At 35.8% G+C, this 288,358-nt stretch overlaps 5 protein-coding genes and 1 non-coding gene across 7 annotated transcripts; 5 read left to right on the top strand and 1 right to left on the bottom strand.

Annotated features, from left to right (window-relative positions):
- Nucleotides 1-29,816: 29,816 nt before the first annotated feature.
- LOC149087591 (uncharacterized) lies at nucleotides 29,817-163,443 on the top strand. 2 transcript variants are annotated; one of them, XM_089231521.1, is made up of 8 exons: nucleotides 29,817-30,053; nucleotides 98,370-98,431; nucleotides 138,503-138,560; nucleotides 142,146-142,195; nucleotides 152,080-152,197; nucleotides 153,740-153,909; nucleotides 158,764-158,900; nucleotides 159,043-163,443. In XM_089231521.1, exons 4-8 carry the CDS (start codon nucleotides 142,154-142,156, stop codon nucleotides 161,603-161,605), a joined length of 3,030 nt encoding a protein of 1,009 aa, XP_089087647.1. In that variant the 5' UTR covers nucleotides 29,817-30,053; nucleotides 98,370-98,431; nucleotides 138,503-138,560; nucleotides 142,146-142,153; the 3' UTR covers nucleotides 161,606-163,443. The 2 variants fall into 2 exon arrangements, with proteins under 2 accessions (XP_089087647.1, XP_089087646.1); XM_089231520.1 differs by lacking the exons at nucleotides 29,817-30,053; nucleotides 98,370-98,431 and adding an exon at nucleotides 119,201-119,587.
- A 9,809-nt stretch (nucleotides 163,444-173,252) lies between these two features.
- On the top strand, nucleotides 173,253-176,136 carry LOC149087592 (uncharacterized). Its single transcript, XM_089231846.1, has 2 exons — nucleotides 173,253-173,369; nucleotides 175,623-176,136. Exons 1-2 carry the CDS (start codon nucleotides 173,309-173,311, stop codon nucleotides 175,979-175,981), a joined length of 420 nt encoding a protein of 139 aa, XP_089087972.1. The 5' UTR covers nucleotides 173,253-173,308; the 3' UTR covers nucleotides 175,982-176,136.
- A 1,099-nt stretch (nucleotides 176,137-177,235) lies between these two features.
- DptB (Diptericin B) lies at nucleotides 177,236-182,720 on the top strand. The gene is made up of 3 exons (XM_089231522.1): nucleotides 177,236-177,607; nucleotides 180,530-180,558; nucleotides 182,406-182,720. The coding sequence occupies exons 1-3, from the start codon at nucleotides 177,547-177,549 to the stop codon at nucleotides 182,628-182,630; spliced, it is 315 nt and encodes a 104-aa protein (XP_089087648.1). The 5' UTR covers nucleotides 177,236-177,546; the 3' UTR covers nucleotides 182,631-182,720.
- Nucleotides 182,721-189,913: 7,193 nt separating this feature from the next.
- Nucleotides 189,914-200,327, top strand: LOC149087594 (uncharacterized). The gene is made up of 3 exons (XM_089231523.1): nucleotides 189,914-190,214; nucleotides 196,134-196,945; nucleotides 200,052-200,327. Exons 1-3 carry the CDS (start codon nucleotides 190,154-190,156, stop codon nucleotides 200,208-200,210), a joined length of 1,032 nt encoding a protein of 343 aa, XP_089087649.1. The 5' UTR covers nucleotides 189,914-190,153; the 3' UTR covers nucleotides 200,211-200,327.
- On the top strand, nucleotides 193,873-193,945 carry TRNAV-AAC (transfer RNA valine (anticodon AAC)). The gene has a single exon. It is a non-coding gene; the product is annotated as a tRNA-Val (tRNA).
- A 6,550-nt stretch (nucleotides 200,328-206,877) lies between the features above and the next one.
- Nucleotides 206,878-229,397, bottom strand: LOC149087596 (uncharacterized). Its single transcript, XM_089231918.1, has 8 exons — nucleotides 228,345-229,397; nucleotides 210,542-210,625; nucleotides 210,381-210,451; nucleotides 209,570-209,732; nucleotides 208,749-208,828; nucleotides 207,409-207,845; nucleotides 207,171-207,313; nucleotides 206,878-207,063 (listed from the first exon to the last, which is right to left on the bottom strand). Exons 1-8 carry the CDS (start codon nucleotides 229,395-229,397, stop codon nucleotides 206,878-206,880), a joined length of 2,217 nt encoding a protein of 738 aa, XP_089088044.1.
- Nucleotides 229,398-288,358: the final 58,961 nt, after the last annotated feature.

Raw genomic sequence — 288,358 nt, forward strand, 5'->3', positions numbered from 1 at the left:
TTTCTTTCCGATTACACCTCGGCCAAAGGAAAAAAAAATATCTGCTTCTTTGAAATTCCACGAAGTTTATCATTTCAAGTCACACTAACTAGTGTTCGCCAATACGCACCTAGATGCGTGAATTTTTTTTGTTTTTACTCCTCAAAATTTCATGGAAGAGAGAAAATACTCTTTGAAAAAAAATTTTTAGTAGACTTTTCTATTTTTCTGAAAAAAAGAAAGAAAAAAAAGTCCGTTCTTTTTCTAAAAACTATCCCTCAAAATTTTAGAGAGGAGTGAAATTACTCTTCACAATTGTGTGTTATCGGATAACACTTGAGTACTGTACAATATATATTCGTAACACAATATATTCCGCATTCACTAACACAGTTTAAACTACATTCGCCAGTTAAAGGATTAGAGATCGACAAAGATTGGTTAAAATCCTGAATTCAACTAATCTGTTTCGATCTCACCACCTTTCGCATACGATTGTAGTTTAAACTGCGTTGGTGAATACGGCCGATTGTATACCATATAAGAAACATCATTGAACTGTAACTTTTGCTGCCACCTATCGCATAAAACTACAACTGTTATACTTCGAATAAAATTGCTGACCGGATTTTTGATTGTTACGCCCCACACACATACATACACACACAAAAAATGCGGGATGTTATTAAATATGTTATAAAAAGTAATATCAATTTAAATATTAAGTTTGCTTCAGAATAATAACAGTTGATATTTATGAACTGTAAAATAATATAAGAAAAATATGTCTTTAAATTATCATTAGCATACTACATAGCCATTATGCATTATTTCTGGTAGTTGTTTTTAAGCAACCATTTTGCCATTGATTGATCAATATCTCTACCCAAGTAGAGAAACGAAGAAGACGAGAGCTCAGTGCTCGGTACTTCGCATCAACTAGCAACGACATTATAGCCAGCGTGGTTGTTAATGTGTGAGTCGTATATTGCAAGGTCTGCTGTTTAGACCAGGCAATCGACTAAGCGGTGTATTGTTATTATACAGTTCAATAAACAAACGATATTTTTGAAAAAAATTGCTATGTGAACGCAAATCTCCGATTAGCATCTCTCAGTTATGTTACAGTATCCGTGGGGATTTTTGGGTAACACAACATGAGCTACTCTTTCCCTTCCCCAGTGACAAATGTTCCTTCAGATTATGGTAAATATATACGAGTGGTCTGAATTCCAAGATCTCTCTTTTAATTACCCAATTGGATTGACATTAAAATTGATTTCTCTAAACATACACTCAGTACACTACTGACACGCAAGCACAAACTTGTCTTTCCCTTCATATGCCAATCCCAGGCAATTTGTAGGTCGGAAGACAACCTGCAAAGGCCAGGAACAGAAGAAATCGTTCAATTCTGGTCTGGTTATTTCAACGTATTTGGAACGATACCAATCAAAATCTACATGACCATAGTCAATATTTTTGTTTTCTGAAAGGGTTAATCCACTCCGGCTTTAACTACATTCTCACGGATAACTGTTAGCCATGAAAAATAGAAATGTCCGTTCATAAGCACATCATTTTTTAATGGATATGTTTTATAACGAGTACATACATGAATGAGGTTCGAGAAAAACTTGAAGTAAGGGATATTGATAAATTACATATTCATATAAACCAGTAATTTCAATTCATTTCTCGTGATGGAGTAAGAGAGTTACTTCTGGTTGGGAATTAAACTTCTCTTTAGTAAATAATGCATCTGAGCAAATGAGAAAGCCCTCATCTGGAACTGATGGATGGAACAATGGCGGGTTTCTAACCTTCTTCCTCCCCTTCCCCTTCGCGTCATCAGTGGCGGTGCCAATAAAAAAGAAAATGAGCCGCCGCCACCACCACCGATGGTCAGGTAGTCCATCTCGATGAGTAACAACGACTAATTGTTCGAAATCGTGCGACAAAACGATAAACAACATGGAAACGTCATGTTCGAGGCTCATTATTTGAGCTGAAGCTGTTTACGTCCATGATTGATGGCATCGGACAAGTGCTCCTACTATCAGTTATGGAGTCAGTTTATGCCGTTGATGGTGCTCGTCTTCAACCGGCTATTTAAAAGTAAGAAGGGCTCCCGTTTTTTAAAAACAGGTCGTGACGTGCGTACCGCCAGTGAAAACGGCGGCAACAACAATGATGATAGTAATAATTAAGCCGGAGGGAAGAACGTCAAATTAGACTGCCACCGAAACGGAAGTAAAAACTTGGCATATTTTGTTTGAGGGGCCGTGGAGGTTGACTTTGTTCTTTGCAAGGTGGAACAAACCCATTGTAGCTCAGAAACGTACCAGCAGCATTATGACTGCGGGCTCGGATTTTTATGACAGGTCATATTTTTTTACGGCTAGTCATATTTTGGGCATTTTCAAGCTATAGGTGATATTTTAAGCAGTTTTAAGCAATCAGTCATATTTTAAGCAGTTTTAAGCAATCAGTCATATTTTAGGAATTTTCAAAAAATTTATCACATTTTTTAGTCATTTATAACCAAAAAGATTGATGTGTATAGGGGCAGTTTCAGATCAAATGAAAAGAGCAAGATAGACAAGAATTCTTGTAGGAATGTCCCGTATTTCAGGGACAAACAATTTTTCCCAATTTATTCGGCTATTGGGAGGGGCGATCGTTTCTATCATCCCCCCCACTCCGGATCCATGCGAGTGAAAGCAGACGACTTCAGCTGCTTCTGAAACCGATTCAGATATCCTCCGTTACGAATGAAGCCGAGGCCGATGGCTTCAGCTGTTAATGAAGCCGTGGCAGATATATATCAGCTTCGAATGAAACCAAGGTAGACTTTTTCAGTTGCGATTGGAGGGAAGGCAGGCGAATCCGGACATGTATCGGAAATGTGACTTATTGTGTTGGTGCACTAGATAATCCCGTATTTTACGGGACAGACAAATTTTTCCTTATATTATTCGGCTCTTAAGAGGGACCCACTCTCTGGATCCGCGCATAAGGTATTCATGTTATCAAAATATAGTGCTTTTATTTTTGTGTTCTTGCTGGTGATGCCACCTATCTTCCATATATTTAAGTGAAGGTGGTAAATGCTTGGTTTCCGAGGATGATGTCACTCTCCGCTATCCATACAAATGTTTTTAACAGCTGGCTGATGCGAAGATATATTTTGGAAAGACAGAAAATTCAAGTGCCCCTGCGGGGAATCAAACCCACGTCCTTTCCCTTTCCGGGTGAACGCCCTAGACTACAGAGGCAACGAATATCTCAATCTTTCCTTGGAGCTCGTGTGCACTGAACGGGATCGTACATGAACGGTCGGACCTAACAGACCTAAGCTCACAATTGCTGACAATGCCACCAGATGGCGACTTATCCGAGGATGATGTTCCTCTCCGCTTATACATACAAAAGTTTTTAACAATTGTTGTCCAACCGTCCACGTACAGTCCCGTTCAGTGCACACAAGCTGCAAGGAAAGATTGAGATAATCGTTGCCTCTGTAGTCTAGTTCGTTCACCAGGAATCGGAAAGGAAGTGGGTTCGATTCCCCGCAGGGACAGTTGAATTTTTCTTTCCTTCCAAAATATACCTTCGCATCAGCCAGCTGTTAAAAGCCTTTGTATGCTGGTTTACTGGTAAGATTCTCTTTTTTTTCTTTTCCGAATGATTTCCTCCCGTATTGCTGAGGCATATCGTCTAAGTTCATGGCGATTGGGCGCATAATCGCAGCACAACAGCATTTTCACTTTCCCCATAAACACATTATGTCTATGCGTGGCAACTCGGATGTAAAAGGATCGAAAATCTCGAAGCCGCTAAAAAAGCTTTTGATGTTCGCTTTTTTCCTACTTGAAATAAATAGCGAGGCGGGAAGAAGCTTCCTAAAAATATTTTTAATGGATGGCTGCATTCAGTTCCAGGGAAAGCGTAATTAAATGTCTGGCATTAGAAGGACCCTGTGACGCTTGTTGCGATCGATGCATCTTCAACGATTGGTCTGTTTAGAGAGAAAGCGTTTTACACGCGAAAAATATGAACTTATTTTATTGAATTATGTTTGGTTGTGACAAATATCACTGATGAAAAATAGAGACTTCGATTATTAATAATAAGATTTTGGACTAAACTTTTCTGATTAGAAATAATAATAGGCATTAATAATTAAAGGCAATTTTTTCAATCATATTAAAATTATAAGTACTTTTCTCCTTATTAATAAAGTTCTAGGCAATTTTTAAATCAATGATAAATTTCTTAACTTTTTTTTTTTTAAATAGATAAAGAAATTCCAGAATTTTTTCTCATTAATAAAAAAAATTCTAGACCCTTTTCTAAATTAATGAAAAAAGTTCTACATCATTTTATCAGTGATAATAAAATAGACCATTTCTAAACCCATAGCGACATTCTAGAACCTTTTTAGATCGATGTGAAACTCTAATACGTTTCTTATTCCAGACCCTTTTAAGATCGATATGAAAGTCTAGAACGTATCTCATCCTAGACACTTTTGCAATCAATAAAAAAAGTTTAAACCCTTTTATAATCAATAACAAAATTCTAGACCCTTTCCTAACCAATAACAAAATTCTAGACCCTTTCCTAATCAATAACAAAATTCTAGACCCTTTCCTAACCAATAACAAAATTCTAGACCCTTCTCAAATCAAGTACAAAACTCTTGACCATTTCCTAATCAAGAACAAAGTTTTGGACCTCTTTTTTATCAGGAGCAAAATTCCAGACCCCTTTTACAATCAAGAACAAAATTTTAAACTCTTTTATAATCAATAAGAACAAAATTCTAAACCTTTCCTAATCAAGAACAAAATTCTAGACCCTTTTCTAATCAAGAAAAAAAAATTCTTGACCCTTTTCTAAAAATCAAGAAAAAAATTCAATATCCTTTTCTCATTGATAATAAACTTTTATACAAAAATTTCATTAATAATAAAATTCTAGACCCTTTTAAACCGATAATAGAATTCCAGACTTTTAAATCGATAAAAGTTTTTTATAACTTTTCGCATTAACAATAAAATTCTAGACTTTGTTCTCACCGATAAGAAAATTTGAGACCTAAATTTCATTAGTAATGAAAATCCAACTTTAAATCTAATTAACGTATAGTTTTCTTAACTTAGAACAGGTTGAACTGCTAGACATGCCATACATGCGGGCCGACTGTGATTATAAGAAATGTTCCAGAATCCCGAAATTTTTATTTGTTTGTCCCGTATTTCGATTTTTAGAAAAACTATCAACTAGATTTTCTTTTAATTATATTTCTATGATTCCGCCTACTGTGACTTAAATTGGTTTTGTTATTATTGATGACAGAAAAAAAAAAAAGAGTCGCTTTTACAGAGACAAATGTAATACTTTGTTTTGGAACACATTAGACTCTCGATTATCCGGCATATTCAGTCAGGGGCATCCGAAGTGTTTCGAACCAAGTGCTTCTTAATTTTGATGCAAGAAATTTTGATTCCTGAATCAATTCTGTGAGTGCTCGGACCCGTTTTACAAATTTTCGTGCGTGCTCGAACAGCATCCTCTACTCTGACACCAGTGTGACCAGTCATAAACCCGTGTACTCCGAAAGACCCCGAACTACTATATACGCTGGTTCAAAAAGTTCAAAAATCATAGACAAATCAGGTACATTTCAAAACATTCCGAAATAAAATGTATTTACAGATTTTTTCTCAAAAATGTGAATTTTTTTTATTCATTTTTACTTAGCTAGTACAGGGTTTTTTACTTTTTTGTATCCAATTCTGAACCATATTTTTTTTTTCTCGTGGCACCCCTTGTCTTATCCAGGGCCTCCTCCTCATAAACGAGCGAGACCTTTCTTATTAATGATTTGATTTTTCGAACAACTGTGATATTCACGAAGTATTTTATGAGTAAGGTCAACTCCTGATTCAGTGAGGGTTTTCGGGAGGGGAGGGCGTGATCTATGCAGTGCTGAGTCATCTCCATGGGATCTCGAGCAAAAATAATGTTCAGGAGAGCTCCTTACTTTAGCTGGAACTAACAGCTTAGTATTTACTAATTCTCGCGAATCATAGTAATAGAGCTGATCATGTCCCTACTGATTTCAGGGGCATGCCTAGATTGGTCCATGTTGTAAGATGGCCCTAGTTCCACGAAGGGCTGTTTTAGAAACATCAGAGGACCCCACCTTCCTAGGAATACCCGTATGGAGCCGTTTATGTATTACGATAGTAGGTTTTTAGCCATTTTTGACCCCCTCCCTCTCTTTTAAGCAAATTTCGTCAGCACTGTCCTCTACCTCCTAAAGCATATTGAGATCAGAGATGAAATGAGATGTACGCACGGGGGAGGGAACCTCCTTATGCCCCCACAGATGATCAAAAAATAGAAACATGATTTCCAGTATCCTTCCCCGGGTAGGCCTATAGCCTAAATATGTAAATTTTGAAAGATATTCAAAATCAAATACCATATAACGATAAAGAACTAGACGTGGATGACAATTTTTCAAGTTCAGATCTGTAATTAGCACCCAAAAATTTATTAAGATCTAAATATTTTCATGTTGGGTAAACCTCGTAGACTAGTGTTACTAGCAGGATCTTAATAGCACCAAGAACCTTTCCTTCAAGTGTAATTATTGTTAACTTTCCTCAAGCACTAGCTTATTTTATTTTGAATTTTACCAAAGAAGTTATCAAAACTGAAATAAAATGTACTGTAGTTTCGAAAAAGAAAAATATTACTTCAAAGGCACTGAACTGGTACAAATCACCAAACCAGGCGTCTTCAACACATGCCCTGCGGGAAACTTTTGCCCTGCTGAGCTCTTTCGTAGTGACGCGCGGGGTTTGGCTAAAATGACAAATGTCATCCGCGCACTACAGCAACTTCTCGAGACGTCCCTGGGTGCCACGATGCACACACATTGAGAACCAATGGAGCTCATTAAAAATAGATCTGGAAAAGACTGATGACTGTCCTCCTTATATAATGGTGGCTGACGGGGGCCCTCCTATCTCTAGGTTCCGATGTGAATGTTATTATTTTACTCACACTATAAATTTACTATAGATGCGCCTCTGGAAAATTCTGGTATGGGAGAGGGGGTCCTCTGTGCAAGATCCCTGTCTAAAAAGTATCTGGTACCATGGCGAATATGCGACTCACACGATTTCACCACAAATATTTGTCGGCTCGACGTGTACTATCACCTCTACATTTTTATTGAAAATATTTACGATCAATCATGATAATAATATAAAGTCGCAATTTTGTTCACGACAGTTTTTATGGGCACCTCGTGAAAACCGGGCTTGTGGGCCAGGACGTCTGTGTACGTATCTGAAACACATGAGCTCAAACACTTAAGATCCCTGTCTAGGGATCAAGACCCCCGTTAATACTGAGACTACTCGCAATCGTTGCAAGAATCAAACAAAATAAACCACTTTCAGCAGGAATTTTGAAAAATTACGAACCTCGAATTTCGACTGGAATTGTTGATATATTTTGCTGTATAAAATACCAATTTTTATATAAGTGATATGCGGAATGGTCAGCCACCCCCGTGCAACTGATCCATACAGTAGGAGTGTATCGGAACCCGCCCATATGTTGTCCATCATCGGCACGAAATCTTTTTGCCACGTAGATAATTGAAATGCGCGTCTTTACGAACCGTCAATTTTTTGGCCGTTGACGTGACACAGAGCAGTCAAATATATTGATGGGAGGATTTAGAAGAAGAGCAAGGGGAAAAAAACACAGCGATATATATATGATGAGACGAGAGAAAAACCAACTTTAAAAGCAACTTCCAAAACGATGATTATTATTTTTTTGGAAAAAAGAAGACAACCATACCTACATATAGTAATAATTCAACAATTTTTTACGCACGAAATGTGCGCACTTCCTGTTCACGGAAGCTCGGAAATGTTAAAAGAAAACGATTTTTTTGCGTTGCTTGAGACTCTCGCTTCGGTGCCATTTTCTTGTTCAGTTGGAACTATTTTTAGATATTTCCGATCAAAAGTCCACAATCCGGCTTACTTCCACACGCTTGACCAGAATCCCCGTCTGTACGGATTGCAACGAAGCGGATACAAAGTCACACAACCTATGTGTTTCAGATACGTACACAGACGCCCTGGCCCACAAGCCCGGTTTTCACGAGATGGCCATAAAAACTGTCGAGTGAACAAAATTGCGACTTTGTATTATTATCATGAGTGATCGTAAATATTTTCAATAAAAATGTAGAGGTGATAGTACACGTCGAGACGACAAATATTTGCGATGGAATCGTATGAGTCGCACATTCGCCAGGGTAACAGGTACTTTTTAGACCAGAATTTTCATTTCACAGTAGATCATCGATTGTCCGAAACAATTGAGATCTCTGGGTGTTCGGATAACGGATTTTTCGGATACCTGCTCATTCACAGAAAAAAATTGTACCCAGCGTCATAGGAGCAATATGAAACAAAGAAACGTGATATTAAACTCAATACTGTATACATTTTGTGTCACACGTCTAACAACTAACACCGAGACATGCATCCCTCACCCCGTCATATCCTTGAGCAGGGCCCTTAGGCTGAAATATTTAGTGGGCCCACGAAACTAAACTTCTCACCGGCTCCTATATAGAGAATTTATAGCATGAAAAAACTAAAAATGATAGTAATTGTCCTGGTTCCCACGGCTGCAGCCCTGTCAGCCGCACCGTACCCATGTGGGGGGCTATGCACTGAGTACTACTGACTAGCCTAGTTTGACAAGTTCAAAATAGTTCAAAATGGCCCCTTTATAAAGTAAGCCTACAGTTTAGGAAAAGAAGTACAAAATTTTCTTTTGCTTCAGAGCTTAGACTCGTATTTTTGCCGCTAAATATCGCAAACGTTTTAAAGACAGCATCATTGGACAGCATCGCACATTCTTCTTTTTGTTCTAACCACTTCATAGCAGTGAATTTCCAGACTAGAACGCTTTCGGTTAACCGATGTTTCGGTTGATCGGTATTCGGATAATCGATGCTCTACTCAGTAATCGGGGTATACACCTTCTGATTCTAAATAACAAATCATAAATACGTAAGAAACAGCCGTTTCCCTTCTTCTCTAATAGAAAAACTACGGGAAGGATTATTTTTCACAAGTTTTTAATCATTTTTTTCCCTTACGCAACGCTTTGATTAAGTTTTCCAACTTGACCTTTTATATCCTGACGGTACTTTAAGGTACCAGGTTAGATAATTTGTTTTAGAACTAAAATGACTTAGCTAATAATTTACATGATAGCTATTTATTTTATTACATTTATACTTTATTAAATTATCATTTTTTACTTTATTACCTTCGAAAAAAAAAATCCTGAGCATTTAATGGTTAAACCTTGGGTTTCGGTGAAGGTCGGATGATGATGAACGAAATTTTAGCAAAACACGAATTTGAATTTTTTAATTTCTTAATACCCTGCATTTAACACTGCGTAGGAATTTTTGGATTATCTGCTTCAAAAGTATGTTTAATATATTTTAAATACAGTGCTGATGTGTATTGTTGCTTATGATAAAATTTTCTATTCAAATACTCCTTCCTCAAAACTTTTTTTTCCAGTTTACAAACATTTTTCAAACACTAATCGTTCAAATGTATTCATAATTCGTAACTTTGAATTTTTTTAGCACTGTGGTATTACATACTTTGATGAGTGGATTTTTTATTGAAATGATTTGAAACAATTTTATTACCTAAAATATAGGTAAATTTTGGCTATTTTTGATAAAGTTGCATCTTGTTAAAGTAATATTAAAAAAAATCTATACACAAAATCCCAGAAATTGAAGATAAATTTTATAAACGCTTTTGCAAAATTAAAACAAAAATAAAAAACAACTAAAGGCCTAAATTTTTCTTTAATGTTCCTTAAATATAGGGAATTTTTTTTGTAAGAAAAATTAGTACCAAAAAGAGAAAGAATCGAAAATTGTTTATTCGTGGAATAATTAACTAGTTTCCTCAGAATGATAAGTGTGAGGAAAATAATCGTATAACCAGTTTTATTCATAATATTTAGATATTTCAGATAATTGACATACAAATTATTCATAATTTACTGCACGGTGCAATACAGATATTTCATCCATCAAAAATCCGTCAATATTTTCCAAACACGGAAATTAATGTATTATTCATAATTGACTCGAGGCTTCAAAATTTTTGACAAACCAATAAAAGACACATAAGCCGTAGCTGATTTTTCTCTTATTTTACACAGTCCTGATATCTAAATAATTTTTCTGAGAGAAAACTGACAGTAACGTCAAAACTTCAATATTTAATCTATATCAATAATTTCATTTTTTTGGGACTGTTGATGAAGACTCTCAATCAAGTTAATAACATTCATGTGTACGGTCTGTACGTGGGAAGGAAGAGGAAAATGAGAAGGGTTAAAAACACCATAGACACGTGGAAAGAGGATTAACTAGTGACTCTCCGTAATGACAAGCGTTTCTGATGAGGATGACGAGTTAAGAAAACAAAAAAAAAAAAATATCTAGGAAGGGATTAGTGACTTTTTTCTGCTTTTTCTCCATAACAGATATATATTCTTACGTTTTTCCTTCACCAATTATTCTAACGATAATATATATATATATACACACACACATTTTTTTTTTTCAACGTTGCATGTTTTGGAAGCGCTTCGCCAACTATAAAGACGGACCAAGTTCATAGACCGATGAGTTCAAGATCTCTTTAGTTATAGTACAATGATTTTTTTACCTTGATGTTATTTGGGCGGCACCTTTTGATCATCGGTCAATCTTTGCAAGTCCTTAAAAAGAGAGAGAGAGAGAGACAAAAAGAAGAGAATTATGGAAAGAGCATGAAATTAATCATTATTAGATATGTAAAAAAAAAATGTTTGGATATGAAAGCTGTCTCGCGATTCGTAAATGATATTGATGGTATTTCATTGAATATGAGGAAGTTCGTATGAAGACGTTTGACTATTATAATATTTTGAATGACTGATATATATATATATACATATTTAAAAAATAATAATAATGATGATAATAGGCGGTATGGATATTGTCTGGACTTATTATCGCATGTCTATTAGTTTCTAAGCCTTGCCGACGAGTGGTCATTTGACTTTGATTGAGATGTCAATTCCTGTCGGGTTGTTCGTTGACCCCTCCTGGATAACAATGATTATTAAATTTCAAGTTCTTAATTCTTGATTCTATTCAGCTGTTGAATCAGCTTGGTATAAAAATATGAGATTTCTGTACGATTTTTTTTTTTCGAAAGACTGTTTCAATGGAAATCTTTTCCTCCATGAAGTCATTGTTTCTTATTGTTCCATGGGGATTCTTAGACCTTGCGAAAGGGAATAGGAAAGTACTGGCTGTTTCTGAGAATGACTAGAATAGACGTTCTGCATATGGAAGAGATTATTAGATGTAGTAAGATATAATATAAGAAGGCCAACAAAAAAACAAGAAAACATTGTAATCCTTCAACTCTTTCGATATTGCCACCTACAAGACCATTTGACACTGTCACGGGCGTTCATTGAAGGGGGCACCGAACTGTTGAGCAGTGGAAAACTGGACAAAAAATAACATTTTTATTCAGAAATACATTAAAATTCATAAATATTATTTTATAAATTTTTGTGCATAGCTTGAAAGATTTCTATTACGTTTCTGTTCTTGCTTCAAGCTTAAAAAAATATATATATATTCTAGGTTTTTCTAATTTGAATTTAAATTGCGAAAATTATTGTCAAAATTTTCAACACATACCCTCACTGTGTGCATGATTTAATCTTTGCATATGCATTTTTTTCAACAAAAAAAATTTGTTTTGTGTTCAGAATTAATTGTTTATTAGACTGAAGCAGCCATTTGAAGATATGTTAATTGAAAGTATTTTTAACAATCCAAAAACTTAAAAAACTTCAATATTCACAATTTTTTTTGAAATTTTAAAATTTTATAGAATTTTTAAATTTGAATGTACCAACACCGTTGGGGTTCATTCTATACACCTACCAAAGGAGCACATTTCTACTAAATTTTATAGTGATTTGAAAATTAGTTCGTGACGTATCATGCGCGTAGCGGCCAGAAAACACATTTAAAGTTGAAGTTTCAATTTGCGAGATGAATTTGTATTTTTGCCTCTTTTAAAAAGCTCCTGATATATATGAAATGCCATCTTTGTTCCTATTTTCCCATTTTAATTGGTATAAAATTCTTCTTTTAATTTTTTTCGTTTCAGAAATGCAGCAGTGTCATTCACAGCATGTCTCAGTTGCGCTAGCTTCATTCTACTGCTTTGCAACACCTCTTCTATCCATCTGGTGCTTGGTCTGCCTCTCCCTCTCGTTCCCTCCATTCTTTCAAGCATTACCATTTTTTCTAATGAGCCTTCTGTGCGCATTACAGGGCCAAAGTAAGAGAGTTTCTGCTTAATGACTGTTGCTTCTAGAGAATGGTCAACCTTGACTTCTTCGATAACCGATTTGTTAGTCCTTTCAGCTGTCCATGGAATTCACAGCATCCTCCTCCAGCACCAAAGTTCGAAGGAATCAATTATTTTTTTATCTGCTTTCCGTAGTGTCCAGCTCTCACATCCATACATAAAGACAGGAAAGACCAACGCATTTCTAATTCTAATTTTTATTTCCATTGATACACCTTTGTCTTTCATTATTACACTAAGCTTTCTCATGGCTGTTTTACATAGAACTACTCGTCTATTTATTTCTTATAACTATAACTCTCGTCTTATTCTCGAACTGTGCAAGTTCCCTCTTTTACAATTCTTGATCCTAGGAAATCAATTCTGTCCACAACCTCAAAACTTTCGCCATTTAGTTCAAAACTGTGAATATCTGCTGTAGTCATGATCTTTGTTTTTTCGTAGTTAGGTAGAGTCCAAGCTTCTCACTTTCTGTTTTTACTCTTGATATAATGTTCTTCAGGTCCTCTTCATATTCTGCCATCAGCGTTGTGTCATCAGCATATCTAAGGTTGTTGACCACTCTTCCGCCAATTTTAACATCTGCCTCTAATTCCTCTAAATCGGATGCTCTCATTATATATTCTCCATACAGAGTAAATAAGTTTGGGGAAAGGATGCATCCTTGTCAAACCCCTTTTTCAATTCCAAACCATTCAGTTAAGCCATAGTTTGTTCTTACACTTGCCTCTTGATTAATATATAAATTTCTGATCAAGCAGACGAGGTGATTAGGCACTCCCATTGTTCCAAGAATATCCCAAAGCTTATCATGATCAACACAGTCAAAGGCCTTTGTATAATCGAAGAAACAAAAATATAACTTCTTTTGATGCCTCCATTATCCATCTTATATTGGCAATTCTCTAGTTCCCCTATTTCTTCTGAAACCTGCTTGCTCCACTGCTAATTCTTTTTCTATAATGGTTTCGAGTCTTTTCCGAATAATTTCCAGTAGAATCTTGCTAACGTGTGGTATTAGGGAGATTGTTCTGTAATTGGAGCATTCTCTAAGATCACCTTTTATGTGAATGGGTGTGAATATAGATCTTTTCCAGTCTTTGGGCCACACTATTTTCTCCCAAATTTGTTGACAGAGTGATGTTAGTGCATCGATAATATTTTCCCCTGCTTTTTTCGGAAGCTCTGCTGGAATATCGTCAATACCTAGAGCTTTACAATTCTTTAGTTGATTTGTTGCCCATCTGACTTCGTCCTTTGTAACTGGTGGTTCATGATTTATTTCTATATTGCTATTTATTATCTTTCTATCTGATTTCTTATAAAGATTTTCTGTGTATTCTCTCCATCTGTTTACAATGTCTTTTTCAGAGTTCAAGACATTTCCATTCGTGCCTTTTATGATACCGAAACGTGGATTAAAATTTCCAGTGATTTCATTAATCTTCCTGTAGAGGTCTCTTGTTTTCCCTAGTCTGTTGTCTTCTTCAATTTGTTTGCATTTTGAATTAAGAAAAGTCTCTTTATCTTTCCTTGCCTGTCTTTGAAATTGTGCATTAAATTCCTTGGTTTCATTTACTTTTCCAGCAGCCTTAGCTGTTATTTTTTTTCGGCAATTTCAAGAACTTCTTCTGACAGCCGGGTGTTCTCTTCTTTTTATTTACTGGAACAATTCTCTTTGCTTCCTCCTTTAGTATATTTTTAATATCAGACCAGAGTTCTTCTGGTTCTCCCTATCTTTACTCTGTTATCAAACTATTTTAAAAATGAAAATCATCACATTGTTGCGAAGAATTACAGAATTTACAAGATTATCGTCGTTTGAAACATCCGAGCAAGTACATATAATTTTATTAAAATTCCCGAATTCTTCTTGCTCGTTTCTGTGTTGATTCATCGATTTTTTTAAAGCAAAAATTTTATCTCCTCTAAAAAGAGAATCCGATCCAATAAATTGAATAAACAATACTATTCTGTATTTTTAATGACATTATCCGAAGGAGTAGAATGTCTTTCTATTTCAGAATCGAATTTATTTCACTCTCTGCTGCCCATACCTTCCATGTGCATTGGGGAGTGAAATTCGATTTTTTTTGGTAAACTCTTGGAAGTTTCAAAAACTTCACTAGCGAGAGAAAAGACGTTATAGTTTATATAGCTGTGTTTATTCAGCTGATATGATCGATCAGAAAAACATCTTTTTCTCATATCCATCCACTCTCCAATGGCTCTTGAAGAGCATCAGATGGATAACAATAACAATAGTCATTTTTTTCATAGTTTGTTATTTTAGCAAATCATTCTTTTCTACTTCTTTCGTCTTTCACATTAAAAATCAAAGAATGCTTTTCTTCTCGAATTCCATAAATTTTTTTGAATTATATTGCAGCTATGTTACTTATGGTGAGTGATGCTTAACTCTGGAGCACGTAATTGGTTCTAATTAAAAACCGACGCTATACAGTCGATGCTCGTTATAACGATCCCCATCGTTCCAAGGAAAAATGAATGTTACATTGAGAGGTAGTTACATCGAAAGTTTGGGAAAAATGAAAATTCCATTATCTTTACACAGAATAATAAAGTACATTTTTTTGCTATAATGTAAGCAGCAGTAATGAAAATGCATCAGACTAGAAATAATAAAAAAAATTGTAATTTAAAATTACATGTATTCACTTAGACTATGTATAGTCAAAATTCTGTGTCTACTTTGGAGTTCAGACATTTTCTCGAATTTATACAAAAATACTAAACGAATGTCTCTCTGAAATTTCGGTCACATATACCTTATGTTGGTGCTCACCATTTCTAGTGAAAATTTAATCATGAGCGCATTTAGGGGACCAATAAAAAATTATATAAGAGAAATATGTTCTGATCAACCCTGTATCGGAAAAAGCAGCAAAATGACTTGTAACTTTAACAAAATATTGTATTAACTTTGTACGTCTGTGCATTTTCATGAGAATATCACATATATTCACAAAAATATAAGTGTTTTCAACAAAAATTCCAATTTTCATCGCATGTTTTTTTGCATGTAACATGCGGAATTTGCAACCAATTTAACGAAATTCACAGAAAAAATGATGCTATATATGTGACATAGTGTATAGAAATTTAAAATGCGGAGAAACATGATTCAATGCGATATGAGTATTTTTAGTGAACGATTATTAATTGTAATGACTAAGGAATATAAAGTTTACTTCCCCCCCCCCCCATAATTTTATTGCCAGATTTATAGTGCAACTCATAAAATTCGAGCTCAATGTCATGAAAATGCAGTAAGATATCGGTGATACCGCTCGCGGTAATTTCGGAATTTGCTGAAAGTAACTGAATGGTAAGGAATTTTCCAAAAGAAATTGTATGATTGTTTTCTGTTTGATTATTTCGAGAATAAGCCCACAACAAAAAGCGAAAGCGCGAAAATGCGTGTCTGATGCTATGTAAAAGAAGAGTTAATGCGCATGTATGGTGTCAAACTGAACATGCTCAAGTCAATAATGAAATCACAGAAATAATCGAAAAACAAATTTATGGAAAAGTCCTTATAATTCAGCTACTTTCAGCAAGTTTCGAAATTATTTCTCACTGTATCGCTGATATCTTTCTCAATTTTGTCGACATTCAACTACAAATTTTCTATAATTCGCACTATATATCTGACAAACAAATCGTGAGTAATTACGCATGCGCAATTGATTATCATTTACCAAAAATATTCATGTCATATTGGATAATAATTTGTCAAATTTTAAACTTCAAAACAGTATGTCTTGATGATATAAATATCTCGTGACATGAGGTACATAGCAAACAGAGGGTATGAAATTTCACTGGCGAACCGTTGGTCCTAGAGGTATACTTCCAGTTAGGAAAACAGTTTTCAAATAACGTGTAAGTACTCAGATATGTCATTCAAGTTTCAAGGGGTTGTAAAGTTATCAAAATATAAAAGCTGACTTTTTATACAGTCTTCGTATGGCATTTAAAAAAGGGTCTCCCATTTAAAAAAAAGTCTTTCCGCAGAGAGCAGGCAGACCTACAACACGATACTTGCATGACATGAAAATTCGAGCATTTCCGTCTTTACTTCAGAAAATGGAAGGCAGATGGCAGCATGAACACGAAACAAGCGCAACTCTACAACATAGATACGTTAAGGCCACACATTTCGGCATGTGCCGATTTGTTTAAATTTCGTAGAGGAATGTGTACGAGGTGCATGTAGTAGTAGTCCCCGTATGCCCCAAAAACCCAATTAAAATGTTGTTGGCATGTCTCTCCTGATGCCAACAAAAAAAAAAAATTCCATTTCGCACAAAAATTTCCAGGTCAATATTCACTAATATATATTCAAATTGTAAAAACGGGGGAAAGTTGAGAAAAAATAGCTCTAAAGGGAGGAAAACCTTGAATGCTGTTTTTTTCCCAAATTTCCTCCTGTTTTCGAATTCGAATATTTTAGCAAATATTGTGCTTAGAAACGTGGAATTTTTTTTGTTGACATTAGGAAAGACAGGGCAACAACTTTTTAATTGGGTTTTGGGGCACAAAGGGGACTGTATGAAAAGTTGATTTTTTTTATTTTAATGAATATACAGCCCCTTGAAACGTGAATCGCATATCAGAGTACTACACGTTACTTGAAAATATTTTTTAACTGTAAGCACACCTCTAAGATCAACGGTTCGCCAGTGAAATGTCATTCCCCTCTGTTTGTTATACACCCTGAATAGATATCATGAGATGAATAGGAAAATATTTGCAACTTATTTTAGTGGTCGTTATAGTGGAATGGTCGCAATAACAAGAGTTGACGATACCATAGATGTCTGTTCTAATTACATCCTATTATTTATTGCGTAATTTTAACGGAGTTGGTGCACGCAAATTTGCGGAAACACATTCTTAAATTTTTAAACACTATAAAATTCTCTGCGTCTAACTTCGCTCGAGTTTTCATTCTACTCGCGCTAGAAGTATTTTTAAAATATTTTAATATGCACTGCTGGTAGGCGTCATATGTGTGTGCTAATGTTTTCTATTATATACTCTTTTCTAGAAACAATGTTTTTTGTCAGAGATGGGGAATATTTTTTTCTAACACCACTTGTTCAAAAATGTCTTGAAACATTATGTGTCTCTTAACACTAAGGTGTGACATATTTTAACGAGTGGATTTCTCATAAAAATTATTTAAAAAAATTTTGTGGTACAAAATATGGGTAAATTTTTAATTATTTTTTGAATAAATTGTATGTTGTTGTAGTTAAAATTCTCAATAATAATAATAAATAACCTGCTGACTAAATTCTATAGAAATATCTACAAAATGTGGAAAAAAAAAGAGCCAAATGTGAACAGAAAAATTTTAATGTTCCTTAACGGCAGAGGATTTTTCCAATAGGAAAGCATTGGAAGCAAGGTCTGCAGCAACCCCCTTAAATACTCAATTTTTTTTCGAACTGATAATGTTTTTCCATAATCTCTGCCATGGATAGAAAGCCTGAAAAATCTTTAAAAAAAAATCTTCGAAATTTCGAATTGTATTGCTTATACAGGGTCTTAAAGAAGACGTACACAGACGACGTAAAATTGCATATAAAATAAACACATTGAAGTAATATTACTTTACAAACATGTAACTACGTTCTTTGTGATTCAAACTATAATAAGAAAAAAAATTCGGATTGGAAACGTGAAGATAGAAAAAAGAAATAGAAAAAAAAACCATTTTAACACAAATTAGGTAAATCATAGCCACACATGCTCTGCAGCAAAAACAAAGAGCTGTCTTTAATTGATACATGTACCAGCAAATTCAAAATGCAAAATAAAAAGCATATGACCTCACCTTAAGTGCAAAGACTATGCTGAATATTTATCTTCAAACTGGCTGTAGTGATGCACGTTTAACCGACCCTTTGCACATATGCAAAGCATGAGCGATTTTTCTTGTAATGTTTATACAAATAGTTTTTCTCTAGTTATAAATCCGTATCTGCAAGTCTACAATACTATTTTTTACATATAATCTTTAGTAAAGTATGATTATTTCATATTTTTAGAGAATTACAGTAATTTTAACACGCATATTTGTGCTATATCAGTTTTTTTTTTCAAACTTTCTGTCTGTTGAGGCTTTAGTTTTGCATTCAAATAATACAATCACTAATACAATTGTAAAAAAAGGAAACAATATTCCCAGAGAAAATTCCCTACACTGTAATAAAGATCGCATCTTTCGTATATACTTTTTATACACAGTATAGAAAACAAAAATGGAACTTAATAATTACATTGGTAAACCCGTTAGGAAAAGATGAAAAAAAAGAGATTAATGGGTAAAAGTTCTTGAAAACAAAACAGCACAATAAAGAGTTTTGAAGTAAAAAAAGAGCTCTGTGAGGGAAATTGAGGATCATCTTGGGCGGTACCCATCGCTAAAGATTCGACCAAGATTGCACCATGATGAGAGAGTTCGTGTCTGGAAAGAAAAGGAACATAATACCATAAGATAAAGTAAAAATAAGAAATAGAAATCTCAATTACATATTACGGCTCCTACTTCGTTTTTTATGTTCCAGAATTGTATTGTGCACCTCATCTCCGCTACATCCCGTTAGATAGGGGTACGGAATAACGTTATACACTGGTAGAAAAAGCCATTAACTGTTAAAAAAATAACAAGAGAGAAAGTAGAAAATGGCCTACCCTTTCTTTGGCATTTCAAACCCGGTTCTTTATACTCATGCAGGCCATTGGTACCGTACAATAGTAATAACGCGAAAAGAAAACCCTAAGAAATAAAAGTGAGTGAGAGAACGGAACTGGGCTCGGAACCGAATCGAGAGTGAGATGGATCGTTCAGCTGCATCTCATTCTGTAAAATGACTCTTTTGTTGTTGTTGTTGTTTGGATGAAGCGGAATGCTGTCCAGGAACTACTTTGTCCAGAGTTGAAGTTGAACGATATGCACGAACACTGTGTGGCTCGATGCAAATAAGATCGACGTTGCGGCGCTTTATCGTGGGAAATCGTACGTAGACTACGAGAAGGTCTACCTTATCTCAGTAGAAACTATGAACTGATGATATGAATCGATCAGAAGTCCATTCTTCTCCCATGGAAAGCCATTTCTTATTTTTATTCTGAGATGTATCTGTGGATGGACCAGACTGTTCATGTTATAGAGATCTTCCGGGTATGAGCTTCGGAAGCCTGGGATCTGTTTTAATCTAATGGCATGCATTTAATGATCAAAACAAGTTTCATACTTTCTATTGAATATTTCATGGAATTCATTATGAATATTTTATCAAATGGTGATTATACAGGTCTACAAAAAATACTTTTTGAAAGCTTTTTTTTTTTTGTTTTGATATAACTGGTTTTTGTTATTTTCAGTGCTGATTCCAAAATTGCAATCCATTTTCTTTCCATCACGTAAGGTTTTTTTTCACGTAATGATTACATATTTTGGGGAAAAATAACTCGAATCCAAATATATTTTGGAATTTTAATTTTATCACCTCATAAATACATACATCACAATTAATATCCCATCTCTGTCATTATAATGAAATACAAATACAAATACAAATACAACACCACAACAGGCAAATTGCCCAACGAGGTGGCTGACTTAAGAACATCATGGATCCCCGAGCCATTTTTTGGAGGCCCTACCTACTACTGCTACACCACATATGCACCGCGGAACCCCCCAACGAATCGGTACATGCGGGAATGTGCGTGTATGTGTAGTGCAACCTGACGTAAAGTTTGTTTATGTGTAATGCTTGTTATGTGTAGTGCTGTCATCTGCCCCCAGTTTTTTCTAACTATGAGTGAAGTGTTATGGTTGAATGATTTACCGTTGTAGGACTGTTGCTCTCTGTGGCGAGACTTTTTAACGGGGAGATCGGCTCGCATTTGCGCCTTGAAGTTGGGAACCACAGAAAACCAACTTCAGCCGACCAAATAGCTCTAAAATCACCATAAAACCACTGAAATATCTTTGCTAATGATTTATGTATTTATTTATAACGCACAGTGTCGATGTGATTTGTATGCTGCTTATGTATTACAATAGATATTTGATTTCCACTTTATCGCAAAAAGTAAAGCCCATTTGAGAAAATCAGTGCCGGTTTCGGAATCATCGCCCCAATATCACCCAAAAATCATTTAATTATCTTATCTTTGGCAATGATTTACTATATTTCTTTATAGCGCACAATTTCAATGCGGTTTGTACGCTGCCTACGCATTACAATAAAATTGAATTTTCATTTTATCTGAAAACATATGTAGTCGTACTTTAATTTTTAAATTATTTTTCCAGTGATTATATAGCATCCGAAAACTATAATAAAACACTTTTTTTGAAGAAACTTTTTTTAAATCGCGGATCTGTGTTATTTGTATTATTTTCAACAAGCCAGCTGAAATAGAAAATAATAACTATCTTGAAAATCGATTTGTATTGGCATAGAGTGCATTTCCCTGAAACATGTTCAGAAGAAATATCTTCGCACGGTTCATTTTTAAAATTCAATTATAATATGAAAAATTGTGGAGAAAAAGAGAGTTTTGCTTCTTTGCTATATACCGAATTTTCAATGGTCAATATCAGTAAAATTTCCATAATCTGAGTCCATTTTTAAAGAACTCGGAATGAATTCGCTGTGTGCTGATGAAACTAATCAAGGGGTCTGGTGCAAGTAAATTTTAAAAAAGTTTTCGAAATTTTCTGAGTTCTAACTGCGTAAAAGTTTTTTGCTTTACCTGCGCTTGAAATATTTTTGAAACATTTTGATATAAACTGCTGGAAGGCATTACATATGCTAATGTTTTTCGCTAAAATTCTCTTTTCTCAAAACTAAGTTTTTTTTAAGATAAGGGACATTTTTTCAAACAAACCACTCATTCAAATGCCTTGAAACTTTTTGTGTCTCTCAACACTATGATGTTATATACTTTAACACGAAGATTTTTCATTAAAAATATTACAAATATTTTTATGGTACAAAATATGGATAAATTTTAACGAGTTTTGAAAAAGTCGCATGTTGTTAAAGTTAAAATTAGATAAAATAAATAACTACCAATAATAAAAATTCCAAATGCTTGTATTAAACTGTATAAAAATATCCATAGTATTTGAGGAAAAAGAAAATTGTTACATGTTCCTTAAAAAGGCAGGAGATTTTTCCACATAGGAAAGCACGGGAAGCCAAGATTCTAGAGCAGATGTTCTTAATATTTGGTGTTTCTTGGGAACCTTGCAGAAATAAAATGTATATACAGTAAAACTTGTTTTCAACGGAATCGCAAGGGACCGAGACATTTTTCCGTTGAACACAGGTTTCCGCTTAATAGAGGTTCAATTGGTATAATGTGCAAAATAATGTAACGATCTCGTGTGTGAGTGAATTAAAATAAAATTAAATTGAAGATATAAAGTAAATAATTTAGATAATTTTTAAAATAATTAATAATTGATAGATAAAATGAATAAATAAATAATTAGTCTATAATTACTAAATGCTGTACTTAGGTTTTGACAGCATCTGTATAAAATTCCGACCTAAACTGTTTTGCTTCTAAAATAACTGCATTTCTACGTTCTTTTTATAACTTCAAAAATTTTCAATTAGGGTGTCAATATCTGTCGTGTCAGGTTCAGTTTGTACATTATCGTCTATGTTTACGTAATCCTCGGCATTAGGGCCGAAACCAGAAGTTTCGTGGGGGAAAGAGCAACATGATTTTGCCGCCCCTAACACTGTAAAATTCGACGATTTTACGATGAAATTCGATGATTTTCTGTTTTTGTTCCCACCTAAAATTCGAAACCCTTTAAATTTTGCCACCAGGGCTTGTTGCCCCTCCGGTGTGTCTCTAATTAATTCCTGTCCTGCTCAGCCTTGCGATCAAGGAATGCACACAGCTTACATAAAATTTTGCAAATCTTGAATATCATTTGGAAATCCTCCCTTAAACTGATTTCTAACGTGGAAAAGAATGCTTTTGAGAAAAATTTTATTACAGTTTCAAAATGCAACTGCTTTATTACATATGGCTTATCAAAACCACAGCCTCAAGTGCAGAAACGATTTTTGCTAATATAAGGGTGGATGAAAAACTCATATTTGCAAGCATACTATTCGTGAAAAATTTCGGTGGAGCACTTTCAATATTTTGCATGACCCTTCGGTCAATCGGTCGCCAAAAAATCACAGTGCTTGCGTGAAATTTTCCGTTAAAGGGTAAAATTTTCCTTTACGTTTCCGCTTTAGACTGGTTCCGTTTAATCCAGGTTTTTTAATGTGTATTTTGGCATTGAAATTACGGGATTTTACACGATTTTTTTCCGTTGAAGGCAGGTTTCCGCTTAATACAGGTTCCATTAAATACAGGTTATACTGTATTTTGTGTTATTTTTATAATAATAATAATAATGCCTATTCAATACATGATATATTGAAAGAGCCACTCTACGGAGAGCAGGCAGACTATTTTCAACATGCACCAATTATGAAAATGCAGGCATAAATCATTTCAATACCAAATTATGAAACATAGGTAGCAGCACTAGAGTGCAACAAGAGACAAGAGAGACAGAGAGAGAGAGAGAGAGCAGTAGAATTTTCTAAACTAATTAATTCAAGCCACGCATACACACAGCACGTTCCAGCATATACCGATTAGGATGTGCATGTTAAGTAGTACAGCCCATGTTGCTTAATGCGATTACATCGGGATACTAGGTTTCTGATAACAATTTTTCGAATGATAACTAACGCTATAGTTATCATTCGAAAGAATCCCATTTGCAAGTTCGGTGGCCATACATCAAATTTTTTCCGTATCGTGCTTTTATAATAATCATTCCTCTTGTTTTTATAGGCCTATTTGTATTTAATTGTATTTCCTCTTCCCTTGCCCATTTTTACAATTGGGCAATGCTTTCCCGTTGAGGTGTGTATATGTCACTGCCAAAGCCCGAAATTGGTCAGTTCGGGAAGTGGCTGGCTGGATCGCAAATAGGCATATTTCGTTATAAATTGACCCGGTCAATGTCTGAATTTCGAGAGTTTCCGAGTTTCATGGACCACAGCGAATACTACGTACTGATTGCGACATTAAGTTCGGAAATGTTTGTCACCAAGGTAGAAGGGAGATAAAACACCCTCTAGCAACTCACATAATCTTGCAGTAAGATAATAATAATTTACAGGTGAAAAGAAAAAACAAATCTTCGTATCAGAATGCGCAAAAAGAACTTTAAAAGATAACATTAACCGAAAAAGCCTCGATAACTTCAAACGAATTTTTTCCATGTTATGGTATTGATCCGTTCCGTTCTTTGCAAACTTGATAAACCCAAATGATAGCGTCATCCGTGATTCTAATAAACGACGTCGTCTGTAGTAGACAATATAGAAATAATGAATTATATATATATAATACTGTTTATACATAATACAGGGTGCATGGCATTTTACAGGCGAATCGTTGGTCCTAGATGCTTATTTCCAAGTAGAACAAGTTTCCATATAACGTGTGGTACTCAGATGTATGCCATTCACGTTTCAAGTGGCTGTATAGTTATTAAAATATAAAAATTAACTTTTTATTTTATACAGTCTCCGTGTACCCCGAAAACTTTATTTAGAAAGTTGCCCTGTGTCTCCTGATTCCAACTGAAAAAATTCCACGTTTCTAAGTGCAATATTCACTGAAATATTCGAATTCACAAAAAAACAACGGAGGGAAGTTGTTAAAAAACAACATTAAATGCGGGTAAATCTGTTTTCCCGCATTTCATACGGATGAATCATACGGATTTCTTGGGGATATGTGAGGATCACGTATGAACTGATTAATGAATGTTTGGTGGGTATTGCTGAGTATTATAAAGTCCTTCGGAAAACATTTTAAACTACGAGACTAAATCAAATGCCTATCCGTCATTGTGGTTACAGGAAAATGTATTTAAGCCGTCCACTATAGTGCTTTTTTGTAAAAAAAAACCCCGTTTTTTTACCTTCCAGTACGTCAGACGCTTGTAGTTTTTGACGCTGTTTTCTTGCTCCTCTCACTACGTCTTCCGATCGTCTTCTTTCAGATGATGATGATATTAGATGATCCCTTCTGATATTTCTAATTTCTAAACGATGTTGGATATTTCTCGCTGGAATGATCGATTCTTACATTATCATCTCTAGAATCATAAGCTTCCGCCGATACCGCCACAAATCACCGTATGCGACATCATTGTTTTTCCTCTTAGTGATAGAGAGTGACGATTACTAGAGCTGGCCACTTTTAACAGCCAGGAATCATGCACAAAATATACGAGCACAACCAGCCACACGTGATTTTAAGATTCTAAACTAACATCAGAGAGTTGTCAAATATTAACAAACTTCAAGCCAAAATTTCATTTAAAATAAATAAGTAGCCATAAAGTGGACCATAACGTGTGCTGCCATCTAGTGAACATGATTTGAGTCCAAATTACAAATATCAGTGTCCGTATTGGTGCCCGTGAGGGTTTTAGTCCAATGGAACGAATGATGAAAATGGTGTCCGTGACCATATCTGAGGGTGACCGTTGAGCAGCGATTCGAAATACATAATATAAATATAATTTCTGCCGGAGAGTTTTTTATTTGTCCTTAAAACAAGGGTGACCGTTGGGGGGGGGGGGGTTTACTATACTTCATCACATACTTATTCAGCTATTAATAGAATGCGATAGTCATCGATGTGTGCGTTGTAAACCGTTTATAAGAAATCACTATACTGTTCGACTGTTTAATCAGTATGATCGATACAAGGAAGCGAGCCAGACGGACATTACGGACGTATCGCCTCACGCCGTACGATTCCATAGATAAAAGGACAAGTTCAAGGAAGTTCTAAGACAGCATGGAAATGTATGATTTACGGATGAATTATGAGGTATGGTCATTTATGACCACATGTAATCACGACTGGAAACCATCCTTTGTTTTTACCTTTTCCTCCCTAGTGTCTGATTCTCTATTGTGGTGACTTTTGTTTTTGTCAGTGGGGCAGTATCTTACGAACTCCTGTATCGAACTTCCATCATGTGCAATATATATAAAAAAAACCTGTAACTTTCACCCGCATACGTGTTATATCAGTTAAGAAACAGAAGAATAACACTGGCCCAGTTTTTGGCGATGGTATTGTCAATGGCTTTTGGACCGTGACTCGAAATTCAATGGACCGTCGTTCGATAAACTGATTCTTATCATACTATCAAGTTACGGGAATAATGAAAGAAAAAGTTCTTCTTCTCTTAGCAACATGTAAAAAAATACGCCATACGCTTCTCAAACTGTGTATTTATCCCCTGATTTCATGAGAACGGAACCATTACCTATCCTTTACGTAGATTGAAAACAAAATTACATACATTGACTTGAAATATCATACGCTTTTTGACAGTTTTTTTTTCTAGAATTGTTTGTATAGAATTCGAAAACAGTATATCCGAAAACGCAAATTTGAAATTATATATCACTACACAATATAATGATTGATTACAGTCGAATCCTGATTCAAGAAATCATATAAGATCGACATTTTTATTCAAGTTAAGGGAAATCATTACATCGGGGTTGAGATACACACAAATACACGCATAGAGATTTTTGAAAATTTTTTTAATCACTGTTCATTATATCGAGGGTTTGATTTTACTTGCTTTTGGTTGATGCATACATTTTTAGAGGGTTGATGTCACTTAGATGTAGATGCGTGATTCACGCATCAAAATTCAGTTTTGCTCTTCTAAATTTCATTGAAGATTGAAAATACTCCTTAAAAAAATTTAGGTATTTTTTTAAATACCTAGTTATCTCACAATGATTAAAAATACCCGTTTCTACAAAAATTATTTGTAGTGAAATTACTCTCCAAAATTACATTTTCGGATAAAACTGCCCTCAGCTATTCATACAAAGTATAGGAGAAATCCGATAAAATGTGGAGATTAATTTTCTAAAAAAATAAAATACATAAAAAAACAATAGTTATCATTTATTTTCTCTTTCCAAAATTTTTTTTTATCACATATTATTGAAGTAATACCGTTATCTTACATACATATCAGCTTGCGAATTATATAAACGTAAAAAAATTTACTAAATGCAAATTTTAAAATATGTCTTGAGGTTTGCAAGAGTGAAAGTTACATGCAAGATACAGAAGATATTTTATTTCTTTATCTACCAGATTATGAAAAAATAAATAAGAAGAAAATTATAACAAATAAAAATATAAACAAAATGGTATAATAATGAATTTTCATCATAAAAATTGCTTGGAAAATTACTACATTTTATGTCTAATTAAAGCCATAAATTAGAAAAACAATTAGTTGGAACATAAATTACCTACATGGTGCATAAAAGTACCGTTAGTATATAAAGGGTCAACCCATTTTTGACTGACGTTGCATTTGCACAGCGTTTAAATTTTTTTGAATAGTTTTCATGGAAATTTTTTTGAATAGTTTTCATGGAAATTTTTTTGAATAGTTTTCATGGAAATTTTTTTGAATAGTTTTCATGGAAATTTTTTTGAATAGTTTTCATGGAAATTTTTTTGAATGAAATCAATATTTTTAGAGATTAAAAAGTTTTATGAGTCTCATAGTATTTTATCAAAATTTGATCTCAAATAAATTTTATTTTCGATCACTTTTGAAGAATGAGATTTCAAGAAGTTTTTTCGTGATTAGCAATGTGGATTTTTTTACATAACCATGAATAAAAAAAAAATTTACAAGAATAGAATAGAATTGTTTCCCAATTTTTTTGTCACAAGGTACAAAATATTTCCCAAAACCACAATTACTAGTGCCGGTACGATTAAAATCAATTAATCGGATCCAGTTGATCGATCAAAAAATTGATAAAATTGTTAATAGTAGTAAAACATTTTAGTTGGATCGATCAATCCAATTAAAATTCGAATAAAGTTTACAGAAAATGTCTGTAATTTAGCTTGGTTTATTTGACGAAATCAATTTTTAGCAATTATGTTCTTGTACATAACATTTTTCCACACACAACAATTACACTAATACACTTTTTCACCTCACATCAAACTTAAATTTCCCTTAGCCAAAATTCCAAATTTCTGATTGGAGCTGATCCCAGCTGGAACGGAACGAACAAGGGCGCATTTATAAGACACCCGTTACCAAGTCCCATTATAGTCAGTCAGTCAGACATAATATTTTAGACGAGTTACCATATTTTAAAATATTATAATCAATACATTAATCAAATTTTTCGTCATTGGGGAATACATGTCAATTAAAGGAAAACTGTTGATACCAGAAATTTCAGTTTCAAATTGATGTTGGGTGGGTCAAATAGTTTGATGGGTGTTTCAGAAGACAAGACCGAAATTTATTGTCTCCACAGTGAAAACAAAAGTTTTCGTGTATTCGGTATATATTTTTGACATCCATATTATTGCAGAATTTTTTTTCCAGCTACTTTATTGGGCAGTTTTCCTGTTGTGGCCTTTATATTTGGGAAGCATCAGCTTCTCTCTCAACAGATACTATTCGGCAATAGTTTCTAGGAGGATAAGTGACAGTATGAAGATTGGAAGTAGTTTCGAAATCAGTGATCAACCTAAAATAATTGATTTGAATGACAAGATCCAAGTGAAGAATCTCCAAGTTTTGGTAAATAATGTTCAGCACATTACATTGCTTCATGCGGACAGCCTTGGTTTCTTAATTTATTCCTATATACACCACCCGAATAGGTGTATGAAATGAATAAAAAATGTTTTTATAGCATCAGTTAATATTATATGGTCACGGAAAATATGCCATAAAAATTCGATTAATCGATCAAAAACTTTTGATTAACCAGGTTAACAATTTTAATCGATTCCCAGACTTGACAATAACTAAATATTTTTTTATGAAATCAAGTTAATTAATTTATATCAATTGAAATTCAAGCAGTTAGAAAGTTACATTCACAAAGAAAAACACATGCTAATTAACGTTCAATTTTTTTTAACTTCTCAGATATGTTATTTAAGTAGCCACAGTCATAGTACTGTATACAAGGTAGTAAGAAAATTCCGTTCGCAGCGTTTTACTGGTGAACCGCGGATCCAAGTGGCATGCTTCCGATTATAAATACAGTAGTATCCAAATAACATCTTGACCTCATATTCGCCATTCATGTTGCAAGGGGTTATATATAGTTATTGAAATAACAAAACTAACTTTTTATACGGCACCCTGTCCTAAAAAACCCGACTAGAAAGTGGTTGCTCAGTCTCTGCGAAGACCAAAAATACAATTTCACGTTTCTAAATGCAATATTCGCTGAGATATCTATATTTAAAAATCTGAGAAAAGTTGGGAGAGAACAGCATAAATGAAGGAAAGAAGCGTTGTCCATTAGTTAATGCGGTTCTTTCTCAACATGTTTCGATTTTGAATTCAAATATCTGTGGGAATGTTACACTTAGAAACGTGGAATTTTCTTGTTGGCCCCAGGATAGACAGAGCAACAATTTTTCAATTGGGTTTTTGAGGAAGGATGTTTGATAGAAAAAGTTAGTTTTTGTATGTGAATAACTATACAACCCCTTGCAATATGAGTGACGTATCTGAGATCCACAACTTATTTGGATGCTTTTTTAATTGGAAGTTTGCCTCTAGGACCAACGGTCCGTCAGTAAATTGCGGCCAAGGGACTTTCTTTGCTACCATATGTATAGAAATTATACAATTTGGTCAAGAATTTGAAGAGCAATAAAAAATTGGTTAAAAGTAATGCAATTGGGCAAAAACCTAACCTAATTTAAAATGATTAGTTGAAAAATTATGGATAGTAAAGTAAAAATATACAAATAAATTTCTCATGAGCTTGGATCGTTGTCCGGATACAAACTTCGCTTTTCACGTATGAAAAGGACAGTATTTTGTTGTGTTTTTATTTTTATCTCGTACAAGATCTTCGTCAAAAAAAGACAATGGTCTTAGGAAATTAACTTCAAACTACCTGCAAGAAGGCAACCGGCCATGAAGTAAATGGCTAATAAAAAAGAGGAAGGAAGGATAAAAAGTTTCCTCGCGCATGCGCAGCGACGAGTCTCGCTTGAGCATGCGCTGTAACGAATCCTTCTGCCGCGGGTTTTCCATCTCGCGTTTGGTTTCGGTGTTTGAACCAGATTCGTAAACATTGCGTAGGTGGTAGTGGCCTATTAAATAGTGAAACGAAATAAAATAATAAAAAATCGTGTACTTTTTATAATTTTTTTTTCTTTTTAATGTAAATTTTCTTGTGTTAAGAATTTTTTTCTTCTTCTCAAGACAAGAACATCTCGAAGAAACACATTTTGACCTGCTTGTGGGAAATCAAAACTTTCATAACTATTGTGACATTTTGTGAATATTGTGGATTATATCAACGGAATCTCAACTTATATACCATGCATTAGGTGAGTTTATATATAGTGATGTGTTTTTGTCGCGATGATAGTGATTGAACAAAATACTGTCAGTTTCGTCAGACATTATAGGTTTTAATTATAATTCTGAGAGTAAGGTAAACAAATACGGAAAGATTTCGATTTCTTAGGTTTTTTTACGATATGTTTTGAGAAAAAATGAAAAATGGAATCAATGCATTATAACTCTTGAAAAAAATTGATTTTTTAAATTCGTATTATTATATAGTTAACATATAGTTTTCCTGTTTTCAAATTATAAATTTATCATCATTAATTTAAATAATTATTTGTAAAGAAATTGTCATTCATTCCATATATCAATTTGGTTTGCTGATTGAAAAAGTCGTGATAAAAGTGTGAATGAAATCATTCGTATATATTGATTGTAAATTAATTATTTAATTATAATAATTATTTGTAAATACAAATACAAAGGACACAACAGGCAAAATGCGCAACAAGGTGACTGAGAAAAAGATGTCCATAACAAATATGAATGCCATATATTTCTAAAATACAGCAACCTCCCAATTAAAAATTCAATTCTTAAAAATACTGTATATGCATGACAAAATGTAATTATTTAAATTATTAATGTATGTAAATTATCTATTTAAAATTATTTGCATATTTATTGGTGTGAAATAATAATTATTAAATTAGTCATTATTATCGACTAAAAATTCTGTTGTTAATTGTTTAATGATTTTTGAAAATAAAAATATTAGGTTATTTTAAAAAAAATTTTCAAGTTCTAAAAGTCTACTATAAACATTTCTTGATTCAGTTTTGAACATTATTTAACTTAATTTTGAAATTCTTTGAAATAAAATATAGGAATCAAATTTTAAGAAAAGTTCAATTAAATTTAGAGAAATATATAATTTAAATTAATTTTTTTTTACTTGGAAACATTTAAAAACTAAATAAAATCAAATTAAAATGAAGAATAATTTGAAGTTTAGTCCAGTTTAAGAGATATTCATGAGGAAAAATTTTTGACATTAGTTAATGAATACATTCAAACCGAATTTTCAATCGAAATTAAATTCAGAGAAATTTAAAAAAAAAAGAAGATTTATTTCAATTAAAGTTGAATGAAAACCAAATATATATAAAATATTGTTTCAATTTCTCCAGTTTTCAGATTTAAACTCAATTTTAAAACAAATTAAACATTATTTTTAATTAGTTTTTTTGTCATTCTCTGTAGGTCTAATTTCAAAATAGTATAAGAAAGATTGTGGGCCAATAATAAAAAAATAATTACTTGTGAAAGAATATCTTTTTGTGCACTGATTACCCGTGAAACACTATCACAGAGGAGATTGCTCTCAATTTTGGCATATTTTCACGCACCATTCACCTCAATTTATTTAATTAACAGTTGAGTAACGTTGAGTGATTATAACTTCGCTTTTTTTCAGAAACAATTTTTTTTTTGTCCTGTCGTTCATATCACTGACCTACTACACGATATTCGATACAATAGAAAAACCGATTGATCTCACGGTTATCAGAGCAATCTCCCATTATAAAAAGAAAGACAAGAAAAAAAAACCAAAACGAATCGAACAGATTCTTTCTTTAATGAACTGTTGTTCATTGAGGAAAAATGATCATTGAATAACCTGAATTTATGTTACTTGAAAGATACTGAGAAAGACAATTTTTTTAGATGCCTTTTCCCAATTATACCGTGGAAAAATAATAATCTATGGTCAAATTAAATACGAGGCCGTCATATTCATTTCTGTTCTGGACCTAATAAAAAAAAAGGGTTTTTATCTGTATTTATTACTTATTGAAATGGATCAATGGCTTTGAACTTTTACTGTGAGAAAAAAAGGGTGTGTATGATTGAAAGCTGTAGAATCCCTGGACCGTTTTTACAGGTATAGCTAAAACATGAATGAACCGTAGAAGATTACACTGAAATATTTATGAGGAGGGAATGGGAATTTTATGGAGTAATTTTAATGAAAAATTTAACATTTTTAAAAAGTAATTAAAAAAAAAATGAATCGAAAGATAGATCAGTTTTGATGATAGTCAGGAAATGAAAAGTCTTAGATGCATTCACTTTCATGCAGTTTAAAAGGACGCATTCGGTGTCATGTTCGGGTCATTTTACCACGACGTGTATAATGCAATATATCGTGTACTTTATGGTGACACATTTTGTCACGTGCACTTTAGTGCGGTTCATGCGGTTGCACGTACTTCACTTTGATGCATATAATGTATCGCCTACCAGGTGAATTTGGTTCCGTATACTTTTCAGCGACTCGTAAAAAATCATGTATAGGTACGAGCGGCGGCTCAGGATAAAATTCTCACCAGTATGAGACATCTTTATAGCATTCCTTCGGTGTATGAATCGCGTGAGTAAAACGAAAGGAAACATCGCAGATACTATATAATATTCCGAAAAAAAAAATTCATGCAAATTATTCATTTTCTTCAAAATGTTAGAATATTAAAACATTTTTTTTCCAATTTGTAATTCCGAATTTCCAAATTGCTATTAATTTTTTCTTTAACCCTTATTTGTCGCCCCTATAGGCGACTCGCTCTATCTAACGTATGTGGCACGTTCGGTGTTAGGCACTTCGATACATATTGAGAATATATTTATTGTGGGAAATATAATATACCTAGAAAAGAGACCACCTTTAATACAGCGATTCTTGACCATTTTATTCTATGGTTCACTTTGAACCATAAATGTTTCTTGTGTTCCCCCGGTCTTTACCATGATCTCCATACATCCAGGAGCAAAGAACCTTTCTACTTATTAAATTGATTTCTCTTAAAATTTAGTGTCTAATAATTTTACGAATTAAAAGGATCTCCGTACTCCACTTCCAGATAACCACCAGCCTCTGTCTTGTGGGGGGGGGGGGGATTTCTTCTGGTACTACTACACGTTTTTCCATCATATTTCACTTTAATGCTTCGCGTTTCAGTAATCTCACAGGTCTTTGCGGCTCCCTTAATCCCCTGCCGTGGTCCCCCTCAGAATATCCCAGGGCAGGAAGGGAGAGGGCGTTATTGCCCCTTTGGGCGGGGATCATATAACCACTGCCCTAATAATCCAGTAAACTCTTTCAGCAAGAATGATAGCAAACATCCGTCTGGACATCAGTTTTATACGGGTCATGTAATATCTTACCACCCATTTTTAGCCTATTTTGATCATTTTCTGTTAATAAGTTTGGGGAAATCAGAGAAGAAACGATTGGCAACTCATACTTTTCTTTAATGAGGTCAAAAAAGCTCTTTATTAGACTTTGGACGGTGGTGACCCATAAAAGTGTCCGAATGATGCTCAGTGTTTTTCAAGCAGAAGCTACCGGTGCTAAGGAAAAACTATTTCTGAGCGAAAGGTTGGTAATCCCCAATCAACCGCTTTTACAAGGGGACACCAGTATCGATTGGTGAGGGACAATGCAAGGTTATGGTGTCGCAGGGAATTTTTCTCTAATAGGGTTGTTAATAAATGGAATAGCTTACCCCCGGAGGTAGTAAATTGTAACACAATTGACACGTTTAAAAAGAAATACGATAAACATGTTGGGGTAAATCGAGAAGCTATCCATTCTTAGAATAAGACAACCATAAGTATTCTTTATGGGCATTGTATAATATTTTATCATGTGTATATATTGTTTATAATTTGTGTTAATTGCATTTTTAATGGGGTTGCTGTATTTTTGAAACATATGACATCCATATTTTTATGGGCATCTTTTTATCAGCCACCTCGTTGGGCATTTTGCCTGTTGTGGCGTTGTATTTGTATTGTATTTGTATTTGTATAAGAATTAATGAGCGTTGGACATTCCGCCATTGAAAATATTTTTATGCATATCAGTTGTTCAAAAAAATAAAAATAAGAATAGAATATAGGACCATTCTATATTTCTGCAAAAACAAGCAAAAATCTGTTTAATTTTCAAGTCTGTTTTTGTTTCAATTTGGTTCTTTATGACGATATATGTACAGATAATGGAGTGAAACTCTGTGTATGAACTACTGGATATGAATGCAAAATTACAAAGGATAAGAAAATAAGGAGGAAAAGTTTCCATTACAAATGCATCGTTGTCTGATGCTTTGTTTTCCTTTTTACCCGCCATTGAAGATTTGCATATTCATGTCACGTGATTGCGCTGGCCTTGCGTGGCCTTTCTCTATTATCTCTCTCTCACACCAAATAAGCTAACAATAATATCCCTAAACAAAAGAGCATTGGCTTCGTAAGAAAGGTGGAGCGCACGTTAGCTGGTAATGTAATTTCTATTTAGTTTGTTGCAATGCTGATGCAATGAGAGTTTCGACACGACTGTTGGTCAGTTTGTTTGCCCAATCGTCAATAGAATAAACAATACAACTGACAAATTAGTTGTTTTTTTTTGGAATTTTTTTTCGTCTGACATTCATCACTGATAAGCTTATTGTGTGTTTCATTCGCTCGTGCGAGCAGAATTTCATGAATAAAATCACTGTGATTGATGATCGATATCGACGAAGATAATCGATATTGTATACAAAATGAACATTATTCTATTATTCGAATTAGTAGAGCTTAGATTTGAAAAAAAAAAATTAGAAATATTAGTCTTCCATTTTGAAAAAAATGTATAGACAAATTTCGGTGATGGAAATGCTTGTAATAAAATTATCGTAAAAATCAGAAAATGTTGACAGTAATATATTGTGACACAGTTAGAATGTGCAATGAATGTATATGTGAATCATTTAATCACTGTGTGTGGCTTGAAATGTAGCTTAAAGATAATTTGATGGATTATTTCTCTACGGATGTAAGTCGAAGTAGGTGTATTAGAGGATTTATTTATATCCAGACGGCGTAGTTAATCAGATTATCGATGGAAAGTCGGATGTTGGTCTATTTTTATTTGGTAGTTTTATCGAAAGTAGAAATTTTTTTGCAAGGTGAAGATTTTATAGCTCTCGAATCCTGATGAGATTTGGTCCAGAATTAACGAGATATCGTCTCTTCAAAAGCCTTTTATTTAGTGATGACAAACCCAGATATATTTCCAAGAGGAATATCTCAGAATCTTTTCCAATATTTTTTTTATCTATAATTTAAAACGGATTCTGAACGGTCTATGCAATCGTACCAGAGTCTATGCCTTAACAACAAAGAAAAAAAATTAAAAAAAGATGATGGACTTGGACGTCGGAATATGATCCTCAGGTAAATTTATAACGAAAGGTATTGAGCGTTTTTCTGTAGGAATTGCTGAAAACCAGGGGAAAGCTTACTTTATCAAAAGTGACATCTTACAGAGGATTTAGAGATTTATATACGTATATGTTACGATGAAAAATCGGTAATAACCGTATTTTCTCCTGCATACAGTCCGCAGCAGCAGCGTATAATCCGCATGCGAGAAACTAATTAAGGGGTGTCACGATCCCTGAAGTCGAATTTTTAAAAGTGACTTTAAAAAATATTTCTTTCGATTCCAAGTAAAATACTAAAACATTCGTGTCGATCGGTTAATTTGGTTTTTCATAATAAAAGAGAGAAATAATGAATTATAGTGTAAACGCATACAAGAAAAAACACTGAACGCGATTTTCTCAGATTGCAGTTTTTGAGCTGATCCGTAAGATTTAAAGAAAACTACTGCTCAAAAATTCTGAAATTTTACACAAATGTTTATTCTATATGTGCTAGTGAAATGCACCTCGAACTTGGATATCTGAACATTCTTTAGAATTTTATGATTTTTTAAAGATTGAAAAAATATATATATAAATTTCAAAAACATCTAAATTCAACATTTTTAAAAATACTTCCCATTAGTCAATTGCTGAATCGGAAGTTCATTTTACTAACACATGCCGAATAAAAATTTCTACAAAATTTCAGAACTCTTGAGGCAGTAGGTACGGATGAGCTCAGAAACTGCAATTTGAGAAAAAATCCTATTCAAAGTATTTTTCTTGTGTATTCGTTTGCACTATAATCCAGTATTTCTTTCTTTAATTATGAAAGAACAAACTAACCGATTGACACGAAATTTTTGCATTTCATTTACAATTGAATAAAATATTTTTTGAAGTCATTTTTGAAAATTCGACTTCAAGAGTCGTGACATTCCTTAAGGGATGAAAGAGGTTTGTCTCGTTTTTTTGTGTTTATAAGAAATGCCGATTTTCTATGTATTCACATCCATACATTATCTATAATCCTTTCAGAACCTGGTGCCACTATGTGGGTTGCTTATTTCTCACTGCAGAATTTTATAATTTTGACCTCAGTGAGTTATAAGATAAAGGTAAGTTAAAGGTTTGTGTAAGTTTTGATTTAGAAATACAGGGTCTTTATAATTAAAGTTTCACTTTGAAATGGCCATAATAGAAAAACTACTGGGCAAAATGTTATATAAAACTTGGTAATAGTTGACAAGACGTCATGTGATTCAATTTTCCTCAAAATTTTTTTCAAAAACTCATCACCAGCGGAGAATGGCGCTGTATGCAATATTGTTTAAACGAAATAAGACATGAAGACATCGGTTTAAAATGTTTTTAATCGAAACTGTGTTTGCGGGGTTATGCAAAATCGAAATGGCACCGATACACCATGTCCGTAACATTCATCCTGATAAGATGCCGAACTGAACTTGAGAAAACAGTTTCGTTGGTAATCGAACCTATGACCTCTTCATACTGGGCAAGCACACGGACCATTCCATTATTAACCATCAAAACACACAACTATGCGTGTCACGCTACCATGAGTGTTTTGATGGAATCAAAGTTCCCGTCTCTGTCGTATAATGGTCAGTGCGATTGCCCGGTTTTCAAGAGGCTCTGGAATCGATTCCCGGTAGAGACAAAGGATCTTTTTACCAATTTCACCTGGGTATAATTTCCAGAAAGTCTATAGATTTGACTGAGAAACAATGTTAAAAACACAAATATTTACTGACCGAAGGCTGAGATGAATATCTTCACAACTGGATGGGGGAGAATTTTAAAAGGATGATGAAAAACTAAATATATATCTTTTATTTTACACTATGTACGATATGCAGTCACGTTCGTGAGTCACAGGGGGCGTACACACGATCGACCTTTTTAGGAAGCAAACAATTAGCTTGGGGAGGGAGGAGTACACACACAAAAAATTTCTTCCCGACATATTTTGAGTTACCACCCTTCAAAAAGCATTTAAATTAGCAGAAATTCATCAATATACCATATAAAGGTTATTTTCTTTCGATATTGTAATTTTTAACCGAAATATTTATTCTCCCCCCCCCCTCCCTCCCTGATTTTTGGTCGGCTTGGGGGGGGTGGCATGTTCTTTCCTCCCTGCTTGAGCCATAATGAATAAAAAGTGTATGAGGTGGTTCGCCATGTATTATAAGCGGGCTCATTTCTCTCTCTCACATGCAGATGAAAAAGATATGTTCCTAAAATGTCCAGACTGTTCAGTTTGGTAATAAGAGTCTTGCTGCATCCATTGAAATCATTCAAGTCTGAGGCTTTTTTATGTATTTTGTTAAAACGTATTTTCTCTTAACTTAATTATTCACATTTCACATTTTTCCGACATTTCTCCGACCCTTTTTCCAAAGTAGTTAGCCGAGGCAGAAGAATCATGAAAAAAAAATCTTCGTTACGAAAAATTCGTAAGCTAAGGTATCACTTTACTATAATATTTTAAATACGAACTTGTGAGAAATGAACTGAGTGGAGGAAACGACTACAGTTAAATCTGGATAATTCGAATGTGCAGCGGCCGACAAAGAACTTCGAGCTATCGTTAGTTGAACGTATCGGAAAATTCGATTCAGAGAGAAAAAATGGAATATTTATTAAAATAACAGTGCTGTTTATATGAAAATCGTATTAGTGAAACATATCAAACTACTAAGGATGAAGGAATTAGAAAAAAAATCTAATTTTTAATCATATTTAATTATTGAAAATGAGAATATTTAGAAATAAAATAGAAGAACATAGTGTATATTATAGAAAATGGCGCAGACATGATATTAGTATGAATGAAACGAATTATAAAGTTTATACAATGTTATTTCCTGTCAAAAAATGCAGTGATTTTCGACTCTTTTCTTTTTTTTTGTTCTTTCGTGAGAAAATCATTCACTTTTCGCAAGCAGAAAAATATAGTACGCCAAATTCTATCGCTGAATGCTAAATTCTATTGCCGAATGATAAATTTCAATGCTGAATAATGCTAAAAATTGTGTTGCTGAATGCTAAATGCTATTTTTTAAGTTTTTCTCATGCCCGAAAACTTCGACTTGAAGGAAGGAAATTTCGAGTTATAAGGGAAAATTTAATACCAAAATACAAAATTAGTTCTAGTGCCGATTGAAAACTTCGACATATACACATATTCGAGTTATTGGAGTTCGAATTGAGTGTGTATAAATTGACGATAAATTAATTATAGTGGTAAGATGGGTCAATAAATGTTTCATTTCTTCTCATAAATTGGCTTTTCATGAATGTAACTGATGTGTTATACGAACACGTAGACGCAGAGTAATTTGCGTAATCACAGTCGCCAAAAACAAAATGTCATTGGAGAACGACAGTGGGGAGTTGGTGGGGGGGGGGGAGGGTCAAATCTATCGACAATGACGACCAAGAAAATCAAAGTCACGTCAGTCAAGAACATCTCAAGGCAGCACGTTTGGATCATCTTTAAATGTAGTAATAAGAAAGCAATCAAAAGATCGTTGAACTTATCCCGAGACTGATAGCGTTCACGTGCTGTTGTTGTGGTGTGTTTCGTTCATAATAAACACATCATTTGGTTTAACGGCTGGTGAAAAAAACACACACACTATAACCGATACGTTTCTCTCTCCCTCTCTTCTCCCTTTCTATTCTTATTTTTATTTTTTTAAAAGACATCATCACAAACCAGATGTGATTTGGCTAATCGCGCGTACAGCCCAATCGTCAAGTCCAACCCTTTTTTCGTATGTTGCAAATAAGAGGAGGTTGTTCGAAGTCCCACGTTCGAAAATCAAAAAACGTGATTCTTTACTTATATTTGTTCGTGGAGAACAATAACGAGGTGCGGTAATTGATGCTTTTTGTTAACCGATGTGGTTTCTTACTTTGTACATTAATTTATCTATCTAAATCAAACACAATGAATCAATTTTTGTTGTTGAGAGATTTGGGGTTCTAGTAATATTAGGGTAATTGAGCAGTTGTTCTCAATAAATGAGTATAATGTGATTGAGACACTCTCCACGATCTTAAACTGAATTATACAACGAATTTAACGAATAATCAACAAGTTTGAATTAATCAAGCTTATAAGAATTACAAGAATTTTTTGCGATTGCCCTGACTGATCGGGAAATATTAAACGTGATGATTGTGGTGATGCAGTTAAATGCTCCATGGGAAAAAAATCCCGAATTATACTTGATTTGTAACATGATTATTACATGGATTTGAAATTTTATCTGACAGGTCTCAAAAATTAAATGACCGTATTTTACATGTACTCTCATATTGTATATTTTTTGTAAAATGGTAAACCCATTTCAATTAATTCGAATATTTATCCGTTGTTTACAGTATCTACAGTATTAATGAACAATTTTAATATGTATTTTTTAATTTCTGTCTCTTTGATTGAAAACTTACAAACATTATAAATATATCTAAAATTTTACGCCACTTTTTAGTAATATCCCTAGAGAAATAAAAGCAGATAGAAGCAATTTTATGGCATGAAATAAATTAAGATAGATATTTTAACAGATTTTTTTTTTAAACGAATTAACATAAATGTTTTAACGAAATAAAACAAATTTACACAAGTATTTGAACGAAATTAAATTTAATTCAGATATTGAATAGTTGACTAATATATGAAGTATTTCAAAATTTTCACTTTTAAATTTTATCATTTTTGTAATCTAAAAACTAAAAAATAAGCATTTTTTAAAATCTCACGAACAACCTTCGCAAATTGCAATCTCAGAAAATTAAATATTCATATTTTTTTATTTTCACAAATTTTAAGAGTAAAAATTAACACGTAGTATTTGGTATTCGATTTCTCCGATAACAATTTTATATTCATTTCTGAAAAAAAAGCAGTTTTTAGACGCCTCATAGGATTATGATAACCCTTAACAATTTTAACTATCTCCCTATCTCTTTTTATTGAGACTATTTTCTGAGATTTCACCGAGAGCTATCAAGAAATAATTTCCGGATGAAAAAGAAATGATATAACGTGCAGCCGCCGGTTATTATTTCAAAACACTTTCAAACACGTTATCTCTCTTTCCTATCTCTACACGTTCACTTTTTCCAACCTGGATCATAAATTGAATTTTTTCATGTTACATTCTTACTAAATACATTGATCATTACAATGAAAAAGGAAGAGATAACAAATCAAAGACCAGGAAATAGTTCAGAGTTGAGTAATGGTCGAATCAATCGACGCTATTTTATTCCTCCACCCGATAAAAAGTGTTAATATAATCTCGGGGGGAAAAAATACCTAGATGGCATTTAGCCACAAATTAGGCGGTAAATGGACGGATATTAGAGCTTATCGACTTAAATTGCCTATATGTATTGAATATAGCTGGGATTAGTTCCCAATTACTATGCTGATGAATTTTTTTTTGGAAGACTAAATACCGATTATGACCATTTCATCGTGTCTTACGGCGACAGTTGGTAATATGATCGATCGTCTTTTAGGTCAGATAACAAAGCGCTTTCTCAGAAGACAAAAAATAAATTATTAAATATATATATATATTTTTAATAATGATTTTTCTTGAAAAATATATATAAATGTCCTTCTTACGAAAATATACATTCTTTTCGATGTTCTTAAATATTTTTTAAATTATTATGAAATAACTCGTTCTTCGAGGTATCAATTTTATTGTGTATTTTTTCCCTTGATTTATTATGGGCCTTCGTTCCACTAATTTATATTCTTGTCGAAGACTTTGCATCCGGGTCTTGGAAACAGCTGCTGTTATTAAAAATGATATAATGATGATGAAATGTGCGGTCACTCCTCCTAATTCCCCCCCTTTTTTTTTTGTGCATCAGCTTATATTAATTGATATTTTCTTTTATAATGATTATTTTTTTATGTAATATGCATCATCATCCGTTACGCGAATTCATTATATACGTTAATTACCGAGGATCTGTTACTTTGTGATAATTGGAAAAATTAGGCTATTAATTTCCGTGACGTCATATTTTTAATGGATACGTCAGTAGCATGATGATGAGGGATTCCTGGGAAATAATGTAGTTTGGTAGGAAGTATATTTTAGTTGAGGAAATAATTTAATATTTTTTGTCAATTTATTGCATTGTAAATACAATGTAGTTTTATTTGATATCATTGGAGAATCATATGAATATAAGTAAATCTTATATTTATATGAACTTAAAATAAATATTACTCTATAAACAACTAATTTGTAATTTACCGCAATTCTTGGCTAATAAGCATCTTGAAAAAAAAATGACCAGAGAAAAAGTTTCCATAGAAACTGTGCCGTATTTTATATACACCAGCTTCGTGTACAGGGTGTCCTGTAAGTGCTAGCACGGCCTTTATCTCATCAACTGTCCGTCGCAGAGGTATGATTTCAATTTAAAAATGCTCAAAAGGCTTTCAAAAATTACCCTGCACCAGTGTTGAGAATGAAAATACAGTGTGTAACAAAATAAAAAATCTAAAATTTTACGCAGTGCTCTGATTTCCAATTAGAAAGTTATTGCCCAGTCTCTTCTGATGCCAACACAAAAAATTTCCACGTTTCTAAGTGCAAGAGATGTTCTCGAATACGATAAACGGAGGAAATTTTGGAAAAGAACAGCATTGAATGCGGGTAAAGCGGCTTTCCCGTATTTAAAACGCTGTTCTTTCCAAAATTATAAAATATAACTTCATAATTTCTATAATTTTTAAACTACCCATAAAAAAAGATTGCAGTTGTGTCTCTTATGAATAGCCTTTCGATTTACCCCAATATGTTATCATGAAAATGATTTTTATCGAAATTATACCTGTGATAAAGGGGATCAGTATAGTACCATGTTATTGTTTTATTCAATATTCGAATGGAACAAAACGATATGATCAACCAAAATAATTGAAATTTTTTTATAATTAAAATATATATATATTTCTCTGCTTGGAAAGTTGTAGAAATGTCCATAAAAATAAGGAACTTATTGGATCTGGCCGTTATCATTGAAATGATCAACTTAACAACTCAGACTTGACATAAGCTCATGGTGCATGTTAAGTATTTTCCCAATGACCCTAACATATATAAATCATTCCAGGCTATCAAAATCCATTCAAAATCCATTCATATCTCAAGCCCAGACATTCAAATAATAATAAACACAGTAACAAAAAAAAAAAAAAAATACCCAATGTAAATAGCCTCGAGTACATAAGGTGCCAGGCACTATTACTTCCGAAATCTTGGTAGAATTGAATGATTTTTTGGTCATGTGTGTGTGCTTTCAATCATGCCCTTTATTTTTGTTACATATCGCCAGAAGGAGAAGAAATGGCGTATCCGTATATATAGTATATTCCGTACATTGTATAAGGGAAGGCTAATAAAAACACGTTTCATATTATCTAGGCCACAGTAAGCCGGCTAGACATGTTCCAACTTTTGTATGGAATATTTATATATAAAAAAAAAAATGAAAGGAAAAGCTGCTGTCCTCGATTGCCGTGTATATGCTAGGTTCAAATAATAATAATGAAAAAAGGGTTACGTGTCCTCATTTTTCTTTCTTTTAAATGAACGCCGCCTTCTTTAACCCTTCAAAAAATAACAAAAAATAGAAATTAGCACTTAACACCTTTGCTAATTCAACCCCGGTTTGGATTACACGGCTAATGAAAAACCGTACGATGTTGTGAATTTTACGCAATAGTATTCGTCTATCGAAAAACGTCTTTTTTTGTATAAGATTTCAATAGTAATCCTTTATTTAGGATAGAAGTAAATATTAGAGGAGGTTGAGCTTTTTCGTGAGTGCTTTTCAGTTTGGAATGAACGCGAAAAACAATGAGCTCTGTTAATTCTTGAATAGTGGTATTTTTAACAGTCCAATTATCACTTTTAACTCTAATTGTTTATAAGATAATTGTCTATATTTATTTTTATAGAAATCTATAAAAGTGATAATAGCATGTTATAAAACTTTTAACTATTTGAAGGGCAGACATTTTTTCACAACGCATAGAAAACCATGTAAATAGGTGGGACTCGATTTGTCCCACCGCACCTTCAAAAGGTCACCCAGTGTCCTATATTAAATTACTATTTCTTATGTATGTTTAGGAACTAAAAAATAATTAACGTATTTTACGTGTATAAGACCCCCCCCCCTTTCTGCCAAGAATTGGGCCCAAAAATAGGAGGAGGTTCTCATACATGGAGAGTGTTTATAGATATATCTTATAAACTTTTTTCTAAATTTTAAGCCCGAAATTCAGGGATTCCTTTTTCACGAGATTTCCTTTATACACGTTAAAATACAGCAAGTAGTTTTTTTTTTACTTTCAATTTATTTTTCTGCTAAAAACTTTTTATTATACTTTCAGAAAAAAAAAGAACACTATGTATATATAAAGCAAGTCCAAAAATTAATGTTTGTCCAGGGTTCGAACTTATGGGGAACAAACCCTGTGGCTTTCGGACCCAAATTTATATGTTTAAAATCTTGTTAAAGCATTTTTATGAAAACATTCAATTTTTTGAGGATCTAGGCTCTGGCCCAGTTCACCCAAGCGAAAATATAAAAAAATAATCAAATACTGTAACAATAAAACAAGTAAAAATTGAATAAATAAAATTAATGAAAAAGAATAAACGAAATAAAAATGAAAAATGAATTTAGAAAAAATGAAAAATAAATTGAAAATTATGAATACAGTAAAGCATTAATTATCCGTAACAATTGGGGACTGAGGGTTGTTCGGATAACTGATTTTTCAGATAACCGATCATTAACGGAAAAAAGTTGTACCAGTGTCTTAGGAGCAATATATGAAACAACCGTGATATCAAACACAAAACTATATGTCACATTTTGCATCACACGTCTTACTAATAACAAAGAGAACTGACTAGCCTAGTTTTACAAATTAAAAATGGTCATTAAAGTCGGCCATTAAAGTTTAGGAAAAGAAATCCAAATTGAGTATTGAGACTCGTTTTTTTTGCAGCTAAATATCGCAGACGTTTTAAAGACAACAATTGGACAATACAGCATCACATTCTTCTTGTTTTTTGAGCAACTTCATAGCCGTCTCAAGGCAGTGAATTGACCGACTAGGAATCTTTCGGTTAACCGGTGTTTCGGTTGATCTGTATTGTGATAATCGCCTAACTGTACATTACAATCCTGTAACAATTGAACTCCGCCGAACGGAAGAAAACCCGTCCGATAATGAACAAAAGTTTTGATCCGTCATACAGGATGTTCACTTATCAGATAGAATATAGCAAACTAAATTTTCGATTCCTTGATGTTCATTATAACGGGGTTCGACTGCATATTAAATTCGAAGAAAGCGTCAATGGCTTTATAATCGATATCCAGTTCAGTGAACCCATTTATTAAAATTTTATATTCAAAAAAATCACTCATTAATGTGAAATAAATTTTGATAAAACAAACCAATACCACTAACATAAAATGAATCACAAAAAAGACATCTGTGAAGGTTATATAATAGCCTATACAGCTATTGAATCTCCTAGTTATCTCCAAAAGTAATCATGTCCATCATTCTTATCTAATTCGTGGAACATCGCCGGACATATCTGGCCATCTGTATACTCCAGCCATAAAAGACGGCCTTGATTTGCCATTAAAATTCCGTACGTGTTGGGTAAAAAGTCTGAAATATGTAGATAAATTTCTGATTTTTATATCCCACTTTTTCTGTTGTTGTTTCAAATGCATCTTGTCCTTGATGATTATAACTTGATGTCCCTAAAAATCTCTTTTGTCCACGTCAATTCGATTCATCATCAACAAACTCGTGGTTCGTTCGGAGGAAGCGTAGGAGGAAAAAAAATCAGGTTTCTTGTGTTCAGAATGCAAATTAAGTTTCCTTTTTATCTTTTCACCTTCCTCTTTATTCATCCAGATCTCTTCAAAAAAGAATAAGAAGAAGCGATTATGTGATAGAAGGGGCAGCGAAAAACACAGACGGTCACGGTTTCTTAAATTCTGTATAAAAAACAAAAAAGGTTTTTCCTTTTTGAGAAGACACACTTATTTGATTACCTTGGATTACAGGAAGGTGTTGAGCATTTCGTCTGGTGATCACCACACGGTCTTGTATCGACTGTTGATTTGCATTTCTTCTTCTCCTTTCGGAATCGTTTATGATTTTGGAAGCTTAAAGACCTACTTTGCTTATTTCTTTTAACTACGGGAGCTCAAGGCAAGCGAGAAATAGGCACGGTGAAAGCGATTATAGATGAATTATACACCGACGTCAGTTGAATTTAGATTGCTTTATTACCATCCAGTTTGGATATTGGATCGGATGAATAATGCACGTGTGTAGTTGAATTTTTTTTTTAACTCATTGAAGATGAGAATGTCCGGTGAATGACTAAAAGCCAATTAGAGAAATCGTTTTACAATTGAATAATCTACAGATTTGAGGAAAAACCCAAGTTTAATCCGTTCGAAGACCTGTGTGGGGTCTACCAGACCACAATGCTAATTTTAGAGGTATTATTTGGAATTTTGTAGATAATGTTTTTTCTTCAAAAGACATTGAATCACACATGCACAGACTTTTATACCGTTAAAATCCATCTTTGACCGCTCTTGCGATTCATGACCGAATTGTGTAATTTTTGTGAACAAGATTGCGGGTCTCTTAAATAACATCTTTGGGAAGTTAAAAAAATTGTCCATCATTTTTTTTCAATAATCATCTTTTTGGTTAATATAAATCAACTTAATTTAATCAAAATAATTAGTAGTTATGATTACGAAAAAACGAATGAAAAAAAATCTAGTTCTTTATATTTTTTAAAAAACATTTCTCTGGCCACGGTTGTAAAAATAATTCCACATCGAAATTGAAGATAGAATTTCTGAAAATTTCATTTTTTAGAATTCATAAAGAAATGATGTTTTTGTAAACAAATTTTTTGACCTGTATAGTTTCCAAAAAATGTTCACGTCATACAAAAATTTGTAAGGAAATTAATGGGAAAAAAATTAAATAAAGCGTTGCGCAAAATCAACGTCAGGCAAAAACGGGTTAAATTGCGCGTTTTTATCTGTTCACCTGCTCTGTCACATTGCAAACTGTGATTCGGTGCCATAGTCGCTGAGAAAATTATTTCATCATTTACTCTCTGCCGTTACTTTCGAATATTTCTTCGTCTTCATTTTTGGTAACGAAAATGGCTTTCCACCTCTTCGTTTCATATTCATTATCACCAGCAATCGGTTATGAGCCAGTCTTTTTATACATAGTTTGAAAATCACATAAAATATTGCATTGGATACTCTAAACATCAATTCATTTCCTTATCACACAGTATGAGAAGATGAACCAGTTAAGTGAATAATTTTTTCTATTCCCATCCCACTATAAAAGAAAATCAGATTAATGGATACCGTTTCAACGTAAATAAAATCGCTTAAATGGAACATGCGTCTGACGTGGGTTGCAAGGGCCTTGAAACGTATTAATATTCAAGAAACGGAGATTAATCTTTCTGCTTCTTGCATATATACTTAGCTTACCTGTGTGGTCCTGCTGATGCTGGTAAAGGGCTTAGCGTGATCACGGTCGTGAACTGTATGCTTATTCCTGATTCAAAATCTTCAAACTTCCTGATATTAGGTTCTGAATTTTTCTATCCATTTTCTTAAACACTTTTTGATATTTCATCATCATTTGTGTGAAAAAACGTGTTTTAGTAAAATTTTACCTGTATGAAGCTTTATTTTTTATAATTTTATTAGGGTAAGAGTTCAGATAAGTTATATATATTCAGATAGAAAAGCAAATTGAATGTACTTTTTTTTCTACATATTGCATGACTGAATAAATTGATATTATGCTTTCTGTTCATTATTCGCTTTAAGGGGTTTGACTATGAATTGATAAAAAAATTCAATATTAAACATGGGGGTGGAATTTATCACCAGTATAGCAGTAACTCAGAGAAGCATATAATTTTCGTTTCTTAAAACGCAATTTTTGTTTGGAGAAACATATGAAAGAAGATACTCAAAACTATAATCAACTTTGTATGCATGATGATTACTTGATTCCTCATGCTGCATTTTACTGGTGAAGCGTTGATCCTAGAGGCGTACTTTCAATATTGGGAAAATTACCTAAAAAAGTGTAGATCTCAGATACGTCGTTTATGTTGCAAGGGATTGTATAGTTATTAAATAATATAATTTACTTTTTATTTGGTCACCCAGTCCTAAAGAATCCAATTGGAAAGTTTTTGCCATGTCTCTTCTGGGGGAAAGAAATGAGAATTATACTCCATGAAATTAAGAATCATCAATATACATGTCTTCAAAAGAATCAGGACAAAACATTTACTATCAACATGAAGCAGTCTTTAGAATAGACCCAGAAATTACCAACTGGTTTAACATTGAAGAAGCAATACGACAAAGATGCATTCTATCACCAACCGTTTTTAATATTTATAGTAAGATCTTCTTTAGAGACGCACTGGGAAACATTGCTGGTATGAAAGTAGGAGAAGAAAACAAACATTATACGATATGCAGTTGATATAGCAATGTTAACTATAAAAATCACAGAAATGAATAAAGCAATAGAATTCATTAACAGAGTAGGATTAGTAAAGCTTTTGGGATCAAAATAAATGCAAATAAATCAAAAACCATGATTTTTAATTATAAAGAGTGAAATAACAATTTTACTTAAGAAAATTAAAACATTGAAATAGTGGACAGATACAGATAGAAAAGCCATAAAATTACATAACAAATTACAAAAACCTAGAAAATTACATAACAAATGATGGAAAAAGCGCTATGGAAGTAAAAAAAGGAATTCAGCTAAAGATTCCTTTTGGAAATGCAAAGAATTCTTAAGAAGGAACCTAAATATGTGAAATTAAAAACGAAGCTCCTCAGATGCTGTGTCCAACTGTATACATGCAAAACACGGACATAAAACAAAGAAATTAAAATAAATACCAACTTATTTGATGTTTGGTGCTACAGAAGAATGTTGAAAATAAAGTGGACTGACGAAATCACTAATGAAGGAGTCAGGAGAAGAACAGGAAATCTCGACACGTTGATAAGAAATGCTGCGGAGAGAAAGTGGAAGTACACGGGACACATCCTAAGAGGGTCTACAGGAGAGGACACGACACTGATATTAGAAAGATACATGAGAAGATACAAGAAGAGAGGAAGACCAAGAATAATGGGGACAGAGATGACCTGAAGAGTGGAGTGGATAACAGTATCGTTTGTTAAAGAGACAATCTCAAGATCGAGTAGGATGGAGGATCATGATTGCCAACCTTCGAATCGGAGACGGCACATTATAATGATGATGATTAAGTACATCATTAAGTACATGATGGTGTCATTAAGTACATCATTCATTTGAATATTTGTAGCCGAAAATCACAGAAAAGTTAGGAACAGCATAAATGAGGAAAAGAAACGCTGCACGTTATTGTATGCTGTTCTTTCCCAACTTTTTTCCGAATTCGTAATTCAAATATCCCAGCGAATATCGCACTTGGAAACGTGGATTTTTTTTGTTGGGCCAAGGAGACACAGGGCAACAACTTTCTAATTGGGTTTTTGAGGACAGGGTGCCCGTCCAGACAAATAACTTTTATATTTTGATAACCGTACAACCCCTTGCAATGGGAATTACGTATCTGAGTTCTACACGTTAGGCTGTTTGGATACTTTTCCTAATTGGAAGCATGCTTGTCCAGGAAGCAACATTTCGCAAGTAAACTGCAGCAAGGGGAATTATGGAATCACCCTGTACATTCGTATAAGCAACAAAATTTGCATATCCGTATAAACCTCTGAATTATAAAATTTCTAAAATTGATATGGCGGAAAATTAATGTTATAAGTTATATACAGTAACTAAGTGAATAACCAATATATGAAAACGGATACTTGTGAAATTAAAAAATTATCATGGTGTAGATTATTGAAACTTTGCATTTGGCACCAATTTTAAAGAATGATCGAAATACTGAAGATCATTGATCAGCCTGAAAGACCAGTCACATCTCAATTCACATCTCCTTATGGAAATATCGAAGTGTCATTGATCAACCGATGATTGGGTACTTCCTAAAGCTTCGTTTTCCGATTATTTTGAAGGATTATCTTCATTAATATCTGACAACTGATCGATAATAACTTCAAATATTTCCATTTTATGTTGATTTTTTCTTAATAAATACAGTATTTAAAAAAAAAAAAAGCCAGCTACTCAATCGATAACAATATGAAAGATAATCGATCCCAAAAATTACCATCAATTCATCATTACTTTCGATTTTCGTCAGATAAAAGAGTCTTAATGCGCGGATAAGTAATTTCTCCACTGAAGCGACGAGATTCGCGTCTAGTAAATGGTTCGATAGGATAATAAGCTAATTGAGTGTTTTTAATTTCAAATTACAGGAATCATCCGTCCATAAATGCCTGCCTACCTGCTGGTAATATCATTAGGTAGGAAGGGGAAAAGTTGTGCAATACGCATGTGTGTGTGTGTGTGTGTAAAATGTACGAGTTCTGTACATAGTCGGACAGGGAAAGGGTTTGAAAACACTTGAAGCGTGGATCCAGACCTGCGTCTGGTATAAGAGCGATACTAAGAGCGATCTCTTATGCCTAGGTTAGGCCTTCTATCTTAATGTTAGTACTAGTGGTGGCCGCTTTCTTCTCGATATTGTAGTAAGGAGGAAAAGGGGAATTGTGTGTGTGTTAGGATTGTTACGTGCGGTTGCTAAAGCGTTAATGCTTGAGCATCTACCTGAGATTCCGCCAGCCTTCCTCTCTCTCTCTCTCTCTCTCTTACTTTAAACTTTACCACGAGGTAGTTTCGTTTTATTTTTCTTAATTTTTCTTTTTTCTTCCCGCTAATTTCTCTTACCTTTATTTTTTTTCTTCTTCTAGTTCTTCTTTTCCGGCCCACGGTTTCGCGTCGTCGGCGGGCTTTGACCCATTCGTTAAGGTCTCTCTTTGGCAAGCATTGGGTTCGAGATTTTGACTCGGCCTCGATGGAATTGCGTCGTAAATGTGTGTGTGAGTGCGTTTGCCACGATATTTTATTTTAACCGAAATCTTTATTTGCCTTTTCTTTGACGGAAAGCCTTCGGAATACTGTATACTAAAGTTTAAGGTCATTGAGAAAACTGGAATGATGCCAGTCAACTTATACGTTCTTGTTTTCAGTGGGAGTGGAGATGAATCTTGTGTAAATATGGCTCTTCACGTTATTTTTCTACCCTCCTCTCGTCGTAAAATGCCCAAATGTATATTCTTTTCGGAAATATTTTTCTCTTTTTTTTTCTTTATTATTTAGTGTTTTTTCTCTGGTTTTTATGATTCGTCACATGACAGCGGCATCAAATTTATGTTAAATGAGCCTCAAACGAAAAAAAAAGATAAAGGTGATTTTGTCGTTGATAGGGGATTTACAGTAAGTATTTAAAAAAAATAAGAAATTAATTAAATGGGCACTTTTACCAAAACGATGGACTAACGGTACAGCCGGATTATTTGTAGAGAAAAATTGTTTTGTGGAGAAAAATAAAGGACGCCTAGCCTGCTCGAAACATCAGCCTGTAACCGTTACCACAGCCGATCCCGCTTAATCAAACAACTGATAAACGGACACCCAACTTAAAATCCTCTCGCACCAAAATTTGTCTCATAGAGACAATGTTAAAGTTTCCTCCGCTTAATATGATGATTTCAACGACTTTTCCCCGCTTAATCGAATATTACGTTTCACACGCCAACTCTTAAAACACATACACATGATAATTTTATTGAATGAAACATTTGGAATGAATGTAAAATATGTTACTAATTTAAGATAAATACATTTGAGAGCAGGTACTGGATTCTAAGCATTCAACTCGTCTTCAATACGTCTATTTAATTTTTTTATTTTAATTTTTTGTTGGGCTAGTAGAGGGCGCTAACTAAGAAAAGTGAAAAAAACAGGTATTGTGACCATTGTAATTAAATATAATTTTCATTTCATTTTTGATGATTGATTTATTCGAGAAGCCTTATAAATATTGATCCTTCATTAGATCCTTCAATGTATAAACTATACTATAACGTTGTAAAATGACAATTGAATTGTTCCTCGCATAATCGGATATTGTGTGCTATAATCGTTGATATCTTGTTAAGAGGGGTCGACTGTACGTGAAACTGGAGCTCTGGTCCGTGTAGTACTTGTTTAAAACAAGTTTGACACAAACTCGTTGTAATCACAGCTCGTACTAATCTTACAGGAAGGCTCTTTGGCATGTGTGTGTGTGTGTTGCGGTAAATGTGATAAAGTGCATAGTAACCGGGTAAATTACGCATAATCGACGACCATTTTAGTAGGTTTCATAAATTTCCCCAAATTTTCCACTTTTACCGGCGATGATACATAATACCCTAGCGTCATTGTAAACATGATAAATCTTACTACATTTATCTCATCTGTCGGTCATTATGCATAATAATAATTTCGTATTGGTAAATATGACAAATCGGTCCCATTGTAGTAATAAGATTTATTATTTGGATGACCGTACTTGTCAGACTTTGAACCCGAAAATACCACCAAAAATCAAGTCTTACCAGATGAATTCTGCACAAGTACGTCGATATTACGAAACTCTATTAAACAAGTTCTACGATCGCAGCCCAATATAACGAACTCTCATTTGACGAATTTTTTTACAAGTTTTTGTGCGTCAAATCTGACGCCAATAAAACGAATTCCGACTTTTAATAAAACGAATCCGAAACGATTTCCGAATTTGGCAATCACAGCCCGATATAAGTAACTCCTATTTGATTATTCTACAGTCGGACCCTATAAACTATGATACAAATTGCTTCGACTCATTTGCTAAGTCTCTTCTATCACTTTGGGTTCGAGATTTTGAATTGGCCTTGATGGAATCGCGTCGTTTAATGTGTGTGTGTTTGCCACGATACTTCATTTTAACCGAACCTTTATTTGCCCTTTCACTGCCGTAAAACCTTCAGAATATATACTGAAGCTTAAGGTCGTCGAGAAATGTGGAAAGATGTCAATCAACTCGTACGTTCTTTTTCTTGTTTTTGTGAGAATAGAGATGACTTGTGAAAATATAGTTTAACTAACATGTTATTTATTTTATCCTTCTTCTGTCGTAAAATGTCCAGATGTACTGTTTCTGAAAATATTTCCACGCTTTTCTTTTATTATCTCGTGTTTCCTTCTTTTGGTTTTCATGATTTGTCACATGACAGCCGCATCACGTTTCTGTTAAATGAGCCTAAAACAAAATAAAAATTAGAGGGAGATGACTTTGTAGGATTTTGCGTCGTAAATATGTGTCTGCCATGAAACTTCATATTTTAACTGAACATTTACTTAACTTTTCTCTGACATAATGCCTTCAGAATACCTTATACTAAAACTTAAAGTCAATAAGAAATATGGAATGAAGCCGGTAAAACCCATACGCTATTTCTTCTTGTTTTGGTTGGAATGGAGATGCCTCTTTGTGAAAATATGGTTCCATGCTATTTTTTTTATCCTTCTTCCGTCGTAAAATGTCCAAATGTGCTCTTTTTAGAAATATTTTGACTTTTTTATCTATTATTTAGGGATTCTTCTTTGGGTTTTAGGATTTGTCATATGACAGCGGCATCAAATTAGAGATTGCCTTAAGGGCATTGATGTCAAAACTTTAGGATGAACTACATTTTTCTTTCGTAAATGAAAAGCGTTGTGTGGATGTAGGAACACAGCTATTCTGAGACATATCTCAGTGTGGAATTAGAGGCGGATTAAAGTCTCTCTATCAGAGAAATCACTCCCGGCTCAAGAGCATGGGGTTGAAATATACACGATTAAATACCGAAATTTCTGGTAAATGGGTCACAACCCAAATAAAATTTTTTTAATAAGAAACCTTTAAAAAAAATAAATACCAGATGAGCACTTTTACCAAAGAGAAGAAACAGTTCGGATTATCCAAAATTCGAATCAACCCATTAATCTGTCATGGACTCATGAAATGACTATAAATTACAATTTCATCATTAATGTTGACAGTGTGCAATAATCTTTAATTATAATTTTTTTTTTAAATAATGATATCATCAGTTACGAAAAACTATTTTCTAAATTTTAATAATTTATCTTAGCTGCTACATTATTATGCTGTTCTGGAATTATCACTCATCTTGACTATATTCAAAACCAAATGTTCGAATGTAGTATTTCCTTGCATTCACAATTCAAATTTGAAATAGCTCTGCTCATTCATTCAGCAGGAATAGTTTTTTTAAGGAAGTTGGATCATGGAATTTTTGCCGGTTTCCGATTAAATATTTTTTTAAACTGAGTTAAAATAAATCCAACGTGTAAAGCAAAGTAAATCCTGACACACGTTTCAGCATATCCCTATCAGACCCGAGCATTCAGTTTTTATATTTTTCAAAATGTTTTTACATTTTTGATCCGCAAAAATGTATTAAAAACACGAATGTCAGAAAATTTTTATTTTTTCAATTTTTTTTTAATTTTTCATTTTATTTATTTTTTTTATGAAGAAATACTTCATTTCGCATACATTTTTTTCCAGAATGTTATTGTTAAATCTTACGTAGTATATCACACTTTGACCTAGACATTATCTCCTGGTCCTTTAAGACAGGGCTTAAATCCCTGAGATCAGAAATTAAAAAAAAAATCTACAGAGAGGAAAAAGCAAACCACACGTTCGGGGCACCAGGGTCTGAAAGGGATGCTGTTTTCAAAGAATCAAGTACTAAATGCTTAGCAAATTTTTCACTAGCGTAAAAACTGGGTTTATTTCCAAGACTGCCTTTACTTTTCTCTGCACATTGCTCAGTGGTCAAAATGTTAGCATGACAGTTCGAACCAGAAATTAAGCTCGAAAAAAACGGGTTTAATAACTTGGTCAAGAGAAGCAAAGTCTGACCTCTTGTAGAATTTATATATACATACATTTGCTCATACAAATCATGATTCTTTCCCTCAAACTGAAAATTATCCAAAACATTCGAAAATAAAACTTCGAACTAAGCAAGTAATTTTGACATTAAATTAGATCGAAAACTCAAGGACAGTTCGTAAAATTTTGAATTATCCAAAATTAAAATTTACCAAGTTCCACTGTATTAAAAAAATCGTTAATAACTTCTATAATGAAATGGTCGAAAAAAAATAAATACAAATATGAATAAGATGGTATAACAGGCCAATGACATTAAATAAAAGGACATAAAACCGCAAAAAGAAACGAATTCCAGAGGCACTGCCAAAATCCTTTCTTTCCACCAATTCATTTAAGGAATGAATTCCATGATTGATTTGGAATCAAAGTGAATCGCTCATCAGAAAAATCATGGAAATAGTTTGAGTACGCACTAGGCTCCATCTCTATTCATGGCGGGTTACGGGCGCGTGATTGGACTAGAGAAGTAAAAAAATAATCGAAAGTTCCTTCACCATCAAACGCCCGAAGGATTAGGTTCTTTGGCCATTTTCCACCCGTCACGACATGCAGCAAAACCACAACACAACAAAGTCGTCTCTCGTTTAACCTTTTCTTCATATCCATCTTTTCCCCCCTTCCGATAAGTTAAAACATGAGCACGATAAATTCTTCGAAGGGAGAGAACGAAATATTCTCTCAACATGCTACCGGCTAGTTTTATAGCTCGTAACATAACATGAGTAGATATTTCACCACTGGCGTATCATGATGTGACATTGTTGAAGAAGCACATCACATTGGGGATGAAGATCTGAACTTTTAACCTCTTTTTATGACTATAAATCTCATTTTTTCCCCCTCCATCCCAAACAGAACAAAACCCTATATTTATCATTGTTAACACTTTTATTTTCGTTTTACGTGTTGCGGTTGATGTTTCGTTCCGATCTTAAATCAATACCGCCAGAATATTTTCTCACTGTTGCTTTCACACACACACACACACACACAGAAAGGTATCTAAATGATAGGTTTGGTGGTCAGTCGGAATTCTCTTATAGAGATAACGTGTGTGTAGAGGATAGTTGCGGGGTTATTAGCTTGTTTACATGGCTGTGAGTATAAGAAGAGAGATTATTCGGAGGAAAAATGCGGAAATTTTGATATCGTGACCAGCTTTACATTGCACACACTGATCAATATCTACGATTGAGATATTATCTCGGTACTAGAGAGCAAAAGTAGATTTCTCTTTGAGTTTGGCTAGTCAAGGCTTCGAGGATTCGTCCATATGGTATTCAACTATGTTCAGGGTGACCGGATGTTCTAATTTAAAGAACTTGTGTCGCGACCGCTTTTAACTTGTCCCTGGAAAACATGGGATAATTTAGTCACTCTACTAGTTGTAGATAAGCGATATTTAAGGAAATCGGCGATATTTCGCGAGAATATGTTGGATGTCCCGATTTCACCTGTAAAATCTAGTCACTATGATTTTATTTTTCTAATTCTATTGTAGGGATTTAAAACAAAAACAAAAAAATTCCGTCTGATATTCTAGTGATTTTCACGAATTAGTTATGACGCCAAATTTTTTTATTATACAGGGTGTCCTGTCAGTGCTAATGAGGCCTTCATCTCATCAAAAATCCGTCGTAGAGGTAGGACTCAAAAATGCTTTAAAACCATTAAAAATAATAATTGTGTAATAAAATTATAAATATTGTGTAATAAAATTAAAAATCTAAATTTTTATACGGTACCCATCTCCTCTAACTTCAAGTTAGAAAGTTTTTGCCCTGTTTCTCTTGAGGTCAACAGAAAAAATTCTGTGTTTCTAAGTGGAATATCCGCTAAGATATTTTAATACAAAATCGGAGAAAAGTTATGAAAAAGAAGCCAAACTTACCTCTCCTCGCCTTCATTTTTGTGCTGTCCTTTCCCAACTTTTCTCGATTTTTGAATTTGAGTACCTCAGCAAATATTGTAATTAGAAACATGTTTGTTGGCCTCAGGGGAAACAGGGCAACAACTTTCTACTTGGAAATTAAAAGACAAAAAGAACCGCGTAAAATTTAGATTTTTTATTTTGTGGCACACTTTATTTTCACTCTCAAAACTGGCACAGGGAAGTTTTTGAACGCCTTTTGAACATTTTTTAAACTGAACCTATACGACGGACGGTTAATTATATAAAGGCCGCATTAACACTTACAGGGCACCCTGTATGGTCAATGTAGGTAGGTGGTTATGATAAGTTAGCGGCTGACTGTCTCGTTGCGAATGGAAAAGGAATTGATTCAACATACTATAGCGCATACTTTTCGATTGCAAAACTGTCTGCTAGATATATTTAGACAAAAAAGATAACCGAAACAAATACTCGCAAAATTAAAACTGAAAAAAGAAAAGAAAGTGTAGAAGAACGGGAAAGTTCTTTATAACTTTCAGAACTTTTAGAACTTTTTAGAACTTTTAGAAAGTTCTTTAGAACTTAGTTTTCAACCATTGGAAGCCCGCCTCCCGGTTTCATTTATTTTTTGTGAGTCGAAGGCCCGGTCAAACACACGACTAACGGTGAACGAATGGGGTAAAAATTAAATGACCAATCACTCGCGGCCCGGTATGAATGATGCTAAGGTCCGGTAATGAGCCGCGACCCGGTGGTTGAGAAACACTGCTTTAGAACAGCTATTTCTAAAAAAAGTATGACCTAAGATTGGTTTTGGGGAGGAGGTGTTACGAGATTTACACTATGAAATTAAATTGAACTTATTAAAAGAACGTGTGTGCTCCGGCGCTTTAGGGTCTCACCATATTGCCTGAATTTAAATAGAGAGGTCAACGAGAAAGAGGCTCCCTGTTACCTTATAAAATTATCCCCGAAGGGCCCAAATAAAACAAAAATTCTGGGAATATCTAGAGCAGGGGTTCTCACCCTGTTTTGATTCGCGGAGCCCTATCCAGTATATAATTTCTATGGCGGAGCCCTGTTTGACTCGAGGAATCCTTTTTTGTAGATAATTTTTATGGCAGAACCTTGTGCAGGCCTCTTTTATTTATTTATCCGTCAAATTTACTGATTCATATTATTTTTCTCGAGTCACCGTGGAGTCCCAAGGGCTCCGTGTGCACCTCCAGGGGCACTAGATCAGGGGTTCTCAACGGAGCCCCAAGTTCTCCGTTGAGAACCCCTGATCTAGAGTAAGGTTGGCCCGCGACAGTGACAACACTCCACGCCCATAAAATTATCGCAAATATCTTACCTGCAGATTATAAAGTTTGCTCATACTTGCTGCAGAGAAAGACTATATCTGGAAAACGGCTTCCTCAATTTGCGCATAACGGAATTTATATTTCCGTAACATAATATTCCACGCAAAATCTGATTATACATTGAATACTAGCAACCGCAGTCTCGGTTGTAACGACAAGGTATTGCTGTTTCTTGTAAAGTTATTAGAGTCAAAGAGCATTATATCGACCCCCCCCCCCCGCCCGCTCTACGGAAAACAGGCGTTATATCGACAGTTCTAAGGAGAAAAAAAATTGATTCTTTAGGGAATTCCATATTTGGTTGGAACAAAAAAAATATTGTACATTTTATTATAATGTGAGCAGTTACAATGATAAAGCATCTGCTTGAAAATGAATCTTTCGCTGGTGTCCACCGTGATAGCTTGCGTCGTGGTCCTTTCTATCCAAGACCGTTTATAATTAATTTTTATCCTGTAAGAACAGCACCCACTGTGTTTCGAAACGATAGTGAGCATCTAGTTTTTCTACACCACTTTGTTTTGTTTTTTTCATATTTGTCCAAAATCGCTGGATTTTACTGGTTGTATTTATCTCGTGGCAGAGATTGTCGTTTACTGCTCAATGCATCAGATTAGAAAATAATGATAAAATCGTTATAACTAATTGCGTGCATGCAAGTACAGTGTGTGCCGAATTCTCCAATATCAAAAATGAAGATAATGCATAAGTTTGGCGCAAAAAAAAAACAAATAAGAAATTATTTGGAAATTATCGATTCGGTCATTATAACGCATGATAGTTATTATAAAGAGCGTCGTCGACTACATAAGCAAGTTTGATCGTATTGGATTTCTCTTGAAAAGAATATGAAGGGATTCACAACATGCTATGCCCATTCGGAAATTTCGACTATTATAACTGAAAAAAAATTGTCATTCTGGGAAAAATAAAGTGCAATGACTCGAGCTTCAGTTGACAATCGATGATGAACGGAGACTCGACTTAATTTAGTACAATTGTTACGTCAAATTCCTCTCTTTCAATCGAAGAAAATATTTAACAAATTGCAACACGGAAGTGAAATTATTTATTGTGTGTTCTCTTAAAACGCGTGCTGTCAAAGCTCACAGACAGCATCTTCGTGTCGTGTCTTAACCATTAAAACGGGTGTATACATGGTAATTCACCTGAAACACCACAAAAAGAGTTCACGACCAAAACATTAAATGGCGTGTGAAGTAGGAAGTCCGAATGGGTAAAAAAAAAAACCACCGTTTTATGGAATGGGGGAAACCTTTCTTTTCTCCCATTTTCGTTTTTTTTGATACTTACTCATCGCCATCATTGCAACGCCTTCAGTACACACCCACTGACTTCAACATTCTATGGCTTCTCTGCATTGCTTCTTCTCTATTGAAAACGTTATCGTGACTTGAAAAATTTTGTTTATTATTTATTTTAATATTTTTTTGCGCGTGTGTGTGTGTGCGCGCCTATATACAGTATTTCCGCGAGAGTAAGCCATTAAGATATATTCACTTATTACATATATTCGGATGTAACAGTATTTCCTTATTGAAAAGGAAACAGTTTCACTTCTCACATTACTTTTTCGGAATTTATATCCCGACAATGTCTTAGAAAAGTATATAACGAATAATTCTGTTGGAATTTAGTGGAAGGAAAATTGCCTGTTATAATTCAATTCTATTCAAAAATGTTTCAATCAACGTCCAAAATTATTGGATGATGGGTATGAATTTCAGTAATTATCCATTGTGTAGGATTTTGTAATGGTTTCTTGAGAGTTTCGAAAATTACTTTTATGCTTGAAAAGCCTGAGTTTATGACCGTGCAACGTAATGAAGGGAATGTTTTTTTAGTATTAAAATTAACTTAAATAAATAAACACACCAGCTGTGAGTGGTAATACAAATCCTATGAATAAAACAAAATTATACGAATGAAATGTAGTTGCAACAATATACGAATAAAATATAATTGAAAGGATAATTAAACAAATTATCATAAATTACACACCCCGGGATTACACCCCTATTATTCAGCAAAAGTTCAACGAATTAGTGGCTTAAAAGTCATTTATTGCTTTTTATTGTAATTTTTTCACGTGTGTAAAGAGTATTTGTACAAGAATAAGGCGTAAAGAAAATTCGCATATTCGTGATACTTATAATTGAAAAACAATTTGATGTATTCAGTTTTTAGTTGAATTAGCAGTAGTTGTAAGAGAATAAAAATTTAGAGTGGCTTTATAATAACTTTGCCGGTATACGAGCCCCTAATGGCGGCAAAAATCAACGAGTGTGAATGAAATTCGAGATATAGGTGTTTAAACTTATACGCTCGAGATTGAAGAGGAAAAACAGAACCTGAGTCTCGTGATTACGGTCACAGCAGCAGAATTTCGGAAAAATTGGAATCGCAACACTTCTCTTTTATGCATTGGTGAGTGATCGGCGCAGTGAGAAACCATAAATACTATTGGAACGGTACCTGCAGCACCAGAAACGCTGGCGTTACACGCAGACAAGAAATGAAGACGTTCTCACCAAGGGTCTGGTGCGCTAACCCGGTGGGGACATCCTGCGACAGTGCTCTTCATACGCTGTTTCATCATGTCACTTTGTGTGCGTCTATCATGCTGCAGATACCGTTTCAAAGCCAGTCATAGTTTTTCACTATTCTGATTACATTTGTAATGCAAAAAAGTAAAAAAGTGAGTGCTGCCATTCGAATTTTTTTTTTTTGTGATTGTTACTGAGGGAGCTGAAATTTTTTTCTACTCTATTCTCAGGAGCTTCTTTTGTAAGAAAAATCCCAAATTCCACTTGAATTCGTCGATTTTTTGCGGCCACCATCGGCAAAGTTGTTTCATTATCACCACTCTAGTATATCCTAATATCAAAAATTCCAGGCATCTCAACACTCGTCGAAAGACTGTATAATTCCCCTCCCCTCCCCATCTTTTATATTATTCGTTAACGAATTCATTTCGAGAAAAAAAAAAGGAAACCAGTTAACCCTTTGCTGCCAACTCGGAGTCACGATCGCCAACAACAAAACACGAATGAAACAACAACAACAAGATAGAAAGAAGGTTTGCCAGACCGTTAGCATTTCTCCGTCTAGCTTTTCATTCTCTTTTATTCCAATGACCGCAGACAAAGGAACAGCATGACCGTTACGCAAACGGAAGCTCTATGCCTGTCATCACACGAAGCATTCACGCTAAGTACATTCATTCCATTTACACCCGGAAGACCCCGCCGCATCATGTCGAAGTTGCTGGCCAACATCAACAACACCACACTTCACAAATGTGTGTAACAGAGAGAAATAGAAATCCATCCCATGATGTGCATCACGATCCGCATCCGCTATTCCATCCAATTTCTCGTGAAATTGCATCTCACGAAAACCACACAAGGACAATTCATAAAGAAAAGAAAGAACAATAAGAAATCATCAATAGAAATCATACCCCCCCCCTTTTTATGCATAATATGGTATATAATATTACAGAATGGAAATAGATAGGAAATTACATATTTTCCTCTATTTCCTACCTGCATATAAAACTTTGAATGAAATTTCATGGATTTCTCTCTCTCTCATCTCTTATCACTGTTATTACAGACGGTGCATATAAATGCATTTTGTTAGGCATCGTTGCGTGGAAAGTAATTTATTTGCTCAGAAAGAAGAACAAAATGAATGAAAACTTGAACTTTTCAAATATTTCGTGATGACGTTATCATGAATGATTACACAGGAAGAAATCAAGTTCATTTTCCGTTATAACGGATAACTCTATCACAGTTTCATGGTGGAGAAAAAAAAAATTCTACAAAAACTTTATTTCTTGAAGAATTTCAGAATTTCAGTTTCAAAATGAATTTGTTCTGATATAAACCGTGATAAAGTATTTTTTCTATCTTTTAGAGTATTCATCTTTACATAAATTTATCTTTTAAATTAATTTATGAGTATGGTGTTGAAACGATGCAGTCAAACTCGGTTATAACGACTTTGGTTGCTATAACGTCATTAGCGGTTCGAACTGATTCCCTCCCATACAGAGTAATGTCAGTGGACCTTGCTTATAACGTAAATGAAAAGGAGCTACCTCAGATATATCAACAAATTTTCGTCAGTTTGGTTTCCGTTTCAATGACGTTTTCACAAGAAATTCCCAAGATTAGAGATGACCACACGCAAGAAATGTTGTCTGTTGTTCTATTTTGACTTAGCTTACGTTAAAAAAAAGATTTAGTGCATGTTTAGCGCTCCGACTTGAGTTTGTGTAACCTAGGGAGTAAGTGAGTGACTTAGTGTGTGAATGATTCAATGAGCTAACCTAGGGAGTAACGATTAGTGATTGACTGAGTGACTTGGTTTGTCAAATTACCTGACTTACAGAATTGGGCTAGAATATCTCTTCAAGATGGAAAGTTTAGTAAGATAGAGGAGGAAAGGTCTAGAAAAAAAATGTGTCCTGTTCTCTGTGGGCCCACCTTGAGGGTTTTGGCGGCAGATTATGAATATTGCATTTATGACTCGTAAATATAAACCATGTCATCACTGCATCATCAACTACAATAAAAATAGGATGAAATTTTCATTTTTAGTTGTCATAGATTCACTCAACATTGTTTTTGATCAATTCGAATTCGTTTTCTTCATTTTGAACCCCGTCTCTCTTCCATATTACGATGGGAAAAAATGCCTTCTTTTCTAAGTTATTATTTATTTTTGAAAACGGTACGCTTTTCAATCTAAAGATAACAAACCAAATTTGATGAAAATACAAGATCCAGGTTTCCGTCATGTTTCAAATTAGAGAAATCGAAAAAATAAAAGTGGTATTCCATATTACTTGAATGTACTATTTATATATGCTACAGTAAACGCGATAAATAGGGTATTATTCATAATAACCTGATATTATGCATACTTAACAATCGTCTTGGTAAATTTGATGAATTTATCACTTTTACCGGCGAATGTGCATTATACACAAGCGTCGTTGGTGAATTTGATAAATACTTGAAATATCTGTGATTATGCACAATAAACCTCCAGTGTAATTGGTGAATTTGACAAATATGAAAAAAAAAAAATATCAAAATGCGTCTAGTATGCGTAATGAATATAGTCAGTTAGACCCCGATATAATGGTAAAAATTTTACGATCATAATCCGATATAGCTACATGTATGCATTATCATGTATAGTATAGTATATTTTATCATATAGCACGATTTATAATGTTTATCAACGACGCGACGCGTCGCATCGTGCCCATAATCACCTGTAAAAAAGTGATAAATTAAAAGAAATTTATCACGCTTGTCAAAATGCACGGCGATTATGCATAATAACCGGCTAATACGTATAAAAACCGGATTCATCACATTTAACGTATCATATATATATATATTAGTCGTAGAAGAGAAGAAAATGAAATCATAGAGATTCTGTGATATCCCCCTTCCCCCCACGAGGAAAATCAAAAGTCAAACTTCTATAAGAAAACCAGTTGTTAGATCTTGATGGAAACAGTGGTATTTAAAACATTCCTCGAGCCACCCTATCAGATGAAATCGAATTCATAAGTTTAACGTAACAATGAGTCATTCCTTTTCAAACAAGTCTGAAGTTCCTATTGTCGGGACAGTGTATAAAACAAGCAGCCTCTTATCGAACAATTCGAAATAGTGTCTGCGCAAAAGTAAGCAGTGTCAGTATAATCGGTCTTTTTTTTTTAAAATTCGTCACGCAGACAGAAAACCAATTTTTTCCCCGCCTTCGAAGAGAGATTGGAAGAGATAACAGAAATTCAAAAAATATGGAGAGGCCGTCAAAAGCCCAGGAGAACGGAGACGAAAAGAACGGAGCCAGGACGAAACCTTCGCTCAGTTTGCCGGAATGGAAGAGGTCGAACTCGACGGCGGACCCGAAGAAGAACAAGAACAAGAGTCTGTATCCGGGTATCGAAATCATCCCGATCGATGACGTCAAGAAAATCCTGCGGCGGGGATTCAAGGGTACCTTCGGCACCAACGAGCTGATCATGTTCCACGCCGCGGTGCAGTACGTCGCCGCGGAGGTGTGCGAGAAGGCCCGCAACGCCTGCGTCACCAGGACCAAGTCCAAGGACAAGCCGGTGATCCTGCAGGACATCGCGGCGGGAATCCGGGACGACGAAGAACTGAAACAGCTTTTCCCGAGAGCCGCCGAACTGCACGTGCTGAGCAAGCAGGAAAAGGAAAAGAAATACGAAGAGGACATGATACACGACGAGTACCAGCACGCGCTGGTAGATTTGAAAGGGATCTTCGCGGATTCCACGGGGCTGTCGAGAGCGTCTTCGGCCGGCATTTCGAAACGATGAGAGAGCTCCAGAGACACTCGAGGACATCTCCCACCTCCCCCAACACGTTCAGTTTACCTGCCAGAATAAATGCAATAGCCATTTATATCCAGTCATATTCGTCATTATTTATTCAATAGAGCTGAATTTTATCATGAGTATATGATCTTTAGTTTGACATGACTGATGAGTTTTATCTTGAGTTTGACATGATTGATGAGTTTTATCTTGAGTATGAATATTATCAGATTAATACAATACCCGTAGAAGAAAACTACAGCAGAACCTCTCGATGACGGACACCATCGGACCGAAAGTTTTCTACGCTAACGGAAAGTGTCCGTTAATGTGTAGCGAAATACATGGGGGGGGGGGGGGGGTGGCTTATTTCCCATAGATTTCAAAAATGACCATTAGTGGGAGACGTCCGTTAACGGGAAGAGTTATTTATGTAGGTTCCATTGTAGCTTGTTGAGCTTTATCATATGGGGCGGTACACTCTGAAGCGATACTATCGTGAAATATCGACGTATAGTTAAAAATCTGAAATCGATACCGATCGTCCAGTGTGCGCCGCGTCTGCCAAACCAACACCATCTACAGTTAAGCAGAACCACACTTGTGTTCAGTCTGGCCAAATACGAGTTCCAAAGGTGGTCATTGGCGAATAGTGTGGCCGCTCCCACTACTGACGATCATGAGTATCGGCTTGAAGATATCACAAGGCTGGCCGAAGACAACGACCAGGACATTTCAGCCCCTACCACAGCCGCTTCGGTGGTCGAGTGGTCATAGTGAACTCGCAGCGCTGGTATCCGAAACCGACCATTACCCCCGCCCCGCATCGTCCTCATAGGGGATATAAGCTGATTACCCAGACATCGCGAGGACCTTATTCATTATTCAATCCCGCGAGGGTTCGAATCCCACCGTGATCACAGCGGTGGTCGGCTGAAGTTGGTTTTCTGTGTTTCCCATCTTCGTGGCGCGAGTGTGAGCTTCGAAAGTCCTGTTAAAAAGTCATACCGCAGAGCGCAAGAAGCCAAAAACGGTGCAAATATTTAATCGTTACACTTCACTCACAGCTTGAAAAAACAGATGACAGCACTAAAAATTCACATATAACACTACAAACACACACCCACACCTCATTAAGTACATACACCCCCACTTCCGGCACAAATCAATCGGTAGTAAACTGCCGATAGCAATAGTGCTGAGTTGTGTTCGGTTTGAAAAAAGCCCTTATCGTGTGGCGGCTAGGTACGACGGCCATCTACCGTCAAGTCTGGGGGGGCTTGATCTTATGGGTAAAGAACACTGCTAGTTCTCTCTCTCGACGAGTCTGAGGTGGCCACCGATGGATGGTTCGTTCATCTCCCATCCAATTCTATCGGTAGTGAATAGATGTATGGCGATATGATTGGAGATGGTGTGCGTTAAAAGTAGCTCCCACCGCTGATAAAATTAGCCGATTTCTCAATTTTCCAATCCGTCTGACCAAAAACTGGTAGAGGGACGCCTACAGTTAGTGCACGAAGAGGGTTCTAGAAACAAATAATATTTACCAAAGAACACTAGACAGCCTGTACCGCTGGTGCTTCATAGCAGCGATGGGGGGGGGGGGGCGCAAACATTTGAAGCGAATACTTGGGAATGAATATTGGACAAGGCTGGATATGAGTGTGGTCCTGGGATAAGACTGTAGTCTCCTTCTGCTACGTTGGTGATCGGCTGAAGTTGATTTTCTGTGGTTCCCAAATTTGAGGCGTGAATGCGAGCAGATCTCCTTGTCAAAAAGTCTCACCACAGAGAGCGGGAGGCCTGCGACGGTACAAATATTCAATCATCATACTTCACTCACAATTTGAAAAAAAAAAGATGGCAGCACTGAAAAATCAGACACGACACTAGATACACGATCAGACTAATACACATCACTCGATAGTAGATTGAACATGGCGATAGACCGTGGAAATAATTAAATATTTGTACTTCGGAAATAATTTATGTTTTCCGAACACATATATGCAAATTAGAGTCTTATCCTTCTGGTACTTGCAATTATGTAGTGATGCCCCCCCAGAACGTTACTTGGCTCTTGGGCACATGATACCATAAAGTATTATGGACACGTGTTACAATAGGATCGAAGCTAGACGGGGGTAATGAAGATCACTTGCCGAAGATGACAATTTTTATGAGATGGAAAATTTTAGAGGACGGGGTTATTTTCAAGGCTACTCTGTAGGGAGGGCACATTGGTGGATTGGAGGTTCGAAGGGGTGGGGGAGGGTCAATCATCAGATAAATTTCATAAATTTGGAATTATTACCCTTCAAAAAACATCTTGAATTAATAGAAATTTATTAAAATATCAATAAAGGGGTCAAAACTGTTTTGATTCTCTGTTTTGTTGGGGGAAGCAAGGATCCCCTATGTTTCCTGCGTACTCCTCTGTGGGACAGCCGAGGTCTCGTAGTTAGAGACTAGTACCTGTCTAGGAGGCATACTTTTGGTACAGCATACTTAAGTTTTCTGACGTGTGGGGAATTGGAGATTTGCTTAATTTTGATGAGAAAGGAGGGGAGTTCAGAAATGGCAAAAATTCTGCTCACGCGATACTTGAATAGCCTCAGAGGTATTATAGGAAAACCCGTCTATAAACTTTGGTCCTTGCCAAACGAACCCTTCTATGACCAGGGTTCGACCAAATGATCGAACTAATTCAAATAATAATTAGATCGTCTCTTATCGTATCAACATTTTCAATTACTAAAGGGAAAGATTAATTACACCGCACCTGTTCTCAATAAAACATCGCGCTTATCTATGGACGTAAATTTATTGATCCATTTGATCTTGGAGGATAGAATCATCTAATTCAAACACACACTAACACACACCTGGTATTAGTTAATTACTACTACTGCTATCGGGTGCATTCTCTACAGCTTTTTGAAACGGGAACCAGATTAAATGGATTCTTCGCTGATATTAAGCCATTAAGAAATTTCGCGGTTTGTTGCATCACCATGTTGATGGTCGTCCCTTCACGGATTTTTGTTAGAAATCGATAGCAAAGCGAAAGCAGAGGAAACAGATTAAGTAAAAAAGTGAGGAAGGAAGGAAGGAAGTGCAAGTATACAATACGTGTGCATTTTTTTTTCTCGAGAAAATCGTTAAGGCCGTAAAAACTTAGCAAAGCGTGAAGAAGGACCTAAACGAAAGAAAAATGCACAGTGACTATCACCTTCTACCTTAAGACCTTAGTAACCTCTGCACTTGACCGTGAAGGTGAGTTCATTCTCATAAGAAAAAGTGCAACTTATAGGATATGGCTTCCATTTTCCTATCTTCCCTTTTATTTTCCTTCAACACCTAATCTATTTACGAAAAGCCTAAAACAATGCGTTCTTTTCAGGCATTAAACACACACCGCATAAGTTATTCTACATAATGAATAGTACAGTAGCGCACAAAAATCTTTTGACAACTAGAAATTTGTTTACGAATTTCGTATTTGAAGTTTTTAATGAAATATATCCTATGAAACATACGCACTGAATCTCATCGCAAACTATTATGACCAAAAAAATTGCTTATCTACGACAGTGATTCCCAAAGTGGGCAATGGAAAGGTCCAGGGGGTGGTAGAAGCTCAGGATATAGTATAGGTTCCTATAGATAGATAGATAGAACCTCTCACAACCCCGGACTGATGCAAAGCAACTTACTTCCGTTACCTCAAAAAAGGCGGGGTTGTGTCGGAAAAATTAGCAAAGATTAATAGTAGTGGCCCTTTTGCCCCGTGCTCGCAAGTATCAAATCACTCACGTCGTTTTCTCCATGAAGACAGCTATCAAGTCGATGTAACGTACAAGCCATTTGACTAAAAATCGATAGCTGAACTTATTTATGGCCGCTGTGGTGGTCGAGTGGTTATAGTGCCGGACTCGTGATGCGAGGATCCGGGTTCGAACCCCACAGTGGTGGTCGGCTGAAGTTGGTTTTCTGTGGTTCCCAATTTCAAGGCGCAAATGCGAGCCGATCTCCCCGTTAAAAAGTCTCGCCACAGAGAGCAACAGTCCTACAACGGTAAATCATTCAACCATAACACTTCAATCATAGTTAGTAAAAACTGGGGGCAGATGACAGCACTACACATAACAAGCATTACACAGAAACAAACTATACGTCAGGTTGCACTACACGTACACGCACATTCCCGCATTTACTGATTCGTTGGGGGGTTCCGCGGGTAGGGGGGGGGGTGCATGTGTGGTGTAGCAGTAGTAGGTAGGGGCTCGGGGATCCATGATGTTCTTAAGTCAGCCACCTCGTTGGGCAATTTGCCTGTTGTGGCGTTGTATTTGTATTTGTATTTGTATATATATAGTGACCAGGGAGAAAAATTGCACTTACGCTCAGTGGCACATAAAGCCTGGAGACCACAGCTTGGGATTTCAAATGAAGTGAGGAGAAGACTTGTGGGGCAAGAAAGAAGATGAAGTTGGCATGTTGAGGTGGAACATTCGAGAAGGATCTAAATACACAATATATACAAAATACCATATACAACGCCTCCACTGTGATGGGAAACGAGGTAAAAAAAAGCCTCCGTACACAGTGTTGAGCAGTTTTGCTTCCTTTTCTATCTACAGAATATGCAATATATACACACACAGATGAAAACACACAGAGCCTCCACTGCGACGGGAAGAATCAAACAGAGCTTTCAAAACAGAGAAGAAGGGTGTTGGTGATTATTCGCTGATTATTCAAATGTTGGGCATTCACATGTGAATTACATATATTATTTACATAGTATAAGTTTCCATTTTTTACATAATTGGGAATGCACATAAACATTACTATAAATACAATACATACTAGGAGCAAATATCAATATGTGCTCATACAAATATTCATTGTTAGAAAATTATAATCATTCTATGTCAGTGTATATATATACTGAAATATTTGTATTATTCTTCCGGTTGTTTACGACAGGGTCGCCGAGTGTGTTGTTTTTAAAATAGGGTGTGTGAGGACATTAATTCTTACTTTCAAACATTGCTCTTATACAGATGTCCTTGATTCCAGATGATTGATATATTATGGTGTAGGAACCTAAGTTGGCCCATTTAACTTGAGTCTGCTTCTATTTCAGATTCTACTTCCGAATCCCTAGTAGTTTGTTCAGTGCTTCCAGTTATTATCAAAACTGTTTCTTTATTACTTGTTGTAGTTTTCTCGCTGCAGATCTCTTTGCAAAATAATTTTCCGTTTCCATAAGATCTCTCGTTCGTTTTGGTGGTGCTTCTAGATGGTATCCCTTTGTGTACTCACACTGCGTCACGCTTCCGGATGGCCGCATCTACACGTGCTGGTCTGGCTGATTTTGAATCTTTGCATGTATTCACCGAATGGACCGTGTTCTGTGAGAAACATTGCTATTTCTCTCGGCATGACTTCTTTCATTTTACCCACTTTTGGTATTATGTCGAAGACCTTTCTTCCAGTTGTGCATATTTGCCAATGGTGTTGCCATTTCTCTGACCCTTCTTGCGAGAGCAGATTTTTAATGTAGGATGCCGGTAATTTTATTTGATGGTTTTCATGTTGATGTTTTGTGGCCTCTTTTGCGAATTTTTCCGCCATTTCATTCCCTCACTGCCTACATGAGTTTTCACCCAACGTATTTTTCCAATGTCATGCACTAGGCTATGAGGGGATTCGACGTCCCGTATTGCATATATACTAGACATGCTGTCGGTCTTTATAGTTGATTTTTCTGCAAAATATTCTGCATATATAAATGACTGCCATTTAGATTGCATAGAGTCGTATAAAAGGACTTGGGTTGAGGGCGATGAGAAGAAAAACATTTTAAAGAAAGGAGCGATGGAAAGAAAAGTTTGGGAAACTATGATCTACACTTTGTAAAATCAGAAAAAAAAAGTTAATGGCTTTTATAGTGGGTAGAAAGTCTTCTCTTTTTTAAAAACACAAACAAACAGAAGGAAAATAACTGATAAATAGTTAAATCCGTCATGTCGATGGGCATCATAATAAAGTAGAATGAGTCAACTCTTCATTAGGAAAACCTTTGGATTGTATAGCTACTTGCGATGTTTTGGTATTGACCCAATAATCTTTTTTTTTCCATTCTTTTTTCACATAACTGAAAAAACGATCGAATTAACATAATTTCTGGCTCCAACTCGTCGATCAAACTCAATCCATAAATGCTTGATGATATTCAAGTTATAGCTCTGACTTCACCACCCATAAAACTCTTATAGTAGTAATCTATTACATATAGGCCTATATAAGAAATATCATTGAACTGGAACTTCTGCCACCTATCAAATAAAAGCACAACTGTTATAGTTTTTCGACTGTAATTGGTGGCCAATTGTTTGGCCGCTCTCCGGGCTTTGGCAGTAACATGTACAGCATGTACTCATCACATATCAGTGTTGTTTTACCCTATATACAACTTGTATTTACACACACACACACTGTAATGCTTTGAGTTGAATAACCTTATTTGTTATAGGGTGTAAGAAAAACTTCTATTATGTATTTTCTATAAGTAGTATAACAAGAAATAAGAACTATGTCATCGCTCTCTATAGATCATATCGGAGTTATAGTTATTTTCTTAATTTCTCCATTAACTCTGTTTATTGAAGAGCACTTTTTGTTAACTGGAAGTTCGTTGGTATTCGTATTTTTTATTATTATTTTCGGAACGTGCTTAAAGTTATCGACCAAATCGTGCCAAAGAGCAGGAATAGCAAAAGCCAAGGGGGAAAACATTAACCCGAGGATGCGCGAACAGAAAGAATCAAGATCATAATAATAATGGAGAGCGTGTCGAAAAACAGCTGCACATGTTATTATTGAAATTACGCTCTTCGAAGAAAGTCGCTGATTTCTGGACGGCAGCCTCTCTTATACTTCTTTAAGTGCACACGAAATTTCACAAACAAGAAAATTTCAACTATATTAAAATTTTCCGTTATTTAATAGAAACGGGCTTCAATCTAATTGCGTGAGAAATTTCATAATGTCTATATTATTTTATAATTTTTTTTTTAAATTTGCACACACAGTTCAAACTCATCTAAAAATATATTTTGATGGAAATATATTCAGAATCAATAATAGATCTTAGAATAAAACTGAAAATTTTGAGATTGAATGGTATGATACAAGAATGTTCAGATTTCACTAAGAGCTTCTACAAATATTTGTTTGATGGGCCAATTTTCTGTATTTTTAATTTCGAAAGGAATTCGAAATTTCCGATGCTCTTATGCTGTGTAGCTTTTTTTTTTTTTTACGGATATTTTTTTTTGCTTAAGTGATGTGTAGTTTTCCCACCAGTCCGCCATATTGGAATTTTTATTTTTACATAAGACAATAACTGTTTACAAAAGAAAAATGACATAATAAATGATAAATAAGAACGATTTACATAATTTTTTGTAACAATATTTATATTCTCGGACTTTCTTTTTCTGTAACGAATTGTTAAAACCTACAGTGCCGTACATACCTAACTAATATTTACATTATGTATATGCATGCCAAAGCTCGAAGTTGGCCACTTCAAGATCTGGCCGGCCCAGTTGATCCCATTAATGTCCGATTTTCGGGCTTTCGCTGGCCCCTATATATGGATCACTAAGATATCGATATTCAGAATCCTTTGATCGTTAGAATTGTCATAGATAGCCGTAATAATTATGTTTATCTTTGGCTAATTATGAATGGTCATGAGTATCAGGGAAAAATACGCGAATTTGGTGATGACCCCGAATCATAGGGATCGATATGTATAGGGGCCGGGAAAAGCTCTGTGAAAGCCTGACTTTCAGACATTGGCCGTTTAAACTGGGCCGGCCAGTACGTGAAGTGGCCAACTTCGGGCTTCGCAGTAACATATAAATTTATCTACAAAGTACTGCCCTGTACCAAAAAGTCACAAAATATGAATAGCAGTTGTATTTGGTATTGAAATGGTGTTTTTGATGGTATAGTGGGGTGGGAAGTGAACATTTGTTGAACTCCGGACTATCCGGCTTCTCTGTTATCCAACCCGCCCTTCCACCACATTAGGCCGGATAGTCCGGATTCTACTGTAAATTTGTATTGCTTATAAGTTCCGTTATTCCACAACTTTAGTTCGTTAACCACGGCATACGCAGTGAACTTTCTTTTATTTTATCTTTCTTTCCGTCTTTTTTTATTTTATTTTATCATTTAATTGAATTAAAAGACATTTGATTGCATTGTATCATTTTGATTACTACTAGTATTATTCATTAGGATAAATGTAGATGTAAACCCATTTCGGAAAAGCAAACATTCAAAGAAGATCGAAATATTTGAATAGATATTGCTACAATAAAGTAGTAGAAATTTGATTTTTCTTTTAATTATTCAGTTTTAGATGAATCTCACAAAATTTGCTCATAAACTATTTGCGCCATTTCTTTGACTATTAACCTAACACACCTTCTCTCAGTCCGTGTTATCTTTGAATAAGCAAAAAATTACTTTAGTTACTCCGGATGCAAGAGGTTTCACTGTAATTACGCGTGTTTAATGAATTATCTCCATTCGTACAATGATAAAATTATCACTTTCAATTATATATTACTCATACAGATTTTGCTTAAAGAAATTATAATAATATGAGCAGATGGTGTCTGTGACTTTTATAGCCGAGTCTATTTTTGAAAACTAACGACTTCAATTTAATATGTACACGGTATCATATTTATATACCAGTAATTTAAAAACTAGTTATTTTTGTTCCTAATGATACGTATACGTTTAAAATATACAATATATTCATAACCGACTGAGTAAAATTCAAATTTGTTTTTTGGTGGTGAATGAGAATAATCATAAAAAAAAACACCAAATCTTACAGTATTAGATGTGAAATAAAATTATGTGTGAAAGATTCTGAAAAATGAAGTAAAACTTCAAGGAGAAATAATCACTTCAAAATTTGCATCCATCATAACAAAAATATAAACTCATGAGTTATATCATTTCTCCAACGAATGAGTTTTCCAAATTACGAAAATGTTACTACGATATGCAATAATAAAGAAAATTAACACATTATAATTTTGAGAAAATATTTTACAGACCATAAAGATGTTATTAAAATAAATAGAAAAAAACTAATTAAAATCTGAGATTGGATTGAATAAAAGTTTGTTTTTCCCTCTCATTATAATCAAGAAAGAAAGACGTGGTTTTTTAGAACTTTTTCATATCGTATATCAACATTTTTTGTGTCTCATTAACTTTCTCTTTGACCGACAAATGTAGAAATTCTTCAACATGAACAAACCAGAGGATCTTGTTTCGGCCGCAAAAAGAAATACTCCTTCAACAAAAGAACTATGTCTCGTACAACGAACACCGTAGTAATGAAAGTCTTTGTTCATATGTTTTTGTGAAATCAAATATCCGACTCTCTTGTTGTATTCTTAACGCCCTTTAGTCTTTTGATGCTCGTACATATCTTACGAAAAATTTGTACTCTTTCTTCTCATAAGATATATTTAAGATTCTTTCTATTATGAAAAAAAAATGATTAAGCTAAAGAAGTAACTAAAATACATCAACAAAAAACAACTGTTTCCCATTTTCTTTTCTGTAGAAAATGTGACAAACCAGATCTTGTAATTATAGAAAAAAAATAGAGTAGGATAAATAAAGAAAATAATTCTATCTCATAATAGAGTCTGTCCCAAGAAGAACGACCCAAATGCCTAAAATATTTGCATAATAAGAAAAATGGAGAAAGTGACGATAAGTAGTTAAAATCTAAAATTATACATTAATTTAAAATTTGCATGCCTTAATAATTAGCAAGGATTTAGTCTACGTGGAAAAAAAAACAGAATGAAGATTAATCAAAACCTCACATTAATTTTATAAAACTTGTGTAAAAACTTTTTGTTTTTCTTCAAAATTTTATTCCTACATAAATATAGTCACAAATAGATTCAAAAATCGAAATAATCCATTTAATTATTCAATTTAATTTGAATAATTAAATTGAATTTAATTATTCAAAAATAAATCAATTTTTATTGAAATCAATGTTTATTGAAACCAATGTTTATTGAAATTAATGCTTATTGAAATCAATGTTTATTGAAATCAATGTTTATTGAAATCAATATTTATTTCAAGAGTTTCCTCAGTTTCTTCTGAAGGGAGTAACATATCTTCTCTCGACATTACTTATTTGAATGTTTTTCTCAATTTTTCTCAATAAAGTTTGACTGACAAACGAAGAAATTTCTTACATGGAACAAAAAAAACGTATGTTCTTGTTTCTGACTGGAAAATTTCGTTAACAAAAGAACTATATAGCTCTCATACTACTCACGCTCTATTAATGAACGTTTCTTTGTACTTTTTCATGAGAATCAAATACCAGCCTCTCGTTATATCCTTAACGCCCTTTAGTCTTTCAATTCAAATATCTTACAGGAACTTTTTACTTTCCCTTCTCATAAAATATCTTAAATAAGTGAAAGAAACACAAGAGAAAAGTGAAACAAATACTAAAATACCACCACAAAAAAGGACTCTTTCTGTTCTTTCTGTGACTATCGTGACAGACCAGATCTAGTAATTATAGTAGAAAAATAAAATAAATAGAGAAAGGAATCTCTTCCCTCTCTCTCTTGAAGTCTATCAAAAGGGGAATGACCCAAATGCCTTAAGTATTGGACTAATAAGAAAAAAAATAGAGGAAGTGAGAATTTCTACTTAAAAACAAAATAAAGTAGGAATCAGAATGTGTATGTGTGAAAATAGGAAGGAAAATAAATTGTTTTACTTGATGATTCCTTTATTATCAGTTTTTAGCCGAAAAAACCAAATATTTTTTGTCTATTTTTTTTTTTTTTTTTTTGCTTCTTGTGTGTTAATGACCGAAATTACATTGATTGTTCGTCGCTGTCATTCCTAAGATATCCTTTTCCTCGTTTTAAGTAAAAGAACGTTGTCGAGATGTACCAAGATTTGTGTTGGGATATATCCTTTTGTGAGCTTGATCTTGAACTCTTGTGAAGAGTATTTATCTTGCTTTCTTTAGTCCACTTTGTTTGACACTTTTTATTTCGATTTCTTTTGTATGCTTAAGCTGACCGAAGATCCCGGATTCGATCGGTCAACGGCCATTTTTTTTTTTTTATATATACATTATTCTTTTGTAAATGTTATTGGAACTACAGGAATACCATTCTTTCTCTATTTTCTAGTTGCACTTACGCACTTTTGATATCAGTCTTGTTTATTTTAGTATGACCTCTCTCGGTTGACTTCGGGACTGCATTATTTTATATTTTAACACTGACTTGAATGAGAGTCATCGGATAATTTAGCATCAATCACAACGGTAGAATTGATGACACGAATCATTTATGTGAAGATAGATCGTAACTAGGAAGTATTTTGAGTAATATTCATGGTTATGTAACAACAGGTTCTATTGAATTTTTGAATTTTTTTTTTTTTGATATTTATGGAAGAGAAAACTGGGGGGGGGAGTGGAAATTACTATATATACAAGACCTGTGTGTTTTTCGAACAAGACCGATATGTATCGTTATCGGGAGTAAATATCATGAAAATTCCATTGCTATTATTGTTCGTGTTTGCTGGATTTTCGTATTTTGAGTTTCATCCAGATGTTTGATTGAATTCTCAATTGTGATTGAAATGGTTGAATTTGAATTCAATATTAAATTCAGTTGCTTCGAGAAAAAAATCGAACTATCCAATATTTACTAGATTTCAATCATAACAAAACTTGCCTGCCCACTTAGAACTCCAACAAGATAAAGGAGATAACTGAACTGGCACTCGTGATTGCGGCTTTAATGGGCCAAATATAGTCACGGTATATTGTCTCACGAAAATTTGTCGCTGTACTGTCAGCAGTCTTTATACATTGAGGGTATTATGGGGAAAGGTACACTTAATCTCGGACTGCTTGGTCCCAACACTACCTATAGGAGGTGGCTTACTTTCAATATTCGTTACCCTTCATATCTTTTAATGTGTCGGGGTATCGTGTATGATGTTCATCTTATTGAAAGTAAGATGTCCTTACATGCATCTTGCGTGTGTAACACAGTATCCAACAGAATCGAGAATTATAACATTAATATTAAAATGAGTGCCCCGAGTGCAATGCAAAGATGAACTAGAGTTACCCAATTTCCTGTGATTAATCCACCGATTAAAAATTCGCCATTTCGAGGAAATAATTCATCGAGTGGTTCCTCAAACTTATGGTTCCACCACCCAACTGCAATTTTTTTTCTTTCTCATCGCCCGCCAACTCAAGCCATGCTATAGGATCCTACACTAAACCAACAGATTCTATCGTTCCCCAAGGGGCAATATTGCCCACTCTGGGAAACATTGGCATAGACTCTAGCGGTGTCGTGAATTATCCGCATGTGAAAATTACTGTATTAGGCCAAATAAACTGAACAATGAGCCAAATAATAATGTTAATAATTGGGATAAAATTATAAAACGGAAACGAAAGCTCCTGTGACATATTCTTCATTTTTTTCGTACGTAAGTAATTTATGCACACGAGAGCTGTATAAAGTGTTATCACCACAACGGTATTTGCAACTCATTGTTAATTCCAACTGCTGTTCATACTATTCGGTTCTCGCCGCCATGCGACAGTGTTATTACACCTTTCCCTAGTAATGAGATCAAACTGATTCGTATCTTAAGGCCAATGCTCCTTGTGGTAACTGCAACCAAAATTTCAGTAGTATTTCTACAAGATACTTTTACACGATACCGCAACAGAAAGGAAAAAAAAACCATATTGTGTCAGCTTAACTCTATGGTAAGGTGAATCCAGATCCTGCTGAAAATAGAGTTCATTTACCTATCTAAAGTTGCAGTAATTACACTGGTGTTAGTTCAGAGTAAAATTTGTAAAATCAGATATACCGTGTTTCACTTAAGGAGAAACTTGTGAGCTTTCCATCGTAATGTTAACTAGATAACGAAATAAAGGAAGACCTAGAAGCGAAATAGTGATCTATATTTGTTCCGTTCAAGGATTTCCGTCCTATCATTAGTGGTTAGAAAATACCGACACCACATTATTTTCGTCTCGAAAAGGAAAGGATGAGAATACAAGACAGTACGTATTTATTACGTCCTATTTCAGGTTAAGGAAGAAATATAATTCATGAGCGGTGAATCAATCAGGTTTGCAATGAAAAGAAAAAAAAAGCGAATAATTATCAAACCTGTCACAACGTTTGACCAATTTCAGGTTATTTACTTTTGATTGCGGTTAGGAAAGTTCTGTTTCATGGTACAGTTCAGTTCGTTTTAGGGAGAAAAAATATATCGATGAAGATTGTGTGTGGTAAGAGATGTCACTATTTGAAGGATCCATTTTAGAATATAATATATCCGGTGTCTAGAGAAAATTCTTTTGTTGGCCGGATTAATAGAAAAATCAGTCAGGCAAAAGAGTAAGATGAGTGAATTCCATCTATAACAGATTCCCAAAATATCTGCGTTTTTGGCATCATTGAGAATGATAGATTTATCTATCCTCCTGTGATTGAGTAGTTCTATTGTCACCCTAGAATACCGTGACGCACCGACTTACTGCTGCATTAAAATGTTATTTCCGAAATACACGGTGTCTATTTTTTGAAAGATCTCTAGTTTCTAGCTGTCTGGAGCCGTGAATATTGATTAGAAAGCAATTTCAAAAATTTTATTTCTGTACGAAAAGGTGGGAAAACTTTTTGAAGTCTTTAAAAACCAAAAAAATTTTCCAGCCAGCGTTTAATCCGTGGATTTTACGTTAGAAGATTACATTTAGCTGATAATAATAGCTGGTGCCATCTGCATATTTTTGGAGTGGATAGACTGGAAATGAATAGTAAAAAAATTTTTTGTAAAAATTAATTTTTTTTTGAAGACTTGTAGATAGCTTATCGATTATTTGTAGATAGCTTATCATAGAAAAATGTTTTTTTTTTGCAAAAACGTGGCAAACAGCAATTTCCATTGATTTTCTGATCTTATTCCTTTCAGACCCTAGCATTAATTTTTTTTTGGAATTTTCAAAATGTTTTTTTTTTGCATTTTTGATGCTCAAATAATGCATTTAAAACCTTAATGCCAGCAATTTATATTTTCTTTCAATTTCTTTTTTAATATTTTCATTTTTTGAAGAAATAATTCACTTCCTTCAGTATATTTATCTTCACGTACAAATATTTCCAGAATTTTATTGTTAAATTTTATGTAATAAATCGCCCTTTCCTGGATACACTTCCTCCTAGAAGCCATCTTAAAACCCCCCTGAAAGTTCACCTTCAAGTGCTGTCCTCTGATGAAAGCCCCCACAGTTCATACTACTATATCTCTAATTGAAAACTTACCCAATCCTTCAAGTCAGGGGCTTAACTCCCTGAGGTCAAAAGAAAAAAATCCAGTGTGGGGGAAAAACAACCCGCACATTTGTGGCCCCAGAGTCTGCAAGGGTTATACAGTACGTGTATCGAAATGATCTTATATCTGTATAAAATTACTATTCAATCTTAATCTAATGATTTAAGATTTCAGCACTGATGAATGCGATTCATATGAAAATTTCATATGCGAATGTGCCACTGCAGACTGTACGATGACATTTTTTTCTCAAAATAACTGAATTCACACCTGAGGATTTTACACAATAAATTACGGCACAGGATGACATTAAAAAATCTGATCATCGGTAATATGGTTCCTTCAAATTTTCGGCGCTCTAAGGAACTATTTCATTCAGTTAAAATGAAATTCTGTAGAACTGTTTCATTTAGATTGTGTGAGAACATTAAAATTTCTTTCAATGTTTAATTTTCTTTCTTTAAACAGCTGTACGGGTAGTAATTTTGTTTTGGAGATTGCCAGATTTTTGAATGTTATTTCGTAATACAATTTCTTCAGCAAAGGACGTCCATGTTGACTCAATGTCACAAATTAGTTGGCGAAGCAATGAGAATGGAAACGGTTTTGTTTATGATGTTCAGATAGTCCTTTATGAAGTTTTCTGAGGGACCTTGCAAAAATTAGCAAGGTTCTGCATCTGAGAGAAACCGAGCTAAAACTTTTGTCTCCTTCGATTGATTTCTCATCTTTTCATCAACACATTGCCCAAGTTTCATTTTCTAAATGGTAGTTACGGCTGCAGACAGCTCATATCAGGGGAATGTTTCGTTATAGACACTCTTTACACCGGGCCATACCGGATCCATCTCACAGTATACTACTAAAGAATCACTGATCATTAGCGATACGTAAAATCCGCATTTATTAAATAGATGCGATATAAATGCGAAATTTGCGATTTTCAACGAATAAATGATAAAATTTTATCTTTTACTCCTTTTTCGTGTATTTCCCGATAATTTCTTGTTTTAAAAGCTCAAACCGGTCATAATATTTCACCTCTAAACCATAACATGGCCCGCCGCTCTGTCTCAACGAAGAGATATATAAGCAGGTGGTGAAAGACCTCTACCATGCTAGAAAAAATGCGAAATTTCCTATAGTGAAACATTTTTTTCCGAAATCTCGATTTTTTATTTACGAAGTTTACGTATCTCTACTGATCAGCTAATTTCAGAAGAAAAACAAGATTTTAAAACGGATATACTCACTTATACATACAACACATCTATGATCTAAATAACTCATAATTTCAGAAAAAAAAATTGAAAAATATAAAACAAGATGAAATTTTCTTAAATGTTTCAAAGCAAAAAAATGAAAAAATAATTATAAACTAGTTTTATAAAGTATATAAGTTTCTTGAATTTGGAATATTTCTGTTGAGTACAATAATTCCACGAAATTCACATTCATATATATTACATACGACAATAAAGAAGTCATTTCACTCCAATCTTCACTTGTTTCCAACTTTCGGACAAAATTACACTACATTATCGGGCCGGATAATCATTATTATTATCATCATCGTAATCATAAATATACACAATCAAATAACTCGGCTGTGACGGTAAACAATCCCAAATCTTCCGTGACCTGGAATACTTGATAACAATGGCTAAAAACGATCGTCAAACCAGCGTGATAATTATTATTCCTCAAAAGACAATAAAATATCCTAGAAGGCGGTAAATAGAAAAAAAAAGAAAGAATTAAACGCAAATCACCATTGCACTTGATCACTTTCATGAATAACAGAGTGAGAGGTCAAGCGATCGAGGCGCAAACATAGAAAAGAGGTTGTGATCTATTCTGGTATCATTATTATTATTATTATTATTGTGTCGGTGATGAAATCATTGAATCGAATGATGCCAAGTGACCCGCTTTTATTTTTTTTTGTTCGCTGATGGGTTCCGAACCAGTGAAGACATTGAAACCGAGGAGGCATCTAGAAATAGATGAGCTGAGCTTTCAATAGGGAAATCAATGCGAAAAAGGTTTTTCATTTATAAAAGGGAAGAGACTATTTCTGTAGATCATTTTGGTCCTCAATGATGTTTCGCTTCATCTCGAAAACACAATAAGATGTCGCGGATTTTGATTTATTACAATCGGGAACTAATCTTTTGATCGCATGAGTGTGTGTGTGTCGTTTTGCTTTCATTTTCTTGAAAGAATAGAGAAAATATTGCTCGCAAAACAAATATGTATATATATATATATATCGCACGTTTGTCGGTACGATATACGAGGTGATTCTCGAAGAGTGTCCAGAAGATATAAAATTTCTTCGTTTGATTAAAAAAATATAGTAAATATGGGAGATATGATCCGCAAAGCAAGGAAAATGCATTCTTGGTATTGATAGTGTGTGTGTGTGTGGGATATATATATATATATATATATAAATGTAATAGTTTTTTTTCGACTCTCAATCAAACAAAATTACATTAAGTAAAATTTGAGTCTTTCTCTAGTTTGCGAAATTTCTGTCCTTACATTCGAATGAAAATTAATGATTGAAATTAACATCGATGAATCGATAAATTGAGATTCAAATCGAAATTGATGAATCTAAAAATTTAGATTTAAACTAAAATTGAAACTGATGAATTAAGGAATCGATGAATTGAGATTCGAATCGACTGAACGGGAATCTATGGATTGAGATTGAAATCACTGAATCGATGAATCTATGGATTGAGATTGAAATCACTGAATCGATGAATCTATGGATTGAGATTGAAATCACTGAATCGATGAATCTATGGGTTGAGATTGAAATCACTTAATCGATGAATCTATGGGTTGAGATTGAAATCACTGAATCGAAGAATCTATGGATTGAGATTGAAGTCACTGAATCGATGAATTAAGTTTGAAATCACTGAATCGATGAATTAAGATTTAAATCACGGAATCGATGAATTAAGATTTAAATCGATAAATAGAGGAAGTAAGGCTGCTACCGATAAATATGGGAATTAATATTACAATCGATGAGTCAAAGTATTAAGATTAAAATTGTTGAATTTAGGTTGAAACTGAATTCTGTGAATCGAGATTGATATTAGAATCGATAAATCGAGATTGAAATTGAAATCGATAAACCAAACTTGTAATTGATGAATTGAAATTGAAATCGATGAATCAAGATTCAAATTAAAATTTATGAATGGAAGATAAAATCGATGAATCTAGATTGAAATTAAAATCTATGAACTGAGATTAAAATTAAAGATTAATTTCGATTCAATGAAATGAGGTAAAATTGGAATCGATGAATTGAGATTGAAATCGGTTAGTCAAGAATGAAATTGAAATATATGAATCGAGATTACAATTGAAATTGATGGATAAAGAATGCAATTAAAATGGATGAATAAAGAATGACATTAAAATCGATGAATCAAGAATGACATTAAAATGCACGATATCTTATTGAAGTCGGTTTTACCCAGGTTTTGTTATCATAATCGATCAGTATACTGATATTCTTAATTTCGGAAAATTTTTAGCTGCTAAAATAAGCCTAAAAACTTCACTTTCAAATGACTCGGAAAAGCGGTGAAAATCCAGAACTTCAAAAATTGATATCTTCATGAAATTTCATTCAAACGCCAAGGTGTAAATTTGTGTCAGTACACAATAAAGATGAGCTCAAATTTTACTAGTAACAACTTCTGAATGGAGGCCCATCCCATTAAAAGTGCAATTTTTATATTTTGGCTAATTACCATTTTACGAAAGTGCTGCTATTACAGCTGAATTCCCATTTTCTTTGTTTTTCTATCGTTCACTCCGTTGACGGGGCGTTTCTTTGAAAAATCATGGCATATTTTAGCTTATGAATCACGTGATGCAACTTCTGGCTAAATTTTAAATGCACATGAATAACATGAAATGAAAATAAAGGAAATGAGTGAGAATTCACACTTATTTAAAGTAAATGAGTATCTATAAACATGGAATATGTGAAAAATCTCAACATGTACACCAGGTGTTTTTAACCTCTTAACCCATGAGTCGCGACCCAAACTTGGGTAGCGGGGGATTCCAAGATGGATCTTGACAATGTAAGGGATAAAAGACGGATCAGGTAAGTAAGCACCAAACGTTATCTTGAAAGTTCACAAGCATATGAGTGACGGGAACAGTGTGAAAGCATGTTAATGATCGTAACAGGCAGTGTGCAAGTATGTGAATGACAAAAACAGTGACGTAGAGACACTTACAGACAGAGATTCTTGAATCAAGACCCAAATTTGATTCGCGGGGTACCTAAGATGGGTCGTATATATATCCATTCACAGATAGGGATTCTTCCGATATAAGTCACGACGTAAACTTGATTCCCAAGGGGCTATACGAGGCGTACAAATCCACTCAAATCCTGTTGTGAGTTGTGAATGTGTGTGTGTGTGTGAGAGAGAGAGAGAGAGAGAGAGAGAGAGAGAGAGAGAGAGAGAGATCTACTCACTCCTTTCTAACATATATTTCGAGATCTATATTTGAAAGAATTCACATCTGCTACGCGTACAATTTCATCTTTCATTTTGGTGCATTAAAAATTATGCAAATAAACCATTCCTTCCTTTCGTTGAGCTTCATCTCCCGGCCATTGCTCCGAAATTTTCACCGAAATAGCATAGAAGGAACTCAAGAAAGAAATATACATTAGATAAACGTAAAGAAAGAATCAATGCAGCGATTGCTAAGAAAAAGAAAACACCTTATTTCTGGCGCTGTTAGTGGTGAGGAGTAATTTATTGCTCACGTCGTTCGGTAAATGCACACGAACATTACCACAAAATTCATTTGCTGTTCGCGTAAATCATTTCACGCTCACCAAGAAATACATAAATTAAACGCGGAAAAGAAAAAGAGACAAAAACAGGAAAAGCACTTTCTTTGAATTGGTTGAAAAGATTATTTTTTATCATTTTTAAACGTGTTTTCTTTATAAAAGATCCATCTTTTAACTCTTTCCGTGATTGAGCGCAATTAAAACGTCCTCATATGAATCAAATCATAACTCGAATCTCAACTCAAACAAAGAGAAACGTCAAAAAAACAAAAAAAAAACCACATGACGGGAAATGCATTCGAAAGATATAATAAATCTCCATTTATGATGGCCCATTCATCGACGCCATTTTGTATTTTGGGTTCTTTTCGAACAAATTTCTGAATAAAAGTCAATGAAGGATATTGAGGATAAGTCAGTTTAATGAGATTTGTGAAATATTTATCAGATATTATCTAGAAATAGAATGTTTTAGACCCAGAAGCACATTTATGGTTTTGGCGAGCTGTAACTCGCTTGGCCTCCCTCCAATTTCACTTCCCACACATTTGATCACTCTTCTCCCCCCCCCCCTCCCCCTCATGAAAGTACGCATCATTCACATGCACGTTTTGTTTTGGTCACTCACATGCTAGCACAGTTTTGGTTACTCACATGCTTGCAAAATGTTTTGGTCACTTGCATGCTTGCACACTGTTTCGATCACTGACATGCTTACACGTTGTTTTGGTCACTCACATGCTTACACATTATTTTGGTCACTCACATGCTTACACATTATTTTAGTCACTCACATGCTTGCACTCTGTTTTACTTACTGAAATACCTGTGCACTGTTTTGATCAATGCTTTTACACTTCTTTGATCACTCGCATGTGTGCACACTGTTTTGGTCTCTGACATGCTTACATATTGCTTTGGTCACTCACATGCTTGCACACTGTTTTGTTTACTCAAATACCCTTACACTGTTTTGTTTACTCAAATACCCTTACACTGTTTTGTTTACTCAAATACCCTTACACTGTTTTGTTTACTCAAATACCCTTACACTGTTTTGTTTACTCAAATACCCTTACACTGTTTTGTTTACTCAAATACCCTTACACTGTTTTGTTTACTCAAATACCCTTACACTGTTTTGTTTACTCAAATACCCTTACACTGTTTAGATCAATGCTTGCACACTGCTTTGGTCAATCACGTGCTTGCACACTGTATCGGTCATTCAAAAGCCCGTACACTGTTTTGGTCATTGCTTGCACACTGTGGTCACTCATATGGTTGCACACTATTTTGTTCACTCACATGCTTGCACACGCACATGTTTGCACACACTCTAGGTCCCTCGCTCTGTAGGTCACACATGTGGTCATTCACATGCTTACCCTAGGACACTCTTTGATCACTCACTGACTTAGTCCGTTGCTGTCTGGGCAGAGGCTGATTTATTGAATCATGCCCCCCCCCACAGGGGTGGGGCTGACAGGGGTCCAGCCCTGATGCCCGGGACAATTACCATAATTTTTCGCTTTTCTCATGCTATAAATTCACTATAGAAGGGCCTCGTGAAAAGTCTGACTTGGGAGGGGGCACCAAACATACCAGTCCAGGGTCCCTCTTCAGTATGTGGGGGCAATGATTGAGGGGTATAAAAATTTTGCCACCCTTCTCCCACTTTAAGAACTTTCTTGACCACTCATTCCTCAAATTTGCCACTCCTCTAAACTTGTCGCCCTGGGCTATAGACACACAAAGCCTCCTAGATACTAATAGGAGGTCTATCTAGGAGGCTTTACTATAGTCGGCTAAGTTCCCCCCGTATATTCGTCACGTGGTCTGTTTTACAACGCTTGGTTCCAAAGGGTCTAAAACAAAGGTCCAAACTTTTGACCAGCCCGTTGACCAGATATAAAATCATTATGTTGCTTGCGGGGCAGACACTTTCATTGATAAAGAGGGACCATATGACTTGTATTTTACGGGACATTCCCGTAATTTTGGTTGCCTCAACTCTCTTGTAAAGTCTCCCGTTTTTTACTTATTTTTAACAACGCCTACTAGAGTTTTTGAAATCAACAACTAAGAATATTTTCATACAATTATAAATTATAATTACATTAATTATGACTATATCACAATTAATTATAGTCATATAAAAATATTCATCTTACGTCTTTGACAAACGTGTTTTGTTGGTGCGTTACATTTTTACACCTATTCGGACTTTCAATAGTCCTCTGTTTCCCGCCATTGGTGATTAATCATTGCAATTTTAGCAATAGATGGCAACTTTACTAGCTTTTGGTAGTTTTTTTGGCTGTAAATAACATTTTTAATTGTCTTTGACAATATTTTAGCTGTAATTGGCAACTTTACTAGTCTTTGACAGTTTTTTAGCTGTGATTTGCAACTTTATTTGTGTGAAGCAGTTTTTTCGCGATAATTGACAACTTAATTTACAATTGACAATTTTTTGAGTCAGTTGATGATATCTCGTGTGGATGCCGATTTTCCATATTTTTATGAAGGAGATACGGTCAGCTTAGGCATTTATCGTGTTGTGTATATTGTTCGGGCTAAACGCCGCGGGCAGCATGCCTCGTAATATTCGGATTTGGTCTTGTTCAGTCCTTGTCTGAATATTTCCTGACAGCAGCTGCTGCAGTCGAACTGTTCTAAAAAAAAGGAACCGTCAAGACTAAAAAAATTATTCAATTAAGCCATTTATTCATTTTTCAGTCATCGCAAAATTACACTGAAATTCCTTCATCAGAATCATTTACTCTGTACTTTTTCATGAAATTATTCAGGCATAGAATTTACTTGTGCAAATTTCTACTAAAACACACATTCTGTACGAATCTCGTGGATGAGAATGCCAATAGAAAAAAATTCGTTATCAATTCTAACTGTGTATAATATAATAAAGAAACTAAGCGTAAAGTTAAGCGGTTTCATTCACTGAAATAGTATTCACTTATGTATTGTTCCTGGCTTATCTAGCCTTCATGCGCTTGAAATGACCAACGAATCGATCAAATTATTTTCAATATGACATTACAGCTGGAATATGGTAATACATCAACCGCAATAAATCAGATAAAAACTGGAAATTAATGATTTACGTTGAAGATAAATCGCAAGGGAAGTTTCTTTCCTATTGAATTCATTAGAACGTGAGGAAATTATAAATTACAATCACGATTTCACAGTAATGTCAATGATAAATCTATTGATAGGAGATGTGAATTAGGTCATTCGTAATCGAATGTAATAAAGAATAAATGCTATTTATTACCGATATGAGATTCGATAATATCTGACGCAAAAGCTCTAGTTTTTTTTCATATCAATTAATGTAAATGATTCATTATCTGATTCATTACTTCGACGAATGTCTGCAAATAAAATATTGTTGGTGCGATTGATGTATTGGCAAAAGAATGCTAAAAAGAAAAATATTACATCTTATAATAAAAAGAAAATTCTGATTAACAAGGAATAATCGATAAATTTTATTGTAGACACTTTTTAAGTTTCTTTTGTATATGTGATTAATGATTTATAATTATTATATAGTATTCATTATTATTGATCGATATTTTGAAATTTCGTGTTTTTACTTGAGTGTTTATCATTGTAATTGTTATTGTTTTCTTATTACTGAAAAGGACAAACGTGTTTCACCTTTAACTTTTTAGTAAATGGTAAATATTTTTTTAAATTCTTCTATCAAAAATCACTTTATGTCGAAAAGAGTGATGGGTATTTAATTGTAGTTGCATTCAAGAGCAATAGAACTTATGAGTAAATATAGGAGGGCCAATTGGGCCGAAATCGAAAATTTATTGCAGATCTCGAAGAAATTTTCTTACTTATTGACTTTGTCACGATTGGGATGAGGCTCTTACCATTTTGTTGGAGGGTACTTTTGCTCTGACCATACTACAGTGCGATTACTATTGAAGACAGATCTGACTTGATGATTTTTTTTTTTTTCAAATTTCAACTTGAAAAAAAAAGTAATTTTATAAAGTCACCTAAGTTTACTCATATTTTATGCCGTAATTTTTTTTTTTTGAAGTTATTATAGAAGGAAATCCTTTCATTAAAACGTTCTATACCACAGTGTCAAAAACGTGCAAGGTTTTCAAACATTTGGATAAATGGTGTTTGAAAAATATTTTCTTCTCTAACAAAAGAACATAGTCGAAGTAAAGGATATTTTCTCGAGAAACTGTAGCATAAAATCAATGCATTCCTGAGAACCATATGTTACAAATGATTTAGTGCTGATAAAGAAACGAAAATGCTAAAGAAAAAAAATTCACAGAAAATTTGAGGTCTTAAAAATATTTTATGCTTTTTATCCTTCCCCCCCCCCCCCCATAAAAACACATTGAGGAAAAAAGTTTACAAAAACGGATACAAATTGGCGGTGTGTGTTAGCACCACGCAGCGGTTATTTTTAATTGAAACAATATATGCACACAGCAATTTTATTAATTACGATCGCATTTTTAAATTTGCCAAAATGGTTAATTAAGAGTAAATTTTGCATTTATTTTACTCATGTATAAATAGATAAAATCTTGTTTAGTAAAGTTGTATAGTTTTACCTTGAATTTTTTTTCCAATTCTCTCAATTTGGTGTGATTTTATAAATTTTTTAAGACGCGATATTTTAGCACATCTCAAAAAAATGATACCAACAAGTAATCAACTCTTTATAGATAAAAAATATTGTACTTATTCAGCCGTATTCACGCAGAAATGACACTAAAAGACGTAATTTCTAAAACACCAGAAATATTGAGAAAAGCAATTGGTACAATGCGTTTTTTTACCATGTATATTTAAATATGCACCGGACTATAGGGGATTAATGCCTTTAAAAATTTTAAAAAATGTGTATCTTTGAATTTGCGAGCGTCAAGTTATTTAACTTTTTCATACATTCATCAATTTATGAGTTTATAAATAAATATAATACCTTAGGCTTAATTTTAGTCATATATGTTTAATGTAAAAGATGGTTTTCAAACACTTTTGTGGGGAAAAAAATTATATTACTGATGCTCTAGTGAAAAACTTCTTAATTTTTTGCTTTTTATGATATTGACAGCGGAATAATCATAAATACATAAACCTCACGAATATGGAAACCTACAAAGTGGTTTGCACCGTAATAAGAAACCTTACTGATTCATACCCGGAAGACTTCAAGTCCATTGACACATCCCAATCATCAGCGGGTCTTTCTTCCCATAGAGCAACGTATTTCTAATGACGGAGGCCCCTTTTAGCAGGTGTCGATCCAACCATCATCATCTCGGTGGTCACATTCATCACTCGCTAATTGTAAAAAGAACAGCTCTCTAAACATCGAAACGGCTCCTTAAAATGCCACTATGAATAACTTAAGAATAATTATTGTAAATAACAAAGTAACGTTATAAGTAGAGAAAAAAAAATTAGTTCAAGAACACTCTATAGTCGAAATTGCTAAAATGCTAAATTTAAAAAGGGGTTTCTTTTTGAACTGAAAAGGCGATTTTTTGAAGGTTAATAGTCCCATTTTCCTTTCACACATTGGCAGTGAAGAAAAGCATTAAGCAAAGTCGAACATCAACCCCTTTAAAGTGTTCTTTTTTTGCTTTGGATGCGGATGTGCTTTTAGAGCAGTAAGTACTCAGTCTAACGTGAAGATTAGCAAAGGGAATAATAACAAAAATAAAAACTTTCTTAACTTCTTCCTGAACATCTTTTCTTTTCTATCTACCATTTATTATTTTTTTGTTAAAGCCTGATCGTTATGGTTCGTCTCAATAATTCAGTCTGGTAAATGTTTAATTTTTTGTTGATTTATTTCTAAAGAAAACCGCCGTTAACATTACCTCATACGGGGAAATTTTTTTTTTTTCAAAATTTTTTCAGCTCCGCACCGGACTCAATCTTCTTTAATGGAGAGAGAACGGCTATTTTTTCTCTTTATTTCCTCATGGTATAACTTCCTGGATAATTGAATTTTGACATTTTGTTTGAGAATGTTTTGCTTAAAATCATGGGCGTACATTAGTTTATTGTTCTTCCGCACAAGTACGGTAGGTATCATTTCTTAAAATGATATTTTATTGGATACGCTGAGCGTACGTGTGGTCCGTTGCTCAACAATGTTTTAAGCTCAGGAGGAGATAAAATAAAATTTTATTTTTTTGGCTTCAATGAATTTCATTAAACACATTTTATAACAATACTTTAAAACAAACTTTATTTTTTCTAATTGAAATGAATATCTCTCTTCCCAATCAACACACACGTATAAATTCTTTAAATTTCCAAAACATTTTCGTAGATTTTTGTTTGCTTAATCAACTATTGAGCATTCCAGAGAAAATAGATTTCAGTTTGAATATCATAATAACGTAAGTAAAATCGAAGTATTCAAAATTTTCAATGGGATGGATAGGATGGACCATGAACTTTTATAAATCGCCAATCGACTGCTTTTACAAGGGGACACCAGTATCGATTGGTGAGGGACAATGCAAGGTTATGGTGTCGCGGGGAATTTTTCTCTAATAGGGTTGCTAATAAATGGAATAGCTTACCCCCGGAAGTAGTAAATTGTAACACAATTGACACGTTCAAAAAGAAATACGATAAACATGTTGGGGTAAATCGAGACTAAAGAATTAGATATCGAGATAATTTATAATAATTTATAATCGAGATAAAAGAATTAGACAACCATAAGTATTCTTTATGGGCGTTGTATAATATTTTATCATGTGTATATATTGTTTATAATATGTGTTAATTGAATTTTTAATTGGGTTGCTGTGTTTTTGAAATATATGACATCCATATTTTTATGGGCATGTTTTTATCAGCCACCTCGTTGGGCATTTTGCCTGTTGTGGCTTTGTATTTGTAACAAAACATAATTAATTGTAGAAGAAAATATCTCCCAAGAATTTTATCTATATTATCGGCAATGTTTTATAACAATTCTGTGTTCGACAAGGTCTTTTAACGAAACTGTGTTCGACAATGATTTCTAACAATGCCGTGTTCAGCAATTTGAGAATTTTAACAATACAAAATCATAAAACATTCATTTCTGCGAAGAGAAATCATGCAACGTATTTTTAACGATGTGAAATAAAAAGATACTGTTTTTTGAATTATAATGAAATTTTTTAACAATTACATAATATTCTTTTCAGCAATGCTTGAAAGGAACTGAAAAGAGAATGTGCTTCTTCCACAACAATGCGAATTTTGCAAATGTGGTAAAAAATAATTAATTATTATATAGTCAAGAATTGAAAAATAAAAATATCTCCGCATATAATCGGTAACACCTAATAATAAAATTGATCGATATTACTTTTTGTTGATTTTTCTCCATTTGAAAAAAGAATGAAACTTCAACATGAAAAAACTATTATTTTTTCAAAAACGTAAATTAGATTTCTTTCCCCAGAAAGCCAATTTTTTTATTTGGGTCCCACAGAAAAAACTCATATTCCACAGAGTATGCAACGAGGCTCACAAACGTAAGTAACAACTAACAAACAAGTATGATTCAGAGAAACTTTAAATTGCAATGCAACGTAATACAAAAGAGAAAAATGAAAATCAAATCAACATGTACAATCACAATACGTGGGGGGGGGGGGGAATGCAATTTGAAAAAGCAATATACCACCACTAGATGAATGCAAATATATTTGAAAAAAAATTGTACACGATACATACATGAATAGATAAATGCATGACCACACATGTATAAGAAATTAGTGAATAAAGATAAAATTCAAATAATAAATAAGAAAAAGGAAAAAAGCAATTACAATGAAAAATTAGATTACTCATTGGAAAGTAAAAAAAAAACAAAAAAAAAACAGCACTTGCAAAGAAAATGGCAATGTACACACATATGAACACTGTGTATACAAGTAATGAAACATAAGATATTTGTTTCATTACTTGATGATAAGAAAAATATTTTGTACATATAATTTTAGAAATGGAAGGGCTTCCTTTGATCTGACTGAATCAGACAATACAGGTGGCCGAGAAATAGGAAAGCGCGTCTCAAGTTCTCTGCTGAGATGAACCCTCGCATTGAGATTTTGCATCAAAGAAGAAGATGCCTATTAGAAGAAAAAGCCAATTATTTAATTTTTTAAAACACAAATGAGCATCCTTTATCTTCAAAAACTCAAATTAAGTATTTTCCAAAAATAAGAAAAAAGTTTAAAATGTATAATTACCAATGGTCCATCTAACAATATTTTGCTTACAATACTTCATTCAATAGTGATCCAACTCATCCAGAGACGCAATTTTACCATTACCTGACAGAGAAAATTACATATTTCATGCAATTGGAAAGGTTCCTATAGTGATATATGATGTGTGCTAATAGAGTGGTATTTATAAATAAATTAATATAGATAAGAATTTTAAATTTTTCGAAAATAATATTAAAAAAAATATGTGTAGCTGACTGAAGTCAAAAAATACAGTTCTTCAAAATCAAAAGAGCTGTAATACATGTTTTGGGAACATAAGTTTCTTTTGGGATAGAAACCCGTGTGAACCAAAAAGAACCCTCATTATGTACGTATATATATCCAGGCTTTTTTGAATAAAAATCATTATGCAAATCAAAGAGAGGTATGATGATTCTTATAGAAATTCCACTCGCATTATTCGCTAAAGGCATCATAACCATCATCATCATTATCACGCTTACCCACCATCACTAAATAAGCATAATTCGCGTCGGACTAAATAACACGCAGTAGATGACGGGAAAATGCACTGTTATTAATATTTCTGTGCCCATTATTATGCATTTATTTCCCTCCCCCCTGTACACTTGGCTTAACCTTAACTATCCTCTAATATCGGATGCTGGGAAGATCAGGGTAGTATTTACGATATCAAAGTGTGCAGTTCCAATAATTATGCGCATGTGTGAGGTAAAACGACTCTTAATCATTAGTTGAACATTTCAATGGAAAAAGTGATTGCACAGGAGATCATTAACGCCAAAACTATGAATGGAATTTGGAAAAATCGTATCCGGATTATACATCGTCGAGTCGCATTAATGTGGCCACAAACGAATATTCTGAATTATGGCTTTGTGCAGTCCATACGTCTTGGAAGTAACACAATAAAATACAATGTGATTGTCGCTTAATATATGGAAATAATCAAATTACAGCGCATTTTTCAGCTGCCGGATGATGGTCTTGGTTCTTTGATGATGAAACTTTGGCCTTGAATGAGCTCGAACGGACTCTTGTCCAGGGTATTGGGTGTCTGAGAAAGCACTTGGTTTTATCACACTTGCCGGACGCTACTGACCCACGCTCAAATTTCACCAATTACACTAGGGTACTACACACTAATCACAGGTAAAGGTGATAAATTTTAAGTATTTATCAAATTTACCAACTACACTTGCGTGGTTATCAGGCATAATCACCGGTAAACGTGATAATGTTTTTAGTATTCATCAAATTTACCAACGACGCTTGTGTGGGTATTATGCATTATCTCCGGTAAAAGTTATCAAACTTACCAAGACGATTGGTAAGTTTGAATAATAACCAGTTATTATGTATAAGGCCGGGATTACAGTATAAAAGTTTGATAAAATCCCTTTTACAAAACTTCAAAAATCCCTTTTACAAAATTTGAAAAATCCAGCCAATAAAGCTCATAGGTTACATTCGAGCAGATCCAACAGATAATCTTACTGGTTGAATTTTCCGAATTTTATAAAAGACCTTTTCGAAAAATTTTATAGTGTAATCCCGGTCTAGTAACGATTAATCACATTTACCGTAACATATCAATTTCGTCGTGGAAAGAAATGCATAATAATTATTCCGATATGTTAGTGAGCTGTTTTTCGTCGCTATATCTATTCTATCCTGGGCACTTTATAAATTTTACATCAATCCAAATTTGCACTGAAAACACCACACAAGAAATATCTGATATGTAATTCCACAACTAATCATTCAGACAATTTTACCTGAAAATTGTCGTCACGTGTCATCATGTTATCTTCAGGAAACTATAAACATTGCATTACTTTTATGATTTGGCCATGGAATAGTCATAATTTAGTTCGCTACCCTAGAAGGACAAATAAAAAATATGTATATATAACCAAAATTTTTTCATTAATTATAAAAAGAAACTAAATTATACTTCCTCATTAGTAGAAATGATTCGCATTTCGTAGTCTCATTGATGAGAAGGAATGCATACACGGATACAATGCATTTCTTTCTTCCTGTGTGGTGATGGTCTTAACGTGTATAGGCCTATATATATATATAAGCCTTGTATGTATATACACAACATGTCTCGGTTGTTCATCACAGGTGTCTTCTAGACAGGATAATTGCCGGAATGTCTCTCCGATGGAACAGAGCTATCACAAAAACTCAACGTGTACATAAGGATGGAAATAAAATAAACTCAAATGACAAAAGAATCAGTCTGAAAAACTCGGTAGATAAATGCGAGGTATTTTTAATCTGAACGAAATAATAAATGAAAAATATATATATATATTATACATATGTATCCCAAAAACAGAGAGATAAAAAAGGAAGATAAAGAATGTTTCATATGTAATTACATTACGAGTAGTACCAATTAAGTTGAGGTCGTTCCACTCTGGTCGCAATGTGTCTCTCTGTGTACAATGAACGAATGTATTTATCTATACTCAGTTACGCTAGCCAATTGGAATTCAATCTCTTTAGACACCTTTTCTTTTACTTTCGCTATTCACGGAAGTTTCTTATTTTTTTTTAAATAAAAAACAAAGAAACTGAATTAAAAAAAATACATATATATACGTATATATTTTTGTTGTATAACGTGTTAGTGTTAGTAGTTATTTGCGTACATATTTGGTGTTTTGGGACAATAAAGCTATCAACTTATTTAGGTGTATTTTAGTTTATTTCCGTATAGTTATTGTGTGAGATATACAGTCCACGCTGCTTAATGTGATCACATCGGGGGAATCGGAGTTCTTCAAAAAAATTAACCCAATGATAACTGTATCCAAAAAAAGTCCCGGTTGAAAGTATGGTGACCATACATCCTGTTTGGTGGAACGGCATGTATAGTAAACGTGTATTAGTAAAACAACAACCGTTTTTCTTTCCCACGTAATTGGTTGTAAAATGTTCAATCGTCACATTTTTTTTATTCCATTTTTAAACGGAATCTTTTTAAGCTAAAATTCTGCATTTTTGTTATTCGGCAATTGTGAGGCGTTAGAATGGAGTTTCCTAATATCTAGAATTACGTTGCGATATGTTTTTAACGTTTCATAGATCCCTTAAGATAGCCTGTCAAAAAAAAAGAAAAGAAATTTGAATCTGGTCAACTGAGAAAAAAACTGTCAAATTCCAAAAATTTAAAAAATTAAAAAAAAAAAGAATTCTAACCCAAAGTATTTATGAATAAATCTCAAATATTTCTCATTGTTTCATGAACTGAACAGTTTCCTTTATTTTCAATCAATTTCGATTCAATTTCATCGGTGTCATGATATTTTATCATGCACGCAAGCTGTTTTCAATGTGCTTTTTTTAAATTTGTAAAAAATCAAGTATTAGAGATATGTATAATTTTGTACTTGCATATGATAGCATGTAGAATCAAATACATGTGGTAAAAGCTTGAAGTATATATCAATGTTTAAATAATATTTCTACATAAGAAAGTTTTTACCATGTTAATGGGTAGGAGACACCTTGGAAAATATATCGAAGGTGACTTTGAATGAAATATGAATAATATCATTGTTGTAGCGGTTTCGAATTATCGTCAAAAAATATGGTTATGGAGAGGTTTATCGTAGTAAAAGATATCGTTGTATAGTGGGAGGGGGGGGGGGGAGTTTAACATTAGACTAGGGATCTTCAACCTTTTCCGAGTCGTGAGCACTGCCTGCACTTATCATCAAACGAAGAGCACCACTTATGGCAGGGCGTTCAACATTTAGGAGAGTCCGGGTCACCTTCATTAGTTTGAAAACGAAATCAAAGTCGATTTCTCGCGAGCACGAAATCTGGCGTGTACATTGAGCACTCTTGGGAGTGTTCCATCGGAGCACCATGGTGCTCGCGAGCAACAGCTAGAAGATGCCTGCATTACACAATAGGCAATTCTAAGCAAGACATTAAAAAATATATCGTTGTGGCGGGATTTACCGTTATATCGAGTATTGTAGCGAGGTCTTACTGTATATCATTTTTAAATGTGTTTGTTATGAACTATACAACACGGAAATCCTGGATCTCGAAGTGTTGCCTTCATCTATTCAGTATCAAATGGAAATTCCTAGTCTCACGTTTCATATTATTTCACATCACTTCCTAAAACTCTCTTTATTATCATTTCCTATGTCTTATTCACCATTAATACCAACACAATACGAAACCACACGTTCTAGAAAACCACCTTAATGAATTTAATGACTTCTTCCTGGAATTACAACCAACAATAAGAATGGAGAGAGAGAGAGAGAGAGAGGGAGAGAGTGAGGAAAGACCTGTTGTTGGGATAATAAAGAAATTTTCGAAAATCGCGCATCAAACGAGGAAAAAAAAAAAAGAGAAATTGATGGAATTTGAATACAATAGCCGGTACCTTTATTAGTTGGGGGTTGAGGAGAAAGAAAGAATATATCTAACCCAGGTTTATAAGCATCGACGATGACCATGAATAGAAAAGTAAGGGATAGGAAGTGGTTTCATTGAAGAAATTCGAAGATATGGCAAACGAAGCCGGAAATAACTTCATGAAACAACCAGTTAATCATTGAAAAACAATGTCTCTGTAATGTACTTTTATTTCTGATCAAATATGTCATGTAAATGACAATCGTAGTACGTAATTATGGTTAGACTAGTGTTATTGATGGACTTATATTTAAAGTAGTTATTTGCCAACACATAAAAACAAAAATGAGCCAAATTCACCAGCTGTTTGATGACATTTTCGAATACGTACTCGATTTTTGTTGAGATTGGCGAATAAACACGTGTTGTTCTGTATCACTAGGAAAAAAGATGCTGATTGACGAAATTGGGGTGAATAGACACTCGATGTTTGTCTATTCAGCAATTTCATACAAATCACCACAACTTTGGAAGGATTTGACTCATCATATACAAATGCATTCTATTAGTATGCATTCTATATGCCATTTCAGTTGAAGGTTTTCGTTACAAATTTTCTTCAGGCATCCATGCCACCGTCCAAACAATAACGATTATCTTGAGGTGTTACCGCTCATTGATGTTAGAAGAAAATCGTCCAATCACTTATTGGAGATAGAGTGATCACAGTGACGGGCTCGCATCACCGGTGGCACAGTGGTTGTTGGTTGAAGTTCTATTTCTGTCGTTCCCAATTTCGAGGTGCGAATCTCCTCAATTTTCCCGTTAAAAAGTCTCATCACAGAAAGCGACAGGCATACAACGGTTCAAATATTTAACCGATACACTACACTCATAGTTTGAAAAATAGCGGACAGCACTAGAAAATCACACACAACACTAGATACGAAATCACACACAACACTAGATACGAAATCACACTATTAGGTAATCATACACACATCCGGCAAAACTCATCCGTCAATAAATTGCTGAAGAATATAGAAGTTGCGCTCAGTTTTTCTTTTAGGCATAATACAAATACAAATACAACGCCACTACAGAGAAAATGCCCAACGAGGTGGCTGATAAAAAGATGCCCATAAAAATATGGATGTCCACTCACAAAGACGGCTGATGATTACGCAGTACCTATCTAAAGGTTTCATTACCCATTGGCTATATGAAAATTCGCCAAAATCCCGGCAACGTCAGATGCGACAGTGAAAGATTCAGATTACCAATTTTCATCAAGCTAATACAGTCGACGCTCGATATAACGACCCGCTTCATTCCGTCGAAAACAAACGTTATATTTGGAGAGGGTCGTTATATCGAAAAGAAAACATATATAAGATAGTCGTTATATCAAAAGGTTTCAGACTTATCCTAGCGGTCGTTGTAATGGAATGGTCGCTATAATGCGGGGCCGTTATAACGAGCGTCGAATGTACTTCCATCTTCCAATGAGTAATTGTCTCGAAGGACTTCACTCATTGGCGACAGAACATTTCACCAAAGATTCGGCGGTCAATCTTTGATTCATGTATTGTTATGAAGAGCAAAACGTGATCCGATAATGTTCTAAATTAAAAGAATAAAATAAAACAAGGGCAATATTTGATAGAGATATGATCTTTTATATGTATATTGATTGATTATCTTCCGTTGAAGGTGGTGGTGTTGGGCGATCACGATTACACGGCAGAAATTTCTCCTCGAAACCCTAAAAACAGACATGATGAGATACCCTGGTTTACATTAAGGACTCTGACCTTGAATTCAAACCTATTAACATATATATTTTCGCGCCCACTAATTTCCAGCCGTAACGGGAAAGCTTTTTCAAGGGCGTTCATGCAAGTCATGGAAATAACAATGAAGAACAAAAATAAAGTTATAATAACAGCATACGCTCATTATTAGTGTACATATGAATCTTCAATCGTCCTCCCATGCAGTGTGTGCCAAAAAAATATTGAAATTTTTTTCTGTCTTATACGAGAGACTAGGTCATTTCCGTATGAAGAGGTGGGATATTTCAGTGGAACACACCTTCGTGTCCTTGTTGACGATGAAGTGTTGTTTCGCAACATTTTCGGCGAAACTTTCTAATCAGTTTCTGTTTTGTTTTATTTTCTCATAGAAATTCTGTGCGTTATTTTTCCCCATCTTTACCACAATCTCGTGATAATTAGTGTTTCTTGTTGCCTCATGCTTCATTAGATTTGATGGAATGGGATGACGATTGGTACCGAAGCTCTGGATTTAAGGCATTGAATCAAGAGGTGAGTCAGAATTATATATGCAAATTACTATTCATACCCAGTGTTTTTCCCTATTGACCGCTTAGGAAATCGTAAATATGATGATTGAAACTTAAATTGAGCTCTTTAATTGACGAGTATACCTGTATCATATTAGGAAAATTCATTATCTTTGCGAACAATACGTACGTCTGTAAATTTTAATCATAATCGAATCTCTTTGTTTTGTTAGAATTATTATTTATACTAGCTATAATACCCAGCGCTGCCCGGGAATTCTTCAATTACAGGGAGGATTGGCAAAGTGACAAACCATAATGAAGGAATACGCACGTCTGTGAATCGCATTGCAAGGGAGCCACGGTAATCAAAGTAAATATTCCGAGAGTGATTGTTGAGGCCCAGTAACCATTGTTGCTGGACGGTTTTTCGCCCATTTCGGGCATTTTGCCCTACTCTGACGAACTTTTAATGCAGCCTATCGTTCAATTCGGGCCCTGTTTGGTATATATTCACAATTTGACGACGACCGATCTAAATTGTAGATTTGTATAAAGAACATACCGAACACACACACACATACAATGTTTTATATATATATGGATAACCTGGTGTTTTTTCTCTGAAACCATATATTTTCTTATAGTCCCAGCCCTTGATTATATTATTGCTGAGAAAATTATAATTTGATTACAGTGATACCACGGCTTACGAACGACTCGAGTTATAAATTTTTCGGCAAACGAATACTTTTGTTGATGTGAATTCACGTGTTGACGCAAAACAGCCGCGTCGTGAGTTAAATTTTAGCGGCGATCATCATTAGAATTTCTGTCACTCAATTCCGAATAACTCATATCTACCTTGGAATATTTTTTGAGATGTACACCCACTTCTCATTCTGAAAGTTTTGAGCTATTTCGAATTAGAAAATTCAGCTAACATAAATGCATTGAAAAAAATAAAAAAATATGTTTTCAAAGCACACGTTCTTTCAGTGAAACACTCTTAGCATGAGCTGACCAAATCACAAATTGATGGGGAAAACCTAGGACTTGCTTGTGGCAACAACAGCTTTGGTAGACAAGTCGGTGTTGGATATGCACATTATAGTATAAGATAAAAAGATATTCAGTATCTCTCATATTCCTGTAGATTCTTATTTATCCAATTCCGTGGCTCTTCATTTTCTTCTTCGATCAGTTTCTCAAGTTATGTGTCGTTTCTGGAATGAATTAAATGATTTCCTTTGGGAAAAACTATGCGACTATGGGAAATCATGTTTCGGTTAACGAATGAGATTCGTCGTACGAATAATCTTCGTTAGCCGAGGTATCACTATACTCATCAAGATTTCTAGCTTAAACCGTTTCCCCGCTAAAAAAAACGCTTTGAAAAACGTTATAAGCGGGATCTGCTTGTTTTATCAGGAATTTTGTTGATAACATATTTACCTGATATTTTTTCTCTGAAACAATATATTCTCTTATAGTTTCCCGTCTCTGATTGTATATATACAGGGTGGTTCAAAAAAGATGGGGAAAATTTTTAGGGGTGATAGCATACACCAATACAAACAATTGTCGTCTCGTCAAAGAATGCATGGTCTAACATGAAATACGCTCCTCACATGAGTGAGACTCCGAGAAGAAATTTTGAGAAATTCCGATAACCCGGATTATTCGGAACCTCAAACTTTCAAGACTCGAATTGTCGGGACTCTATTGCATTGATGTTTGCAGATATATCACTCTTCCATTAGCGAACTGTCGGCATCGCATCATTTGTCCCTTTCCGAAATGATGCGGATTAAGGGCCAAAAAACAAACATGGTCACTTTCTTCTCCGGATATCGATCCTCTATTCGCGGAAAAAATAAACGTCTTCACGTCTAATATAATCTTGTTTTTCCCCGAATAAAAAGAGTCCAAGAAGTGGACATTTTCATCTCCAAGGAAACCTTGACGTCATACGTCCGTCCTATCTTATTATTATTCCCCGTAGGTAAACAACTGGTAAATACAATTTCCATATTTACAGACAGAGGACAAGATGACATAAATGGGAATCGTATAGTTCCATTAACAAAAGAAAATATCATTCTCCATCAATTGGTCCTATTGATAGGTAATCGATATAAGTAGAGTAAATAAATGAATTCTTATTTCCTACGAATATCCTATGAAGAACTTCTCCATGTCCGTACCATGCAGTAAAATTAGTACATTTTTCATTCCAAAATTTCATATGTATTTCGATTGACGTCAGTTTCAAATTCGACAAAAACCTTATTGCTCTGTGTGTCTTGTGCATAATGCTCATAGGTGCAGCCATCTATCTTTCATATCGGAAGCGAGAAATCAACATATGATTAAATGAATGTTTTTTCGGTGAATAGTCTGATTGTCGCAGTGCAGAGACGACGAGAGAAACGTTCATGGTTTATAAATGTGTTTAATCAAGTGATGAAGTAAAACAAAATAACCAGGGTGAGATCATTATGGTGTTATGGTGAACGGGGAGGTTTCTGGGTCCTGAGTCCCTCAAGGACGTATCCTTGGTCCTATTCTTTTTTCACCTTTCATCGATAAGCTCGATCAGGAGTATCCATGGGATTGCCAGCAAATTTGCAGATGACCTGAAGCTTATGGGGATAGTCGGGAATCAAAGCGATAGGAAGCTGCTTCAGACGAACTTCAATATGATTGCAGCATGCGCTAACAATAGGAGCAGGACCTTTGGCGTTCATAAGTGCAATGATCGTTCATTTTCATTCGAACAACCTACGCTTCACTTACGAGTTAAATGGTGGTGTCGCTTCGGATGCATCTAGGATCCCCGATTTGTGAATCCTCATTGACGAACGACTTAGGTTTTCTGGACATTGTTCAGTAGTGGTTAAAAAAACGGACATAATGCTCGGTTTCATTCTCAAAAGATCTCTTCCGGTTCTCCCAAAGTGATCCTTACGCTTTTCTGGGGTTTACTTCGTCCTGGATTGGAGTAAGCCGTAAGGTTTTGAGACTTATAGAAACATTGAGTTGGCCGAGGGGATGCAGAGAAGAGCCACGCGTGATCTAGGTCGCACACGGGGCTTAAGCTACGAAGAGAGACATTTTTTTGAAAATGTCTGCGCTCTTCCAAATTTAACATTGGAAAAGCGCAGATGACGGGAGGATATGGCCGATAGGCTTAAAATTTTCAACGGGATGGATAGGATGAACCATGAGTTATTAATATATCGTTCAATCAACTGCTACGATAAGGTAACAAATACAAATATACAAATACAATGCCCCAACAGGCAAATTGCCCAACGAGGTGGCTGACTTAAGAACATCATGGATCCCCGAGCTATTTTTTGGAGGCCCTACCTACTGCTGCTACACCACACATACACCCCCCCCCCCGCGTGACCCCAAGGAATCAGTACATGCGGGAATGTGCGTGTACGTGTAGTGAAACCTGACGTGAAGTTTTTTGTTTCTCTGTAATGCTTGTTATGTGTAGTGCTGCCATCTGCCACCAGTTTTTCTAACTATGAGTGAAGAGTTATGATTGAATGATTTATCGTTGTAGGACTGTTGCTCTCTGTGGCGAGACTTTTTAACGGGGAGATCGGCTCGCATTTGCTCCTTGAAGTTGGGAACCACAGAAAACCAACTTCAGCCGAACACCACTGTGGGGTTCGAACCCGGATCCTCGCATCGCGAGTCCGTCATTATAACCACATTTTTAATAAAAATTATTGTGTTCCAGAATTTTATCATGTAGGCTCCATGAAGACATTATACCCCCGGACTATACCTGGATCAGCCCATACTTGTGAACCAGAGTTGGGCGAACGTACACAGAGAAAGCATATGGTGATCATACAAATACAAATCAACTAGTATCGATTACATACAAATAACACTAGTATCGATTGGTAAGGGACAATTCTAGGTAGTGGTATCACCATAGGCATACGCAGAATTTTCTCAAAGAAGATTTTCAATTTTTTTTCTTCTCAGGTGGGGGGGGGGGGGTTCACGTTATTTCCTGCAAAATAACACTATAATCTCAGCTTGGGGGGGGGGGGTTTAAAACTCCAACCTCCCCCACCCCCTTGCGTACGCCAATGGGTGTCAATGGGTACGTTCCAATATGGTTGTGAATGAAATGGAATAGCAAAACAGAAAAAATCGAAGATGAAATTTATATATATAAGATTTATTTCAAACATATATTTTCATATTTTATTTATATTCAAAGTTGGTAACTCAAAATTTCTCCCTCATGCTTCAGCTCCGACAGAGGTCGATCCTGCTTACGTCCCTGATTCCCCTCAGTTATTTTCAAATATTCTTTTTCACGACAGCTCCACTTTGTCCATTATAGTGTGGAAATGTGTGGAAATATCCATTCAGTTTTAATCGGACAAAATGCAAGAATCGGCACACTTTACTACCACTTGCAGTAAAGCAGTTGCTCTCTGAAATTATAACAAATTGTCGTTTTCGATTTCCAAATCGAAGTGTTGGATTTCCAAATGATATGCAGACTTACAGAACTGTATGCAAGCTGTGTGCATTCCGTGATCGTAAAGCTGAACAGGGTTGGAATTAGAGAGGCAAATGGGTCAACTGCAATGGCAGCAAAATTTACAGGGTGGCAAATTTTAGGTGGGAACGAAAACACCGTTATAAAACCATCGAACTTTACGACGATTACAATTTTACGATTTTTTTCCCCATCGGGCAAAAACTACCTATGCTATGACATTATCTGGGAAAAATCCCGTTTATTGTCTAATTTTGAGAAAAATTTACGTGGTATTCGAAACATAATAGCAAAAAATTCTACGAATGAAATGTTTTGTTGTTTTCACGGTACATTTAACTAGTAATCATGCAGGTTATGGACTGAAAGTTTAAAATATGGTATGGTCTGCTCATAAGATACACCCAAATATGTTGATATGTGTGTGGATTTCTTGGAACTTCATTTTATATATTCGTGTGTATTAAACATTGTAATTAGACAAATATATGGGATAAACCTTAAGTTCATATACCTAGTTCATAACCATAAGAATTTAACCCTTTTAGACACTGCATGCACAACGTGGTGGTTGCATTTTCTGACTGTAGAATTTTTTCCTTTGATCTCAGGCAATTAAGACATGACTTAAAAGATCGTGTATATTTCGAGTTAGAAACATGGTGAATATGAAATTTGAGGGCATTCATCACAGGGCAGCACTTAAAGCTGAACTTCCAGGGTTTTTTTTTGACAGGGCCATATAATAAGGGCTGTCTCGTGACGCGGTGGAGTCGGTGCCAGGTGACGTCAGTGCCTTGACAGTACCGGTATATTGTTATTGACTACCCTGGTATTCATAGTCGCGATTCAGTTAAAAAGTGTTCGGACAGTGACGTCAAGCACCAGGTCAGAGATCACGCCCACTGAGCTAAGGCGGCAAGAGCATCTTCAGAGGGATGAGACATCCCTATTATATAGCTATGGTTTTTAAGATGGTCTCCAGAAGAAAGTGCCTCGGTGAAAAGTGTGATTTATTTCATAAGATTTTGAAAAAATTGTATGTGTGAATATGAATATACCCTGCATGATCTTGGCTGGAAAAAATTGAACAGAGTGAATTATTTCTTTACAAAAAATTTTAAATTAAAAAAAAAGGTTTTTCTGAAATCCCTTTTTTAATGCACTTTGCGAATACCAAAAACGCAAAAACATCTTGAAAATTTTAAGAAAAGAATGAATGTTCGTTTCTGAAAGGGATATCGCAGAATATGATACTAAAATTTCGCAATGATGCAATCAATAGATTTTTAGGAATCATGTTTCAAACTTGCGTAAGTAAAATGATGAAAAAAATATCACATTCTTCATTTAAAATTTTTATTCACAAATTTACTTGATGGAAAAAGCACAACAAAAAGCGGGCATAACTTCGGTTCTAAGCGTCACATAATTAAACAAAACAGGCCAGTTTTGGAATCACAAGAAACATGGCTTCCATAAAAGATAAAAATCAATAAAAATCGATATTTTCTTCTAAAAAGACGTATTAAACCGAAGTCGGATACCTTACGAATTGAAAAATAATTTCAGGTCATTTTATCAAGAACAATAAGTTCATTTTCTAACGTCTTTCTAATTTCGCTGGTAGTGAACGATTTCTATTAGTGGGTATTGTTTTTATAGTATCATCGGCAAAAGGAACGATCTTTGGCATACAAACACGAATAGCAGGAGAGAATTTCATCACACACCCACAACACTTAGAGACGGACCTTACAAGGAGGGTTTTTTTTTTCTTTCTCTGTTAAACGAAGTGTTTGACCGGGGGATTTCATAATTGCCTTCAACCTAAAGTTAACCTGTTTTTTCTCGTTTTCTTTTGCCTTCTGACCTCAATTCTTGCATTGACGACAAGATAAAGATGCTTGAAGATCATCAAACAACTAAATTCTTTTTTCAAATTTTTGCCTTTTTTTTTTTTTTGTATTATTCTTCCATGCCCTTCGCTATTTTATTGTTCGTGATGAAGAATCTCAGAAGAAATTAAGAAGAAAACGACGAACTGGTATTAGATTTCGTCTAAAAATGGCAACACATTGTTCAGGGTGCTGATAGCGTTCTATATTTTATGGCAGCGTAAGTGATTTTCTATAAATAAAATTCTATAGAAATTTTTTAGTTTCTTCTGAAACTTGTGTCATTGATGATAAAGTTATTGGTTTTTTTCCTGTTTGATATTCAAAGGAAAATACGCATTTGAAAATTTGAATAACGATTATAATAAATCGAATGCGTTATCGATGTCCGATAAATTCCTAAATTCGGGTAGGGCCAAATCCGATATTTCAAAAATTGACACTAAAGGAATCAATTACCTTGTGAGAGCTGCTTGATTCAAAAAGATTTTGGTTGAAATTCCATGTGTAGATGGAGTTGTGCATGCAAAAAAGAGCTGTAAAAATTACAGGTTCAAAGCCGTGTTAACACGTGGGACCCACTCTGACACTGACCAACGGCTAGAACAGTCTTGATGCATGACTCCGCTCTCTATGGACACGGCCCGGAGGTCCCGTGTTCATAGAGAGCTCCATGGTTATGAGATTTGGTACCGTGACTTTCAATAATAACGATGCAAATTTGTAGGCTATTCTAGGTAGGGTCCCACAACGTCACGTTTCCTGACGGCCTATGGGTCTATAGAGATGACCTTGGTACGAGAACCATAGAAAGCCTTCTCATGACAATGAGATCGGCTGCAGTACTATTATTTGTCTTTTTAAGTATGCAAATTTTTAAGCTTTGTTGACAGCCAAAAAAATGAAGAAATTCAGCTAAAAATATTGCTAAAATTTGTAAAAAAATTGTCATTCAGTTTACTTCGAATCTGCAGTGAATCAAATGTGTTTCACAAGAAATATAGTATAACGTAGTAAGTATTTTTTATTCATTTATTTAATGTACACAAGCCTGTGAAAGGCCAAAGGGCTCTGACTTCAATAGGTGCACAATACTAAAAAATCAATGAATAATTAATATGCGATTGATTTATGGTGAAATTAATTAATTGAAGTGATTAATTTAGGGAAATTTATCAAATTTACCAACCATGGCTACTACGGCTACGCATAATTGCCGGTGAAAGTGATAGATTTAGGGAAATTAATCAAACTTTTTAAAATGCTCAGTGGTTATGCATACTGACCGGATTTATCTCATTTATCGCAATATATATTCAGTTGAATCCCGTTTTAACGAATATCGTTACAGCGGAAAAAAAATCCCGTTTTAACGAATATCGTTTGGGGCCGTTCAAGTATTACGTCATCATCGATGGGGGGGAGGGGTTTACTGATTTGCTGACTTTTGATGAAAAGGGAGGGGAAGGGGCTTTCTGATTTGCTGACTTTTGATGACAAGGGGGGAGGGGGGGGTTTGAATAATGCTTACGTCATCAACCACCCTTAATGAAAATATGAGTTGGATTCAGAGGGGCAGAGCTGATGACGAAATTTTGCTGACAAGGAGGGGGGGGGGGTCAAAAATGGCTAAATTTTGCTAAGGTAATACTTGAACGGCCCCTTACAGCGGAAAAAAAATCTCGTTTTAACTAACACTTTTCTAATCCTTTAGAAAAGTGATAAGTTTACATAGTAACAATGAAAAAACTGGAATTCTTTTATAATGAAGTAATTTCTTTTATAACAAAGTAACGTAATCCGGTCTCTTGGAGTTCGTTATAATGGGATTTGATCGCATACCGAATCGGGCCCGACTTGTACGTTGCCCGATAGGCTACTTTTAAAGTTTTTCATAGCTGGGCAAATTATCAAAATGGATGAAAAACTGCCGAGGAACAATGGATTGTAGTCCTCAAAAATGATTTTTTGGAATGTTTACTTTGGTTACACCGTTGTTCCAGATAATGCGCTATAAACATGTTTATCCTTTTGCAATGGATTTTCACTACTGTTACGCTCCCAGTATGTGAAGAAATCCCGGGAAGCACCTGTGGTATTTTCGCTAGTGATCAATAAAATGTATAACTAATTAGATTGATTTTCTTCAAAGAGTTGATGAATGTACTGTCAAGAATACACAAAAAAGAAAAAACCATTTAAATGTGGAAAAATGAATGATACCGGAATATTTAAAAACAAGAAGACGTCCACGTCCGTCTAACATTTTTAAAGCTTTATCATTATTATTTGCCCTTATATATTTTTGGTAATTTTTTAAAAATTTGCCCACACACGAATAATCAAGTGGAATTTTCACGAAATGCAAACGCAGTTGTTATCATAGAAAGGCTCACATATCGAAGTTCGTACACGACCGTACTTTCAACACAATAGATATAACACTTATATCAAAAGGTATAAAAAAGCGAAACAGAAAATAGACATGACAGTGTAGTGACAAGATATATACATAAAAAAAAAGGCAACACAACAAAATAGGCATTCATAAATGTTTTACGCATGTAAAAGACAATCCAACATTCGTCCTTGGATGTTATGCAACAACGGGATCAGCGTGAAAAGGAGAGATAAAAGATGGAGCCATCATCCAAACCAACGACCAGAGACATCCAGAAAAAAATAAAATCTTATTTTTATTATTATTATTATAACACACACACACACGTATTATCTCTCTATTTATTTCTTATATACCTTTAAGAAAATTGCTTGTGGTATAACAACCTTGCGGTCCAAGGAACTTTGATGCCCCGGGCTAACGCATCTAGTTTTTTGTCGGCGGCCCACACATAACGCCCTCCTTCGATTACTAAGAAGGGGTTTCTGTTCTTTTGCAGGTGTGCCCCGTAGGTCTTTTTCTCAATATTATTATTTTTATTATTATGTTTCTTATCTCTGTGTCTACTACTTACCTTCGCCTACTGACAGTCGCAGTCTGAAAGGAAGGACTTAAGTAAAGTAAAGAGAAATTGCCCAACACACACTTTCTTCACTACCTATTGCCATCTTTAAAATCATTCACTTTCGTCCATTTTTTTTTTTGAACATCTGTTCACCAAATTGCAAGTGTTTAGTCTCAGGAAAACGTTAGATGCGTTTTTTTTTTGAGTTTTTTACACATCAATTACAATTCGATTATGCCTCTTTCTATTTTCTTCTTATTGGATTATTATTGCGTTGTTGGATGAATCTTTATTGAATTTAGAATCGTTTCTTATACAATAGTGTGATTGAACAATAGACGATAAATGCATCTACTTATTTTCCAAGTTAACGATGGGTCAATTGAATATCTAGGCCATGGTTAGATCAAATTGTTTTTTTAATATTTCTTTAAAAAATCTTATACTTTCGTCCATTTTTTTGAACATCTCTTTAAGAAATCACGAGTGTTTAGTCTCAGGCAAACGTTAGACGCATTTTTAGAGTCTTTACATCAATTGCACGCAATTCGTGCCTTTTTCTATCTTCTACTTAATGGATTATTACTGTTCCGTGAATCTTTATTGAATTTTAAACCGTTCCTAACAGTAGTATGATTGGACAATTGACGATAAATGCATCTATAATTAGGTTTCCAATTTAAAGATGGGTTAATTAGAGCATCTCAACCACGTTTAGCAAGATTCGATGAGGCATTCACTTAATATCAGTTATTTCTTCTGTATAATCCGCAGATATAAATTTGACTGCTTTGATTGGTGGGGGCATCGTATATGTACTCCAGTGTTTTTAACAGTTTTTGTGTGTGTGTGTTTTTCATATGCCTGTACGGGACCACTGAAATTGTTGGGGAAGAGGGAGTCCTTCAGATTTGTCCTTTCCTGACTGAAGCTGACTTAGTCAGTCAGTCAGTCAACTGGTGATGATCGGACCAGTCTCTTCAATGCTTTTTTCCCCTAACGAACTTGGTGCGACCACCAATAGACATTACCTTCATTTCCAACCCATCTCATTAATGGCAGTAAATTGCAATATAGCGATATGGCCGAGTAGCAGTTTGGTATAGTAGTCCCCAATGATGAAAAGCCGTTACATAATTCCAGTCATCAAAAATAAAATGTTGTCTCTAAATTTGTAAATATGCTTGTTTTCTGCCCCGTCTCAGTCCGTCTCCCAAATTATTCCTCTTACCCATTTATTTGTCCTAATCAAATTGTTTCCCCCCCCCCTATTTACAAATTTTTTTTTGACGGTCTAAAAACTATTTTTACTACTTATTTATCTTTTGCCGGTCCACCAATTTTAAAAAATATTTATCTTTCACCGGTCGTGAACTATTGAACATATTTATTTTTTGCTGGTCCGTAAATTATTTCTTTAATTATCACCGGTCCGCGAAATTGTTTGACTGGTTTTTACCGATGGTTGTAAAAAGATTGAAGAATACTGGCATAGTTCACAGCAGTGTGTAATCTGCATGTGAAAGTTGTGGAAGGGGGTTCTTTGTTACATGCATTGTCGAAATATGTCGATTTTTCTATTGACATATATACACGCCATATACTGGAAATTGAAATAATTTATCTCTATTCCCCTCCCAGAACAAAGCTGCAGATAAGACGCAACGACATATAATCCATGTAAGAAATTTCTATGATTTTTTTTCACGGTATAATCCGCGAATTGTACGCAGCAAAATACGGTACTAAAAACATTCTGAGGTTCCATTAGTACCATGGTTTGAAACCGACTCGTTCCGTATCAGAATATTTCTTAATTGTTTCCTTGGCTTAATTATTTCCACTGGACCTCATTAAAAATGACAAAGTAAAAATCACCAGACCCCTGTTAAATGTTACATTATTTTTCAAGCTTTGTTTTTTTCCAGATTCTCTAGAAAAAACCAAATAAAAATGATGAGAGAAAGTGTACCATTGACAAATCACCACTAAAAAAAATCAATATCTAGGTTTGTTATTGCTAAAATTAGACGATTAAGGAGAGGATATATCTCGTCAATGTCAGCCAAGCAGTTTAACAAAAGGAATATTTCCACTTTTGAAATGGAGATGAATGCCATACAATAACATATTTCCTTCGTAAAGTTGTCCCCACATAACGAAATGGTGAATTTACTTCTCGTTGAGGGACCACAGAATCGTCTGCATAGTTTATGCATGACCTGCAATATCTATTGATTGTGAGATCTTAAGAATACAACTTTTGACAAGACCCTAGATCAAGATTCTCTCAAAGCATGTCAAAATGTCAGGGCATTTAGTGGGCTTCTCGCATTGATTTCCCAGTAAATTTATAGCAAATGCTGTTAGACAGCACTATCTTTCGGTTAAGTTAGAAACCTTTTACGTGATGAACCGATTGTTCTACTCGGTTAGTTGATAAATATTTGGAGTGTAAAATGAATATAAAAAAGTAAATAAATTCCCCGACCCACAGGCTAGGGTTCTTTTACGTCTGACAGATTTAAGGGACGTTATATAATAATGTCCATGTATGTTGGAGTGGGTCCACCTTCTCCTCCTGTAATTAACGTTAGTCTAGACAAGGCCTGAACAAATCCCGGGAGTCAGGTCACCATGGCGGCTAAAAAATTAGTATTGTCATCTAAAATTTTTTTTGCGCAGTTATTAAATTGCAGGCTGAGAGCATCACAAAATGTTTGGAATTTGTACCAGAATATCTGCCAACATGAAAAAAGGGTCTCTATGCCCTGAAAAAGCCAAAATATAAGCATAATTTTGAAACTTTTTCTTCAGGTAAAAATTCTTTGGTGCCTAAATTTTTTTTTCTGGCACTTAGATTTTGTTTTTGTTTTTATCCAGCCCTGGTCTAGCCCATGTCAGGTAATTAAGAAAGGCATAGAAAGCTGTGACAAAAAATTCAGATGTGAAATAATAACTATAGTTGAAACTATACCTCTACGACGGACTGTTGATGAGATAAATGCCGTATCAGGACACCCTGTGTATGCTGTTTTGTATGAAATACTCTTTCTGAAAACTAAGTTTTTGTTAGATAAAGAAAATTTTTTTGGGCAACTACTCATTCAAATGTCTTGAAACTATGTGTGTCTCTCAGTACTATAGTGTTACATACTTTAACAAGAGGATTTTTTATTAAAATTATTTAAAAAAACTTCATGGCACAAAATATGGATAAATTTTGGTGATTTTTGGAGAAAAAATTGTATGTTGTTGATGTTAAAATTCGAGGAAAAAATAACCAAAAATTAAAATCCTAAATGCTCGCAGGAAATTGTATGAAAATATCCATACCATTTGAAAGAAAAAAATTGAGTGCCTAAAGTGAACAGAAAACTTTTAAATGTTTCGGAAAGAAAGGAGATTTCCCCCATAGGAAAGCATGGGAAGCTAAGATCGTGCATTAGTCCCCTGAAGAAACACTAGGTTAGTTGACCATCGAATTTTTAAAATGCTCAAACTCACTCATGTTGGTTTATCAGTTTGTTTCAGAATGGAATAAACTATTCGAAATTATTGTAAATTTCTACGAACATGATTCGGAATATTCCATTATTTTGGAGAATGGAGTTGCCCTGAACCATACAACAATACTATGGGGAATACAAAAAAAAAAAAAAAAAATGTATTCTCTATACTCATTCTAAAATTCGAAGGTTTTTAGTATTTCAGTTTTATGAGTTTTTTATTCTTTTCTCAGAGAGGAGAAGGTAAAGGCTTTTTTGGCGTGCGGTGAGACACATAAACCGCAAAAGAGAGACATTTTCTTGATGTTTTTATTGCGAAACTGTCCTTGGTGAGACAGTTGAATAAGAGCCGTATCGTCGGCCATAGCTGTTTGTATACATTATTATTCTACGGCAGGCAAACCGCACGTGTTATGCATTTCCGCTGCGGGTTTCGTTTTAAGTGAAAAAAATACCATTATCTACTTTTTTTTTCCCAAAAAAATATGCGGAAACGATAATAAACAACCAAACCATAAATGGTAGCAGAGAAAATTCTAAAAGATATCGTAAAAGTAAAAAAATTGATTAAGATATTTATCGCATACAATATTCGATTTTTTTTTTTCTTTTCATAAAACGACGTTAGCTTGATGATTCTCTACTGCAGGGATCGCCAACGTTTCAGATGAGGAACGTACTTTCAAAACGGAACCTTTCCACTTTTGCTAAATTAACCGTAGAAGTAAAAACCGTCTCTTCTTCGGAATGGAATGCTTTACAAAAGTAGATAATATCCCAGCAGGTACCTCAAGAGTGTGGTGTGAAATAATTTAAATATTATGTTTCTTGATCAACATTCAAGGGAGTTATCTACATTCAAGTTTCAGAAATTTTCGTTTTAAAAGAAATTCAGTTCAAATGTTACCTTGATCAATTATTTCTTTTACGAATTCTTGAAATTACATATTGTTCTAAGAAATTATTATCAATTATTTTTTCCATTGAGGTATTTTCAAAATTTCTATAAATTCTGTAGTTATTTATGCCTTTTTCCATGTGCCGGATTTCCTTCGAAACGTATGAAGTCAGGGGAAGCCCAAAGTTTCTTTTAACCTTAGGCTCCCGAACTCTTTGAGCCGGCCCTGGTAATACTCGCAGATGGAATGCACAACATCACTGATGGATTTGGAAAGCATTTCACAGGTCTAAATACCACAGTACAGCTGTTAGTGACTTATATTTAACAACTTTTTTTCGAACAATTTTTTAAAAAATTTATTTGTCCTTCAGTGCCACAAAAAAGTAGTTCAGTGAGTTTTCTAAAACTCATCGGCGGACCACAGAATCTCCGAGGGCCACATGCCGGCTGTGTGTTACGTAATTCCCATCTTCCCTACTGTATGAATAACCTGTGAAATCAGCATTTATAATTGTAAGAAACTATAAAAATATCATCAGTAGATAATTTGCAGTTGGACAGCCTATGATGATATTCTCCCCGTTCTCATTTCGAATTCAAATTGTTCTTCGTAATTGTATATGAGGAATTTTATTCGGGTGCCCACGAAAGTAAAAAAGATTAGGAATGTAATAAGACGAACACAAGAGAGAGCTAGTGACAATCATTATAGAAAGGGGCAACGAACAGCCGAACCACCTCTGCTTTCGACGCCTACATTGGGCAAGTGAAAGTTCAAAGCCCACACCAAATCTCGATGAGACAAGGCATCCTCCACATCATGGACTTTCACCTCCCTTATTTGTAAATCCGTCGGATTCTTTGGCGCCTGTTTGTTGTATGACGTGTATGATGCGAGTGATAATTATAATCACAACACTACTTCATATGTTTAAATACATTAGTCGGGTTGAAAGTTTTTCCATGTACTTTGTGTGTTTCATGAATTCGAAATTCAGATAGAAAGGTGTGTTTGTGATGGCATCCAGTATGGGAGAGAAATCGAAGAAATGTTTCTTTTGTAAGTTTGTATTTATTCAGCACAAATTACTACTAAATTTCAGACTAATTCTGAATGTATGCGAGTGGCACTAAATAAAACTTTGAATGTATGCAAACGTCATTGAGTTTGAGACAACATTTGGTATCCATGCATAATTTGAGAAAAATTTGGAATGTTTGCAAAAGTCACTGAGTTTGAGGCAAAATGTGAAATGTATACAAGAACGATTCCAAACATCCCAAACTAGAGACAAAATATTGGATGTATGCCAGAGTAATCGGATTTGAGGCAAATATTTAAATGTGTGCAAAAATTGAAATGTAAAAGTGTCACTAAGTTTCAAAGATAAGTGAAAAGTGAGATAAAATTTGAAATGTATACAAAAGTCATTTCAAATTAAAGACAAAATTTTAGATACATGCAAAAACACTGAATTTGAAACAAAATTTGAAATATGTGCAGGTGTCACTGAATTTTAAGCTAAATTTCGGATGCATGCAACTGTCATTGAGTTTGAAACAAATTTTGAAATGTATGCAAGAGTCATCTCGAATTAGAGGTAATATTTGAGATGTATTCAAAAGTTACTGGACTCGAGACAAATATGTCCTCCTCAGAGTCCCTGAGTTTTAGATACAATTTAACATGTGTGAAAGTGTAACTGGGTTTTGAAGATATATGCAAGTGTCAATGAATTTGACATTTACGAAAATGTCGATAAATTTGATGCAACACTTGATATGTACGCATGTGTCGCTAGATTTTAGATCCATTAAACTGTCACAAAGTTAGAAACAGTGGAATGTTTGCGAGTGTCATTGAATTGGAAACATAATTATGGGATGTTGCAAGTGCATGCACAATGTTAAAGAAGTACCTACGTACATCTCTGGTAGTCGCAATGCATTTAATATTTTAAGGTTGTTATTAAATTACTTTAATAGCTACTGTTTTAATAGTGGCAGAACATGTAGGCACCACAAAATTTTGAAATGTATGTAAGAATCTCAAAAGTTGCAGATATGTCCAAGTGCTTGCTAATGAATTTCAGATTTCTATATGCATCACTGAATGTGATGCATAATTTGGTATGTACGCATTTGCCACTAAATTTGAGATAGTGACACTTGATTTTATATCGATGCCAGTGTCACCTCTTCCCCGTACCCATTACTTCCCTAATATAATTTCCCCGATGAAACTCGTGCATCCCCGATGCATTCATAGCCTGCAAAAAAACACAATCAGATTGCAGGAAATGACCCTTCGGCCCTGCCTATTTTACTCTTTTTGTAAAGAGAAAATATAAGAACCAATTTAGGTAAGTTATACGTTCTCCATGGGCCACCTTCACGTGATGCAGCTGAAAGGAAAAAAAAATACACGCCAAACACAAGAACGCCATACGCAACTGTCTAGTCTAATTGCGATGGCAAAAAAAAACCAAAATAAATATGACTGCAAAAGCTCACAGTAGGGTGGTTACACACCACGGGGTTCCGACCTAACGAGCCTCTTGAATTTCTCTGAGAGGACTCGGAATGTGACGTGAACATGCAGAGGGTTTCATATATTATACGTATGTAGAAAATAAAAAAATAAGTAAATGAAACAGTTTCGGCCAAAGGGTTATAAGGAATCACCAGGAGCTCGGGCACTCGACTAAGGAAAGGTCAAATGTTTGCGTGCGATCCACGTCAAAAATTGGTTGATCTCGCTCCCCTGGTTCTTCCTGGTTATCAAATTATACTTCTGCAAATCGATAATGAGCTACTGGTGGGAGTGAACTCGAATTCTTAAGTCGCTATTGACATTCTTATTCTACATCTCGAACAAGAATGTCTTGGTACACCTCGATTTTCTTGAAATAGATCGGGCCAAAATAGATCCATTCCGCAACCATTTTCTGATATGTATTTTTCAATTCTTATCCCTTGCGTTATAGAATTTTAAAGTCGTAAGAAAGTTACAGAAAATCGAAAAGAATTTATTTTTAAATTAATATCGATATACAGTATCATTTCGATTGTTATGTTAAAATGCAACTGAGCGTTTCACGAAGAGTGCTCGAAAAGTATTCGAATTATATGGTTGATTTTAATGTTAAAAAGTAGATTAATACAAGAGAAGAGATCTGCAAAAAAAAGTGAAATTCAGTTGAGAGAAAGAGATTGTGTCGTCTCCATAAAATCATGATTACGGGAAACATTATTTACTTACTAGGAGGACCATAATTCATCAAGGAAAACACGGGACATCACCAATTCTCGCCAAAAAAGTTGTCAAAGATAAGAATAATTGGTATTGCTAAGAAAATCACCGATTTCTGGGAAGAGAGGGCTAATGTACATTGCACTGTATTTAAAGGTGTTACGACCTCCGAATCTGCAATTAATTTTTTTTTCAAAACAAGACAAAAAATGAGCGGATCCACATTAATAACGCTCATAACGTTCCACATCAAAGATGGAAATCCGTCAAAAAAAAAAAAAAATCAAAATTGAGTTAACATTGGTTTCCTATTGGACTTATCTCAATATTCTGAATGGCGGAATGTGTTTCTATCAATAACGGACGCAAGCGCGCATAACGGATTTTCACCCAACTTAAATTCGTTTTGGAATCGATCTTTGTGGAATGTTAATGGCAATAAATCATGAAGAGACTTGCTAGTTCTGTAATGGTAGTTCCGTTTGCCACCTAGCAGTCCAGTGGCTTGGGAGCTTGCTTCTGACTGTGCAGGTCTGGGTTCGGGAATGGATGTAAGGATAGGAACACGTGGACAAATTCCCTGGATATATCGTAAAAATCTCTTGGGGATACATGATGATCACGTTATTATGGAAAAAAAAGGGTACCAGAGACGTGGCAGCATGTTATCCTGGGATGTAAAGTTTACAGTTACTGTAGAATAAAATATTTAGAAGCCCTGGCAATAAACCAATCCTTTACTTATTTTATAAAAAAATGCTGATAGTCTTATGTACAAAATATTCTGGTTTCTTTCTGACAACTCAAGGTTTCGGGAAGCGTTTACATTATAACGTTACGGCCGCCTTATAGAGTTCTATTATTGTAGTCACCTTTGTACAGTGTTGTGCACCTTCAGATTTAGTAATTGCACCCCTTTCTGTGATATTGCGAATTCACATGTAAATTTAGTCATATAACAGGCATATAATGGCCTTACCTTCACGTCATACCTGCCTTCAAGTTTGTTATCATTTTATATTTATTTGTGTTATTAATTGTATTGTGTTGTCACCTTTGCAATTGGTTTTATGACCAGAGCAATAAATTTGAATTCAATAAAAATTGTACAACTAAGAGTAGTTTTTTATCAACTTACTGACAGTTGACAATGTTTGTCTTTGATGTGAAGTCACTCAAGTAATGAATTATAGTGTAAATGAATAGAAGAAACAATCATATTTTCTCTCAGATCGAATTTTTGAAGTTTTTGCAGCTCATGCATAAGATATACAGGGTGCCCTGTAAGTGCGGGCGTTACTTTCATCTCTTGATTTTTGAAAACTAGCTCTTTTTTTTCAAACTTTAAAAATTCATTAAATTCCAGCGAATGATCCGATATTCATTTTTTAGATTCATCTTACCGAAATATGTCATATAAATATTCCTACAAAATTTCAGTGATTTCGGTGTAGTAGTTGATTATCATTTTTATTAATTACGACAAACTCAGAAACAGAAAATACAAATACAAATACAAATACAACGCCACAACAGGCAAAATGCCAAACGAGGTGGCTGATAAAAAGATGCCCATAAAAATATGGATGTCATATGTTTCAAAAATACAGCAACCCAATTAAATAAAAATGCAATTAACATAAATTATAAACAATATATACACATGATAAAACATTATACAATGCCCATAAAGAATACTTATGGTTGTCTTATTCTAAGAATGGATAGCTTCTCGATTTACCCCAACATGTTTATCGTATTTCTTTTTAAACGTGTCAATTGTGTTACAATTTACTACCTCCGGGGGTAAGCTATTCCATTTATTGACAACCCTATTAGAGAAAAATTCCCTGCGACACCATAGCCTTGCATTGTCCCTCACCAATCGATACTGGTGTCCCCTTGTAAAAGCAGTCGATTGGCGGTGTACTAAAAGTTCATGGTCCATCCTATCCATCCCATTGAAAATTTTGAACACTTCGATCATATCTCCTCGACACCTGCGTTCATCCAATGTAAACATATTCAAAAAATGAAGTCTCTCTTCATAACTCGAGCCCTGTGTGCCAATAAGGACACGCGTAGCTCTTCTCTGCATCCCTTCAACCAAGTATATGTCCCTCTGTAGGTATGATCTCCAAAACCTTACAGCCTACTCCAGTCCAGGACGAACTAAGTCTCGAAAAAGCGGAAGAATGACTTTAGAAGAACGCGAAGAGACCTTTTTGAAAATGAGACCAAGCATTCTATTCGATTTTTTGACAACCGCTGAACAATGTTCAGAAAACTTAAGTCGCTCGTCAATGAGAATTCCCAAATCGGTGACTCTAGCTGCATCCGGGATAGTGACACCATTCAACTCGTAAGAGAACCGTGGGTTGTTCGACCCAAAATGAGCGACCATGCACTTATCTACGCTAAACGTCATGCTACATTCATTTGCCCATGCTGCAATCTTGTTTAAGTTGATCTGGAGCAACTCCCTATCGCTTTCATTCCCGATTACCCCCATTAGCTTCACATCATCTGCGAATTTTCTAGTAATTCCATCGATACCCTGATCGAGTTTGTCGATAAAAAGTGAAAAAAGTATGGGGGCCAAGGACATTTCCCTGAGGAAAATTATATTTTCTTTTGGATCTGACTGGTTTTGCAACCAAGCTATCGGATAAATGTATGTCTTCGTGTATCTTTGACCCATCTGCTTTTTTCACTTTTCAAACTGATTTTGGGCGCGGTAGCCCGGTCGATAAGATGCTCGCCTAAAGTACCAAAGGATGTTTAGAGGTGTCGCGAGTTCGATACCCAGTTCGTCCTTGTCAGAAAAATTTCCTGACACAGGGGTACAACAAAAAACGGCGATTTGACCGCAGCAAAAATTGCTACCGCAGGGAGTCCCCCATCGAGGGGTTAGCGCACCAACCTCTCGATGAGTATGAAAAACAAGTCTGCCGTTCGGAATCGGCAATAAATTGTAGGTCCCGGTCTAATTAGCCCTCGTGTGCAGAAAATGACCGTGGTGCGACAAAAATGATCAAACTGATTTTTTTACTTATCTGCTTTTGCAACTAATCGGTACTTTCACAAATCAAAATAGCATCTAGCTGCTGCTCTTTGAATGTTACGGGATCGCCTGATAGATCTGTAGAAAAACTGAAGACAAATGCCATAATCGGAAAATCGAAAAAAAATGGATCTATCCGGTTTTAAAATTACACGGATCATTTATATCCATAATTATCGTAATGTATTTTTATATAAGCGGTGGAAATAATACCCATCTGCGAGTTCTGTGTAGATTATATCATATTCCAGTTATTTTCGTTGGAAAATTTTTTATTGCAAGATACTCGGGATAACCAAAATTATAGTAAAATACGAAAAGTTTCCAAAAAATACGGGTCATATGGTCACCTTGTTCATAGGAAATGTCTTCGTAGCGTTGTGATTACTTCTCCCAGATGAATGTCAGTACTGAATTTCTCAATTATTCTGAACAGCAGTATTCCAGTCAAGTAAGATATAAGTGCTTATACACAAATAACATGTATTCAAAATACCCGGTGGTCATTTTCCCGCCCAAACCGGACGCATCACGTGACGTCACGTACGATAAACCAGTGACGTCTTGATGGTAGCAGAAAATCCCGCGTGGGTTTCCCGTCCGGCCAGTCTCTTCTTTACCTTTTTCGCACCAAACAAGAAAAAAAACTTTTTCTCGGTCGATTCATTCCACAGTTGGTTCTCTTCACGTACGCGTACCCACGACCACAATATAACAGGGAGAGAGCGAGAGTGGAATAAAGAAAAAGGTGTGTGTGTGTGTGTATTATTTTCTGTGTATAAGATAACACATAAGAAATTCCCCTCGTGCTTGCGGCAAAGTGAGAGTTTTTCTCTCGGTTGTCAGTTCGGTGTGTTATTTTGTATTGTATTGTTTGTGTTTCTCGTGTGAATGTGTTGTTTCTACACAATGTCGACTGAATAACTTGGATAGTCCAAACAAAAAGAAGAAACGAAGTATGTTTGTTTGCATGCCGACTTCTCAAAGGAATTTGAATTCTTTGTGACAAGGAATGCATCGTGTGAAAAAATATCTATGAATATAGTAAGTTATATTTACATGTTTTTATTTTGCTTTTCTGCCAAACGCAAATGCCGAATTTTCGAAAACCTTGAAGCTTCTTGTGAAATATTCGTTGATGTATTCGAATTTCTGCTTGAAAAGATATAGTCTTGAAACATTGAAATCTTAGTCTTTCGAAATTTATATTGACCAATGGTATCAAACGTGGTTATCGTATAGATATCGTGTATAAGACAATGAAAAAATTGAAATTGAAGCGATCATTCTGAACAGATGAAACTCATGGACGCTTTACGTATTATTCAGCCATTTATAATACAACTGGCTGTATACTCGTAGATTTCTTCTTACCGAATTTATTACTAATATAAGCTATACCAGATTAAAATATAATTATTTTTATACATTTCTATTAATATGTTGCATATTGGATTGTTATAATCACCAGGAATCTGTGACATTTTAACGGGTAGTGCAAACAGGCTCTAAAGTTATTGAAGTTTTTATTAATAAATGTAAACAACATTTCAATACATGAATCAGGCTCCAGGGGTTAAAAACAAAATGCTCAACCTCGGACTTCGGTTTACTTAGCTTACAATTATTTTCATGAGTATTGAAAAACAATCAGTAAAAGACTCTGCAGATGATTTGACATTGTTTCTCATAATACAACTGGCGGAGTGATAGAGTGACTTGAAACGCACTGTAACTTTCCAACTTGAATAAAGCTAATAAATACATTCCATATTACCATTTTAGTTTTGAGCATTCCAAACTAAGGTCCTGATCACTAGTTGAAATATTTCCATTTATAAGAATAATATTCAAGTTTTCACAACTTTTTCTTGGGCAAGTAACTTAAATTCTCAGGGTAACGTGATGGAATATTTATATGATAGAAATCATGAAACAAAATTAATTCGTGTTCTCTCTAAAAAGAAGGAAAGAATAGAATGTGTAAAATTAAAGTTTTTAAGATGAATATATATTGTTATGGTTTGATACTATACACATACCATAATATCGACCTCGCTCAAGTATGAAAAATGTCTCACATTTTCAAATGAAATGTTCTTATAAAAAATAATTAATATGTCTATTAAATTTGCCCTACGGCTCACCATTATGAATGCATGAACGTAATAAATACTGAAACATAATAAATACAGTAGAAACTGTCTAAAATGACTATTCTCTGATCTACTGTGTGATCTCACTACAGTAATCACCTTACAGGAACATTACTATGATATTGGTAATATTCATTATAAAATGTGTCATTATTAAAGTATATACGGGGGCATATATTATTCAAATATTACGTACACTGTACAGTGTAAGTTAAGATTTCGAGGCCACTGTTTGGCTAGATCATGAGTTTATCATATTGTACTGTATACCCGTAATGAAAAGCAATCAGCTCCTTCGTACAAAGCAGCATGCCATGATGATTGATTGCCATGTGAGTGTGATTATTGGATGGATTATATATGCAGAATGAAATAATAACATAAGCTTTGCTTATGTTAGAAAACATCTGACAAAACCTCAGTTCGACTTTTTGCTAGTGCTTTTCTTCGCGCGTTTAGTGATCGAAAGTCGAATATTATAATTAGCAAGAACGTGCTTTTTTAGTATCTATTTTCTTTCGCAATAATATCAAGTCGAGACATTTTTGGTCAAGGAACAATGCCACTTCGACTAAAATTACTGATGCAGTTCATATTAATAAGCATAAAATATATATTTTATTCTAATTCTTAATAAATAAATTTTACGTATTTTTCCGTTTCGTATATTTTTTGTTGGTATTTTCCAAGTTCTTTCATTTTCCCAGACTTTGTTTTTGGATTGTTTAGTTTTTATTTCAAAAACATTAAATTAAAAAAAATATATATATATAAAGAGTATATAAATTTTTTTTGATATATAAAAGTGTATAAAGATTTTTAAAGATCTAGCATCTAGACTCTAGATGCTATTTGTAAAATGATTTTTCATAAATAAATTGTTTTATTTTTAATATTTGAACAAAAAAATATGTGAAGATATTTAGAAATTTAAAAAACTAAACTAATTCATCATTGAAAGTATAATGGAAAATAAAAATCAAACAACAAATGACATTAAGAAATGATTAGAAAAAAACCCCAGAGAAATTATCGCAAAAAACGATTAAGAAATGATCGAAAGAACGTTCATAAAATGATGTAAATTAAATTCGTGATGTTGAAATATTGAATGAGGAAATATATTGGATTAATAAATTTTAAAATGTTAAGCACAAAGGGAAACATTTGTTTAGTAGATTGCAGAGATTTAAATATGACATATGAGTGGATGAATTTGTCATAATCGAAGGACAACTGAAAATAAAACATGCTGATAAGCCATTCATTTATGTTCTCATGGCTACAAAAATTCATTTATTTATTTTATCGAGGCGATGAATGATGAAAGGACATTTTTCTAGCATTTTTTTGTTTTTTGTCTTGGAATTCCATATTTAGGAGCTTGTTTATCCACGGGTAGACGTCTCGGGTCTTTCACGCATTGTGATGCTGTTTTGAAACAAAAAACACATTAATGGCGTATTTCTTTCTTTTTCCAGTCAATTTCAATAACTGGCGCGTGCTGACCTAATTCGTTTTGTTCTTTGGTTTCTTTTATTTTTTTTTCCCCCTTCTTTATTTTTTGAAGAAAAACATCAATTTTCATTTGTTTTCATAAAAAGGATTCCTTCCTCCTTTTCAATCACAAAATGCAAAGACAAATTCATATAGGAATGTCCTTGACATCACGAGACACGAATCGAAATGTTTTTTTCTATTATTATTATAACACGTTTATTGTTATGATTATTTTCTTTTAATTGCTATTGCCTGTGCTTTGAATTATAATAAATTCTTAAATGCAGGTGTTTTAAATGTGAATACACGCCGGAAAAAAGGACGCTTTGTATATGGGGGTTTTTACCTTGTAGCTAAACGTGCAAATTTTAGTTGGCGTTTCATATCACTGAACTAACATGTTATTTAATTACAGTTCGAAATGATAATGAAAAATAATAAATATTATAAATATTCAAAAATTGTTTTAAAAATATATATAAAAATATCAAATGAAAATAGATAAAAATATCGAATAAAAATGAATAAAAATATCGAATAAAAATGAATAAAAATATCGAATAATAATGAATAAAAATATCGAATAAAAATGAATAAAAATATCTCATCAAATGAATAAAAATATCACATAAAATGAATAAAAATATCACATAAAATGAATAAAAATATCACATAAAATGAATAAAAATATCACATAAAATGAATAAAAAAATCACATAGAATGAATAAAAATATCACATAAAATGTAAAAAGTTGTAAAAAATTGAAAAAAAAAAAATGTCAAATAATAATGGATACAAAAAATCAAGTAAAGATGGATACACAAAAAATTGCAAATAAAAATGGAGAAAATATCAATTTAAAGAATAAAATAATCAAATAATAAAAAACAATTGGAAGCAAATAAAAATAAATATTCAGATATAATGACGTTCTGTAGTTCTTATATTTTCGTCTTTAGCTCCGTCAAGTGTAAAAATAAAGAAATAATACAAATGCAAATACAAGGCCACAACAGGCAAAATGCCAACGAGGTGGCTGAGAAAAAGATGCCCATAACAAATATGGAAAAATGCAATTACAAACAATATATATATATATACATGATGAAATATTACACAATGCCCATAAAGAATACTTATGGTTGTCTAATATAATAATCAAAGTGGCCTCTCATTTAAGTCGCATCTTTTATCGTAAAACTGAAAAAAATCGTTTAGATTGATCGAAAATTTTACATTTGCTTCCCATAACATACATATACACACACCCAGAGATGATAAAAATAATTTTACAAGTATCGATAGATCGAAAAGTATGTCAGACTTGAAAGCTGAGATATGTTAGGTAGAAGAAAAAAAAAAGAGAAAGTAGAAACATGAAAACGAACAGTTTCGGACATGTGTTTTTACTCAAGAACGGATAGTCTATGATTAAGGGGCGAAAACGCACTTACATTTTTCATAGACAAGAAACCAAAGAAAAAAAAAACGTCTACGAGCATCAGATTCTCTTTCTTTTCTCATGTATAATCGCTACTGCACGAACCTCTGACCGACATTATATTGCTGGTTTTTCTTTCTCCTTTCTCTACTAGTAATAAAATACCAAAGAAATAAAACCGAGAGAAAAACTCACGTAATTCCTATGCCTTTCCAGTATACCTTCAAAGTTACACGTAACTATCGCTAGGTGTCGTTAGTGGAGCGTGTGATTAGCTCGTTTATTTGTAGTAGTATAATTTGGTTAGTTTGCTGCTGTCTCTATGGCAGAACTCTTTCAGTATGTAATATATATTTCGTTTTCTGGAAGATCTGAAGGAACTGGTCATTAACTATGAAGTGTGCCTACACGTGTATATTTATTACTTTCTTCCCTTCTTTTTTTTTTCGAACGTCATACGCATGTAAAACTGTTCGCATTGCTTAAATGAATGCATAAGTCATCATTATTCTTACGCCATCATGTTACCATAGCTCCAGTGATGTGTAGAAGAAAATAAAATAGAATGTATTTTTCTTAAGAACAGGTTTTAAATGATTTCTTTACTTTTTTACTGCTCTTTTTTTGGTTTTCGACCTACGGGATGATCTAGTTCCCTATTAAAAACACCTGTGAAATGCTGTTATGCTCGTTGTTGAGTAATAGGTTGCTGATATGCATATTTTACGCATATTTTTAAAGTGGGGATTTCGATTGCAAATAATTTCTATTAGCTCTGTAACAACAAAATATCTATATGTTACGGTAAGTGTAATAAATCCGGTCATTATACATAATAGATCGATTATTGTGGGTAATCACCGAGCATTTTGATAAGTTTGATAGATTTCTCTAAATTTATCACTTTTTGCCGGTGATTATGCATAGTACCCAAGCGTCGTTGCTAAATTTAATAAGTACTAAAAAAATTATCACTTTCACCCACGATTATGCATAATACCCAAGAGTCGCGTCGTTCGTAATCATGAGAGATAAATTGCACCATATGATATACTATACATAACAGTTTATACATGTATTGTATCATTATATCGTGGTACGAGAGCAAAATTTAATATTATATCGGGGTATTATCGTAAAATTTGTTATCATTATAACGGGGTTTAACTATATTCATCACACATACTACACTAATTTGGAATTTTTTCATAATTATCGAATTCGTTCGCCAATTACACTAGGGTATTATGCATAATCACAGATAAAGACGATAAATGTTTCGTTTTTGTCTGAGTATTTATTTAGTATTTATCAACGACACTTGAGTAGCAATTATGCATATTCTATAGGCGCCGGAATCTAGTGGCTGAAGCTATTTCATCTCCCCTCCCACAATAATTTAGGGAAAAAACAATGCAATGTACCTTCCCTTCTCCCGTGTACGTGCCAAAGTCCCGTATATAAGGGACGACCAGCAATCTTCAGGTCTCCCCATGTTTTTTTTCACAGAATATATTCTTTTTATTTGGCTATATCAAGTCTAGAAACGGATTTTATTCCTCGTCGATCGCTGACGTTTCGAGAACTTCGGCAGTTTTAGCATCATTTAGATAATTTTGATGATGTCAGTATTTTTTTTACAGTGTCGGATATCCTAATATCCCATTTATTTCTTGGTGGAATAAGGTAATTTTAGTCTGATTTTATAGGGAATATAAGTGGTGATATTTGAATTCAAAACTGATACGACTCATAGATCTTATAATTTAGAATTCCTCAGACGGTATAGCCGTCAGATTTTCAGCATAGGTGCTAACGTCAACGTTTGCCATTGCTCAAAACTGCGACGAAATGATTCATTTAGCGAGCATAACAGATTTAATATTTGTTAAAATATAAATGTCTCTGAGAATCTCTGAGAATTTCATCGCCAGACTAACACGAGTTTGATGATCAGACGTCTCATTTTTGATGGAATTTTCCAATAGTGATTTTGTGTGATTTTGGTTTGATATTGTTGCAATCAGGGCTGTAACTAGGCAAGTGCAACAGGTGCACCCGCACAGGGCCCACTTGGAAGGGAGGGGCCCAGAAGGGTTCTAAATTTAAGTTCTTGCGCAGGGCACAGGAATGGCTAGCTACGGCCCTGGTTGCAATAACAGATTAATTTTCACCCAGGGCTTGACAACTCCTTAGCGTCAGGTCACCATGGTGACTACAAAATTGGGATCGGTGCCTAAATTTCCTATGTGTAATTATTGAATAGAAGTCTGAGGACAACACAATTTTTTTGGAATTTATATCAACTTCGAAATGTTCACGTCCCCAACTCCCGGAAACGTCGAAATTTTTTCATCATTTTGGAACAATTTTTCATCTCGAAAACCCAAATTCTTGACTCCTAAAAGTTTCCATAATTTGTCAATGGGTTTTACCCCTTTTGTTTCCCTATAATTGGGGATAGCCATTCCGTGCCCAGTTTTTCGCAATATAAAATACACATTATGTTTTTATTGAATGAAATATTTGGAATTAATGAAAAATATGTTATTAATTTAAGATAAATGCATTTGAGAGCAGGTACTGGCCTCGAAGTTGTATTCAAGAAGTAAATTTAATTATTTTGTTTTCGTTCTCTGTTGAGCCAATAGAAGGCGCTAACTTTCGTAATGAAAAATAAAAACCATAGATATTGCGATCATTGTAATTGAATATAATTTTCATTTCATTTCTGATGTCTGATTTATTCGAGAAGCTTTATTATTTAATACTTTTTAAATATTGATCCTTCATAAGTTTTCAATATACAAACTATATACGTTGTGAAATGGCTATTGAACTGTTCCCCCGATAATCGGATAACAAGTTTAATCGAATATTGTGCGCTAGAATCGTTGATATGTGATTAAGGGAGGCCAACTGCATTCACACATGTTTGTGTGTGTGTGTGAATTCCTGAAAAAAATATACTTACCTAATCACTTTGAGATAAATGCATACATGTTTTCGCTTTCATTTTTGAAATAAAAATTGTGAATCAATATGTGTCAAGGGGTAAACTCAAATATAAAATTTTAACTATATCCATTAAAACCAGGTACAAAAAAAAAATTGAAAAAAAAAACCTCACACACACGGCATGTAAGATAACATTGCAAACACCGTTGTGATATCACGAGATAAAATTGGTTACACTCAAATCATCATTTTCACACGTCGTAGTTGAGTGACATGTTGTCGTGCACATAACGTTCCACACAAGCAATACCACATACAAAAGGTCAAACTGGAAGACGCGTTTGACTTTCATAGCCAGAGTGTGGAGGGGGGGGGGAATTCATCTGCGCCCCCCCCCCCACTCCCCTTCAACAAAACCATGTTGCACATACTCACGCAATGGACATTATTACTGTCCCAGACAGCATGTAGCCATACAACGGAGGAAGATTATGATTATTATAGTAACAATACGAAAAAAAATTGAATGGAAGACATGAATATACTGTACAAAATTGGTAAAAAAAAAATAATAATAATCTCACGAAAGGCAATAAAAGAGTGAAAATCTGTGGTCCATGAAAACTTTCTTTTCTCAGGCCGAAGTTCAAGCGCTAACTTGTCCACATTGCATTTAAAGCAACTTTTTCTTAAGGATTTTTTTTTCGTTCGCGCTTGAGGTGAAACTAGTTTCAATACCTTTTATTTTCTACTTTTCTAGCCTCTTGTTTGTGGAAAGTTACTTTTCATTTCTTTTTTATCTACTTCCTTTACTTTCTTATATTTCTAAAGCTCTTTTTGCCCTTTCTGCATATACTGTATATATAATTTTTGTTCTTTAATCCTTCCATCATCTTAAACAACGGAAGCATCTATTGTTCGGAAATGAAACGGTTTCTATCTCGTTTCTGTTATTCGTAGGAAAATAAAAATGGAGTAAGAAAACCATGAGGAAAAAGCAACGGGTTGATGAATATTGTACTATGTTTAATTCTGTTTCTATTATTATTATTGTTACTATTATAGTCCGTTAGGTAATTATTTTCTCTTAACCTCAATTTAGTGAATGTGGTAAGATCTGAGATACTGGATGATTATTTAAGTTAGTGGATTTAATTAATATTATTTTTTTTTTCACGAATGGGGTGATTATAAGGAAAAGAATTCTGTAATATTGGTGGGGGCTTTAGATGTCCATATATAAAGATTAATTTTTTTTAAAGACGGTCAGCATTTTGAAGGTCCTGTCTGTGTCCACACTAAGAAGCTTATAAAATTGCATGTCTGTATGAAATTATGAAATGTCCGTATTTCAAAAAAAAATATATAAACCGTATTTACTCGCGTATGAACGAGAATTTTATTAAATTTTCAGTGTTTTATAAACGTAGAGGTCGTGTTATATGCGTGAGTGAATAACTAAGCAGAAATTTTCGCTAAGAGAATTAATGAAAAATGGAAATTAATTTCGGAAATAAGTCCAGAACACTAATGATAATTCTGACGAATCGAAAACTATATATAACTTCAGTTAAATAAATGAATATTTATTAATAAAGTAATCGAAAATTTATAATTAAACAGTTGAAAAATAATGAGGGAAATAGTTCCAGAATTAATTCAATAATCAATAAATTCGGAATTCGTGACAGACATATTTTTCAGAATATGGAAAATTTTCAATACTTTTGCCCCCCCCCCCCAGGCCAAACACAGAGATCCTAATAGTGGTGTCAGAGCCCGCCCACAATCTATTTAGAAATCTCCATACAATAAATTAAGGTGTCTATAAAGGTATTATTATAATGAAGACTCTACAATAAATAACACCTCGACTCACGTCACCCTGCATTACGTCGTCTCGAAAAAAAAAATCTTATGGTATATCTGGGAATAAACGAAATAAGAAGTTGATCAATAAAAAAAAAACATTATTTTTTCCTTATTTTCATTTTATACTTCCTCCTATGGACCTATGCGAATAAATACGGCATATGTGACGCACATTCGTTTTGAGCAAAGACAAACTTCAATTGAGGGGGGTCAGAAGCTGAAGGATGCAGCACAGGGGCGTAGCCAGAAATTTCGTTCGGGGAACAACTTTCATTTCGGGGGGCACCAAAGTGATAGAACAATAGATTTTGACCATGTTTTTCCCTTCTTTCGGTCATTTTCTCACATTTCGGGGGGAACCTGTCCCCCAAGTCCGTCACCACAGTGGTGGTCGGCGGAAGTTGGTTTTCTGTGGTTCCCAACTTCAAGGCGCGAATGCGAGCCGGTCTCGCCACCGGGAGCAACAGACCTACAAACAGTACAAATGTAATTCAATCATAACACATCACTCACTTCACTTCTGAAATATAGATGACAGCACTGAAAAATCAAACACAACACTACATACGCACTCAGACTTGTACACACATACAGTTACACTTTCGGCACAGCTCACTAGGTAGTACATCGCCCAGAGATGGTGATAGACCGGAGTTGTTTGGTTTGAAAGAAAGAAGGAACTTCCCAACTTCCCCCCCCCCCCCTCCTTCATGCAGCAAGTGACAAACTTTGCTAAAAGTGCTGTTACGTGCTTAAAGAATTTCCTTTATCCAGCATTGCCTACTGGCAGATGGACAGGCCCATACTATGTACTAGTGCTGCTTTCTAGTAGTTTCACTGCTATATAACATCTAATGTTACAATAGCTTTGATGTTGATTCATTGCATCTCTTTGCTTTCTACCATCCACATTGTGTGAAGAATGATGACTCTAGAGCAGTGCTTATCAACATGTGATTAACCGTATCTTATCGAGAAAACTACGCGGAATATTGGATGCTAATATCTCTAAATGTTGCCAAAGTTCTCGTTGTTCGAGACAAACTTGCTAATTACAGTTAAAATGTGGCGATAAAGGGCTGCCTACAAGTCGCCGTGAACAAACAATACTTTTTTATGAAAATAAATAGTTCATTCTGACTAGATGACCCTAGGCCTTATGCAATTACATTAGATCAGTCGGCTCCGTAATTGACGCTGTCCCCACAATACCCCCCCTGTGTCTCCGCTCACGATGACCATATTTTATTGAGAAAAATACGGAAAATTTGAAAAAGCGCCTCAATCCTTGTCCGACTCTGTTCTAGTGTCGAATTTGATTGGACGTGCGTGATCATAGACGTAAAATCAGGATTTTCTTCCTTGTAACCTTTTGCATGTGGCTTTGGCGCTATTTTTTTTTTTCAAGCAACTGTGACGTCATAGAAACGTCACTGTAGACCGCGAGGCTACCGTAACTTTTGATCCATTTGGCGCCACCATATTTCCTAGCGACATTTAATAATGGATATTCTAAATTTAACTTCGGTTCGGCAACCAGGATTGATGCAGTGGGAAGTTCACGGGACGCTTAAAACGAAGGTTATGAGTTCGAGTCCCTTCGTAAAAATCCAATTTTTTTTTTTCTAGCATCTTCGTTTGAAAAGTTTAATTTCTTATCACATTTAATTTTTTTCTTTTAACCGTTGCACGGGATAAACATGATTTATTATATTATAATTCACCACAAATTGTCAGATGTACGGGAAGGGGGGGGGGGGGGTCTCCCAAACAGCGAACTTGGCGATACAGGGGGAATGGGGGGGGGCACCCCCGTATAATAAGTTATCGTTTATTGAATCACTAAAAAATGTTTTGTTTTTTTTCTGATTTAATCAAAATGTGGTTCAGTTGCATCAAGTTGACAATAGTAACGGCTCGCGAAGCGAGCGCCCAGCGAAGCTGGGCCCTGCTATCATTTATTGATTCATAATGCTGATAGATTCATTAGAAAACCAAACATAGAAATTGTGTTTCGGCAAGCCACTGTATTTATTGCATGTCAATATAATTATTATTATATAATATATATCATTATTATTATGATCGTTATAGTATTATAGTTAAATTATATCATTGTAATTTATTATCGTGTGAGCAAACGAGACGTAATGACAAAATAAAAGCGAAATCGTTAATAGACGCTGGTGTTTGGCGATAAGTTGCCAAACGTAACAGCAGCAGGTACACTTTACACATACGGTGATGTTTCTATAACGTCACAGTAGCCTTATTCTGATTGGCTGATAATGTCAAAATATAAATAAAATCGTCATAACTACGAAGAACAGCCAAAACTAGAGAGGAAATCCTTAATCAGACGTCATTGATCACGTGATTCTAACTATCCAATCAAATCCGACACTAGAAAAGAGTCGGACAAGTGTGGAGGTGCTTGTAAATTTGAGTTCTCGAAAGGCAAACTACGGGGCATCGCCAATTATCACCAAAGACGTTGCCAAAAGTCGGTGAAGCTACCAACTATTGCTAAAATTACCGGTGGATGGGAAATGAAGGGCTACTGGAAATCGCAGTGAATTGCCACTTTACTTATGTTTTAAATTACTACTGTACCGCACCACAAACTCCGGTCATATCGCCATACGGCAATTTCCAACCAATGGAGTTGGATGAGAAATGAAGACGCCATCTATTGGTGGGTGCCCCAGGATCGGTAGGTAAAAAGAACTTGTTTTCTACGTTTTTCCCCCCGGAAATTCACCCATGAAGCCAGACGGCAACCCTCATAGTAGAAAACACGTATTTTATCACTGTACTACTCGGAAGCCGGTTGCGAGTTACTGGTCCATCGATATTTTCAGAAATTATATATATATATATTTGTGTAAAATATTTTTACAATTGATAAATTCACTACTATGCAACAATCGCTGTTAGCGTATGGTTTCGTAACAACCGATGCGTAATACGGAATTGACAATAGTCATGCAATTAGAAGACGAATCCGGGACATTTGCCCATTCTTTACCAAATATTGCTCGTTCAAGATCAAATCACATAACATTATTTTCTCCTGAAAATACTCGGAAATCGGTTTGCCAACCTATATAGATTCTTCAAACCGGGGTGCGTAATTACTGTGCTCTTATTCTCTCGTGCAGCAGGGGGATCAGCACGCAGTGACTGGTTGCTAAAAGCACCGACGATAGCAAGACGTCACGAGGGGCGAGACTGAATTGCATCCAATAACTCGCCAGATCATTTTCAGTTAATTCAACAGTGGTGCTGCTTGGAAGCAGGTATAGATGAACAAATCCGTATAAAACACACACTTTTATTTTAATAATATGCGGTAATAAATTCCTTATTGAAAAAAATTTCCATACGAAATGGAAATGCCACAACCTATTATTTGCGGTCTTTTCCACGGAGAGGTTGGGAAAGAAATAAAGTGAAATCTCGGTATAACGATGTTCTGTGGGTCAAGAAAAATATCGTTATACATCGAAGTTGTATATCGTTATATCGAAAGGCAGAAGTTTTCCGTTAAAAAAACTATAGGTATTTCCAAAAAATACCTTTAAAAATACCGTTGTAGAGGGGTTTATAGCTGTATTGCAGTGAGGTTTCATATTCCAGTGGAAAAATATAAATTTTTTTTTCCTACCAAAACATAACCGAAAAATTCTCTCATTTCCTAAAATTTCATTGGTGGTAATGATATTTATATATGGACATTATATGATGAATATTTTTTTTTTTAAAAGAAATCCCCCGAATTCGTATCTCCGAATTTTCTATCTCCGCTCATTATTCTCGAGAAATTACGGTGTTCTATCAGAAATTAACCCTTTAAGCGGTAATTATAAACCACTGAACCTTTCCTTCAAAATACCATATCTTTTTTATTGAGAAGTGGGGGTTTCTTCAGATTTTCAGCAGGTGCGAACTAAAGAGTACAGAAAAGAGTTTTTTCCATTGAGAAACCATTTTCACGAAATAGCTGCATTTGCCAATGTTAAAATAAAGGGCTTTTATAGAGGAGGAATAACTCGCCATTGCCGCTTAAAGCGTAAAAGTTATACAAATTTTAGCGCTGACAACGTCAATAGTAGCTGAAAAGAGAGAGAGAGAGAGAAGAAGAAACGAGGAAATTCGTTTCCCAAAAAATACTTCTTTTACATAAAAATACTCTCAAAAATTGCTTGATAAATCTCAAAAATTGCTTGATAACTCTCAAAAATTGCTTGATAACTCTCAAAAATTGCTTGATAACTCTCAAAAATTGGTTGATAACTCTCAAAAATTGGTTGATAACTCTCAAAAACGTATCGCGATCACCTTCTGTCAATTTTGAATGTACTCTTCCGTTTAAAAAAAATTACAATGAAGAAAAAATAAATAAACCGAAGATCGCGTCACCAAAGGAAAATGGAAAGAAGGAAAAGAAACAAAAACCTAAGAAGGTGGTCTTTATATCGGGTTGCCTGGACCCCCAGAGGTCCACTGCCTTTTTACTAGTTTTAATACAAATACAAATACAACGCCACAACAGGCAAAATGTCCAACGAGGTGGCTGATAAAAAGATGCCCATAAAAATATGGATGCCATATATTTAAAAAAACACAGCAACCCAATTAAAAATGCAATTAACACAAATCATAAACAAATATATACACATGATAAAATATTATAAAATGCCCATAAAGAATACTTATGGTTGTCTTATTCTAAGTATGGATAGAGCTTCTCGATTTATCCCAACATATTTATCGTATTTCTTTTTAAACGTGTCAATTGTGTTACAATTTACTACCTCCGGGGGTAAGCTATTCCAATTTATTGACAACCCTATTAGAGAAAAATTCCCTGCGACACCATAGCCTTGCATTGTCCCTCACCAATCGATACTGGTGTCCCCTTGTAAAAGCAGTCGATTGGCGGTGTACTAAAAGTTCTTGGTCCATCCTATCCATCCCATTGAAAATTTTGAACACTTCGATCGTATCTCCTCGACACCTGCGTTCATCCAATGTAAACATATTCAAAAAATGAAGTCTCTCTTCATAACTTGAGCCCTGTGTGCAAATAAGGACACGCGTAGCTCTTCTCTGCATCCCTTCAACCAAGTCTATGTCCCTCTGTAGGTATGGTCTCCAAAACCTTACAGCATACTCCAGTCCAGGACGAACTAAGCCTCGAAAAAGCGGAAGAATGACTTTAGAGGAACGCGAAGAGACCTTTTTGAAAATGAGACCAAGCATTCTATTCGCTTTTTTGACCACCGCTGAACAATGTTCAGAAAACCTAAGCCGCTCGTCAATGAGAATTCCCAAATCGGTGACCCTAGCTGCATCCGGGATAGTGACACCATTCAACTCGTTAGAGAACCGTGGGGTTGTTCGAACCAAAATGAGCGACCATGCACTTATCAACGAAAATATGAATTCGATAAGTTGTGGCTTACTTATCACAGAAAAAATGGGAAATTAGAGAGCTAGGCTAAGTCCGAAGGAGATCAAGAAATCTATGTTATAATCTGCAGGAAAAACTATGGACGATGTTATTGCCGTCGTAAAGACTTAGACAACCGATACTTTTGGGTTTTTCGAGATAAAAATCGTTAGACTGATGGTCTTGTCTAAGAAAAAAACCCGGTATTGTGGTTGTCATATTTACTACTGGAGTATCGTCTCCAAGAACACTGAGCAAGCTCACTGCATTTTATTGCCTAGGACAATGATTTTCATATTTAATTACAGAATCTGTCATTTATCTGAGCTTTTAATGAGAACCGGATTCAAATGCGATTAATCTGATTATATTCTGAGTTTTTAAGTCTGAGCTTTTATTATTATTAATTCAGCATTTAAGAAAACGATAGTTGCTGAATAAAAAAACATAGATTACTTTAAAGAAAATTTTTGATTAAATATACTTGCATAAAAGTACCGCTGCAAAGTTGGTACACTGCAGTGGTGATATTGTTATGATTTGATAAAAGTTTTCTCGTAGGACGCCTCTCGTTAAGAGTATGAAGCGTTGTTTTAGCTCATTCGGTTCTTCTGGTACCCAGTAGATGGCACTGCTATCACATCATGGTTGTCAGTACTGGTCAGAATATCGTCCATGTTCGAGAACATTCTCGATGATAAATGTCCATAGCTTCTCCTGCTATAAATGGGGGGGGGGGGGTTCATTTCAGACACTAAGATTTCCGCGAAGGTTCACAACTAAAAGCATTTAGGAACCGCTGACCTAAGCGATTTGTGAACGGGATTCGAACCAATGACCTTCTGCTTAGTACACCACAGCGGATAACGGACTTTAATTAAAGGTTGTATTGCGTAAAGGAGTTAGGTAAAGACTATATAATAGCTGCTGTAATTAAATAAATTGTTGAACCTAGAACAAAACATCGCCATTCAACATCGAAAATTGTAAATTTTGCCAAGTACTTTTTTAGATATCTGAGTGACATATTGGTTCATTGTGACCAATCACGAGACGATAAATTCCTTTATCATACCCTGGTACTTATAGGAACGTAAACTTTGTTTATCCGCAACCGAGACGTATGATCTTTTTTTTTTTTCGATTATAACGGAAACGTATATCTAATATAGTGTAATGGAAGGAAAACAACCATACATAAATAACGATATCTGTCTCAAATAAGATTGTAACACATAATATTGTAGATATGATCACGTCTCATTGAATTTACTTGCGTGCAGTTCCAACATCATTGACAGTTCACATGAAGGATCGTAGTTCCCGGTGATAACGCGAAATTCGTTCAACAACTTCAATTCTTTTCCAGCTTTAAGAGAGAAGGGTTCTCTTTTACATTATTTCCTCCGCATTTTAAAACGGAAATGAAAGTTTTTTTTATAGGAATTATTAAAATTCTTTTCTGGGAAAAGTTGCTTCCTATTTACGTGTGGCTTCAGTTATCCACTAAAGATGAGCGATAGATATTCAACTCTTGTCCGAAAACATTTACGGAAGTAATAGACACACAATATACAACTCTTTTACTATGCTTCTTTTCTCCAAAGAGATAGAGAGAAAAAAAATGTTTGTCAGATTAATGGCAGCCCTCGCGAACAATTGAGGGCACATGTTTGTAGGTTTTACTCTTTATTATTATCTTTTCAACACTTTCACGTTATCTCTCAGGTTATCCCCTAAAGATTAAAAAAATACATTTTGCTTTTATATATACAGAAGATTCTTCTCTGTTTACCTATTCTTGTCTTTTACGTCCGGTTTTTTTTATATATGAAAGGAAATTCTTGCAAGTTTTTCGAACATTCCAGAAGGGTTTTTCTTTCCTTAAGTTTTATGTACGGGAAAACTAGGAAGAGAGATTCATACAACAGATAAAAAAGTGGGAATGTAATACGGTTTTTTACATGCGATATTTGTTCTTAGTTTCGCATTCTGTTTTTTTTTTTTTTTTTTTTTTGGTTGTTTCTTCATGCTAAATGCGATTCTTCTCGACCGATGCCTCCGGGTTACGCATCGCCGCAATGCGTACATACGCTATAACCTCTAGATTCTTCCGAAAATCCGTTGCTCCATGTAAATTTTTTTTTTCCTCCTATATTCAGTAGTTCAAACAAACCTCTTCCGCATCAGATTGCTATCGGGACCTGTGCAAGCGCTAGTACTTGTCACTGAAGATGGCATCATGGCTCTTTACAGTTTTTCCATACATCAATTACTACATTCAAATTGATTCATAGTGAAAATACCTATTATTGTAAAAATGAGAAGATATGGATCATGTGATCATTTGGAAGCAGACGCTAGTTCGCATTATTGCGAATGAATTATTGCATTGAAATTTCCATACATTCAGTGTGTATACTAATGAAGTTCCACTGTTTTGGGCGATATACAGAATATACAGCTATATGCAGCCTTTGAAGTAGGCTTTGTTCGGATTTTCAGCACGTGCAAAGTAAAAAGAGATAGAAGAATGTGTTCGAGTAAAAAACACATGTTAAAAATATATGGAACTATCATTGCTAAACTGAAAAGCTATCCATTTTTTAACAGAATGAAATCGTCAATGTCGATGAAAGTGCTAATCAAGCGATGAATTCCCCCAGACTGAAAAACATTCCTCATTTTTTTGGTGTTAATTGTAATTTTCATGTAATTCACGAAATTGTAATTTTCATGTTCGCGAAACAGATTCACCAGCAAAGCACGTCATCATACTTCCTAGTGAAGAAATAGGAACGGAAATTCTTCTGCTGGAAATGTCTAGATACCCTGCCATGAAACTTGAGCAATTTGGTCACACGAAAAATCTAACACATGCTTTACAATTTTTCATGGAAAACACCCTCAGGCGGTTAATTTTTGTTTTCAATACCTTTCCACCTCTTCGCGAGACATTTTAAAGTTTCAAAACTTTATTGAGGAACAGTTACGGCAGTTCCGGAAAGTTCAGAACACAAAAAATTTTCAATTACAGTCGAATCCCGTTGTAACGAACTCCAAGAGACCATAGAAATCACTTCGTTATAACAAAATTTCGTTATAAAGGAATTCCAGGTTATTTGAAAATGTCCCTATGTAAACTTATCTCTGGGGGATTATGAAAATGTTCTTCGACTGATATATATGTTTAAATGGGTTTCATGAGATGAAAGGCGCACTAGCACTTACAGGACAACCTGTGTGTGTAAGTGATAATGCGCCTTTCGTCTCATCAAACCCGTTTGAAAAATGCTCAAAAAACATTCAAAATTACCCTCACCAGTTTTGAGAATGAAAATACAGCGTCACAAAATAAATCTACCTTTTTATACGGTCCCCCTGTGCTCTAACGTTCAATTAGACAGCTGTTGTCCTATCTCTCGTGAGGCCAAAATAAATTAATAAATAAAATAGTAATTCAATTTTCTTAGTGCAATATTCACTTAGATATTCGAATTCTAAAAACAGCGGAAAGTTGGGAAAGGACAGCGTAAATGAGGGAAGGGAGCGTTGTGTCTCCGTTAGTTTTGCTGTTCTTTCATAACTTTTCACAGATTTTTTTTTTTTAAAGTTGAAAGTTGAGTTAGAGAACCAAGGGGACCATATAAAAATATAAAAATTTATATTTTTCATTTTGTTACACACTGTATTTTTCACTCTCAAAACTGGTACAAGGAAATTTTTGAACGATTTTTGAACATTTTTTTTACATTGGAATCATTCCTCTACAACGGACGGTTGATGGGATAAAGGCCGCATTAGCACTTACAGGACACCCTGTATATGTACAGCCTTTATAGCTGTAATAAAGCCGCTAGGTTTTATGTTTTTTTTTTTGTTTGTTTAAATCAATTTATTAGCCTCTGTGGTGGTCGAGTGGTTATAGTGACGGACTCGCGATGCGAGGATCCGGGTTCGAACCCCACAGTGGTGGTCGGCTGAAGTTGGTTTCCTGTGGTTCCCAACTTCAAGGCGCAAATGCGAGCCGATCTCCCCGTTAAAAAGTCTCGCCACAGAGAGCAACAGTCCTACAACGATAAATCATTCAATCATAACACTTCACTCATAGTTTGAAAAACTGGTGGCAGATGGCAGCACTACACATAACAAGCATTACAGAGAAACACAAAAAACTTCACGTCAGGTTTCACTACACGTACACGCACATTCCCGCATGTACCGATTCGTTGGGGGTTCCGCGGGGGGGGGGGTGCATGTGTGGTGTAGCAGTAGTAGGTAGGGCCTCCAAAAAATGGCTCGGGGATCCATGATGTTCTCAAGTCAGCCACCTCGTTGGGCAATTTGCCTGTTGTGGCGTTGTATTTGTATTGTATTGTATTGTATTATCAAGTAGTACTGATCAGTTGAAACATCAATTAAACTATGCTATAGCCTATATCTCGTTTTTATTTTGTAATTTTTATTTCTTTTATTTCTTTCGAAGCATAATAGAAGAATTTGATTATTGTGAAAATCTGTTTTTCTTTGTTGTTTTTAGAAACTGTTGATTGATTATTTTGTTTATAATTTCAGACTGAGGAAATCCTCGAGGCATTAGATAGAAATGTTTGAAATGACAACTGATTGAAAGGTAACTTTAATGATATTTACATAAATACGAATAACACACTTTTACAAATAATTGTACAAATAATCGCAAATAACACTTATAATTTCTTGATAATTCTCTACCATACCAATTTTAACCCCTTGAACTGAAACGACGAATCCAGTTCGTCATGAAGTTTTTCTTCAGCAAACTGGCAATGACGAGCTGCACTCGCCAGGAATTATTGACTGTTGAAACTTTTTATGAGAGAAGTAATATGTAAGTCATAGCGAGTCTATCACATTGGTGCATTTTTCAACCATTGGGATTATTTTAAAAAATTGAAAATTCACAAATCATATCAGTTTTAGTGATGTGTGGCATTTTTAATTACCTCCCACAACGTTTTTGATAAGTTTGTGGTGAAGTCCAGTATGGAATGGATCATGGTTTTACGGTTTTACATAAATTATATGGTCATCTAAGAATAACTGTATTGCGTGCTGATCCTTATCTACCTGAAAACTTTTCACGGGAAGAAGTGGTGTCCATTCGTGGACTAAGAACATCAAATGCATCAAGTTCCGACATGACTATGACTAGAAAGAAAAGTCTAAAAATGTTTAATTCTAAAAAAAAATAAAGGAGAACACATATTTATTCTTATTAATTCTTAACATCAGATCACGTGACACGGCATAAACATGCGACTTCCAAGAAATCGTACTCGAAACAATACTCGTTATATTGATGAGAAAAGAAAAGAAAAATGTAATTCAATTCTAAATTTCTAATAGAGAACATCGGAAGGTCATCACGAGTATTGTTTCCCAAACCAACAAAACGTGCGGTCCTGGTTTCAATTTCATTTTGATCATAAGTATATTATGGAAAATCCCTTTGATATTTTGCGATTTCCATTTAGCGTGAGCCGGGTTCTCATTTCTAATATTTCGTTTTTTGATCAACGCAATTTTTTGTTTTTGTTCCAAGAACAATATCCACAATCCGATTATCATAACGAGGAGTTCCCGTTTTTATTATGGGGAAATCATGGAGAGATAATCATTTCCGTTGGACGAATTCATTGACCGTTCCTTTGTTCGCAAAACACTTCTGTTTCGTTTCTTTTCGAATTTGGACTTGCAACTTTGCGTGCTTGTGATGACCAATCGGACATGTCACGGAATGGACGGAACTTTCCAAGGACGGCTAAACGAAATATTCATGCATTATATCCATATTTCTCATCGCTGATTGGGACGATACTATGGATCTTTAATAAGGTGGGCAATCGTGGGTAATATCTCAAGGGGGAATTGACAATACCCCCCAACAATAACAACAAAAATGAAAGTACAGTTTTGCAGACCATTCATCTTTACGATATTGCCTGTAGAGATACCAGAAAATACCGAAATATTTTATCTGATTTTTTTTTTTATATAGGTACAGGTAGAACAAAGTTCTCAAAATCTTCGAAAATTATCATTATTATTTTTTGTGCATTGTTGCTCTACGTTTAAAACATGTGTAACGCCGTTCTGTGTCCGTACAGAAAGAAGGATCTCTTCTAATTCTTTGATCGGGGTTCGGGGTCGATTGTTGATCGTATCGAGTACTGTTGTTTTATAAATGGCAGCCGTGGATGATCTGTTGTTGGATAATTCAGTTCCTTTTTGTGTTAAACGTTCGTTGAACTTTGCAAAAAAAAAAAAAAAAAAATTCTTGTATTTTTTCGTGTATATTATGAGAACCTTTAAGGTGATAACAGATTCTATAATAAAAAACGGTTGCGTGAACGGTCAAACAATGGTTTTTTCCCCCTTTTATATTGAAAAAACCGGTTAAACGGACCACACATGTTGATATCAAATAACATCTATACAATGTTTTCACACTAGATACATGAAGATTATGAATATATTTTATGAATATCCTTTATTTCTGAAATATTTTAATATCTATTGAGATATCAAGAAAGTGATTTATTAAAATACCTCTATTGTTATAGAATATTTAAATTTATATTTCAATTATTTTCATTGTTAAAGATACAATAAAACGTTTAGGCAATGGATTTGTATGTAAAATTTAGGAGATAAGTACACATGTTACGATTTTTTGATTCAACAAGTTGAAATATTTGTAGGTTTTATAAGATTATGTTTAACCAAAATATTATCTGAAAATTGCATAGTAAATGTAATCCAGAAGATAGTGCTATACAACAAGAGTAGTATGTTGGACGTCAATGTTTATTTGAAATTGTAAGTTTGAAACTTTTGAATGGGATTTTCGGACGTCTTTTATTACGTGAAAGAGATCAATCGTTGAAAATGAAACATGGTTGGGAATACATGTTGCCAGTGCATTGATAGAAATATGTTGCTTCAGGAGATTGTTAGAAATGCATACAGTCACATGAACCATTGTTATAAATCAATAGTTACATGAATCATTGTTATAAATCAATAGTTACATGAATCATTGTTATAAATCAATAGTTACATGAATCATTGTTAGAAATTTAGTGTTGCAGGAAATCGTTATGAATCCATAGTTACATGAACCGTTGCTAGAAATACATAGTTGCATGAACCATTGTTATAAATCCATACTTTTAACAAACCATTGTTATAAATCCATACTTTTAACAAACCATTGTTAAAAATCCATATTTTTAAAATTTAAATACAAGATATACAGAAGACTGGATGTTGTGAAGATATTTATTATTTGAGATGTTAATTTTTTAAGGAAGGAAAAAACTCATCTCTGCCTCTACCGGGAGTCGAACCCGGGTCCCTCGACTCCCGGTAGAGGCAGAGATGAGTTTTTTTCCTTCCTTAAAAAATTAACATCTCAAATAATAAATATCTTCACAACATCCAGTCTTCTGTATATCTTGTATTAACAAATGGAGAGCGACATTCATGTCATAAAATATAAATATAAAAAATCCATTGTTAAGAACTCTACTGACATACGAACCCTCGTTAGAAATCTATTACTACATATGTTACATGATAAGAAGTCTTGTTTCAAGAAATTGTTAGGAATCTATTCTTTCAGGAAATTGTTGGGAATCTATTCTTTCAGGAAATTGTTGGGAATCTATTCTTTCAGGAAATTGTTAGGAATCCATAGTTGCCTGAAACGTTGCTAGAAATCTATAGTTACATGAGTCATTGTTATAAGACCATCAAATACAAATACAAAGCCACAATAGACAAAATGTCCAATGAGGTGGCTGAGAAAAAGGTAACCATATCAAATATGGATGTCATATATTTCCGAAATACAGCAACTCCCCCAAAATATTATGCAATATTTTCCACTGGAACACCTTTCATGGGGCTCGTGGTTGTGCAACCCCTGCCATGGAGAGAATGCTTTAAAAATCTGCCTCAGCAATAAGCACTTAAAATAAATAACATAATATATCTAATATATCTGATACCTAATTTTATATATATATATATATAAAAGTTGATATTTTCCAGACTTCGAAAATTTCGTAGGCATTATTTAATGTGTTAAATGTGCGATTCTAGACATAATTGAAGCCCCTAAATTTTTTTCTGTCTTACATGAGATTAATTGAATTAAATTAATTAATTACAGGTGCAGACATGCTGCGAGTCTTGATTTACTTCCTCTTTCTCATCTGCTCGGTAAGTAATTTTTATAAAATGCATTCAATTGCCATTGTTTACATGCGTGTATTTTTCAACACATAATTCCAAGGTCCTCCGAAGCGAATTCAAGGAGCGAATAAAAAAAACACCTTTGTTTCAACCGTGAATCTAAATGTAAAAGGGAAAAATATACGCTAAAAAGAGCATAATTTCTGCGCTCGACGCTCCAAAGCAAACAAACGATGGAAAAAGTCGATGAAAGTAACTGTGACGTTGGGAACCAACCTTCGGTAGCGATGATGTACCGAATGACCGAAATTTCCAAGTCACATTGAATTCCATTCGTCGCGGACATCCTTTTTTCCTTCCATGAGTCACGAAGAGTGAATGATTTTGATTGTCAAAATGAAGAAAATATTCCGAGTGTATAATATGGTGTTGAATATTTATTTGGAATGGCATTTACGCATTTTTCACTATGAAGGTCATTTGGTTGTTCGGATCCTTTTTATTCCCATTCTAAATAATGATTCGACATTCGGAGAGCCACGGATTTTATTGTCGTACAATCTAGGGTTATTTGGAATTCACAGATTCTAAGAAGGCAATAAAATGACTTCGCCTATTCAGTTTACGAGTAGTAATTGCTACGTTGGCATTTAGGTTCATTCATTCCGAATTTTTGCTAGAAAACTTTCAGATTTATGGGTTAACTTTGAAGAATTAGCATACTCGCGTCTTCCCAAGATGGGAGATGCAAAAAATTTACTCTGACCACATATGGAAGGACTTGAGTGTTTTATCACAGTACACAACTCCGACCTATGGTCATTAACCTGTCTAATGTTTATGTTTTCTTTCTCCTTGTTTCATTGAAATGCATTTTTTTCCTCCCTAATGCAAGCATCCGCCAAAAGTGGGAGCCTGGGGTTTTTGAGAAAACAGGAAAGGATACCCATCTTAGTATCAGAGGAAAATTCATCATGTATATATATACTCTTGTGATTTACATTTTTGGATAGAAAACTATATTGTACCTAATAACCTACTAGAGAACTATACTATGCCTAATAACCTGCTACAGAGCTATATTATACCTAATAACATTCTAGAGAGCTATATAATGCCTGATAAACTGTAGCGAACCATATAATTCCGAATTATCATGTGCGTAAACTCGTATCCAGCCCAAGCCCGCTCAATATTTGCTACTCTATCTCGATAATACTTATAAAAATGTTGGGCTTATTCTCCCCCCTCGATCCACAATATTGAACCCTCTTAATATACACGCCTTTGCATATTGTACTTCATATTATTTCGAATTCGACCGCTTTAGCGAAGACAAGCATGAGAAAAAGGGGGAAATAGAAGATATTAATTGTGAAAAACAGTTTTTTTTATCTACTCGCACAGAAACTCCTCAAGGTTACGTTGTTATCTCAAATCGGCGCACACACCTTTGTGAGCGAAATAATGATGTTTGTATTACTGCCATAGAACGTACGTCGTAATATTACGTCAGAAACATTGGACTGGTTAAAGCCATGTTGGTTTTTGTTAAACAAGCCGCTGCATGACCTGTGTCGTTTTTTAACATGAAATTCTGAAATCCGGTTATTGGACTCGCTTATCGAAATGAGTAAACGTTGAGATACGTTTCAGAGGCTTGGATCCTTGGCTAGAATTGTCTACGCCGCTATCAGCAGTGATGCATGTTTGACACTATTTGTGCCAATGTTATCTGAAAATATAAGAGTAATTTCACTCGTCTCCAACATTTTAATGGTATTTTCGCAAAACGAGGGGTGTTCTTTTTTGCATCGGTGAGAGATAACCGTATTAAAAAAAAACCTAAAATTCGAAGGAGTATTTTCACTCCTCAATGAAATTTGGTGCAGTAAAATTGAATTTTTATGCGTGAGTCACGCATATAGATGCGTATTGGAATTAAACCCTGATTTTTGTATTGATCGCGTGTATTTTTGTGTGAGTGATATATATTTATACAGGAAGCCAGGATATATATTTATACATATATATATATATATATACAGGAAGAAAAACAACCTTTTATATAAATCTTTAAGAAATAATTTTTTGCGAAGCCTGAGATAACAGTCTCTCTCTCTCTCTCCCTCTCTATTAATTCCCTGTAAAAAAAATTTGGATCACGGGAAAATATTTTCCCAGAAGTTTTTTTTGTGAATCCTGGAAAAATTTTTTTTGTTAATTTCCAATAAAAGAGAGCTTCATGTGAATCCTCGTAGATTTTCTGTGAATTTCTGAGAAATTTGGGTTTTTTTTGTAAATTCTCAGAAAAATTAAAAATGTTTGAATTGCCAAGAAAAAAATATTTTTTTTTATGAATCCTAAATCCTCCAAATGACTTCCTATATATTCCCGGAAAAAAAAGAAACGTTTTCTGGATCTTCAGAGAAGGTTTTCTGTGAATTTCTCAGAAAAACTTCTTATGAACCCTCAAAAATAATTTATGTATTTCCAGGATTTTTTTGTGTGTGGATTCTCAGAAATGACAGTTTTGTTTTCCTAAGGAAAAAAAAAATATGAATCCTCAGAGAGAATTTTTTTGAAAAACTTTTACCAATTTCCAGGAAATATAGAATGTTTTGGGAATAAAATACAATGGGTTTTTTTTTTCCAAGAAAAACGAAATTTTTGTAAATTCCCAGAAAAAAGAAAGAAGAACTCATTGTGAATTCGCGGGGGAAAAAGAACATCTGAATCGCGAGGAAATATTTTTTGTGAATCCCTTTTTTTGTTGACCCTCAGGAAAATATTTTTAGTTATTTGTTCGAAAGAAAATTTTTGCTTATTCCTCCAAGAGAGGAGTTTTGGGCAGTTCTAAGCAAAAAATTTTTTGTCGTTCCTCAAGAAAATATTTTCAGCTGGCTCTCATGAGGAACTTTCCGACTGAAATTGGTTCAATTAGTTTGTTATAAGTTTATCGAGCAAAACAAAATTTCCAAAGTTTGCTACATTCTTATCACCTCCCCCTCCCCTTCTCCGTAGAAACTAAGACTGGTATACCGACTTCAGATTCACACAGTGATGCTTATCATATGAGGAAATTCGTATGACCACAATTTTTATGATGCATACATTGGAAAGGAATAAGCATTGTGTGTATGTGTGAATATCATCTTATGGGAACGTCTGAAAAATCATCTTTTAAATAATATTTCAGTGATATATACAGGGTGTTCTGTAAGCGCTAATATGGCCGTTATCTCATCAACCGTCCCTCGTAGAGGTATAGTTCCAATTTGAAAAATGCTCGAAAGGCGTTCAAAAATTACCTTTTACCAGTTTAGAGGACAGAAATATAGTGTGTCACAAAACGAAAAAAAATCTAAATGTTTATATGGCTCTTCTGTTTTCTAACTTCCAATTAGAAAGTTTTTGCCCTGTCTCTTCTGATGCCAACAAAAAAAAGAAAGAAAAAACAAGTTTTTAAGGGCAATATTCATAGAGATATTCGAATTTAAAAATCAGAGAAAAGATTGGAAAGGACAACATATAAATGAGGGAGAGGGGCGTTTTCCGTTAGTTTTTTTTCTGTTCATCCATAACGTTGCTACAATTTTTGAATTCAAATATCTTAACCAATATTGCATTTAGAAACATGTAATTTTTCCTGTTAGTCTCAGAATATACAGGGCAGCAACTTCCTAACTGGGAGTTAGTGGACAAGGGGATCATATAAAAATTGTAGATTTTTTATTTCGTATTACACTGTATTCTCACTCTTAAAACTGGTACAAGATAATTTTTGAACACTTTGCTAAAATGTTTTTAAATTGGAATCATACCTCAACAACAGACGGTTGATGAGATAAAGACCTGCCCTGGGATATAATTACCCTGCATAATTATTTCCCATATTCAAATATTTAAAAAAATTCTATATCTAATTAGATATTATTATGATATCATTTTATTACTTTTAATCAAAAAAGCATTGATCAAAATACTTGTAATACAATTTTAAAATTAATTGAAATATGTATCGAATGTGTAATTTAAAAATAATATGGGCCAAATACGTGAAGATGATATTCCGTGGGTATCTAATTGAGTATAGTGAATATTTGGTATATTTATATATAGATATCTAACAGCAAATAGATGACTTTCACAAAAGTCACGACTTGCTGCTGGATATTGATTTAATGCGTGTCAGTCACTGAATAAAAAAAATATATTTCACGTTTATATTCGTGTATTTCGCTATAAAGTGTGCAACATCAGATAAGAGAAACTGGATCCATTTCGCGATTTTTCAGCCATTTTTTCCCCCCAGTTGTTTGACCTCTCGTAAAAGGTCACCATCACAATTCGCTGTCGGACAAGTCACTCTTTTTCCTAGTACATATAGTATAATGGGTCCCTTTATGGCCTCAACAGAGCGCATCGTGACGACACGATGGTGAACAACAATGGAAAACTATGCACGTGCACACGAGGCTCGGAAATAGCGGAGCTTATTTGTGTGTGTGTGTGTGTGCACTATGGTGCTTATCAAAAATAAAAGATACTCGGTCATGTTATCGTTATTATCATTTTTTTCTTTTTCCTTTCTATATAAGTGTACCTTTCCTTTATATGCTGTTATTATTTATTTTCCTATTATTATCATTGCTGTTGCATCTTTGGTAACATCGTCGTCGTAAAGAAAGGATAACGTTCAAGGGCTGGTGCTGGAAAAATAAACAAATAAATAGATGCCTTTATAAAAATAAATAAATATATAAAAAAGGAAAACAAAAAACGGAAATAGTATAAAGTATATACAGGGCCGGCCACAACTGTTCCTTTTTGATTTTTGCTTTTTTATGTTACGAGAGTTTGTTGCCCTATTCGAAATCGTTTAACTCTTAACGAAAGCCACGTCCAATTGGTTTGAACAGCGATTTCAACCATGCGAGGATAAGAAAAATGCACACACACACACACACAAATACAGAGTTGGAATGGTGGAGAAATCAAATATTTGCTTGTCAACCTAAGTTGTTTCCATCATTTGAAAATCGGCAGCCGATATATCCACTGTACTTATCAAGTAATGCATGTATTGGTGAATAGTTTTCGACGTTTTAGTATATCACATCCAATAAATAATACAGTCGAATGCCGTTATAATGAACTCCAAGGGACCGTAGAAATCACTTCGTTATAAAGGAATTTCAGGTTATTTAAAAATGCCCCTATGTAATATTACCTGGGGTTATTAGAAAAATGTTCGTTAAAACGAGAGTTTTGCTATAACGGTATTCGACTGTATAGGACCTAATATAAGAGAATATCGATTTAGTAATGTATAGAACGCTCGTTTTTGAAGAGGAACTCATGCGTTTTAACATGGTCATAAAGCAGTCCCGTTGCCAGAAATTTCTTTCGATGGGGGCACTTTTATTTCGGGCTGGGGGGGGGGGGCAAAGTGATACAGTCGAATCCCATTATAACGCACTCCAAGAGGCCAGAGAAATCACTTCGTTAAAACGAAATTTCGTTATAATGGAATTCCAGGTTTTTTCATTGTTGATGTAAACTTATCTGGCGGATTGGAGAAGTGTTCGTTAAAACGAGATTTTCGCTATATCGGTATTCGTTAAAACGGGATTCCACTGTAGAGAGAGAGAACAATGGATTTAGCCACCTTCCCTCCCTTTTTTCGGTCATTTTCTCACATTTCGGGGGAGCCCGACCTTAAAGTTCCCCCCTCCGCTACGGCTTTGCCAAAAAGTATCAAAAACTATGCTCTAGCACAGCGTTTCTCAACGTATTGTCCTCATACCGAAGGTGGTCCACAGGCAGACTTAATTATTTTAATTCTAACTAGATGGAAAATAATATATACGTATTTTTATTGATATAATTAGTAATATATTCTCATGTGTTCAAATAAAAATCAGACCTTCATACTTGAGGTGACCATATCTAATTTTATCTTATTGAAGAAAATTCTGGAAATCGCAATATTAAATATGAAGTAAATTGTAACTATAAGGAATGCAATTTATGACAAATTTGCTAAAATTGCCGAAGAGACGGGAAATAAAGGACTGCAGCACATCGCAGTGAAATCGCTGGAAATTATGAATCAGTGGAAAAGTGAAGGACTACTGAGACTCGCAGTGAATTGAAATGCAGTGCATGAAAAAAGAAAGCTGAACATGGCAAAGTATGTGTAAGATCAAAGATGAGTAATTATATTTTTAGCATAATTATCATAGTATAATTTATATGTTATGCAAGTTATCTTCATTCACCATTTTAAGTAAAGGTTACAGATTCTCGAATAAGCTTCGTTGAAAAGAATAGGACAATTTTATGAAACCGGTACGGACAAAAACACAGAAATGTCCTGTAAAATATGGCGCATGGTCACGTTATTCATGTTTTAAGTTGGAGGTCCGTGAATTGTCCAAGATATTTTACTGTTTCTTGTATTTAGAAAGGTTGAGAAACGCTGCTCTAATACAATGTCCTTCAACGTTATTCTACTTGCGGACCTTTGAAATTAAGTGAAAATTTTTGCACCTTGTAATAAATAGATGTGATTATGCTATTACATGCGCTAAACAGCTTTTTGCTAGAACCCCTGCTGCCATCTATCAAATATAAACAAAACTATCTGTATGAAACTTGAAGTAAAATTGGTTGTTGATAAAACCGACAACACTAAACCGAACAATATATGGTATGATAACGTAAATATTTATTTTCATACAGCATACTGGTAAAAAATTTATGCACCATAACACTGGTTATTATGTTTTATTATTCCTTACACAAATTGGTTTTTAGACAAACTTAAAAATATAGAAACCGATGTTAAGGGTTGTTATTGCATTTTATTAATTTTCATGCTTCCTCTCGGTTTAAAATCAACATTCAATTTTACTTGAATAACTCGTAAAAATAGTTTTAATAGTTACATTTGGTTGAGTGGAAACAACTGGTCTAGACAATGCACGTCATCATCAAAAAATTAACTCCAAACGAGGTGTTCGGTTAATTATGGAATATGTTCGTGGATTTCTTCTCTCATAACAGAGTCGTTCCATCAAGTAGGAAAACATTGACGAAAAAAACCATCAATAATGATAGTTATGCACGTCTCGTTGAAAGACTGTTCATTTTACGCATAAATATTCATCTTTCGTACTGAAAATAATTGTTTTCTGGAAAACCATTGCGTCTACAATGTTTGTCATTTTATCAAATTATTTAGATTTATGTAATTAATTTGATAATAATTATACGATATTCATGGTGTACGCAATGCGATCAGATACCAACATCTGATCAAGGAGCGTATAGAGCTCTGACGGGTCTTAGCCAGACACTTTGATCTTACCCAGGAGGCCGGGAATCGATATAGAAAAAAAAAACAAAAAAAAAACCACATAATTCTATGGTATGTGCTACTTACATCACCCATTTGATGCTAATACTGACTACTAGTGTTACTAAACTCATGTTCATGCATGCCTTCACGCTCAAATAATAAGGAAAGAAGTAGATACTATATCCGACATCTGTGAATCATCCTCACAGGAGCATATTGGTATTCATTGCCATTTTTCGAGCGGAATTTAAATTACAAATGTGGTCCGCGGAGCGTTGATTTTGTTTTGTCAAGCACCGTGTCATCATGTCGGCGACATGAAGAAATAAAAGTCTCAACTTGGTTGGTATGCGGCCATACGAATGAAAAAAAACGGAAAGGAATAATAAAATGATATCGAGGGCGATGCCTGCTGCTGCTCCTGGCGACGAAGAATGATGAACATTCCACACACACAGATACTGACTGCATTCATACCTCATTCATTCATTCTTCAAAAATAAGTGAAAGTTCAGGGAACTGTGGTCATTTCCTTTATTCTCACGTTTAACGTATAAAAACAATTCAGTTATGAGCTTGTTTGTGCAGGAAGTTATGAGTTTTATTGCCCATGTCCTCTCTCTCTCTCTCTCTCGTAAATCTGCTTCCAGATCTTGTGGAAAAGTTCCAAGATTTTTATAGTCGTTGATTTTGGAAAGGAAATTTCCAACGGAAAAGATGGACACTCTACTTTGAAATGAAAACATGGAAATCAATTCTTATTCCAGCTTGATTGCTCTTTAAATAGGAATTTTCATATAAAAGAGCAGTGTTACTCAATGGTTTTTGTCTTTGTGAAGGCTTTAAACTTTTGTTTGAAGCAATACCCGTTCTACGAAAGCTTTGAAATAACACGTAAAAACATTGAAGTCATTATAACATCATTATCGTGTTACATACATGTTTTAAGAGTAACGTCAAGAGTATCCGTGATCTACATACAAGAATCCCTTGAAATTCTATATACTATAGAAAAACCCTTGCAATGGTTGCTTTCATGTTCAAACCTTTAAAACCTTCATCGTTCAAACTCTTGATTTCATGTAATAGAGAACATTCGAAGTTCATGTATATTTTAGTTTTCCATAAAATACCCAGGGTCTGAGAATTACGAGGAAAGGTATCCATAGTATAGAGTAACTCGAAAAATGTCGAGAGATCCCTTAAATACAACTTAGAGATCTTTTGAAGCACTAACTATGGTTTAGAAAAATGTTGAAGTTATGTCTGTAATAGGGAATTAGGTATGACTTTGAAATAACCATAATCACAATGAGTCAAGTTAAACGCATTTCTCACCAAGGAATCAAGTAAAAAATATTCATGGAATAAGAATCAAGTGAAAAATAATCATGGAATAAGAATCAAGTGAAAAATATTCATGGAATAAGAATCAAGTGAAAAATATTCATGGAATAAGAATCAAGTGAAAAATATTCATGGAATAAAAATCAAGTGAAAAATACCCATGGCCAAAGAATCAAGTTAAAAATACCCATGGCCAAAGAATCACGTGTGAAACATCAATTGACTGAGAATCACTAGAAAAGTATTCATGGCCATGAAATCATGTGAAAAATATCCATGAATCACGTAAAAATATCGACGGACAAGGAATCATGTTGAAAATATATATGAACTGAGAATAATAAAAATAATTCAGAGCTCCAAGAAGAATGAATGGTCCTGAAGAAGAATATTGTCCATGAAGTATCTATATCTCCACGGTTTGGTGAAATAATATCTACATCTAGAAAATTCTTGCAATGAACGTGCCACGTTCTCTCCATAATTACTGTAACTAAACGAAACATATTTCCTGAATATTGATACCGAGATGAACTTCGGAAAGAGAAGTTTGCAGTTTCCGTCAGTGTAGTACGTATTTGTAATCTTCTCTTCGGAAGCTACAGCCATCATTCCGAAGTTTGCTTCGGCATCAATATCTAGAAAATATCTTTCCATGCTGTGTTGTGGGCTGAGGAAAAAATATCCCTCTATTACCATATAATTAGCGTTATTCATTATCATTTCTTGTTGAACCCCAAGTGTGGTCTCGGGGTTAATTCCATTTGAGAAACGCGGTATAATGGTAAGGGATCAAATTTCCCACTGCCAGTATTATTAAAAAAACACCAATGTATACGTATTTCTTTTTCCCTCAACCAGCTGACACAAAATATTCAATAAAATGACTCATCGGCGAGAATATAAACAACTAATTTGCATATAATTATCATTCACCGGTGAAAATTATCATTCACATGATATGCTGATGAGGTGGGAACGGTTTATGGTCAACGTCATCCGACATTCGACCTGTTTACTGATGGGAAAGTGTCTTGGGAAAGTGTGTTTGGCCTAATATTTGATTATGTCTTCTTCCTCGTGTGCAGGTTCCTGTGATATATCTATGTTATTTTCGCCGTAATAACGTGAACCCATCATTATGCTGATTACTATATTCCTCAGGCTCAAAATCTTTTTTTTTCCTCTCCTCTCGCAGCTGTTATGGCAGTCGGAGGGTCAAGAAGGCGTACGAGATGACAGCCATGTCGAGAACGTCGTCAGGCAAGCGGTCGCTGACGAGTTCAGCAGCGAAATTCTCACCAACAGGACCAGAGGTAAGAACCAAGATGGTCATGTCGAACGTTGAGGAAGAAGAAAGTAAAATAACCACATTATATATTTCCCACGTCTTACTTTCGCCTTTACCACGGTAATGTTTGATGGCTGGACACATGCTCCGGGCTGTCCGGAATAGAAGAAGGGTAAAACAACACAAAAAAATGACATTTTTACACGTGTTCTTAGCGAAAAACCAGAAACGCGGCATACTTTACCATTCTGCGCATTTGTCAGATTCCAGCACATATCATTTCCATCGAAGGGGTGTGACTCAAATTTGAGACATAAATCAAGCATCAATTGCATTAATGTCTGTTTGGTTACACGAGATGAATACTCAACGGAGCTTTTTTGGATCTCAAATGGTAGAAAGGGGAGAGAGATCGGCAAGAAAACATGCACCAAGATAGGGTGAGAACAAGTTTTCTAATAGCATATCGTTATCAGAGATCCAATTTATTTGAGATTATTATCCACGGATATGCTTTCAGGGGCAGCATTGCAAAGGCGGGGCTGTGGCAATAGCGATATTATAATGTCATTGCGTTGGCATTGATTTATATGTTTCTCGAAATTCCTTGCCATGATTCAAATGGTTTCACCTACGCATTCTGACATGCAAAAAACACAAGGATATATCTTTCGATCTTTTATTTTATTTCATTTTAAAGAGAAGAAGCAAATTTTTTATGGACACCAAAGTTTTTTATGGAAAGTGCCACGAAAAAAATTTAGTAAGATGTAGAAAACTATTAATACAAATAGTGAAATTCGGTTGTAATACATTAACTATGTAATATGAAATGATGATTGAGTAAAATATAAAGTTTAAACTTTTTTTTGTCACTGATTGACTAAAATTTGTGCGTTTTCTTACCATTCTGACAAACTTTTGGAATAAAAAATCACCGAGATATCGGTTATCGAAATTTTTGAAATTTTTACATTTTTCGCGACTTTTGAGTTTCGAACTTCTTTAGCCACTAAAAACTCTTCAAAAATCAAGAATTTTAATCAGTGATATCTCGATGAATTTCTTACCGAATTTCCCGGGGTGAATTCTTCTTGGTGCAATAAATAAGAAGGCGTAAATATTATTCATTGTTATTCTTTTTTCCATTGGTGACTGTGAAAAATTCACCCAAAACAATTCACAACCACGATATTCACCAGAAGGAAAATTCACAAAAAAAAAAAAAAAACAATCACCGAAAACAGATGACGACCTAGTGCGTGATCATGCGAGCAAAAAAATGAGCACGTGAGATGGTGAGTGAGCAAGTGAGTTAACAAATGATCGAGTGATAGAGTGAGTGAGGCAAGGAGCAAGTAAGCGAGTTAGCAAGTTCTTCAGTCAAAACAGTCAGTCACTCACTCTTTCCCACTTACTCAGTCACTCTCTCACTCAACCACTCACTTGTGGAAATCTAAGTTTATCGTCCGATTAATGTGGGAGTGAAAACATTAAAAAAAAACACCCTTGTAATATAAATATTTATTTCTGTATAATCACCATGTTTTTATACATGCTTTTGCAGCGTATTTATCCTGCGCATCTGGCGAAATGGTCGTGAAGTTGAATTTTTCCGAACCATTCCGTGGAGTGACATACACCGATTACGACCGAACGAGCCCTTGTCGATTCTACGGTGATGGGAGCCGATACTACGAGCTTAGGATACCGTTGAAAGGATGCGGTACCAGACAAGTGAGTATTTGTTTCCTTCTTATGTAGCATGCCGTTGCAATTTGTTGTAATTAGATCAGAACGTGGCTAGAGCTGCACAAAACGTTACACGGCGTGTGGTGTTTTCCACCGCGTAATTTGGGTGATGCTGTAAGTGTATTTCACGATGGTATGAGCGTATCACAAACATGGCAATACGTGTTTGGCAGGGATGGTTCCTTGATAAGAAGCAGAGCTAGTAGGTTGGCCTTCCCGATCATCTTGGATTATCTTTGTAGGCGAAAGAACTCAATCAACAGGTATTCTTGGTCATCTTTTTCGATGATTCGGACCAATTGCCAGATGTATCCAGTCCGTGAGGACAACGAGCCGATATTGCCATATGGCGGTGTAGCCTGGATATCTTTCGGTTTGATGGACCAATGCTTGCTCTAAACTACGCTCATGCACTGTCTCGCACGGCTGAAAATGCTACCGCGCTCACTGAGATTCTGCCGCACAAAAGGAATTTACTGTATTGTATTTAGTAGCATGGTATTTGGTTATTCCGCGCAGCTAAAAAGACAATTAGCCGGCACGTTACCTAGGCAAACAGCTGATTGAGTTCTTTGTTCGTGGAAATACCGTCTGCAGTGATGTAAAATGGAAAGCACTATTATGTAATTCACAGCTTATGTATCACGCCATAAAGAACACACGGTAAGTGTAGGCATTGCGTTTTCACGCCATAATTCCCACGCACGTGTGCCCAAACAAACATATATTACATTCAAACGTATCAAGAATTTCTCTGGATGCACCTCTTGAACATCCTTTCTGTCCGAACTTGTCACCTCCATTTGCCCTGCACTGTTTTCAGAAACTATCCTCAAAATGGTAAACCTCGAGGGTTTGACATAGTGACAGATTGTTTGCTGTCGCAGCAACAGGTCATCGTTGAGGACGACATAAGTCACACCAGCTTGGAGGACCATCTTTGGACCAAAGGCAGTTACAAATTCGGTTACTAGTCGGTCCCGCTTAATTGAATATCAACGATTCCAGCAGACAATATCCGATTATGAGTGGAACATTTCAATTGCCATTTTACATCGTTAGTATAGTTTGTGTATAGAAAACTGATGAAGGATCAATATTAATAAAGCTTCTCGAACAAATGAGACATCAAAAATGAAATGATAATTACATTTAATTACAAAAAGTCACAATACCTAAGATTTGTATTTTTCATTAGGGTAGTTAGCGCTCCCTATTGGTTCAACAGAGAGCAAAAATAAAGAAATTAAATGTACGTAGTGAATAGGGATAATCTACTCTCTTGGAGGCCGGTACCTACTCTCAAATGTATTAAATTTTTTAAATCTTAATTTAGTAACATATTTCACAATTTAATTTCAAATGTTTCATTCAATATCAACATTATGTGTATAGTGGTTGGATGTGTATTAACAGTTGACGTGTGAAGTATAATATTCGATTAAGCGGGAAAAAAGTCGTTGAAATCATCATATTAATCGGGGAACTTTAATATTGTGTCTATGGTTGAAATTTTGGTGCCGGAGGATTTAAGCGGAGTATCCGTTTATCCGTTATCCGATTAAGCGGAGCCGACTGCACTTCTAACTGGCAGTTACATCTCCATCATCAAGGACTCTCGCCACCTTTCTAGTTGATCTTTCTTTCTCTGTCTATCAACCCTCGTTCATTTAAATACCACGGAATATTTAATTCCTCTTCAGTCCACGATCACATTTACGAGGCCATAACGCAATCATTATAATGACGATAATCTTCATTTCGTAATCTAGCCACATACCGAATCCGGAACGAGCACCTAAAAGACTTTCCGCTAAATAATGCACTTTAACAGGCATGATAATAGGTGGAGTAGAGAAAGTCTGAAGCTCGAAGCGGATCTGCTCTCTCTCTCTCTCTGACATTTGAAATTAAGTTCAGTTTCCATCTGATAACGAGATCGTGGAACTGAAAACTTCCATGAATAGGGCTAATCATCGAATCAATTAACCTTACTCTTTATATACATATACTGAGACCAACCAACGAAAATGAAAGTGGATATTGTTAAAAGTAATACGAGATCACGCCTGGTCAAAAACCCAGCAACAAACCGAGGGCAATCTTGCATACTAAATAGATGATGCCCTTTTATGCTAATATCACGCCCAACTTCTCTTATTAAATAAATAAGAAAAGAACTATCTTTGGGAGTGCAAGGAAATGGAGAATATTATAAATGAGGAGGACGAAGTAGAAAAAGACGAGCGGAAGCCATTTTTTTTTCTTATTCATAGAAAATAACTAATTTGCATATTGGGATCCAGTTACTAACGGGGCGAGGAATGTTGTTCGTCCCAAACACATCGTCCTACGTCGTTTTGCTTGTTTTTCTTGGTTCGTCAAATCCTCCATGTCTCAGAAACTGACTTTTTAAGGCTTCGACCTAAGGGTGGGGGGGAAGTAAGGGGAAAAATATAAGGGACGCCCACACTCATATTGGACTGGTTCTGCCCACTGATCGGATGAGTTCAACATCTGAACAACAAGGTCAATGAATAGGAAAGGACAACGCCTATCGCCTTATAGAGCTTTCTTGACGAGTGAGTGCAGATTTTTCAGGCAGATGATGGTGAAAGTCGTTTTACTTCTCAAAGTGAAAGGCTTGGAAAAATATCTGTGAGTTTCGCCCTCTTACAAAGAAAAACGGGTAAATGGTCAGAAGGAGAAGAGGCGGAGGACGTGGACTGCGCCTTATTTTTTTTTTTGAAGATGATTCCAGATGCGAGAATTGAAGAAGAAGAGGTAACAACAAGCAGGCAGCTGTTACCGATTCGTGCTGCTCCTGCAGACATGAGTTGATCGTGGGTGAAGAAGAATCAGGGTGTGGGAAATCCCTGATGCGAGAAAACACGCATATCATAACATATTATTCGTATTACGTCCAATGAATCGTAATGAAATATGCGATATGTTTATTCATTTCTGGACTTTATGGTGCTAAGGACCTTTATTGACCCCCTCCCCCTCCTTCCCCGGTTGTTTTTATTTCTGTATGAGGATCATAGAGTTCACCGGGATGATGATGAATTTAATGTGGTGTCTTGATAATGGAAATTTATGGGAGTTTTTATTTTTAGCTGTGATTTATTTCTGGATTTGAATGATTGTTGTTTTGGATTGAAAAGTCAAAGGTGTATAGTATAATATTTTATGTATCGCGTTATCAATTCTTAATTTGCAGTATTCAAGAGAAGCAGTTTTTCGCAAAGGATATGTTACTCGAATGTTAAACATGTGTGTCTTGAAGCTCGCCAATATTAAATTAATCGTTACGCAAAGAAAGGGCTGTCTTAACAGAACCAAGATTCCCAGCCGAAGTAACGTTCTGATGAGCTCCCCATACAGCTGCGAGTACCTGCATCCCAATATTCATGCTCGTTCTCAAAAACGATAGATCCAAATCCCATTATCATGATGTCCCCTATGAACTTCAGAGCCTCCGGCCCTGGTGAGCCCATGTGTTAATGGCCATGTATAAAGGCTGAATACATACGAGATACCATCAATCTATTTCTTGCGAGTCTCAAGAATTATAGATTGTGTACTCGTGAGTTATTGGTCAACACTGAAGCCGAAAAGAGTAGAAGTGGTCCACAGAACTTGGTCTGGCCACGGTGCAGGGCTCACTAGAGCCACCAAGCCAAGAGAGCGATATGTACCAGCACTTTTCGGGGGGGGGGGAGGAGGATATAAATAAGATATTTTCCCTAACGAACTCGAGGCGGTCACCGATAGACAGCGCCTTCACTTCCAACCCATCTCATTAATTGGCAGTAAATTGCAATATAGCGATATGGCCAGAGTTGGTGTTTGGTGAAGTAGCACTTTTCGGGGCGATGGTTAAAACAATTGTCGATAAAACCTGGGCTGCGCACGGTATGAAATGGAAATGAAATGGTCAACACTCACTGCGCCCGAATTGTGAGGTGGTAAGATGCTCATCTACCCCCGTAAAGGTTGCTGCCATGTCCCACGTTCGATCCGGGGAAAGAATATAGATAAGAAATTTTCCCTAACGACCTTGAGGCGACCACTGATAGATGGCTCCTTCATTTCCAACTCAACTCGTTAACAGCAGTAAATTCCTTATAGCAATTTTTTTTTTTTTTTTTTTGCTTATATGGCCAGAGTTGGTGTGTGGTGAAATGATGTATCGACACTATCTATGCAAGTTGCATTCAAGAATGACGAAACATTATCCTAATTCCTGTTTAAACATATATGGATGCTTGAGTGAGGATGATGGACATGAGTCGAAAAATTTAGAAGATTCGCCCCCCCCCCCCATATTAGAACAATGTCTGCCATGGTATTAGGGAATTTACCATGAGAGGAAAATATAACTATTAAAATCAACTGTATTTTATAGAGATTTTTTTTTCTATTTAAAGATCTCAAAAATATTAATTGCTGCGGATACAAAATAGGATTTTATGGATCACTAAAGTGAAGGGCGAGGGTGATGAGAGGAAAAAAAATCAGAGCAGGCAAGTGATGCTCAAAGAAGTTTGAGAAGCTTTAGAGTTAATTCAACTACTTTCTTGTAGGGTCACTTTAAAGATCAGGTCCAATGAATGTGAGTTTTACTGTTTATCCTGTAACGGTAGAACGATCGCAATTTATTCTAGGGTGATACATAGAGGGGATACACTTATAACACCTAATTATGCCGTAATTATAACATGACAGTACTTCAGAAAGCTAAGATCACATAGGTTTACTTTTAATTTATTGGCTGTGAATGAGCATTCAAATGCGCACGGAATGGCATTTCATTTTACAATTTTATCTTTTCAGGAAGCCCCTCGAGTATTCATCAACAACATAATCGTCCGTTTCCATCGATCGCTGGAGTTGGAAGAAGACGAGATCAAGACGATAATATGTAGATACCCACCACCGCTTGCTCCTCCACCGAGCAATGTCGCCCCCGTGTAAGTATCCACAAAATCCCGTTTTGCACCCACCGTTGACAAAAAACAAAACAAAACTGTAGCTTATCCAAGATGAAGCAAATTTTAATTTTATGTCACTTTCTGATTGAATATGCCATGTAACGTTTGATATTTCTTGCAGATTGCTACCGACAGCAGCTGTACCAGCGGTGGTTGCACCGAAGCTATCAGAAATCGAGCTGTTGCTGATAATTTGCGCTCTCCTCTTCCTAACCCTGTTGCTTCTGGGAATCGGCATAGCTTACTACTGCCTGAAGAAGAGGAACATCAAAGTCATCAAGAAGAGGAAAGCTATATCGTCCGGTCCGGGATCGGAGATTACGAAACTCAGCGGCTCAACGATGGGAACTCTCTCGATGTTTGATCCGATCCGTATACCAAGAGCTATCGCTCAGTCGACGTCTGGTTCCGAGGCTGCTCTGTTGACGTCTTTGTCAGGGTCGGGAGAACACAGCGATACGATTCCGTCCGATTATCCGAGTGAATCTCCGTCCTCGGTCAATTCCGATGTCGAAGAGATCGAGCAAGGTAGGAGAATGATCATAAGTGACCTCTCTACCATGAGAGGCGATCACTTCAAGTACGAAAACACAGCTTTCATACCCGATGAATCCAGCAGCATTCTGTCAAGTTATCCCGAGGACCAAGAACGAGCTGGAAGTGTATCGTCGGTACCCATTCAGCAGATCATGAAACCCGTTGAACCCAAGAAGAAACTCAGAACCAAAGTAGCTAAGGAACACGTGCTCACAACGATAACCGAAAGAGAAGATGTGCTAATGCAAAGAGAGAGGTTGCAAAAGACATACGCTGCAGTTCAAACGATACCTAGCAACATGTTGCCACCGGTAGCAGGAGCTTACACCCAGACACACAGGAGAGACGAACCTCCTTCCTACGCTCCATCACTATACGGAAGTATACCCGATAACGACAACAGGTCACAGGCCGAGATCCTGGAAGAAATACCCATGGCCATGCCACCACCCATGTCTCCATATGCCCCGTCTCTGGAAGGTAGTATACCTGACAATGATATATGGTCTCATTCTGAGTCTGAAAGTATTGTCCCAACCATACCCTACCAGAGACAGCCTAAAAGACAGACAGCAATGTTGACGGATTACTATTTGAGCACACAGAACGTCACCGACACTAAAGAAGACATCACTAAACACAAGAAGACGACAATCATCCCTGCAACTCCACCACCACCACCTCCTCCCCCTCCACCGCCGTTGCCCGAGAAAGCGGTACAGGTTATGGACATGTCCAGAGCTCTGGTCCCAAGGAAGCCCAAGATCACAGTGCAGAATATCGATGATGTCTTTTTGACGACGATGACGGAAGTACACGCCACGGAAACGGTGACGAAGACCACGAAGGACACTATCCAGCAACATGTCAAGTCCCCACCTATTACATCACCGAGCAGCTCTTCACCTTCATCGTGGGACGTCACTATAAGGCATTACCCGAACCAGCCACTGCCTGACTATGACACCACGACTGAACCAATGACAGACAAGAAATGGGAAACTTACTCAGAAGTTAGCGAGAAATTCAGAGATGCCGAGAGCACGATAACGGACGTCCCGGCTCACAGGAGGCAGCGACGCCCTTCGGAACCATCCAGGGTTCCAACTCCAAAAGGCACGGATTCTCCGCTTGTCATGCAGCACCCGACATACACCAGCGTCGTTTTCAGGATCCTAGACCCGCCACCCGTCGAGGGCGTCGAAACACTTACTCCAGAAGTCAAGCAGAGATGGCGTACAGTCATAACGAAGGACGAAACATTCAGGTACCTTGTGAACGAAGCTACTACAGTCGAAGAATACATACGCATCACGAAAGATTCCAGGTACGAGAAACTATTCGACACGAGGACTTGGAACGTCATCATCAGAATATTGAGCACCCCAGATGACCGATATCCCACTGCCGATACCGAACCTGCCCCGGATGTCCGATACCCTAGGTATAAGAAGAACGAATTCGAGCCTCCTAGGAACAGGAGGAGCTCGCTGCCACCCTGCGAGTTCACGCAGTCCAGGGACGCTGCGCCTCCCTCGATCTGCGGAAGCGTCCACTCTCGCAGGACGTCCAGGTCGGGTTCGATGCAGGAGTACGATCTGCGTTCGATGACTGAGGTCGACGTGGATTTCGCCCACGCCGATCGGGAGTCCCTGTGGAGTGTCGACACCGGCTACACCTACAAAACGTCTCGAAGCCTCGCCGAGCGATCCACCTCAGAGTTCCTTGAAGATGTGCCAACCATAGTAGCGGACGATCCGGATTACCGTAGGAACGTGTCGGCATCGTCTCACTACTACGCCGAACAGTCTTACGCCACTGCCTCGTCGTCTAGGAACCCCTACCAGGGGGAACCGTATCCTAGAACCAACCGATACTTCGACGATACCCCGACTTTATCGTTACCAGATCTTAGGCATGCCATGGAACCACCGGTGGTACCCTCGTCTCGCCCGATGGACAACGTAATACGCGAAATACGCCAAAATGGGAGATCTGCCAGGTCCAGGGCGGTGTTGGAGAGGGCGAGCACCGAAGTCATAATCGACTCGCCGATAGTTCGTGCTATCGACCTGGCTTCTAGCGTGGGTGAACGAGAGGAGATCAAGTCTCTGACCGAAACGGACATATTCGACTGGAAGAGGTGAAAATGTCGCCTCAACTGACTTGAATCAGAGACAAACAAGATATTAATTTATGCTTCCTAACATTTTTTCCTAACTTCGCTTTTTGACTTTTTCCCCCTCACATAGATTTAGTAAATGCGAAAATAGGGAAAATTTTTATGGGTGGGATAAGAAGAGATATGTGTAAAGTCACTTTCTATAATGTTCACTTTACTATCGTTGCCACTTGGTGTTTCTGTAGCGTACATGAATATGCACATGAGTGAGAGGTGGCTTTTTAGATTTGAAGGTCGCAGACGCTTACCTGATTTTTGAGAGATAGTGTGTCGCGTTATCTGATTGATGGTTGCATCATTTTGTTGCTGAATGCGAACGGAAGGCTCTCCTAAAAGTGGGGATTTGTTGATGACCCCTGTGTGCTTTGTTCTCAACAACTTCTTGAATCACAACCGATTAGATCTGTCTAGCCCAAGAGACACTTCCAATTAGAAACCAGCCGTAGCCCCGGACCAACCCCAAACAAACAATAATTGTGCTACGCCATTTTAAGTTGAGAACAAGAGAAAGTTCCAGGTCTAAACAATCAGGATATTACGAGGTGGAAATTAAAACATATTCCGTCTCAATGCATTCAGCATCCGGGGTGTTTCGAGGTGAAGAAAGTGCTTTGGGTGGTTCAGAGGATATAAATATGAATAATAAGGACAAATATGGACATTCAGAATGCATTCCACACTCTAGGTGTTCACATGGGAAAAGAAGAACCGACGGCGTATCCAGAGTTCAAAATGAGAACAGAATTTTGGGGTTCCAAATAAATTTCACTTTCGAGATGTCTTAGGGTTTTCCACAGGGAAAAACAAAAACAAATTCGGAGTCTGAATCCATTTTGCATTCGGGGCGTCTCAGGAGTTTTCCAGGATTGGAATTCATTCAGAATCCGGGTAGCTAAGGAATGTTCAGAGGTGAAAGTTGGAGTGATTCTTGGTCTGTATGCAGGTTAGAGGGGTCCGGTGGTTGTTTAGAAGGGAAAAAAAGGAACCGAGAGATGTCACAGTTGTAAAATGAGAGCAAATTTCGGGGTTCTGATGCATTAAGCATTCGGTACATCAGAGGGGTGTTCAGAGGAGAAAAGAGAGAGAGGAAGAAATTCGTGATCAACATTTTAGGTATCTGAAGGGTGTTCGAGGGAGGGGGGGGGAGAACAAAAATAAAACAAGGTCGTGGTTTGAAGGCATTCAGGCGTCCGAGGGATACTCAGAGGGAACTGGAGAGAATTCCTGGTCTGGATGCATGACATTGTGAGTGTTTGAGGGATGATCAGAGATGAAAACCGGAGAATACATTGGAAGTCTAAATGTTTGCACAGTCAGCATTCATACTCCGAATTCGGTCCTGCTTTTCTACAATTTCTCTGGAGGATGCCAACCACTAGTGTTGCGGAAACGTTGCAGACTAACGACCAACTGTCTTCAAGCCCGAAAAGCCACCTTCCATCTAACGACGACCGATAAAACTTAACGAAAGTGGCATACCCATATTACCAAGCCCAGTTCATTATCTGCAGGCATTGTATCGTGAACATTATTGAAATACTCCATCTTATTTTTGAGACTAATTTGCGGGACAAGTACAATAATGTGTTAATAATGATTTATTTTACTTGTTAATGTGGTTTGATATTGACACGTACGATAGAACATTTAGATTCTAATTTTTTTTGTAAAATATTTTTGCGCCCGAAACCGATGGCAGCTATTGAAATAAAAATATTTTTTGCGCTGATTGCGTTTGTCCATATTCATGTGATTTATTATTAATATTGTGAGAGATAAATAATAATAAATTATTAATTTTTATCTCGTGTTTCGTTCATTTTTTTTATAGTTAAGTTATTTTTCTCCATAGTTATATTTGTATAATAGTAATCGGGGGGATATCAGAGTCACTTTTATGATGGAGTGTTCAATCTTCGTTCAATTTTTATATCATCATCTCCAAAATATTTCAGGAGACATAACCAAGAATCATGTCGCATTTACAGAACCGCTTTTAGCGACATTTGACCCAAACCTACCATTCTAAGTCAAAGTGAACGAGGCAAGTTTATTCTACATTTTTAGTAGGAAAACGAAACAATATTGAAATTTATCAGCAAACGTGTTGAGAATCTCAATAAATTATTCATAAATGTTAGTTCAAATTTGGCGGGATGTATTGATGACCTTCTTGAGCCGTATGCGGATCTCAGATTTAATCTCACGCATTCAGTAATGGGACTGAATTTTCTATTCAGCTCAGTACCATCAGGGGCCAAGATATAAACTTAGCGGTAACGGAATTAAGTCGCTAATTGTGTCGGTACCAGGATGTGAGTCGAGCGATCTATCTACCGTACAATTACAAGAAACAATGTTGTTCGCTATTTCCTGTAACAGGGAAATAAGCAGCAGTTTTAATTAAATTACCATCCTTCTTGAATAGTGTTCGTAGTGCCTGTAAGCTAATCCTACCGCTGGAAATTTGTGAGTTTGTTCTGGCAAACAGCGAAATTTCCGGGAATAACTCGTTATTTTCTGAAGCAAGTCCATTCGGGGGAGGGGGGTTAAAGAATAGGAGTGGCCAAATATGACCATCACGCGAACGTCGAGACTGCGCCACCACACATATCCCATCCGTTAAACATAACCGGTGGAAAATAATAAAGATTGTAAAAATCACCCTCTTAAAATATATAAAACTTATATAAATAAAAATTATATAAAATATATACTAAAAGTTTTAGTTTAAGGAAATCAGGTACGCTTTTTTTTCATACAATTTCATATATTTAAGGCAATCGTAATTTCAAGATTATCCTTTTAATCCTTGAAACTCAAAATATCAAATAAAGTGACACTAAACTTTACTATAAGAATATATTTAATGCATTTCTCAAAGAATATATTTCCATAAAAATAAAAAAAATGAATCGATAAACACATAAAAATAAAATAAAAATAAAATGGAAATCAATAAAATAAATAAAAAATAAATGAAACAAAATAAGAATAAGAAATACACACACAGCTTGTATGAGGAAAATACCGTCACCTTTTCACGTTGGTAAAAAAAGAAATGATGATATAATGTGAATAAAAAATGTGAATAGATGTGATGAAATGATGTGGTAATTCTCAAAAATGTTCATTTTTCTTTCCCTTTTTTTTGTATTTGAGAAGATATGACGTCATGTCAAATAATGTAAGCTTATATTGTATACTCAATATCTACCATGTGAGTGGCAACTGCCTGATTTTTACCCATTTCAGAATTCACGAGGAAGAAAGGGGCCGTTCAAGTATTACGTAAGCAAATTTTTAGCCATTTTTGATCCCCCCCCTCCTGTCAGCAAAAGTCAGAAAACTCTAAACCCCCTCGTCAGCAAAATTTCGTCATCACTGCCCCCTACCTCCTAACGCATATTGGTGGGATCAGAAACGTACGCCGGAGGAAGGGAGCATAGGGATCTCGTGTGCGCTTCCTCCCCAGATGAAAAAAAATATTTTTAATGCAAAAAATATTTGATATATATATATATATATATCAAATAATATATGTCATTATAATCGTTTTCTGTTAATTTCAATGCTATTTGAAAAACTCACAATTTTTCTTTAAGAAGGTCACTGTGACCCACCCTTTAAGCTATATATGGTAAACCCTTCACCGCAGACCAAATGCGGTCCTGAAGGTTATCTGATGTCGTCCCCTCAAACCCAATTTTGTAAAAATGAACTTAGCGGCACATTTACAAATCGCTTTAATGACCCATGACACAATTCCAGAGCATTTAAGTGGCCCGTGGAACATTTTCAGATCACTAAAGTAGACCTCAAAGATCACTTTCACATTCAAAGATCATCTAAGTAACCCGCGACACAGTTACAGAACAATTAAATGATCCGTGGCAGATTTAGAGATCCCTTGAGTGACATGTGGCACAGTTTTACAGCACTTAAGCGGCCCCCAGTGCGGTTATACATCGCTCAAGTTACCCGCGGAACATTTCCAGATTACTTACGTGATACGTGGCATAATTACTGATCACTTGAATGATGCTTGGCACTGTTCCAGAGCGCTTAAGCGGCCCGGAAACATTTCCAGAGCACTTGAAGGGTCCGTGAAACATTTAGAGATCATTAAAGTGGCTCTGTGTAGGGGACTCATCAATAGGGAGAATGTTAGTTCAGGTGCCCAATAACTATCAAAAGGTTTTTTCCGTTTTTGGCGCACCGAATAAGATGTCATTAAGAATATTTCATATCTTCATAAAGGGTGGTTGATAACGTAAGCATCATCCAAACCCACTCCACCCCTGTCATCAAAAGTCAGCAAATCGGAAAGCCCCCCCCCCTCCCCCCCCCCATCGATGCTGACGTAATACTTGAATGACCCCAAACCTGTAGAGGTTCCACACGAGAATAAAAAAAAAAAATAGTGACATGAATCTTTTTCTTCAAGTTTTCAATGAATGTCAGACTTCAATTCAAGACTTGAGAATTTATGAAATTGGGGAGAATAAACAAATCCAAAAGAACACAGTCTGGAGAACGATGAACGAGAATCTCATGTCTTTTTGAATAATCTTTCTCCTCTTCTCTTCGTAGACTCTTAGAGAGCTGCTTGAAAACATAGCTTTTTTTCTTAGAAATCGGTGTGAAAAGTTTTCTAAACTATAATGTTTTTCAGTACGAAAGGAAAATCACTTGAATAGTAGCGAAGAGAAGTTATGTATGATCTGTAACAGTGAGTTTTTTCTACCATATAAGATATATGGAAGAAAACACTCACTGAAACGCGTTCTACAATTTATTGTAACCCTAGAACCAATCAAATTTTTTTATGAAAGAGTCCATTCAAAAAGCCGAAACGAGTCATTTTATTTAAAAAAACATTAAAAGCAACGAACCGTATGGGAGGTTGTATATTCTGACTCTGACTACTTGTATCACTTCGGTATAATATAATTGAAGGTTGAAGTTAGATATGCAAAGCCTGCCACCAATGTATGTTACGGTAAATGTGATAATCATGTTATTATACATATTTTAACCGGCTATTATGCATAGTCACCGAGCATTTTAGTAAGTTTGATAAATTTTTTTTAATTTATCACTTTTACCGGCGGTTATGTATAGTACTCAACTGTCGTTGGTAAATTTGATAAATTTTTCTAAGTAAATCATTTTTACCAAGGATTGTGCATAATACTCAAGCTCCGCGTCGTTGGTACACATGATAAGTCACACTAGGTGATATACTATACATGATAATTCATACATGTTTTTAATCATTATATCATGGTACCATTGTGAAATTTATCATTATATCGGGGTCCGACTATATTAGACATTACACATGCTAGAGGGCGCGGTAGCCCGGTCGAAAAGATGCTCGCCTAAAGTACCAAAGGATGTTTAGAGGTGTCGCGAGTTCGATACCCAGTTCGTCCATGTCAGAAAACTTTCCTGACACAGGGGTACAACAAAAAAAGGCGACTTGACCGCAGCGAAAATTGCTACCGCAGGGAGTCCCCCATCGAGGTGTTAGCGCACCAACCTCTCGATGAGTATGAAAAACAAGCCTGCCGTTCGGAATCGGCAATAAATTGTAGGTCCCGGTCTAATTAGCCCTAGTGTGCAGAAAATGACCGTGGTGCGACAAAAATGATAAAATGATAATGACACATGCTAGACTCATTTCTAATGTTTTTCATATTTATCAATTTCACAAATTATACTAGGGTATTATACATAATAACATGTAAAGGCGATAAATTTCAAATAGTTATCAAATTTGCCAACGACACTTGGTTATTATGTATAATAGCCTGTAAAAGTGATAATGTTTTCGGTATTTACAAAATTCACTAATTACACAAACGTATTATGCGTAATCACAAATTAAACGATAAAATTCAAGTATTCATTTTTTTACCAACGACACTTAGTTATTATGCATATTCGCTGGAAAAAGTGATAAATTTATCAAACTTACCAATACGATTGGTGAGTATGCGCATAACTCTATCACATTTACCGTAACATGTACTGTAAATTAAAATAAAGTGTAGTAGAACGGGTATAAAAACCGCTACATATAACCAGAGCGTATAAACCGGTATTATGACGCATAAAATTTCAAAATATGTAGCATGAAAATGAAAAAATAAATCCTCATATCATACCACGTATTATATACTTTCATGGACCCGTTTAAAACATATAAAACATAGGCCAACCAACCATTAATTTAAGAATCGTAACAATTAGAGTTTGTTTTTATTTGATAAGTGGCAACAAGGGGTTTAGCACAATTGTATGTCTTGCGCTATGAGTCAAAAACGTCCGTATAAAAACGTAGTAACTGGTATTATATGAATCGTAAAATTTACACAGGTGTGCATAAAAATAAAAAAACTATGTGGTATCATACCAAAACCATGCCTACTGATTTAAAACCAACTTTCAATTTAAAACCAGTTTTAAATTGAAAGAATTATAGCACCTAGTTCTATTTTTATTTGATAAGTGAAAGCAGCGATCCATATCAACGATGTTTCTCGCATGATATAATACTATATTATATTAATTGGGAAGTTAATGAATATTATTTTTGTTCGCCGGTTAGCAAATTATACCTCCCGTTTATGCCTGTCCACGGAATCCATCAGTTAATCTCATCGCAAATAGAAAAGGGTTCAAGAACACAGAACTAATACGTTCATACGAACGGTCTTAATGAAGGGATAGGAAAGAAATTGATAAAACCATAAAGCCCCTCAGGTCCAAAACTCACTACTAGAGGCCGTTTGTATGCAAATTGTAGAATGCATGACATTTTTTTTTTGCAAAAGTTTGACCGAATTGCTTAAGCTTCATTTCAAAGTATCTAAACAACTCAACTCTAGCAGTGAAGCATTTCTATTCTCATTCCTCGAAAATATGACATTGAACGTGCAAGAACGTGCTTTGCTGGAGAAACCATTTTTACGAGCGCGGTGATTCCACATCGTAAGTTATCAGAACACGCCAGCTTAATTAAACTATAATCATCTTATATATTTGTAGCTCCGTGCGCGTCTACCAATGTAAGGTTTTCCAATCATCACGAAAGTTAAAGCTAGACAGGATACGATTGCTTTATAGATAGAATAATAGATGATAGGTTGCTTAGAAAAAAATTTAATACAACGACCTGAAAATATCATTCTTTCCATTACAACGTCCAAACTCGACTCTGCTCCGTCTTTTTTTGCAAAGAAATGAATGATTTTCCTTCCTTAGCTTGTGTGTGTTTGACCTATTTCACCTGAGAACCATATATTAAGTTTTATTATAATTTTCTAACCTGATACGTTTCATTGCTACCGCTTACATTATATTAAATTAGGTAGTAATAGGATTTTTTTTATTCCATTGTGAATATGGAATTTTCTTAAGCAGCTAAATCTTATATATTTTTTTAAATCTTTCGATATAACAAACGATTTAACCAATTTTTGATTGATCTTACAGTCCACAAATATAAAATTTGGGGACAAATTTCATATTATTTTTATATATAACTTATGATGACTAACTACTCTTGAATAACATATTTTCGAAGTTTTAGAAAATTTGACATCAATTTTGCATGTTTTTCTATGTTATTAATGCAAATTTACAATTAATTAAATTTCTAATTAGTGTGGATTAATTATCTTAGTTTAATCAAAGTAATTATTAATTATCATTTTGGTGAAGCTCAGGTACCATGTGAGAAAAAAAAAATTGGAAAAATTAATTATCTCTATTTTAAAAAAAAAAAAAATTAATTTTGTTCGTGAATAGGAAAAAATAATTCAGATATAAAATTGGAATAAAATTTATAAAAATTTAATTTTTGAAAAATCATGAAAAATCAAATTTCATTTTAAACAAATTTTAGAAAATTATATGACCTTCATTAATGCGGGTCAAACGGTTTACCTGCATTTAGCGCTGTTTTTCCTCCCACCTTTCCTCCGTTTCTTGAATTTCAGATATTCAAGTGAATATCGTACTTAGAAACGCGGAATTTTTAGGCATCAGGAGAGAGACAGGACGACCAATTTCTAATTGTGTTTTGGGGCACACGGGGACCATATAAAAAGTTTTTTTCATTTTAATTTTAATAACTATACAACCTGCTCAACATGAATGGCATGTCTGAGTACTACACGTTATTTGAATAATTTTTCTCAATTGAAAGTATGCTTGTAAAATCAACGGTTCACCAGTAAAATACTATACGTCCTGTTACGTATTTGCATCCTGCATATAGAAAAGTTCTCAAACTACAACGTATGACATGTGTATAAAAAGAAATGTTCTATTATATTTACAGAGCCCGCAATCTCTTTGCTCTCGAAGAAGTATGTAACAACCATCACAAAAGAAAGCAACATGATCTAGAAAACTACGAACGCGCACCTGTTCCTTAAGGAAAAAAAAAACCACGTTTATTCAAGGGTAATTTCGCTGTCGCTGTTCAATGCCCTTGTACACAATCAATTTCTTTTACGAACGCAAAATAAATGGAATCTGTTCTTGCACTACATTGTCCATATACGCCATGAATCTTATTCTAGGACAACGGGCTTTTAACTTGCAGAAGAAAAAAAAAAATATGGACGGTTTTCTCTTTGGTAAGATCCGTTTCGAAATGATTAATACATCATTCCTTTTTCTTCTCTGCTTTTACAGAGAGATTTCACTTTGTCAAAATGCAAACAAAGAACGATAAAAAGAGGCTTTTTCATGTTTGAAAATCACACACGTGAAAAATAAAGGTAATATATACAAGGAAATTGTAATCCTTTCGGTTTTTTCGTTGAAAACGAGTGTTTGAAACAGTGAAATAGACGTCGGTATGTGCAATAATAAAAAAGAAAGGATATACAATAACAAAGGTGTAACAGGATTCAATAAGAAAAAAGTATTCTGAAATCCTGGTTTCGGTAAGAATAAGAAACACTGATAGAAATAAATAATATAGTTTTAGGATTGCCACAAATAAGACAAACATTTGTGTGAATTTCTTTTTTCGTTTCTTTACAGGAGAAACAAAAAACGAATGATATCAAAAGAAAACTTTTATTTTGATCTCGCGGTTTCAGTTTCTTTGTTCAGCTGTCGCTTGTTTCAAGGGACGTTTCATGAAATAAGATTATGTATTCATAGGGTTTCGTTGTTACTTTGTAAAAGCGATGTCTTTCTGGTATAAATAGATTGTGGCTGATTTCAAAAGTTTCAAGATAAGAATTTATCTTTTCCACAACTGTCTGGACCGATACGATTTAATGGAAATAAAAAATGGCAGATTTTCGAAATTGTTTTGTCATTAATATTATTAAATAATTGTTTGAACCACACAATAGGATAGTCCGAGTCACTTCATTCGTTTGAAAACTTGTCGCAGGATACTTCAGTGATCCCAAAAAGCACCGCAGGTCACTGAAGTGATCTGAAAATATGCCGCAAAGGACTTAAGTGATCTGGGAATGTGCTGCAGGACACTTCAGGGATCTAAGAATGTACTGCGGGTCACTTGAGGAATGTGTGAATGCACAGTTGGCTGATTCAGTGATCTTTAGCTAAGCCGCGGGTAACTTGAGTGAAGTGTAACTGTGCACCACGGGCTACTAAAGTGCTTTGGAACTGGGTCACGGGCCACTCAAGTAATCTGGAAATGTGTTGCTCAGATCATTTTTCCAAATTAATTTTGAGGTCACGGGCCACATCAAATGACTTCGATTTGGTCCCTGGGCCATGGGTTGAGCATGTATGCTGTAAGTAATGGGTCAAAACCAACGGATCATTATTGTGAGGGATGATTTGAGCTTCATGTCGAATGGAATAATTTTTAATGATATTTAATAAAGTCCTTATAAATTATTATGTGCCATCCACTAATATCGGATGCACACACACACACACATGTGGTTCTTAACATTTTAAATTTCTCTAATTTAATTGAAATGAAATACGACAATTCCCAATGAATAAGTTCATATTCATCATATTTCTTACTCAACACTTATACAATCCCCAATTCCCTGAGGTCAAAAGAAAAAAAATTCTAGTGATTAAAAGCACACACATTTGTGGCACCAGAATCTGAAAGGGTTAAATTAATGTCGGTGATGCTTAGAGGTGGAGAATTCTTCAAGAAAGGAGTCCTATTCTCATCTCAATAGGACTCTTAACAACCTGAGTAACAGAATTTGGGCATCCGAACAACCCGTGCATGCAGTTCTGTTAAAGAGTTATCAATAACCTCACTAAAAAGAGACAAAACTGTGGTCACAAGTTCCATGTTTGCGAAAATTAAGTTGATAAGGGAAAACCCCATTATTTTCGATCGCAAGTGCCATCCAATGCTCTCAAAACACGGTTGTAAGATCCTGATAATTTTAAAGGCTCGATTAAGTGAATTTGAGAAACACAGGGACTGGTAGACAGGGTCGTCTTAAAAGCATCATCGGCCCCCGGAAAAATGATTTTTCTGAGGCCCTACCTGAAAATTCCCGAAAAATTCAACTATACCTCTCTTTTTTTCGAAGCTCCTCTTCTCTTAAGGCCCCCGGGCCGTGCCAGGGCGGGCCCATGCGTTAAGAAGGAACTGCTAGTAGAAGCTAAAACTTTGAAGCCTATTAATCTTAGAAGTTTTTCAATCTAGAAAAATTAAGTAACTATTTGAGGAAGTGTTTATTCTCACACTCTTCTTGACAAATAAGGCGTATGTTCACCAATTATACCCTATGGTGTATTACCGTGTTTTACTACCTATAACGCACAAATTGGGCTCTACAAAATCCTCTGACATCTATGTTCGTGCGGATTATATGCCTAACCGCTGCGTATTATCTGCAGACCTTTCTTGTGCGAGAGAATGAGGTTGTAATAGAAAAAATATTTTTTTTCGAAAATAATTCACAAAAAATAATTTTGTGATGATAACATAATATTTAATGATAACAGATGGTGTGTAGATGTAAGTAAAAGAAACAATATTTTTTTCTAAAAAATCGCGAATAAACAAACCCTTTCCAAAAAAAATTAAGATTTTATTATTGCTGATAAATTTAGCAACAAATATTTTTTTTAAACCTGTTATTACTTCTGCGGGGCGAAGTAAAATCCATCGGAAAGGACTTTTTCCTCAAGATACTGAAATTCACAAACGTTTGTTACTGATTGTAAGCGGGAAAAATTATGGTATCCAATAATTTAACCCATCATTGTACAAGCTAGTTAACTATGGAATTTGGATTACATTTCGAGAATCGGGAAATATTTTTTATCATTAGTTATTTTTCGATTAACCAACTTGTTCTTGCATATTGAGCCATGATATTTTGGCTATTCATTTTAAATTCCAAGATGTTACAGAAATGCGACGTAAACAACAGCTGAATAGACGACACCTGTGGATTAATGGCTGATGCTTTGAGAAGAAATACATCCTTGGAACAAATAGATTTCTCAATAATAACCGGTAACCCTATTGATTCGGGAATTTACAAGATATTTCATTGCGAATCAAACACAGATTGATTTCGAAAGCAAATTCATTCCGTTAGGGTGCTTGAATATAAAAGAACAACAAACCATAACTTGTCTCATTTCTCAACCCCGAACTACCGATAAACTACTGAAAATGAATGGAAAGATGCATTGCATGGTTTTAGGCATTATACTGCTTGGAATGGTGTGCGAAGGTAGTTATTTAAGTAGTTGTTATTTTCTGGCTTTAAATAAGAGCAAAAAAATGTTTTTCTTAATAATTTGCATCCATGATTGCAATTAATTTTCGCAAACATGGATCTTGTTACCACAGTTTTGTCTCTTTTTAGTGAGGTTATTCATAACTCTTTAACAGAACTGCATGCACGGGTTGTTCGGATGCCCAAATTCTGTTATTCAGGTTGTTAAGAGTCCTATTGAGATGAGAATGGGACTCATTTCTTGAAGAATTCTCCACCGCTAAGCATCACCGACATTAATTTAACCCTTTCAGATTTTGGTGCCACAAATGGGTGTGCTTTTAATCACTGTAGAATTATTTTTCTTTTGACCTCAGGAAATTGGGGATTGTATAAGTGTTGAGTAAGAAGTATGATGAATATGAACTTTGGAGGCTTTCATCAGAAGGCAGCACTTAAAGTATAACTTTCGGGGGGGGGGGGGTTTGAGATGGCTTCCAGGAGGAAATTCCTCCGAGAAAAGTGTAATTTATAACACAAAAGTTAACAACAAAATTGTTTAAAAAATTGCGTGTGAGGATTAATATACGCTGCATTATCTTAGCTGAAAAAAATTGGAAGAAGTGGATTATTTCTCCACAAAAACGAAAAAAAAAATTGAAAAATAACTATTTGCTGACATTTACGGTTTTAATGCATTTTTTCAAGTATCAAAAATAGAAAAAAAAAAATTGAAAATTCAAAAAAAAAATAAATAATAATAATGGTCTTGTCTGAAAGGTTTAAGGTGATTTTGAAATCCCTAGCGAACTCATCGTCCGCATTAATGTGCAAACACGCTTGTCACTCCTAGCGATGTTTAGGAAGTCGTTAAAAAAAACAGAAGAATTCTGCCGCACCAAGTGTCATCTGAACCAATATTGCCAAAGAATGATGTTTATTTATCATTAAAGATATAGCAACTTGATTTTGGTGTAAAGATATAATGCTGACGTCACAATTTGCACACTAATGACAGATGATGAGCCGGTCTAGTATTTCCAGTAGCTATAGCCAACCTCCATCCTAGTAAGAAACCTCAGAGCTTAAATGTCAATCGTTGATCATAATTGCTATACTGGAGTAACTGCACACAGCTGATCTTGTAAGGACAGTAATGTAAAACTCTCCGCAAGACTTCCACCCCCCCCCCCCCCACTATCGTAACATTCATAGTAGTTAGTTGTCGTGCTAATCCCCTGTAGCATCAGAAAAGGTCCCCCATGTGCCAACGACAATCGCATCGCAGTGTCTGTAACCGTCTTTTTTGTCGCCGTCCTCTGTCTAGTCTAACTATAAGTGAGTCTGGTTTTTTCGAACTTCCAAATCATGCCTTTCGAAGTATCGATTTAGATTGAGGGCCTTTACTTAGGTTGTGAGCGTTACTAAATTCACAGCAGCTGCGTTGTACTTGATCAACGTAAAATAATTTACAAATATACAGAATCTGAAGCCACAACAAATTGTCCAACGAGGTGGATAGAAAACATAAAGGAAAAAAAAAGGCGAAAAATTAAAAAAAAAAAAAATGCATATAACACGGAAATAATGGCTGTGATATAACGTAAGACTCATGTTGAGCTGAGTTGGTCCTTGGAATGTCTGTCGGACCTTTATCCATGTCTTTATAGCTCGAATAACTGGCGCTATTCAAGAAAATAGACGATTTCTAGATATTATGCCTAGATGAATTCGGAAAGAAAAATCATCTGGTCTCTACCGGGAATCGAAACCATGTCCTCTAGCAAACCCGGAAAAGTGCTCTACCATATACAGAGATACGACACTTTCTACCTTATTTTACGCACTATGGTAGAGCGCTTTCCCGGTTGGCTAGAGGATATTGGTTACCTAGGCGAGAATGAATTTTCATTTCGAATTCTTACCTGCACTTCATGCAAATTCTCGGCTATGCAGATTACTACTACTAAACCAGACATGCAACTCGTCCATATTCCTCTGTGGAACTTCTAACGAATAGGTACATGTTGCAATGCACCAATTCGGCTATATATACTATAGTAGCACCACATAATTTCCAATCGGCAACGTTTGGAACTGCGAATGTCATTTGCTCACCTCTTACTCATTTTTGGTGTTATTCCGGTTTTCAGATAGAGCTACAGATGACTCTGAGTGTAGTGTCTGTCCAACTAGAAAAACCTCGTGTCTCTCATATCGTGTATCCCTGAAATCCATAATGAAATTTTTTCCTCTTTCTCTTTCCAGTTCTTGGTGATAAATCCATTGACGGAAAAAGACTTAATAAGAAAGTAGGAAAAATTTTTGGAAATCTTGGTAAAATAGGAAGCAGAAACCGAAAAGTTCGTCAAGTGCAACTTGGCAGTAACGATAGTGCTACGCAAAACCGTGAAGATATCTTCGATATAACCGAGGAGAGATCCGTTACGAAACCATGGATGCCACCTAATGAAAATCGTGCCGATACAAAAACACGGCTTCCACTGCCAGCAATTTTTTTTCGTGGACATGCCTTCCGTGAAGATGCCAGAGCTGCTGTAACAAAAACATGGCGAGATAATTGGGATAATGACCGCGGTGAAACTAAAATGATACCATATTTTTAACAATTTGTGTATCAACTGGTAGATGTAACCTTTGTCAGTAGAGAGACAACTGGAGTTTGCACGAAAGTATGGTGATATATATGTATACAAATCAAAGAAAAATTATTTATTTGTAAACAATGTTCTTTGAGAGAATAATAAATGAAAGAATCCGATGAGAGCAATCAACGTGTGATTTTATTGAGCTCTCGGTTTTTGCGTAGAAGCTCCATAAAAATCTCTTATTTTTGTTTGATTCATCGCAACATTTTGGTAAATATAAGATTGATATGTAGGGGTAATATTTCACACACACACACATATCGCTTCCCTGAAATATTTTCAAGAATTTTAAACGCTGTTGGAACCACTTGCGGTAGAAACGATCTTTTGCTGATATTTGATTAGAGGACTCAACTCAATGTAATTTTTTGAATCCGGTACTTTTTTTTGGCGATTTCTGTCTATGTAAGAGTTTAACACATTGAAGTCTTTAATTTTTTTTTTCATTCACTGTCAAGCGCAATATTTTCCATTTTGTTGACATTGTGAAGAGAAAAATACACAAACAGCAGTTGACCGAAATAGAGTTCGATCGATTCTCCACTTAGAAATCGCCTGTCAATAACCCAATATATCGTAACCATTCCTGAAACCACCAGTTTATCCAACCATAATGTGCAAACCTTGTACCTTGTCAACGAATGTCCAATTTATGGTCAACCCCACCAACAATCGAACCCTTCTTTCTGGCACGTGTTCGCAAAACGCATGTATGTTGGTGATTGATTCTTAAGACGCGTATAATGTCCGAATTGAAGTTTACTTTTGATTACAACAAACTCGGAGGCGGCTGTAAGAATAAGTTCATAAAATAGAGTTGATGGAAATAGAGAGGATTTTAACATTTATGCGCTGTTCGGGACAGAAGAACAGTTTCTTAAAAAAGAGCGTGTTCGTAAATTGAAGGTTCGTAAAATCGAGCGTCGACAGTGTAATGAATTTTCAATCAACGCTTTTTCTGTATTCGAAATAAAATAACACTAATATTTTCTTCCCAAATGTAATTGGAATCCACTTGCTTATTTATAACCACTCAATCATTACCTTCCTATCAAAAATTCGGTTAGATTAATAACAGCGTTTATAATCGCTTCTTCAAGTGATTATTTTATCAACACTTTGGGAATAACCCCCCCCCCCCCGTTTCTTAGAGATAAATAACTTTTCGTTTCTTAGAAGTGGTTAAAAACGTAAAATGTAGTAGCAATCGCTGATTCGCGTGCGGCGCTTCTTTAAAAAAAAAAAAAACAGTGGAATTTCCGCGCTTTTCCTTTTTCACTTCCTCTATATCATTATTATTATTATTATTATTATTACGCACACAGACAAATTTCCGAGAAATTTCACTCGAAAATCCGGATGTTTATGAGGAAGTTTCCAGGACAATAGAGTGAGAAATGGAAGAGAAAGGAGAGACAGATCATCTCTTTTGTATAAAAAGCAGGTAACGCACGGCGTCACTTCGAAAGAATCACTTGCAACTGAAAAAGACGTAGTAATTCCTGGTGAAGATATTTTTCAAGATGATCAGTACGACACCTTACTTTTTACTCGTGGTACTTTTGCTCGGGGCAGTCTGCGAAGGTAAGTTATGATTCCTGAACGAAATTATTTTTGTTCAATGTAATTATAATACGTATGTCTATAACTTTTGTTTTCAGAATATGATAATTAATGTATTGCATTGAAACGCGCAAGTACCGTTATAACCGCCCAGAAGGTTTCAGAAGGTTTCAGCACAGCTATATATGCGTAGGAGAATTCAGCAAAGCCAGAAAAAAGTAAGGAGTTTCATCACAGCCAAAAGTACATAAAAGGTTCTTCCAAAAAAAAAATGCATATGAGACCTCGGTACACACAGATGGAATTGTCTATGGAATTCAGTGAAAGTACGAAAAACTAGAAGTGCGTAGGAGGCTTAAAAAATATCTAGAAATGCATGTGAGGTTCAGCAAAGCCGGAAGTGGGTTGAATGTTTAATGCAGCTAGAAATGCGGCGGGGTGGGGCTTCCACACTGCAGAAAACAGTGTGAGTTTCAGCCCAAAAAAAGAAATGTATATGAGGCTTCAGCAAAGCTGGATATACACAGGAGGCTTCAGCACACTTGAAAATGCGTATGATTTTCAGCTTTGATAGAAATATGTAAACCCTTTAGCACAGCTAGAAATGCGTAGGAGGAGTCTCAGCAGAGCTAAAAATTCATGCACAGATGGAAATGCAAAGCAATTTCAGCACAGCCAGAAATACGTATGAGGTTCAGTACACCAAGAAATGGGTAGGAGGCTTAAGCACAGCCAGAAATTCGTTTGAGGTTCAGTACATCTAGAAATGCATATGAGGTTCAGCATAAACCAAAATGCAAAGAAGCTTTAGCATAGCTAAAAATGCGCAGGAGGCTTCAGCATAGCTAAAAATGCGCAGGAGGCTTCAGCATTGCTCAAATGTGGGTGGGAGGCTTCAGCATTGCCAAAAGGGGGGTAGAAGGCCCCATCATAGTTCAAATACGGGTAGCAACTAGCAAGCTTCATCACCGATAGAAATTCGCGAGAGATGAGCGTAGCAACTTCTATAATATGCTATAACTGATGTGTTTATACTTTTCTACTACTTCAATCATTTTTCTGCCTTCCCCCCATGCTGGTTATTTTTCGCATATCCCTCAATGCACCTTTAGGAGATAAGCGTTCCACATGTTGGAAGAGCTAGTAATATACCCTTCACTTGTTCATTTCCCCCCCCCCCCATTATATCATGATAAAGATAAAATATGTACCGATATTATGATAATAAATATGGTTTTTATCACTCGAGCGAAGAAAAAGAATGAATTAATTTAAGAGAGGTCTTTGAAAACAAGCATTATGTAGAAATGCAATTAAAATGAATAAAATGTTGAAAGTTTTTAATTAATTCACACTCATTTAAGATGCAAATTTTTTTTCGTGGTGGATAGAAAAGCATCGAATCGAAGCATGAAAATACCTTTAGATTTTCCTTTATTCAACATAAGTATTTCCATATACGTGAAATGATTCACTGAAAATACATTGAAGGCCCGATGACTTCCTTCAGAAAAAAATCCTTCTTTCTCTTTCATGTGTTTCTTAGGCTATATATATATGTATTCTTACTCCGTAGTAAGAGCCTTGCAAGGCTTTTTATATGCAGTGATAAATTAATAAGCAAATAAATATGTTTTATCCGAGGTGAAAAAATGCACGTAAGTTGTTCTTGGAACTTCAAAACCGTGTGACATCCCGTTACATTCTATTATGACAAATTGCGAAAAGAAAATTCTTGATGCAGTTTTTGGTACTTTCTTTTTCACTTCAACTTCCATTCAATGCATCACAATCACCGCAATTTTGTCATGTAATGTTGCATTCAATGAAAAAGCATCTTTTATCCGTTACTTTCATACAAAAACCACGGCTTCTTAGTTATTATTTTAAGAATTCTCCCATTTCGAATCAATGAACCGTTGTATTTTCGACGTGTGATATCGAATATTTGAAATTCTCTCCACGTCGCATAATGTGGTCACATCAGGCCTCGGGTTTTTCTCATAACAACAACCGAATGATATTCATATCAGAAGAAAATCCCATTTGCAAGTGCGGTGACCTATGGTAAACGGGTATTGATAAAACTGGACAAATCTTTCCTACATAAGTAACCTATAAAATTCTTTTCCACAATAACTAGTTGCAAAATACTCAATCGTTTTTTTTTCTTCAAAATCTAAAACAGGTCTTCTTTTTCGAGAATTTTAAACGGGACTTCTTCATTGAGCTAAAATCTTGTATATTTGTTATTTAGCCATTGTGAGGCATTAGAAAGGAATTGTTTAATGTATATTTAAAGAATTACGTACTTTTTTTTAATGTGCAATGCGTTTCGTAGATCTATTGAGAGAGTCTCTCGGAAAAATAAATTTGAAATTTGAATCAGGTCAACTGAAAGAAACTGATCAAAAACTGAAGGAAAATACTTTTTCCGTCATACTAGAATTCTATTGCACCTCCATACGTGCATGGAATCACAGCGAACAATATGGACTGATTACGACATTAAGTACAGAAATGTTTGCCAACAAGGGAGGGAGAAGAGAACATTTTCTAGACTAATATAGACTTGCAGCCTGATAACGGTAACTTAACGGGAAAAAAATAAGTTTGGTAAAACCTTCGGTCTCTCAGAATGCGCAAATGAAACTTTCGACGGAAAAAAGAAATTGATGACATTACCCGGTAACAAGAAAAAAAGGAATCTTTCCCATGTTATATTGGTCTATTCCGTTCTTTTGAAAAGTGATAACAATGCCCAAATGATAACATTATCCGTAATTTTAATAAGCGATATTGACTTTATTTGAATTTGATCTGAAACGCGACTCAATCGCTACATTTTTGAAATATATCGGTGATTTTCAGTTTTATAATTATATATTCATTTATATCATTGTTTTATTTGTACAATGAATTCTATCATCTCTTATTTTGCAGTACTGGGCAAAGAACCAAAAGTTGGTGAGGTGAGTGCGTTTTCTTAACATTGTTGCGGTAGTATTAAGTAACAAGTCAATGTTTCTCTTGTCTTAATTTAGGACCGCAATTATTTAATCTAGGTCTGTGCTAATGTTTTTTTCTAATTAATCAGTAGTTCACACTACGGCCGTTCTTTTTATAGTCTGAGGCAATTGAAGACCCTCCTGATATGATGCTATGTAGTGGAGTTGTTTTGCTATGAAACAGTTCCTTGGGAATAGGTTTCTGCCCATGAAAACTTATAAGTACAGTAAAAAAAATCGAGGCTAAGGGGTCGTTCAAGTATTACGTAAGCAAATTTTTAGCCATTTTTGACCCCCCCTCCCTCCCTTGACTTGAAAATTTCATCACTGCCCCCTACCTCCTAACGCATATTGGTTGGATCAGAAACGTATGCGGGAGGGGGGCAAGGGGGGCAGACGAAAAAAAAAATTTATGTAAAAAACATTTTAATAAAATTTAAATTCCGAAAGAAAATACCTTTATATGTAATTATAGTCGATTTCTGTTAATTTCAATGCTATTTGAAGGGTAAGAACTCAAAATTTCTCTTTAAGAAATTTATTGCGACCCACCCTTTGAGTCATATAGGGTAAACCCTTGACTCGCGGACCAAATGTGGCCCTGAAGGTTATGTGATGTGGCTTGCCCCCTCAAACCCGATTTGTAAAAATTTTATCATTTTGATCATTTTTGTCGCACCACGGTCATTTTCTGCACACGAGGGCTAATTAGACCGGGACCTACAATTTATTGCCGATTCCGAACGGCAGGCTTGTTTCTTATACTCATCGAGAGGTTGGTACGCTAACTCCTCGATGGGGGCCCCCTGCGGTAGCAATTTTTTGCTGCGGTCAAGTCGCCGTTTTTGTTGTACCCCTGTGCCAGGAAAGTTTTCTGACAAGGACGAACCGGGTATCGAACTCGCGACACCTCTAAACATCCTTTGGTACTTTAGGCGAGTATCTTATCGACCGGGCTACCGCGCCCATTTGTAAAAATGAACTAAGCGGCACATTTACAGATCGCTTAAATGACCCGTGCCACAATTCCAGATCAATGAAGTAGGCCCGTGGCACATTCAAAGATCACTTAAGTAACCCGCGACACAGTTCCATAACAATTAAACGATCCGTGGCACATTTAGAGATCCCTTGAGTGAAATGTGGCACAGTTTTACAGCACTTGAGCGGCTCCCGGTGCGGTTATACATCGCGCGCCGAGTAAGATGCCATCAAGAATACTTCATGTTTTCATAAAGGGTGGTTGATGACGTAAGCATCATCCAAATCCCCCTCCCCTCTTGTCATCAAAAGTCAGCTAGTCGGAAACCCCCTTCCCTCCCACCGATGCTGAAGTAATACTTGAATGACCCCTAAATAAACGTTCATATTTCATAAACACGCATTTACTTTGGGCTGAACTTGAGCGGGACTGTAAGGTACAGCGTCATCGGGTTGAAGAATGCCATAAAACCGAGTAAAAAAAATATAGACATTAATTAAGTAAAATTCACGTAGTACTTACTAGTACTACGTGATTGCTCACGTAATTATTGACTTGAAATTCAATAAATTTACAAATATTTCTAAGACCCGGATTAAGCTTTTTGTTACATGGTACAAATACGTCGGAAGATTGGGAATCCCCATTATTAACAGGGCGATCAATAATTAATTGTAAATTAATCAATTAATCATTACTTTGTGGAAAAAATTATGAGTTTTTTTTGAAACAAAATCAGTATTTATACTTTGATTTATGATTGTTTGTGTAAATCTATCTTTATTGTTTCTCTGCGAATGAGACTGAGTATTTTCTTATTATGATTCAGCCTCAATTCAGCCTAGAGGGAGCCGGTGGTGGTAACAACAAGCGTAATTGGAACGCCGGATTCCAGGCCGGAGTCGGTACAAAAGTATGGGAAAGCAAGAACAAGAAACAGAGCTTCGAAATCGGTGGTACTTATGGACGAGGATTCGTGAGGCACGAAGGGAGAACGTACAAGAGCAAGCCCAGCTATGGCATCGGAGGAACATTCCGCTTCGGACGTAAATGAATAGATAACATTAAGAGACTGTTCACGTGACTTCAATAATATCATCATGTGTATATCCCAATGAACATTAAATGTGCCATGTTAAATTTCTCCCGAGTAACTATTATTCATTTATTATTCATCGCTTTGAATCTAATGTTATCAAAAAATTGCTATGGTTATGCGTAAGTGAAAAAATAATTTTAGTCTTGAAATTCTTAAAATTTTCAACATCATAATGAGCTCCTTTAGCAATTGATGCATATGTCACAGTAAATGTGATAAATACATAATAACCTGCTATTTTGCATACTTACCAATCGCTTTGATAAGTTTGATAAATTTATCTTTTTTTTTTTATCAGCGAACATGCATCGGCGAATCGTGAAAAACTACGCAAATATGGTTTTTTAGAGACTTCTTTCGTGCAAAGATTTCTTCTAATTACACTATCCTATCAAGTACCAAATGACATCACGCAAAGACTCCAAATAATGAATATCAAGCCAAGAATTATCAAATTAATAACAGATCAACCAGTTGACATAAAAAAGGTGCGGTTTGCAATGACATAACTTATTAGCCTAGAGTTACTTTTGATAAATAAAAGAAAGTACAAATTTCACTCACAGATGGCGTTGTGAAATAAAAAACACGACATATATATATGTATATATATACAGAATTTATTTTCTGTGTGTCTGTCTGTATGTGTATGCTCTCTATACAAATCTACAATTTCATCCCAATCTATGCCAAATTTTGTATGTGCACGAAGTAAGCCCGAACTGAAACGATAAGCTACTTTAAAAGTTCGTCAGAGTTGGGCAAATGCCCGATAGGGTCAAAAAATGTCCAGCGGCAATGACTTTTGGAATGTCTACTTTTGTTACCTTGGCTCCCAAACAATTGTTTGAAACTTCTTAATGCTCCCAGCATATGAAGAAAATCCCCGCAGTTGCATATAGCCTATTACTGCTAGTTTGATACAGAATGTCTAATGCCCAATTATTTCCTGAAAATTGTTTTGAATTAAAAAAAAGGAAATAAGGAAAGAAAATTTCGATTTTGTTTTTCAGGGGATGTGCATTGCCACTAAGGAGAAGCTCGGTTCCAAGGTTAGCTTGGATATAGCTTTTATGCAGCATATATCCAAACGTCGTTGGGAAATTTGATAAATACTGAAAACATCACTTTTACCCGCGATCATGTATATTAACCAAGTGTCGTTGTTAAATTTCTTAAATTTATCGCCTGTATCTGTGATTACGCATAGTGTAATTGGTGAATTTGATAAATGTAAGAAAAAAATCCAAATGAGTCCAGTATGTGAGATGAATATAGTCTGACCCCGATATATATTATTCCCTTAAGTTATCACGTCGATGAATTTAGGGAAACTTAACAAACTGGACTAAATGCACGGTGATTAGGCATAATAATCGGTCGTCATTATGCATAACAACCCGATTTATGACATTTACCGTGTAGTGCATATATACGTGTGTGTATATATATAGCCAATATGTATATATATATATATATATACACACACACACGTATATATATATATATATATATATATATATATATGGTGCATATATTATATTTGCAATTGAAGTTGATATTTCCAGCTGTCTACTGCGTAAACATTAGGAACTTTATTGGATAATACATTAAGAGGAAACATATTCATTCAGTTTCGACATCCCTGATATAACAGAGTTTTTCATATTCCAAAAAAATGTAAAAAATACAACTTTGTCAATTCAAAACCATGTACTGCATAAAAAAGTAATTAAGTAAATAGATTTTATTGATACACACCGTTGTGCAAATCAAGGATGGCAATGTATCAAGTACATGTAAGCAGGAAAAGAACACCTAACAGAAAAAAAACACGGACAAAAAGAAAAACTGATAACAATTAGTACAAAACGAATGAATCTTTCAGGCGGCGGGAGACAAAGCTACAGGGGTTGGGGAGAGAATCATACGGAAAGAGAAAAAATTAAGAACAGTATAACAGAATGGACCAATATCATCATGTGGTCAAGGGGAGAATCATGCAGATTCAAACAAAAAAGAAAAAATATATATATTACATAAAGCAAATAATAAATATAAAAAAAAAACATAATGTAATGAGAGAGACCGGGACCGGCCAGTGCCGTCTTAACGCATGGGTCCACCCGGGCACGGCTCTGGCGCCTCAAGAGAAAAGGGGCCTCATAAAAATGAGAACCGGGTGAAATTTTCTGGAATTTACCGGGTAGGGACTCAGAAGAACCAACTTGGCCCGGGGGTCCATGATGCTCTTAATACGGCCCTGGGACCGGCCTGGGACAACATAGGTGCGAGGAATTAGTTGTGAATTTTTGATGAACGTGATTATTATCATAATATTTTCGATGTAGTAGAAGATGTCACGACAGAATTCTCGAGTGGTTCGAAAAGAGTCTCCAAAAGTTTTTGCGATCGTAAAGATTAAAGTTATATTTAGTGATTAGAGTGGACCTTTGGGTTGCGAAGGAATTACATTCGAGTATAGTAGGGGAGATATCACTACGGCTTCGTGTGGAATTGCAGAATAAGCACGAGTCTTCAGGTGAGAAATTGAACTGGAGACCTTTTGATGCATAGAATACAAAAGGGGGAAATTCTTAATCTAGCAAGGTTTCTGCGAAAGTATAACGGGATGTCATATAGTAAGTAGGGCTTGATTAGAATATTATAATCGAAGATGTTAGCAAATTGATGCTAGCAGATTCAGTCTGTTCTCAATGGATCGAATGACCAATAAAGGTGCGCATTATAGGGTCCGAGACCGACCGCAAAACAGACTGTTGTGGTATATTCCAAATATTAGGGTGCCCAAGATTGTTGAGGGATGATTTTAAGGTATTAGCCCAATTGTCGGGGTCTTACAGATGGGAGAGTGAAGAGAAACAGATTTTAAGCAGTCTGCCATTATCCATTTTCGTCAGCCTTACCCACAATTTAATGCACTGTTTGAAAATGAATACAGAGAGATGGCACCAGCCGAATTCAAGCCTCAAGAGATAGTCTGGACATGGTTTACTGGTACCGAGAAGCTTTCTTAGGAAAAATGGACTTTTTCAAGGGCTTGAGAAAAGGCCCAAACGGGACCAGCGTAAATTCGAACACGACCATCGAAGAGTTTGAGGGTGGCACGGAATTAAGGATTTTTAGTTCTACGGAGTTGATTTAACAGCTCTGCCAACACTGCATATGATTTTTAACCATTAAATTTGCGGCAAATGAAAATTTACCAGATGTGGTGAAGGGGAGACCTAAATGCGTATAGTTACGAACTATTTCAAGTTTTACTCTGTCCCAAAAAAAAAAAAAAAAGATGTATTTTTCGGGAAGCGACCCGAACGCCGGAAGACCGAAACTTGCTTTATTGATGTTTACCTGTAGCCTATTCTTCTTGAAGTAGTTGTCAAGAAGATTGATTTTTTTCTGAAGTTGGGCTTTTGTATCGGGAAGGAGGACAATATCATCGGCGTACAAGAGACCATTAATATCTGTATGACTATCGATCTGACGTCGGATGTTACAATACTGTATGAAAAAAAATATCTTGATTAATTTTAGTTCAGAATGAAAATATGATTTTTTTTTATGTATTAGCAATACACTTATGCAGTATTTATTTATGAGGTGCATGTATGGTTAAGTTATATTTCTCACAGCTGCATCAAGCTGCAAGTTATTTATTCGACAATAGATGGCTGCACCAAGCTCATACGATAGATTATGTAAATTTTTCTTTGTGCTAGAAAATGAAATAAACGTATATTGATTGCACTGGGCTTGTGTAAGACCGATTTACTAAAATTATTTTTTTTCCGATTTTATTATGAAATAAAACACAGCATGACATTAGAATTGTTTTAAATCAAAAACAAAATACATTACTCTCGGCTATCCATCCTCCGTACTGTCAATCCTAGTTCAACAACAACAATAAATTATGAATTACCATATTACTTTTTCATGTCTGTGTAATAATGTATCGATGAACAGTAAAAAATATCCACAAATAACAAGTCTTTCGATGAATCTTGTATTGACAATTGGAGACGACATTTCTATATGCATATGGCCATCTGGTTGGCATTTGTCATTCACGAGCTATTAGTTGATTGTTGAAGCCGTCCATGAACGGTGCTTCTCAACGTATATATACGCTCCAAGGTTGAAACATTCTATCTGCTTCCATAGTTTCGATGGTAGAGCACTCGTCCAGCAAGCGAGAGAACGGGGTTCGAGTCCCCGTGGGGGCAGTGATGAATTTTCTTCCTTGTAATCTTCCTCTCCACAAATAACCAGTCTTTCGATGAATCTTGTAGTAAAAAATAAGTTTAAATAATTTTTGTAAGAACTTAGTCTACGTTTTAAGTTAATGTTTTGTTCATTTTTAAAGTGTGTATTTGTACTTTACAGCAGTGTTCCCCAACCATTTTGATGTTTGTGGACCTCCTTTAGTGAAGGTCAATTTCCCCGCTGCCTTCCCTATGGAATCCAAAATGTGTTGTTTAAATAATTAACATATAATAAGAAATCGAAGTAGTAAATTACAATTTCACAACACTCTGAATATGCCCCCTTCATGTAATAATAATAATAATAAGTGATGAGTCCTTTGAATAAAACACTGCTGTCCATGATTTTCTTTCGTGCAATTAAGTTAGGCATTATAAAGTTTATCTTGAAATACGTACAATATTTTTGTTCTTGGACGTTTTTTTTCCGTAGCAAAAATTTTTAAAACAATACAGTGTTCAGAAGTACATAGCAAACATTTATTAAGTACTCGTCTATACTTCGAGGTCAGGAAATATGAACAAGAGCGGGTGTCGGTATAAATTAAGTTTTTTTATGGTATGTGGGAGGGGTAGGGAGGGTTGTATTTGTAGAACTCCGGCCCATCCGGCTTCTCTGTTATTCGGCCGCCCTTCCACTGCATTAGTTCGGCTAGTCCGGAATCTACTGTACCGTATTTCTTGCAATAAGGGTCGCACTAGTGTTAGCGCAGTGGCTGTGAAGAAGCATAAGAAAAAATTATTCAAATGTTGGGAGAGGATCAAACCTATATAAATACAGTGAAACCTCACTGTATACTCAATATATATAACGACAAATCCACCTACAACGATATTTTTTCAAATATTGTTAAAAATATTACCTATATCTGATGCTACACTCCTCCCTTTCCAACGATATCCTTTACTACAATAAATCTCTCTATAAAGATATTTTAAAGAGATTTTTGAAACAGCTACAGCAAAGTTTTTTTTAATGTTTTCCACAAAATCATTTGGAATTTTAGTTTAACTTCGGCATTTGTTTTCGTTTTTCAATGGGCGTCAAACAAAATCAGCATTTTTACCACATGATCACCGAAAGTGCCAAGAAAGTTGATGGTGTTGCTACTTTCTGTGTAAAACACAAAAGTGCAATGCGGTAAACGTTTTTAAGGAGAGGCAATGTATCTAACTAGAGTTTTTAAACTAACTAACTAAACTAAAAATAATATTAAAAATTTTATTAATCGGCTAATCATTTACAATTTTATGGGGCGAATAAATACACAAAACTCATTTTCTGGTGGTACTAACAACACCGATTTAAAAGATGCCAACAACAGCACAAGTGTGATGATACGTGGTGATAATCCTGCCTCTCGATATAACGATAATCCCTCAACAATCATATTCTTTTTTTTTTGTCCGCATTGTTTCATTATACCAAAGTTTCACTGCAGGTATCTTGCAGATGGTGGTGAATGAACAAAAAAAGCACTTATAGGGAAAGAATTATCGAATTTTATTTTTGTTTAAAAAAAATACATGGCAATATTTGCGGTCAGTAATTTAAAAAAATCAAAAATATCGTTCATTATTCGATTCGATTATGATAAATATACAGTATAATAATACATTGTCATCATAATAGGAATGTATACTTATTTGTTCATTAGAGAAAAAATCTTAGATTAATTAGAGCTGAATATAAGATCAATAACTGAATAATATTCAGGGATTCTGGAAATCGAAGAAAACAGGGTGGCAGGCAACAAACAAATTCAAATAAGAGCATTTAAGGGGGAGGAGTAATTTAGAAAAAAAATGGGTTGGGGGATTTAGAAGAACTGGGAGCACAGATACGGAAAAGAGCAAAAAAGGCGGCGGAAATGTAGAAAAAGAAGATGGCACAATTTAGAAAAAAAGACATCTTATTTTAATGACTTCGACACATCATTGTTATTGACCAAGTCCCATGACCCCCACATCCTGGGCAGGGCCCCTAGGCTGGTATCTTTGGCTGTCCCCAAAGCCAGACTTTTCACGGGTCCTTCTATAGTGAATTTATAGCATGAAAAATTGGGTATGTGACAGATAATCGAAATTGTCGAAATTACAAGAGCAAAAACATCCTCCACCTTTTATTACAACAAACAAGACGGGAGCAATCGTCCCCCCCCCCTTCCCTCGCCGGTTATAGATACCTCAAAATATTGAGTTTTCGTACTTTTATATTCCGGACTGACGTATGGCGTATAATCCGCAAAAATACAAATGACATTTATTGATGATGAAATCCTCAAAAATGGAAAGAGTATTGTTATTCATGTTTTATAGGACATCTATAAATCATTAAAATACTATTATTTTAACCAATGGATTTTTAAATTGCTATTTCTATTTCAACACCTCTGTAAAAAAACTGCAAATAAGACAAAACAATATAATAAGCAGCACTAAGAAATAACAATGTTTTTCCTTTTTTTTAATATCATAATTTGTCGATCCTATTCAGGAAAATACGGCAGCAGTTAGATCATCAAGAAACTGTTTTCTGCAAAAGTTGTTTTCACAATTTGAGCAAATGACGGTCAGAAAATGTGCATTTATGAACTATATTTGCCAAACAATTTTCTAAACAACGCAAAGACGTATAATATTTAACTTTTTAAAATTATTTATTACTTTCCCAATGTTATTTTTTAATCAATGCCCAAGTTATGTACTATATCTACGGAACTAAGAATAGTTTTAAAGATTACAAAATACTTCCATGATCTTTCGAAATGCATTGTACATGATATTGCACTCAGTGTTGCGATTACACCAAAAAATAAATAAATAAATAAATAAATAAATAAATAAATATATATATATATATATATTTATTTATTTTTTCAATGACATAAAAAAAATTAAAACTGACGCAATATTACCATCCGATGAAATTTGGAAATTTCCCGCTCATTCGCATAAGAAATCTTTTCATTCCTATTGGTGTCACGAGACTTATCTTCTTCGAATTTCCCACGTACAACTGACTATCACTTTTGATATTTTTTTGCACAATTCATAATTCTCATACGCACGTTATGAGTATTGACGAGTCCTATTTCACCTCGGAACTGAAATCGAAGTATTTGGGACTCGGGTTTGTTATTTAACGAAGAACCTATCGAAGAATTTCATCAATAAGCAAGGGACGAAAAGATGGAACACCACAAGCTTCGGGTGATATTCATCGCTGCGTTGACAGTCATTGGAGGCACGGGTGAGTATTATAAAATTTTGCATCATTTAATTAATTATAGTATTTGATTATAGGTAAAACGTATTTGATTCAGCAGTAGTTTTGTTAGTCTGGATATTACATTTTTTTAGCGTAATTTTTCGGAGCCAATGGGATGTATAGATCGTATTCAGGATAATACAGTGTTGCTCTTGGTTCCGGTCCGTATGAATTTAATGCCGGTCTGCGAGAAACTTCATCTAAATTTGAAAGCTGTTATATGATTGAGGAGTTGCATTGTTGTAGGGTGAGAAAAGGATGATTTTGAAATTTCTATATACAGTAAAACCTTAGATATAACGATGCTCTGAGGACCACGAAACAAAGATTGTTTAGAGCAGCGGTTCTCAACCTTTTTTGACTCGCGGAGCCCCGTACGCCAATTTTTTAATTATTCATCATAGTTACTTATTTATTTTTACCATTTAAAAATATTTATAATTATTTTTTTTAATTTCACTGTTTTTTTAATTTTCCTCGAGCGGCCGCGGTGCCCCTGGAGAGTGCACAAGGAGCCCCAAGGGCTCCGCGGAGCACCGGTTGAGAACCTCTGTTGTATAGGGGTTATCATTATACTGAGGGGTAGCAGCATTATCATCAGGAGTCACCAAATTTATGCTATTTTTGGCAGCTCTTCTGAATTGGTGTTGTTAATACCACTATAAAATGAATTTCTAATTTATTAGTTGATTAACAGAACTCAGTTGAAGGGAATACTTTTTTCCCTTGGATATTATGCCGAGATGAACTCGGAATGAAAGGTCTACTAGTCTCCACCAGGAATCGAAACTAGTTTCCTTGCAATCGGGGCAAAGCGTGCTATCTATGTACACCACCGGAGACGGACTATTCCTTCCTTATAACTATATCAATTTATTTCTAAATGATATATATTTATATTTGTTTTAGTCATTTCTCTAAAAATAAATATTTAATTCATTAGAAATACAATCAATTCGCGATAACTCGAATGCCGATATCTCGAATATCTGTTTAACTCGAAGTTTTTACGCCAGTCCCAGAACTTTTTTTTTCGTATTTTAATGTTAAAATTTTCCCTTAACTCCTTACGTACGCCTTATGAGGCGTACTTAAGGGGCCGTTCAATTATTACGTCATCATCGATGGGGGAAGAGGGGGGTTTCCGTTTGCTGACTTTTGGTGACAAGGGGGAGGGGGGGAGGGCGTTTTGGATAATGCTTACGTCATCAACCACCTTTTATGAAAATATAAAATATTTTTTGGATCTTACTCGGTGCACCAAGAACGAGTAAAACCTTTCGATAGTTTGTGGACAATTGAAGTAACATTCCCCTCTATTGATAACTGCCCTACACAGTTACTTTAGTGATCTCTAAATGTTTCGCGAATCGAATCGATCTGAAAATGTGTCCGGGCCGCTTAAGTGCTCTGGAACTGTGCCACACATCACTGAAGTGATCCGTAATTATATGCCGCGGATCAATTGAATAATCTGAGAATGTGCCGCGGGTAACTTGAGTGATGTAGAACCACACTGGGGGGGGGGGGGCACCACTTAAGTGCTCTAAAACTACGTTACATGTCACTCAATGGATCTCTAAATGTGTCACGCATCGCTTTGTTCTGGAACTGTGTCCCGGTTCATTTAAGTGATCTGAAAATGCGCCACGGGCCGCTTAAATGTTCTGGAATTGTACCACGGGACACTTAAGCGATCTGTAAATGTGCCGCTTAGTTATTTTACAAAATTAGGTTAGGTTTGAGGAGGCCAGACCGCATCAGATAACCCATGGGGCCATATTTGGTCCGCGGATCAAGGGCCTTTATGCGATTCATCATTATATTGCTTAGAGAGTGGGTCGCAATGAATTTATTAACGATAAATTTTGAGTTCATAGCCTTCAAATAACATCGAAATAACAGAAATTGATTATAATAACATACAAAGGTATTTTCTTCCGAAATTTGAAAATGTTTGCATTAAAAAAAATAATTTTTTGGCCGTGGGGGAGGGGCACGAGCTCCCCCATGCCCCCCCCCCCGTACGTCCCTGATACCACCAATATATGTTAGGATTCAGAGGGGCAGAGCTGATGACGGAAATTTGATGATAAGGGGCGGGGGTTAGAGTTTTGCTGACGAGGGAGGGGGTCAAAAATGGCTAAAAATTTGCTTACGTAATACTTGAACGGCCCCTAAATATTCTTTCTCTTCCTACTCCAGTTGTGTTTTTCCCCCCTTGATAAACGCTCATCAATGACAATGAACTTGGTCATCTGTGTTTGTCTGGTCTTCTCGAAAACGCAATTTCTCCTTCGGCCAGTTATGAGTGGATTTACGGTACAAACGTCAGTAAAAATACTGATTGTGCTTTTCTGATTTTTCAAACACTTCGAAGTGAAAGTTGAAAGCTTTACGTCTCAAAGAAAAAAGAACAAATTATTGGTGAAATGGCAAGAAATACGAGATTCTCAAGATAATTTTGTTTGTTCCAAAGCAAGGCATTAATACCGTATCAAATATCTTGAAGAATAAGGCCATTATTCGAGTAAGACTTCTCTTCGCTATAATTATCCATTCCAAACTATTAGTTTTATTCGCAATTAATTATGATTGTATTAGAATAATTTATCTGCGCCAATTTCTTCATCTCCAGTAGTTTGGAATCAGAATTTTCGATAAGTCGAACAAACGGTAACTCGAAGTTTTTTGTCGGCCGCTTCGCATTCGACTCAAAGTCTGGGGAGGGGGGGAGAGCAAGGTCGTTATTGCTGTGTAGGGCACGATGATGATGATGTGAATTTATATATACACATATACTTTAGATCTGCCCACTTCACTCTTGACGCTGGAGGGGGGGGGGGGCGGCAGCCCGTATCTCCGCCCATGGACTCAAATCTCCATAATTCGAATTGTCTGTATCTGAAATTTGTCCAAATTTGTTATGACCATCTTTTTCTCAGCCACCTCGTTGTACATTTTGCCTGTTGTGGCCTTATATTCATTTACGCTCTGTAGCCTGACGCGCCGAAGTGGAGGTAGAGTAGCCTCTCCCCCCTCTTTAACTTCAGCAAATAACCCCCAGGTGGCGACAGTAACGAGATTGAGATTATTTTATACTTTTTTTTTTTTTCTCAGCCTACTTACTATATGGACGGCTTTTATATAAAAGGAACCAAGCGCCATTAAATCAAAACTGAGAAAAAATCCATTTAAAGTTTCTTCGATTCAGTTATCTCTTCGGTTTGGTAGTTGATTCAAGTGCACACACACACACAGCATCACAGCCTATATGTCACTTGGTTCTATTTAGATAAAAAATTCCACCTCTCTTTCAGTAGTTCAGATGTCAGTATATCTCCCAAATATAAAAAATGGCGCTTGGTTCCTTTTATATAAAAGCCATCCATATGAAAAAAAAAAATATTTTTTACTGGATATAATTCCAAGGTGAACTCGGAAAGAGAAGTTTTCAAGTGGTCCTTCATACATTGGGGGAAAAAAAAAATCAAAAATGATCTCAGAATTGCTTAAAATAGTTTTCCTCGCCAGATTTTCCTGTACTACACAAAAACAAGCTTTATCGAACTCCATTATTTCCTGGATTGTGGTTTTTGGATGTTTTGTTCGTCGATTCTAATAGACCATGGCTATTAACGTTCTTGTGGTGTAGTGGTTATCACATCCGCCTAACACGCGGAAGGTCCCAGGTTCGAGCCCTGGCAAGAACAATACTTTTTTTTTTTTTTTGCAAATACTCTGTCTCTTTTGAGGTAACGGAAGTAAGGTCATTTGTATCAGTCTGGGGTTGTGAGCGGTTCTCTCTCTATCTATCTATCCATTAACATTGGTGCAAAAGCAGATGATGCAAAACACCGATATTATTAAATGTCCTCGAGAGAACAAAAACTGATGGGAGATTTAAAAATATATTGAAGGTGATTTTTTCAGCTAAAAAAAATCATTGTAGTGGTTTCGAAATTTCTCAAAAATATCGTAACAGATGGATTTGTCGTAGTAGAGGATATTGTTGTATCGAGTGGTGTTTAACGTTGGACTTTCCGCAATTCCAAACAAGATTTGAAAAATATATGTATATATACTTTTTTTTAAATATCGTTCTAGAGTGATTTATACATATTATAGTTACATGGAGTATCGTTGTAGCGAGGTTTCACGTACGTAAGAAGGAATTGCTAAGCCGTGTCAGTAATAAAAACTAAACAGGGAGATCGAATAGAAGTCAGTCAAAGCTTTTCATCTCAGAAACAACGCTAAAGCCTGTATGCATAGCTTTTAACAATAAAGCAGCGAATATTTCCAAAGAATGTTTCCAATAAAGCAGCGAATATTTCTAAGAAACTGTAACTCCGCAAATAAAAATCTACTGCAAGCCTTTCTTCTTGTGGTCTTCAAACACGGAAATATAGTAACAGAAATTATATAATGACGGATAAAATTTACACCACTGAGCTGCATGAAAACAAGCAGTTTTGGTTTTTGGTATCAAACTTACTGATCCTGACTACAAATCGTCCAGTCACGTGATAAGAAACACTACTTCGCATACTTATAACTTGAGGTCGCGCAGGCGTAATTAGTGGCGCTTTCGTGGCTGGAACCGATTCCACATTTTCCACTGCTAAAAATTAACAGTGCTCATTGTAAACGCATTTGTTTTTGACATGATTAGAGGAATGAAGACATTTTATCTAAACGAGGTCGAACACCATGGAGGCTGGACTTCCAGTCTCCGCAACACATAGGCGGAGATAAAAAAATATAAAAATATACATCTCAGTTATCCTATTGACCAGTAGTTTCACCTATATTCGGCGCACCAGAAAGTTTAAAATATCTTACTTTTCTTTTTAAATTTATAAATAATATAATGTAATATGAAGCTGAAGTTCTGCAGGGAACATAAAAAATAGTTCAACTAGTACTATGGCATATAAAATTTACACCGGTATTCAACATAAAAAGGGAAAATGTTCGATATCATAACACATATTTTTCAGTTTGATGATACATACCGGTTTTAAACCAACGAACGACTTTACTTATCGAATAATCCACGATAGTTTTGGTTCTGTTTGATAGGTGGCAGTCCGATTTCAGGCAAACTCAGTTTCTCGAGTGTATAATATTACGATATAAATATTAAGAGAAAGTCTTTTTTTCTTTGTGGGTTCGCAAATTATTTCTCCTATTCGTGCCGGTCGGTGAAAATGTTCACCTAATTTCACCGGCCCGCAAGTATGAAAAAAATTGAAGAACACTTGGATAACATGTCATATCCTCGTATAAGTCGCATCCAATTTTCATCACATAACTATAAAAAAGTTATTAACTCCTGAAATGAAACTAGATTTTGTCCGTTCGAAATGTACCTTTTGATACATTTTTATCTCTTTTTTTTTCTTATCATTTTTACCTTTATGCGCGAAGTAGTTCATCTATCTTTAAAAAAATATTATTCAATTGATAAACATTAAACATTATTCTACAATAGAAATTGATTTGTTCAAAATAAATTTATATTCAAAATGTTCCTAATTTTATTTAGAATCTCTAGAAAACACGATGTCAAAGGAAAAACAGTTAGCGAATACGCCGTGGCTTCAAATTAGGGAAACAACATCATGTCGATGTCAGGCCGACGATATGATAATGAACTGTTAATTCTAACAAAATACGTAAATTTCGGATCGGAGTTTTGCTAGGTTTTCTATTTATTCCTTAATATTGATTTCTACTAAAAATTAATATATAGTTGAAATCAATATTTTTGACTTAGTAGAGATTTCATAATATTGACTATTATCTAAGAAACATTAGACAGAAACAGATAATTTCAAATTATTATTGTCTCAATAAAGAGCTATATCTTAGCTTCTTTTTTGTTTCTTCTCCCAGTGATTTCCAATGTACAAGCTGCAGATATAATGCCTGCCGTAACAAAGATTTTGGAAAATTTGGACGCCCATTCGAAGGATGTGGTAGCCAGGATCACGAACTTGAAAAATATGACTTCCAGTATCGGTCAACCTGCGGCCAGCATTGCTAGTGGCATACCTATTACCAACGCTGCAGATGCCAATCCACCCGCAAAAAATGCTGATGCCAATCCTCTCACAAAAAACGCTGATGCCAATCCACCCGCAAAAAACGCTGATGCCAATCCACCCGCAAAAAACGCTGATGCCAATCCTACCGCAAAAAATGTTGATGCCAATCCTCCCGCAAAAGATATTGCTCCTAATACATCAGCCGATAATACTAATGAAATGTCAAAATTTCGTAAAAGACGAGCGGATGAATATCCGAAAGACGAATCCGAAATCAAACGAAGGATTAAAAGAGCCGATGACTCGGGAAATGCACTGAACGAAAAAATTGATGAACTGTCAAACAAACTGATAATTTTCCGCTACGAAGTTGCGAACGCTCTGATCAAGGCCAAAGCACTGGACAGGAACAATCACAGAGACAGAGCTGATCTAGAGGACGGAATAAGCAAATTGCGTCAGTTGGCCTCCGATATGAAGAAATCTTCCGACGAATTGGCCAACGATTCCAGAAAAATCGACGACGAACGAACCAGAGATACTATCGAAGAGCTGACAAAGAACATCGAGCTCGTGGTACACACCGCTGGTGTCTTGGATTTGATCTGGTCTGTTTCTAAAGATCAGGCTCCTACTGCAACCGCATCGAAAAATACTGAGGTAAGGTATGATCAAATAATTTAATATACATAAACAGATCAGTGCAGTCTTAACGCATGGGCCCGAGAGCCTCAAGAGAAGAGCAGGAGGGGCTCACGAAATTTATAACTGGTTGGGATTTTCGAGAATACGCCAGATTGACGAATAGGGGCCCATGATGCTCTTCAGACGGCCCTGAAACAAATATGCTATACATCTGAAGTAGTTTTATCTTGAACGGGACAAATACAGAGGACGCAAATCCATAGAAATTGTTTTTATATTCTGAATTTTAATTGATTTGTATATGTGTGGTCAGCTACGATTTTAATGTGTGTCATGAATTCTTTTCTTTCGTGTGGTACGCGTACCCTTTGGAATACGTGATGAACCATTCATGGTACGTAGAAAAATTATCACCAATGGCGGAAAACAAAACTGCATGAGCAATAAAAATGGTGACAAAAATATTGTCTATAAAACTGCTCATGCAGTTTTGTTTTCCGCCATTGGTGATAATTTTTCTACGTACCATGAATGGTTCATCACGTATTGCAAAGGGTACGCGTACCACACGAAAGACAGTGGTCCTCAAACTTTAGTCATCGTGGCTCCCTTGTCCAAAGCCGGAATTACATTATAAAGAACACAAGAACTTCTTGTGTTAACAAGTGGAGAGCGACATTCATGTCATATATATAGCCCTCTGGTGGCTCGTCGTCCATGAGCTATTAGCTGATCGGTTTCACCGTCCATTGCACGGTTCCGTTCGGCATATATACGCTCTAGCGAAGGAAAATCTCTATCTCCTCTGTAGCTTAGTGGTCAGAGCACTCGTCCGGCAATCGAGGGACCTGGGTTCGACTCCCGGTAGAGGCAGAGATGAGTTTTTTCCTTCCTTAAAAAATTAACATCTCAAATAATAAATATCTTCACAACATCCAGTCTTCTATATATCTTGTGTTAACAAGTGGAGAGCGACATACATGTCATACATTATAAAGGTTTGATAAAAGATCTTTTACAAAACTTGAAAAAAAAAACCAATTTGCATTTGCTTGAATGTCACTGGTTATTGGTTGAATTTTTCAAGTTTTATAAAAAGACCTCCATCAAACCCCTCCGTAATGATTACGCAGGACCTCTTTCGCATTGGCGTATACAAGTTTCCTTCGCATTTCATAGGATACGCAAGTCTCGTTATATGAATAGGGATAGCAAGCATCCTACGCATTGCTGGAGGGAATGCAAACTTTTTATGCATGATGTATACGTAAAATTGGCTGAAAGAATAGATATTGATGTTTTGGAAAGGAAAATTCATCTCGGAGGGAAAATTCATCACGGGGACCCAAACCCCTGGTTCCCTGCTTGGAGCGTACATATGTGCTTAATGGGTCGGTGATGGACGGTGGCAACATCTGCTAATAGCTCACAAATAACATCAGGATCGGGCTTAGAGTCCCCACGAGGGCAGAGATGAATTTTCCATTCTAAAACATCAATATCTATTCATTCTGGCAGTTTTCCGTATATATTGTATAAGCGAGAGGGTGTGTTTCTGTTCGTATGCATATATAATCACAAGCAAGCATCCCAGCCTACATATTTTTTGGGGTAAACAAGCCTCTCATCGTTTCTAAAGATACGCAGGGATACGTATATTCGTATGTAGATACTTTCCTCCCCCCCTTTTAGGCTCTATCGATAAATGCCAACTTAAGCCATTGCCGTAGTTAAGGGGCTGGGCAGCGTCGGGTGCGTACGTGGATACTGCATTATTACTATAGAGGATGTGAAAGATATGATGTTTGCAAGCGGAGGGGGACAAAGGGCCGCTGCTATGAATCTCTATCCACCGGAATTATCAGACACAACCCTGCCTCATTTGAGGCACCAAGAGTAAGTTGCTGCAGTAGAACCTCTCGTTAACGGACTCTCATGGGACCAAAACTTTTGTCCGCTAACGGGGAGTATTCGCTATGGGGAAGATACGATATACAGTATAACCTCGTTTACACGACGTTTGTCTTCGATCGCAATTGATTCATATATGTCACTGTGTAAAAGCGATACACCGGCGGTTATACATAATCATCAATCGTCTCGCTAAAAAAAGTTTAATTAAATTTCACTACTTTTACCACTTTTACCGGCGATTATGCATAATTCCCAAATAAAGTTGGAAAGTCTGATCAACATAGAAAAATTTATAACATTAATTTCTCCCCATAAAACCAATTAATTATTTTTAGCCAAACATGATACGTGCACTACACATATTTTGCAATAACTAAAATACGTGTGAAGAAGAAATAAACGTTTTCATAACAACATTACTATTTGTACAAGCGTGACGTCACTCTCCGCTACCATACGAATGTTTTTAACAACTGGCTATTGCTATGATGAAATTTTGGAAACAGAGAAAATTCAACTGCCTCTGCGGAGAATCGAACCCACGCCCTAGACCACTAGACAAAAAAAAGGTAACGAATCTCTCAATGTTTCCTTGGAGCTCGTGAACGGAGCGTTCACCCGGAAAGTGAAAGGACGCGGGTTCGATTCCTCGCAAAGGCAGTTGAATTTTCTCTCTTTCCGAAATTTAATCTTCGCAACAGCCAGTTGTTAAAAACCTTCGTATTATCAGCTTTGTTGGCTTTTTTTACACATATCAACATGTGCAAACAAAACCAACATTACCATTCGGAATCAGCATCGTGGACATAGTTATGTTCAGCTAATGAAGTAATTAATTAACTCACGGGAAGTGAAATACATCAAAGCCTTATTCCACGGGACCAGGGATCAGAAAAGTGTCCGCTAACGGGGAGTGTCCGTAATGGGAGATTCCATTGTAATTACATCAGCCCGGATTTGCGAGCAGTTCTATGCGTCTATCGAAGCGTGAGGTTACGCAACGGACACTTCTTGCTGATTTCAAATGGTACGAAAAACTCCTACGCATCTATAAACATTTCTTTAATCATTAAATGCTGGGAACCACTGCCGCAGAGTTTTTGTAAAATCAGACTTCAGGTGGGCAACTCCGAACGTATTGAGATGGTTCATGTCTTAAATAAAATTTCTTAATCCGATGAAATATTCAACTATGAACTCTTTTCAGGTTCCTAGACCGAATCCACCACCGAAACCCAATAACATCCACGTCAACTTGAAAAAGAACTTCCTCGGCGTTCCTCTGTTCGCTATAGACTTGGACATCCGTAGGAATCCATTCGACGCAATATTTCGGCCATTACAAGGAAAGAAGCGAAGGAAATGACCGATTGAACGAAGCTCGATTTTGATTAAAATTAAGATAATTTAATGAAAAAAACCAATTATTGTTGCAATATTTTTTATATTGGTCACTGTTTTTCAATAAATTTCAATTCCATTTATTCGATACATATTTCTTCTGTAGATTAGGTCATAAACAGAACAAAAATATCCGAAAGGATTGTTTCTCTGTGGCTGAAATTATGATTATTGGAAAATTGTCCAGAATTTCAAAATATTTATGTTTTTTCAGCGATCGAAATCGGGTGAATTTTAATTGAATATAATTAACGTGATCACAAATATAAAATACCGGCACTTCACTGGACATGCCTTTGGGTGAAAATTACGTGAAAAAGTAATTTTCACTCTAAATCCCAATTTTTTTTTCTCAAACCAGGCTTTCTTGAATGTTTATTCTTTATTCAATGATATAATTAATATAAAACAATATATCACATGATATAATTTATAAATTATATCCTTGATAATTCTAACTATGAATTTATTGTATTGCCTCTCTATATATAGTGAATTCACGAAGTGAAAAAAACTTGTAAGAATCGTCGTCGTGGGAATCACGCTAACAGCATAATTGACACCCTGAAAAAGTAGTATTCCAGGTCATCTTCCACCCGGCTGGAAATACCAACCTGCTTATTCACATACTTTTCAAAATCACGGAGCCCTCTCATTATTGAGTCTTTCTTTTTACCCGAGTGGTTATATGTGGACTATATGGAGGACACATGGCAGCACCGGCAATAACAAACAAAAAAAAAAACACAACTCTGATAACATAAATACGTCAGGGCCCACACATACACTCAAAACACGCATTCAGGCATGTGCCAATTCGTTAGAAATTTCGCAGAAGAATGTGTACGAGTTGAATGTGCAGTTTAAGCAGTACTATGAACAAGAGTCACAACCGGACGGGCATCATCGTTGAGACGGCCCTGGAGTTACTTCTTCCTTCTTTTTTCAAAAAAATAAATGAAACATGTGGAACAACACTACAAAAATACGCGATTCCTTGATAAATATATTTAAACCCGACAGAGAAAAGTGCGGTAAAAAAGTGGCTATGCTTGGGTGTGGAAACTTGGTTCTTTGTTGGTATAGTAGCGGCATCTATTGCGGAGACATGTACATCCAACTCCGTGGCTACAAATCATCGAAGGCTTTTATTGATGCAGTTCAAAAAATGAAAGGCCAAAGGAAATCGTTTTGAAAATTTTGCATAGATACAGGGTGGGATTAACATAAAGTATTTAAGTCATAAGCACTTGAGACATATTAGTGCCTATTAACCCCATTCAGATGAATAAAATTTAATAATTTTTTTTGGTGCCCCTTTTCTCATGATGGCCCTAAGCACGGGCTCTGTTTGCTTAATGGTTAATCCACAACACAGACACTAAATACACTACAATCCCCTGATTTCTAAAAATTAAATTTAGCTGCTGAAACTTCTCTTGCTAATGAGAAATCTGGGATATTCGAAATTGGGGTCAAGGTTGCCGGACGTCCCGCGTTAGGTGTATATAATATCGTACGTATCGATACATAGATTGAGTGACCATACATCCCGTATTTTCCGTGATTGTCCGGGTTTTTTCTGTTTTTCCCGTTGCCCCGAATTTTTTGCGAAAATGTCCCAGTTTTTCAAGTATTTTCAACGAAGCAAACTTGAGTTTATTCTTCCAATCAACGATTATAATTATCTTCCCAACTCATAAATTACATTATGATAATTACGACTACAAATAAAAATATTTATTTCACATATTTGTCAGTTTTTTTTTTTCTTTAATTCACTGCAATTTGAAGTGTCGTTTGACTTTCTCCGATTGGCAACTATTCTGTTATTTTAGCATGAGTTGGCAACTTTGTTTTCTTTTAGCATCATTTTTGCCGATAATTAACAATGTCCCGTATTTTTCCGTATTTCGAAGCCCAATTTCACGTTTTTTTGCTCGAGAAAATATGGTCAATTTATACATACATGACTGCTCGGTATTTCATAGGAATGCCCTGTGCCACCGGAGAACGCTTGTGTGCCCCGCATATCACATTTTAAGAAAAGAAGAAATTTAGCCGAAAAAAAAAATTACTGTATATATTTTTATACTTTATAACAATTTCTGACATTTATTGTGATTTTCTGGTTTTCCGTGAAGAAAAATTCACAGAGAGAAAAAATTTCCGAGAATTTTTTCTTTTACGTGTGGTGCTGCCATCTAGTTGAGAAAACGTCATTGTGATATCGTCATTTGCAATTTGTTTCAGAATTACAATTTACAGAATGAATTTACAATTAATCAAAGAAATAGTTCAAACTTTATGGGACCAAGCTTGCGTCTGTCTCTCTCTCTAAACATCCTTTTGATACCTCAAATATCTCAACTCTCGGCTGAACAACTACTTACCATACACGTATCACATGATGCTGAGTCGCCAACACGAAAAAAACATGGGGTGAATGTTGCTGGGTATCCCGTATATACGGGACTGAATGGCGAAAGAAGTAGGGAGAGGGGTGCATTGCACAGGTTTTTTTTCGGAAATTGATGTTGGGTAGGGTAACGAGCTCTCTCTCTCTCTCTCTCTCTCACACACACGCACGCACACACACACACACACAAACAAACACACAACTCTTATAAAATTTATTTGAATGGCTCAAATAATTCCAGCCCCTAGGTTCCGGCGCCTAATATAGCGCCTTACATATTACATAGCGTAATTTTATCGAAACATGTACAAGAATCAATATATCAAGCAAATATTTTTACTGGAAATCTAGAAAGAATCAACCAATTTTCAACGTTTTCAAAAATTAAAAGCCACAGAATGAGATGAGTAATATTTGTGAATGTCTATATTTTATATTCTGAACAACTAATAACACTAATGTAGGGAAGGTGGCCAGGATTAAAATTATTGTGGAGGAGTGCACCGGGTACTCGCTATAATAGAAAATACTTCAGTGGTTGAAAAATAATTTTGGACAACAAAGCGGTAGGGTGGATCTGCTGCAACCATGAAAACGTCATGAATATTCAAATAATATAAATCCACTAAAATTATTTTTTTTAAAAACAGGAACCCCCGAAAATAATTTCGCACTAAACCCTGCGTTTATTAATGGTGAACCTTAGATTGGTTACCTGCTCTGCACCATTACGACGCGCAATACAGACGTTCCGGCCCAACTTCGGCTCTGTTGATGACACATTCCGCCGGATCCGAAGCTGTAAAACGTGTGGGTTGATTGAAACCTCATTAGAAAAACAGTTCTGCTAGTAAGTGTCGAAGAATAATCTGATTTTATTCGTCACTAATTGCGGAAATTAAAGTGTGTTCATTTACAGAGAAATCAGGAATGTCCCGGAAAATGGGACGCATGGTCGCCGTATTAAGGGGGGGGGGGGTATTAGTATTAGTATCTCTTAGGGGGGGGGCGTAAAATTCTTGTTGAAAGGGGATCGTGCTTCAAAAATTTGCTATAAAGAACAGCAAATTGTTTCCTTAATGAAACAGGAAAACAGAGACACAATTTAATGTGACAGTATTTTTGAGGAGGGAGGAAAAGGGGAGGAATGTCATAATGGAGGGTAAATATAAAACCCTGGGTTTCATAAAAGAGCATATGTGAAAAAAAAAAACTAAAAACACACACTGGAACCACAGGGTTTTTTTTTACTGTGCATTTTTTTTTAGAAAGGTAAAAAGGAGTGAAATTGCGGATCCCCTGGAAATCGGGAGAAAAATGGGAAATTTCAAAACACACACACACAAACTAGCTCAAAATGACATAAAAAATTAAGACATGTCCTCATTACATCTAGTAAGGGGCCGTTCAAGTATTACGTAAGCAAAGTTTTAGCCATTTTTGACCCCCTCCCGCCCCTTGTCAGCAAAACACTGATCCCCCTCCCCCCGTCAGCAAAATTTCGTCAGCAGCTTAAAATATTTCATAACTTCAAAAAGGGGTGGTTGATGACGTAAGAAACCTTCAACCCCCACCCCTTGTCATCAAAAGTCAGCAAATCGGAACCCCCCCCCCCCATCGATTATGATGTAATACTTGAACGGCCCCTAACCTAATTCTTCAATGAATCATAGTCCACTAGGACGTCTGCCATCTATCGTGAAAATGGTGAGCTGAAAACAAAGTTAACTTATCTGGTCGTTAGATGGCAGCATACGTGTCGTTATCAGAATAAATTAGGGGCCGTTGAAGTATTACGTAAGCAAATGCTTAGTCATTTTGACCCGCCCCATTGTCAGCAAAACTCTGACCTCCCACCCTGTCAGCAAAATTTCGCCTTCAGCTCTGCCCCTCTCAATCCTAACGCATATTAGCGGGATCAGAGACGTACACGGGGGCATGGGGAGCTCGTGCCCCCTCCCCCCCCCCCCCCCCCGACGATCAAAAATGTATTTCTTTAATGCAATAAATAATTTTTTTAATGGAAATTTCGGAAGAAAACATCTTTATATGTTATTATAATCAATTTCTGTTAATTTCAATGTTATTTGAGGGCTATGAACGCAAAATTTATCTTTAATAAATTCATTGCGACCCACCCTCTAAGCCATATAATGATAAATCGCATCAAGTACCTTGCCCCGCGGACCAAATATGGCCCTGGGGGGTTATCTTATGCAAGCCTGCCTTCCTCAAACCTAATTTTGTAAAAATGAACTAAGCGGCACATTTTCAGATCATTCAAATGACCCGGGACGCAGTTCCAGAATACTTAAGCGATCCGTGACACATTTAGAGATCGCTTGAGTGACATGTGATGTAGTTTTAGAGCACTTAAGTGCCCCCCCCCCCAGTGCGTTTCTACATCACTTAAGTCACCCGTGGTACATTCTCAGACTGTTTAAGTGATCCGCGTCATATAATTACGGATCACTTGAGTGATGCGTGGCACAGTTTTAGAGCACTTAAGCGGCGCGGACACATTTCCAGATCACTTGGATCCGTGAAACATTTAGAGATCACTAAAGTGGTTCTGTATGGCACTCATCAATAGTGGGGGGGGGGGGAATGTTACTTCAAGTGCCCACAAACTATCGGAAGGTTTTTCGCCGTTTTGGCTCACCGAGTAAGATGCCATTAAAAATATTTCATATCTTCATAAAGGGTGGTTGATGACGTAAGCATTATCCAAACCCCCCTCCTCCCTTGTGACCAAAAGTCAGCAAAGCGGAAATTCCCCCCCCCCCCCCATTGATGATGACGTAATATTTGAATGACCCCTAACCGGGAGAACAGAAGTAGTGATATATCATTAGAGTTTCAAATTTGCCAGGCTTTTTACAAAGGGTATGAGGGAGAAAACATTTCAGCCGAATGTGCACAGTAGCTTCTTCCACGTGATGGTGACTCGCGAAAGTGCATGTACAGCGTGTGAACAGTTCCGTAAAACTATTGCGCAGTGAGAGATTTTCAGAAAAGTGTTGAAATTTTGTGCTGACGTACGAAATATGGAGCAGCTGTGAATTTCAAAGTGAGTTTATTGGAATGCATAATTTATCGTAATAATTTCAGTGAAAAGAGTATTTTGGTGCGAGTTTATTTTCTTGCGTTTTTCGACGAAATGTGTGTGACTTGCAGAAGTATGGTACAACTTTATGGCAAAAGAAACTCTTGACGAAAATCTAGGGTAAAACCTGTCTTCTAGATTTAAGGTTTGAATACCCCCACTGAACAGAGAAGTTTCAAATAGATCAGGTGGACGTGTTCAAGAGAGAAAATGTGTGACGGATTTTCGCCAACGCTTGGCGTTATAGTCCAGCCAATTTGTGGAGAGAACGCGGCAAAATTGCAACAGAAGCTAATTAAGCTGAACTAAGGCATAAAGTGTATTTTGTCGCGGCTTAAAAAGAATAAAATTCGTAAAAATATTTTAAAAAGCCGATTTTTATATCAGTCTTTTAGAGAAAGGTTTGAACTATCAAAAAATTACCTTAAATCTCACTATTTATCATTCGTTATTTTTTAGCATAAGATTATCAAGAAGGTTTCATAAAAGTTGCCAAAATAACCCTTGTTTACGGTTATCGCAAAATAAATGACGGAAAATAATTCACTTCTCCTATAAACAGTACAACGTTTTATTGGAAACAATGTTTTAAAACAAATATTCACGTTAATAAAAGTTTGACACGTTTCGGCATTCCTGTGTGCTAATATAACAATCACGTAACTTATTATCGAGTGTATGAGCTTACCAGTTCGTTAATGCTCGAGTCTTTTCAGGTTTTTTAAATCTCGATACATTTTTGATATACAACTGTACATGTTCTTTCTGAAGGGTGGTGAAACCTTCACACCTGAACTGATAATGTTACTGAGAAAACCATTTTATCATCCGTTTTATTCTGATGAAAACGAAAACAACAATCGATTCTTGAGAACGTGGAAACAGAATTTTTCATTAAAAAAAACTTGTAAACGTGTGAATTTTGTCCATGTTTTCTCCATATAAGACATGTTCAACTCACACACAAATCAATTTTAAAACACTTTAAGTAGGGTTTAAAAAACAAACGATGACGTAAAATCGTAGAATAATGTGAAATCAAAAGCATGTAGCATAGTTATATATAGTTGATATTCCTCTACAATTGCTCAATGTATCGGCGAAACATTATTTCTCACAATCTTGTTTCGAATTTTGGAAGTTGGCTTTTCCGTTTTCGGTCGCAGCTGACGTGGAAGCCAATTTTTTCCGGAACAAAAGCTTCTCCATTGACATGAACGGGGCTTCGAAAAGCATACTGAAGAAATAAGCACTCGTGAATGCAGCCATTACAAAGCCTAAATAATTAAAAACCTAGAATAAAAAAATCCCTGTATTGAAACGATGATTTACAGTTTACCTTAAAGTTTTGTGATCTAACATAATTAACCAAAATTAATAATTAATCAGGTATAACTTACCATAGTCCTGTTTTCCATTTGTATGGGAACCCTGGAGCTTGCATAAAAAGCCAAGTGGATTACTGGATGCACCAAATAAGCCGCGTAGGTCAATTTAGACAGAACTGTGAATGGAGACCAGCTTAATAAAGTCGTTATGAATCCTATCAAAATGAGAAAATTCGGTAACATATATGCGTGAAAAGTCATCCTCTGTCAACGAATTACAAAAAGAAAATCATAAATCTTGTTAAATTACCTCCGTTGCCAGTGCAACAAGATACGACGACCCAACCTAAACATAATGACCACGCTAATTTGGTGACTACGACGTATATAGCACTTACGAGTAGCGGAGGGTCTTTCTCAGCGTTCATCCAGAAGTACGAACTGTATAACACCGCTAATCCAGATGCCAAACTCGTGAACCAGCCGATGACGTTGATTGTAGTCGAGATACGAATCGTGGCCTTGTGGTGGATAACATAAGCGATCGCCAATCCCATGAAATAGACGACTCCGTGAACATAAGGACGTTCGTATCCGTTTTTCAAGAAATAATCAACAGAATTTTTAGTGAAAGTATTTGACGGCGAAAGAACCGGTGGTAATGCGTAATGGATCTGATTCCATGCGGTTGTTGCTAAACTGCCCAATGATAATGCAGCTAGTATTGCCAGTGAAAGCTTAGGATGCCTGCAAAAAAAAAAAAAAAAAAACCTCTAGAGATTTTATGTTAGGCATGACTAAGAAAAATGCGTTTAGTTTGATGAGTATTCTTCACGAGTGTTTGAAGAATAAATCCAATTCAAATTTGATTAATTCGACAAACTGTTTGAAAATATTGTTTGAATTAGTTTTATAGGTCCTTTTTCGGAAGCTGTTTTTCGCAAATTTAGCTGATTGTAGCTAGATGGGTTTCTGCAGAGAGAATTGGCGATTAAAATTTCTGGTGACAATTAATTTTGCAGGGCCACTTGAACCGTATTATCATCCCTTTCGTTTTTCAGAACATGTCCCGTTCACCCTGAAAGTCTAGTATTACCCATATTTTCAACAGAGCGTACTTGGATTTTTATTCTCTGAATAAATAATAATAATACATAATATAACTAATTATTTACCGTACTTTTGTAATCAGGCTGATAATTTTTTTTTCGACAAAAATATGAGAAATCTAGAAATCACAGAATATCTCCAAAAATGACGCCAAAGATAAGCAAAGTGGTCAATTATTGGTAAATTATCCAACAAATCACTAACTATCACAAATCACTAATTATCACAAATCGCATTAGATAAAAAAAAAAAAAAATATGTGAAAACTTAATTTATAATTATTATTATAAATATGGATATTATTCTCGCATATTTGTCTTTTTTTTGTAGAATTCTTTTAAATCTACTGCAAATTACAGAAGCTTAATTTTGTGCATTTTTGATTTCGTTGGCAATTAACAATAATTGGCCATTTTGCTTATCTTTGGCACAAATGTTTTGAGAAATTCGTTAATTTCTCGTACTTTAATCAAAGAAATATGGTCAGCATACATTTACGCTGCTGCAGCTAAAACGTCAAAAGGATACAAAAAGAAGTACCTCTTTATCGTCATCAGTACAATGAGAGAAACGATGTAAAGTTGCATGTCGACAGCGACGTACCAAGTCCATCCTATGCACTACAAGAAAATACGAAACCGTTGAAAAAAACTCTCATCGAGTCATAACAAATAACTATTTACGTCACTATTTACTGAACCCTCTAGGTCCCGTGCAAATTTGAATATACACGGCAAATGCACTCAATTTTGTGACACACTGTATTTTCACTCTTTACCTCATCAACTGTCAGTCGGAATCGAACGTCAGTCGAATACAAAAAATGTGTTCAAAAATTACCCTATAGTATAAAACTACTATAGGGTAATTTTTGAACGCCTTGTGAGCATTCTTTTAAACGGGAATTTTGCATTTGCAACTGACAGTTGATGAGGTAAAGCAGTTACAACCAGTTCACCGTTGTAAACCGTGTATGTGGACTTGCTGCACTCTGCCGTTACTGGCTTTGTGACTTGCCTGCAAGGTGTTATCCACCCGTGGTGGTGGTCATGTGGAACACATACTGCTGTAATAAACGATTTGGTGGCATTCTGTTCGTTATTTGAGTATCTTTTGTTTGACTTGTGAACGTCAGCGCCACCTATCGGCTGTTTTTTCCCGTCTTAAAAAAATCCCGTGACTTTAACGATGCTAACCCTGCAAACCGTTTATTATTTCCGTAATTTTTTCCAGTATTATGAATTTTTAAAGTTTCTACGGACTTCATGCCCATCCTGTATGATAGCATTATCTATAAATAATTACAAAACGATTGAATGCCTAATTATATACGACGTAATGTAACACTGAAAGTAATTTACCGAAAATACTCCGTAGAAATTATTGAAGAAGAACAAATTTGCCCAATATTTTTCTCGGCAATAATTGACCGACTGTCCGTACAGGATATGCCACATCGGGCCTGATCCGAGCTTGTATATGAGAAGCTGAACAGCAACGACGAACACCATAGGTGGACCCAACCTTCAAGACATTCATAAATATGTAAAAGCTTCAAAAAATAACTTCAAACTATAAGCTTCATTTGAAAAACAATAAATAAATAACCCAACCTATAGGCAAAGGAAGTTATTATTAATATCACACTAAATTTTCTGGGCGAATTTTATGATTGCACTGATTAGTTGTAAAGATGATGTAATTAAGTTACAACTATAACACTTGTGAAGCAGGCCATCATACGGATTTTGAGATATTTAATGTTACAGTCGTCATAAGGGGACGGACATAAGGGTCGCTATAAGGGGACGTTCAAGTATTACGTCAGCAAAATTTTAGCCATTTTCACCTCCCCCCCCCCCTTGTCAGCAAAACTCTCCCCCCCCCCCCCCGTCAGCAATATTTCGTCATCAGCTCTGCCCCTCATCCTAACGTATATTGTTGGGATCAGAGGCGTACACGGGGGAACGGGAACGGGGGGGGGGGGCTTTAAGGGGCTAGTCAACCCCGACGATCAAAAATTTATTTTTAATGCAAAAAAATATTTTTTTTAAATTGAAGTTTCGGAAGAAAATACCTTTATGCGTTATTATAATCAATTTCTGTTGATTTCAATGCTATTTGAAGGCTATGAACTCAAAATTTATCTTTAATAAATTCACTGCGACTCACCTTCTAAGCCATTTATGGTAAATCGCATAAATACCCTTGGCCCGCGGACCAAATATAGACCTGAGGGTTATCTGATGAGTTCCAGTGAAATCGTAAAGTGTAAACGCGAAAAGTAAGCAATGCTTGTATTCTTATCGTATCACTAACAAAATCAAACTCACCTCCAAACTCTTCTGAATATGTACATAAAAATGGGAATTTTCCGCGCGTTGGTTTGCAGCCAAGTTCTCATCAGGAGAAAGCCTCTAAATAAAGTAATAATTCTGAGTTAGTACAAAAACATTTACAATTTAATTTTTCGTATATAGGTTGCACATAATTGGAGTTCCCCAGTTCTGAGGTGTCTAGAGACCTAAACTATCTCAACAGAAGATCCATCGAAAGACTTACGCCAATGATATCATTTAATGTGTCTCTTAGAAATATCAATAAGGCGATACCATCGGCTTCTATTTGGGTTTTACACTCCCCGAGATATTCGAAAAAAAAAACCAGTTTCGTTATGAACGCGTGTCGTGAGCTAGATGTACAGACCAAAAGAGGTATTACAAATATAAATGCAAATACAGAGGCCACAACAGACAAATTTGTCCAACGGGGTTGCTGAAAAGATGCGGACGGGAAAAGAGATGCCCATAAAAACTATGGATGGCAAGTGCAAAAAAAAAACCAAAAAAACAACCGAATATAAAAGCATATATCACGAAATAAAAAAAACTAATAATTAACACCATGTATTACACTGCCCATAAAAAAGATTATGGTTGTCTTTATCTAAGTACAGGTAGCTTCTCGATTTATCCCCCTATGTCTATCGTACTTCTTTTTGAATGTGTCAATTGTGTTAATAATTCACGACCCCGAAGGTGAGCTATTCCATTTATTAACAACCCTATTAGAGAAAACCTCCTCACGACCTAGAATTGTGGCTTACTAAATGGTACTGGTGCCCCCTTGTCAAAGCAACTGACTGACGGTGTATTTCTAACACTTCCGTAATAACTCATGGCTCATCCTGTCCATCTCATTGAAAATCTTAAACAATTCGATCATAACCCCCGATACCTGCGTTCCTCCAATGTAAACATGTTCACAAAATCAAGATCTTCTTCATAGCTCAAGCCTTGCATAACAACAAGAGCACGCTTAGGTCTTCTCTGCACCCCCTCAACCAAGGTCCATGCCCCTCTGCAGGTATGTCCTCTAAAACTTCACGGCATACTCCAGTCTAGGAAGAATTAAGCCTCGGAAAAACGAAAGGAAGAATGACTTTAGGAGGACGCGAAGAAATCCTTTTAAGAATGAAACCGAGAATTAAATTCGGTTCTCTTTTTTTTGACCAGCGTTGAACAATGTTCAGAAAACCTAAGCCGCTCGTCAAAAGAAAACATCTCAAATCGGTGTGAATGATGTACTTATCAGTACAAAGGATCATGCTCCATTCATTAGTCCATGTTGCAATCACATTCAAGTTAGTCCGGACCAACTTCCTATCGCTTGGCTTGTGATTGTTTGCAAATTTGCGGATGAATGGTGGATTGCGGATTTGCTAACACTCCCATTGATAGTGTTTATCAATTAAAAAGTGAAAAGCATTGAAACAGAAGTGATATATCATTAGATTCCTAGAATATGTAGATGACATACAATCTCTTAACAAGATGTGATCAGACTGATGGATTCTCAATATTTCCTGAGATATGAGCGTTTAGAGAATTCAATTACGTGACTTTTTGAGGATTCTTCCCGTATTGCCAGATTTAAAAGACGTCAAGATCAAAAAGACGTCAAAAATCCACGTCAAGAAAAAAAAACACGGCATGCCCATTACTTGCGTAAAGAACTTCTATTTGTGAAAGTAGGGACCCCCGTTTTTCTTTTTTTTGCTCTCAATTTCTTTTCTACTCCTTTGTTAAGACGTTTTTAACGTTAACTTTCTGATGTATTAATATTTAGGGTGTAGACAGCTCAGAAAAGAGAACTTTATTTTATGCACGAAAAAATAGTCCCTGTATACAATCTGTACATTTTTATGCATTATAAATTCGACGCTCGTTACAACGACGGTCTATTATAACGACCAGTACGACTGGAGAAACCGCGAGACACCCAGACTCTGTCGCAAGAAGCAACGTACGATCTTCGCTTCGCCCTCCGGAGGGGGCGGTCCAGGGCATCTCCTGCTAAACCAATCTTTATTGATACGTCAAAGATGACATATAGTGCAAGGAAATTAAAAATTATGTTAAACGAAGAATCAAACTAATCAAGTTAGTCAAAGTGCAACGGGCACGGATAATAAATAATCATGGAAAGTTGTATAAAATCATATCGCAAAAGGCGCAATCAGAAATTTGATTGATCAAGGATTGTATGACATAAGGGCAGAGCATTTTGAAAATTTTTTGCCCTTTCTCAGCGTATATGACTTCCACTGATAGCGGGAACGCAACAATAGCGACATCAACCTAAAAGATGGGTGGCTTGTACGCAAGATGGGTGCCGTGACCACAACGTTCTAATATAAACGACGAGTGGACCACGTGGGGGGGTTGGGCTACTACATCAAGAGCTCCTCCTTTTTGATGTCATTTCAAGAGTCCCCCTACGTTCAGTACGCCCTTCAGACGATTGATGAGATAAAGGCCGTGCAAACACTTACAGGACACCCTGTATATAAATTGTCACTTCTACGGAAAGCTCTTTGGTTATCTAGCGCCACCTCTGGAAACATTGTGTGCTTATCATTCTCTTTCATTTTCTCTCAAGATGGCTCACTTTCACTTCCCACGTGATTGTTTTTTTTTTATCTTATTCTAAATTCCATTGCGTAATATCGCATTTGGGGGAATATACAGGCAAGTGAACTTATATTACTGTATTTTGCTAATAGGGAACAATAAACGAAGGTTTTAGCCATGTGTAGTACTGTATGTTCATACTGTTTTATGTACTTAATTTTTTGTTTTCGAGCCAGATGCAATTTCATTGCAACATTATAACAAAACTAGGGGCTCTGCCCCCCTGCCCCCTTTGGCGGCCACCCCCCCCCCCCGCTTTCTCTTCACAACATATCTTGTTTATTTCGTCCCACTTCATCAGCGTGCTATGGAAAGCACGTGAAAGGACATGTGAAAGCACCTGCTTACTGAGAAGAAGCGAATTTTACAATATTAAAACAACAAAAAACAAATGTGATTCATCAAGTACCCCCAGAAAACTTTCCAATGGGGGTCCCCAGACTCCGATTCGCTGAATTTTAGTGGGGCCCAGACTGGATTTATCTCGGGCTACCGATGTGTTGCAAAGTTTACAATGTTAAAAAACAAAAATCAATAAGATTCTTCAAGGGACACCCAAAATGAAACCTGTCAACATTCCCACGGTGCTCCGACCTGGAGGCTTTTCGGACATATCCCCGGTGAGGGGCCACGAAAATTTTAAATTTTAATAAATTTTACAACGAATAAAATCCAGGGCCCACATCCAGTAGCGGGGACCCAATACTCAGATTTTTAGTGGGGGACTCAGACTGGATTTATCTCGGGCTTCCGCTGTTGCAAATTTTACAATTTTAAACAACAGAAAAGAATGAAATTCATTCAGGGGCCCCCAAAATGAAACCTGTAGACATGGGGCCCCCGACTTGGAAGCTTGTCGATCATCACCCGCTGCGAGTGCCATGAAAAATTTTCATTTGTATTCATTTTACAAACGAATAAAATTCAGGGCCCCTGACCAATTACGTGGGACACAAATTCGCATACTTTTAGTGGGGCCCTCTGATTGACTTTATTTCGGGCTACTGATGTTGTAAATTTTACAATATTAAAAAATAAAAATCAATGAGACACATCCAGGGTCCCCCCCCCCCCGATTTGGAACCTGTAAACATTTCAATGGGGCCTCGACCTGGAGGCTTGTCGGACACCCCCCTGTCAGGGGCCACGAAAATTTTTCATTTCTATCAATTTTACAATGAATAAAATCCAGGGACCCACATCCAGTAGTGGGGACCCAATACGCAGATTTTTAGTGGGGGGGGGGGCAGACTGGATTTATCTCGGGCTTCCGTTGTTGCAAATTCTACAATGTTAAAGAGCAGAAAAGAGTGAGATTCATCCAGGGCCCCCGACTTGGAAGCTTGTCAGTCATCCCCCGCTGCGAGTGCCATGAAAATTTTTTATTTGTATTCATTTTACGAACGAATAAAATCCAGGGCCCCCGACCAATTATCCGGGACACCAATTCGCATACTTTTAGTGGACCCTCAGATTGACTTTATTTCGGGCTACCGATGTTGCAAATTTTACAGTGTGAAATTACAGAAAAGAATGAGATTTATCCAGGGCCCGCAAAATGGAACGGGCCCCTGACTCGGAAGCTTGTCAGACATCCCCCAGTGAGTGCCACGGCAAATGTTCATTTGTATTAATTCTACCAACGAATACAATCCAGGTAACCTCAATTACCCGTGACCAAATTCGCGCATTTTATGGGCCCCCACACTGGATATATCTTGGGCTTCCGCTATCGCAAATTTTTCATTGTTAAAGCAGCAAGAAAACAACGAGATCCATCAAGGTCCCCTCGAAATGAAACCTTTTAACCTCCCCGTGAAGGTATACGTGCAATCCCCCGGTTACCCCGACCCTGTGTGTTGGGAGCACTGATATTATTTGTATATCATACATCTACATACCTCTTGGCATGAACCCCCCAAGGGATGGGTTGACAGGGTCCGGAACGATTCTTATCACTTTTTGATTTTTCCCACTATAAATCAACCACAGAGGGGCCCATGTAAAGCTGGTTTGGGGGCTCGCCATCTATTAAAGCCTAAGGGCCCTGCTGTAGGATGTGGGAGTCACTCGGTACATGCACATAACTTGGTCCCGATGGCTCAAATGGGTCCCGATATATGCTAGAGTTAAATGAAAACTTGACACAAAATCGTAACCGATTTCCGTAACAGAGAATCGTCACAGATTTCCGTCACTCAAAAAACGTCACCCACTTCCGTCACTAATTTCGGTTGCATAGAAACAGGCCCTTTTCGAGTTTGTGATTTTATATTATGGAGTAGATGATGACTTTGTTTCCCTTTCAATACAATATAGAATTTTTCTCTAGAGAAGCTAAACTTTGATTTTTTTATATATCCGATATAACGACCTCCCAATATAACGTCCTTTTCCCATATAACTAGGGGGAGATCGTTATAACGAGCGTCGACTATACTTTGTTCATCGTTTCCTCGTGCTTATATAGATTTTTATCGTACCCTATGAAGAAGAAAGCGTCAACATTCAAATAACCATTCATCACGACTTGGAAAGCGAAATTTTTGCTCATGACCCGGACAGTGGTAGCATTACCTGAGGTACATAAAATTTAAACAAAAAACATTGTTTTAAAAATTTGGTATATACATATCTCTAAAGTAAAAACGAGTATTCAAATAGCATTCGTGAAATTCTGAACGTGCTCTGTTGGATGGACTTACTGAGAAGTTCCTGTGGTATATACGAGCATGTATGACACAGCACAACCCATAACAAAGAAATCACTTTCAAGCCATTGATGATTCGTATCGATCCCCCTGAGTTGTTTTGCCTGTAAAGCTTTTCTGTGTTCCATAGTAACGAAAAACATAACAAGATGCGTATCAGGATGCCTGGAAAAAAAAATGAAATAAACTTCTCTCTATAATACCTAAAAATAACGATGCCTAATGATAAATAATAATAATGTCTTAAAGTAAACTAGGTTTTTAACAAAAGATTTTCCTCAAGGCACACCAATTTTATTGTTGGTTCTAAAAATGATAAAAAGATCTCTTCCTACTCGGTGGCGGAAAACTTAAAACTTCTCTGTACCTCAATTTATTTCACAATGCTAACATACAGATGTAAGACGTCGTTATTTTCGGCACAAAACCTCAAAAACCAGAACCTTTCCAGGGAGGAAACCATATTCGACTACTGTTCACTCTATTTTCACGGAAGCTAGGTTATTTTACTCTATTCTTCTTTTATGCAAATACAAGGTCACAACAGGCAAATTGCCCAACGAGGTAAATGTTTATCAAGGCATAAACTATATTGCACCATTTCCAGTGGCATAAGGCCACAGGCAGTTAGTAATACTTGCACATCGAAGATAATGATAATTATAGCCCGGATTATATGCAAATCCATAAGTGCATATGTATTTGCATATTTTGGCCTTTTTTTAAGCATTAATGCGTATAAATTCATAAAATCAAAGAATTTTTAGTATAAGTGCATGTTTTTGAAGGTTTATTTAAGCTCACTAAATTTATTTTTTTTTACAATTTTTCAAATAAATATTGTTCATAATATTTTCATAACATCGGATTTTTTCGGCGCGGGTGAAATTTAGTGAATTAATATTATGTATTTTACGAATATTAACCGTTTTATTGTAAGGCTATTTCTTTTTTTAGAAATAGTGTCGAAATCCTATAGTTACTGGTATTTTCGTTATTAAACTGACTACAACAAACTGAAGATTAAAAAATGCCTGAATTAAAAAATATGTAGAAGTTATTTACATATGTGGTGTATGTATATATATATATGGGGAGATATTTTTTTTGTAAATTAATACATATGCACGAAGAAATGGAAAAGATGCATTTTAAAAACACATCTGCTTTTTTTTGCATGGTAATTTTTTAATGCATATTTTGGCATTTTAATTGCACATTTTGATATTTTACGCGCACTACTTGTATTTCAAGTGCGCTATTTGTATTTCAAGTGCTTATTTTTGCATTATCAAATCAATATTTTTGTATTTTTAAGTGTAAATTTTTGTATTTTTAAGTGTAAATTTTTGTATTTTTAAGTGTAAATTTTTGTATTTTTAAGTGTAAATTTTTGTATTTTTAAGTGTATATTTTTGTATTTTTAAGTGTATATTTTTGTATTTTTAAGTGTATATTTTTGCATATTTAAGTGTATATTTTTGCATTTTTAAGTGTATATTTTGCATTTTTAAGTGCATATGTGCATATTTTTAGAGCTTATTTTCCCACTTTTTAGTGCATATAATCCGGGCTCTAATTATGAAAACACTATGATAATACATATATATATATATATATATACACTGCTCAAAACAATTAGGGGAGCACATGGTTTTAACAAAATTACGCAAAGATGTATACCGATAAGTAACATAAAATTAATCATCCATAATTTAAAGCCTAGCAGGAAACGGAAGAAGAAAACTTCATATGCAATTCAAAGTTCATGACGTCAAAAACCAGAAAATGGAGATAAGGGCAGAAATCGGGATGTTGCAGAAACGTCTGTTTTACTGCCGTAACTGTGAAATTCGATTGCGCAGTATTTTTTTTTGAGACAAGGTGACTTGATGTCTCAACAACGTGATTTACCGGAATCCATGGCATGGCGTGTTATAGGCAGACTGGAATCCGGGCAAACACAACGTAGTGTCACGGACGCTGTTGGAGTCGCCAGAAGTGTTGCTGCAAGGAAGGCTGTGGAATCGATTCCAAGAAACAGGAAATGTTAGACGTCGACCAGAGCAAGGTCGGCCACGCGCCACTACAGCAACTGATGACCGGTATGTACGGTTAACAGCCCGTCGAAACAGAACAGAGAATGCTACGCAGCTGCAAAGACGGTTGCTCTTGGCAACAGGACGAAGGGTGTCCAGCCAAACAGTACGTAATCGGCTTCATGAGGGAGGGCTCTATGCACGTAGGCCAATGGTCTGCATTCCGTTGACCCCACGCCACCGTGCGCCCCGAAGAAGATGGGCTGCTGAACATCGAGATTGGGAGCAACATGATTGGAGCCAAGGGCTGTTTACACACGAGTCCCGATTCAGTCTGGAGTGTGACACCCGACGTGTTCTGGTATGGAGGGACAGGGGCACTCGAAATAACCCCGCATTCGTTCGTGAAAGGTCACAATACAGACGAGCTGGTTGGATGGTATGGGGTGGAATCAGCATAGGCGGACGTACGGACCTGCATATCATTCGGAATGGCTCTTAGACGGACGGAAGGTATGCAGACGAGATGCTGCGACCTCATGTCATCCCTTACGCTGGAGGCATTGGAGATTCCTTTGTTTTCCAGGATGATAATGCCCGACCGCATAGAGCTCGTCTGGTGGAGAACATGCTTGAAGCTGAAACAATACAGCGTATGGAATGGCCAGCGTGCTCTCCTGACCTGAATCCAATCGAGCATGTTTGGGACATGCTCGGACGACGCATTGCTGCGCGACCAAGGCCGCCTGTTACTGTCCGAGACTTGCAGATTGCACTTCTTGAGGAGTGGAACAGTATTCCCCAAAGTCTGATCGATAACCTCATCGCATCCATGGCAAACAGGTGTGCAGCAGTCTTAAGGCCCCTTTACACGTACGCTTTTGCGCGCGCGATAGCTGTAAACAACTTCAGAACCGCCTTCAAGAGTGTGCGTGTAAAGGCGAAAAAAGTGTGCAGTTAGGAGTGCGCGCAGGAACTGGTCATTCCAGCGTTCAATCGCGAACTCAAAATCGTACGTCTAAACGCAAACCCACCCTACGGGCAAAAACGGGGCGAATCCCTCGTCTCCTCGCCGTCTTTCCTTCATTATCGTTTTAAAAAAAGAGATGTATACAATGTAAATAATTTTTTTCAGCGATAATATTTATTGCAATTTTTTTTCCAGAGTCTATTTGACGATTTTTCTTCTTTTTTCCAACGAATTGTTTTTTTAAAGAAATGATAAATTAGTTTTTCAAATGCCGTAATTACATTTATTAGGTTATTGCAATAATTTTCGAACTTTGATTTGGTTCCTTTATCTAGGAACATTATTATATCAGATTTATAGATATGTTAAATTACTATTATTATTTGATAACTTCACAAGCTTTCATTTACCCTCAGGGTGTGAGAAAAATTTAAAATAGTTTAACTAGGATCTCTTAACTCATAAGTTCTATTTTTTCTTTTTGAAGAAAATAATTGCTTTTTTTAATAGAAAATAAATATTTTAAGAAAGATCAGTTTCAAAATTTGAAATTAACGATAGAAGTATGTACATAAATCCATAATTAATGCAAAATAATGCGAGAATTGATGAAAGAAATTATTCCAAAATTAATAAAAATCCAGAAGTGAAAAAAGAAATAATTTCAGAATAGATGAAAGCTTTTCAATAATTTGGGGTCCCTTTTTGATTTGCCACTCGTTCCATTTCCGTTCACTCATCCGTTAAGACGCCTACCACTGGCTACAGAAATTTCGAAAAAAAACCCATTTTATTATTTAGAAATTTATTCAATAAGCATATTTTTAAAATTGGAAATAGATCCATAGTTGATGTTTTTAAGTCGCTGCTAAAAAAGTTGAGAACATCTGATTTAAATTTGACAGTATAAATTTTACTTCAACACATTAGAAAGAAACTTTAAAAGGGATTTGGGGTTGTGGAAAAAAACTTCCATTATCGGAATGTCTGAAGGTTAACAATGATACTGTTTAAAAAGAAGCACCCTATTCACTAGATCCTGCCAACTCTGCATTCATAGCAGGTGTTCAGTGGACAATGTGCTGTATTTTTTCATGATAAGATCACAAAAGATGTCCAATGTCAAGTGATGTTCAAAATACCAAGTAAAAGGGATGTTTCATGTTATAAGATTATCGCCGATTTCATTTAAAACGAAAAACCATTATTAAATATCATGAATAATATCCAACTTAAAAAACGTATTGCTATTCACCACTAATTTTATTGGTCATAACATGACACACAACGGAATGTTTGACACGGGTAAGAATACGTGTATTTAGATTTTTAAAAATTTGAAAAAAAAATTATGCTTCAATTTATTTGTTATTTTTTGTATTGTTATTATGCTCGACAACATTAAACTGAAATGATTTTTTGAGGATATGAATACAACCGAGAGAAATTTATCAAGAATTTCTTAAAAATATCTGAAATAAAGCCCTACAAAATAACACCATAATTTCAAAAAAAGTGCAGTGAAACCTCGATATAACGATACTCAGCGGACCAAGAAAAAAATATTGTTGTAGAGGGATTATCGTTATATCGGGAGGCAGCAGTTTAACATTAGAATATAGACATTTCCAAAAAATTTTTGAAGATATATCGTTGTAGAAGGATTTATCGTTAAAAAAATTTTGAAGATATATCGTTGTAGAAGGATTTATCGTTATATCGAGAATCGTTGTAGGAGGATTTATCGTTATATCGAGAATCGTTGTAGCGAGGTTTCAATGTAATAATTTTGTAATGCTTTTTATCTATTTTTCTGGCTGGTAGTATTAAAAAAAACATCGGCTGCACACCGAGTCAATAATTGTGTGTGTGAGATGGAAGAAAAAAATCTGATTTTTTCTCTTATTTCGGTAAAATTATAATATTAAGTATATAAACAATTAAATTCAGAAAATGTAGTTAAGAGCTAATTACAGCAATTAAAGTCAAACGACAAATGAAAGTCGAATCGAATAAAAATTCGAAATTTACGATCTCAGAAATTTTATTTCTGAATTTCTTATCAATTGCATAAAAAATTACCATAAATTTGTAACAGTAATTTCAATAAATCATTATTTAAATTATTTGTAAAAACGAATAATCCACGTAGTAATATATAATAAGCTTTTGAAATCTATATTATTTCCGCACAAACGTCAGCCGATTTCGATCTGCCAACAGGGAAAAAACTTTGGTCTGGAACGTGGAGTTTTGTGCTTCCCCGAAAGTCCACACGCCACACAAAAGCATATGAATTTCGCCACACGCTTCCCTTTACACACACAATTCTGAACGGGGCCTTCTTTCGTGCAGGAGAGAGCGCGCGCAAGAATGTGTCTCCTTTTAACAACGCGCTCTTGAACGCAGCGTTCCTAACCGCCCTCCAATCCTTCGCGCAAGAACGTCCCGCTCCGGGCGTGCGGGGAAGATTGTACGTGTAAAGGGGCCTTTAGCTGTTCGAGGAGACCACACGCCCTATTAAAACTCATGCATCATGTCTAAACAGTACTTTTTTTTATCGTTTACATGTAACCAAATTGTTGCCCTAAATCATCTTTTCATGTTTTTTCCATATTTTCAAAGAATTAAAGCTTAATTCCAAAATTTTTTAAGTCTTTTTTCTGTATTGCGCATTGATACGCGTGTACTATCCATTGTATGCCAATACGTGGCTGTCTCGCACGGTTTTCTTCACTTTTCTGCTTGCTCCCCTATTTGTTTTGAGCAGTGTATATATGACGCGGAAAATAAATAAAATTCCGAAATTCGATAACTAATACCGAGGGAATTTTCGTCCCCCAAATGATGCGTCATGTGTTAAATTTTTTTTAATTAGAATAAAATTAACCGCGAATTTTATAGATTGACAATGTATTGGTTCGGTAACGTATGTCAAGGAAATTTATTTATAAGTCAAATAAATTCATCATTTTGCAGAAGTTGCACTTCCTATATGAACAGACTACCGTCTATTTACAGTATATTAACACTATTTTTTTATATTTTCACTAATTTTTTTTGCATGTTTTATATATATTTTGATTTTAGAATCAATTATAAATTTTTTATTCTTTCTACTCTTGAAGAAATAGTGTTTTATAGCATGATAATCACAATCTACTAATTCGTTGACGATTGAAAATTCTGTTGGAATTTACACATAACAGATCATCACAGCATAACTGCTTTTAATGGCTGTGGTAGACATAAAGTTCAAGGACTTACATGACGTTTGCCTATGGTTTCCATATTTTCTAGACATTACGACATCCAAAGTTGTGCCGCACAAAGCCAAGAAGATGATGAATCCGATGGCGATGCTATTTTCATGAAAAACGCATACAATAGAATTATAAACTAGATTCAAATATATATAACTTACCAATTACCGTCAACCGGGACAACTTTGCCAGTTATTTTTTTAATGATCTTTTCTGCCCTGTAAGTTCGTGAATCAACCGGTATAGAAGTATCTGTGGAGGTCGAGTGATCATAGTAGCGGGGACTCGCGTCGAGAGGTCCCGGGTTCGAACCTCACCGTCGCCACAGTGGTGGTCGGCTGAAGTTGGTTTTCTGCGGTTCCCAAAATCAAGGAGCGAATGCGAGCCGATCTCTTCATTAAAAAGTCTCGCCACAGAGAGAAAACAGACCTACAAACAGTACAAATGTAATTCCATCATTACACATCACTCACTTCACTTCTGAAATATAGATGGCAGCACTGAAAAATCAAACACAGCACTACATACGCACTCAGACTATTGGGTACACACACAATTACACTTCCGGCACAACTCACTAGGTAGTAAATGTCCTATAGATCGTGATAAACCTGAGTTGTGCTCAGTTTGAAAGAAAGTATGGAGAAGAGTATCAATCCATTAATCGCATAGACAAGACATTTGAATGATAGCATTTTCGCGCGTTTCCAGCCTCACCAGTTATTTACAGGTCATTATCAGCGTTTTTGTTTTGGAATTGAAGAATTGGAGTTTTTCGGTAGTCTGCAAAAGTATCTCGATCGCGGTGTGATATCTTCGTACGACTGACACAGGAAAACTTTTCACTACCCAAACTTATTGATGAAGCTTACCTCAATGTACAGGACACCGTATACATGTCGGTGAAAATGCCAAAATTTACTTTGAACTTTGAAGTTTTTGAATTTTAATCTTTTATATATTTTAATGCTTGCGCATTCATTCACCCTGTCTGCTCATTCAAAGGAGAGTAGAAACTACTTGTTTACTTGATAGAGCATGTAATCCTTTTTCAAAATCACTTTGAATCAAAATTTTATGTTGTATTTAGGTTTATTAATGACTCAGCGATGTTGCACCAGAAAGCTTGGTGAAAATGGGGCACCTTTGATAATCAAAAGTTTGCCATTTTATCAAATTCTTGCATGACTTCGATGAACGATTTGAAAAATCATGCGTTTTTTTCGTGTTCTTTTAGAGATCGTTCAGATGTGTGTTGGGGGACCGCAGGTAACAAATTCATGATGATGCCTACGCTTCAGCAAGAGTCCACAGAAGAGAAGAAGACAGAGAATTGAGGCGTTCCAGGAGAAACCATTGGCGAATCACACTGGATGAAGAAAAACCAATCTGGATCAGATCGGGGGGGGGGGGGGGATCGTATAAGGAAAAAAAATTACCATGAGGAATCACCATCACAACATTGATGAATCTGATTGCACGTTTTCTTTACAGGCACATCTGAAAGAGGGCCCGAGCAAGAGAGAACCTACTGAAGAGCTTGGACGGAAATAAGTCACTCCTGCTGTTTTTTCGCTTCTTCTCTGTGCGATGGACATAATGAAATGATGAACGTCGCCGCAATGTGATCCTTGAAATGTCTTTTGTGCTACATAGTTGTCATACCTTCGTATGGTTGACACAGTCGAAATTTTTCATTTCCCAAACGTACCCAATGAAGCCTATCTTAATGTAAAAGACATCGCGCGTGTACATAATTAACCTTCTTACAATGAAACAGTGACAAAATTTTGAGGTGTGTGAATTTTGAACTTTCCGATACTAATGTTTTGAATATTTCTGTGCACCTTTCTTTCCAATAAATAGATAATACTAATGTATAAGATGTTTTCATAGTTCCAAAAGCATTTTTTTCTGGTGATTTCCATGGGTTTTTAGGCTGGTAGTCCACCGGCAGCGACTTGAAGCGATACACCATTAGCGCAGTTTTGTCCGTGTCTGATCAGCACCTCCTAGAGATAGAAGGCCTCTGCACTCTGCTTGTGACGTAAGTAAGTAGTCCCCAGAATTTAGTAGTTCCCTCAGAATTTTCAGGGAAAAAAATTCCCTGTTAGTGTCAGTACCATTGTTGTGAGGAAAAGAAATGACCGGGCTGAGAATTCGCGATATCTATGCCCCACATCCAATCACTATGCGGTATTTGTGAGCCAATCAGGAATATTCTACACCAAAATAAGAAGAAACGAAATAGTACGCTGTGTTTCAAAATGTGGCAAACTTGCTAGGTAGTCTGAATGGCGTTTATGGCAAACAGTGCAGAGGCCTTCTATCTCTAGGAGGTGCTGGTCTGATCCCTTTGCACAGAAAGTAAAAGAATGCCATCCACTGCAAACGATCTTGAACGAGCGACACCAGTAGACAAATGACGAATCGCGATGACTCCGCTTTGATTGGGAATATACTCTTCTTCTATGACCTGCGCATGCACAGTATGGTTGTTTACTTTTTCCAGACCCTCGCACTTTCTCCATCGGTGGGTCTCTCTCCGTGCAGATTGGAGCAGAAGAGTCACCCTCCACACTTGCCCGCATGAGCATTTCATGGAAGCTCAAAATGCTCAAAATTTGATAATTGCCGTTCATGTGTAGTTTTGGTAAGAAGTATAATCAATTGAATATAATTAAATATTTATTTACAACAAGAACACATTCTTTGAGTTTGTGCCAGATGTCGCATTAAGTATGGAATTTTCTCATATTTTAGTTTTTTAATATTTTCTCAAGATTATTTAACTTACACACTTCGTCTGCATGCAGTGCAGTCTCAAACTGAGTAGCGTGCAGAAGTCGCTTTCAGTGGACGACGTCAGACTCCCTTTGCCGTCGGACTTAATGTCAGCGGTTGTCTCTCGGGTAGTTTGCCGCATGTTGTCGCTTCCAGTGGATGACCGACCTTATGCAGTTGGGAAAGTTACCCCTTTGCCAAAGCCGTTTTTTATTTATTTATTTTTTCAACGTACAAATTCTTGTGCTCATGTTGCCATGTTTCCACAGATTTTGAAACTAGAGATTAAGACTAACGAAACGACGGTTTTGCAACATTTCGGTTGACAAAGCAGTTGGAATGAAAAAAGTAGTGCCAAAATTGACCTGGTTGACGGTATATCTATATCTCTATATATATATATCATAGCTGCCAAGTCTCCCGTTTGCCGTGTCTGCGCTCCCGAATTTCTACTATATCTCCTGGACTCCAGAAAATTTCTTTTATCTCCCCAATTTCGCCCGTTATTGTAAAAGAAGCCCTACATTTAGGGAAAAAATTATTCCCCAAGAATTTACCCGAAAAAAACCTGCTGCTTCATAAGCGTTGTGTAAATTGTGGCTATTTCGTCAAATCACAAAAAATATTTCATTTTTGGGTAGAAAACACAAAATTCGCCATTGAGTGAGCGTCAATCCGGCCTTTCGAAATCCAAAATTGACACGATCGCGTATCTGCTTTATCCATATGTCCCGTTTCGGGCCCGACGGATATTTTTTGGTTTGCGAGATTTGATTTTTAAGAGGTAATTTGAACCAAGGACTTTAACCTACTGGTTGGCCGAGATTAGCGATGGCTTGCACGGTTTCACGGTTTTTGCAACGGGAAAATATCCCTAAAATTTCCCTTTAGCTAATGAGAAATCCCTAAAATGTTTTAAAAGATCCCTTTTACATTTATTTTTGTACGGAATTTGGATTCTCCCGAATTCTCATTCTCTAAAGTTGGCAGCTATTATACATGTATCTGCAATCTTTCGTGTTATACAGTAGTACCCTGGTACTCACATGAAAACGTATTCATCCCACTCATTGATGGTGATTTTTTCCTTTACTTGGCACTCGTGTACGCGCACATCCAATTCCAGTTTTAGCATTTCCAGAACTGAGATATTCCGTAAAATAGGAAACAAAAAAACAAAAAAAATTAGTCTATCAACATATTCTACATAGGCCTGGAGCAGTGGTTATTAAACACAGGGTCTACGGACCCTTTGGAGAGTTTTCAAAGTGTCCGTGAGCTTGGACGAGAAAACGATTTATTTACTTATGAAGAGATGATATTTTTCCTGCCCGAAATATACTGAGAAATTGAATTTTCTGGATGTTAATGCCGGAGCTGATAATTGGAAAGAAAAGTGATTTGCCTCCTCCGGGAATCGAACTCAGGTATGCAAGGGGACCCGAGTTCGATTCCCGAAGGAGGAGGCAAATCACTTTTCTTTCCAAATATCAGTTTCGGCATTAACATCCAGAAAATTTAATTTCTTAGATATATTTACTGTTTTAACGTTACTATGTGCTGATTGATATTCTTTGAAGGTGTCCATGGCTTTCATCTTTTTGGCGAAGAGAACATCCTGGCTTTCGTTTTGCTGACACAAAGAATCCGTGCAACATAAAAGGTTAAGAACCTTTGGTTTGGGGCTTGCCCATATAGAATCGATGGGACACATTTCTAATCCGCATACACACCAGTGCTTATATATAATTTTTATACATGGTGGACGAAAAGTCCGACACATTTTAAAAACTCACAACAAATCAACCAATAGACATAAAAAGGTGCGATTTTCACTAAAATACTTCTAAGCCTAGAGTTTTCTCTTCTTTTTTGGAAAAATTAAAAAAGAAAACCTCATCACAAATTACACAGATGGAGCTGTTAAACGAAAAACTCGACATTCACATAAAATTCAACTCAGACAATGAATAATTAATGTTAATTACGAGTTGCGTTACATAAAACTATGGCATTTCAATATGACCTCCTGTTTTAGCTCGGGCTACATCTGAACGGGGGAAAAGGAGCTAATATTGAAATCTGATAGTTTTATGTGACGCAAATTGCCATAAACATAAATGTTTTGTTTGTCACTGTTTGCGTTGCATTTTATATATAATGTTGAGTTTTTCGTTTTACAGCAACACTTTAGAGTGAAATTTGAACTTTTTCTTAATTTATCAAAAAAAAAAAAAAATATATATATATATATATATACATGTATATATTTTTTTTTCGCTGCTCTAGGCCAAGATGGTATTTTAGTGAAAACTGCACTTTTTCATGTCAAATTCATGTCTAAGTCTTTAAAGAAACGATTTATAAATAAATCTGTAGATAGCGAAATAACAAATGAAATTTAGCACTTGACTCCCTCACTGTCAATAGCGAGCTATCTAAAACGGCTGTCAAACCCAGCCGTTTTGTAAAGGCAATTTTCCTTTTAATTTACTTTGCACGGACCGGAAATCGGAAGAAAGCTTACTTCATATAAAAGAATATGTTATTTTTAAGGGAGCTATAATAAAAATACGGTAAAGTGAGGGACATATGGGATTTCGCCAATTTTCTCTTAAAAAACTGGCATATGCAAGTAAAGTTGCCAATTGTAACCTAAAAAGTTGTCAAAGAAGGGACAAGTTGCCGCAAAAATTTCAAAGGAAAGTAAATCTGCCAATTTTTCACAGCCAGAAAGATTTGTCAAAAACAAGTAAAATTTTCATCTATCGATAAAATTGCTGGAAAATGGCCACTGGTGGGAAATGGAAGGCAAGTCGAATTGGGTGATAGTGATAGTGATAGGAACCGAGAGACACCCAGGCTCTGTCACACTCAGTGATATAAGCACATTGTCCGTGGGGACTCGGGTGCCTCCGGGGAAACCTAACCATTTATTGATCTTGAGAAACATATATTACATACATGGGCAGGTGCCATTACGCACGTCGCCAGTAAACAAGTATAAAATTTGTAATCGAAGAATGGTGATTCTGTAAATAAATCACAATTGTAAATCACAGGTTATAAATCTCATAATAATCGTCATAATCGGGAATAGTTCTTGATAAAATTTGATCTGCTTCTCTTCAGGGATTTTCATTGGATCAGTAACTATCACATCAATGAAAGCTGTCAATCTGCTGCTGGGTTGATCTAATCGCTACACCGTGTAGTTTGATTTGGTCCAAAGACATTCGTCAGTAATTGCTGCTTGTATCCAGCTTTTCGATAAGCCAGCGTGGATCAAACTATTCTCGACTACTCAGGCTCCTCTTCTTCTTCCTCTTCTCTAAACAGATGTACGAGATCGCTGTCTGGGTGTAGTTGACGTCGTAGTCTAGTGGATCTCCTAACTGGCATAGGTGGCTCTCTATCTGGTTCTGGCTCCAGGACTGTAGTTCTGATATCTTCAGGGTGCTGCTCTAGAAAGCGGACCAGTTTACATATTTCACTTTTCGAATCTTCCCGCTTCAGGATGCACTCAAGCCAAGGTATTCGCAGATGTTCAGCTGGCTCTCTGAAGTGGAAAGCCGTTGTCTTGGGGCATATAGTTGCGTAGTGAAGAGGCGTGCCTATGGCCAAATATGAGCATTTATCACTGGGGATTGATGTGAACCTATGAAGGTTAGCCGGAAATGGACCATGGCCCGTTACGAACATAATCATCTCACGTGACCATTTATGGTTCCGAGGCATTATATGTCGCAGGATCCTATGAGTTGATCGACCGGGCTCTGCGTTGTCATCCCACCTCTGTTGCCATTTATTCATTAGATCCTTCCATAGGATTGCTTTGGCGTGTGATGCGGGAAGCAGCAGATCACTTGTAATGATTTCGCATTCGGTAGCTTCCCTCGCCGTGGTATCCGCCAATTCATTACCCCATTGGCCTATATGTGCTTTTACCCAAGAGAGGCTTATTCTGGTGTGATTGCAGAGAAGCTTTCTTATTGTTCTAGCCATTTCATGACTAGACTGAGGATTAGAGACCGCCAGTATGCTGGAGCGACTGTCAGATCTAATTAGGGCAGCTTTTCGATGTAAAGAAGCATCTAAGACTGCATTGTAGATGGCGAAAAGCTCAGCCTGAAACACTGAGTTATCATCCTTTAGTTTGACCGACCATCGGGCTATTACGTGTTTACCTTTAGTCTTAACGTATGCCGCTCCAGTCCCTTTTTCCGACTTTGATCCATCCGTGTAGTATATAAGTGTGGATGACTGAAGCAGCTCACCTTCGTTTTCTGGTTCGTCAAAACGTATTTGGCTGTTCCGCAGCCCGACTGACGGGTGGGATGACCAACCCTTTATTTTTCGTTCATATGCCTGAGGATCCAATGTATTTTCCGTCGTTGAGACTGTCTTGCGGAGCTGGAGTAGGCGAGCCGACTTAGCTAGAAACTCCATTTTCAGGCTCAACGGAGGGAGGCCCAATACATCGATATTGGTCTATTTTCAAGAACTGTACCTTTTACGCCAGTAGCAATTTAGATTAGTAATTAGAACATGGAGTAGCAATTTATTTAACAATTTTTTATTCATTCATTGCTGATTTTCACGTGACTAGTTTTATATCACACATTTTATTTTGATTTGATTATATTCGCTGAGGCTCAATGGCGATGTGCGGGATTGGACCTGCTCATGTACAAAAACTTGTATTCGTGCTACCAGTAATGGCCAGCGATGTTATTTTAATATTCAATAAATCTCTGGAGGTAACCGATTTCCCATGGGACAATGTGCTAAAATCACCTTGTGTGATAGAACCTGGTGTCTCTCTGCTGTCTCGGTGTAAGATTTACTTTTGCAATCATATCTCGTTTCAGTTACAATATCAACGATACAGAGTTTTTATTAATTATAACTTTATAGCATTTATTGATTAAAATGCTCCCACCTTTATTGGCCAGGAAACTCACGTCATCTTCAGAGCAAGAAGAAGGTGCGCATATCGCTAATCTTAATTTGGCGAATTCATAGTACGGCTTCAGCTCCGCATCGAACCTGCCAAACAGCTGAGAATTCATTGAATTAATTTAGAAAAAAACGATCGTCATATCAGTACACAGGAAATACATATAGAAATACGTTTCTCGAAATATATGTTTAACGTGTAATCATTAGATTATTTGCACTCCAATATGAATTTATAGAATTATATGATATTATTTTGAGTTCTTAAAGAACAAAAATTACCGATTATAAGCAGTTTTTTCTGAAACCTTACATTTACCCGTTCACGTAAAAATAATTTTATTTTAATGATCTATCTCTATTAGAAGTAGCGGCGATAAATCTGGTAGCCTTGTTTGCACGTTAGAAAAAGAGAAGAGGAAAGAAGTAAAAAAAAATATATATATATAAGACAAAAAGAAGTGGTGGGGGGGGGGTGGTACAGTAGATTACTAAAGTAGGCCTATATCGTAGACTTTCTTTTTGCCCTCACCTTCCTCTACCCGTGTTATTTGTGTCTCTCTTTCTTACATAATTATACACGTTTGCTTCAAAAAATTAGAACACCCCAGAAATTCACAATGGAATGCTTTAGTTGGAAAGTCCAAATCAACATTGCGGTTCTAATTTTCATTTCATGTTTAAATTGCTGCAGCATCGATACAGCTTCTTTGACATTGCGAAAATATTGATGGTAAATGAAATTTCTATCTCCATACGCCTTGAACTTCTGGAACCAAAAGGTACGCCTCCATATAGATAATTCTTATTCATCGGTCTCTATTTTTGGGTTCCAGAAGCTGAAGACTTCGTTTGAAGATGGGAAACGCAGATTAAATCAAGAATTCGGCAATATCCATCAGGCATCATCCATACTTCTCTGGTTTCGTGTTATCTTATGATTCAACGTGGTGCAGATCCTATCAATAGATTCTGGAGTGTGGATAAACAAAGTTTATCAATTGCAAACCAATTGCTATCGACTGCACAATAGTGGAATTCATCGCCGAGTTCCAATACAGATTTTTGCCCGAACCTTGTTAATTCAATGTCTTGATGCGAAAATCCATATTCAAAGCCATAGATGGCCACATCACAATGTATTCATACGATATCAACAAGCGTTTTTATACATTCCAAGAAAATGCACCTGTAATTTTGCACTAGATATACTGAAAAACTGGCTAATTTTGTAGAGATAATTATTTTTGGAAAAATTGCATATCTGCTGCACCCGAACCCGGGTCTCTCCAATGCCGGCCGAGTGCTCTACCAGCTAAGTTATTGTAACAGATGAAGCATTTAACTGATGGAGGGCATATATTACGCTGTAATTTTTTGTTTGCAGAAACGTTCCGTTTTTCTACTCGTAATGCGAAGATTGGACTATTCTATGTTTGCATGCATAATTAAGAATGATATAAAGCACTTATTCGATCAAGTTGATGCAAATTTCCATGAAAATATTCATGCAATAACCCGTTTCAAGTCACATGTTCTAACTTTTCGAAAAAAAAACATGTAGGGGTGCTCAAATTTTCTGAAACAGAGGAAGAAGCAATTTGGTATTATTTTAAGACGCATTCAATCTACTTTATATAAGTGTTGTACCATCGATATGCTTAAGAAGAGGATGAAAACTCCTTAGACGATGATGAACTTTAGCATTTCATGAACTGCTCTCGTAAATTCATTGGATGTTCTAATTTATTGAAATGTAATCATTTATGTGGAGGAAAAAAAAATCACTAAACAGGAATATAGAAGGAAGTGTGGGTGGGGGGGGGGGGAAGACTTTTTTTAGTGCATAAGGTTACAATGAAACTGCGATGTCGAGGAAAGAGCTAAACAAAACACAAGGAAATGGAATGAATTTTTTCTCCAATTGTGTTTGGATGTTTGGATGAGATATTTCGCCCGTGATCGCGATGGGGGTTGAAATATGCGTTGATTCTTACAGTGAATTATTATTGATGCATGTAACAGTGAAAATAAATAATCCTCATACCGAGTCGGGGGCAAAGGCGGTTCTCAGTTCGGGAATGTCATCGACGACTCCGATTCCCATTTCGAATTTCGGTAGTGGTGGTATCAATTCCACGATGCAGCTCTTGCCTCTCAAGCTCTCTGTCACGTTGATGTCTAAGCAACCATCGAAATCACCCAGTGCAATACTTCCCCCTCTTGAGACGCCATCGGGTATTTTGCCCGTAGTGTCAAGAACTTGAAAGAGAAAATTTGAAAAAAAAAACCATCTAGTTCACATGAAAATATATTTCGCATGCACAGTTTTTCTACAAGTCAATCGAAATAAAAATCACCCTAACACATAAGTGGCTAAAATAATTCGATATCAGTACATGAAAAGTTATTTTTTCACGCAAAATCACAAAACAAAGTATGAAGATATGGACGAATTGTTTGAATAATATTTAATTTTACCTCATATTATTTTTGAAAATCATAATTAAATTAATAAACACACCTATTGACACACACTACACGTCAATAGAAATGGAAATCATCCAAATACGTAATTGGCTAAAATAATCCAATGTCTGTGCATTAAAAATTAATTTTTTAACCAAAATCATAAATCAAATATACAGTCGAATCCCGTTATAACGAACTCCAAGAGACCGGCGAAATCACTTCGTTATAACGAAATTTAGTTATAAAGGAATTCCAGGTTATTGCATTGCTTTTATGAAAACTTATCTGGGGAATCAGAAAAATGTTCGTTAAAACGAGATTTTCGCTATAACGGTATTCGTTAAAACGAGATTTTCGCTATAACGGTATTCGTTAAAACGGGATATTCGACTGTATTACATATATGGTCCGTATTCAGTCATCACGTGTGATGGTGGTGAGCCAAAATTAAATTTTGAATAATCACATAAATTTATCGTAATTTCTACCAAACATTCGAACAGGCACATCCATTTACGAATGACTTGCATTTCAAGGTGTTCTATGTACTTACATCGGAAAGCCCACATCTTAAGCTGTCGAAGTCCAACAGCAATTTTCAACAGATTTGAGAAACACTTCGTGGATATTTTGGCCACGTCTTCGGGATCCATGAAACGTATAGCTATCCTTGACGAGTAAGATAACGCATTTTTGAGATTTCTCTCCATCGATATCCATTTTTCTCCTTTCGTTCGTTCTCGTGGTATATTGTTTGAGAAATTCGACGTCGTTTCAGTAATTTCAGATCCGTTTCGGTCCCCGTTACCCGAACAAATTAAACTGAAACATAGCACCAACAGTATTTTTCCAATAAGCGCGAAGATATTCATAGTTCTCAGACACCAAAGTGGATTTTTCTTATAAAAGCAAACAAGTTTATGCTGCTGGGAAAAAGGAAGAAGAATGATGAATAGAGCATGAAACATTCACCAAACTCTTATTACTCAACTTCCAATAACTATTCACTATCGGCCCGACCTTCCTTATAATATTTACCGTTAACTTTCCTTTTACGATATTTTAAAAATCTGACACTTTTCAGCATACTGTAATCATGTGTAATCGCGAAAAGAAACGCAAGATCTCGGTTTACGATAGATAGAACCGCTTACACCATCACGGACTGATGCAAAATGAAACACTTCCATTACCTCAAATGAGGCAGGGTGTCCAAAGCCTACAGGAACTCCTCTCTTGATACTAAAATAGATAATAAGTCTCAATTCACGAAATAGATAGCACGATGTTTGTTTTTTGTAAGGTATTTTCAGATTCCCGTTCGTAAAAAAAGATATACAGGCTAATTACTTAACTCCTCTTGCCGCATTGTTGATTCTAGAGGCATACATCAGAAAGTGTATCCGAATGACGTGAAAAACTTGGATACGTCTTTCATGTTGCAAGTAGTTGTATCGTTATAATAATAATAAAAGAATTCTATACAAATATCGTGCCCTCAAAAACCCAATCAGAAAATAGCTGCCGTGTCATTCCTGAGACCAAAAAAAAAAAAAAAATCACTTCCCCAAGCGCACTTTTCGTTGAGTTATTTGAATACAAAAATCAAAAATCGGAGGAAAGTTGGAGATGAACATCACAAATGAGGGAAAGAAGCATTGTTCGTTACTTTCAAATTGCTTCTCATCTTTGAATTCGAATATCTCAGTGAATATTGCACTTAGAAACATGGAATTTCTTTGTTTTGCTCAGGATAGACAAGGCAACAACTTTCTCATTTGATTTTTGAAGACGGTGTTCGTGTAAAAGAAGTTTGTTGTTGCCGTTGCTATGAATTTTTGATGATGGTAACCAATATTTTTTTCTAATTTTAAAAATTTCAAAAATATAAACATCGGTTCAAAACGACATTTTTTCAGTACTTTTTTTTCTTCAAAATCATAGAAAAAATTGAAATATTCTGAATAAAAAGGATCATCGTAAACTTCCGATATATGGGAACTATATTTTGCGGTAAAGGAATACACTCTCTGCCTTTCTCTTCACTGTAAAGTTAACCTCAAACGGACTTATAGTAGTTGTGTTGTCCCTGGGATAAGAATGAAAGAGCCCAGGGACTACCTATTTCTTACATCAGATGTGATCTGTTGTTTGGGAAGGAAAAAAACGTTCATTGTGTGTGGTAGTAATGAAGTACAGTCCATCCCAAAAGTTTATAGAACCTACTTTTCTCCAAATGTTTCTGCATTTCACTGTAGATTTTGCTAACTATTTTACTCACATGAAAATGATATATATATTTAACTGATGATGAAAATACTGGACTGGGAATACTTTTAAAATCATAGAAGATAAATGTTACATAGTTGATTTACGAGGGGGAAAAATGTTTAATTGCGCTGGGTCCCAAATTTTATAGAAAATCGCACTGTTATATCAACTTGAATCTGTATCCATGAAGCAAATCTGACAATGTGTATGGGCAATTGGTCGTAAAAGTGTGCTTCCAAATGCTAATATTCTAACCATTATTGATGATGGCGATGAAATAATTCAAAAGCTATAATAAAGGAAATAGTACCAGGGTGCTCACACCGCAAGTGTGAGGATGTGGGTTCGATTCCCCGCAAGGGCAGAGAGAGTTGAATTTTTTCTCTTTCCTAAATATATCTTCGCATCAGCCAGCTGTTAAAAAATCTTAGTATGGATAGTGGAGAGTGACATCATTCCTCGGATGAAATAATGTTTTAGAAAAATTACAGCTTAAGAGAACAACACTATATTATAACACGTTGTAATAGGCATGTTATGGATTTGTGAGTATATTCAAATAATTCAAAAAACAATATCACAAATGTCTACATTCAGCAGTTGCATTTTTGCTATTTCACATGCGCCCGTGAATAAATTGAGCAAGAAAGACGAGAAATAAAACTTTCATATTGAACATCTTGGTACCAGGTACTGAGTACTAAATTGTCCATCAGTGTTTTGTGTTGAAATAGATTCACACACGGAAAGCCATTCCATTGATATTCCAAACGGAATCAGAAATTTGGTAATAAAGCTGGAGGAAGGAAAAAATAATCTTGCTGTGAGATTTTTAAAATTGTTGAGGAAAGTCATTGTTACAACCATTATTATAAACTTCGTGTAAACCGGTCATATTGTTAATAGCCATCGTAGTGGTTTTTCTACAACTCTGAATGACCGTAATGCATTATTGGAGCTGTTACAATTACACAATTTAGTACAAAATTACTTGGATCTAAATTGCCATTGTACATTGCAGGAACGATCGGGTAAACATTAGCGCTTCCTGAATCTATATTACGACTTCTCCGATCGCAAGGATTTCTCGGAGGAGTCTCAAAAATCAAGAATTGCAATCACAAAATATGTCATAGAATTTTGAAACGTATATATCGGTATAAATTTTTGTTTCATTATTACAGAAAGATATGCTAATTTGATTATGTATCGTATTATTTAATAAACCATTTATTTCTTTTGTTTACCTGAATTATCGTTTAACGAAAACACTTTTGCCTTGTATACAATTGTGGAATCACGCTTACAATTCTTATTTCTTTATGAAACTCTACCCGAGAGAAAAACAAAATTTGTTCATATAGTTACCATGAAAAAACTGAATTCCAATTTAAAATGAGAAAAAAAACCCCATTTCGCAGCAGTTGATTGTTGGCCGAAATTTTGCTGCTGCCATCTATGTACGAATCTTAAAACTAATTGTTCAGAATTTTTGCAATAGATGGCAGCAATGAGATTAAGTTTAAGGGTCATTTTAGTATATAAGGGGCCGTTAAAGTATTACGTAAGCAAATTTTTATACATTTTTGACCCCCCTCCCCCCGTCAGCAAAATTTCGTCATCACTGCCCTCTACCTCATAAACCACCATATTGGTGGGATCAGAAACGTGCGCGGGAGGGGGCGTAGGGGGGCTCGTGTGCCTCCCAGAAGGAAAAAAAAATTAATACAAAAAATATTTAAAAAAAAAATTGTAACTTCGAAAGAAAATACCTTTATATGTTATTATAATCGATTTCTGTTAATTTCAATGCTATTTGAAGGGTAAGAACTCAGAATTTATCGTTAACAAATTCATTGCGACCCACACTTTAAGCCATATATTGTAAACCCTTGACCCGCAGACCAAATGTGGTCCTGAAGGTTATCTGATGTGGCTTGCCCCCCCACCCCAAACCTAGGTTTGTAAAAATGAACTGAGCGGCACATTAAAAAATCGCTTAAATGACCCGTGGCACAATTCCAGAGCATTTAAGTGGCCCGTGGCACATTTTCAGATCACGGAGAAGTAGGCCTCAAATACCACTTTCACATTCAAAGATCACCTAAGTAACCCGCGACACAGTTACAGAACACGATCCGTGGCACATTCAGAGATCCCTTGAATGACATGTGACATAGTTTTAGAGCACTTAAGCCCCGCACCCTCCCCCCCTCCCCACCCAGTGCTGTTCCATATCACTCTCAAGTTACTCGCGGAACATTTTCCAGGTTACTTAAGTGAACCGTGGCATAATTACTGATCACTAGAGTGATGCGTGGCATAATTACTGATCACTTGAGTGATGCGTGGCACAGTTCCAGAGCACTTAAGTGGCCCGGAGACATTTCCAGAGCACTTGAAGGATCCGTGAAAGATTTAGAGATCACTAAAGTGGCTCAATAGAATAAGATCCCAAATATCAAATACTTCTAACACAAATAAAATAGAATGCCATACATCAACACTTAGACAAAGTTATATGTACAGGATTGTAAGATTTACATTGTTAAATAATAATTGGTTGATAGAAAACTGAAAGAGAAATTCAGCGGACGTATAAAAATATATAACGCCCTAAAAACACAAATAAAACACAGATAAAAAAACTACTCCTATACAGCTCCAATAAATAATGAACTATTTCCATAGCTTTAAAAATACAATATGGAATATATAAATGGATAGAGTGAAAAATATAAAAAGAATATTCACGACGATGAAAATGATAGAAGAAACTTACATTTCGGAATTAGTTCATAATCACGAGCCGGAAAATAACCTCGAGACAAAAAAATACCTGAAAAACAGTCGATCCGGCTTTACGTTGGGCCACGTCGTACTAAACGGGAACACGGAGTCGGGACTTTATAAGCGGGATCTAGAGTATATAATGATGCTTAAAAAAAAGCGGTGGGAAATCTTTCTTTAAAATCATCAAAGTAGAAATCTGTTCTTTTTCGTCATTCCAAAAATATCAGCGTTAAAGATCGGGAATATACAGTATAATATGAGAAAAAAATTACGTATCGAGCGAAACGAATGTGTAAGGCTATAATTATAATAAATAATAATAATAATAAACAATAACAATATTAAAAATATATATTTTATATATATATATATATATATATATATATATATATATATAATAGATGCCCGGCCAAACTTTTTACGTGGCTTGGGCATGTCGTCATCCAGTCCTGTTTCCTACATTCAAAATATCCTAACTCCTAAATATGACAAAGTGGCTTGAGGTTCCGACTGAAATTGGCAAACAGTACATACCCCTGAGTCATTTCTTAACCATTCTGTACTAATAGTGCGATTTTTGCCATGGTTGTGTACTTTTTATTTTTAAACTACTTAGAGTTTAATATTACCGACATTGGGTTATTAATTTGGGGGGAAACAAAGCTTAAGCAGATAGGAGCGGAAATAAAAAGCAGAAAGTCACTCATTAGGGCAGTGACAGAATGTCACTTCATCAGCCTGTTAGGACGTCATTAAGTTATAATTAATGCTATTCTCTTTTAACATTAATCATTCATCATAATGCATATATTATCAAAATATGGTTAACGTTCAGTGGTGATTAATGTTTTTCACTTTTTTTGTATGGTTCTCGTTAATGAAAGCGGAAGAAACGTTGTATTAACCGATATTTCTTTGTATCCGATTCCATTATAAGTAGGCACAACTTAACAAAATGATGAATCATTCGGTAAATTATTGAGAATTTGATTTCTCGGATAAAAGAAACGATAAAAATTGAAAAAAAAAATTATGGTCAAAATTTATACTTTTAAAATTAAAAAAATATTTAGTCAAAGATAGATGTCGCCAAAAAACGAAACTAATGTATTTCGACACGTACAAAATCGAAACTTGAACTCTTCTTTGTTGATCTCGCAACTTGTGTCAAGCTGCGAGACACTTTACCTGCGTCTTGTCACTTTTCTATCAAAATTTTCTCCGTTAGATTAGTTAGACGCGACTTTTCCCGCGCATAATCCACTTGGCAGGAGCGCTACGTAGGCCTATCATTAAGGAAACCGTTATTTGTACGAAAGGCCTCGACTACTTCGAAAAAGGATAATATTTGTCCACAACAACAAAATATGATAAAAATAAATTAACCGATATTGACTGCATCACATTTCGCTCAACTACAACGAATTTTAATAAAATAGTAACTTGTGCCAATTCTTTCTGTCTTTCAAATAAATACATATTTATTTATTATTATTATATATGCATCAATTCAGAAATTAGTGTTTTAAGTCAACGACAGAGGACGCTAATAAAAGCAATGCTGCTGCTGTGGCCACATGCATCAAGGCATTAATCCATAGTTTCTCAACCTTCTTTGTCCCATCGCCCCCTTCTTCAGAAATTTTTTCTCCCAACATCCGCCAACGCAATCCAACCCATAGGATCCTATGTTATACTCGTAGCTTCTACCGCCCCCCCGGAACATTACATCGCCCTCCAGGGAGCGTTAACGCCCACGTTGGGAATCACTGCATTAATCGCATCACTTCGAAGGCATTAATCGAATCTCTTCCAATTCCTTAAATAAACTGAACAGAACTTGCACCCTCACGATCACTTAAATAACGTTTGAAAGGTTTCAAAAAAATAAAAAAAACCTTCCCTTTCATCTCCTACAGTGATGAAAATCAATCAGGACAATCGACCTGTTGGCAGAAAAACTAAAATTCAAAGTTTCCATTTTGATGACGATCGACCGAGCACCCTTACTTAATTCGTACAAAGAGTTGATTTAAAAAAAATATATACTATTTTTTACCCTCATTATACTACTTTTACCATTCATTGTAAATGCCTTTTTAATAGAATGGATTTTGGGTTTGATAATACGATTGAATAATCGACGTTTGCGTGTACCCAAAATTCCAAAACGAACACGACTATAAGCGTTTCAGAACTATATGAAGTTCCTTCATCAGTAGCAGAAACAAAGAAGAAAGAAAATGTTGAAAAAACTCCTTATAGAGGGAGTTACTCGCTGTTATAGACAAGAGTCACATTCAAAATGAACCGGCAACAAAAGAGCAAGAGGACGGAAAAAAGAAAAAAAATGGCGGAGGCAATCACAACCACAAAGCTATAAGTAAAGCTATATACTTATAGCTCAGTGATCACAACCGAGAACGTGATAGTGATGCTGATGGAGAAGAATAGTTATTGTAGAAACTGTTGCCAGATTTTTGAGAAAGGTGGTGTGCTAGATAGGTCGTTGACTAACTGGTTTGTGTTTTTGTTGATGTGGAATGATTGGAAGAAATCCAAATCAGACTGTGAGGGACATTTTTGGATGATTTTGGCAGAAGAGAAGTCAAATTTATGGTCAAAGGACCAGCAGTGTCGGGCTATGGATGAGCGGTTAAGGTCTTGGTTGCTTACGTATCTTCAATGCTCATTTAAACTTCCCAAAACTTCATTTTCTTCCCAAAAACCAGCCAACGCATCACTAAAATCCTTCGAAAATACAATTTTTCTGTGGTTTTCACCCCCGTCAATAAACTTCGTTTCTCTCAACTAAAAGATCCCATTGACACACTCAACAACTGGGGCATCTACAGCATTTCATGCCAATGCGGATTATCATATATAGGCCAAACTAAACGTGCCCTAAAATACCGTTTAAATGAGCATAGAAGATACGTAAGCAACCAAGACCTCAACCGCTCATCCATAGCCCGACACTGCTGGTCCTTTGACCATAAATTTGACTTATCTTCTGCCAAAATCATCCAAAAATGCCCCTCACCGTCTGATTTGGATTTCTTCGAATCATTCCACATCAACAAAAACACAAACCAGTTGGTCAACGACCTATCTAGCACACCACCCTTCTCAAAAATCTGGCAACAGTTTCTACAATAATTTTTCTTCTCCATCAGCATCACTATCACGTTCTCGGTTGTGATTGGCTCCACCATTTTTTTTCATTTTTCCGTCCTCTTGCTCTTTTGTTGCTGGTTCATTTTGAATTTGACTCTTGTCTACAACAGCGAGTAACTCCCGCTATAAGGAGTTTTTTCAACATTTTCTTTCTTCTTTGTTTCTGCTACTGATGAAGGGACTTGATATAGTTCTGAAACGCGTATAGCCGTGTTCGTTTTGGAATTTTGGGTACACCCAAACGTCGATTATTTAATCGTATTGCCTTTTTAATGCCTATTTTGACAATTTTTAGTGCCTGAACTTTTGGGATCTACTTTTACACTCGGAAGAAATCAGACATCACTGCATGGATAAATGTCATGTCTTTCTTCGTTATCACTCCTTGGCCGTGTATATTTTAATATTCAATGGCAATACATGATGAAAAAAATCATAATACCTATTTTTTTCTCAATGTTTTCGGTATTTCAAAAAATTCTCCCTTTTAGCCAATTTTTCCCACGAGTTACCATCATCGACACCGATTCAGATTAATCTATTTACAGCAGTGTACTTAAAGGGCTAGTATTTTCATGCTAAAAAAATTCAGTATCATCGCTGATTGGTTGAGAAACCTGAATTTCATGATTTTTACCAATCAGCAATGGCGTTTCATTTTCAGAGCATAAAAATCTTAGCCCTAAGAGCAGTCGTTAGCAGGAGGAACCGCAAAAACCAGTCTAAAGCGGGATTGGAATTATGAGAAATGCAAAATATGCCTTAAAATTTTGAAAATATGCTCTATCACGTAAAACTAGCGAAATATGCAAAAAAAAAAGAAAAAAGCTGGAGCATAGAAAAAAATTCCCAGCCCTAGTAATAAGTTATGAACAAGGCCTGACTTTAAGCTGAAAGAGAGAGGGGGAAAAAATTGGAATCTCCTTCCCCTACATCATAGTTTCCCAATCTTTTCTGTCCCATCGCCCCAACGCAATTTTACCCATAGGATCCTATCTTATACCCGCAGCTTCTACCGCCTCCCTGGAACATTAACGCCCACGTTGGGAATCACTTCCCTATATGTTAAACATTAAAGGTATTTTGAAGTTTGTTTATTAAACCTTCGGCCTGAAGATGTCAGGCCCTGGGAAATTTCTGCACTTGCCGAAAGCAGGAATAAGATTCAGGATACCATGATACGTATTTCAGAACAAATTTCTTTCACAAGATCGTAACAACAGAGTGAATATTAAATGCTAATGGCCATACTACTAAGAAAGCAAATTTTAAGATAAGATAGGAAAACTTGAACAAACAAAAAAAAAGTAGAAGCCATTAAATTTTAAATAAAAGACGTAAAAGAAAAATTAATGAAAATTTCTTCCGTATTTTCGAAAATTAAGAAAATGGCTTTTTGCCGGAGCAGTTAGGAAATTTCTTAATTATCACACGGAGGAATGCGTTTCCAATTTGAGTTCATTAATTATGCAAACAATTAAAAGGCAATTGCTCGGCTGGGATTCTCATTAAGCCTTATCTTCTTCTTCATAAAGAACAATTTTCTTTATTTTTGGCGAAATAAGAAAAAATGTCGGGTACATGCAAATTTCAGATAACGTACTATTTATTCACGAATACGTGTTGTAGAAGGGTAAGCGTTATAAGTGAATGATCGTTTGAGATTTTTTTCACGTAAAGAAGTAACTCCATGATTCTCCTAAGTGCATGGTTTTTAAACTTTTTTAAAGAAAATTCGAGCCCAAAATGCATTAAATGCCCCCATTTTTAGCGCCGAAAATGTCATTACGCCTTCGTAGAATTTTACAAAAAAAAATTTGCTTTTATTATTTGCTAATATTTTCGAGTAATTTCCAACAACGTCAAGCTGTTACAGGGTTTGGGTAAAATTGCAATTTTATTCAAAACTCTTCTCCTCTTGAGGCAGCTTAGGAAGACCTTAATACATAATGTAAGATATTAGCATTCTAATATTACTCTCGTAGATGAAAAAAGAAAATTCTCTTGATGTTAATTTACTGTTCTGATAATATTCTAAAAAAAAATTATATTTAAGGAAATAAAAAATGAAAAATTTTCAAATCTAATTTTTATAAGTCGCTTTTAAACGCGAGAGAAAGTAATTATTGAGCGTATCGAGGTGATGAATTTTAATGAATCTCAAGATTTAATGTGATGAGGTGAATACCCAAATAGGTACGTGAAAGATTTTTCTATTTTTAGGATACCGTGTTAGTTTTGGAAACGTATATTATTATTATCATTATTAGTAGTATTATGGATACGTATAATCAGGGATGTTCATTATCAGGGATCTTGTGTTTGATATTTCGCTGAGAATCCTTCATAATTGTGGTTTTGTTTGTCAAATGTTCGTAAGTCATTAATAACCATTTCTGTTCATCCAGAATGTAAATAACTGCATTGAAATTGGGATTGAAAACCGATATTTTCCGTATTTCAGTTTGTAAATATGGAATTCGTAGAGAGAAGAAGTTTGTTTGCTGTTGAAGTAATGATATGAATATATATATATATAATATAACAGTTTCGTTCGTAGAATGTATACTTGTAAAATGGAAAAAAATATTGAATGATGGGAAAAAGTATTTGCGACTGTATTCATAAGGTATATAAGTAAAAGATTTTTATTTTAGAATATCTAGAAATATTTAGAAACAATGGGGGAAAAAAAAGATTTGTAATTTAAGAAATACAGTGATTTATCACTTATACAGCTTCTCTATTATACGTTTCTATTAGTTGTAAGACGATTTCCTGCGCTCCCGGTCAAAGATATAGGTAAATAATGCTATTCGCTTACACGCCTCTCGCACTTATGCATCTTGTTCCCTTGCACCGACTCATAAGTGAGAGATCGCTATATATTCTATTGTTGGCAAACAAATGGCCCAAGAGATGATTTTGTGAATCTCGTGACAGGTAAAGTTACTGTGCAATAAAGTGGTTTTCTTACCATTATTTAAGCTATTATTTTCAACAGCAGACCTGATTAACAGACTAATAACAATCATTGCTTATAGTTACGATAGCGATTTACTATGTTCTCATCGAACTGCCTTTTCAAACACACGTATCGCTCTCAATGTTTGTTGTGGATATTTTAACCTCATTTCTTTCCGTCGCCTGGTTGGGCAAGTTACATTTTTGTGGTGTATTATTTTGTACCTGAATGTGAATTTGATGTTCTGTTCACAGTGACGAAACTTTTTCGAAGGGGATGTCAACTCACAATGGCACCTCGAAATTTCAACCAACTAGGCTGCGGTTTATATTGTGCCGCTGAAGAAGAGTTCCGCATTCGCACAGGACGATTTCTGGTGTCGAAAACAAAGCAGTCTTCTCTAAATTTCGAAAGCAGATTGGTGAAATTCCACGTTGAAGAAAATAAACGAAAATTTTGTTTAAGTCAACTATCCTTAACACTTTATGATCCGGTATATATATATATATATATATATATTTGAGAAAAAAAAAACACGGCATATACATGGTAAAAAATCCCGTTTTATATCAAGTTATCTTCTCACTTTTTAAGTAATTTACAATGTAAATCGTTTAGTGTCATTTCAATATAAAATAAAACGGCTACATAAGTACAATAAATTTATATCTAGAAAGAGTTGGTTCCTTGCCGTTTTCGTTTTTCGAAAGATGCTAAGATTTTTCGTGTTCAGGGACTTATCAATCCGCACTATATTGAGAGGTAATTGAAAATAAAATTCAATGTCAAAACTATTCATAATTGCTGGCCCATTCGATACGTTTATAGATAACATTAAAATCAAGAAAAACTATGTTTTAACCCTATAACCAACTTTTCTAGCTTATTAAAAACATCCAATCAACTTAATTAAATTGCTGTGTTGGTGTATTTTTTTGAACGGTAAAATATGCCGTTTCAATATACATTCATTTTTGTAAAAAAATAATAATTTCAACACTTTTTCATGCTCGCGGGTGAGCCATTGCGTTACATTTAGACATTCTTTTTTGATAATACAGGATTTTCGAATTATTTCATGACTTATATTATCAAAATATATTCATCCATAACTTTGTTTTTTAATTCAGAATTTAAAAAATAAAAAATATTTTATTCTTTCAAATGATCGGGAAGTAATTATAATCTCATTTGATTTTTCTATTCATCACTGAAACGTCTTTATGTCCAATACAGATCGAACATTTCATAAAAATGCATTATTATTTTGGTGGAACAATTATCTGGCAAAAGTAATTTGTGAATTATTAAGTAAATGAGTGAATTTTTTACTTTTTTTGTTTACATTATCTATTTTTATTATCAGGTCATTAACAATTTCTATCGGAGTATGCGATCATTTATGTACTGGGAAATCTCATGTGAAGGACGCATTTACGATGATGTAAACAAGTTTGTTGTACACCAAATTTAATTAGGGGTAAACAATATATTCTTTTTTAAAAAAAATTATATTTTCGATAATTAAAATTATTCAGCAAAAAATCTCATCGTAATTTTAGGAAAATTTGAACCAATGAAATTCGTCGTCATTAACTTGATGAATTTTTGAATACATACTCCGTAGATAGAATTTTTGAATCGGAACGATGATACTCGATGACTAAATACAATGGCTTTTAATGACAAATATCTCGCTGTTTATTGAATTAGAGAAGGTTGAGATGCGTATGGTTAGTTAATTTAGGGATACCGGAAAAAAAAAAGTTTAATAGTTTTGGTAAATCTTATATAATCGAGCGTAACGAAAAAGACTCTCGGTTCTAATTAATTTAACGACATCACCGAGAGATTCCTCTTGAAAATCTTATGGAATTCGGGTGAGGAATTTGAATCCAATTATATCTTATTAGTCGGCGAATCACTCGTGAAATACATGTTCCGACACGGTGGTTTCCATGATGGGATATATATATAAAAGCAGCAGAGATTTATAATTGAAATTTTCTGATTTCCAGCATTATAATTAGTTATATGCATATATATATTTTTTTTGTTTCATACATTATGTTTTTGTCGAGTTTTGAAGAGCAAGTCACTCCGTTGAACAGTTTAGAAATTGTTATTACTGATTATTTTGTGAGGAAAGAAAAACGATATGTTGTGTATTATATTTTTCTCGTAGTTTTAAGTTTTCAACTTTCGGCTCTTATTTTGGGTGACCTAATATATTCCAGAACTTGGTTAATTCGAACGTTTACGAACTATTTTAAGTTTTTTTTAATCAAATTTAATGCGAAAATTTCTTGTTTAATTCAAATGTTTCAGATAATTTAAAGTTATTGAGGAAAAAGTCACGATTTGTCTACAGCAAGTTTAGTTTGGGGAAGGTTAAATTAGCAGTCTGGCCTCTACAAGAGGCCAGACTGCTTTTCTTAATCAAGTTACTAAACACAAGGTTTTATAACCAAATTAAAAGTTTGAAATTCTGTTTTTCTCTCTCTACTCTTTCTTTGATATAATTTAACGTCTATTTTAACATATTTTTCAGCTGGAATGCATCAAGATTTTTGCCGCTAAATACCGATTATGCTTTTTAACTTATAAATCAAGGTGTAACATTCAAAATCTAAATGTTTTTGTCGTGATTAAGATTATGGGAAGCATCGGAAAGCTTTTTTCAGCCTCCTTGTTGAGTAGTTTGACTGTTGTGACCTTTGCATTTTCATTCAACAAAAATCTAGAAAACATTTATAAATGAACAATATTTTGAAAGTTATGTAATTAATTCGTGCATTTGAAGAATATAAATGTTTTTAAATATATTTTAATTAATCTTGTTTGAATTTATTTAATTTTCCTAATCGTTGATGATCGCTCTTTATACAGGGTGGGGGAAAAAGTCCATAGAAATTTAAAAAATTCATTAAAACCGGATAAATAACTGAAATTAAAAGCAGTTTGCAGGGTTAGCATCGCTAGGTCACGGGAATTTTTTCAAGACAGAAAAAAATAACTCAAAAAGAGCTGATAGGTAGCACTGACGGAGACAGATCAAAGGAAAGATAAGCAAAATAACAAAACAGAATGCTTCCAAATCGTTTATTACAGCAGTATGTGTTCCACATGACCACCATCCCAGGAGATAACACATTGCAGGTGAGTCACAAATCCAGCAATGGCAGAGTGCAGCAGATCCACGAACAATGTTTACAACAGTTCAAGAATTTACAGAAATGCTGAAAAAAAAACCCAAAAATGTATTTCAGAATCGGTGAAAAGATACATTTAGAACTAATGAGAAATAATTTCATCAACAATCAGAATTGTTGAAAGAAATTGTTTCAGAATTAGTGGAAGAAACAATTTTAGAATTATAGAAAGAAACAGTTTTAGAATTAGGGAAATATTTCACACACAATAGAGAAATATTAGTCTAACTGTTATTATTAGTCTAATTGTTATTATTAGTCTGATTGTTATTATTAGTCTAATTGTTATTATTAGTCTAATTGTTATTATTAGTCTAATTGTTATTATTAGTCTTATTTGTCCTAAAATATTTCTTATTCGTCCAAAAATATTTCTTATTTGTCCTAAAATATTTCTTATTTGTCCTAAAATATTTCTCATTTGTCCTAAACTATTTCTAAATGTATCTTTCCACCAATTCTGAAATACATTTTTGAGGTTTTTTTTCAGCATTTCTGTAAATTCTTGAACTATGCAAGTAATTACGTCGTCAGGCCAATGCAAAGCCCTTGAAAATAAAGAGTATAATGATAAAAAAAATATAAGCCTATGTGTGATATCAATAATAAATTATGTACCGTAATTTCCTGTAATTTTTCCGAGGCTTGTATAGTTTTAGAGGTAAAATTTTAGCTCTTGTTGCTAATTCGATGTTGAGCCCTATTCGATAGGTTTTATATTTTTTGAAATTCTGATTTTGAAGGATACTAATGCATTTTTATCAACTTTTTTATGTAATTTTGTTGAATGGAGCTGAAAAAGGTAAATACTGTGAAACGAAAAATATTTCCATAAATACTTAAAAAATTAAAACTTTTTCAAAAATATATTTCAGGATTATTTAAAATTCATATTTGATGAAGAAATAACTTCAAAATAAATGAAACTTCATATTTAATGGAAAAATAATTTTTTTGATAATGAAAATTCATATTTTATGAAACACAATTTAATAATTAATGAAAAAATAACTTCCCAGTTAATGTAAAAATAGATTCATTATTAATGGAGAAACCATGTTTAAGGGAAATATAATTTTAAAATTAATGAGAATCCAGGTTTAGGAGAAAAAAAAATCTTCAATTAATAAAATTCTTCAATAATACAAGAGACCCTGTGTCACCCGGAGTGCTAGGCTCAACCACACTAAAACGATCACGTGACGTGATTATCCCACCACGTCAGAGACATTGTGGATTTCCATGAATTACGATTCACAATGTCTCTGACATGACGTGAAGTCTCGTCACGTCATTGAAGTATGTTTCGGATTTGAGACGACTCAGTCGTTATGGATGTAAATCCCGTGTTCCCAAAAGAAGGCCGCTGCTTACACGCAAACAAACGAATGTTAGAGCAATGTTTCTCAACCTTTCTTACCACTAGAAGTGAATGAATTTTATCCCCTTCCTCATTGATTATGAGGAAAGTAAATTTTTCTTTAAATATTTTTCTCATTTTTCTGAAGATCTATGATTTTCAATTACAAGATTTTTTAATGTTTTGTCCCTCTCATCAACAATTTTAAGTCCCTTTTTTTTGGAGAAAAATGATTTGAATTCATAAATAGTCTCGAAATTGATCCTGCTTGTTAGGAATTCCGCATCTACGTAGCCTAAAGGTAAGAAAAAGATGGCAAATAAAAATTGAATTCTTCGAAATATTTTAGAATTCTAAGAAATATATGAGAGCGAGAAAATTGGTAGCTTGAGGTAAATTTATGTATATATAAATTGGAAGAAAAATTCCTGGTAGAATAATCATTGCATTTTTTTTGAGAAACGGCGCATATGTATATATATGAATGAATCAACTTTTTTTTGCAATTTCTCCTCAATAAAATCAGATTCAGTTCCAATTTTCAAGATTGTTTTGTAATCTCATGTACTTGATTTGATTGCTTCGATTCCGTGTATTGATGATGATGATGATGAATTCTTTGAAAATTTCAAGGAAAAAATGAGGATGAACAGTTAAGATACAGCAGATGCATGCTGTTGCGGGTCTCTCGCGCCTTTTTTTGAAAAGTAAAGATTCAATGAACGTAATCTAATAATTTAGTGTTTTATTGAAGGGAACGTTATCACACTAATCGTATAATCTGCTCGTGATGATTAGTGTCAATGGTATGCTTAGTACGAAGTTCTAGGCATATCGCTTTTTTGCAATGAACTAATTTCAGCTGAAGATTTGCTTTCTGGATCTAAACGCGTACTACCTTGGGCTGAGCCACTCATTTGCCTCGATGAGCTATGTTAATCTATGAATTAATAACTTTTCGAACAACTTCCCAAATGTTGACAATAACGTATGTGTACTGTGCTTACCACAGTACATGTAATTGGACTGCGTGCATGTACTTGGACTGTGTACAGCTAGCAATACTGCTATTTGATTTGAAAGCAACCAACTCGGCAGTTTATTTCGCCTGTATCACGTACTATGTATGAATATTCGCCTGTATCACGTACTATGTATGAATATTCGCCTGTATGCTTGTATTTAAAATTTTGGAGATGCGATTTTGCTCTCTCTGCGAAGACATTTTTTTCCCAAAAGTTAGATGGGTTCGAACTTGCACATTGAAGTTAAGGAACCGCGGAGAGCCTACTTCAGCCGACGATGGCGTCCCATCAAAACTGCTGCGAAAAGTGTCTCGAAACATTTCTGAAAATGCGCATGCGTGACATGGATAGAGAACGTGGATGGGAAAAAAATTGGAGCGATTCCATATCCACAGCATGCCACACTTTCAAAAGTGTGCATTTGGGGTTCTTTCAGTATAAGAAATTAATTTTAAATACACTGCTGGCCACCCAAATTGCAACACCAAGAAAGACAAGAGATATCGCAACAATATTTATTTTGTAGATAACATGTTGACCAAGCATCAAATGATTAAATTTATAGACTTCTGTGAAGTGTGGTTCCTGCCAAAATCAGTAGCCAGAGTAGCCGCCATTGTTGGAGATCACCGCTGCCACACGCCTCGGCATTGATTCAAAGAGACTTTGGATGTGTTCTTGGGGTACAGCAGACCAAGCAGCTTCCACGCGTTGCCAAAGTTGATCTGGTGTGGCAGCTGGGGATGTAATCTGGGTCAATCGTTGAGCAACCATGGACCACATGTTTTCTATCGGCGAAAGATCCGGAGAGCGAGCTGGCCAGGGAAGCAATTCAATCTGGCGATTGACGAAGAACCTTTGGACAATGCGTGCCACGTGTGGTCGCGCATTATGCTGTTGAAATATGGCTGTGGGCAAGCCCTGAAGGTAAGGAAGGACAACTGGCTCCAACACCTCGGAGATGTAGCGCTGGCTTTTTAAAGTACCGGCAATGCGTACTAGAGGAGTGCGAGAGTGATATCCAATACCGCCCCATACCATAATACCCGGTGCAGGACCAGTGTGGCGGTGCATAACGCAGCTGTTCAGCATCCTCTCTCCACGGTGTCTCACTCGAATCCGACCATCGTGGTGTTGCAGACAGCAGCGTGACTCGTCAGTAAAGACAATTTCATTCCATTGTGCTGTTCACATCCTTCTTTCATTGCACCATTGGCGGCGGAGACGTCTGTGGTTCTGCGTCAAGGGTAGACGAAGCAATGGACGTCTTGCGGACAGACCACTCTGCTGTAAACGGCGTCGAATGGTACGCGCAGACACTGGATGATGCGGTACAGACTGAATGTGCTGTGCTATGGTTCGTGATGTGGCTGAGCGATCCGTCACTGCCATACGCACAATACGCCTGTCATCACGTGAAGTGGTGCACTGAGGTGGATGCGATCGAACACGTCGGTCCGTCGTACCCTCCTGCATCCAACGATCACATATCCGCATTACAGTTGTTTGGTTTCGTCCAACACGACTACCGATTTCCCTGAAAGATAATCCACAATCTCGGTAGGCCACTATCCTTGCTCTGTCGAACTCGGATACTTGATCAAAAGATGATCGCTGTTTTCTACGAGGCATAATTGATCGTTTTTTTGAAAAAACCACAAGAAAAACACAATTGCCGTACTTCAAATCCTCAAAATCTCCAAGCCTTAAATAGCGCTTTGAAGTGGCGCCACAGGCGCGCGTGATGTGCGTCTGCGCTGAAATTCTAATCATTTGCATATCTCACCTCCGCTAATGCATGTTGTAAATTTCATATTATTTGCATGCTTCCTTCAGGGTGTTGCATTTACGGTGGCCAGCAGTGTACCTTCAGACCGCACACTCTGTAAAGCCAACAATTGTTGCCAACCATGTCCAATAAATATCCTTTTGTTAGAAGCCAAACAGGTATCTTAAAGTTTTTTTTATCATTCACTACAAATAATTTTATATAACTCTATTTATTTCATATTTTAAGTCAGTTTTGTAAACATGCTCTGAGGTTTATTAGAAATAAAAATATGAGAAAGAATATTTATATACTTTCGTACCGGAACAATCACAAATTATGCCGAAAAACTTGCTAGAATGTTTTTTTATCACACACACAAACACACAATCATTGATTAAATCAGTTTTTCAACATTTGAGGGGAAATCGCTCTATATCCCTGTACACAAAGTCACAGATTTGCTAGATCTAAACATTTTCTGATGGTCACTAGACCTGTCATAAAAGAAGTGTAATGTGTAAATATATCATATATTCATTTCATATTATTCACAATTTCACCATATTAGCTTAATACCAGTGTTTTAAATATTAAAAAACAATTAGCATGTGTGTGTGTATATGTACAGCGAATCCGGCCTATTCTGCCAAACGAAGTGATAGATGAGCCCAAGTGGATGATAAACACCCCACCAACCCTATCCTATCCCAAACCGTTTTTGAATTATGGTGGATAATCGATTATGGGAAAAAACAATGCGTGAAATCTGAAATAACCTGGATATGTGAAGTTTCTGAAAAAACTACACGCAAACTAAGCACATATTTGGAAATAGCAGAAAAAATACTATGAGAGAGGTGACACCAATTTCATGGAAATGTATGGTTTTAATGGTGAACTACAGGCGTTAAAATATTGGAAAAGTTCAAAATCAAATTGTCGCGCGCCAACATTTTTAACTGCCAATTCTGCAAATGCCCTTCTGGCTACAATCAATCAGATTTGCAGAAAACTTGTCTATTCCACCAGCTTCCGAAGAAGCTTACAATAAAGCATATTGGTTTTCTAGTTAAGGAGAAATTTAGTCTTTCGTTTGCAATATAAATCACTGACATCAATGTTTGTCGAAGTACATATTCGACGAAAATTCGGAATTGGCGGTAAGAGATTTTGGCGACAATTTGATTTTGCATAAAAAAGTCTATAAGATGGCAGTACCTCTATCTACAGGATATCCGTATTTAATGGCGAGCAACAAGCGTTGAGAGATCGGTGAAGTGAAAAATCAAATTTTCGCCAAATCCCACTAAAATTACTTTGACGAACGGAGATTTCAGTGACTTATTGCAAACAAACGACTAAATTACTCCTGAACAAGATGACTAATTTGGTTTATTCTATGTTCTTGCAAAATCTGGTGGAATGGACAAGTTTTTGGCAAATTTGACCGATTGTGGCTAGAACGGCGTTTGCGGAATTCACAATCGAAATTTTGTCGACAATTCGATATTGAACTTCGCCAACCTTTCAGTGCTGCAGCCCAACAATAAATCCAGATATTCCAATGAAATTGATGTGATCTCTCTTATAGAGGACTTTTTCCACGCTTTCCAAACACGTTCTTACTTTGTGTGTATGTCTCTCAGAAATTTCATGAATACTGGTTTTTTCAAACTTGATGCATATTTTTCCCATAGTCGATTATCCATCATAACTCAAAAATGGTTCGAGATAGGGCAGGGTTGGTAGGCTTTTCCCATGATCCCCTTTAGCTCGTCTATCCCTCTCCTTTCGTTTGGGAGAATAGGCACCCTGTACATATTTTCTAATCGATACCCCATTTTCACAATATTTTCGATACTATTCACCTTTATCATCATAAAATATCTTCACACTTCTTTTTTTCTCATAAACTAAGCTAATATTATACCTGGTAGAAGCATGGGCCTCCCCTCACCGTGTAATTTGATATTGCTGGATCCATTGTATTTTTCTAGCCCCCAAAAATGATGCCAGAAAATATTTTTAAAGGATTTCCTATTATACCCTATTAAAGCCATTTGCTTAGCGTACTAATGTTCTCGAATCGTGATAGACATGATAATGAGGCTATCAGCTGAAGTCTACACACAGCGAGGACGCTCGTTCCCCCGGCTTTTTAAGATTTCAAGGGGTTTACAAACAATAATTTCGATCAAAAATCTATATAAAAACCATAATTAATGAGGTATTGTTGAAATATTTTCGGTAAATACATTAAGATAAAAAAAAAAATCGCCTTTATATTTATTCTCGACATGTTCCGACTACGGTATCATTTACGGTTATATATTTCAAGTCAGTTCGGTAAAGTAACCGCGAAATACAATTTCCATGCAAATGAGCCCGTTAAATACCTCCCATTATTAATATACAAATATTAGATCAATAAATATTCAGGCATACAAAATTTGAATTTGCTTGATATTAAGGCAATAACCACGAAGTATGAAGATGCGCTTCTTCCATCGTTGCACGCACCATGTACGGTACGTGTACGGATAGAGGTTTAGCCGCGCCCCCCCCCCCCTTTAATTACCAAGAACATCGTAGCGTATTAAAGCTTCGTACAAAGATAAATCGAATGAATCGGATGAATGCGATAACGTGATTAGTCTTGTAAAAGATCGATCCTGGGGTTTGGCACGTTTTCCTTTTTTTTTCTCCTGCGATATTCTACCGATTTATTTTATTTTTTTGGGTGTTGTTGATGAGAATTTACGCGAGGGTATGTCTTATTTTGGTGAGATTTGCATGAAGGTAGAGCAGCGTAATAAGCTCATTTTCTGTGATCTCCAATCTCTAGAATCTAATCTAAATAGATTATCAAAAGTGGAGGAGAAGTCTTCCGACCGTGAAATTAAATCCCCAGTGATTTTCCTATATAATAAGAATATAAGATCCGGGGGAAAGGGGGAAAAAATATATATATCTGCTATTTTCTTAGCAGGAATTAGAATTTTACAAGATCATTACGTTTTTCCGGTGATTTGGCTCAGAGAAAACACTATAAATCTACATTATATATAACGGCGAATGGCTATACGGGTTTTTTCCCCTGGTATTGTTTCAATTACGAAGACGATGTGTCTTGACATTTCCCTCGTGAGGTTTATAAGTAATGTATACGATATTCAATGGCGTAAGTATTTTATATGTCTCGAACCGGAAACATGGAACTGCCGATCAAATCGGTCTCTAAAGCGTGATTATACAGTAGAACTTCTAGATAGTGGATTGCTTGGGTATTATGCATAATCGCCGGTAAAAGTGATTAGTTTAAGGAAAATGTATCAAGTTTACCAATATGGCACTTGATTACTTTTCATAATAACCGGTATAAGTGATAAATTTAAGGAAATTTATCAAACTTACCAAAATGCTTTGTAAATATTCATAATAACAAGTAATTATGTATAATAACTACATTTTTCACATTAACTGTAACGAAAAATAGAATAAGCAAAAATAATAAAAAGAAAAGAAAAGAAGAGCAAAAACACTTTATAAAAATGAATCGATATGAGGAAAAACACAGAGTTATAAAGATTCCAAAATCGATGAGCAGCACAATACTGACTAATATTGCTTCGAAACAATGCCTTAGTAAAATTTGAATGAAATTTATGTTCATGAAAACATGTTTCGATTAGAAAATGAAATGCAGAGAATTCTCTCTCTCTCTCTCTCGCGCATACCGATATTAGACTTGGATTAATTATTTTTTTGCAAAATACTGGTATTCAGGAAAAAATTCATGCAGGCTATAAATCGAAATTTTCTCCCATAAATATTCCCATTAACTCGCGCACAATCTATTGCATGGTATATAGTACTGCGGGCTTTATGCGTAACGAAAGAGCTTCACTTACAAGGGATAAATATTGTATACAGAGTATGATCAGACAGTTCTGTCGACTTTCACCTGTTCAAAGCCCTCTAGTTTTCTTGTACGTATCTAAAAGATCGTTGGTTGGAAATAAATTTAATAGTAAATTCGAAAAACTTTGAAATTTTTTACTTCATTAATTACGAAATTTTTATTAATTCTGCAATTATTTCTTCCATCAATTCCGAATTTCATTAATTTCGAAAATATTTCTTCCATCAATTCCGAATTTCATTAATTTCGAAAATATTTCTTCCATCAATTCCGAATTTCATTAATTTCGAAAATATTTCTTCCATCAATTCCGAATTTCATTAATTTCGAAAGTATTTCTGTCATGTGAATTCTGTATTTTCATAATTATTATTGTTTTTTTTTCGGATGCCGACATCTCTATCTTCCCGATTTCTTTTGAATTAAAGTTAGTTGGTTCCCTGGGATCCTTGATCTCACGAAGAGGACTCTGTTCTTGTGATTGTGTCAAAGTGGTGCAGTAAAAACTTCAGAATTTTTACTCAGTCTCTCTCCTGGAGTTTTAAATTCTCTTATCAGCAACGGTTAGAGAGAAAGTTAACTACCCCAGTAAGCATGCCCTAGGGTCCAAGCACCCTTATTTGGAATCCATGCTCTACAACATAAATACACTCAGAACACACATTCTCCTGCATGTAGCTACCGATTCGTTAGAAATTCCCCAGAGAAATGCTTATGAGGTGCATGTACGGTTTAGTTATATACTGGCTGCTGGGAATGGATTTGAGTATGCATCCTCGTGTAAGGAGGGCTTTATCAGTAAATTATACCATGAATAGCCACTAATACCGCCATTGAGCGATATTATTACAATATTGAGTCAGATCAGAATTTTATTCTTTCTAGAGCAGTAATCAGCCTTTGGAAGCCAGCGGCCCTGTAGAATAACATTTTTGAGTGGAAGGTTCAGTCATAAACTCGACTAACGGGAAATAAATGGGGAAAAAAAGAAATTAATCACTCACGGCTCGGTTTGCTTGATATTAGGGAACGGCGGTTGAAAAACACTGCTCTAGAGGAAGTACTTCTTCTATGGAGTGAACTATGCGATGTTGGGGGCCATGTATAATATGAAAAGAAAAGTTTCTCCCCGGATCGTGTTAAGAGCATCATGGGCCCTCATACAATTCAGCAAATTGGCCCTCAGGCAAATTTCAGTTTTCTGAGGCCTTACCTAGCTAAAAATAACTTAGCTAGGACACAAATATTTTGCACACAAATATTACACTAGTAACAAATTTCTTACTCTCGAAAATTTCAATCAGATCTCATCGTTGTGAAGACCCCGGGTCCATGCGTTTTTAGACGGCACTGGTTGAGTCTCTCCTATCTTCTTCTCCTATCTACTTGGAGGCTAATCCAATTTCAACCAATCCGTCACGATCATCTTTTCGAATCTGATGGTCATCAAATGCCATCTGTTTAGTCTTTTATCAACTGCTTGACAATTACAAAATAACAGAAAATCGATATTTAACTTTCAAGTTAACATGCATGGTGTAATAGAATCCAAATAATAATAATATAATCTGTGAAAGTTAAGTATGAGATAATGCAATTCAGTGAATTCTTGTGTGGGAAAAATATATTCCAGTAGGTCTTGAGTTCTATAGTTATGTATTTATGCCGTCAACAGGGAATCATAGTCGATGGGGGTAGGATTTAGCATGAAATAACTTATCATGTGAGGAAATATCGTTCAGGAATAAACAAATTTCAAAGAAAATAGAAATTTATATGCATCGTGGAACAACAGCAAAGTTCCCATCGTGAAGAAATCTTTCTGACTCTTTACTTTACAGGGCGACGTAAAGATAACACGCTAGACAGAATCATCGCTGTTTAGGGAATCGTTCAATCCACGAGAAAACCGTAAAGCGATCTTTCGTGTATAAATGGAATTTATTGCACTCCATACAACTCTCCCCTGACAGGGGAAAAACCAGAAAAAATTCAAGCATCGAGAACAATTTGAGCAGACACAAATATTTTATTTATGCCCGAGCAATACGGCCACTCATTGGTACAATTATATGGGTATGAAGGAAAAAGAATGGATACGAATACAACAATAAAACTACGACAACGCCTATACAATAAACGTAGGCCGTAGTAGGATATGGAGATCGATCCAAGGCTGTTCATTAAACCCTTAACGATCATGGACGAAATACCTCGTCGGAATGCAAGTGAAAGAAGGTCATTCCAACTCTCCTTGCTTTTTACCTCTTTTTTCATCACCGCGAAGCTTCATTCTTACAATATAAATGAAAGTCAACCCCTCCCCCCCCCTCCCGTTCTTTCTGTACTGATGCTTAGTGTGTGTGTGTATTCCTACACACACACACGCACACACTGTATATATATATATATATATATATATACAGAGAGAGAGAGAGAGAGAGAGAGAGGGAGAGAAATAATCCACACAGGGGACGGTGACAAAGAGAGGTGAGGGGTGAAAGAGTACTCTTGCTCATCTGCTGTATATATATATATATATTTCTATTTTTTTTGTTTGCTATCATATTGCTATTGATACAGTATTTCATTCATTTGTCATACTTAAGCGGGGCCATTTCGAGGCCATTAGGCGCATTGGTGATCGGCGGAGAAAAAACTTCATTCAATGATAATTCACTAGTTTTGCCACATCTACTAGTTTTTTGACGTTTTAATGTATTTTCCCGATATTTTGTAGTAAAAATCCCGTAGCTTTTCTCTCTGCACAATTTCAACCAAGTCTATGTCTCTCTGTAGGTATGGTCTCAAAACATTACGGCATACTCCAGTCCAGTACGAACTAAGCCCCGGAGAGATGGAAAAATAAGTTTAGGAGAAGACGAAGACACCCTCATAAGAATATAGTTTATATGACTATGATATATTATAATAAAAATATTATATAGTGGAACTCGTCTATAACGATACTATGAAATTATATACATGTTTTACGTACGTATTTTTCTTATGATATAGTTATATATAATGATAATTATGACTAAGTCATATGAAAAAAAAAAACCCCTTATTCTTGATTTCAAAAGTTCAAGTAAGCCTCATTTAAAATAAGGGAGAAAACCGGAAAAAATGTGGGACGTCCAAAATTACGGACATGCCCCGTAAAATACGGAACACATCATCACTCAATACATGAGTTTCTTGCCCGCGAGCAACACAAATTCAGCGTATCTGGCCCGCGGACTGAAAAGTTTACGTACCCCCGCGAGAACCAATCAAGGCAATGTTGGTAAGTAGTACTTAAAAAACTCAGATAAAACAAATTCTTACAAGTAATGCGTTAATTATACACACAAAATACATTTTTTCTTTTATTTTGCTTTATATATGACACTATAATATACAAGGCGAAAAAATAGATAAAAGCATACTATTTATACTTGTAGAAATTGATCTATACAAGGCGGATATCTAAGATAATACATCTCGGAAGCTGTTTTATGATGGCCACATAAAAAGCATCTATGTATTTATTTATAATGCGAGGTGACAGCATCAGTATAACAAAAAATAAGAGAAGAATTGGCAGGTTCCATGAATAATGTATTGAACTGAAATTGCTTTCTGTACATATTTTCCCGTGGCTTTAGCGCAGCAATGAATAAAGCGATAAAATTCAGTTTTATATTCATCTAAATCCAGACAGGTTGGCGGATCGAGAATAATAAGGAAAGATATATATATAATGTGGAAAGATAATAAGACGGAGGAAAAGAGGAGTCTAAAATGGAAGAGATCACACGATTGGATATGAAAATGATGGTAATGGATTGATTTTTGGTTTTAAAAGAAAAATTCAAAGACTAGCATACTTATAAAAGAGCTCTGCGTTGGCGAGAAATGATTGATATTTTAATGGGTAATGTGTATACGGGGTGCGTCCCATAGGGTTGGAAGGATTTTGGAAAATCATTAAAAAAAATAAACAAATTCACGTACTGGTTCGCGGTTTGTGCCCTTAGACTTTTGTCGAAGAGTCGGATTATTTTCTACACATGTTAAAACTTTGGTCGATAATTAGCTCTGTTATATCAAAATACAGCTGAAACCCGCTACAGTGCCCCCCCCCCCCCCCTCCCCCGTTGTAGTGCCAAAACTGCTCAGCGCAATAAATTTTCAGTGAACAAATCTTCTGTATAGGGATTTTGATGTAAAAGAATAAAAACCGTTTTAGTGCCTGCTCGTTATAACGCCAACCATTTTTTGGATGTATATAAAGGTGCATATGAATTATCGCTTCGATCTTACAACGTACGGCATGCAGCGGTTCTAATTCGTTCGTGGGTACACGAACGTGTGCTCGTTGGTAAAACCAGTTCCTGGTGGGTCGAGTTCAAACAGCCCAAGAACCATTTACAACACCATACAAACTACTGAACAACCAATTGCAATACTTTCATTGCATGATCCTCGCGCTAATGTATACGTGCCTCAAAGTGAATGTGTCATTTTCCAAGAATTTTCCTTTTCATTCCAATGTTATTATCGGTGATCATAATAATAGTTTAGTGCAAATGACTCGAGGAATGAAGAATGGTGTGTGTGCGGTTCCGTTCATACTCATGACTGACGAAGTCCCGGCAAGCCACAATTCCGACAAGTGGAAATCCCGACACGGTCAAATTGAAAAGTTTAATTTCGCCATACAAGCCGCACTTCACGCTCTCTTTCGGGATTTGCATTTTTCGCGTCTATGGGCTTTGGGGCGCCGATAAAAATAATAAAATGCGATCAAATAAATTTTCAAATTTTAATTCCGCTGTATAAGCCGCACTTCGCGCTGTCTGTCGGGATTTTCGTTTGTCGCCGTAAGCGAGTTGTGGAGCATACCAAGATCAAATGGCGATCAATAATTTGGAAATTTATTTAATTTTCCGACTTGGCAAAAAGCGAAAAGGATTCAGGGTTGCCTTTTTCTTTATCGATTTTTCTATCCGTCACAAACACTGCGGTTCCTTATGATTTTGTCTTTGCGAATTTTTCGAAATTCTTCATCTCTCAAATTTTAAATATAGGCTTTAAATGTTGCCCCAAAACGCCCCTCGCTTCGAGAAATGTAAATACCATAACAAAAAAAAATAATTTGTTTTAATTCGACTGTGTCGGGATTTCAACCCTGTCGCGATTTTGACCTGTCAGTATTTCGTCTGTCGGGATTATGACCCAGACCCGTGTGCGCTCGCGTGCGTGTGTGTGTGTGTGGAAAAAGATTCACATACAAATGCTGATATTGCTCCTACCGTAGAGGAGCGTAAAACCAAAAAGTATTGTCTAAAATAAACACTCGTGATGGAATGTCAAGTCTCTGGACAACGACCCTGTGCCCAGTATTAGTGGTATTACAGTCGAAGAACTGCGACATATTAAAAAAAGGAAAGAAGCTAAAAATAAACTGTACAGTGTTGAAAATTATCTATCTACCCTAGCAAAGGAAACAATTAACACTAAGGGGGCAATGAATGTGTCCTAATCACCCACTGCGCTGGACGGCGGCACTGTGAGTGAGGACAGTATCGGTGACGTTGATGATGGTCCGAGTGGTGAACGTGTGGAAGATACTTCCTCATCTATCAACAGAGATGGAACAGAAATTACTCTTGAGTGCAATACTGATGTCAAAGGGGGTGTTACTAAAGTAAATCAAAGGCGTAAAAAAGTATATATATATAAACGTTCCACAAATAGTACTTACTAAATGGGGGGATGATTGGACATCAAGTTTTAAGAAAATAAGAGAACTCTGTGAATTCGTTCCTGGAGCGAAACCCACCAACAAAAATATATTGCTTAATGTTTTTTTCAGTAAAGGACCATCGTACTACAACCAAGTTTCTTAATAGTCAGGGTATGAAGTACCACACCAATCAACTTGAGTCCGAAAGAACTCTGAAATTTGTCATTCCTGGCTAATGTCAATATTGATGAAATCATCCAAGATTTGGAAAAGAAAGGGTTCGAGATCATCAAAATTTGTAATATGAAACAACGACCCGTAATATGGACTTTTCTCATCGAGGTACCGATTCGTTATAAAGAAATAACAAATATTTTTGCCGTAGATGATCTGCAAATAGATAGTGAGGGGAACAGATTCCCGCTGCAATGCCGGAACTGTCTCCTCTTTGAACATACGTCCTATTACTGTTATAAGTCCCCAAGATGTCCATTCTGCTCTCTAGAACATAGTGCTAGAGTTTGCCAGGACAAAGGTAATAAAGTGAAAATCAATTACATACTGTGTGGTGGTCCCTCAAACGGGCACGTTTACTTGTTATCCGGTACCACCTCTACCGGAGGAGGATAACTCAATGACATTTCTTACGAATGTCCCTCCGGACTTAAAGACTTTCCAGCTCTTAACGTAGACACTGAAGAAAATTTCACGGATATACTTACATTCTTCTCCCAACAGAATCTCAGCCCATTACAGCATGGAAAACTAAAAATACCCACGGCAATGAACAGGATACATCAGTTGAGAAAGTTAGAGGACTACATATACTGGGCAGAGGAAAAGTACAGCTCTCCAAGCAAGAATTATTAAACGATCTAATTAGACTCAACTATGGAGCGGAAATAATCACAAATGTTGAAATGCTGCATGCAACTTTTGTGGAACCTTGAAGCAGCCCTCCTGCATAGAGGGCTATACAGGAGGCTACTACAGTAGTTATGAAACCTTGTTAAGGGGATTCAAGCTGTTTTTACTTTCTCTTAATGTCTAATGAGCATGTCAATTCATCGTCGTCGTTCTTTTATTTTCCCTTTCAAACGATACATTACCCAGGCTCTATCATCAACCAAACTGATATCAGTGATTCGGCGATTTTAAAGGTTAACGAATTGCTTCTTTTAATCAATTTACAGGCCTTCCCTTCTTGAAATGATTGTCAACTGAGGAGAGGTCATACTTCGATGTCATTTATTACTATTTCTTCAATAAAAATAAAAAACAGTTTGCTATAACCATAACTAGTTTTTTAAAAAAAAGAAGAGAACTTTGTTTGCAATTACAATTTTCAAAACAGAAAAAAAACTTTATTGAGGCGACTACGCATTAAAATCCTCTGACGATACCGGGTGCATTCGCAAAAAATTGTGTAACGAAATTATAAATCTAAGGTATCCAAATTCCCGACATTTTGATGCCATCGGAACGGGAAATCATATTTCCCGAGAAATCTCGAGGAATTCTTGAAATAACTAATTTTAGTGAACACCCGTTTACACAATTTTATTTATGCGTTGTAGAACTTCAATTACACGACAAGAATCCCAAATTTTATCACAATTAATTAATTGATTGATATTGCATTATTATTAATATTATATTATAAATACAAGTGTCAAAACAGGCAAAGTGTTTAACGAGGTAGCTGATAAAAGATGCTCATAAAAATATGGTTGCCGAATATACACTCTACCCAAACTAGATCCAAAATACAGCAACCCAATACGAGCAATGAGAAATCAATAATTATGATAAAATATACATATACGGCCTACACAATATTATGGTTGTCTCTTCTAAGTACGGATCGGTTCTCGATTTATCCCAATATGTTTATCATATTTTTTTCTAAACGTGTCAATCGTGTAAGAATTTAATTCCCCCAGGGGCAAGCTGTTTCATGTATTAACAACCCTAATAGAGAGAGACTCCCTGTGACACCACAACCTGGAATTGTCCCTTACCAATCGATACTGAGGTCCCCTTGGCGAAGCAGTCAATTGACGGTATATTAGTGATTCATGGTTCATCTTATTCATCCTGTTAGAAAAATGCAAACACTTCGATCATGTCCCCCCGACATCCGCACTCTTCTAATTTTTAACCAACATTTTCAAAAATGCATGTCTCTCTTCTTAGCTTAAGACCCGTTTGTCATCAAGATCACGTGTGGCTGTTCTCTGCATCCCTCGACCAAGTCAATGTCCCTCTGTAAGTATGGTCTCTCCAAAACCTAAATACAAATACATAAACGAAAGCACTTAACATTTCCGTAATCGATACATGCTGTATTCATTCATTGACTTCATTCACACGCTGATGTATAATCTCTCGTATGATATCGAAACATTCTGCTATTCAAAAGCGTAATATGCGCATACCTAAACGTCATTTTCTCTCAATATAACAAAACGCACACGTATACATACATGTGTGTGTATGTGTATGAATGAAAGTGCTCTTAACTCTAAATTCAATAAAACGTTATCTAAGTACTAGTACTACTACTACTCTTCCTTCTCTCTAGGATTTCCACCGTTTAAAGAGATTTTCCCAAGGAATACGAACAAAGTCTTTTCTCGAATGTTCGCAGCGTATTTAGGACCGGAACACATTAGTGACGGACGAAACGCTCCAATGAAACGCCCTGAAAAGTAAAATATAAGAAAGCATTTTCTGTTTATCGCTAAAATCATAGTTAACAAGATTTCTTCATCTCTACTCTCTACATATATTCTATTAAATCGAATTAAGGCATTTGCACTTAAGCTCTCAACGCTTCTAAAGAAAAAAAGAAAAGAAGCGTGAAGAAAATAGATTTTAAAATCGAGCAATAGCTGGATATTAAATCAAAAATGAAAAACCAAACAAAAAAAATCTATATTTTATAGATCAGAAAATCCATTAGCGATAACATGATTGACATTCCAGGAAACACTTTCAAAAATATTTCTTGTAATTTCCTGAAAAAAATATTCCAATTTAAAAACATTTCGGGAAATATTCGGAAAATAATTTCACTCCATAAACAACAAGGACGCAATCTAAATATTTATTTAGGAAATTAATTTACGCGTATAATTTTTATTTTATATTTATTTTTTTGCTTATAAGAGCGCTTTGAATGAGAAAAGATAATACGGTCAGTACAAAAGGCAATTAAGATACTTGCGAAAGAAAAAAAAGATAATTCTTTTTTCCGTATATAATATGTAAGGAAAGTATCTAAGATTTAATTTTATGCCTGAGAGATTTTCTTCTGTTTTCGCTGATGTTAAAATAAAATCCTAGAGATCAGTGAGAAGAAGATTCTTTGTCTACCCCATTCTCTACTCACTCTCTGCATTCTACATCTTCCTTATATACGTGTATTATAATACCACGTCGTGGGGATTCCAATGGATTTCTTGGAGGATGAAATACCAGAGATACACAAACACATACAATGGATCTTAACCCGTGATCTCTATAATACCGAGAAGAAAACTTTATTTTTCTCCTAAAATTTAATCGCAGTGTCTTCATTTTCTTTAAAATAAATTTGTTCCTTGAGGTTAGAAAAGGTTTTTGCAACTTTTAGACCTTTCGTGTGTCTTAATGCTAATCAGCGAAAATTGGAAAAAAGAAATATTACAATAACAATATTATTTCTCTTCAGGGGGATTTTTTATTTTATTTTTTTTCCTTCTGAAATGATTAATCCTTTTTATTTTGCGAAAAATTGAGGGAAAAATAAAATTTCTCATCGAGCATACAAATGTTTGCCTGAGGAATCTTCGGTAAATATGTGTTGAAATTTATTTAATTGAAAGAAGAAATTATATATGTTATAGGAATTTCCTTAAAGGTTTTGTTTCTGAGAAGAATTTTATATTGATTTGGGATGTGTTTCTAATGCCGCAAGAGGAGGAGGTGTATCGGTTCGGCAGGTTCGAAACCAGCTCAGCTTGAAAAAAAAAGTAGTTTTTATTGGTGGTAAACTTCATAAACGTAATTCACACCACACCAGGGGTCTTCAGCGCATCGTCCGCGGGCCACATTTGGCAGTGGAGTTGTTCGTCGTGGCCCGCTGAAAACATTGAAAAACGACTTACTTAAGAATTAATGAAAGAAATAATTTTGGAATTAATGAAAGAAATAATTTTGGAATTAATGAAAAATAATTTTGGAATTAATGAAAGAAATAATTTTGGAATTAATGAAAGAAATAATTTTGGAATTAATGAAAGAAATAATTTTGGAATTAATGGAAGAAATAATTTTGGAATTAATGAAAGAAATAACTTTAGAATTAATGAAAAAAATAATTTTGGCGTTAATGAAAGAAATAATTTTGGAATTAATAAAATAAACAATTCAAGAATTTTTGAAAGAAGTAATTTCGGCATTAATGAGAGAAATAACTCTAGAATTTTTGAAACAATTAATTTAAGAATTAGTTGAAATAATAACTTATAAAACAGCGTGAGAGAAATGACTACATAATTTGTGATAAGATTATTTCACAAATTAATAAAGGAATAAATAATTATTGAAAGAAATTATTTCAAAATACGGAAAAGGGTATAATTAATTATCCCGTTTGAAAATGAAGCACAAATAATTTTCTTGCTCTTCTTTTCTGCAATTATTTGTGTTTATAGCGAATGTTTTTTCTTCTTTCCTGAATAAAATCTTTTCTGCTTTTTTTTGGCCAGAGTTACAGAAAAAAAATATTCCTATAATCGTTTAAAGTGATTCCAGATTGAAATTAATCAGAACTAATTGAGTTAATTAGTTATTCATCTAATCAAACTTTTCCAGAATTGGTGAAAAAAAATTTAGAACTATTCAAAACTGATAATTAATAAACTTAATAATTTCGTAACAAATAGAATTGGTCAATTATTTTTGCCGACGTTCAACTCAAGGCCCTCATTGGTCACTTATACATATCAAGGCGTCACTGAAAATAACATAAAGAAGCCCTTGCAAATTTGGATTGTATCTTACAATTAAAAATGCCTCGCTAGGAGATGGTGGCCCGCGGAATTCGTGGGCAATTTTAATTTGCCCCGATGTTTCTGAAAGGTTAAAGACCCCTGCACTAAACGAACGTCAAATTTAGGAGGACCCACAAATGGTTAGTATGGTTAGTAAAATAGTAAAATGTTTAGTACATCAAAAGAGCTTGAGTAGTGTCTCTTGGATTTTGTATAGTCAAGCCTCTGGCACTGCGATCGCAATATCATTGTGTAAGGGGAGAGGGGGGCGCTACAAAAAAATAATGAGGGAAATGGATGAGCACACGTGCAGGTTCAGATATCTGATTATTTTCTGAATTGTGACGACGGCCAATCTTGAATCTCATCGCACCCATAAACTCTAGTTCAATGTTCCTCACCCTCCGGGACACGGCCCAGTACTGGGACTTAAAACTAATCACACTAGGCCGTGAGATATTCGCAGTTTCATTTTTCCCATAAATTTCTTGTTAGTTGTGAGTATGACCAGGCTTTTCACTTACGCAAGACAGATTTACCGGGGCCACGGGCATCCAACTGTTGAGAACCACTGTTCTAGTTCATCTCATTGCCTCTCTCACCGTTCGCTGACTTGATCACTTTCTACTAATGCGAGCACAGTCCTGTAGATATTCCAGGGAATTCACTACCGTTTTGCACATTTTCAGGGATTGATTGATTGATGACCGCTCACGCCCAGAAGTGTTGTGAAATTTTCAGGTAAAAGAGGGGGGGGGGGGTAAGTGAGGTGTATTTGATGTATGAGAGTGCTCAATAGTATGCACACAATTCGTGTAGCTAGCAGTGTGTCATGAAGTTAGTGCTGCCATCTACATTTCAAATTGCGATCTGTGATCATTTCATGCAGAGTGCGTAAAAGTTCGCTAGAACTTAAAAATGAACTAAAGTGGAACAAATAATGGTAAGAATTTGCGGTTTGCACGAATCTTAAATTCAGAGGATTTTGTAAAAATAGAAAATTACTTCCAAAAATGTATTTATTTTCTTCTTAGATGAGACTTTTCAACGACGGATGCACCTGAAAATTTTCAGTGACACAGAATTTGACAAATGTTTTCCAACAGGACACAAAATTTGTCACACGAAAGTTGTTCCAAATCCGATATTCTGACGAAAAGACTTGCATAACATGCGACCGCAAAAAACGCGCATACTCTGTGCGAGTTTGATCCGGATGGAACTGGTTCTGGTAATTTCAGAGCTTTTTGAAAGAACTACAATCAGACATCGGTATAACGTCTCTTTTTAAACGTCATCCCACTTATAACGTGAGTCAGTTTTTTAGGAAGTCGTGCCAGTATAATAATCATAGTAAGCGAGTTGTGCTTGCTCGTTTTCAAATCACCTGGCTAATGAAGGCATTTTGATTCGGTCCCAGAGGTGTTATGTTATACACTCCTGCCTTAATGCTCCTCCAGATAAGTTCCTCCAGATCGATTGATCACATGGATAATATTTTCCCTCTCACCATAATTCCTTTTCATCACGAGATAAATATTTGCATTCTGTTTATTAATGTCTGCTATAGAAGTTGTGGTTGGACTCCTACTCACAAAATTTATCACAGAAGATTTGAAATTATTTACAGACAAAATATTTGCATTTGTGGAAAGAAAAGGGAATTCTCGAAATGATAGCTCCTTATTTAAAAGCTATAAATAAAACTTAGAAAGGATATGAAGAAAATTGTATTTATGTTGGCATATCTGAGGCTATACGATGTGTATCACGTTGATATGTTGAGTCAAATATGCTTTACGCGTTGGCTATGGTGGAAACGTGTATTTTCTCTCGATACTGCCAAATATGCTTTGTGTATTGGCAATGCTCTGTGAAAACTATTTATTTTCTCTACCCACACTGACGTGAGCAAATCTATTCTATAATATAAAATCACAAACAAACTCGAAAAGGCCCTGTTGCTAAGCAACCGAGTGACGGAAGTGGGTGAAATTTTTGAGTGACGGAAATCTGTTACGGAAGTGGCTTCGATTCATATATCGATATTAACATTCATATATCGTACATTCATATTCATATATTCATATATCGATATGATATCAATATCATATATCGATATTGGGTCGATATTCACATATCGGGACCCATTTGACCCATCGGGACCATGTTATGTGCATGTACCAAGAGGCTCCTACATCCTACAGCAGAGCCCTTAGGCTGGAATTTAGATTTCGAGCCCCCAAACCAGCTTTTCAGGGGCCCCTCTGTGATTAATTTATAGTGTGAAAAATCAAAAAGTGATAAGAATCGTTGTGGCCCCTGTCAGCCCTTCCTTTGTGGGGGGGGGGGAGGTCCATGCCGAGAGGTATATATATGTATAATATACACACACAACAGCAGTGCTCCCAACACAGGGTCGGGGTACCCGGGGAAGATTTCACGTATAAGTAAAAAGTTTTCATTTCCAGGGGCCCTTGATGGATCTCATTGTTTTCTTGCTGCTTTAACGTTGAAAAATTTCGATAGCGGAAGAAAAAAAAAATATCCAGTCTGGGGCCCCACCAAAAGTATGCGAATTGGTGTCCCGGGTAATTGGTTGGGGGGTCCTGGATTTTATTCGTTGGTAAAACGAATACAAATGAAAATTTTTCATAGCACTCGCACCGGGGGATGACCGACAAGCTTCCAAGTCGGGGGCCCCATGTTTACAGGTTTCATTTTGGGGGCCCTGGATTTTATTCGTTGGTAAAACGAATACAAATGAAAATTTTTCATGGCACTCGCTCCGGGGGATGACCGACAAACTTCCAAGTCGGGGGCCCTATGTTTACAGGTTTCATTTTGGGGGCCCTGGATGAATCTCATTCTTTTCTGTTGTAGAATTTGCAACAGCCGAAGCCCGAGATAAAGCCAGTCTGGGGCCCCACCAAATTATGCGAATTGGTGTCCCGGGTAATTGGTTGGGGGGCCCTGGATTTTATTCGTTCGTAAAACGAATACAAATGAAAATTTTTCATGGCACTCGCACCGGGGGATGACCGACAAGCTTCCAAGTCGGGGGCCCCATGTTTACAGGTTTCATTTTGGGGCCCTGGATTTTATTCGTTGGTAAAACGAATACAAATGAAAATTTTTCATGGCACTCGCACCGGGGGATGACCGACAAGCTTCCAAGTCGGGGGGCCCCATGTTTACAGGTTTGATTTTGGGGGCCCTGGATGAATCTCATTCTTTTCTGTTGTAGAATTTGCCACAGCCGAAACCCGAGATATAGCCAGTCTGGGGCCCCACTAAAAATCTGCGTATTGTGTCCCCGCTACTGGATGTGGGGCCCTGGATTTTATTCGTTGTAAAATTGATAAAAATGAAAAATTCTCACAGGGGGGTGTCCGACAAGCTTGCAGGTCAGGGCTTCATGGAAATGTTGGCAGGTTGTAATTCGGTGCCCCTGAATGTATCTCATTGATTTTTGTGGTTTAACATTGTAAAATTTGCAACACATCGGTAGCCCAAGATATATCCAGTGTGGGGTATATCCAGCGGCAGGGGGGCAGAGCCCCCCTAGTATATGATAAATTCTGAGAATTTATTTTATTAAAAGTATTATTTTATTCCATTGAAACCGATCAAAATATTATTGTATTATATAGACCCCTTCACTAAACACCAACTCTGGCCATATCGCGGTATCGCAATTTACTGCCTTTAATGAACTGGGTTGGAAACGAAGGCACCATCTATCGGTGGTCGCCTCAAGCTCGTTAGGAACATATCTCATCTATATCCTCCCTCGGGTTTGAACCTGGGCTGGGACGGCGATGGTAACCTATACTATATAGACTGGAATAATAACATAATACCAGGTGAAATGATATTTTTCGTATTTACACTTGGAGTCAACCGGAGTTGTGCAGAAAATAAGCATAGCTTTGATGTCGCACAGCAGAGGAGGATGTCCCGTTCAGTACACATACAGTAGCGATGAAAAGTGTTGACAAATGCTGTAATGTTTGTAGTGCCAACTCACTTGCATACACTGCCCTGACATTTACATATGTAAAACTGAAGGAAGGTATTTATCGACAATTGTAGCTTTAATTTGTACGTTTCGGGTTTGTGATCTTATATTGTTTAATTTGTTTTTTTGGACGGATCGAAAGTGTTTTGACAAATAAAGTTTAATCAAATAAGAAAACAATTAATTCTTGTTTAATATCAATTCATTAGTAGGATTATGCGGAACACATATAATGAAAAATTTAAAACATATAAAAAATATTCGGTGTATTTCTTCGGGATAGGGTGGTTAAGGCTTTAAGGAAGAGGTGAAGGCAAGAAAGCTCATGTAGCAAGTAATTTGGGTATTTCGGAACGTGAGACAGGTCACAATTTTTAGAACCATGTTCGATTCTCACAGGAACCTGTAAAAAGTAATTTTCTTTCAATAAGACCAAAGAAGATTACAGATAGGATGTATATAACAATCAAAATGCAAGCAAAGCGAAATCCTATAAATGTCCACTAGGCGGAAAATCTGGTGAATTTTAACTCAAAACACATGGACTGAAAGCAAGTTTATCACTTGTGAAACATCGGCTGAACATTACAGGCATGTTTGGTAAATCGAAAAAAAAAAATCGTTATTATTTAATTACAGAAGAGGAACAGAATCATATGCCAGTCTTCCTATTGACACGACAAACAATCCAAGGTATACAAATAGGTAATATACAGGGTATCCTGTAAGTGCTAGTACGCCCTTTGTCTCATCCGTCGTAAAGTGTCATTCCGATTTCCGAAAAAATGCTCAACAAGCATTAAAAGATTACCCCCACCAGTTTTGAGAGTGAAAATATACAGTGTGTAACAGAATAAAATATCTAAATTTTTATATGGTCTCCCTTTTGCTCTAACTTCCAAATGGAAAGTTGTTGCTTGTCTCTCCTGATGCCAAAAAGTCCATGTTTCTAAGTGCAATATTCACAGACATATTCGAATTCGAAAAATGGAGGAAATTTAGCAAAGAACAGCTCTGAATGCGGAAAAACTGTTTCATCCGTTTTGGTTCGATTCCTCATAGAGGTATATGCATTTTCTTTCCGAAATGCATTTTCATCTTTGCTTGATATTCAGTTCATTGTTTTTTTGCACAAACCACTAGTTCGCAAATTTTTAGACTCACGGAGCCTCTTCCAGAATCAATTTCTATGGTGGATCCACTTCGGTGAGAGACCTTAGGGGTGTTTGTTCCTCGGGACACAGGCACAGCCTGGGAAACACTGGACTTCACGGTATCCTGAATTTCATCACAGCGATGCGTAATTTTCAGACCACCCAGCTGTTACCCAGACCGTACATAACCAGATAATAGCCGGTGGTCACATTTATGTCACTGGTCAGGCTATATTTTATATTAAAGAAAGCTTGATTTATGTTACCAATGCACCACCTGAGAACACATAAAACAGCTCATCCATATATCTTACAGGTATTGACAAACACCGTGACGCATGTGTTACCGTTACGATGCTGTTCCACTTTATTAGATTGCGAGCTGAGTACTATAGGAAATTAAAGTATAGATTTCCGTTGCGTCAGTTCTTCTTCAGAATGCATATTTCTTTCTTTATAAGAGAAATAATAAAAGTAAGGAGAAGAAGAAGGATGAGGGTAAAATTCAAGAGGTTCGATATTGTCGGTTGTAAGAGTTCAATTTCAGTAGGGCGTTATCTTTGATCGATAGAATCTCATCGGAATACTTTGAAAGCAAGAATATGGAATTCATTGGTTCGGCCATCCATCATATGCACCGAGACATTACTTAGATATGCTGATGCGAGTTGAAACTACCTCCTCCCTTTTTTTAAAAAAAATAAAAAAAATAAATTCATTTTAAAAAAGAAATAGTGTTCGGTCCTTATACATATTTAATACTTAGAAAGTGAAACTTTGAGCTGCTCTAAAATGGAAGCCATTTTTTCAGCAGCGTTCGTTTTTTGTTTTTTCAAGAAATATTTTCAATCTCAATGGTCTACTAAAATAGCTGCAGATACTTAAAGGACGCGGACATTTTGTTCAGACGTGGGGTAGTTCAGATGTTTAGCTAGAAGAATGACTATATTTCTAGAAAAGATACATAAAAGATACTCATGAGATATATTTTTATGGAATGTTATTCTCTTGGTAAGTGAATATCAATATATCGGCGGAAAAACAAAAATTCGCATATGAAGAAATTATGTTTAGTAAAAAAGATATATCAGTTATTATCAATAATTATTATTTTTTGTATGAGTTATTGGTTTAGACTGGCATTATAGTATTGAAGTTTTAGAAGAGTTCTTTTATAAAACTTGAAAAATGCAACCAATAAGCGTATTGGTTGCATTTGGATTAATGCAACCAACCGGGTTATTGGTTTTTCCAACTTTTATATAAAAGAGCTTTTATAATACTTTCACAGTGTTATCCCGGCTTTACAGCAAAGTATAAAGTTTGTCATTTACCCTCGAATTTTATTTCGAATTTACACTAAAACACGGAATGCGTATACTGTCTGTGATATAAGGTGTCTGATGGTAATATGGTCATGTTCAGGAGCGTTTGCAGGATCGACCTCAGGAGGGCGCAGAAACAACTTGGGGGAGGGAATATAAATTTTCTTTCCTAGAAATTTTGAGTTACCACCCTCTAAAACGCATTTAAATTAACAGAAATTGGTCAAAAACATATAAAAGGTGTTTTCTTTCGGTATTTAAATTTTGCACTGCAATATTAAATTTTTTGTCTAATTCTTATTCGACCATTAGGGGGGGGGGGAGAGCGAGACGCGGACTACAACGTACAATTATTGCACTTTACTCAGATACAAAAGTTGATGGTAGATGGAAGCAGTACACATAACAAGCATTAGACAGTAGCAAACTTCACGGTAAGTTCATAGCACGTACACGCACATTCCAACACGTACGAATTTGTTCGAAATTCCGTAAGGTATGTGGACGAGCTGCATGTGTGGTTTAGTAGTAGCACCACAACGGTGCATAATAAGCATGTGCAAATTTCATTTATCTTAAATAATGAAAGGAGTTTTTGTTATGATTTTGTGGGAGGAAAAATGACGATTTTTTCTTTTTGACCTGCAGGTAGATTCTTGATAATCTGGCAGTACTTAGTACTTAGTACTTAGGAACAGAGTGAAATGTTCCCGAGAGAAACAAATAGATTGAAAAGTGGTAATCGGGAGCACCAAATTCCTGCTCGCGGGTTGTTAATGGTGTTGCCCGAGTTTTGTAAGGTGAATTGTTAATCTCGGACCACTGGTGCTCTGGGGATATAGAATGTATATATTTTTAACATGTAGATTGAAAAGTGGTAATCGGGAGCACCAAATTCCTGCTCGCGGGTTGTTAATGGTGTTGCCCGAGTTTTGTAAGGTGAATTGTTAATCTCGGACCACTGGTGCTCTGGGGATATAGAATGTATATATTTTTAACATGTAGATTGAAAAGTGGTAATCGGGAACACCAAATTCCTGCTCGCGGGTTGTTAATGGTGTTGCCCGAGTTTTGTAAGGTGAATTGTTAATCTCGGACCACTGGTGCTCTGGGGATATAGAATGTATATATTTTTAACATGTAGATTGAAAAGTGGTAATCGGGAACACCAAATTCCTGCTCGCGGGTTGTTAATGGTGTTGCCCGAGTTTTGTAAGGTGAATTGTTAATCTCGGACCACTGGTGCTCTGGGGATATAGAATGTATATATTTTTAACATGTAGATTGAAAAGTGGTAATCGGGAACACCAAATTCCTGCTCGCGGGTTGTTAATGGTGTTGCCCGAGTTTTGTAAGGTGAATTGTTAATCTCGGACCACTGGTGCTCTGGGGATATAGAATGTATATATTTTTAACATGTAGATTGAAAAGTGGTAATCGGGAACACCAAATTCCTGCTCGCGGGTTGTTAATGGTGTTGCCCGAGTTTTGTAAGGTGAATTGTTAATCTCGGACCACTGGTGCTCTGGGGATATAGAATGTATATATTTTTAACATGTAGATTGAAAAGTGGTAATCGGGAACACCAAATTCCTGCTCGCGGGTTGTTAATGGTGTTGCCCGAGTTTTGTAAGGTGAATTGTTAACCTCGGACCAATGGTGCTCCGGGGATATAGAATGTATATAATTTTAACATGTAGATTGAAAAGTGGTAATCGGGAACACCAAATTCCTGCTCGCGGGTTGTTAATGGTGTTGCCCGAGTTTTGTAAGGTGAATTGTTAATCTCGGACCAATGGTGCTCTGGGGATATAGAATGTATATATTTTTAACATGTAGATTGAAAAGTGGTAATCGGGAACACCAAATTCCTGCTCGCGGGTTGTTAATGGTGTTGCTCGAGTTTTGTAAGGTGAATTGTTAACCTCGGACCAATGGTGCTCCGGGGATATAGAATGTATATAATTTTAACATGTAGATTGAAAAGTGGTAATCGGGAACACCAAATTCCTGCTCGCGGGTTGTTAATGGTGTTGCCCGAGTTTTGTAAGGTGAATTGTTAATCTCGGACCACTGGTGCTCTGGGGATATAGAATGTATATATTTTTAACATGTAGATTGAAAAGTGGTAATCGGGAACACCAAATTCCTGCTCGCGGGTTGTTAATGGTGTTGCCCGAGTTTTGTAAGGTGAATTGTTAACCTCGGACCAATGGTGCTCCGGGGATATAGAATGTATATAATTTTAACATGTAGATTGAAAAGTGGTAATCGGGAACACCAAATTCCTGCTCGCGGGTTGTTAATGGTGTTGCCCGAGTTTTGTAAGGTGAATTGTTAATCTCGGACCACTGGTGCTCTGGGGATATAGAATGTATATATTTTTAACATGTAGATTGAAAAGTGGTAATCGGGAACACCAAATTCCTGCTCGCGGGTTGTTAATGGTGTTGCCCGAGTTTTGTAAGGTGAATTGTTAATCTCGGACCACTGGTGCTCTGGGGATATAGAATGTATATATTTTTAACATGTAGATTGAAAAGTGGTAATCGGGAACACCAAATTCCTGCTCGCGGGTTGTTAATGGTGTTGCCCGAGTTTTGTAAGGTGAATTGTTAATCTCGGACCACTGGTGCTCTGGGGATATAGAATGTATATATTTTTAACATGTAGATTGAAAAGTGGTAATCGGGAACACCAAATTCCTGCTCGCGGGTTGTTAATGGTGTTGCCCGAGTTTTGTAAGGTGAATTGTTAACCTCGGACCAATGGTGCTCCGGGGATATAGAATGTATATAATTTTAACATGTAGATTGAAAAGTGGTAATCGGGAACACCAAATTCCTGCTCGCGGGTTGTTAATGGTGTTGCCCGAGTTTTGTAAGGTGAATTGTTAATCTCGGACCAATGGTGCTCTGGGGATATAGAATGTATATATTTTTAACATGTAGATTGAAAAGTGGTAATCGGGAACACCAAATTCCTGCTCGCGGGTTGTTAATGGTGTTGCTCGAGTTTTGTAAGGTGAATTGTTAATCTCGGACCACTGGTGCTCTGGGGATATAGAATGTATATATTTTTAACATGTAGATTGAAAAGTGGTAATCGGGAACACCAAATTCCTGCTCGCGGGTTGTTAATGGTGTTGCCCGAGTTTTGTAAGGTGAATTGTTAACCTCGGACCAATGGTGCTCCGGGGATATAGAATGTATATAATTTTAACATGTAGATTGAAAAGTGGTAATCGGGAACACCAAATTCCTGCTCGCGGGTTGTTAATGGTGTTGCCCGAGTTTTGTAAGGTGAATTGTTAATCTCGGACCAATGGTGCTCTGGGGATATAGAATGTATATATTTTTAACATGTAGATTGAAAAGTGGTAATCGGGAACACCAAATTCCTGCTCGCGGGTTGTTAATGGTGTTGCTCGAGTTTTGTAAGGTGAATTGTTAACCTCGGACCAATGGTGCTCCGGGGATATAGAATGTATATAATTTTAACATGTAGATTGAAAAGTGGTAATCGGGAACACCAAATTCCTGCTCGCGGGTTGTTAATGGTGTTGCCCGAGTTTTGTAAGGTGAATTGTTAATCTCGGACCACTGGTGCTCTGGGGATATAGAATGTATATATTTTTAACATGTAGATTGAAAAGTGGTAATCGGGAACACCAAATTCCTGCTCGCGGGTTGTTAATGGTGTTGCCCGAGTTTTGTAAGGTGAATTGTTAATCTCGGACCACTGGTGCTCTGGGGATATAGAATGTATATATTTTTAACATGTAGATTGAAAAGTGGTAATCGGGAACACCAAATTCCTGCTCGCGGGTTGTTAATGGTGTTGCCCGAGTTTTGTAAGGTGAATTGTTAACCTCGGACCAATGGTGCTCCGGGGATATAGAATGTATATAATTTTAACATGTAGATTGAAAAGTGGTAATCGGGAACACCAAATTCCTGCTCGCGGGTTGTTAATGGTGTTGCCCGAGTTTTGTAAGGTGAATTGTTAATCTCGGACCAATGGTGCTCTGGGGATATAGAATGTATATATTTTTAACATGTAGATTGAAAAGTGGTAATCGGGAACACCAAATTCCTGCTCGCGGGTTGTTAATGGTGTTGCTCGAGTTTTGTAAGGTGAATTGTTAATCTCGGACCACTGGTGCTCTGGGGATATAGAATGTATATATTTTTAACATGTAGATTGAAAAGTGGTAATCGGGAACACCAAATTCCTGCTCGCGGGTTGTTAATGGTGTTGCCCGAGTTTTGTAAGGTGAATTGTTAACCTCGGACCAATGGTGCTCCGGGGATATAGAATGTATATAATTTTAACATGTAGATTGAAAAGTGGTAATCGGGAACACCAAATTCCTGCTCGCGGGTTGTTAATGGTGTTGCCCGAGTTTTGTAAGGTGAATTGTTAATCTCGGACCAATGGTGCTCTGGGGATATAGAATGTATATATTTTTAACATGTAGATTGAAAAGTGGTAATCGGGAACACCAAATTCCTGCTCGCGGGTTGTTAATGGTGTTGCTCGAGTTTTGTAAGGTGAATTGTTAACCTCGGACCAATGGTGCTCCGGGGATATAGAATGTATATAATTTTAACATGTAGATTGAAAAGTGGTAATCGGGAACACCAAATTCCTGCTCGCGGGTTGTTAATGGTGTTGCCCGAGTTTTGTAAGGTGAATTGTTAATCTCGGACCACTGGTGCTCTGGGGATATAGAATGTATATATTTTTAACATGTAGATTGAAAAGTGGTAATCGGGAACACCAAATTCCTGCTCGCGGGTTGTTAATGGTGTTGCCCGAGTTTTGTAAGGTGAATTGTTAACCTCGGACCAATGGTGCTCCGGGGATATAGAATGTATATAATTTTAACATGTAGATTGAAAAGTGGTAATCGGGAACACCAAATTCCTGCTCGCGGGTTGTTAATGGTGTTGCCCGAGTTTTGTAAGGTGAATTGTTAATCTCGGACCACTGGTGCTCTGGGGATATAGAATGTATATATTTTTAACATGTAGATTGAAAAGTGGTAATCGGGAACACCAAATTCCTGCTCGCGGGTTGTTAATGGTGTTGCCCGAGTTTTGTAAGGTGAATTGTTAATCTCGGACCACTGGTGCTCTGGGGATATAGAATGTATATATTTTTAACATGTAGATTGAAAAGTGGTAATCGGGAACACCAAATTCCTGCTCGCGGGTTGTTAATGATGTTGCCCGAGTTTTGTAAGGTGAATTGTTAACCTCGGACCAATGGTGCTCCGGGGATATAGAATGTATATAATTTTAACATGTAGATTGAAAAGTGGTAATCGGGAACACCAAATTCCTGCTCGCGGGTTGTTAATGGTGTTGCCCGAGTTTTGTAAGGTGAATTGTTAACCTCGGACCAATGGTGCTCCGGGGATATAGAATGTATATAATTTTAACATGTAGATTGAAAAGTGGTAATCGGGAACACCAAATTCCTGCTCGCGGGTTGTTAATGGTGTTGCCCGAGTTTTGTAAGGTGAATTGTTAACCTCGGACCAATGGTGCTCCGGGGATATAGAATGTATATAATTTTAACATGTAGATTGAAAAGTGGTAATCGGGAACACCAAATTCCTGCTCGCGGGTTGTTAATGGTGTTGCCCGAGTTTTGTAAGGTGAATTGTTAACCTCAGACCAATGGTGCTCCGGTGATATAGAATGTATATATTTTTAACATGTAATTTTTTTTTTTTTTTTTTTTTATTGAGAAAATAAATGCTCCCTTCGGGGAACCCCCGTATGGCGAATCACATTCGCCGGGTCGGGGTAAGTAACTCATAATCTGGCAGTGCGTCAACTCGACCCATTCAACGTTTTTAAGGCGGATTTTATTCGAGCACAGAAGAGGAATACATGTTACTATAATTATGTCTGTGCTCATAAGTATACAGGGTGCTCTGTTAATGGACCACAAACTCAGGAGGTTAACTCTCTGTTAGTAAGCATATCAAGAGGAACGAACAAAAATTGCAATGGGACATAATGTCTCAAACCATGTTGAGGGTGAAAATCGGGAAAAACGCATGCAGGCTCTGAGTCCAGAGAAGACGAAAGGTGGATGTCAGTTGATCGCTAAATGCGTTCGTGGGTTCGCTCACCGTATCTGACGAAATATCAACAGAGGCTTAGTGTCAACGTGTGGGCAGGAATCCTAGGTCATTATCTCTTGGGCCGTACTTGCTGCCCGAACGCCTGAATGGAGCAATGTACCTTGTTTTTCGGAAACACGCCCTTCCGGAATCCCTGCAAAGTGCGCCGCCCGCAGTGCAGCGAGGCATGTGGTTCATGCAGGATGGATCCCCTGCACATTTTTCCCGTGAGGTGAGCAATCACCTCGATGTTACATACCCAAGGAGGTGTATTGGACGCGCGGGACCCGTTGCTTGTCCTCCACGTTCGCCGGATCTCAATCCGTGTAACTTTTTTCTATAGGGTCACCTTAAATCATTCGTTTATGCGACGCCTGTGGACACAGCGGAGGATCTCATAGCGCGGATTGTCGTCGCTGCGGCGGATATCAAAAGCATACCTGGTATCTTCGAAACATCCGGCGATCGTTTTTACATCGTTGTAGACTGTGCAATGACGTCAGCGGCCGCCGCCACTTCCAACAACTCTTGTAATAAGTAATCAAATAAATATTTTTGTAGTTTTTATTGTACTTTTTTGTCGTTCCAGCGCGACGTCGAAACCTGCCTACGTTTTTGGCGATTTTCACCCTCTCAACGTGTTTGAAGGTCTGCTGCTGATCGCTTCTTCTTCTTCTTACCAGGCAGGGACCTGGCTCTGTCCCGCTAGGGATATTAGCCGACTGAGTTGGTCCGTGCTGGAGAGTGCTGAAGGTGTCCGACCGGGAAGCCCTCGAGATACATTCGAAGGCCACTCGGTCCGGCACATCCAGCCCTCTTTCCTCTTTTTATCCATGATGAGGGCACTATCCAGTCCCCCCCCCTCCCATCAAGCAGCTTAGCATTAGTGCCGCTGTGGTGGTCGAGTGGTCATAGTGACGGACTCGCATCGCGGGGACCCGGGTTCGAGCCCCACCGTCGCCACAGTGGTGGTCGGCTGAAGTTGGTTTTCTGTGGTTCCCAACTTCGAGGCGCAAATGCGAGCCGATCTCCCCATTAAAAAGTCTCGCCACAGAGAGCAACAGATCTACAAACAGTACAAATATTCAGTCACGACACATCACTCACTTCCCTTATGAGATATAGATGGTAGCACTGAAAAATCATACACAACACTAGATACGCAGTCAGACTGTTAGGTACACACAATTACACTTCCGGCACAACTCGATAGGTAGAAAATTGCCTACGGCGATAGACCTGAGTTGTGCTCGGTCAAAAAAAAAAAAAAAACAAAAAAAAAAAAAAAAAGCTTAGCATTAGTGATGTCCCTGTGGGCCGCTCGTTCCGACCTGATTTGATGCAATTCTGCCATCTGGCTCCTTACCAAGCTGTGGCACCCGATGTTGCACATGCGCACCACCCAGCGAAGCCCTACCTCTCCAGAATTTCTTCATCATCAGATATCATATTTAACAATTATTTACAAAAATGTCAGAAACTGCTTCGCGAGCGTTCGCCTCCTCGGGGCGCAGTGTTTCCTGTGTGCAGTTCATCTTCTGCCTCGCGACATTCTGCCACTTCGAGGGCAGATGATGTTGTCGGTACTTGTCGTTTGCTTTCGTATCTAAGCTGAAAGTTGAAAACGTATCTTCGGATGTGTTGGAGGGCGGTTCACTGGCGGTGTTGAGCGTCCTTTTATCACTTTATCCCTCTGCTGCTGGTCACTATGATCATACGGCGGCCAAATACGTCCGTGCGAATTTCGATGAAAGTCCTTCGATATATTAAACAATGAAGTTGTAAAGTGATTTTCTGAGTTATTAGCAGTTGTATCCAACGACCTTGTGACCATATCAATGGAATGGCAATTTGTCCGTGTGATCCACGTCTCCAATTTAAAATGATCGCTTCAGGTGTTTCCCGAATAACCTGTTTGTGAAAAGGCGATGAAATTGATGAACATTCTCGAAATATACACAGTAGCAAACTCCTCAGAATAACAGGTGGAGAACAAATTAAGCGGGGGGGGGGGGGGAGGGGCTTTGCGTTCGTTCGCAGAGGATTTATTGTTTCCCGAAGTATTATTTGAAAGCTAATTTCGAAAGTGGAGAAACGCATTAAGGCTTAAGCTATTTGACAATTGTTTCGGTAATTCCTAAGAAAATGCCGAGCTCTTTTCTCTCCCCACCTCAAAACTCTCGCGTGAAATCTTCGAGGTAAAATAGGATTTCGATAATGTATCGAAGTGGTTCTGCCATCTGTTGCTGCGATCGATGAATTACTTCCTATATCGTAAATTTTTCAATCCAACACCAAAACACAATTTTATATCGGAGAATTCTGGAGAATTTGTTGTTTGTTAGTTAGTTTTTATGTCTTTATTTTTTTGTGATTCTGGGTCTGTGTTTTCTGAATGTACTCCGATTCGTTTCAGTTCCAAAATACTGGGGGTATACAGACAAGGAGTATTACTACAGTACATGCATTTCCTAAACATCCCTCTGGTAAATTTTTAACGAACTGGTGCGTGCCGGAGAGTGTAGTGTGCATGCGGCCCCTTGGTCTTTGCCTTTGTTTCTTATCTTTGGTGAAGCCATTTGAGAGAAGTTTCTAAATACCAGACTGTTTTTTTATCCAAATTCGCTCGCCTTCACAACAATATTTTCATGTGACACTTACTCGAATTCCGAAAAAAACCACATGATCACGTTTGGCCAATACAAATCTCCGAACAGAAAACATTTTAGGCATGATTCTCGATAACGTCAATTTGTGGTGGGTTTTCAGTGCGTTAGGATGATTCGGGTAGTTTACCAATTATGGTGTATATACTTTTCTTTGTTTAAAAAATTAGTTTTAGAATATATTTTAGAATTAATTCAACTGTATAAGTACATTAAAAGTCCGTTATAACGATGGTTCACAATGTCAGGAAAAATTGTCGTTATAATGTACTTAAACGTATTTTAGATTTTGCTGTGCAGAAACATATGGGGGATACGCGTGCTAGATTAATTTACCGTTCTTTTTCATTTTATTTTGAACTACTTTTGCTGAAATATGCAAATAGAGTTAGCTGCTTATACATGTACAATGTGATTATGTAACAAAATTTTGCACTTCATGTTATGCAGCAGTTTTCCTAACTGAAGTATTCGTTGCACTATACAAATGTCCAATCATATTTGAGGGGAAAAAACATCATTAAAGGCTCAATTACATTGGACGAGTGTACTAGCTATTTTCCGGCGAGTAAAAAAGCTGGCGAGCGAACCGGTTTCAACTAGCGCAGTTAATTTCAATTACAAAGCACGAGTAAAATCTCTCACTAGATGAGCAACTCGTTTTCTTCCCTCTCTTTTTTGCACATTGTCGTCTTCTCTTTTGTTGCGAGCCCAAGCGAGAGGAACAAAAAGTAGCCACATCCATATTGCACCCGAGAAATAACATAAACGCCGGTGAGTAGAGAGAAAAGTAGCCTATCCTTCAACTTAACTTGCGCTAGCAGAGCAGACGGCGAGTTTACTTGATAGCGTTATTATACAGAGCGAGTTTAGTAGCAGCGAGTAAAACCGCAAGCGAGTAGCTAGTAAACTCGCCCAATGTAATTGAGCCTTAAGACCTGTTTTTGCTATGTTTCAAGTTTTGGAAGATTTCCAAGAAAGTAAAAGGGAAGGGGTAGGAAGAATTTTTCCCCAGGAAAATAATAACGATGTCAAAACCAGCGGTCGTGCCCCACCTGCCCTTCATACCTACAGATGAAATGATGTGTGTTTCCACCTCCTATACAGATAACAAGAAGACAAGAGGAGACGTGTGGTCCTCTTATCTATGGGGGATGTACTAACATGTTACGAATAACGACTATGAATAGGGTGAAGAGATTAAATAAAATGCCACTCTTTCTGATATATTTAATGTATACTTCTTAAAGAAAGAGGAATACGACATGCTTTTCGAGAATTTTTGTTGTCGTTATAGCGAATGTGTTCTGATTTTTAGTCATAAATAACTTACTAAAAGCAGATTTTTTAGTATCCTCACATTAGCTCTTTGGCAATCACTTGAGAATTACTCGTTATAACGAGATTCTCGTTATGACCGTATTCGTTATAACGGACTTTTGTAGTATACACATAGGCTTAAGTTGATTAATTGGTAATGAATGAATTGAAGATTGAAGTGCGGTTCACAACGTATTGTTTCGGAAAGTGGTTTTAAAGTGTAATATTTATTTGACTGAATATATACAGTCAAACCTCGTTAATGAGTCACTCTTGGGAGACCAAAAATATGACTTAGTAAGCGGAGTGACCCGTTAAACGGAGTAAGCCATAGCTGTGCCAATTCCTACCTGAGGACAATTGGGACTTCCAAAAAGTGACCCGTTAAGCGGAGTGACGTATTAACCGGGTGACGCATTAACGAGCTTTGACTGTATATACTCGTTATTCGATTCCATCACATTACATCTCATCTGAGGTAAAACTATAATAGAGCACTAGCGTTTTGGTTATCTGGTGTCGAACCTGGGAGAAAAGTAAATGATATAAAATTTCTAGAATATTAGATAATGAAATAATTCTTCAAAAGTCGATATCTTTTACGCTAAATGCAATTTTCTATTAATTCATCTGACGTTAAAAGAGGAAATATCGAAAAATTAAGCCAAAAATATTTTTAAAATCAAAAAAAGTCATTTATGTTTCCTTTCTGAAATATCATCTAGTAAAAATTTAGGATATTTTAATTCATACGGAATAAAATTTTCAATTGGATAAGCGAAGGAAGACAGGCAACAACGCGCAAGTGCCTTTGAAAAATTCAGCTTAAAATATTAAGTAAATTTAAAAGATGGATAGAAAAAAGAAAAAAAGTTGGAAAGTAGAGATGGAAAAATGCCGGAGAGATGATCTCTGTTCAGTGAGAGCGATTCATCGTCGCACCACGCAACTTCTTATTTGACAAGACGTCCCGCTGACAACCACAAGATGCTGCTCGTCCTCATCTTTTCCCTTCTCCTTCCCGCAGTGACAATGGTCGCACCGCAGATGTTTCTGACATCTGAGATATGTCCTCATTCTTCAGGAGCCACAAGTATTTACGGAATCTCCAAACCGTTTGGACAGTTCTAAAATTCTACTACTCAAAACACAACAGGATCATCCCGCGTTGTTGTTCGCTCTTGTGTGTGTGTGTTGTGTATGTGTCTTCCGCACATGCAAACTTGCTTTTCATACTTGAACATGCTCACATATAAATTTCAGTCTGAATAATTTTCTTTTTTCTTCAAACTGGGAAATCTATCGTGTTCTTTAGACGGAGGATGGATGAACCAAAAAAAATGAATGCGTTCTATCATATATAAGTTTTCAAAAATTTCAAATTTTTTATTCATCTTTAAAAAAGTTTGATTTAGGAATTAAAGAAATGACTACCTTTGTTATAATGCATAGTATGGATCTTTCACGGTTTTTACTAATTTAAATAATTTTAACTAGGACCCAGTTAGTTTTCAAGTTTATATTGCAATTTTCCTTCGTCTTTCGACACGCGCGATGTAACGAAAGGTTAACGTAATTTTTTTTTGTATCATTAAAATAATTATATTTCAATTTAATGTACAGGGTTACTATTATTAAAGTTCCCGTAGTCTCAGTAGTTTTTGCCAAAAACTGCTTATCTGAATATAGCCAAATTCTTACGATAGCTTAATGTGAGACCGTGGAAGAGAGATTTATGAAATAAGAAAATATGAAAAGTTCAATTTTCGACCATCAGGTGGAAAAGTGTCGCTTTTTTATTGAATTTCCCTTTTTCCCCCATGGACCATACAGCGTATATACCAAGTTTCAATGGGATATGCCCTCCAGAACGAGAGCTACATAGGTCTGAGTTGTTTCAGTATACTGACACCGCACAGACCAATGTAGCACCGATAAATGTAATGACACGACTGTTCTGAATAGTGTCAGTATACTGAAACAACACAGAGAAAGCTATGTAGCACCCGCTCTGGTAGACGTATTCTACTGAAATTATATATAGCGGTATACAGGGTGATTCAGAAAAGACGGGAAAAACTTCAAGAGGTAATAGAACACACCAATACAAACAATTGTCATCGAAGAATTCATGGTGTAACATGAAACGCAACGCGCCAGCGCGTTTCGAGCGGTGCGTTGTGGCCGCTCCACAAATGTCAAAATGACATTCCTGTTGAAATTTATCGGGAGAAAAAGAACACCACATGCATGCAGATGTAACCTGGGGAAATACGCTAAGTATTTTCAAACTGAAATGCATGTCTGCTTTTTCAGTATTACTAAAGTGCGCCATATATATAATCCCGTACATTACAACTGTTAGCACGCACGCACGCGCGCACACGCACAGTTGCACGCTGGAATAACTTCACATGGCTGGCGTCCGCGCGTTTTATTCATTGTGACTCAAATTTGCATACCGTTTCTTCTTCTCCAGGTTACATTTGCATATGCATAGTGTTCTTCTCCTCCTCATAAATTTCAACAGCAATGCCGCTTTAACGTTTACGGAGCGACCGTTTCGAAACGTGCTAGCGCGTTTACGTTTCATGTTGGACCATGCATTCTTTGATGACAATTGTTTGTATTGGTGTGTACTATCACCTCTTAAAGCTTTTGCCACCTTTTCTAAATTACCCTGTATACACAATATATGGACTAAGGGAAAATGAATTTTTTTAATTCCTTATGGTCTCATTAAGATATCCTAAAAATTTGGTTCTATTCGGATAAGTATTTTTTGAGAAAAACTGTTCAGAGTACGGGTCCGTAACACATTTCTATAACTTTATAACTATCTCTTCGTTCATTACAATTTAATATTAATGCACGATGAGACAAAAAAGTTATCCATAGCTTATAACGTGAGTTTTTTCAGCATATCGTTTTTTATAGCGTATTTTCCTTCGTATTGTTACGAAAATCTTGTAAATAATGAAAATTTATCATTTATTATGTTGTCTTTCACCTGTATATAATCGGTGGTGGATAGATCTGTAAATATCGCCAAGTTGGCACGTTCGATCCGGCAATGTGATGATGGCAAACGAGAAATGCAAAGATTTCACGCGGAACGTCGATATTTTTCTAGATTTTCTCGCTATTTGTAGGTGGCGTTCCATAGAATCGCTGCTTGTAAACATTTCATTCATTCATTTGTAAGAATAAACCATTTCCAGTCAACTATGCAGAAAATGAATCAATATTTTAGTTACGCAATGGAATAAGTTTGAGACCTAGAAAAAAAACTATACTCTATTTCCAATGTTCATCGAACGTTATACCAACTATTACTGTGCTGTTTTTAAACAATACATTGTGACAACAATTGTTTTAGGTACAAAATAAAAACGACAAAGAAATTGTTTCGTCTTTTTTTGGAAACAATAAATGTATACAGTACATGAAATATTCAATTTCGACATCATCAATAAATAAAACACCTTTCTTTACGTAGGAGGGAAAATCCCCTAAAAAATACAAAAAAATAATTGCAAATTAATATAAAAAACACTCTCGAAACGTGAGCGTTTCCCAATTACCACAGGGTTTAAAAGGGAAGAATAAATCCAATTAAAAGTCAAATAAACACAGTCACTATAAACACTTTACTTAAAGTTTCCTAATAAATTTTTTTTTGTAAATTCGGATATATAAAAAAAGGATTATTATTTTTTGAATAAAGCATTTTATTTTGTTTTTTCCCCCCTAACACACTGAATGTCACCGAAAACACTTCGATAAGAGTCATTTCCATTAAAAAATTCCATTTTTTCCCCCCTTAAGCATTCGAGGTTTGTTTTACTTCATTTGGAGGATTAAGTGTTAGTAAAAATGGCAGGAAAATTTCAATTCGAGCTTATATTATTTTTATGTTTCTATTTTTTTGTTGAAACAAATAGAAACATTTCAGGTATTTTGTGTCCCAATAGTTTTTTAACCTTTTTTTTTTCACACAGGGGTGTTCTTAACGTGCGACTTTGTTCTGGTTGTTTTTTTTTTATTTATGTTTCTTTTAAAAACAAAAATAGTAATTTTAATATAAATGTTAATAAAGTACTTTTTAAGTGATTTCTGAATATAAAAAGAAGACATTTATAGCTAAACTAAAAACGAACATTTGTAATAGCTAAACTACTAGAGAAAAAAATAATGAATATGAGTATAGTTTGTGTGTGTGTATTATTATATATATATATGTATATATCAGAGATCGGATTATATGCGATAAAAAGTGGCAAAATATTTAAATTATTAAATATGTAAAATATTTATATCAATATGTAATAGTTTATGTAAAATATGAAAAATGTGGAAACATGCACTAAAAACGCTGGAATGTGAAAAAAAAAGTCTGCGATAAAAATAAACATAAACCTGCATTTGAACGTGCCGGAAAAAAAAAAAAAAACCCATAGAAACTGAAAATACGTACCATTTAAAAATGGTGAAATATTCAATCAAAAGGGTCGAAGTATGCATTTGAAAATACTGAAATATACAATTTAAAAATACCTAAAAAATGCATAAAATAGAAAAAAATATGCTTTAAAGCCTTAGAATTCTACAATTATCCCATCAGGTCATACATAGGAATGCTGAAAAATATACGCAAAATGAAAAAAAAAGTATACATTTTAAAATGCTAAACTTTTCCTGAAGAGGAAGAATATTCCATAAAAATGAAAACAACGTGCATTTAAACATGCAGTAATATGAGAGAAATATTAAGGATATATGTAAATAACTAAAATAAGCATAAATAGAAATATATGCACGAAGATGAAAAAAATATGGACACGAATGCCCTGAAGTAATCTGTTCAAATGCAAAATATATGCACTTATTCTAAAATTGCAGTAACTTATTTTAACGTTAAATAGAACTAAACGTAAAAAGTGCTAAATTATGCAATCGGATATGCACTTATCCATTTGCATATACTCAAAGCTCTAGTTATTATGTACCTACACTCTTGAGAATAATGTGTTGGAATAAGAATCGAATAATACCAAAGTGAAAAAAAAAAATAAACCACAACCTATAGAACGTTTCGGAAAATTTCCGCCGTTCCATAATTTTAATTAACGTAATATAATATCGTGAACTTAGATAAAAATTGGCTTTCTTCCAAAAAAAATAAATTAAAGACACTTTAAATTTCCACGGTATCGTTAAATGAGTTTTTTTCCCTCCCTCCGTGATTAATATTATCATATCAACGAATCTTTAACGAACGATTGGCACGTTAATTCTAAAAATTTTCTGAAATTTAATTGAATTTCGTAATAAGCATAATTAGTCGTAAGAAGAAGAAATTTACGAGGAAAGTCACGTGACTTGATGATAGGGGGCCAACAAAAAAGTGTTGGTATCGATCTCCGTTAAAACTAATTTAAATCGCTTATAACGTGACGTGATCTCTTTTTCTTTCACATGATTTGTGTCAAGTAAATTCCCTTTAGATGTAGTTCCATTGACAATTTTTGTCACGTGATCAAGATTTTATGGATCCGAATAGAAAAAAAAAAAAAAGAGTGAAAACTCATTTAAAAAATTAGAAATAGAACGTCGTGATTTTGTATGAAAGATAACATAAAATGAAAGCAGCTTGGATAATATACAGGATGTGCCATAATAATTTATAAATTGTTTGAACATTCACGAAAATTGAAGGAATTGGTTAAATACGGCTTGCAAAAAAGTTATTTCCACGGAAGGTGAAGGAAAAATAGTTCCAATTTTTGTCGGCACAGCGCTGCATGCAAGCAAATCAGCGGAAATATTTAAATCGGAGTCCTATAAAATGCAGGGTGTACGACAAACATCTCAGTTTTGAATTTTCCTGTTACTGGCGCTTACGGAAAATTCAGAAATATGAGATTTTCATTGTGATGTTGACATTGGTGGTTTTTAAAGTACTGTTGGTGGAGTTGGTTTGCCTTAGTTCCGAATCACCGAATGAAGCTTTACCAACGTTTTGGACACAGAAGAGATTGAAGGAAGCTTCGGGTTGTGAATTCTGTGATTAGCTTTCATGCAC

The sequence above is a fragment of the Pholcus phalangioides genome, unplaced genomic scaffold (genome assembly GCF_987345545.1).
Source record: "Pholcus phalangioides strain wild (caught in Gottingen) unplaced genomic scaffold, Ppha-v1.0 ptg000004l_1, whole genome shotgun sequence".
Taxonomy (NCBI): domain Eukaryota; kingdom Metazoa; phylum Arthropoda; class Arachnida; order Araneae; family Pholcidae; genus Pholcus; species Pholcus phalangioides.

Excerpts from the sequence above, each read along its gene's own strand:
- LOC149087596 (XM_089231918.1), bottom strand. The coding sequence starts at position 229,397 with ATGGAGTTTCTAGCTAAGTCGGCTCGCCTACTCCAGCTCCGCAAGACA. Across the intron at positions 208,829-209,569 it reads ATTTCTACGGAGTATTTTCG|TGCATAGGATGGACTTGGTA; the intron begins GTAAATTACTTT and ends ATTTTCTTGTAG. Across the intron at positions 207,314-207,408 it reads TTGTTGCACTGGCAACGGAG|GATTCATAACGACTTTATTA; the intron begins GTAATTTAACAA and ends TCATTTTGATAG.
- LOC149087592 (XM_089231846.1), top strand. The coding sequence starts at position 173,309 with ATGAATGGAAAGATGCATTGCATGGTTTTAGGCATTATACTGCTTGGA. Across the intron at positions 173,370-175,622 it reads GCTTGGAATGGTGTGCGAAG|TTCTTGGTGATAAATCCATT; the intron begins GTAGTTATTTAA and ends TTCTCTTTCCAG.
- LOC149087594 (XM_089231523.1), top strand. The coding sequence starts at position 190,154 with ATGGAACACCACAAGCTTCGGGTGATATTCATCGCTGCGTTGACAGTC. Across the intron at positions 190,215-196,133 it reads GACAGTCATTGGAGGCACGG|TGATTTCCAATGTACAAGCT; the intron begins GTGAGTATTATA and ends TTCTTCTCCCAG. Across the intron at positions 196,946-200,051 it reads CCGCATCGAAAAATACTGAG|GTTCCTAGACCGAATCCACC; the intron begins GTAAGGTATGAT and ends AACTCTTTTCAG.
- LOC149087591 (XM_089231521.1), top strand. The coding sequence starts at position 142,154 with ATGCTGCGAGTCTTGATTTACTTCCTCTTTCTCATCTGCTCG. Across the intron at positions 142,196-152,079 it reads TCCTCTTTCTCATCTGCTCG|CTGTTATGGCAGTCGGAGGG; the intron begins GTAAGTAATTTT and ends CTCCTCTCGCAG. Across the intron at positions 153,910-158,763 it reads AAGGATGCGGTACCAGACAA|GAAGCCCCTCGAGTATTCAT; the intron begins GTGAGTATTTGT and ends TTATCTTTTCAG.
- DptB (XM_089231522.1), top strand. The coding sequence starts at position 177,547 with ATGATCAGTACGACACCTTACTTTTTACTCGTGGTACTTTTGCTCGGG. Across the intron at positions 177,608-180,529 it reads GCTCGGGGCAGTCTGCGAAG|TACTGGGCAAAGAACCAAAA; the intron begins GTAAGTTATGAT and ends CTTATTTTGCAG. Across the intron at positions 180,559-182,405 it reads AAGAACCAAAAGTTGGTGAG|CCTCAATTCAGCCTAGAGGG; the intron begins GTGAGTGCGTTT and ends ATTATGATTCAG.